General features: G+C 45.4%; 1 protein-coding gene, 1 long non-coding RNA gene and 1 pseudogene across 10 annotated transcripts; 2 read left to right on the top strand and 1 right to left on the bottom strand.

Moving 5' to 3' along the window:
• The first annotated feature begins 1272 nt into the window (after positions 1–1272).
• LOC122469263 lies at positions 1273–57018 on the top strand. Of its 5 annotated transcripts, XR_006293426.1 has the most exons (6): positions 1280–1684; positions 1971–2056; positions 4322–4503; positions 44661–44792; positions 55830–56253; positions 56633–57018. It is a non-coding gene; the product is annotated as an uncharacterized LOC122469263 (long non-coding RNA). The 5 variants fall into 5 exon arrangements; XR_006293422.1 differs by lacking the exon at positions 1971–2056 and adding an exon at positions 26587–26748 and having other exon boundaries at positions 1273–1684; positions 55830–57018; XR_006293424.1 differs by lacking the exon at positions 1971–2056 and having other exon boundaries at positions 1285–1684.
• A 15216-nt stretch (positions 57019–72234) lies between these two features.
• Positions 72235–217600, top strand: SLC8A3 (solute carrier family 8 member A3). 5 transcript variants are annotated; one of them, XM_043556466.1, is made up of 8 exons: positions 72235–72975; positions 92948–94793; positions 198730–198836; positions 206477–206494; positions 210445–210569; positions 211111–211210; positions 212858–213130; positions 215490–217600. In XM_043556466.1, exons 2-8 carry the CDS (start codon positions 93010–93012, stop codon positions 215864–215866), a joined length of 2784 nt encoding a protein of 927 aa, XP_043412401.1. In that variant the 5' UTR covers positions 72235–72975; positions 92948–93009; the 3' UTR covers positions 215867–217600. The 5 variants fall into 5 exon arrangements, with proteins under 5 accessions (XP_043412401.1, XP_043412399.1, XP_043412403.1 ...); XM_043556464.1 differs by having other exon boundaries at positions 72236–72975; positions 212855–213130; XM_043556468.1 differs by lacking the exon at positions 198730–198836 and adding an exon at positions 201396–201499 and having other exon boundaries at positions 72237–72975.
• LOC122469912 lies at positions 91384–91462 on the bottom strand (annotated as a pseudogene).
• Positions 217601–234532: the final 16932 nt, after the last annotated feature.

The following is a 234532-nucleotide window of genomic DNA, read 5'->3' as shown; positions in this document are numbered from 1 at the left end:
ACATGCAGATTTTCAACTACATGGGGTCAGCACCCCTAGCCCCCGTGTTGTTCAAAGGTCAGCTGTATAGTGAAGGCACTCTTTATACATTAAAAATAATAGACTGTGATGAGTACTTTGTGATATATAGGAGTCCCAGGTGCTGAGGAGGGATTAATTCAACACTGCCTGTGGCGTCTAGAGGCTTCCTGAACCTGGTTTCCCTGGAGGTGCACTTAGTAGTTGTGGAAGTTCACAGAATACTCAGGGAATGCTGTCTCCTCTAGATGGAGTATGGAGTAAATAGGAGATACAGGCAGGAAGGCAGCCTTTGACCTCAAAGTTGTAGTACAAAAGGCTTGATTGATATTCTTTGCTAAAAAAATCAGAATGAACACTGCAGGCAAGGGCAGAAGAATCCCACCATCTTTTGTATCTTAAATAACGTTCAGCATTGTCAAAGATGGACTTGAAAATCACAATGAAGTTTCTTTCCTCTCCCCCACCCCATATTTGACCCTGTAGTCCTGTGAACATGAGTGTTACTGGAGCAGCCCTAAAAGCAGGAGTTCAGGACTTTCTCCTCTGGTGACCACTTAAGGGCTACTTTAATAGGTGGGAAGATAAAGGGTTAAACCAGGGACATTTCAGTGGCAAAACAGAAGCAAGGACAGATGGGAAGATTTCAGGGATAGCGTGGGAAATGTTATTCCGTGCCACTTGCGCTCTGTCATCTCAAATAGTACTTGATAGGTGAGGCTTTCTCTGACCCACCCTGGCAAATGGTACATGTGGGGGCTGCTTCCGAAGCTAGGAAAGCACGTGTTCGTGTGCCCGTTGGACTGCCAGCCTTGGTATCTTCTCATCTCTGTTCCGTTGGCCTTCCGATGACCCACAGAAGGGTGTGCTGGAGGGTTACTGAAGGAGAAAACAGACACTCATAGGTGACTGGATTACAGGCCATCTGGCAGTAAAAGCACTACCACCGAAAGCTGAATGATAGCGAGATACTACACGGATTACCATTCGATCTAACCTTTCATAGCACTTAAAAATTTTTACTTTTGGGGCGCCTGGGTGGGGTCCGACTTCAGCCAGGTCACGATCTCGCGGTCCGGGAGTTCGAGCCCCGCGTCAGGCTCTGGGCTGATGGCTCAGAGCCTGGAGCTTGTTTCCGATTCTGTGTCTCCCTCTCTCTCTGCCCCTCCCCCGTTCATGCTCTGTCTCTCTCTGTCCCAAAAATAAAAAATAAAAAAAAAAATTTTTTTACTTTTTAAATGAAGCCGGCAAGCTCTCCATCCCACAAGTATCTACGGAGGCTATGTGCAAGGGAGTGTTCTAAGAATTAGCCTGGGGTATGTTAAGTATCCTTTCCAGATCAGTTTGAACGCGACAGCGAACCCAATTCCGGTCTCTAAATCCCAATTGCGGGCCAAGGCGCCGGAACCAAAGCGTTGCCGCCTCATTTCCGGGAGGAGGCGCCAGTTTGTGGCGAGGGATCGATTGCTTTTGCCTGGCGGGGGTCGGTCCGGAGAGGACGGCGAGCTCGGCGACTGCGGGCCAGCCTGGCGGTGTACGGCGTCCTCGTAGCGGGGGAGCCCGCGCTGCTGAGATCCGGGAGGCGCGCTGGGCCGGCGTCGGACGGCTCGGTCGTGTTTGCACACGCGCTGGTGCGAGGCCCCTGGTTGGTGATGGAGGTGGCGAGGTGAGAGCAGAGAGACGTGAGGAAGAGGTGGGCGGGCGGATGCAGGGAACGGGTGTCGCAGCGGGCGGAAGAGCCGGACCCTGGCGCTCGAGGGATGGTCCGGGGAGTGGGAGTTTTAAGGCAGCCCGCGTCGAGGGCGACCCTTGCCGGAGGTAACAAAATTAACGTACGTCAGAGCCGGATTTTAACCCCGGTGTGGGTACTTCCAAGCCAGCGGACTGCGGTCACGGGGGACTCGATGCGGTTGCTTAATAATTGTGCGATTTTCGGCCTCTCCCTGCGTCAGTCTCCTGGTTTGTGAAATGGACTTGATTCGTATTTCACGTAGCTGACCAAACGATGTATGAAGCGTTCAGCCCAACCTGGCAAATGGTAGGGATTCCCAAAGCGATGGCTGTGTTGTTCTTTGTGTCAGTACTGCTCACATGATACTCTTTTGTGTTCTGTGTTCCCTTCTACACCGAGTGCCCTGAGAATGAGGACTTTGTTCCATTGCTCCAGGGAGTGCAAGTTGACATTGGTATAACGATGGAACGATTAGGCCTTGGAACCAGTTAGACCTCAGTTGGAATCCACACCACTCCTTTGATTTGCTGCGTGACCTTGTGCAGGTTGTTTTCCGTGGCCACCTTGTCCATAAACACAATAATTTGGATAAAGCTGTGGGCGGCGAGGTAGGCCTTCCAATCGGAGTTAAGTCCAATTACACTAATTAGGCCGTGGACAAAGGCCATTTAATTGTAAACACAACATGGTGTGCGTTTGGGAAGGATTATAAAATTATAAAATCTTTGGTCGTGTGTCAAATATACTAATTAACCTGTTGGCATAGCTGGAGTCAGGCAGACAGAAAATATTAGATTGAGTGCTCATAAACGTAGCAAAATTACTGGAATGAACTCAAGTCATGCATCCACTTTTCCTTGTAGCAATGTTATGTAAAGAGCGGCATGTTATTACGTAAAGCCCATAATTACTATAACATCTTCAAGGTAGATTATATCCTCTGATAAATGTTGCTAATCTTTATGGAACAACATTCAGAAGAGGGTTTTAAAGTACCAGGGACACACTAATAATTTTCTCCTTTCCTTCTCAGATAATGCTCTTGAAAACATACGGATTTTGGTGCTTCAGCTTCTTCTCTGTTCCTCAGTTTCCCTTGCTGAGATCATCAGTGACCTGCTACTTTCTAAATCTAGTATTTTCTCATCTGTAGCCAACCTGTTAGCTGCATTAGTTCAGTCTGCAACCTTAATTCCTTTTTGCTGTGTAGGAAAATATATGCACAATTTCCAGTGATTAGAATGTGGATATCTTTGGGAGTGGTGGGGGATCATCCTTCTTACCACAAGAATATTTTTATTGTTTTGGGGAAGTCCTATCTAAGTGTGACAGGAAAAAAGGTGGAAATATCTCACAAATAAGGATCAACATTATCATCATAATCTTCCATTAAAAAAATAAGACATCTTAAATATGTTTGAAAAGCAAATGATAAGCTTTTACATATATATCATCATATACATCATCTCACTAAAATAGTTAAGGAGCACCCGGGTGGCTCAGTCAGTTGAGCGTCTGACTTCGGCTCAGGTCATGAACTAGCAGTTAATGGGTTCGAGTCCCATGTTGGGCTCTGTGCTGACAGCTCAGAGCCTGGAGCCTACTTCCGATTCTGTGTCTCCCCCTCTCTCTCTCTCTCTGCCCCTCCCCTGCTCGCACTCTCTCTCTCTCAAAAATAAATAAACATTTAAAAAAACCTTTTTAAATTGTTAAATAATGAGATAAAACTTATCCACAAGGTACCACTGGACACTTAAATTCTCTTCAAACTTAATGAAATATGAGTCAGTGAGAATTTAAATAGTATTTTCTATGTGTTGGATTGTCAAAGATTAAAACATTTGATAATGTATAATTAGTGAAATGATTAGTGAAGATGTCTACAAATATGCGCATTCACTGTTGGTATTAATAAATTTGAGATGAATTTGATACATTTATCAAAATTTAAAATGGGTATGCCTTTTGACCTCACATTTCCGCCTCTGCAAAGTAAATATTTATCAGATGTTCTTTACCCTGTTATTTGTAATTTTGAAGAAACGAAAAAAGGAGGTAGTTTATTTATCTAAAAGAAAGCTTTGGCCTTTGTTTATTTATATCTATGTGTTAGGATGATATCACTTTAAAAATATATGGGGAGAGGGCTTCTAGTTCTGACCAAGACGGAGCGTGAGTGTCCCCTAGTACTCCCTCTGAACAACTAAAATCCCTGGACATAATATAGCAGACAATTATAGAAGGACTTTAAACGGGAAAAGAAGATGCCAGACTGCCTAGGAACCTCCTAAAACTCAGTTAAGCAATGAGATGAAGTGGTCTCCTGGCTTTGGGATAACGGATATTTCCCTCATATCTTATTGCTCACAGATCTTTTGGCAAATAGCGAAGTGTATTAAAAAAAAAAAAAAAGTCCTTGGGGTGCCTGGGTGGCTCAGTCGGTTGAGTGTCTTACTCTTGATTTTGGCTCAGGCCATGATCTCAGGGTCAAGCCCCATGTCGGGCCTCCCTAAGCATGGAGCCTACGACTCCATGAGATTCATATTCTCTCTCTCTCTCTTTGTCTCTCAGCAACAACAACAAAAAGGAGTTCTTTATGGCGAAGTCAGACCATCCTAGGCCTCTTGAGAGTTACTCCTTCCTTTTTGGAATGAATGCCCTGTGGGCAGGATGGCTGAAAACCAGAGGATAGTCCCTGCAGAGTCCTGTGCTTCTGAAGAAACACTCTTATTATGAAAGCTGTATCGAAGCAGGTGAGAAATATAATAATTTTTATTAACAAGTCTAATCTACCTGAAAGGCACTGACATAGAGGTTGTTGGGACCCTTGGCTCACATAGCAGTTTCTGAAGAAATCCTTTTGTTATTATTTATTTTTATTTTTATTTTTTGAAGAAATCCTTTTGAAAAGCAGTGGAATTTAAATTGCTCAGACCATAGTAAGGGGTATGGGGACTTTGGAAAAGAAGAATATGTGAAACAGATCATGGTCTTCTCAAGCAGGGCATTACAGGGCAAGGAAGAGGAGGGCTGGGGTGGTCACAGTGGAATCTCTCTTTCTGGGTCCTTTTATTCATTTGTATCATCTGCTCAGTCTTTGGAAATGGTATAATTCACTTTGGCATCAGTAAACCTCTACTTTCCAGTTCTACAGGATTTCTAGCTCAGTGTTTGAAAAGAGATCGAATTCCTTGTCAATTCCTTGACAAAGCCAGGTTTCTCCAAAACGTCATGCCCTTGTCTTGCCTTCCCTTCCTCAGCTTTCCCCACTCTCTATTTCCATCCATTTCCCTGTGGGTCTTCCTGTTTAGCAGCAGCAACACTGTAATACCAGTGCCCAGAATCCAGTGTTGGTGAGTGAGATCTGTGATACAGTCTGCAGTGCCTGGGCCTGTCAGCAGCAACGCCCATATCTGCCCTGGACCATCTGTGGAGCCAGGTTTGTTCTGGCCTCAGAGTGACTGTGGTTGGCTCTCTGACCTTCCCAGGTTGTGCGAGCAGCTTAGATCACTAAGAATCTGTTTCACACTTGAAAACAGTAACCTAGACTGATATAAACGTTTATAAAGCATCTGCTAGCTGATTTTACAGGAATTTACAGTGGAGTGGGGGAAAACCAACAGCTAAAGAAATAACTACAGGGCTTCCACAGTCAATAGTGATAGACCAGGTAATTCAGATCAAACTCTGAGAAAACCAGAAAATCTAGGTCGATTTTACAATAGAAAATCTACTTGAGGCATACAAGATATAATAAGATAAAGGATTATCAGGCTGTGAATGGAGAGAAGAAAGGAATCCAGAGAGCTGAGTATGGAATTTGGTGTTGTTTTTCCCCTGGGAGTATTTCTGCCATAGGCTGAATATTCGTATCTCCCCCCCAAATTCACGTTGAAACCTAATCCTCACGTGATCATGGTCTTTGGAGGTGGGCCCTTTGGGAGGTGGTTAGGTCATGAGGGTGGAGCCCTCATGAATGGGATCAGTGCCCTTATAAAAGCCCCACAGGGGCGCCTGGGTGGCTCAGTCGGTTAAGCGTCCGACTTTGGCTCAGGTCATGATCTCGCAGTTGGTGGGTTCGAGCCCTGGGTTGGGTTCTGTATGGACAGTTCAGAGCCTGGAGCCTGCTTCAGATTCTGTGTGTGTGTCTCTCTCTCTCTTTCTGTCTCTCTCTGCCCCTCTCCCGCTCATACTCTGACTCTCTCTCTCTCATAAATAATAAATATATGTTAAAAAAATTAAATAAAAAATTTAAAAAACATTATTTCAGGGTGCCTGTGTGGCTCAGTCAGCTAAGCATCTGACTCTACGCTGACAGCACAGAGCCTGCTTGGGATTCTCTGTCTCCCTCTTTCTCTGCCCCTCGCTCACGCTTTCTCTTTCAAAAATAAATAAACTTACACACACACACACACACACACACACACACACACACGCACACACATATTATCTCAGTCCCTGAATTTGGATCAAGGTATTTTGGATTACTGTTGCCTCTAGCCACTGGCGGGAAAAGAAAAAGTGAAATTCTTTCTGGAGAATGTTAACACTGTTAGGTCACAGATTAATTCTAATTTTGGAAATGTAATGTTAGATAAAATCTGAAAAGAAATAACTAGGCACACAAAGAGACAAGGTAACATGTAACATAAACAAGAACCAGCAGAAACAACAAATATTAGGTTCATGAGGACTCTAGCTGTTGGAGTTACCAGCCAGAGACTTAGAAAACTGTGTGAATAGATTTAAGATGATAAAAGTCAAGATTTTTAATTTTGGCAGAGAACTGGAACTATCAAAGACGTAGTAGATTTGAAAAAGAGCCAAAAGATACCGTAATACGAAAAAATAATAACAAATACTTAAAACTTAGTGGGCAAAATAATGAGAAGCAAAGCACAACTGAACAGAGATTTACCGAACTGAAAGAAAGTTCTGAAAAAAATATCCTGAATAAAACATGGAGACCCAAAATGATGAAAAATAGTGGTGAGAAGGTAAAATACAAAGAGGATGCCACGAGAATGTCTAATCTACATATAACTGTTAAAGGCGAGTGGAAGGAGCGGAAGAATGAGTCTCGCAGACAACAGAGAGTGAACAAAGCGATGGAGTTTATCGAGGGAAAGTATAAAGCTCTCGAGAGTGAGAGAGGTCCTGACTGGGTAGCCGTCAAGGATTTTTGTCCCTGACCTTATCAGAGAGTTTGTGAGGCTCCACTCATGGCGCCTAGCCCAGGCAGGTCTGGAATATGCCGCTTCTTCAGCCTCCCACTTTGCACCTGCAGTCTGCCTCCCCGAGGCTCCCTTATCTCTCCTCGCTTAATGTTAACCCTTTCCCTGTTAATAACCGAAGTTCTGGAAAGCAAGTCCAAAATGAGTGGGGCAGAAGCTGCGTTTGAAAAAACTAATGGTTAAGAATTTGCCAAATCTCATGAAAGACATCAAGCGGCAAATTCAAGAATTGTTACAAACTACATACAGGATAGTAATAGCAGTAATAGTCGTAAGTGCGTATCACAAACAATTTGCTGAAAACCAATGATAAGGAAAATAACTATAAAAACAGTGAGGGAATATCTTTAGGTTGTCTAGCTACCAATAGTACTAAAAATGGAGGGGAAAATTTTTCTTCTGATGCCAGATTATAAGAAAACCTACAACAAATGTCAGGCTTAATGGCGAAATGTTGCAGCCATTCCCTTTGAGGTTAGATCAAGGATTCCCACACTATCCCTACCGCTTATATTCAACAATGTACTGGAAGTCCTAGCCAATCCAGGAAAGCAAGAAAATGAAAATAATCGTTAAAAGATCGGAAAGGAAATTTTAAATGTCATTATTTGAATGTGATTGTGTGAAAAAATCCCAAAAGCTCCACAAATGAGTTTTGAGAATTAACGAGTTTAACAAGTTTGCATTTCAAGATCAAAAGACAAAAATCAATTGTATTTCTATATACCAGGGTAACAAAATGAAAGTTAGTTTTAGAAACAATACCATATATATTAGCATAAAAATACCCAGTATTTTGCATCAAATAAAAGGCATTCAAGAACTAAAATAGAAAATATTATTGAGGCTAAAAAGTGACCTAAAATAAATGTATGATGTACCTACCATTTCATGGATTATAGGATTCGAAATCATACAGATATCTCAATCCAGCATGATCTATAAATTCAATGTACACTGGTGACATTCCCAGCAACTATTTTGTGAAATTTGAGAAGATGATTCTAAAGTTTATGATGGAAATTCAAAGGGCTGAGATTTGCCCAAGACGGTAATTAAGGTATATGTGCAAGGATAGACAAATAGCCAAGGTCAAAAAATAATGCAGATTATAGGGAGAAGACCCATACATATCAATACCTGATTTATGAAAACAATTAAAAACATAGAGCACAAGGTAAAGGAAGAACTTCTAGGTATATACTGCTAGGACAAAGAAATGTGCACGTGCCAAAAAAAAAAAAAAAAAAGATTCCTATCCTATTACCACATAAAATCAGTATTTCATTAGCTATACATCTCCATGTAAGGGATTATTAAAATTTAGGTAATATTAGATAATATATTAGTTAAGAGCAGAAAAATAATGTTTTAAGTGTATTTATTTTTGAGAGAGAGAGAGCACATATGTGAGGTGGAGAGAGGCAGAGAGAGAGAGAGAATCCCAAGCAAGCTTTGCACTGTCAGCACAGAGCCCTACATGGGGCTTGAACCCACAAACCGTGAGATTGAGACCTGAGCTGAAATCAAGAGTCCGGTGCTTAACTGGCTGAAACACCTAGGTGCCCCCAGAAAAACAATTATTAAATAGGATACAAAACAGTTTACTATAAAGGAAAATATTGATAAATTGGGTAATACCAAAATGAAGAACTTGGGTTTATCAAAAGATAACTTTAAGAAAGAGAAAAGACAAGCTTTAAACTGGGAGAAGATATTTGCTATACATAAAGTCAATAAAGGGCTTGTGTCCATAATATAAAATGGACTTATGAATTATGAATCAAAAGTAGAAGGACAAAGCTTTCACAAAGGAGGATATCCAAATTGCCAATACAAATGTGAAAAGGGCTCAGCCTCATTAATCAGAGAAAGAAATGCAAATTAAAACCACAATGAGATACCACTACACATGTAGCAGAATCGCTAAAATATTTTTTTAAAAGAGGAAAATGGTAGGAATTGGCAAGGATGTGGAATAACTAAAAATCTCACACACTGCTGATGGGGTATAAATTGGCACAATCAATTTGGAAACAGAAACGTGTGCCTGTGCATCAAGATACGTGAATGAGGTTGTTCATCACCGCATACTTCATAGCAGTAAAAAACTGGCATCAGCCAAAAACTCTATTATCAGTAGAATGAAAAACACATGAGGAAGGGTGAGGATGCTGAGGCATATAGAGCTGGAGTAGAACATGAAACTAACCAGATAGGATGACAGATTAGAAGTGGCATTGACAAAGAACGTGAAACTTCAGTGAGTGAGGTTCCAAGATTTCTGAGTTGTGCTGGTCACCAGTATGGGGGAAATAGAAGACAGAACAGGTTGATCTCATTTTGTTGGTTTAACAAACATTACTGAGCACCATTTATATCCTAGGTACTCTGCTAACTGTGAGTAAGAGTGCACAGTCAGCTGAGTCTTCATTTGAGCTTTACAATGGCCTTTTGAATCCAGACAGTCATTTACATCTGACAGATGGGCTTTTGTGGCTCTGAAATGTCCTCCTAGTTGATGGTGAATCTGAGACTCAACTCAAGCCTTTTTGCCTCAGCGCTTTTTCTTCTCCTCAGCCAAATGAGGAGAGGATGTGGATGGGAACAGTGTGTGAGGCCTCTGAGGAGCACATTTCCCCACCCCAGAGGTGCTTGTAACAGCCAGATACTCAAAGCTCATGAACAAGCTTATGTTCACTGGAGGCAAGCCAGGGCAGGGTGACCAGCCAGCTCTCCTGTTTCTCAGACTTCTGTAGCAACCATCAACTTCTCTTATTGCTCCTCCTGGCCTGGTTCATTTCATCCAAGTGTTTTCCATCAATTATTTGGATGGCTATTGAGTCGTGGGCACTGAGCAAATTATCAGAAACACACACACACACACACACACACACACACCCAGACACATTGTATGCCTTCAAGGAACTCTCAAATTCTAATCTGTGGATAAAGGCAGATCTATAGGCCAGTGAGTGAAACGGAGGGTTTGGGGGCTTTGAGAGTCATAAGGGCATGACATAGGCAGCACAGAGGAGGAAGTGATCAGTTCTGGGAATTTAACCTTGAAAAGGGGTAGTGTTACTTTCAGGACAACTGAGCAGATACTCAGGAAAGATAACAGGTCTAACTAAGCCACAGAGCCACCACAGTCTGTTGTGTTAGAGGAAACTTTCTGAGGTCTTGGTATTTGCATGTTTGTATTAGTAAGCAGCCGATTATGTTGAAATATAAGGCAAGATCAATATTCTTAAGAAGGTGGAAGTATGAAGAGGATAGAAGACAAATGAGTATATGCTTCAAAGGAGGCTTGGTAAAAAAATCAGAGTAAAACCAAAACCCATACAGGTTTTATCCCGAAATGGCATCATACATAGAACGCAAGGGAAGAAAATTTTTCAAGAAGACAGTATCCACCTGTGCCAGATGCTTGGGACTTTATGTGAGAAGAGAATAGAGAACTGATTATCGAGTTTGGCCATGTGAAGGTTGTCAGGGTTTACGAAAGTCATTTCCGAGGAGGAATAGAGATAAGGGTGAGTTAGAGTGGATTGAAGAGAGAATGGGAAGTAAGGAAGTGAAACAGCTAATGTGGAAAACTTCTGAGAAGTATTTTGCAGTTAAGGGAGGTAGAAAATGGAGTGGTAATTAGAGAAGACTAAGTTGGTTAAGGTCATAAACCTTTTTCACATTGGCAGTGGAAACCCTTGAAGATTTCAGAATCAGAAAATTCACTAAACGTGTAGGGCAAAAGGGGCAGTAATAACTTGGAGAAGGTGAAGTTGAGAGACTGGTGAGCAGATGGTCCAGGAATAAGGGGATAAGGATATGAACCTGGGTGGTGGCCACCAGGATAGAAATTAACAAACAGGAATGAAAGCTGTCTTAGAAAAATGGTGATCTTTGCTGAAAGATTTTCAGCAAAATACCCAAGTCACTTGCTTGGAGACAAAAGTGTGGACATGAAAGGAATCTAAAAGGAAACTAACACCCAAGAAAGGAGTTAAGGCATATGTCTTACGTGGAAAGAAATGATATTAAATGTACGCACGTATATTTATACATTTATGCACCGGGAGCATACAGTGTACTGGAGGACACCGTGGTTAAGGGTCCTGGGTAGAGATCGTCTGAGAAATTTGTTCGGTTTGCTTCTTGGTCTTCAACAGCCCCATCTGGTAAATGGTAGGACCTTAGGCTTTCCTCAGTCATGTCCCTCAGGTGTTCCCAAAAGGACAGGGCCATGGTACACATTGTCAGAACTGGCCCTCTGTTCTGGGGGACATCAGTGTAGACTGCTGGGCTCATGGGGCCTTTGCTCTGCACTTCTGTCCGGTGGTCATCTTGAGTCTGTCTCCTCTCACCTTCCTCTGCACATCTGTGGTCCTCAGTCGGCCAACTCTTCCAACATTCCTGTTGCGGGGGAGCTGGCTTGTTACGCTCCAACTCTGGTTAGGATTTGGATACCTGCTCTCCATATTGCTGCCACCCAGAGCCAGTTTTGTTAGCTGCTGCTACAACCTTGGGCAAATTACTTAACTTCTCTGTGCTTTTGATGTCTCACTTAGGAAATGGTAAAAATATTACTGCTTACCTTATAGGTTTGCCTTGAGCATTATTAAATAAGTTACTATAGAACTCTTAAATATATTAGTGTATGTAGAGAGCTTAGGATACCACTTGGCCCATAAGTATTTTTACAATATTATAATTGTGCTCACCTGATACTGTAGATGAAACCAGATGTTTGGCCCTTCTTTCTTTCTGCCCAACAGAGCCCTACTCAAAAGTTTTATGGGTGTGTGTGGGTGTGTAGAACGCTGTACTAAAGATGGGGGAAATGGAGGGATTTGCATTTCATTTGTGCCCACAGCTTACAATTTCAGGGTATACAATTCTGTTCCTGAAAGCTTCTCAAACATTTCCTGTTTAAATTTACTCTCCTCTTGTTCTCTGCCCATCCCACATTTTTCATGGTTATAAATGCAGAGAAATTTAGCTATCTGTTCCTTCACCTTTAGCTCCACTGACCTGTGTTCTCAGGGTCTTATCATTCACTCCCAACCTGTTTATTAAGAATTTTCTTAAGCATGTATATTTCCTTCTGCGAGCATTCTTCATGCAGTAGATATAATTTGTAATGGTTCTCGTGTATTCCTTAGTATTGAAGTACGTTGAAAGCAATCTGATGAATTATTTTATCATTTGAGCCATCAATCTGGCCGTAGGTTTTCTGTAAGTCTACATTTTCACACCTTAGGGTACAAAAGTAATACAAGAAACTGTGAGCCCCTAAAGAGCATAGATTACTTCTTTTTCATCTTTATGTCTGCAGCTGTACCCAGTAGGTGTCTCAAAAATTGACGTACTTATAATTCATTGTCTATATCTTTTCAGTAGGAAGGAAATACTTTACTTGGGGAGAAGGCTTCAGGCTTGGTACTCCTTTGCAATTAGCGGGTTAAGAGTTGCAGAATTTCTTCACTACCATGGTGGTAAAGCAAATGATTCCTTTTGGGCTCAGCTCAGGTACCAGAGAGGCCCAGCTGATACTTATAATACTGCATAATCTCAAGAACTTTTAAACATCGTGAGCAATTCTCATTCTTTTCACTCCACAAGACTTGATATCTAAGTTTATGTTATAATAATTCCTCTTGCTACTGAGTTTCTTCTGTGGAATAGTAAAGAATTTAAATTTTCTTTTTTTTTTTTTATTTATTTTTGGGAGAGAGAGAGACAGAGCATGAACGGGGGAGGGGCAGAGAGAGAGGGAGACACAGAATCAGAAACAGGCTCCAGGCTCCGAGCCATCAGCCCAGAGCCCGACGCGGGGCTCGAACTCACGGACCGTGAGATCGTGACCTGGCTGAAGTCGGACGCTCAACCGACTGCGCCACCCAGGCGCCCCAAGAATTTAAATTTTCTACAAAGTTTGTTTGACCATAGTTATTCCTCTAGTGGGATATTCCTGGGAGAAGAATGGGAGAAGTGGTTTCTGGGAGAGGTAATATTCCTTCCAACACAGATCTATTACTTCCAAAATGGCAAATATCCCTTTTGTTTCCTTTGTTACAGTTGCAAATATCCCTTTTGTTTCCTTTGGTTACAGTTTTGTTTAAAATATTTTTGTTATAAAGAGTGTAACTCCATTTTTTAATGTTTAACTGACATCTTTTAAACCTCCCCTCTCCTTCTTCACCACCTGTCCCACACATGGACAAACCGATAAGAAAGCCAAAGTGATCTTTCCTTTGTGCCTGTGGAACGTCACAGCAGGCATGGGAACCCTTGTTCTAGTCACCTTTCCTAGTCACCATAAAAGCCTTACACCGATCTTTTCCTGCTCTCTCAAGCCATTTTTGGGCCTGCTTGGGAACCACCCTGTTCTCCCCAGAAAGCCTTATTATATGATTAATAAATCTTTTCATACCTTCTTGGTGTCTGTGTCCACGTTTCAATCAGATTTGAATTGGGGTCCATCCTGACCCTATAATGTGTATGCAACAATTTTATTAAATATTGAATTTAATGCATGTGAAGGAATGTTAATATGTTTAAAGTATAGAGGCAACAATTTAAAAAAGTTCTAGACCTACCACCCAACCAAGAAACAGAATAGCACCACTGTATTTGAAGTGCTTTACCTGATTTCATGACTTACCCTGCATAAACCAGTCCCCTACCTCCACTCATCACGGCATTTGAGATATTTGATGATTTATCACTCCCCTTATTTTTATATTTTAAGCACAGATGTAAGTTTTCCTAAAGTATATATTGTTTTATGTGTTTATTAACTCAATATAGATGAAATCATGTTGTATAAACTATTTGGGTACTTTTTCTGGTTAATGTTTAGAAGTTTTGATTCATAGAGCTGCATGCATTAATTTTCTCTAGTGTATGTCTATAGTGTGAATATATTACAAGTGACTTGTGGATTCTCTTCTTAGTGGACATTTGGATTTTCCCCCTTATCTTTTCCTTATGTATAAAATGCTGTGAACATTCTTCTACATAAACTCTGGTGAAAATGTGCAAATCTTTTCAGCAGGTGTACCTAGGAGTGGAATTTCTGCATCATACAATATCCACAGTTTTAGCTGTGGCTGATGAAGACAAATTGATTTCCAATTTCATATCTATTTGGTTTTTTAAAAAATGTATTTTATTTTTAAGTAATCTCTATACCCAATGTCGAGCTCGAACTCACAGCCTCAAGATTAAGAGTTGAATGCTATACAGGGGCGCCTGGGTGGCTCAGCCAGTTAAGCATCCGACTTCAGCTAAGGTCATGATCTCACGGTTCGTGGGTTCAAGCCCCGCATCAGGCTATGTGCTGATAGCTCAGAGCCTGGAGCCTGCTTCGGATTCTGTGTCTCCCTCTCTCTCTGCCCCTCCCCTGCTTGCTCTCTGTCTCTGTCTCTCTCTCAAAAATAAATAAACATTAAAAAAAATTGCATGCTATACAGACTGCGCCAGCCAGGCTCCATATCTAACTATTTGGATGAACAGTTTTTTCAGCACCATTTATCAAAAGGCTCTTAACCCACTGATCCATTTTTATCACTTCTGACATAAATCAAGCTTGCATATATATGTGGTCTGTTTCTAAGTTCTCTGTTCCCATTTGTCAGTCTGTTTTTGTCTGTTTCTGTACAGGTACCATTTGGGCTCATGAATATAGCTTAGTTATAAGCCTTGATATTTAATACAAGATTCCTACTTTATTCTTTTTCTTCATGAATGTCCTAACTATTCTTGGCCCTTTGTTTTTTCATAGGAATTTTAGAAACAGTTTATTGAGCCACCAACCAAGAAAACAAAATAAACAAAAACCAAAACTAGATTGAATTGAATCTATAAGTCAATTTGAAAACTGACTTGTTTGCAATATTGGGTGTGTATATATATATATATATATATATATATATATACATACATATATATATATACACACATAAACATAGCACATCTTCCTACCGGGTGAAGCCTTTTTCAATGTCCTTCAAGAAGGTAGTACAGTTTTCCTCTGGAAGGGCACACAACTTTTTGGTTAGATTTATTCCTAGCTACCTCATTTTTATATACTATTGTAGATGTAATCTTCTCTCTAAATTAGGCTTTATCTTTTAAAAGCTGGGTTTTGATGGCATATATAAAAGAACTTGAGTTGTATGTTTTGGTTTTGATTCCAAATACAGTCACCTCTCATTCCAGTTATTTATCTGTAAATTATTTTGATTTTTCCCCGCATCTCTGAATAACACTCCTGATTCTTCCTTTCCAGTTCTTGTAATTTTTAACTCTTTTTCTTGCCTTTAACTGGCTAGAACCTCCAGCGCAATGTTATATAGAAATGTCTTGTTCCTGATTGTAAAAAGGAAGGTGTCACCATTAAGGAAGTATGTAGGCTGTTTGTAGATGCCCTGCCTTGACTGATGATGGTGATCCTGGGAGTGTTCCTTAGTTGCCTAAAAATGAAATAACTGGGACTTGGGGATACGGCCTCTTCAGCTCAGCAGCAGGGGACAAACCTAAGCCTAACTTCACATAGGACTGGAGGCTTTCCTTCCTCAAGGTGCCTGAATCCAGTTTCCTTAAGATCATCAGTAGAAATGAAAACATATAACCTTGATACAAAGACTTGAACGTGAATATTCATAGCAGCATTTCTCACAGTAGCTGAAGAGTGGAAGGAATCTAAATATCCCTCAACTGGTAAATGGATAAACAAAATATGGTAGAGTCATACGATGGAATATAATTTGGCAATAAAAAGGAATGACGTACTGATGCATACTACAACGTGGATGAGCTACAAAATCATACTCAGTGAAAAAAGCCGGTCACAAAAGAACACATATTGTATGAATCCATTTATGTTAAATATCCAAAAAAGGCAAATCTAAAGAGAGAGAAAATAAATTGGTGGCTCTCTAGTGCTAGGAATGATAATTGGAGAATGGGTATAAATGGACCATGAGGGTTTTTTTTAGGGTAATGAAAATGTTCTAAAATGAGGTTGTGATGATGGTTTTGCAACTGGAAATATAATAAATTTAATTATACGTTGAAAATGAGTGACTTTTATGGATGTGAATTACATCTCAGTGAGGCTGCTTAAGAAAACAAACAATAAAGCAGCTGACAGTAATCTGACTGACTGGCATCTAAACCTAGACCACTTGGTGTCTAGGTCCTGACCGATTATTCCCTGCATACGAGGTTGCTCTGATTCTTGCCTGGAAAGAGGATAGTAAAGGGGCAGGAGATCATTGCAAACAGATCACTGAACAGCTGCCATCTACCCAGATTGCAGTGCAGATATCAGTCTGCCCTGGTCTTGGGCCACCACAGTGCCGATGTGATGGATTCATGAATGGAGTAGCCATGGCGGACAGATGAAGGCTCCGCCTGGGCACAGAAGCATGGCGTCCCTCATCAAAGCTGACCTTGCTACTGCTCCCACCCTCCCTGTCAACCACGGAGACGGATGCCGGACCCTTCTAGTGTGCGAATCTTTGAGGAGTCACTTAGTGATTACGTGAGACCCTTTCCACCCTGGAGAGGGCAGCAATTCATTTTGACTAAGATTGACATGTTTTCTAAGTGTGCGTTTACGTTTCCTGCCTGTTACCAACTTGGTCAGCGCCTCTATTCAAGGACTCACAGAGTATCTGATTTACTGACATGGGATCTCCCACATACTGGCACTTCAGATCAAAGGGCTCGATTTATGAAAAAAATGCGGTTCTGCAGTGGGTACATGTCTCTGTGATTCACTGATCCCACTACATCCCACATCATTGCTAAGCTGCTAGCCTGAAAAACCAATGGAATGGCCTCAAAGAAACACAGCCGAAGTAACAGTTTGAAGGTGATGTCTTACAAAGGTATTCCTTCAGGATACAGTATATGTATGTATTAAAGCAGAGGTTGGCGAACTGGTTCAGAGGCCAAATCGGGCTTGCTACTGTTTTACAAACATGATGTCATTGGAACACAACCACACTCATCATTTATATATTGTCTGTGGCTTCTGTTAGGCTACGTCGGCAGAGTTAAGTAGTCATGTCAGAGACTGTATGGTCCACAAAGTCTAAAATATGTACCGACTGGCACTTTAAAGAAAAGGTTTGCCATTTTCCCCTTAAATCAGTGATGGCTGTATGGTTCTGTGTTACTGCTGGGAACCAAGGACTGGGAAGGATGGCTCTGTTCCAGCAACCCACTTGGGAAACTTTTGCTTCCAGTTTCTGAAACTTTAGGGCTCTTCAGTTGAAGAACTAGAGGTCCTGGTTTCTAGAAAGGGAACACTTCCAATAAGGGAAACATTAATAGTTCCACTAAACTTAAGGTGTTGGCTGCCACTGGTCATTTTATGCTCATTGTGCCAGTAGACCAGCAAGAGGAGAAAAGAGTTACCATACTTGAAGGGGTAATTGAATTTGATATTCATGGGAAGGCAAGGTTACTGCTACATACTGGTAGCAGGGAAGATTTCTATGTAGCACTCATGTGAGCCACTGGGGTATCTCTTGGTAATCCAGACCTTGTAAATTGGCAAGCAGAGCTTAACTGTGGCCAGACAACAGCATGGTAACCAAAGTCTCAGACCCCTCAGGTAACAGTACCACACAGGAAGCCACCTAGACCAGCAGAAATGCAAGCACAGGGTGAGGGGAATGTAGACTGGCTAGTAAAGAAAGGAAATCATCCTTGTCAGTTCTGACCTCAGGACTGACGGCAGCTGGGGAGGCTATAGTTTATCCCACTAACTTCTCTTTTAAGTTTTCATAGAAATTGTAATCAACCAGAATCCTGGAGAAGTTGCCAAAGAATGGAGTGAACCTAATGTGTAAAGCAAGTGGACCTGAGTGGTTCAAGGGGTGGAGCACAGCAGACAGTGTTGGTGCTGTGTCCAGACGTCCTGAGTTTGCTTTCGTTGGCTTGGTGTACGCATTCTCCTCCAGCTGCTCCACGCGACGCTACTAATGCACTTGCAACATTTTCAAGAGGCTTGCCTTTGGTAGATTGGAACAACATCACCAGGAGGTGTCTGGAAGTTATGCATTACTTATCCCAGTTACAGCCTGCAAACAGTGACTGCCTAATGCCTGTTATGGAGATACAGAAACCTCACTCCCCTGCTAAGTTGGGAAAGACTGTGGTGTGCTGTGTGCATCAGAGCTCCTGGAGATGTGGGGCTGAGGCTAGACCCAGCTGAAACCACAGTCTTGCTTTGCTTCCGTTCGCTTCTGCTGCTGCCCCTCCTTCCTTACAGGTTTTCCCTTTTTCTTCTCTTACACGGTTATAAGTTTGGACCTTAAAAGATACTGTTGATATGCTGATTGGTCTAAAACAGGCATCCAGGGGCATGTGTTTGGCCCCAAATTTCTTATGTAATTATGTAATTTCTCTCTTAATAAAAAACTTGATTATATCTTTTGTGCCTTGTAAAGTTCTGTATTTTTCCCATAATGTCTAAGGTTGGAATGCTTATTAGTTCGTTACTTTTGAGCCTTTTGTGTTTCCTTAGGAACATACAATTATCCATTTTTCCCAAACTAAGACTTTAGCAGCATCTCGCAAATATTGACTACTCGCAAATATTGAATATGACATTCTTCATTATTTGGTTCTGAGAATTTTCTGATTTCTATTACCACATTTTTTGACCCACAAATGAATGTTAACATTTCTAAACACGTGCGAATAGTTTTACTCATCTGTTATTGGTTTGTGACTTAATTTCATTGTTGTTAAGTAAGTGTTCTGTGTGATACTAATTTTTGAAAATTTACTGACATTTGTATGCATGATCATGAATATTTTGTGCTTGGAAAGAATATATTCTACAGCTGTTGAGTGCAGTATTTTCTCTCTCTCTCTCTCTCTCTCTCTCTCTCTCTCTCTGCTTTCCATTTAACTTGTTAATTGTGTTGCTCAGATTCTTTATATCCGTATTTTTTGCTCTATTTAATTTATTATAAGAAATTAGTTAAAATCCTCCTCTATGATAGTGAAATTGTCTACATATTTTGAGACTATGTTATTAAGCCATAAAGTTTAGAATTGTTACATTTTTCTGATGAGACCTTTATCATTATGTGGTGATCATCTTTATCTCTAGAAATGCTTTTTGCTTTAAAGTCTATTTTGTATGGCATTAGTATAGCTACCCCAAGTTTCTTTAATATTTTCCTAGTCTCTTTTTCCCATGCTTTGACTTTCACACTTTTTCTGTCCTTGTGTTTTGTGAGGCACTTAGAAAGAGCAGAGGGTTGGATTATTTTTAATCCAGTGTGATAATCACTGACTTCAAATTGGATAGTCTAGACAATTTCCATTTATTGGGATAAGTTTTATATTTGGTATAGTAGATTATTATCAAAATTGTCCCTGACCCTTCCTAACAGCCCCTCCTTACAATCCCTGTCTCTTCTTAGCCTGTCCCTACTAAAGTATTATAACCCCATTGACATCTAAGTCTATTAAGATGCTTGGCCTTAATGATTTCTTTTGTGTTTTTGTTTTGTTTTTGTTTTTTACTAATTAGAAGTGAGTAGAAATAAATGTACTACTTCTCAGTAGAAGCTTGTATATACTGAGTCATTGTTGTTCTAACGAGTTGTTTTCTGCCACCATACCTGTGGCAGACTGAAGCCATTCCTTCAGTCTAGGTTCCAGATTGAATAGCTAAGGCCAACCAAAGACTGGCATGCAATGTGTGTGAAAAAGAAACAGATTCCGTAAGTCACTGAGATTTGGAGATTATTAATGCAGAAACCTTCCAAGATACGATTAATGCAGTTGACCCTTGAACAACACGGGTTGGGGGTGCTGACCCCCACGTGGTCAAAAATCCACATGTAACCTTGACTCCTCCAGAATTTAACTACTAATAGTCTACTGTTGATTGGAAGCCTTACCGATAACATCAAACAGTCAATTAATACATATTTTGTGTGTTATATATATTACATACTATAGTCTTACAATAAAGTAAGTTGAAGAATAAAACGTTACTAAAATCATAAGGAAGAGAAAATACATTTACAGCACTGTACTGTAAGAAATATAAGTGGACACATGCAGTTCAGGCCCATGTTGTTTAAAGTTCAACTGTACATCTAAATTGATTTCTACCATATTATTTGCTGCCCTCTGTTGCTCTCTCTCTGTTTTCCTTTTTTTTATTCTAATGTACTTTCTTCTTGATTGATTGTTATTGACAGTTTCTCATGGTCTATTGCGAAGTAAGAGAAGGGCCATGTAGCAAGCTTTTCCTAAGATTTTATTTCTTCAGTGTAGAGGACTGTTCTTTATTCTGAGACTTCTTGACTTATTTTTAATTTTCCATTCCTGTTCTCCCCTAACAGTTTGGAGTTATATTCTATATTCTTTTATTTCTCTTTACATTTTAACTTGTACACCAGTATCCACTAGGATAGACTGTATTATGCACTGGGAATAAACCGCCCCAAGTTCTTAGTGGCTTACAACTGTAAAGGTTTCCATGCCCCCTCTGCCCCGTAGGCTGATGGAAGATTGACCATTTGGGAGCATCAGTTGTAGGAGGAGGATCAGAGAATGAACAGTTTGTAGCGGTGCTTAAATACGTCTCCTTGGATCACTTCTCATATTTCACTGGACACAAGTCACGGGACCACACCCAAATTAGCGGGAGCAGGGAAATGCACTCCTCTCGTGTGAGTAGAAGGAAAGGAAAACTTGAAATGCTGGTGAAGAGATGTAATGTCTACCACAGTTTGCCCTTTTGCTCACCAAATGTAGGTTAAGCTTACTCCCATGTCACAGGAGAGCCACCCGAAATTCCCATCTAGGAGAAAGGTTAGCTCAGGATCAGGTTTCCTCTGTATTGTAGGGTAGGATGGATACATAGCAATCTCTACAACAGATCTTGATATACTTGCTCTTGATGCAAGGCCTTTGAGCCAAAAAGAAAAATTGGGGGGCCCCTGGGTGGCTCAGTAGGTTAAGCATCTGACTTTGGCTCAGGTCATGATCTCACAGCTCGTGAGTTCGAGCCCCACGTTGGGCCCGGTGCTGGCAGCTCAGAGCCTGGAGCCTGCTTCGGATTCTGTGTCTCCCTCTCTCTCTACCCCTCCTCTGCTCATGCTCTGCCTCTCTCTGTCTCAAAAATAAACTTTTTTTTTTAATTTGAAAAGAAAAATTGGGTTTGTTACATGCTCCCAGTATACAATGATGAAATAAGCACAGCATAAAGAGAAAAGTACCCCCATTTGGAAAAGAAAAATTCCGTGAAACATAGCAATCACTGGTCCGTAGCAGTTTTGAAATTCTGGTGGGCACATATGGTTAAGGCCCTCCCTCTTTGGGGTGGGAAATATCTCCTGATTAAGTCTACCCTAGAGAGTGAAAGGACTTCTTTTTCCATTGTTCGCTGTGGCCCTGACTCTACCTTCTGGAAAGTTCTTCCTTTTGTATCATTCTTCTTGGTCTCATCGGAAAACGAGGGCAATAGAACCTCCTTGTGGGCCATGCAGTTTTCTCCACCTTTTGTTGCCCTGCTTCCTCTGGCAGTAAAACTCCCCCAAACTTAATAGACTTGCTCTCTATTTGATTTCAATCAGCTGTATGCACCAGTATCCATATCTGCAGTTCTTTATAATAAATATGCTTTTTTAGAGTGTTCTATTTCTCTTCTCTAACACATATATCCCTACATCCCTATTCCCTTTAATATCAGGTAACTTGAGTCTACTCGATGTCACTGGGAAGAACACATACTTTTAGCTATTTACTTTGAGTTATTTTATCTAAATGAACAATTTGCTGGATACGACACCCTTATTTGGCTTTTTCCCAATTTGAAGTTCTTCATCCATCCAGTAGTTTTCATAAAGTTACAATGAGCACTCCTTTATTTTGACTTTTGCCTCAAGGCTGAGTTATAATTAGCCTTTGTTGCTCAAATATTTTTTACATTTAGCTTTGACATTTGGGGTGGTGAGGAAGTTTTCTTTTCCATTTCTGAAAGTCCCTGAATTTCCATATTCTCTCTACTCCCTTTGATTCCTGTTTGTAAACATGCAAATTCTTTCCTGAACTAAGGAAATGGTCAAATGCAGACAGTTATCAACACTCACTAGTAAAGTTGTTTTCCAGCTTCTTCCCTTAGAGCCACACATAACTTTATTAGGTACATGATATGTCTCCCAACATAGGGCAGATGACTTTTTACTAAACATTTTGGCATTACATGTTCTTACCTCCATATGCATTTCACCCACTGCTCTCAGTACCAATGCTTGTTTCTGTTGGGATAAAGTAATTTATATTGTTGTATGAACAATCTGAAAATTACAGAAAGAACCAAGATTTCATCCTCACTGTGGGTTACAGGCTGTTGAGGAGGGTTCAACAGGAATAGTACTAGTCACTGGTCACAGCAGCAAAGGGAAGAGAGAATGGATACTCAAACCAACTCTTAAATACTTCTTGGAAGTGACACTTCTGTTCATATTTCATTGATCAAAGCTAGTTTCATGGCCAATGCTAACTTCCAGTAGGCAAGGAGGTACAGGCCCCCAACGTTTCCCAAAGGAGAGTAGAATCATAAATACTGAAGAGTAGCATTACTGTCTGTAACAAAATACAAAGTTATTATCTTTAGCCTTTTCTAAAATAATATAAGGACAAGAAAACTTTAATTTCCCGAACTTATATATTTCCCAGGATATTATTTTTTTGAAAATGGTTCTCCCAAATTAGATACTATTTTAATACCATTTCTGCAGTCAGTATTTATTTTGATTCATTCATACATTTACCACTTTGTTTTCCTGCATTGCATTTTCTTACTAAATTCAGTTTCTTTTTGTGCGTGACATAAAGACTTTAGAGTCCTTCAACTGAGTCTTTAATAGCAAATTATTTTTGTTTGAAAAGACTCACTTCATCCCTTTTCTCCTGAGTGAGAATTTACTTTCTTGGGTATTCGATACTATGTTTTCTTCTCAGATTTTGAAGGTGTGATTCTGCTGTCTTATGGCCAGTACCATTGTTGTTGAGAATTCAGCTGTTTGTAAAAACTGCCTTTACTTCGTATCTCATCTGCCTTTCTTTCTAGCTTCTTTTACAGTCTTCTTTTCTTTGCTCTTCTGTAAATGCAGTGTGATGTGTCTAGGTGTGGAAGTCTAATTTATCCATCTTGGGGTTTGGAAATCTTAATCTGAATGTTCTTATCTTTCATCAGTCTGGAAAACTTCCAGCCTCCATCTTTAGGACTGTTGTCTTACCAAGTCCATCTTGAAACTCTGATTAGATAGAAGATAGGTCTTCTTACTCTAATGTCCAGGGATTTTTCACCTATCTTACAGTATTTATCTTTTTGCCTTTTACTCCATTTTGGTCTTGGATAATTTCCCTTACTTTCTTGTTAGGATACCTATATGCATATAAAAAGTTGGGAGGATTAAAAAAACTATCCAGATGTTTAAATTATTTTGCAGTGTGAGCTTGGAACTGGACATATAGTTTACCATACTGTCAATTATGGAGTTGAATTTTCCAATTTTTTTTTTTTTGCTTGCTTATTCTGTTACATTTATTTATTTATATTCTTTTTTTTTTAATTCTGTTACTTTTTTTTTTTTTGGTTTGTTTTATTTTTGAGACAGAGAGCAAGAGCCGAGGGGAGGACAGAGACAGAGGAGGACAGAGAATCCCAAGCAGGCTCCACGCTGACAGCAGTGAGCCTGATGCAGGGCTCGAACTCATGAACCATGAGATCATGACCTGACCAAAGCTAGACACTCAACCAGCTGAGCCAACCAGGCACCCCATTCTGTTACTTTTAAACAGGTACACTAGAAAGACCATTAGAGAGCTGGTGTTTATTTATGATCCTTTCAACTACAATGACTTATCACTGACTTCCATCCCATATGTGGAATCTCCAACATTTATTTTGTGGAATTTCCAATATTTTCTCTTCTTTCTTTTAAATTTTTAAATTTTGTAAATGTTTATTTGTTTATTTTGAGAGAGAGAGAGAGAGAGAGCAAGCAGGGGAGGGTCAGAAAGAGGGAGACAGAGAATCCCAAGCAGGCTCTGCACTGTCAGCATGGAGCCCAGTGTGGGGCTTGAACTCACAAACTGTGAGATCATGACCCAAGCCGAAATCAAGAGTCAGACACTCAATAGACTGAGCCACCCAGATGCCCCTCCAGTATTTTATATTCCAGGAAATTACCTTGACCCTTTGCTACTTTGTCCATTTCCTTGTTTTTACTTCTTCCTTGGAACCAGAGTATAGGCAGATTCTGACCTTTCTCTTTGTATCTCATTTCAAACCCAAAGTTGACCTCTTAGACTTGAACACACATTTAGCCTTCTGAATTTTTGTATCTTGATACTCCCTAGAATTTTCCTCTGTTCACATCATTGCCCTTTCTGCATTTTTACTGTCGTAACTGAATTACTACATTTTACCAGATCCTACACTCTTGTTATTAGCCACTCAACTTGTGCCTTGGAAAAGTATGTCCCCACTCAACAAAACAAAACAAAACAAAACAAAACCCAAAAAACAGTCAAGAAGGAAAAGATAACCTCAGTTCATTTGTGACCACTCTTCTGACAGTGATCAAATTTTGGTATGTAAGCTAAATATACTCTTAAGATTTTGTGTTTTACTACTGGCTGTGTTGGTATTAATATTATGGCATATCTTATTATGTACAAGGTATTGATTTGCTGACATCACATTTAGCAAATGTTCTCTCCTTCTCCTGGATGACTTCTTCACTTTTATTCACACAGATTTTCCAGGCTTTAGAGTTGCAGTTCATTTCAGTGCTCCAAACATGTCATCTAGTTCCGAGGAAACATCTTCCCTTTTTGTGCACTTATTCATCTCCAAATAAAATACCATGGACAGAGAGATGCATTGTTCTCAGCCAGGATAGTGCCATGTTAAAACTCCCAAAGCCAGGAAAGGGTTCAGCTTTATGCAGGTTAAAAACCTTGGTGGAAGAAATGATGGTGCTCTTATCAGAATAAGAAAAACAGGACAAATAAAAACAGATGTTTGCTACCGTTTCTTACTGTGATTTGGACAAAGTCTGGCTACAAAAGGATTTGGTAGAAGGGGCCTCTACCCCTTGAGCTTTCTTTTCCTATGCCTTTGAATAACCGATTGTGTCTTTTAATCCCCTCCCTTGCTTTGTGGTTTACACAGGCAGCCTGGACGTTGAGTACCCTGAAGGATAGCCGTAGCACCTATTCCCTATCAGCCTAGCAGAGTTTCCACTTCTTCCCAAACCCGATTCCATTTCTTGCGATCTTCCATTCTCTAGATCACCACAAGGTACAGGAGGCTAAGCAATGATGAGTATAAAGAGACACTAGGTGAACTTGCAAGTTGGTTAGTCCAAGTGGATCTTCGTTCAATTTACCAATCCTACCACATGGGGGCAGTAGGAAGCAAGAGAGAGGGAGCTACACATAGGACCTTTTAATACACAATGGCTCCCAGTCAATAACTGGACCAAACAGAATCCCGGAATTTGCCCAAACGCTAGCAACTCCCTCTCAGGATTGGGATGAATTAGGGAAGAGCAAGTAGGGAGAGTGAAGTGAAAGAAGGGAATAAAGATTCTTTTTTCTACTTCAATATATATTTTCCAGTTACATTTCTAAGCATAGGGAATAATGTTTAGTAATTTGTTTTTTTTTTACTTAAGAGTATATTTTGCATGTCCTTAGATATCTGATAGCACATAATTTTTAGTCACTGGATAAATTTCCAGTCAAAAGATATAATCTAACCAACCACTATTTTTGGATAGTTGAGGTATTTCCAGATTTTCTATATTATAAATAATAATTGTGTAATTAATTTATGTAGGGTTAAATCATTATCAGAATTTATAGTTATTTCCTCTGTACAAATTAAAGGGGTACGTTACAATGAATATAGATTTTTGAGGATAAATATTGCTAAATTCTCCAGGACACCAATTTATACTCCACAAATAATGTATTAGCTTTCTATTTCTCTGTCTTACCATGCCAGCACTTGGTGACTTTTTAAATCTTTGGCAAGTTGATTCTCTATTTATTCATATTTCTTAAATTGTAGTGAGGTGACTATTTCATTTTATTAGCATTATAACATTCATTGTTTTATTTACATATTTATTGCTTTTTAAATTTCTTTTTTGAATTTTCCATGAGTATTTTTAACCCAGACCTACTGATTTTTTCTGTCATTTTGGTATTGTTTGGATATATGGCACCCCCACCAACTCTCAGGACAAGAAAGCATTGGTGGAAAAAAAAAAAGGAATTTTATCATTGTGGTTTTGAAAAAGCATTTCTTTCTTGTGGTGCCTTTTGTTTAGGTTCTCTTTTCCTCCCCATATCATTGGCCTCCCCCACCACATCACTTTCCCCATCACAGGACTGCTCCTTTAAACAGTTTGTGGAGACATCTAGATGCTCCCCATTCAGAGTCCTCACAACAGGAAATTGAGCCCAGTACTCTGCTACCTAATAAAGCATCCTTTTCTGACCTTTCTTGGTCTTCTGGTTTGTGATACACAGGCTTTCATTCAGTTTCCTGTGCAGCCTGTTCTCTGATGAATTCACCACAGAGCCAGTTCCACTATCACTGGGTCCATCATATTAAAACAGCACTTCAGAGCTGGGTGAGGCAATGAAGAGAAAGAGAAGAGAGAGAAGAATGAACAGAAAAGAGACAGGAAGGTGAGGTGGGAACCCTGATGCTTGACAGGGAAAAATGTAACTGGACTGCTCTGGAAGTAGACTCCGCCTATTTTTGGATTAAACCCAGTGTTCTATCTAGGGTATTTGACAGCTGGCGTAGATTAATTCTTTTTTTTAACATTTCTTCCTCTTGATGACAAAGTTATTTTTAGGGATAATCATGAGATGAAGTAAATAATAATAATGGCCAGAAAACATGTAAACAGTGAACATTTCTTTTTTTGAACCTTACAGTATGTCGTGTCAGTAAAAATAAATAAAAGTGAAAATTCCATTTCAAAAGCTTTGAAAAAAAGTGGAAATTTTCTTTTATTGAACTTCCCTTTGTAATCATATAATTGAAAAAGTTTCAAAAAGTAAAATATATAGAGAGCAGAAAAAGGAGAGAAAGAATAGGTTAACACTTGTTACATATGTGTGTGTGTGTGTGTGTGTGTGTAGTAAAACTTGTGCCTTCATATTAGTTTATCATAGTAAAGAATAACAACATTACAGTTTCTGTTTGGGCCTTGACTTCTGCAGATTTGTCAATGGCTTTATGAGAATGCATTTTCACATACTGTTGTTTAATGGACAGTATAGCAAGACTTGTTATTAATTTCTTATTAATTTTCACTTCAAAAGTTTTCACATGAAGCAAGATAAACTAGTAAGATAAGTTTAATTTTTTTATTTTTTATTTTTATTTATCATTTTTAAAAATTTTAATGTTTATTTTTGAGAGAGAGAGAGAGCGCGAGAGCATGAACGCGGGAGGGGCAGAGAGAGAGAGCGAGACACAGAATCCGAAGCAGGCTCCAGGCTCTGAGCTGTCAGCACAGAGCCTGGTGTGGGGCTTGAACCCACAAACCATGAGATCATGACCTGAGCCAGAGTCAGACGCTTAACTGACTGAGCCACTCAGGTGCCCCTAAGAGAAGTTTTAAATTGAAAAAGAGAGCCAGTGGGCGTGGGGGAGGAGGGCAGAAGGAGAGAGAGAATCTTAAGCAGGCTCCAGGCCCAGCACAGAGCCTGACATACGGCTACATCCCGCAACCCTGGGATCATGACCTGAGCTGAAATCAAGAGTTGGACGCTCAACCGCCAGAACCATCCAGGCGTCCCAAGAGAAGTTTTAAACAAAAGGATAAGCAGAGATTCATGAAAATCCAATTTCACAACAAAATTCAAAAATTGGCAAACTGCCATGTCTTTATTTCTTCAGGATCAATTCTAGCAACTTTTAAATTTTTTTTTTTTTTCAACGTTTATTTATTTTTGGGACAGAGAGAGACAGAGCATGAACGGGGAAGGGGCAGAGAGAGAGGGAGACACAGAATCGGAAACAGGCTCCAGGCTCTGAGCCATCAGCCCAGAGCCTGACGCGGGGCTCGAACTCACGGACCGCAAGATCGTGACCTGGCTGAAGTCGGACGCTTAACCGACTGCGCCACCCAGGCGCCCCTCTAGCAACTTTTAAATATCTCTATAATCTAAAATTTTAAGTACAAATAAATTTTTATTTATTTTTGACAGAGAGAGACAGAGAGACAGAGCATGAGCGGGGGAGGGGCAGAGAGAGAGGGAGACAGAATCTGAAGCAGGCTCCAGGCTCTGAGCTGTCAGCATGGAGCCCGATGCGGGGCTCGAACTCACAGACCGCGAGATCATGACCTGAGCCAAAGTCTGACACTCAACTGACTGAGCCACCCAAGCACCCCTTAAGTACAAATAAAAACCTCACGATCACATACAATGACAGAGTTGAAGTAATGTATCTTTGTCTTTACAATCACTGTGCTATCATTATTTGAATTTTTTGTTTGAACACCAGAATGTGTGGTATCATATGAATTGGAGAAACAAACTACACCCAAAGTTAGTTTGAATGATTATGAACCCTTACAAACTTACTCTCAAAATGAATGCATGGATGGCACAAAAACAGACACTCAGATCAGTGGAACAGAATAGAGATCCTAGAAATAGACCCACAAACGTATGGCCAACTAATCTTTGACAAAGCAGGAAAGAATATCCAATGGAATACAGACAGTCTCTTCAGCAAATGGTGCTGGGAAAACTGGACAGCAACATGCAGAAAAATGAAATTTGACCACTTTCTTACACCATCCACAAAAACAAACTCAAAATAGATGAAAGACCTAAATGTAAGACAGGAAGCCATCGAAATCCTCGAGGAGAAAGCAGGCGAAAACCTCTTTGGCCTCAGCCGCAGCAACATCTTACTCAACACGTCTCCAGAGGCAAGGGAAACAAAAGCAAAAATGAGCTATTGGGACCTCATCAAAATAAAAAGCTTCTGCACAGCAAAGGAAACAATCAGCAAAACTAAAAGGCAACCAATGGAATGGGAAAAGATATTTGCAAATGACATACCAGATAAAGGGTTAGTATCCAAAATCTATAAAGAACTTATCAAACTCAAAAACAAATGATCTTGTAAAGAAATGGGCAAAAGACATGAATAGACACTTCTCCAAAGAAGACATCCAGATGACCAGCCGACACATAAAAAAAATGCTCAACATCACTCATCATCAGGGAAATACAAATCAAAACCACAATGAGATACCACCTCACACCTGTCAAAATGGCTAACATTAACAATTCAGGCAACAACAGATGTTGGTGAGAATGCGGAGAAAGAGGATCTCTTTTGCACTGCTGGTGGGAATGCAAACTTGTGCAGCCACTCTGGAAAACAGTATGGAGGTTCCTCAAAAAATTAAAACTAGAACTACCCTACGACCCAGCAGATGCAAGGGATACAGGTGTGCTGTTTTGAAGGGACTCATGCACCCCAATGTTTATAGCAGCACTACCAACAATAGCCAAAGTATGGAAAGAGCCCGAATGTCCATCAGTGGATGAATGGATAAAGAATATGTGGTGTATACACACACACACACACACACACACACACACACAATGGAGTATTACTCAGCAATCAAAAAGAATGAAATCTTGCAATTTACAACTACGTGGATGGAACTAGAGGGCATTAGGCTAAGCGAAATTAGTCAGAGAAAGACAAATATCATATGACTTCACTCATATGAAGACTTTAAGATACAAAACAGATGAACATAAGGGAAGAGAAGCAAAAACAATATAAAAACAGGGAGGGGGACAAAACATAAAAGACTCTTAAATATAGAGAATAAACAGGGTTGTGGGAGAGGGGATGTTTAAATGGGTAAGGGGCATTAAGCAATCTCCTGAAATCATTGTTGCACTATATGCTAACTAACTTGGATGTAAATGAATGAATGAATGAATGAATGAATGAATGAATGAAGCTAGTCTGAATGGCAAGGGCCAGAGCTCTCATCGTTAACCTCCATGTAGAATGCAATGTTTACTGAAGAATAAGCAACAAAATTGCTACCTTGAAGGTCACGTATAATAAAAACTTAACAGTAGCCATGGCAATTATTTAGAACCTAGTCCAACAACAACAAAAAAATATTCGGGGAATAGTACTTTGTTTAGAATTCCAGATTTATATAGTAACGATAAAAAGCTGGCAGACTTTGGGACGCCTGGGTGGCTCAGTCAGTTGACTGTCCAACTCTTGGACTCTTGGCGCCTGCTTAAGATTCTCTCTCTCTCCCCCTCTGCCCCTCTTCCCTACTCGTGTGTTCTCTTTCTAAAATTAAAAAAAAAAAAAAGAAATAATTAATTTTTTTAAAAAGCAGGCAGACTTTTACTCAGTTGGTTTTTAATTCTTTCCAGATAATATATTTCTTTATTACCTGCATCTGAGGCAGAACTGTAGCCCTGACCTTGGTACAAAAATTAGAGCAAATTCTCATAAGCTCAGCAAAAAAATAGTAACACAGAAGTGCTACTATTTGTGATCGGTCACTTACTATGCTTCGAAGCCTCTGCTTTTCAAATACTATTCCATTAATCGCTATTCTGACTGTGAGTTTAAGTGTCTTGATTATTTACATGTTACCAATGAGACAACTGAGGCATAAAGAGATTAAGTAACCTCATGTAATCATGGCTAAGATCACACAGCAGCTGAAAAATAATCCTGTGAGCCAGGACTTGAACCCAGATCTGTCTGGTGTTAAGGTCTGCAGTCTTTTTTTTTTTTTTTATAATTTTTTTTAATGTTTATTCATTTTTGAGAGATAGAGACAAAGCATGAGTGGGGAAGGGGCAGAGAGAGGGAGACACAGAATCCGAAGCAGGCTCCAGGCTCCGAGCTGTCAGCACAGAGCCCGATGTGGGGCTCGAACTCATGAACTGCAAGATCATGACCTGAGCCGAAGTCGGATGCTCAACCGACTAAGCCACCCAGGCGCCCCAAGGTCTGCAGTTTTAATGACTTCATGTCTACTAGAAAAGCAGCTTATACTTCTCTTATCTGCCACAGGATTTTCATGTTTGTAGTAATGGGTAGTGTCTTGTGAAAATTGGTTGGAGAAAGAAGGAAGCAAGAACCAAAATGGGGTCAGAAAGGTGTAACTGGTATAGTGTGAAGAATAGCAGACTTGGAGTCACGGTACCTTTTTTTTTTTGATTTATCTAATGATCTATGAAACTAATAGTATCTATTAGTATTTTTGCAGGATATGGTTCACAGTAACAGCTGAGTATTTCTTTAAAATACATATTCTTAGGGGCGCCTGGGTGGCTCAGTCGGTTGGGCGACCGACTTCGGCTCAGGTCATGATCTCGCAGTCGTGAGTTCGAGCCCCGCATCGGGCTCTGTGCTGACAGCTCGGAGCCTGGAGCCTGTTTCAGATTCTGTGTCTCCCTCTCTCTCTGACCCTCCCCTGTTCATGCTCTGTCTCTCTCTGTCTCAAAAATAAATAAACGTAAAAAAAAAAAATTAAAAAAAAAAAAGATACATATTCTTAGAGCTTACTTCAAACCTGGTGAATTAGAATTTTTGAGTTGGAACTTAGGAATAGGAAATACATCAAATTTAAGGTAAAAAAAAAAAAAAACCACAGGAAACTGAGTACCTGGGGAAAAGATACAATAGATAAGATATGGCAAACGAGGTTTATAATAATAAACTCTTACAAATCAATAAAATGTTAGTAACGATAGGCATTTAGATAAAGATGAGACACAGCGAAGTAGGTAATATAGGTAAAGATGTTCAGACTATGTTCAAGGTATGCCTAGGTCAGCGTGAGGAGAAACAAGAACTCTCAAAGTGATAGTTGCAGTATAAAGTGGATAGTTGCGATATAAATTGCCAAATTAGAAAGCTAACAATTCTGATTCAAAAGAAAATAATAAGGATTTCCATTTTGGATACTTTGGCCAACTAGATACCTGGAATAACCCTTTTAGACTGAAGTAATTAAAACTGTAAATAAGATATTTTTAAAAATTGTTGACCGTAGATGAGGGGAGACCACTGAGAAACCATAAAAAAGAAAAGTAAAACCCTGGTTTCTGGTCTCCCATGTGAGGAAGCTTGGAAGTTGCATTCTGTCTCAACAACAAGGGAAACGCTAAATAAACTGAAAAATTAACCACTTTAGTGAGATCCATCAGAGAAGTGAGAGGTTGTGGCACGGGAGGGAAGCAGAGGGTATGTGGGAACTCTCTGTACTGTATGCTCAATTTTGCCGTGAACCTAAAATTTAAAAAAAGAAAAGTCTATTTTAAAAAATTTGTTTAAAGATTTTCTGAGTTGAGACAAATGAAAGGATTCACAGAGGCCAAAAGTAATACTAGGAGGAACTCCCAAGAAGTAAAAGAGAGCACCCAGGTCTGCTTTTTCCCTAATGGGAAATTTCTCCTAATCCCTGATTTCTCCTAAAGGGATTTCTCCTAATCCCTGGAGATTTTGATCTTTGGGGGTTTCAGTGCCTGTGTTATGCCAGGGAACAGGAGTGAAGTCGGACCTCAGAAGTCTAACAGGAGATCTCTTCATAAAGCTAGAACCCAAAAGGAAAATGAGAAACAAACCTTCTACAAAAAAAGGAGGAGAGGGGTGAAAATTACTTGTCTCAAACTTGTAACAAAGGAGAGGTAGGTAATCTCCCATGAGAATTTATAATAACAGGCATGCCCAAAGTAGGTTTGAGGCCAAATGCATACAATCTATGTGACTCCTAGAAATCTCTAAAAACTTTCAGTAGATAATTTAATTTATCCAGGTTGATATAGTGGCCTTAAGCAAAAGCAAATCATCTTTTCAGGAATGCAACTTCAACGAAATCCCAAAGCATTCCCAAAGATTCCAAAATGAATGAATGAATGAACGAATGAATACATGAATGAACGAATGAACAAATAAACAGCTCTAGGAAAAACATAATAGGGCAGAAATAAGGTCCCATAAGTGACAGCCAAAGAAACAACAGTTGTATTAGGCCCCAAAAGACTTAACATATTCAAATTATCATGCATAGATTATAAAATAAACATACTTAATATATTTAAAGAAAAATTTAAAAGCTCACAATGTGCTCAAACAATAAAAAATTTGAAGGGAGACCACTAAGATTTGGAAAACAGCCAGCAAGAATTTCTAGAAATGAAAAATAAAATAATTAGACTGATAAAACTCAGTGGAGCACGTTAGAACAGTTTAGAGAAAATTGGTGTACTGAAAGGTACATTGGAAGAAATTACCCAGAATTCAAATTATCCAGAAAATGGAAAAATGAAAGAAATATTAGATAAGGAGGCTAGAGCACCAAGTTCCAAGAAGTATCTATTCAAAGTCTAAAACAGAAATAACAGAAAAGGAGGAAGAGGCAATCTTCAAAGAGATAGTGACAGAGAATTTTCCACATTTTATGAGAAACACACACAAAGCCTTCATGTATCACAAATAGAATAAATAAAAGAAAATAAATAAAAGAAAACTTTGACAAGTCATGGTGAAATCGTAGACAGCAAAGAAAAGGATAATTTTTAAAACAAGCGGAGAAAAGTAACTCAAACATTACATTCTAAATTTGAGAATTAAAATTCCTTTAAAATTCTTGTGAAACATATCAAAATTAACATACTACCACATTCTCCAATCACAATGCGGTTTAGTTAGAAATTTTTATTTTTATTTTTTAAAGTTTATTTATTTTGAGAGAGAGTGAGAGAGACAGCACAAGCCAGGGAGGGGCAGAGAGAGGGGAAGAGAGAGAATCCCAAGCAGGCTCCACACTGTCAGCGTGGTGCCTGATGTGGGGCTCAAAGCCACAAATGACTAGATTATGATCTGAGCCGAAGTCGGCCGCTTACCGACTGAGCCACTCAGGCACCTCTAGTTAGAAGTTTTTAAATACAGCGAAAACACCATGTAGTTAGATACTTTAGAATATACACACATACTTCTAAACAACTCTCAGTCAAAGAAGAAGTCATGATGGCACTAACAATATTCAGAAATAAATTATAGTGGTAATATTCTTTGCCATAAAGAGTCTGACTCCATTGGTGATGTTTGCTGATAATTTTCAGGCTCCACCACTCCTTCACCTTCGTCTCACTGCTGGGCAAGGAGATAAGAAAGTTTGGATGTTCCTTCCTTCCTCTGGTACTAGTAAGACATTCAAGCCACACAAGCTCTAGTCACCCTGTGGGAACTCTCACCTCAAACCCACCCCTTAACCACCATAAAATCCCAAGCCAGTTGCCCCTTCCTGCTCTCTCAAGCCATCTTTGGAGCTGCTTTCAAGCTTACCTTACTCCCCAGAAAACCTTATTATGTCAGGAATAAACTTTTTCATACTCTCAGTGTATGTGTGATGTCATCAGTCTCCACATCAAAACTTTGGGTGAAGCTGGCATCCCTCCTCTATAGGAGACCACATGTTATATATCAAAACTTTCTGTGTAAGTACTGCTGGGTTTATAGGGATATTTATAGTCTTAAACGATACATATATTGGAAAAGAAGAAAGGCTGAAAATTAATAAGCTAAGTCTCCAATTTAAGAAATTTGGAAAAGAATTGAGAACAAACCCAAAGAAAAGCAGAGTGGAGGAGATTAATAAATTAACATAAAGTTGAAAGACTCATCCAAGGTATAAACTAGCAATTCAAAAAGACTTATGGGGCACCTGAGTGGCTCCGTTGTTTAAGCTTCTGACTTCAGCTCAGGTCATGATCTCATGGTTGGTAGATTCGAGCCTGGCGTTGGGCTCTGTGCTGACAGCTCAGAGCCTGGAGCCTGCTTCAGATTCTGTGTCTCCCTTTTTCTCTGCCCTTCCCCAATTTGCACTGTCTCTCTCTCTCAGAAATAAATAGGGGCGCCTGGGTGACTCAGTCGGTTAAGCTACTGACTTGGGCTTGGGTCATGATCTCATGGTTTGTGAGTACGAGCCCCACATCAGGCTCTGAGCCTGCTTCAAATTCTGTGTCTCCCTTTCTCTCTGCCCCTCCACTGCTCATGCTCTCTCTCTCAAAAATAAATTAACATTAAAAAATTAAGTAAATAAACATTTAAAAAAAAAGGGCTTATAAAATAGATAACTCTTGGCTCAGTTGATAGAGCATGTGACTCTTGATTTTAGGGCTGTGAGTTCAAGCCCCACGTTGGGTTTTGGAGATTACTTAAAAATAAAATCTTAAAAAAAATAGGTAATTCTTTAGCAAAGATTACCAGGGGGGGAACAAAAGAGAATAAATAAACACAATAAGAAATTTAAAAAAAAATAATAAAACTATAACTATAGAGATTTAAAGATAATAAAATGAAAGCTTTTTGACAGCATATTTGAAAACTTAGATGAAATTAATAAAGTCCTAGAAAACTTAACTTACCAAAGCTGATTTTCGAATGAATAGAAAACCTGAATAGTCTACAAATGGTAAGAGAACTGAATAAGTAAATAATTTCCAGTTCACATAAGATGGTGAAAGAGATTTGTTTCTCTCTGCTCCTTCCCACTAAATACACCTATAGACCCTGGAAGTAACACAAAAGGTAGCCAAAGGAGAACTCTAATAAAAGGTTGTAAAAAGATGGCAAACTGGTTTGGAATCTCAATACCCAGCAGCAGCGTATTTTACAAACACCTCACCCAACGGCACCTCGGACCCAGTGTTTCCGAACACCCATCTTAGCAACAGCAAGTAGCCCAGGTTGGTTCATTCACCACTTCCCATTCCCCTTCCCCCTGCCGTCTCCCCACCAGTATCAAACAGGAAAACACCACCCAGCGAGCCTGGCATCGCTGGCAAGGAGCCCTGCTAATGATTAGTGGTTAGGGATAGCACTTTTCTGGGCCTGAGATTCACTTCCCCCATCAAGAGATACTGGGACAGCTGAGCAGCACTGCACCGCTGGCCCCCATCAACAATTTGCATCCCAAGCAGGAAAGTCTGCTTTGTCCTTGTGGGCCTGAGACTGCCCTCTCCTAGTCAGAGACACTAGAGAGGCCACATAACATGAACAGGAGAGGTGCTATCACAACAGTAGCAAGGCATGGCACATCTTTTTGTCTTCATGGGCCTGAGATTTCCCTTCTCCATTCAGAGACACTGGAGTGGGAGGACAGGTGATCAGCAAGAGGGACCCCACCACAACAGGCTGCCCAGCCAGGAAGCTTCTTTGTCCCTGTAGAACTAAGGCTCCCTTCTCCTTGCTGGAGGACACTAGATGGCCCAGTCTGCACAAATCCTTCTGTTTTCTTAGGCAGCAACAGCAGGAACAAGTGGGAATCCCAGTGTCACCTGATAAAAAGCAAGTAGACCAAAATAATACCACAAAGGCCCTGAAAATTAAACTGTCACTGAAACTAGAGCTCACAAAAGTTGGATAGAACTTGCATGCTAAACCTAAACAAGGTAAATGCCTGTTAAAATCAAGTGTTTAAATAGGGACCAGAGTTGGTTTGTTGTTGTTGTTGTTTTTAACATAATGGGCAAAATGTCCAGGGTATAATTGAAAATCACTCATCATACCAAGAACCAAGAAAATCACAACTTCAATGAGAAAAAACGATCAGCTAATACCAATATGGAAATGAATCAGATGTTGGAATTATCTGACAAGGATTTTTAAAGAGGCCATTGTAAAGTGCTTTAACAATCATTACACATTCTTTTCAAACAAGAAAAAAACAGAAAATGTGAGCAAAGAAACAGAAGTTATATAAAAAAGAAACATCAAAATTATAGAACTGAAAAATACAATTAAAAATTTCTTTTATATTGCTGGGTTAAATAGTAGAATGAAGATGACCGGGGATAGACGCAGTGAACTTTAGCACAAATCGATAGAACTTACCCAGTATGAACAAGAGGTAAGATAGGCTGAGGGAAAAAGAAGAATAGAGCTTCAGGGGATCAGGGACCTGTGAGACAATGCAAACATTCGTATCAGAGTCCCAGAAAAAGAGAGTGAGACCGAGAGAGTATTCAAAGAAATAATAGCTGAAAACGTCCCACATTTGGCAAAAGACACAAACCTATATATTCAAGATGAACAAATCCCAAACAGAACAAATCCGAAGAGGTCTACGCCAACACACAGCATAATTAAACTTATGGAAACTTCAGAAAAAGAAAAAAAATCTTGAAAATAGAAATTGTTACCAAAACCCAAGTTTGACTGCCCATTACTCAAAAAGCCAATACTCAAGAGTTTTGTTTGAAAAAGAGTATGAGCTTTTTTCAGGCGTCTGGCAATCTGGGGAAAAGGCAGAATCTTGTCCAAAGGCCAGCTTTAAGGTTTCTGCCTGGTGCAGGGGTTTTTAAAGGAGTTTAGGGCAGTTAATCAGTAAAGAGAGTGCATTGATCTGTAACATTACTCTTTTTATTTATTATTTATTATTTATTTATTATTTATTATTAGAGAGAGTGAGGGAGGTGGGGGGAGAGAGAGAGAGAGAGAGAGAGAGAGAGAGAGAGAGAACCTTAAGCAGGCTTACGACCATGAGATCATGACTTGAGCCAAAATCAAGAGTTGGATGCTTAACTGAATGAGCCACCCAGGTGCCCCAATCCATAGCATTTTTTGATTGCATGGAGACTTGATGGTGCCAGCTACAGATGTTATCTCAGCTTGGAGGTTGTGCAAGGGGGTCTAGTTCCTTGGTGCCCAGAGGGGAGGGAGGTTTGTGCAAGAGAATTCGGTGATGTGTAGATGGGCTTTGTTTTCGAAAAGAATGCCTGATCTATAGATATACGAAGAAAGATTTAATCACCCAGGCTGCGGGTACTTGCTGAGGCTTGAGAACTACCAGGTTGGCCAGAAGGGCCAAGGCAGCTTCCAGATGATGCATTCCCTATAAAGAACACTAATTCCAATGACAGAAGATGTCTCATAAAAAATATGCAGGCCCAGAAGGAAGTGGTGCATTTTTCAAGTGGTGAAAGAACAGAACTGTCAACCATGAATTCTCTTTCCTGTGAAACTATCCTTCAGGAATGAAGAGGAAATAAAGACACTTTTGAAGGAAAGAAAATGCCAAGAATTGGTCTCTAGCAGACCTACCCTTATTAGCTAAAGGAACGTCTTCAAAGAGACAAGATATGATAAAAGAAGGAATCTTGGATCATCAGGAAGGAAGAACAATGGGAAGATTAGAAATATGGGTACATACAGTAGACTGTCCTTCTCCTCCTGAGTTCTAGAAGTCATATTTGATGACTGAAACAAAAACTGTAACACCACCTGATACTCAACACAATGATATTTGAAACTGGAGAAGGCAAAGGGACCTAAATAGAAGTAAGGTTACTAAACTTCACTATAAATGCTCAAATGTTGATGCCAGTAGAACATAATAAGTCATATATTTATATTGTAATATTTAGAGCAACCACTATGAAAAGTATACAAAGAGACACACTCAGACACACTACAAATAAGATAAGATCCTAAAAAAAATGTTCAAATAACCCACAGAAAGGCAAGAAAAAGAAACAAAGGAATGAGAACTAGTGGAAACAAAAACAAATAATAAAATTGCAGACTTAAGCATTAACAACATCACCTTGAGTGTGGTCTAAATACACCAGTTAAAAGGCAAAGATAAGTGGGATGGATAAATAAACATCACTTAAAAATATGCTGTGTACAAGAAATTCACTTCAAATTCAATGAAATAGGTAGGTTGAAAAAAATGATTGAAAAAGATTTACGATGCAAACATTGATCTAAAAAACCAGGAGTGGCATATTCATATCTGATAAAGTAGATTTCAAAGCAAAGGATTATTACTAGAGACAAAGAGGAATATTACACAATGATAAAGGATCAGTCCACTAGGAAGATACATTAGTTTCCTAAGTACCACAAACTGGGTGGCTTAAAACAATATAAATTTATTATCTCACAGTTTTGGAGGGTAAAATCCGGAAATGAAGGTGTTGGCAAGGCCATGCTCCCTCTGAAACGTGTAGGGGAGAATCCTTCTTTTTGCCTTCTAGCTTCTGGTGTTTTCTGGCAACCTTTGGCATTCCTTGGCTTGTAGATGCATCACTTCAATTTCTGCCTCTTTCATCACATAGCTACCTTCTCCCTGTGTCTGTGTCCAATTTTTTTTCTTCTTATAAAGCTGACCCTAATCCAACGTGGCCTCACTATAACCTGATTGCATCTATTTCCAAGTGAGGTCAAATTCACAGATACCAGGAGTTATGACTTCAACATATCTTTTTGGATGACACAATTCAACTCTTAACAGAAGATATAATTATCCTAAATGTGTATGCACTCAACTTCAGAGCTTCAAATTACATGAAGCAAAAACTGATCTAGCTGAAAGGAGAAATAGACAAACCACAATTACAGCTGGGGACTTAAACAGCCCATCTCAGAAACTGATAGAACTACCAGCCAGAAAATCAACAGGATCCTATTGAATGATTGTGTTGAATTCTACCTGACAGTCAAGAAATAGATAATTCCAATCTTAAACCAGCTCTTCCAGAAACTTATAAAAGAGAGAATACTCTATAATTTATTTTAAGAGAATAGTATAATCATGATAATTAAAATCCAAGAAAGAGAAAATAAGAAAGAAAATTATAGGTAATGCTCAATAATGAACATGGATTTAAAATTTTTAAATAAAATATTAGCAAACTGAATTTAGCAACATATAAAAGACATACTACCTTATGACTAAGTTTAATTTATTCTGGTAATGCAACATTGGTTCAACATTTGAAAGTCAATTGATATAATTTCCAACATTAACAGATTGAAGAAGACCATATAACCAGTTCAAGTTATACAACTACTTAGTTAAATTTCAACACTCTTTCATGACTTTTATTTAAAAAAAATTTTTTTTTCAACGTTTTTTATTTTTATTTTTGGGACAGAGCGAGACAGAGCATGAACGGGGGAGGGGCAGAGAGAGAGGGAGACACAGAATCGGAAACAGGCTCCAGGCTCCAGGCTCAGAGCCATCAGCCCAGAGCCCAACGCAGGGCTCGAACTCACAGACCGCGAGATAGTGACCTGGCTGAAGTCAGATGCTTAACCGACTGCACCACCCAGGCGCCCCTCTTTCATGACTTTTAAAAAACATTGTTAGCAAATTAAAAATAAAAGGAAACTTCCTGCTGGAACAAAATTAAGCCTACAACAAATATCATATTTACCTCTGAAAAAAATGAAACATTCTCCTTAAGATTTATTAGAAGACACAGGTTATCTATTACTACTTCCATTAATCATTGTTCTGGAGTCCCAGGCCAACACAGTAAGGCAAGGAAATAAATAAATTTATAAGTATTGCAAAGAAGTAAATAAAATGGTCATAATTCATAAATGACATGATTTTCTTTGTAGACAATCCAAAATAATCTAAAGGCAAATTTTTAAAGAGTATCTAGCAAGTCTGTTAGGTAAAATGTAATTACACAAATTATTACATTTTTATTTAGCAACAAGAAACAGTAAAAATAATATTTATGGAAACTTCAAAAATATAAATACCTAGGAAAAGCTAACAGAAGATGCACAACACTTTCACTGAAAAAAAAAAAAGATAAACCTTTAATGAATTAAAGTTGCCCAAATAAAACAAGAGATACACCATGTTCATGGATTGGAAAACATTATCATAAAGCTGTCAGTTCTCTCTCAAATACTTGTATTTTTTCAATACAATTCCAGTCAAAATCCAATAAATGTTTTTCTGATCTTAAAAGTTAATTCTTTTTCGGGGATCCTGAGTGGCACAGTTGGTTAAGAATCCAACTCTTGATCTCAGCTCAAGTCATGATCTCACGGTTCATGAGTTCGAGCCCCACATTAGGCTGTGCACTGATGGTGTGGAGCCTGCTTGGGATTCAGTCTATCCTTCTCTCTGCTCCTCCCCTGCTTGTGCTTACTCTCTCTCAAAGTAAATAAATAAACTTAAATAAGTAAAAAAAATTTTTTAAGTTAATTCTATTTTTTTAAATTTATTTTTATTTTTATTTTTTTGAGAGAGAGTGAGTGCATGTGCAAGTGGGAGAGGGGCAGAAGGAGAGAATCCTAAGCAGGCTCCACATTGAGCGTGGAGTCCAACGCCAGCTCTGTCTCACGACTGAGATTGTGACCTGAGCCGGAATCAAGAGTTGGACACTTAACTGACTGAGCCATCCAGGCACCCCTTAAAAGCTAATTCTAAAATGTTTAGGGTCGGGGAGAGGTAGTGATTACAGATATTTGGATTAACCTTGGATAGAAGACTTTACATTTTCTAAGACTGTTTAATAAGTTACAAGTAAACTTCTGGGTTTGGTAGCTTATGCTATAGTCAGGCCTGGGGAAGTAGAAGTGGAGAAGACTGGTCCCAGAAGAAAGCACAGAGGTATGTCTACCAGAGAATTATAAAGCACAGCCCTGTTGGGGAATAATGGATGAAGGGAAGAAAGCCAGTGTTGGTATGTGAAGGAACCTTGAGTCCAAGCTGTTGAAGGTCCCTTTGTGCTTCCAGAAAATTACCATATTTAAAAGGACTAATTTTAAAACCAGACTCTCAATCAATTCATATTTTATTTTTGGAACCTGAATACTATCCCCCAAGCAGAAATTCATTAGTTTGGAACTGGAGGATTCCTTTGCATCACATACTAAGATAAAAGAGTCACCGATAGTTGGTGAATTTGACAAAGCAGTGGCACCACAACTGAGGCGGCTTGATGAAATGAAGACAGAAGCTGACAGTGCTCGGGAGTGTTGTGAAGCCCAGCAGCCCCAAACTTAGGAGAATGAACTGAAAATAAACACGACGTTTTCAGACACTCTACAGTTGGCTACAGGCATTCATTCAGCTTTCTCTGACATCATCTGGTAGGAAGAAAATACTTCCTTCGGTTTCAACCACAGCTATTCAGGTTTCCTGTTCTGGTTGTAAAAAAAATCTTCAGAGGAGGGGGTCTACTCAGCTTTTCTGCTCCACATTGTGCATCACTGCATACATTTCATCTGCCAATTCACCAGTTCTTCCCAAGAGAACTTCTTCAAACTGCTCCAAGTATATAATTCTAAATTATGCCCCATTACTTCCCTGCATAGATCTTGATCAGAGTCTTGGCTGTAATTGTCTACATTTTCATTTTTTCTGAAGACGTGTCCCCTTGGTTGAGTGAAAAGAAGCTCTTTCTGCTTTTAGTTGGTCTGTTAGACTCTTCAGAAATAGTTTTTTTGTTGTTGAGAGATTTGCAGAAATTAAAATGTAAGGGGTTTTCTCTTCAGCTTTAAATAATATGGCTTCTGAAACTTTCCTCTTCATTTGAAATTCTCTGTAAGTGGAATTATTATATGCCCATTCTGTTTTAGCATTTAACTGTATAGTGTGCAAACCACTAACACATTAATCATACCACAGTTAATTTAGATCTTCCAAGGTATAAAATTACCTAATGTTTCTCTTGTAATGGTAAATGAGGTTATTTGATTCTTTTGCAAAACTGAATAGCCATAGGTAAACGTGGATAGATGGCTGAAGTCTTCAAGATTTCTGTGAGCTACTGTTGGGGTCTGTGTTGCCTTTTTTCTTTCTTTTTTTTTTTTCACATTTGTAGGGCAATTGAGATGCAGAGAAAGGAAGTAGTAGTAATTTCATAATGAACTAGTGAAAAACATCCACAGCTTTAAACTATAACCTGAGATGTATAAAGGATCAACGTGCTTTGAGACTCCTATCACAGTATAATTCTGGTTTGTTATTACTCATTACATGCTAATGCCAAACTTTGAATATTTTTGTTTCAGAACAAAGAAAACATAGGCCACCAGTTTTGCTTGTAAATATAATACATTTCCTTCCAAATGTCTTTAAAAATAAAACAAAGTAAAATAAAATAAAATGTTTATGGAAAGGCCAAGAATAACTAAGACACTCTTGTAGAAAAACTTAGAGATGAATAGACCTACCTACAAGATATGAAGAGTCTTTATACAGCTATAGTAATTAAGGATGGTGTGACATTGGTGGAGATGTAAAGAGTCTAGTTGAATAAAATGAAAGCCTGGAAAGAGACACAAATACTGAAACGTGGTATATGATAGAGTTAGCATAGATCAGTAGAAAAGGATTATTTGTTACCAAACAGGGCTGGCATAATTGGTTATCTATATGACGGAAAATAAAATTATACCCATACCTCACATTATATGCAAAAATTAATATCAGATGGTTTAAGAATCTAAATGTCAAAGGCAACTCTATAAAAGTTCTAAAAGACCATATAGATGAATGCCTCTACAAGACACTTTACAATACAGGGCCTTCATACATGCTGGCCCTTCTATCCAGAATGGTCTGCCTTGCCTTCTGCCTGTTTAACAGCATCTTGCACTTCAAATTCTAGCTCATATGTTACTTGCCCAGCAAAGTCTTCTTAATTATCCAGGCTTAATCAGATCCCCTGGTTATAAATGCTCAAAGGTCATTCTACTTTTTTCTTTTTAAAATATCTTTCTTTGAGGTATAATTTACATAAAATAAACTTGACAGATCTTAAATGTACAGCCTGATGGATTTTTACATGGGTAACTACCTGTGTAACCACTACCCAAAGACATTGAACATGCTTCACCCAAGTATAAGCGGGTGGCTTCTTCCTATTGTTGAATAAAAGGGCAGTAAGGTCTGGATGGAGGTGTTGGCTAGCAGATAATGAAAAACATCAACAATTCATTGAGGCCAAAGTCAGTGCAAACCCCAGGTAGGACCCTTTAAAGGGAATGCATGTCATATATTGGCTTTGGAAGCAAAGTCCATTTATTCTACTCAAAGCAATTTCTAATTCATACTTAAGTCACTTTCCGAACTCTATTCTGTGTGTGTGTGTGTGTGTGTGTGTGTGTGTGTCTATTTTTGATACGAGTTTCATTGTGATTTCAATATTGTAAACTTTTAATATTATATATGATACTGAAAATACCCCCTCCATGCACTTATTTGTCATCATCACTTTTGAAATTTTTAAACGTTTATTTATTTTTGAGAGAGAGAGAGAGAGAGACAGAGCATGAGCGGGGGAGGGGCAGAGAGAAAGGGAGACACAGAATCTGAAGCCGACTCCAGGCTCTGAGCTGTCAGCACAGAGCCCAATGCAGGGCTCGAACTCATGAACCGAACCGTGAGATCATGACCTGAGCTGAGGTCGGACTCAGCTTAACCGACTGAGCCACCCAGGCGCCCCCATCATCATCATTTTTATTTTGAGAAGTTTTTGACTGTTTTCGCCCTTATTTTTCCTTCTAGATAACTTTCAGAATAATTTTATCAAGGGGCCATAAAAACATGAAACATTCTAGGAACATGTAACTCTTTCAGTTCAAGTTTTTCATTCATGTCTCTGGTGGCATAAACTACTAAATTCTGGTCGGTGGAATGTGGGTTAAATTGATGATGGAACTTCCAACCTGGGCTCATAAAAATCTTCCCACTCAAAATTCTTTCACTTAAAATCCTTCATGCTCATTTTCCCATTTGATCTGGCAGGAATGGAGGTAGAAACAACGCCATGACAACTTTGGATTAAAGATGAAGGCCATACAATATGGAAGTAACCTGGGTCCCTGAATCCCATTTGGAAGAGAGCTGCCTGAACTGGAAGGTACTATGCTGAGTGAAGTAAGTCAGTCAGAGAAGGACAGATATCTTATGTTTTCATTCATATGTGTATCTTGAGAAACTTAACAGAAGACCATGGGGGAAGGGGAGGGGAAAAAGTAGTTACAAAAAGAGAGGGAGGGAGGCAAACCATAAGAGACTCTTAAATACAGAAAACAAATTGAGGGTGGATGGGGGGGCAGGAGAGGGGAAGATGGGTGATGGGCATTGAGGGTGAGGGGACTTGTTGGGTTGAGCACAGGGTGTTGTATGTAAGCGATGAACCGTGGGAATCTACCCCAAAACCAAGAGCATACTTTACACACTGTATGTTAGCCAACTTGACAATTAATTATATTTAAAAATAAAAAATAATAAAAATAAACATTTAAGTAATAAAAAAATGTAAATTCACATTGATAGGTATGTCAAAGGGGCACCAGGAGTCAACGGAAAGAACTACCAATGGCCAAAGCTGAAATATTTGAGCAGCTTAGTAAATAATGTACTATAAGATTGTAGCTCAAAGTATAAAATTAATATCCATGAGTCCATTAAATAAATAAATAAATAAATAAATAAATAAATAAATAAAACACCCATTTTGACTTTTATGTGAGGAAGGAGTTTTCATTGGGTTTCGCTACTGAAGTTGGGGATTGTATATTACAACGGCTAGCTAGTTCTGAGTAATGCATCCTTTAGGTGCTTCTCTAGATCTCCCCAACACAAGCACTATACTATTTGAATTATACATTAATATAAAAATATTTAGAAAAAGTAGAATTTAGGAAAAGTACATTAAAATCACTATAATACTGCTATTCAGTTATAACCATTTTTAACCTTTAGTTTCTAACTTTTCAGTTGTCTGTCAATTGATCACTCTATCTCTGGGCTTTCCCATATTGTGATAAAAAAATCAGTTACATTTCATAAAGTCCCACTTGCCCAATGCAATAGAGTTATCCGATTTAGCAAGTAAAAATACAGTATCCCCAGTTAAGTTTTAATTTCAAATGAAATGAATAATTGCTTAGTTTATTTCCCATATAATATTTGAGAAGTACTTATATTTAAAAAGTGCTGTTTGTCTGAAATTCATATTTCACAGGGTGTCCTGAATTTTTTTTGGCGGTTCTACCGTGCAAGGACTTAATACACTCATAGTGTACCCCAGGTTTTTCTAAGTTTCATTTGTTAAGGAACAGCTCCAGCGTGGTCTTTCTCTGGCATCTAGCCGCCCCACTGCTGTCTCCCTTGCCGATGGGCCTCATAAAAAAACCTAGCTAAAGCTTTATATGCAGCTTGATGGAGAATCATAAACAACAAATAAAATAAAGCTACCAACCTAGACCCTTCTCAGAGTCCTTATTGGGCACCTCTTTCCCAGTCTCTTCCTTGCCTCCATATAGCAGGACCAGTTCGTTCCCATCATTGGGAAACCTCGGAGCATCTCTGTGCCCTAACTCCAGATTCAACTTCCTTGAGGCCCTAATGAACACTTCTGTCCTTGGCATCGTGCTAAGTGCTTTATGTGTAGTATCTTATGTAATTGGCTAGAGTGACCAACCCTCTCGGTTTGTCAGGAGTTCAATTTTAGTATTGTAAGTCCTGGTCTCAGTAGACCCTCTCCCTGAGAAAAAAGGCCTGATTTTCAGTGATGAGTACAGAAGGTTGAAGGAAAAGTACAAACTTCATAGAGTGGCCCAAAGAATAGAGGCTGAAAGCAACATTGCTTTTTAGTGTCAAAGAGATATAGCATAGACTACCCATCTTTTGTAGCCACTGTTGATTTCCCGTTGTCCACCGACGTGGGCAACCATGACTTGCACTCCACAGTAATGGATCACCCATTTTGGTCACTCCCAGTGATGCAGCTGAAGTGTGCATCTCAAGTGCATTGTAACCATGACTGTTAGCAGTTTGCGCTCAATTGCCTCCGGACTGTTTGCTTTTTATGAAGGTAGCACTAGTTTGTTGTTTCACAGTGTGAATATTGTGACCATGTTTTCTAAGAGTTCAGATAATGAGTATGATTATAGTGCCAAAGCCAGCATGTCCCAAACTTCACTAAAAAATAAAGCAAAATGTGTTACTTAAATAATAAATGGAAAGACGTACATACAACTGGGTTAGGGAGATACAAAACCAGAACAACATACTGCACAGTCTGTGGGATTGGGCATGGTGGAGATGGAAAGTGAAAGCACATAGAGAAATGATCTCACAAATCTGGGATGAGGTAGGCAAGTACTTCTAAATCAATAAAAACTTTATTGTCCCTCCCACAAAAGACACAAATGCTAACTTGAAAAGTATAGCTGCTGAATTGCCTTGGGTGCCCCATGGGAAAAAACAAATACATTATCATTATAGTTCCCTTGACTGCTCCATGAAATTGAGTGAACGTTTCTTGATTCAAAAGTTGCAGCTAGAAAGTCCGATGGGCAAACAAAAGGGCAAAGGTTCATGACAGACGTGCTGACGCCTTACAGCGTGGAGTCAATTCTTCAGTTCTCATCAAGATCCTGCTTCTAGGGAACAGTAGATGATGCTTCGAATCATTGAAATGTAAAAAAAATGTCCCCTTCAGCTCTCGTGTACTTTGATTTCAAAACTGGAGTTTCAACTCATCTTCTTGATTTCTACCAAGATTTTAATGGAAGCACACACACACAAAAATAAGACAAAAGATTATTGGTATCTTATCCAAATACAAACTAGACTTGTTCGTCTAGCTACACATTCACCAGACAGTGCAAAGTTAAGTTTTGCTGAGTTCCATTCAGTCCATAAATATCTTACCAAAGAAAATGAATATATCATAGTTTCTAAGTAGCCTGTACATTTGGTATCTAACACTGCTAACAAGAGGTGGCTTGTTTACCTGTGAAATTGAGGCTTTCATCATGAAAAATTTTAGTCTTTTTTCAGTTCTCAAAATGTACAAAGGCACTTAGTGAGATTTTTTTATTTTACAGAACAGGAGATAGCCTCATTATGCATGTGCCTATAAGACAGCTATCATTGTTGCCTTCCATATAAAAGATGTTAAAATGTTGGCCTACCATAAAATCAAATCTTCAAAGTGTGGGATGAGAAGAATATCCTTCTCTAATTTGGAAATACGTTGAAGAAAACAAGGATTCCGATAAAACAGAAATATATATGCTGCTCTCTAAAATTGTTTGATGATCTCTGAAGAGGCCCTACGAGGCCTAAAAGTGAATAAACTGATTGCCACCAGAGTTTGATGTTTGTTAGTTGTGACAAAAACTGATACTGTGAAAAATGATCCATGTTTTGGAAATAAGACTGCTCCACAATTCAAAAGAAAAAAATGCTACCAGAAAAAGACACCGAGTTAAACAGGACTTCTGAATTTCTTTACTACATGGTAACTTATGTGGACTCCAAATTCAGTTTCACAAGTTAAGTTACATCAGTGCTTTAAAATGATTTTTCCTGAGGGGTGTCTGGGTGGCTCAGTTGGTTGAGTGTCCGACTTTGGCTCAGCTCATGATCTCACAGTCTGTGAGTTCAAACCCCGCATCAGGCTCTGTGCTGACAGCTCAGAGCCTGGAGCCTGCTTCAAATTCTGTGTCTCTCTCTCTCTCTGCCCCTCCCCTGCTCATGCTTTGTCTCTCTCTGTCTCAAAAATAAATAAAAACATTAAAGAAACAGATTTTAAACTATTTTTCCTGAGAGAGGTTAAAATTACGATAGCATTTAATGTGTTTCAGAATATTTTTTATTTTATTTATTTATTTATTTATTTATTTATTTATTTATTTATTTATTTATTTATTTTAGAGAGAAAGAATGCGAGTGGGGGAGAGGGGCAAAGGGAGAGAGAATCATAAGCAGGCTACACGCTCATTGCAGAATCCGATGCGGGGCTTGATCCCATGACCCTGGGATCATGACCTGAGCTGAAATCAAGAGTTGGTTGCTCAACCAACTGAGCCACCTAGGCACCCCTTAGAATATTTTTAAGACCTGGATCGCCTATATGATGAATCCATAGATGCAAAGGACCTAATTAATTGACAAAGAACTAATCTGTCAAAACAGCCCTATGGAAACATGTGGATAGACATTTCTGGAGCACTGGAAACTAATTTCTACGAGTCTGAAAATCTGCTGGTTGGAAGTAAAATCCTCAGTATTCTATGTTCACATGCTTTCATTAAGATGACATTTAGTGGGGCGCCTGGGTGGCGCAGTCGGTTAAGCGTCCGACTTCAGCCAGGTCACGATCTCGCGGTCCGTGAGTTCGAGCCCCACATCAGGCTCTGGGCTGATGGCTCAGAGCCTGGAGCCTGTTTCCGATTCTGTGTCTTCCTCTCTCTCTGCCCCTCCCCCGTTCATGTGCTGTCTCTCTCTGTCCCAAAAATAAATAAACGTTGGAAAAAAAATTTTTTTTTTAAATAAAAAAAAGATGACATTTAGCTTGGGGCACCTGGGTGGCGCAGTCGGTTAAGCGTCCGACTTCAGCCAGGTCATGATCTCGCGGTCCGTGAGTTCGAGCCCCGCGTCAGGCTCTGGGCTGATGGCTCAGAGCCTGGAGCCTGTTTCCGATTCTGTGTCTCCCTCTCTCTCTGCCCCTCCCCCATTCATGCTCTGTCTCTCTCTGTCCCAAAAATAAATAAACGTTGAAAAAAAAAGTAAAAAAAAAAAAAAAAAAAAAGATGACATTTAGCTTGATGTCATCACATTGGACCCATACCTAGATTCTGAGTCACGCAGGCCTGAGAAGAGCAAAACTGCAAGTCAAAGTGAATTTTATGTTTTACCGCTCAATTTTACCATTACGTTAAAAAAGAGAAGCAGGTTCTAAAGGTTGTAAGGAGTTCAGAGAAGTATTATTGGGAAAGGAAAACAGTAAAATACGGGACAGAAAGATAAAGTTCATTATTATTTTAATTAAATAATTAAAAAGTTAAATAGGTAATACCTGTCTAATTAGTCCAATTGATTTACATGCTTCTTTAAAAAAAAAGTCTTACATGTCTTAACATACACAATAAACCAATGCGTCTATGGGCAACTGATTTTCAACAAGGGTGCCAAGACCGTTCAGTGGGGGAAAGAGAGTCTTTTGAACAAATGGTTCTGGGACAGCTTCTTATTGTTCTAATTAACATAATTATGTTAATAATAGTAGCACTATGTAATTGTTTATTTTTTTAAAATTTTTAATGTTTATTTTTCAGAGAGAGAGATAGAGTATGAGTGGGAGAGGGGCAGAGAGAGAGGGAGACAGAATCTGAAGCAAGCCCCAGGCTGTGAGCTGTCAGGACAGAGCCCGATGTGGGGCTCAAACCCACGAACCATGAGATCATGACCTGGGCTGAAGTCAGATGCTCAACTGACTGGGCCACTCAGGTGCCCCAACATGCTATTGTTTAAAAGTATTTGAAAGTATGGGGCACTTGGGTGGCTCAGTCGGTTAAGCGTCCGACTTCAGCTCAGGTCATGATCTCATGGTTCGTGGGTTTGAGCCCCACATCGGGCTCTGTGCTGACAGCTCAGAGCCTGGAGCCTGCTTCCAATTTTGTGTCTCCCTCCCTCTCTACCCCTCCTCCACTCTCACTCTGTTTCTCAAAAATAAACATTAAAAAAAATTTAAAAAAATAAAAATTATTTAAAAGTAAACTAAAAAAGTAAATAATACAGAATGATGTATAATTTCAAATAAACACCTATCTTCTAAATTTTTTGTTAAACTAATAAAGCATATTTATGTTAATCATAATTATATATTGTATGTAATACATTTACTCTATGCACTTATAATATACATTATATATTACATATATTTTAGTCTGGCCTGGCTGTGTCCCAGGTTGGTACTCTAAAAAGTTGGTTATCCGAGTTAACCCCCACCTAAACCCTATGAGATAATACTGTTTTCCGCACCAACTTATAGATGAGAAAACAGAGACATAAATTAACTTACTTAACATGACAACATAATAAATGGTGGAGTTTTTTTCCTCCCTCCCATCTAAGGTCCATCAACTCGGCTATCTTCTTTTTTGGAGTTGATTGAACATGGAAATGTCCATCCTCTTTAATGCAGGGTTCAGAAATTACTAGTCCATTGTAGTATGAATGTGTGTTACATATGTGTGTATTTTGGCCAGCAGTGTACTTTAAAATTAGGAATTTTACTTAGGGGCGCCTGGGTGGCTCAGTTGGTTGAGCGTCTGACTTCGGCTCAGGTCACAATCTCGTGGTTTATGAGTTTGAGCCCTGCATCGGGCTCTGCGCTGACAGCGCGGAGCCTGGGGCCTGCTTTGGATCCTGTGTCTCCCTCTCTCTACCCCTCCCCTGCTCATGCTGTCTCTCTCTCTCTCAAAAACAAATAAAAACATTTAAAAAAAATAAAAATAGGGGCGCCTGCGTGGCTCAGTCGGTTAAGCGTCCGACTTCAGCTCAGGTCACGATCTCGCGGTCCATGAGTTCGAGCCCCGCGTGGGGCTCTGGGCTGATGGCTCAGAGCCTGGAGCCTGCTTCTGATTCTGTGTCTCCCTCTCTCTCTGCCCCTCCCCCATTCATGCTCTGTCTCTCTCTGTCTCAAAAATAAATAAACGTTGAAAAAAAATAAAAATAATAAAAATAAAATTAGGAATTTTACTTGGAGTGCCTGGGTGGCTCAGTCAGTTAAGCATCTGACTCTTGATTTTGGCCCAGGTCATGAACTCACGGTTTGTGAGATCCAGCTCCGCGTCGAGCTCTGTGCTGACAGCGCATAGGCTGCTTGGGATTTTCTCTCTTCCTCCCTCTCTGCCCCTCCCCGCTCTCTTGCAAAAAAAATTAAACTTTAAAAAAATAGAAAAATTTAAAAACTGAAATTAGGAATTTTACTTAAAAATCCAGATTTCCGTTTTCTCTTGAAAACTCACATCATCTGGAAACACTGAGCCCACATTCCTCTACAACAGCAGTTGCTGACTGGTAGCTGTCTCTTCAGGCAGGACATTCATCTCCAGTTTGCCCACTTCCCCCTTCTCCCATTTGCTTATGTCCTGCCCGCTTCACTCAAGGACATTACACACACTTCACAGAGGCAACAGATCATAATGTCAGAACCCAGCTCTGCACCCAAACTGAGGTTCGAATTCCATCTCTGTTACTTTCTGGCTCTTTAACTGTGGACAAGGTACTTAACCTCTCTTTGTATGGGTTCCTTCTGTAAAATTACACTGATAATAGTATCTTCTCCACAGGGTATTTTGAGGATTTAAAGGAGTGATTCAAGTAGAATCCTTACAACACTTTTGGACATGTATGTTTCCTATTAATATCATTACTACCTGTCACACTGTAACCACTTCAGTTCACTTCCCTTGCTGTAGAGGAAAGTTCATCCCTCCACCCTCAGAGGTATGGCTCCAGCCAGACAATGAAAACAGATCACAATAGTCCCCCAGCTGTACTTTTTGGGTTATTCTAAGTAATTCCACACATGGACATCAGTCATCTGGCCCACGTGGAGCTAAACCATGGTCAGTCCAATGACTTTTTAGAGTCTCTTTTCTAAAGGGAAGATTGGTTTCCTAGCTCCAGATACCCTGCACGTAATTAACCAAAAAAAAAAAAAAAAAAAAAAAAAAAAAGCAACACTTGGCAAGGGAGTGCTTTCTAAATCCACTAGGCAAACGACAACATTTTTTCCATCTTGACCCTGAGCCCCACCCCAAAGAAGTTACAGAGACTCAGAGACAGCTCTGGTTCAAACACACTTGAGAGGGCCTATTACCAAACACAATACTGACCAAGTATTGTGAATCAAGGATGACTACCCCCCCCCTCCCCTAAAAAATGTGAAATCAACTCTCTACCACTTTCAGGACTAAAAAAAGGCTGGAAGTTTATAAAAGATCCCCAAAGAATCTTAAGGGCCTGGCTTTAAATAATTATATCTAGATATAAATTTAGATTATAAATATAATAGAAATGTAATTTTCACAAAATAGATTCTATAATATCTTAAAAACTATTGTTTCACTTAGCACTATATTACTAATATATTTGGTGTCAACATGTTTACTTTTACAATGTTATTTTTAGTAGTTTTATGATATTCAGCTGTATGGATGTAATCAATTCACCATACTCAGACATCTGGATTGTTTCCTGGTTTTCAATAAGACAACGATGAGGTGATAAACAGCTTTGTAAATTAAATTTGGACAGCAGCTCTGTTTGTTTAACCTGGAAATTTTTCCTAGATGTGGTTCCCCTCGGTACTTCCCTCCTTTGGAAATAACTCCATTTGTAAGGAAGAAAAAAAAAATGTTAAAACATCCTAATTTGCATATTCCATCTATTTCCTGTTAGACCCTAATTGACAAAGAAGCTATTACTTATCATCTGCATGTTCTGTACTTTACTTTTTTTTTTTTAGTTTATTTATTTTCAGAGAGACAGAATCCCAAGCAGGCTCCCTGGTGCCAGCACAGAGCCCCATGTGACGCTCCCTCTCACCAACTGTGAGGTCATGACCTGAACTGAAGTCAATAGTTGGCTGCCTAAAGGACTGAGCCACCCATGTGCCCCTGTACTTTAAATTCTTTGCTTCAATCACCCAATAGACGTTTGTGATGCATATTATTATCCTCATTTAAGAAATGAGGCTCAAGAAGTAAAGTAATATGTCCAAGGTCACAGCTAGTTAATAGCAGAAAAGTTGAATTCTTGTTGGTCTGACTTCCAAGTTCAGGAACTTTCCTTAACACCATATTCCTGAAGAGATTCCATAATTCAGTTTTTGTATAGATCCAACAGTATTTTAGATGCTGTGTGGAAGATGGCCATTTAAAACTGTCAGTGAACAAATTTGCAAAATGAATAACCACTCACTAAAAATTGATAGAAACTAAAATGTATGGTTGTAAGAGAGCTGAAATTAAGAGATATTTCTAATTTCCTTTGATCCTGAATACACATTATTTTGTGCCATCTGCTCTGGGATGAACGCATGCTCAAGTTAAACCCCATGTTGTTCCTTAGTGCCTGTCCCAAGCTCTTTGAGAGGTCTCCATTTGTGAGTCTGACTCCCTGTTCTTAGACCATATAGGTTAACTTCCCTCTGTTAAATGTTGTCAAAAACATATGTTTTTAGGCTCAACAGAAAACACAGCTAAAAAGTATGCCACCTTAACTGTACTCAAGGATTGTGGAATATAGATTCTGGATGATTCCTTTTTGCCCACTCCTTCATCTTAATCTGTCCATCTTCTGGAAAGATCGGCTTCCACCAGTTGAAAGAAAAATGCATCCTATTCACCCACCTGGTCAGTTCCTGACATTGGATTTGTTAGTTTGTAGTTTCGCAGCTACTACAATATCAACACCGCCTTTCAGAAAAGTTGAGCCTCTCATGCACTGGCCGCCATTGGCATGTATCAATTAGGATAGGTTCACCTGCAAGAAAGAGTGCCTTAAACTGGAAGGAATTTTCTTGTTTCTTGAGAAAGATTCCCCAAGTGGGCAATTCCAGAGTTGACTGCTCACTCAAAAATGTCATCAAGGATCCAGTTCCTTTGCGCCCTTCAGCATAGGCGTCCTGAGCACGGTAGCTTTTCACCCTCCTGCTGTCACCTCACCGTCACCAGATGGCTAGGCTGCCTCCCTCAGCTCTAGGCATGAGGTCTTCCTACTACATTCAAAGATGAGAAAAGGGGGGCAAAGGATCCTATTCATCAGGAAGGAAATATTTTCCAGATTTTTTTCCTCTGCCCATCATGGGAGCTGGATCACACGGCCATGTCAAACAGCAAGGCAGGCTGAAAAGTGATTATCTGGCAAAGAGGTTTAAGATTCCCATGATTGGCTTAGACCAGTCACAGTTTATATTTATTCAGCCTTTTTATTCCTACCTTTTCAGTGCTTTTTTAGCTCTTTCTTACCGTGGTCAAGGCTGCAAAAGGAGGAAATGACTATTGGACAGGCAGCTAACAGTGCCTGTTCCTCAAGTGACAATGGTTCATCACGTGACCCTCTGCACTCTGATAAGTAAGAAAGGACAATAAAGTTACATACATACTGTGACAGGGCCGGTCAAGAAGTGAGTTGGGTTTATGCTCGGCTCCTGCTTTAGCCTGGCCAACAGTAGCAATGAAAACTACAGCAAAGACACCAAAATTGTAAGAATGCAAAAGCTGATTAAAATGTTCCATAGGCCGAACTCGTTACAAATACCATTAAGGAGCTCACGTGGGCCAAAAATGAGGAGGCAGTTGGAGTTGTGGTTCCGAGTCAGGCAGACAACAGTTCGTCTCCGATAGTATCTTCACTGAAGACAGCTCTCCTTACGTCTTAAGACTAAAAATCAGCCAGCTTCCCTGGTTAGAAAGGCCCGCTTAGCAGGGCAAAAGTCAGGACGTGTGCCACGATACAGGTGGTCAAAATTTTGTTTACATGCCATTTGTGTGCGTGTGTCTGCGCATGGTCCTCAGCAATGCATCTACCAGGCATTGCCAGAAGTCTGACCACTATACGCCCAATAAAATCATCTGCTCTAAAAACCAGTCCCTGGGTCTCTGAGTCTCTCCTGTTCTCTTTGTATGACATCCTCTTACGAACTGGGGAGGAAAGCCAGGAAACTGCCAAGGCTTAACACCATGGTGTTACCTCAGAAAACAACCACATGGGACATATTTTTGGCTTTTGCCCACCCCAACCCCTCTCTCTCTCTCTCTCTCTCTCTCTCTCTGCCTTATTTCCCTTGGTATGGCTGGAGCCTGGAGCCCAGTTTGGGAAATTATAAAAGATACTGTCAGTGGGAAAGCGATTGCTAAGTAATGCCAAATTTAAAATTAGGATACAAAACTGTAGCTCCCAAATGATCTCAGGTATATCCAAATATATATTAACTGTACAGTTATATAAAATTAGAAACCTTAATAATAGTTCTCTCTAGGTGGTGATACTTGGGTGATTTTTCCTCATACTTTTCTGCATGTGTAATTCCCCAACCATAAATATTGCTCTCATAATTAGGTAAATATCATTGTTTTTCTTCTCTCTCTCTCTTTTAATCAGCGTCACAGAGGAAGATGCTATTACAACAGCTGGTGCTGTTCGCCATCTTCAGAAGGAGCAAACCTTCCAAGAGCTGTTTTTCTTTACATCAAGAAGTGCATTTCTCACTGGTGAGCGAATAATCAATAGATCAGGACCAGAAGTTTTGTGATGATTTCTCCGGGAAGAGACTGCCCAGGGTGCTTGCGGCCTGTTCTGCCTGTCTCCCTGCTGCTCCTGGCTCTCTGCAGAATTTAGCAGATTAATCACCGTGCTCCAGCCCAGACTGTTATTTTTAGCTCTGTTGACTTCTCAACTGTCTGCAAACAACCATGCACTAGACAAAGTACCTTGCAGGTGGGCAAGAGAGCCCCGCGAAGGGAAACAGCCCTGCTTTGGGAAGAGGAGTACTTACCCCACTGTGAAGAATGGCAGGGTATCTCAGGTAGGAGGTCTTTGGAGAAGATGAGACCAAGCTGAAGGCCCCAGGGACTCCGGGCTGCCTGGCTTCCCGCGCCACCTCGTGCCCCCTTTCCCCCATCACTGACTGGGCTCTGGCCTGGGTGGCCTCTCCTCATTCCTCCAACCCACACAGCCTCTCTGGGTCACTGATTTGAAGTCCCTGCTCTAACGAGAGCCCTGCCCTGAGGAGTCCACCTAAATTGCTACGGGCACGCCCCCCCCCCCCCCCCCCCCCCGCCCGCCCACAGCCACTCTCCGGCCTTTCCCCGGGCTTGAGTTGTCTTCATACCGCCTTTCTTCCTCTGAAGTTTTATAAAAACGCGCCCTATTTCGCTTGTTGCTTATCTCCTCCGCTCTGGCAGGAGGGAAGCTCACGGAAAGAAGGAAACCCGTCCTGTTGACCGGTGGTTAGTCTTCACGTGGATCGCTGCCGGGTATAGTTGGCTTGCGGTAAACAGTTGGGCCATCAGTGGACGAACGGACAAGTCATCGCCCTCCCCCGCGCCGTGAAGGTGATTTTGTGGCAGCTGGACTGTGCCTCACTCGGGTGCCGTAACTCCCGAGTCCAGTGTCACTGCCTTTCCCTTTGGTTGCCCTCGCCCGCCTCCATGATCACTGCCCAGCAGCACTGCCTCCGCTCGCGTCACTCGCTGTCACTTTGTCTAGGTCATTTCCTTCAACCTTTCCTCTGGGGAGTACCCTTAGAGCCTCAGCCTTTTTCTGGGCATCTCCACTGTGCTCTTTTAATGAAAAAAAAAATGTTTTTGGCTAGCTTTATTGAGGTGGAAATGGCAAACGGAAGTTGTATAAGTTCAGGTTGTACAGTGTGATTTTTTTGAAGGTGTACAATGTGATGACTTCATATATGTATACATTTTTCAGTGGCGAGAACACTTAAGATCTACTCTCGGCAGATTTCAAGCATACAATATAGTTTTATTTACTGTAGTCACCCTGCTGTACCTTAGGTCCCCCCAATATATTCTTCTTATAACTGAGTTTGTTCTCTTTAGCCAACATGTCCCCCTATCTCCCAAGCCCGCGGCAACCGCTGTTCTACTGCCTGGTTCTGTGAGTCCAACTCTTTCAGATTCTACACGTAAGTGAGACCATACAGTATCTGCCTTTGTGTCTGGCTTATTTCACTTAACATAATGCCCTCCAGGTTCCTCTATGTTGTGGCAAATGGCAGGATTTCCTTCCCTTTCACTCTTCATCATAATAGAAACACCTTCTTTCCCATCTGGACCTAGCCTCTGAATGTCAGAGACTGTAACTAGTGTCCAAGGGCAGTGACCCAGAAAAGCCCACAATAGCATCCTTGTTACTGCAGAAGCTCCCGTGAGGCCTAGTTCATCCCTGACACTCAATGTGACAACTTCCTCGCCTCTAACAAAATGGAACAGGTAGTCCTGAATTAAACCCTCTTACCAACTGTGGACGTTTGCTACCATCTCATGCTCCGGAAGTTACAGACATGATGAGGAAAGTCAAACGTGTCACGGACAGTTGGACAGAAATGGCAGAAAGGTCTTGCCTTCTTGATGACCTTGCTGAGCTGCTAAATTGCCCTGAGATCACTTTCTTTTGGACTTCTTGTAGTTTAAACTGCTGTGGGGCGGGCACTCTGTTACTTACAGAGGAAGAAATCCTAACAGGGTGTGGGATTGAGCAAGAGTTTCTTTAAGGATGGGAGATATTTGTACATATAAAGCCCTTTATTTTTTTTGTTCCATAATAATAATTATAATGTTATTACTATTATATCATTATTTGTAAATAATTCTTTATCATATTTCTAGTGTACATTTGGGTTTACTTGTAATTTCTGTTTATATCAGTTCTATTAAAATCAGGAAGAAGAAAAAATGCCTATTATTTCTTCTTTTATTCAGTATTGTTTTGTAAGTTTTAGCCAATACAATAAGGAAATAAAATGAAGCAATTAGTATAAATATTGGTAAATAGTAAAATTTTCATTTTGTTGTTTTCCTAGAAAGACTAAGAAATTCTACCTTAGGTCTCAGTTTCCTCATCTGTAGAACTGATATGATAGTATCTAGCTTTTAGAAATATTGAGGATTAAATGAGCTAATATGCATAAAAAACTTAGACAAATGCCTAGCCCATTGGTAGTTCTTGTTATTGCTAGGCTATTGTTATTAAAATAATTGAATAAAGTAATTAGACTCAAAATTAAAATGCAAAGTTTAGTTTTACTTAAAAAAATTTTTTTTATGTTTATTTACTTTTAAGAGAGGGAGAGAGAGACAGAGCATGAGCAGGGGAGGGGCAGAGAGAGAGGGAGGCACAGAATCTGAAGCAGGCTCTGAACTGTCAGCACAGAGCCCGACGCAGGGCTCGAACTCACGGACCGCGAGATCATGACCTGAGCCGAAGTCATATGCTTAGCCAACTGAGCCACCCTGGTGCTCCAGTAGTTTTACTTTTTTAATGTTTATTTATTTGGAGAGAGAGAGAGGGAAAGAGAGAGAATGATCACGAGAAGGGGAGAGGGGCAGATTCTGAGCTCCGCGCGGAGCCCAACATTGACCTCGATCCCACGACCCTGGGATCATGACCTGAGCCAAAATCAAGAGTTGGAGACTTAACTGATTGAGCCACCCAGGCACCCGGAAATCCCATTTTTTATTATTATTTATTATTTTTTTAATGTTTATTTTTGAGAGAGGGAGACAGAGCATGAGCGGGGGAGGGGCAGAGAGAGAGGAAGACAGAGAGTCTGAAGCAGGCTCCAGGCTCTGAGCTGTCAGCACAGAGCCCAGTGTGGGTCTCGAACCTGAGAGCCGTGAGATCCTTACCTGAGCCGAAGTTGGATGCCTAACCAACTGAGCCACCCAGGTGCCCCCGGAAATCTCATTTTTAATACAAAAATCAAATGACAAAATGCCTAGAAATAAAATTCACAAGAAAGGCAAAAGGCCTACATAACTACAACCATAAAAACTGATTAAAATGTGAAAAAAAAGGGGCCCCTGTGTGGGCTCAGTCGGTTGAGCAACCAACTCTTGATTTCAGCTTAGGTCATGATCTCATGATTCGTGAGATGAGCCTCATGTCAGGCTCCATGCTGAATGTGGAGCCTGTTTCAAATTCTCTCTCTCTCTCAAAATAAATAAATAAACTTAAAACAATGATGGACTTGGTACAATAGTAGACAAAGAAATTAATGAAACAGAATCCAAGATTGGTTCAAGTAGATATGAGTCTTAATGTTTGACCAAGTGGAAAAGGGTAGATTATTGAGAAAATTATGCTGATAGAATTGGCATCCGGAGGGAAAGCAGGTTAGACCCATGCATCATACCATGTACAAAAAAATTCTAGATAAATTAAAAATCTAAATGTAGAATATAAAATCTTAGGAAACCAACTTTAGGAAAACATTTGTATAAACTTGAAGTGGGGAAGCCTTAAAGAAAACAAGGGCCAGAATTCATAGCCCAAACATGGGCATGTTATGAATGTAAAATTTAAAACCTTCACATGAGAAAAGATACTGTAAGGAGCATTTTAAAAGGCAAATAGACTTTGGGAAGGTATTTGCAACATATGTGGCAAATAAGGGGTTTATATCATGAATTATATTGAGAGCTCTTACACATCTGGTAACAGAAAAATGGACAAAGGATATACACAAGAGTTTTCAAAGGAGTCTATGCACAGGCCAATAAGCACTTTTTAAATACCTTAAATATCTTGGAGTAGAATTAAATACATATTTCACATGGTGGATTGGCAAAAATTGAGAAAGTAGTAATGTATTTGTGAGGTTGGAAAAAAATAGAAACAATATGAATGTCTAGTAACAGAAGACCGATTTAATAAATATGACACAAATATAGTATGAAATATTATGCAGTTAATTTTTTAAATGCATTTTTAATGCATTGATGTAGTTCTAAGTAAAAAGCAAATTGCAGAATCATGTGTACCTGTGATACCATTTTTGTAAAACAAACCCAAACTAATTGTCTTCAGCAACCTCTATATTGGTATACATGAGCATAAAAAAAAAAAAAAAAAAAATGGAAGAAAACTCATCAGACCTTAACATTAGTTAATTCAATAAAGGAGACATATTGGGGAAGGGGATTTATTAAACTATTCCGTGTGTGTGTGTGTGTGTGTGTGTGTGTGTATTATTTAACTTGATAGAACAAGCATGTATTTCTTTTGTGTTTAAAAAAATAATCAAGTGACGTGCACTTCTGGCTATGGTTTGACGAAAACAGAGCTACCAAGGCAGTAAGGACCTGAAGCATCAAAAAACTAAAGGAATGGAAAGTACTGAGAAGGAAGCTGAAATTCTCTAGTGCTTTACTCCTTGAAGCACCTGCAGACCCACCCATAAACTCTGAAAAGCTAAGAAGAACGTAGCAACTAAGAGATTGAGATACTAAGTAGAATTTTGAGCAGTCTGATGGGCATAGAGACAAAAAAATTGGAGTTCTGGCTCACTACAGAAGTGAGCCTTGGGAAACAGGGGTGACGGGAAACAGACCGCTGCTCACAACTGCATGGAACAGTCTGGAATAAACTCACGTGCTGACAAGATTAAGATACATCATCTCTGTCCTAACCGCCTACCCAAAAGAAAAGTAATTCCTCTCTAAACAAGCTAATATGATCCAGAGACTCAAATTGTACACTCAAAATGTGTACAAATCTTCACACATAATGTTAGTATTCAGTAAAAACAAAAACAAAAACAAAAAACAAACCCAGGCATTCCCAGGGACAAGAAAAACAGAAGGTAGGGAGGGAGAGAGAGGGAGAAAGAGGGGAATAGGAGGGAGAGGGGAGGAGAGGGGGAGAGAGGAAGGAGGAAGGGAGGAGAATAAAATCTAGAAATAGACTCACAGGAGATCTAGATACTGGAGGTATCCTATCCAGACTTTAAAATAGCCTTGATGAATAGATAACAAGATGGCAATTTTCAGCAAAAACCTAGAATCTATAAAAAAGAAAAAGAGCAGATGGAAATTAGTGAACTGAAAGATAAGGTAGCATAAAATACTAGACTAAAACATAGAGATAAAAAGGAATAGAAAATCCAGATGAGGACATAAAAGAAATGTGGGGCATAGTAACACAGTTGAACATTACTGTAACGAGTTCCAGAAGAAAAGGAGACAGACAACAGGAGAGAAATATTAAAAAAAATTTTTTTTTAATGTTTCTTTGTTATTGAGAGACAGAGACACACGGGAGGGGCACGGGAGGGGCAGAGAGAGAGGGAGACACAGGATCCGAAGCAGGCTCCAGGCTCTGAGCTGTCAGCCCAGAGCCTGATGTGGGGCTGGAACTCACAAACGGCAAGATCATGACCTGAGCCGAAGTCAGACACTTAACCGACTAAGTCACCCAGGCACCCCCAGAAATATTATTTAAAAGGATAATTACCACATTTCCAAAATCACTTAAGGGCATTCATTAAGTGACACGTTCAAAAATTTCTATAAAATCCAAATAAGATAAACTCAGTGAAAGCCACACCTAGGCACATGATAGTAAAATGGATAAGAACCAAAGAGAAAATTTAAGAGCGACAGAGCAAGATTCATTAGCTGCGAAAGAGCAGCAGTAAACTGACAACTGACTTCTCAACTGCCTAATTTACATTAAATTTAATAAAGCAAGGGTGCATGTTGTAACCTCTAGGCGAAGGATTAGCAAACTTTTTTTGTAAAAGGCCAGATAGGAACTATTTCCCGCTTTACAGGTCGTACAGCGTCTGTTGCCACCTCTCTGCTGTCGTAGAGCAAAAGCAATTGTAGACAATACATAAACTGGCTTGACTGTGTTCCAATTAACTTCTACTTGCAAAGCAGACCATAGGCCACAGACTGTGGCCCACAGGCCACAGATTGCTAAGCTCCGCTCTAGGATAATCATTTAAAAATGATTCAGAGGGGTGTCTGGGTGGCTCAGTTGGTTAAGTGTCCGACTTCGGCTCAGGTCATGATTTCGCAGTTCATGGGTTCGAGCCCCGCATCAGGCTCTGTGCTGACAGCTTGGAACCTGGAACCTGCTTCATACATATTCTGTGTCTCCCTCTCTCTCTGCCCCTCCCCCGCTCACACTCTGTCTCTCTCTCAAGAAATAAATAAACATTAAAAAAAAAAAAGGATTCGGAGAGTGTGTAAGAAGCTCCACACATCCTCCCTGGGTGTTCTCTGTTCCCATGGCCGTAGGTGACTACCTACGTGCTGATGGCTCCCAATCTGTGTCCAGCCAGACTTGCCTTCCAAGCTTCAGAGATGTCTCTGCAGCCGCCTCTGAGATTTCCTATTTGAACGTCATAGCAGGTTCAGCAGGTGCAAAGTGACACCTTCCTCCTTGCTCTCCAAATGTGTTTTCCCTTTTGTGTTTCCTAAGCGGGCGCAGCCATCCATCTAGCTGCTCAAGCCAGACACCTGGAAGTCGTGCTAGACTCCCCTCCTCTGTCATCTGTTAGTCAATCCGCAAATGAGGCCTGCTTATTCCGCCATGGAAATATTTTCTCTCCAGCAACTCACAGTCTCGCAATAAAACCTTTATAAACAAATCTGGAAAATACGTAAGAGGTAAAAGGATGTGCTGCTGGATATTAGATGAGGGGCTTGATCACTAAATATCAAGTAAATTACTGTAACCTATGGCTAGAAAAGAAAGTGTGAGCGTCTAGGAGGAGAGGGCAAAGAGAATGCTTTATTTTTGAATGAAAAACCATTTTTGTTTACATTTACTCATTTTTGAGAGACAGAGAGAGACCGAGTGTGAGCAGGGGAGGGGGAGAGAGAGAGGGAGACACAGAATCTGAATCAGGCTCCCGGCTCTGAGCTGTCAGCACAGAGGGCCCAACGCAGGGCTCGAACTCACGAACCGCGAGATCATGACCTCAGCCGAGGTCAGAGGCTTAACCAACTGAGCCACCCAGGTGCCCTGAAGAGAATGCTTTAATGCTGGCATGCCATTCTCTTTATTCCACAACTATCCTCTACCTGCTACTGGCAGGAAGTGCGTCCAAGAGCAGCCCTTTCTTTCCATCTGCCATAGACATTTAGGGAGGTCCATTTGGGTTAGAAGAACACAACAACTCCAAACTTCAAAGGCATGAAAATCAGGAGCTCCTCTTAAAGAGACCTGTTCTCTTGCACAGAAGATGAACCGTTCTTCTATCCCTTTGACCATTCTCAAGGTCATGGTGCAGTGGGAGGGAAGGGAGAAGCTGTGAGCTCTGAACTGAGACAAAGGAACCTGGATGAATGAGAATCCTCACGACCAAGAACACCCTACACGGGTTTGTGAAAAGACAAATTTGTGGAAAACATCCGACAGGGACATTACACGAACGGAAAAGTACAGCCCAATCTCTACCGTGAATACAGATACAGAAATCCTTAACAAATTAGAAACCAAATCCATTAATACACATAAAAGGATATTTCACATTAGCAAATGAGTCCGTATAATTTACCACTTTAACAGATTAAGGAAAAACTTCATACAGTCATCTCAATAGATATAAAGAAAGCATTTGATAACATTCAATACAAGTTTATGATATTTCAGAAAACCTTAAGAAACTAGGAATTGAAGGGAACTTCCTTAATATAAAGATTTTCTAGAAAGAACATACAGCAAACATCATATTTAATGGGAAAATATTGAACTATAGGAAATATTCTCCACGATTATGAACATATATTATTATTGCGGAAATATATTAATAAAAACACCGACACTATTATCCATTATTAATGGAACTACATTAAGATAAAGAAAAAAACAGAGAGATTCCCAGTATGTCCACTTCTATTTACCACTGTGTTTGATATCCTACCCAGTGCAAAAGTGAGATTTGAAAGGAAGAAATTCGTAAACATGATCATGTATGAGGAAAATGAACAAAGCAAAGTCTGCAACTATTAGAACTAAAAATTTTAGTGCTGTCACTGTACTCAAAGTAAGTGCACAAAAATCAGTTGAATTTTATTTACCATAAAAACAATACAACATAAAATTTTGTTTAACAACAAAAAGAAAACAATACCATTTGCCTGGTATAACAAAACCTAAATACCTAGGAATAAATCTAAAGAAATATGTGTGAGACCTATACATTTTAAAACTTTACTGGGAGGGCGCCTGGGTGGCTCAGTCATTAAGCATCTGACTTCTGTTCAGGCCATGATCTCATGGTTCATGGGTTCGAGCCCCACGTTGGGCTCTGTGCTGACAGCTTGGAGCCTGGAGCCTGCTTCAGATTCTGTGTCTCCCTCATTCTCTGTGCCTCCCCAATTCGCACTCTGTGTCTCTCTCTCAGAAATGAATAGGGACACCTGGGTGGCTCAGTCAGTTAAGCCGCTGACTTTGGCTTGGGTCGTGATCTCGCGATTCGTGAGCTGGAACCCTGCTCCAGGTGAGCTCAAGCTCCACTTGGGGTGAGCCCTGCTTCTCTCTTTCTCTTCTCCCCACTTCCCCGCTCTCTCCTTCTGTCCCTCCTGGCATTCTCTCTCTGCCTCTCACTTCTGCCCTCTCACTCTCAAATAAAACAAAACATTGCTGGGAGAATTTAAAGACAATGTAAATAAATAGATAGCTAATCCTTGTTCATGAGTCAAAAGACTCAATATTATAAAGATGTAAATTATCTTCAAATTGATCTATAGATTCAAGTGCCATCTTAATAAAAATCCGGCAGGCACTTTTGTGAAAATCAATGAACTGATTCTAAAATTTATATGCAATTGCAAATAAATACATATTTGTATGTATACAAGAAAAACCAAGATACTCATGAAAAGAACGAAGCGAAAACACTCGCTCTACTAAATAGCAAGATTTCTTATAAGTTACAGAAATGAAGACAGATGAGGTACAGAATAGAAAAATAAACCCATAAAACAGAGAGTCCACAAACAGACCCATATACACATCAATACTTGGTTTGTATCAGAAGGTGACGTTGCGGGTGAAATGATCTCTTTTCTTTTCTTTTTTTTTTTTTTTCAACGTTTATTTATTTTTGGGACAGAGAGAGACAGAGCATGAACGGGGGAGGGGCAGAGTGAGAGGGAGACACAGAATCGGAAACAGGCTCCAGGCTCTGAGCCATCAGCCCAGAGCCCGATGCGGGGCTCGAACTCACGGACCGCGAGATTGTGACCTGGCTGAAGTCGGACGCTTAACCGACTGCGCCACCCAGGCGCCCCTAAATGATCTCTTTTCAACAAATTGTCCCGGGTCATTTGTATGTCCACACGGGAAGAAAACGAAATTTCACCCCTTCTTTACGTTAAATCAAAAAAGATATCAAAATCAAAAGCCCTATAAATACAGAGAACCAGCTAGTGGTTGCCAGAGGGGAGGGCAGTGAGGGGAAGGGCAAAAATAGGTGAGGAAGAATGGGAGATCCAGGCTTCCAGTTATGGAATGAATAAGTCACGGGAATAAAAGGCACACTGTAGGAAATATCGTCGATGATATTGTAATAGTGTTATACGGTGACAGATGGTAACTACACTTGTGGGGAGCGCAGCATCACGTACACAGAAGTTGAATCATGACGTGGTACACCTGGAACTTATGTTTGTGTCAACTACACTCAAATGAAAACGTTTAAAAAATACAATTCTGGGGGCGCCTGGGTGGCGCAGTCGGTTAAGCGTCCGACTTCAGCCAGGTCACGATCTCGCGGTCCGTGAGTTCGAGCCCCGCGTCGGGCTCTGGGCTGATGGCTCGGAGCCTGGAGACTGTTTCCAATTCTGTGTCTCCCTCTCTCTCTGCCCCTCCCCCGTTCATGCTCTGTCTCTCTCTGTCCCAAAAATAAAAAAAATAAAAAAAAAATACAATTCTGGGGGCGCCTGGGTGACTCAGTCGGTTGAGCGGCCGGCTTCGGCTCAGGTCATGATCTCACGGTTCATGAGTTCGAGCCCTGCGTCGGGCTCTGTGCTGACAGCTCAGAGCCTGGAGCCTGCTTCCGATTCTGTGTCTCCCTCTCTCTCTCTGACCCTCCCCCGTTCATGCTCTGTCTCTGTTAATAAATAAACGTTAAAAAAAATTAAAAAAAAAAAAAACAATTCTAGAAGAATTATAGATCCAAACTTTAAAGATAAAAATTAAGAATTCTAGAAGATAACACGGGAAAATATCCTGATGACCTTGGACAGACAAAGGATCAGAGAGCACTTAGGATAGAGAAAAAAAAATGATAACTGTGCTACACGAAAACTAAAAACTTTTAGGGGTGCCTGGTCGGCTCAGTCACTTGAGCCTCTGTTGATTTCAGCTCAGGTCATGATCCCAGGGTTGTGGGATCAAGCCCCATGATGGGCTCCCCACTGAGCATGGAGCCTGCTTAAGATTCTCTGTGTCCTTCTGCCCCTCTCCCCTGCTCACACACACACACACACACACACACTCTCTCTCTCTCTCTCTCTCAAATTAAAACAGGGGCGCCTGGGTGGCGCAGTCGGTTAAGCGTCCGACTTCAGCCAGGTCACGATCTCGCGGTCCGTGAGTTCGAGCCCCGCGTCGGGCTCTGGGCCGATGGCTCAGAGCCTGGAGCCTGTTTCCGATTCTGTGTCTCCCTCTCTCTCTGCCCCTCCCCCGTTCATGCTCTGTCTCTCTCTGTCCCAAAAATAAATAAACGTTGAAAAAAAAAATTAAAATAAATAAAATTAAAACAACAAAACTAAAAATTAAAAACTTTTATTCATCAAAAGACACAATGAAGAGCACGAAAAGGCAAGCCACAGACTGGGAGGAGATATTTGCAATGCATGTAATGACAGAGGTCTCATATCCAGAATATGTAAAGAATATGTATGACCCCAACAGGTCAGTAAGACAAAGGCAGCCTTATAGAAAAATAAGCCACAGACTCAATCAGACACTTAACAAAAGAGGATATTCAAAAGCGAATGACTGTATGAAAAAGTTCCCACTTCCAGAGTCAGTAGGAAAATGTAAATGACAAGCACAATTAAAGGGAAACACACACCCATTGGAATGGAATGGCTAAAATCAAATAGATTGATAATACTAAGCACTGCCAGCAACGTGATGCCGCAATGCTGGGGAGGGGCAGGTGTTAACGGCTACAAGCAGCTAAAACCCATCATTATCCATTATAGCTGCATGTTCACGAGCCATCAAGTCCATTCCGAGGTAAACACCCAGGAGAACCCAGTACACATGTGAACCAAAACACACGTATGAAAGTGTGCATAGCAGCATTATTCAAAATAGCCAAAAGAGGGGCGCCTGGGTGGCGCAGTCGGTTAAGCGTCCGACTTCAGCCAGGTCACGATCTCGCGGTCCGTGAGTTCGAGCCCCGCGTCAGGCTCTGGGCTGATGGCTCAGAGCCTGGAGCCTGTTTCCGATTCTGTGTCTCCCTCTCTCTCTGCCTCTCCCCCGTTCATGCTCTGTCTCTCTCTGTCCCAAAAATAAATAAACGTTGAAAAAAAAAATTAAAAAAAAAAATAGCCAAAAGATACATATAACTGGAAACAACTTAGATGTCAATCATGACCAGAATAAAAAATTGCACTGTGGCGTATTTGTTCAGTGGAAACACCACAGCAAAGACCAGTCACAAACAGTTGCCACACACACTCTGGGTGAACCTTCCAGACATACTGTGAGCGGACACAATAGTACACATTATGCTTCCTTTTGCACAAAATCCCCAAATCACATTAAACTCAGGTAGCGTTTCAGAAGTTAGGAGAGTGGCTACCTTTGAAGACAAGGAAGTGTCACTGGGTGGGACCTGAGGACACATAATATTTATTGTTCTGGGTGATGATTCAATGAACTATAATCGCTTTGTGAAAATTCTTTGAGCTTATACTTACGACCTGTGCGCTTGTCTATATGCGTGTTCTACTTCAGTAGACAATTTCATTAAAGGAAAACCGAAGAAAAATAATTCAGTGAAAGATTCTGGAAATATAAGTTATAAGAAGGTTACAAATTATACAACCCACAGGGAAGAATTAGATCTTACTAAACTACCCTATTGTCAAAAATTCCTTATGAAACTTTTCTCTCTCTGACAGAGCTGCTCCAGGACTTACCTTAAGCGTCAACTTGATTGTCTGCTTCTTCCTCTCCTCAGCTACTCCCAGATTTTCTAGTCCCAGGGCCGCGGAAGGCTGGCACCTGGATACAGCGGTGCCTGAAACTAGCGGAGGTAGAGGCAGCAAAGGCAGGCAGCGCTGTTCCTTGCGATGTGCCACCAACTTGTGGAGCCCTGGGGCGTCACGGTAAATAATGGGGCATAAGAGAGAATCCACGTGGCGGGCTCTCAATATTCACCATCTGCCCCATTGGGCTGCCAGCCCCTGGAGAAAGAAGGGCATCACCGCCTCCTGCATCAACATGGCTCCCTTCCCCTCCCCTTTTGAGTTCTCACGCCACTGCCACTTTCTCAATGAAGCTTCCGGGACAAACTCCCCAAGCCGCTTCAGTTAAGAAGCCAAACGGTGTCCCCTCCTTCCCTCAGCAGTCCCTTACCCTTCTCCTCTGCTTTGTTTTTTCCTCCACTGCCCCGTGTATTGTGTTCATTCATTTTTATCATCTGTGTCTTCCTTGAGAATGTAGGTTCTATGAGGGCAGGGATTTTTACCTTCACAATCCATAGCTGTATCCCCAGCACTTAGAATAGTACCTGGCACATCGAAGGTGTTCCACAAATATTTACGGAGTGAAAAAACACACATAAAAGTGTATAGCACAGTGTCATAGCGTGCATTCAGTAAAAGCTGGTCTCCTTCTCCCCCCCCCCCCTTTTTTTTTAATTCTAAAAGTCAGGTTGTTTCAAGCTTCCAAATAACCTCAGGTAACTCCTTAAAGTTGGAATATAGCAAACACACATAGAATCAGCCAGAATACTTGGATTCTGAATTCGTCTGCTCTGGCTGCCATAACAAAATACCACAGGCTGGGTGGCTCAAACAACGGAAATATGTTTTCTCCCTCGCCGGAGGCTACAAGTCCAAGATCAAGGTGTCAGAAGGTGTTGATTTCTGCCGAAGCCTCTCTCTCGACTTGCAGATGGCTGCTTCCTGGCGTGTCTTCACGTGGTCTTCCCTCCCCCTTGTCTGTGTCCTAATCTCCTTTTCTTATAAGAACGTCAGTCATTCCATCAGGACCCACCCTCGTGACCTCATTTAACGAACTACCTCTTCACCTCACGTTCTGAAGCGCAGGAGGTTTACCAGTTCGACTTACACATTTGGGGGTGGGGGTGGGGGTCACCCTTCAGCCCGTAACAGTTTAGTCCTTGCTGAGCCACTGAATCCTCACGTCAACCCCCTGAGGTGGATGTGATTGTTATTATTACTTCTTCCACGGAACTGGTGAAGACACAGAGGCTCAGAAGGGAGGGCTGGGTTTTGTTCGCTTCGGTGTACCTAGAGGTCAGATGAACCCACACGCATCGCTCTGCCTACAGCAGTGGGTGAACGTGTGACGCTTCCCTCACCTCCTACCGTTCTACCCAGTCACACCCTGCCACAGGTGACAAGAAGAGGAGGCTCCTGGCAGTTTGTGGGTAGTTCTAAAACAAGGACAAGACCCATTCTGTCTGTATTGTTGCCGTTGATGTTTCAGTGAATGGGTAATGTTCCTCGAAGAAAGAGCAAGAGGTAGAAACACACAAAGAGAAGAAAACTCTAGAACAAGCAACACTAATCTCCAGGGACAGAAAGCAGATCAATGGTTGCTTGGGGGGGGGTGGGGGGGGTGGGGGGGCGGGGAGGAGGGAGAACTGCAAAGGAGCTAGAAGCCTTCAGGGGGGAGATGTAAACATTCTGTATCTTGATTGCAGTTGTTGTCCTTGTATGTACTGTTGTCAAAATCCATCGACGTGTACACTTAAAACGGGTGAATTTTTTTGTATATAAATTATGCCTCGACACATTTGATTTCAATAGAAAAATAAACCAGTAGGCATCTCACCACGTAAAGACAACCACCATTACCATTTTGGTATGTTTATGCTGCTGGGGCGTGCGTGCACACACACACACAGACACAGACACACACACACACACACTCCATGTTCTGTTTTTTCTTCTCTCTCAATAACATATCATGAAAACCTTTCCATGTCAGTACGTGGAATGCTGCACTGGCATTTTTGTAATGGTAGAATACATCATTCCATAACATGATCGACTTCAACCAATTCTGGGGGAAAAATTAAGATGCTTCCAATTTTTCACTATTCTAAACACTACCATGAATATCCTTGTAAGTATTTGAGCACACCCTTAACTATTGCCCTAGAATAAATTTCTCCCAGTAAAATTACTGAGTCAAAAGAAGTTCACATTTTTAAAGGAATTTGATATATCTTTCAAAAGTGCCCTCCCCTAAAAGCTACACCAATTTATGCGCCCGCTGGCCATCTCTTGGTCTTGACTGTGGACAGATCAACATTGTGGATCTCCATGGAAACAGACACAAAGAAAATCCCACCAGTGACATACCCTAAAATCCTCAAACTTTAGAAATTATTGAAATCCTACAGAGTCAGTGTCTCAGCCCTAACCACCGAACTCAAGGGCCATGAAGGTGCAGGGCTGAGATCACAAGGCTCGGTTAGGAGCACCTCCGGGACTCAACTCAGGGTGGAAGCCACCCACGATGTGCTGAAGGAGCACTGAGTCAAGGGCTCAGAAAAGAACTCAAGTCGTCCTAGGCTCAGACACTTTCTAACTCCTATGCCCACTTGTCTCTTTGGACCAATCTTGTTCTAGAACTCAGGGGAGCTGGGGATCCTGGGAGTTGCACATACTGCTGTGGTTATCAGTGAAAACTCTAGCTGGTTCCACCTTATTCCAATCCTTGGCTCTGCTGTTCGTGGCCCCGGGATGGTTATTTGGCCTCTCCAAGGCTCAATTTCCTCAACAGAAACGTGGAGTTAATAATTCTACTTATCTCACAGAGTTTCACGAGGATGACATAAAATAATGCAATCAGATTCATTAGCAAGGCGCCTGGCCTTAAGGAGGTGCTGATACTTGCTAAGTATCATTCTTTTGGCCCCTGGTACTTGCTTCCGGCTGCAGAGGCCTGAGGTGAACAACTTCCCACCTTTCTGTTCTGCCCCAGCACCCCTACTGCTGTCTCTACGAAGGCCCAGCCAGCCACCAAGCTCGTTTTAGATCTGCCTAATGGCCACCGATAAACTAGATGAAACCTCATTCTTAGGGGAGGCCTGGCCATCCCTCCTGCCTCCAGGACCACGCCTGACAAATATAGAAGAAATTACAGGCATCCGATTTCAGGCTGCGTGTGTACATTTTGTCTGAGCCAAGCCCCAAACCCTACTTCTGCTGCTGCATCAAAAGACCATCTCTCCTCCAGGCTCCAGGCCCAGGGTAGGCAGCAATTTGGGACGCAGCCCCCTCTTATTTTTAGCCTTAAAAACCCAAAAGCCAACATACCAGCGCTCACCCAAGCGTCTCGCACAAGCTGTTGTTTGATTTGGGTTGAGAAAATGACAGAGTTCTGCACCAAGAACAGAAGGGGAAAAAAAAAAAAAAAGAGGGGAAAAAGGGAGTTTTCTTTTCCCTCCCCTGCCAACCTCCATCCCCCCTCAACTCCTCCCTTAGGCCTGGGTGGACCCTGCCTGGGTAATCGTCCCCTGCTATATTTAAAAACCACAGATGTGTTGGTGGAGACTTCATTTCGGAATTGCAGGCGGCGTCTCCTGAGGACAAGGGGAAAGCCGGTGCCGCGCGCCCGCCTGGCCGCCCTCCCCGCCCGCCGCCCGGAGCCCCGGACTCCGCGGAATCCAGGTCAGGACGCGCCGCCGTGTCGGGAGTGCCGCCGGCCGGGAGGCGCCCGGGCGCCGGGCTCCGGCGATTGGGTGGGTGGCCGCGGGCGAGGGCTTCCGCCCGCGTTCGGCCCCCCGGGGGCCCTCCGGCCGCGAGGCGCAGGTCCACTCGCCCGCGGCTGCTCGGGGCGCTATCTGAAAATCCCCCTCGGCGCGCGAGGATAAATATGCGCGGCTTGTCATTCGGTGCGGCTCCCTGGCTCCCAGCTGATAGGGTGACGTTCGGTTGGGAGGCTTGGAGATTGGCTTTTTGATTTGGCTTCTTGCTGCAGCTTAATGGGCAAAGCTCGCGGCTCGCCCAGAAACCAGCCCCTCCGCGCGAACCCTCCGCGCGGCGAGGCCGACACGTCCCCCGCGGTGACGGCGTGCCAGGCGGAGAGCCGGCGCGCGCCCAGCCCCGGGAAAGCCCCGGCGACGCGGCCGCGAGCCGGGGTCCCTCGGAGCCGCCAGGGCGCGCCGGGCCGCCCGCCTTCCCGCCCCTCCCGGCAGGGATCCCCCCGCTGCCGGCGGCCGGGACTCCGGGCCTCCCCGGGCTCAGTTCCCGAGCCCGCGCCCCGGCCCGGGCTCCTCCGGGGGTCCTCGGCGGGGGGGGGGGGGGGTCTCCCCGCTCCCCTCCAGGCCCCCTGCCCTGGCCGCAGCCCGCGCGCCCCGCCGAAGGCTGCGAGCCCACGAGCCCCGCGGGCGGCGGCGGCGGCCGACTGACATGCCCCGGACGCGGCTGCGGCCGGCGGGCAGCCCGCGGGGGCGATGAGCCGCTGCGGCCGCTGAGCAGCCGGGCGGCGGGGCGTCGCGCACCTTCCTCTCCCCCTCGCTTGGCCACTCCGCTCCGGAGACCGGGAGGAAACGGTGAGTAATGGGGTGAGCCTCCTGCCCTTCCCCCTCGGCGGGCGGCCGAGGCTGGGGGGTTGGGGTGCCCCCCCCCCTCCCCGGAGGGCTCTCGCTTGGGAATGCTTGTGTTAATTAAGTTATTTCTCAAGATCATTCATACGGGCTGCCTTCCTGTGGGTTTTAGTGCCTGGAGAGGTGGGGGGAGGGTGCCCCGGAAAGTGAACGTTTTGTCTGCGGAGCCCGGGGTGGGGGTGGTATTGTGGCAGAGTGTCTGGTGGGGGGGGGGTCGGGGGGGGCAGAACGAGACGCCGGGGCATGTGTGTGCGCTCGGACGGCGGGTGCACAGCGGGGGGACCGAATGCTGCGGCGCGGGCCCGCTGCGTGTGTGCCCGTGTGCCGGCCGTGCCGGGGCGTGCGGCGCTCCCGGGGCCGTGAGTGCCCGCCGGGGTCGGGGGCTAGGAGCCGAGAGCGGTCCCCCGCGGCGCGCGCCCGCGGCCCCACACGCACGCGCGCGCCCAACCCCGGGACTCCGCGGCCGCGGGTCGGGAACCGCAGCCCCGGCGCACCGGCCCGCCGCGGCCAAGGGGGCGGGGAGAGAGAGGGCTTCTCCGGTCCTGGGCCCTCCCGACCGCGGGGGTCTGGGCGGGCCGCGGCCAGGTGGAGAGAAGGGAGGTGTGTAACTATCCCCCCCCAGCACACACACACACACACACACGCGCGCGCGCACACACACCACACACACACACACACACACGCGCGCGCGCGCACACACACCACACACACGCACACACACCACACGCACGCACACAGGCCCTCTTTCGGAGGCTAGCGCTGCTCTGCAGACCCTGCCTGACCTGCTCCGAGGACCTGAGCCACTGGGGGAGATGTAGAAAGCGATTTGCTCCGGGGGTGGGGGGTGGGAAGCAGTTTTTCGTCTTTATTCAGTGTGTTTTATTTTTAACCGTGGAGGGAGTGGGGGGGGGTTTAAATAGAACAAATGCCTTTAATGCAGTGCCATAAATTTACCCGCTTGCTGCCCGCCTCTCTCTCTCTCTCTCTCTCTCTCTCTCACTCACTCACTCGCTGGTCTTTTCTGGCGACTGTAAAACAAACCCTGAACGTTTGGTGGTTGGGGCAGTTCCTCAGAAGGGCAGGCAGCGAGGCTCCGAGCCCCATGATGGTCAAGAAACACCCGAGACTGGGGAGTTGTGGGTACGTGATGGGCGAGCAGCCGGCCTGCTGGTGGGGCACCGAAAGGGAACCCTCAGGGCCTCTGGCGACCTCGTGACTTGCGGCCGCGTGTGATTAATCTTCCACAGCTGTTGTGCCCCATCCACTTGAGCCGAGCGCTTGTTTACCTCGATTTTCAAATATAGCTGCTGCGCCATGCTCTTCCTGAAATAGGGGGACCCGTGCACTCTTGGGGCGCTGGCCTTCCGCCGGCCCTTCTTTGTGCCGGCCTCCCAAGTTGGAGAGGAACCTGCGTTCTTGTGCCTTGCACCTCCTCGCCCCAGGATGACTGATCCCAGAGCTTAGGGTGACTTGGTGGGGGCTGATCACCCCAGCTTACCATCTACAAGTCCTACCCGCAGCCCCCGCCCACAGGTCCACTTCCTAGCCTTTTCCTTTAAATAAAATACAGGTATTGGGCTGAGAAGAAGCAGATGGAGTGTAAAGAAATGAACTTGGTTGAAGTCCTTCTTGAGCTTGATGGAGATAGGGAGGCTGTTCATGCAGTTTTCTGTACCCAGAATGCTTTATTGTTCTTCCAGCACCCCTAAACTCCAACCCTATTCTTGTCTCATGTACTCCTCTTCCACCTCCAGCTCTTAGTTCATTGGTTACTTCTTCCAGGAAGCCTTCCAGACCTTCTCTGACTGGGCCAGCCTCTCTATACACTCATAACCTGAATCTATTATTTTGAAGTCTCTTAAAGATGCACATTAAATTTACTTAGGTGATTGAGTAATGCTAGTCACACCTCTAGACAGGAAGCTGCATGAAGAGAGGGAACACGGCTCGTGTTTATTCACATCGTAACCGCAAGACTTCGCGCTGTGCCTGGCATGCTGTAGGCACTCAGTAAATGCTGGATGAACGAATGAACTTGAAGAGCCAAGTTATCCCTCCTCTCCGCTCCTGGTCCTCTGATCTCCACTTTGGTGTCTCTTGTACTTGCCTTCCGTGGTCTCCTGATCAGAGAAAAGAGAACAAGGACAACAGACTCACCCTGTAAAAAAAAACATTTCCTTCCTTTAGGCTCCTTCCTGGGCTGGAACCCTGAAGCTGGGGGAGTGTGCTCTTGCCCCATCCCTGCCCTGTCCCTGAGCCAGTCTTTGGGCATAGTTGCTGGTATTTTCCATGGTAGTCACTGGGGCATTGTTCCCTGGTCCATCCCTGCTCACAATCTGGATTTGGGGAAATGGGTCACACGTCTTGGCTTCCCTTTAAGCTACCAAGGTTAGGTAAGAAGAGAGGGCAACCCCCTTCTCACTCAAGCCTGGGGGTTTTGCCTAGAGGTTCAAATATTTGGTGAAGTTCCGAAACGTATCGGTCTCCGAAAGGAAAAAGCACTCATTTATTCAATTAGTTATTTGTTCAGTAAGTATTCAACGACAGCCTACTCTGCCAGCCATTTGCCTGGTACAGAGGCAAATAAAATAGAATGGTCCTTTTCCTCATAAACACACATTCATTCCAGCAGGGATCATCAACTAGTTAACTGCAGTTACCGTATAAAGTGATTGCTTTCAGTGGTGGGTAAATCCTGGGTGTAGTGGAAGCATGTAGGGAGATCACCTCTTCTGGGGGCTTAAGGAGGACTTCTAGGGACAGCCATCCCACAAAGAAAGGATGGGTAGGGGTTGGCTTTGGTGAAAGCAGAGAAAGGAGTGGGGAGAAAGTGTTATGACCCAAGGGATCCATAGGATGGGTAGGGGTTGGCGTTGGTGAAAGCAGAGAGGGGAGTGGGGAGAAAGTGTTATGACCCAGGGGATCCATATGCAAAGGCCTAACACGGATAATGGCTCTTCCAAATGACTGAAGACTGAGGGTACAATTCTGGGAGAGGGGTTTGGAGGACCCTAGGGGCCAAACCTTGAAGGGCTTATACTCCGTGCTAAGGAATTTCACTGTTTCCAGTGGGGGCTTTAGGAAGGTTGTTAGCACTGAAGTGCCTGCTCAGATTTGCATTTGGGAAGATATGTTGAGACTGGAATGTAGGGAGAGAGACCAAGGCAGGGAGTTGGGAGGCCTCAGTAGAAACTCTTGGGCATCTTCTGGGTGGCCTGTGAGGGAGGGGTGTGGGTTCCTCATTCTGTTTTAGCCCACAAGCCGGAGCTGCTCTTCTAGGAAGACACGCCCCCATTTTCTTCAATGAGATTGGCTTGTGTTTGGTTGTCTGTGTTTTGTATGGTCACTCTAAACCCCACACTGACAAGGCGCCCTAGGGAAAAGAGAAGGAAAAGTGGCTCCAGCAGATGTAAAACACACTTCCTCGTCTACTGAGCTGCAAAGCCAGGTGAACTGCCAAAGACCTGAGATCTCTGAGGTCTGGAAGGGTAAGGAGGATTCAGATCCGTATTTGGATCCATAGAGACTATTGAGCAAGATGTTTAGATAGAGAGAACCACAAGTATATGCATATGTACGTGTGTATGTATATGTGTATGTGTGTGTATATGTGTCGTTTTTGATAACATGGAGAGTGAATAAAGACTAATTCCAGAATCAAGCATATTTGCAGATGGTATACAGAATCACGTCCACCAAGACAGCAGCTCTGTTTCATCCTGGATGAAATGTACTGCTTTGATACTTGCCATGACAAATCATGCCTCCCTGGTCGTATGCAGGGGCGCTGGTTCGTGGGGGGCCTGGATCCCGAAGTGGGACTGGAAACTGAAATCCTGCCCTGGCTTCCCTGTGGCCGTTTCTGAAACCATTTGAGAAGAGAGGCCCCTAGAGCCGGGCACTGCTACACTCGTCCTACAGAATGAAGCCAGGCAGTGTGCACTTGGTCAGCATTCTTCCTTTGCACCCGGACCTGCCCACTTCATTCCTCACCTGCCCTGCCACTAGTCTCGGAGTAGAAAAGGTCTCCCTTCCTCTCCCCCTTCCTCTCCCGCAGGGTGCCTGGCGGCCGCCCCTGCACTGCCTCCATCAGCTTGCCTTGTGCACTTTCTCCTCCATACTGGATCCCCTCCCTCCAACTCTTAGAATGCTCAGCAAGCGCCATCTGGAAAAGAATGTCCCTCATCCAATTCCTACCCCTTCCTGCTCCCTTTCCAGCCAGCTTTCACCAAACTCTTGAAATTTTAGAGTAAACATCTGTCTCCATCTCGTCACCTCACTCATTCACTTAGCCCCATGCTTTCCCACTTTTCGGTACCCTCTGCTCAACTGCCGTCCGCCGAGGACTTCTCACTTCCCCAGATATAGGAACTCGTTTCTGATCTCTTTCCCCGCCATCAGATAAGATCGACAGTTCCTTCCAGACAACTCGCCCCTCTTGGCTTCCACCACACTGAGCTCTCCAGGACCCTCAGTTCTCTAGGCGGCCCCCTTGCTCTTCCTCTCCAGGGGTCTCTCCTCCCTCTCGTTCCCCTCCCCCACTGGCCCTCGGCAGTCTCCCTCAGTGGTTGGTGCCGTGATGGTGGCTTCCCTGTCACTGTAGCTCCCCACGCCCAGTGTCTTGTTTCCAGCCACTTGCACAGTATCTCTGACAAGGTGCTACCTCGGCGCCTCAAACCGAGTTTCTGCTAAACTGACATTGTCTTTGTCCTTAGAAGCTACTTCTCTTGACTTCCCACTTTCTGTTGACGGCACCATCCGACTTCCAGTCACCTTGGCTCACGATCCCCAAGTTTATCTTTGACTCCTCTGCCTTATTTGCCTGAATATTGCTAGTGTCCGAGAAGTCCCTCCCCATCTTCTCTATCCCTACCACCCGCACCTGAGTACGTCTGATAAGCTCTTACGAAATAGTAACAGTACGGGCGATAGTTACTGTTCTGGGAGTTTACCACCTGACAGATACTCGGTTGCCAAATGCTTGACTTTGATTTTCCCATTCGGTCCCTACCATACCCCGTGAAGTAGTGGCTGTTATTGTTAAACTACATAAAATAGTTTCCTGACGCCTTCCCAGCTTCACCCTCCAATTCGTATTAAGACTGGTACAGGATCGGGGCGCCTGGGTGGCTCGGTAGGTTGAGCGGCCGACTTCGGCTCGGGTCACCATCTCGCAGTGTGTGAGTTCGAGCCCCGCGTCGGGCTCTGTGCTGACAGCTCAGAGGCCTGGAGCCTGCTTCGGATTCTGTGTCTCCCCGTCTCTCTACCCCTCCCCTGCTCACGCTCTGTGTCTCTCTGTCTCTCAATAATAAGTAAACGTTTAAAAAAAAAAAAAGAGAGACTGGTACAAGAACCCCCTCCTAAAACACCCTTCTGGGCCTGCCTGCCGTTTTTCTGCACAGAAACCCTGAGGGGCCTCCTGTGTTTGGCTGCTGTCCACCTGCCTGTACTCAAGGCTCTCCACGGCCTGGTTCGCCACTGCACGTGAAGCTTCTCGCCCCACAGTTCCTGTGTGGGCACCTCAGTAAACCTGTCCTTTCCTCTTCTGTGCCTTTGTTCATGGCTTCCTTCTCACCTGTTCCTCAGTGTTCCATTCCAATGCCTCTTCCTGATGGGAAGGCTTCAGCGGAGGGCAGTCCCTTCCTCTGGATTTTAACACCGCATCTGCGGACAGGCTGAAATGCGGGTGTTTTGTTTTGTTTTTCCAGGTGGCTTCCCACCCCTCTTGGACCACGTGCTTTTTCTGTCTCCCGCTCTCTGTCACGTGCTGCGGTGGGCGTTTCAACGAATAAGGAAGGAGTGAATAAATGAATAACCTCCCTTACTTTTGAGGGGTCAGGAAAGGGGACCTGTCCCATTTATCATAAAAGAAGCCAGTGGTGAAGTCCCCGGTGTGTCTGTTATCTCACTGGGTTTCTAGAGATCAGCATGGCCAGCCAACTCAACTCTCTGGATGTGTGGCCTACACCGGGCCCCGAGCTGGTTGAGTGTCCTGATGGCCTTCGGCTGGCACTCCTGCACGGAGTCCCCTCCCCCTACAACACTGCGGGGCATTCACAGAATGACCAGTAATGCTCTAGACCCCAAATGCTCCTGCACCGCGCCCCGCTTCCTTTTCCGTCCAGGAAGGCTGTGTCTGGAGCCACGCAGACTCTGCTGAGGGTCTTTGTGGGACTGCTCTGCTCGGGAGCTTTCCAGAGGCTCTGGCCACCCCCTGCCACACCAGCGTCCTCTCTCCCCTATGACACTGGAAGAGCTGAGTTGAGCCTGTGCCTTCTGGCCCCTCCGGAGGAAGCAGTGGGGGAGTTGGCTTCGAGGGGAATCGTGACAGGAGTGGGGAGAGAGCACAGCTGACCCCCCTCCCATCCTCGGAGTCTGCCCCTGGCACCCTCTTGTTGAAGGAGGCCCAGAGTGCCCTAGAGCTGATGGTACAAGAGAACCCCCAGCCGTGGCTCAGAGAGATGATTTTGACTGCTCGCCAGAGCCCCTTTGTTCTCCATTCAGGCAATGATATGATTTAATTCCATATTTCAACATTTGAAAATTAAGAGAAATTAAATGGCATTAAAATAAATCAGGCTTCTGGAGAACGAGCCGGGGAAAAGGTACATACAGGCAGCTAATCACCAGCTTCCCCTTGGTGTGTAGGCAGCAGGGCAGAGGGGTGGCATTCCTCTCTCCGTGGGCAACCCCAAAAGATAGAGCACGGGTGGCTTTCTCTGGGGAACAGAGAGAGGGAGGAGCAATACCCCCTCCAGCCGCCCTGGGCTTCTCACTCCCTTGACCCAGCCCTGGCAGGAGAGGTTTTCTCTTGGTCCTTTCTGAAATGACTAAACTCCCGGAGGCTTCGTGGAAGGAGCCCTCGGGGAGCCGGAGGACCAAGGTTTGCTTCCGGCTCCCTTATTAATTGGCATAGAGATTCTTGGCAATTACCTGAGCCCGCACGGTTTCCTCATCTGTATGAGCGATCTCACAAAAGGATTACGTGAGGCCAGGTGAGTGCAGAGGCCTTTGTAAACCGTTGGCATGTAGTGTTGGCTTAAGATCTGTAGAGCGAATGATGCACCCCACATGCTGCTTATTGTTATGCTACACACTGTGGGATAAGGTGCCAACGGGGGGGGGGGGGGGGGGGGGCGTGGCGCAGAGAAGAAATCGTGTTTAGGGATAGCCTCAGAACTGCTGTCCAAACACTGTGTGCTCTTGTTCTTTTGAAGGAAGGAAACGGACTGCTCTGTGCGGCCAGTGGCTTTAACCGTTTACCTCTCTACCCTCCAGCTTCCCAGGAGGTTTGAAGCCCCCCTCGTTGGTGCCTCTTTCCCGTATTTGCTCAGTTCTGCAGAGGCAGCATTGATCCTCTCGGCAAACACGACACTCACTCGGCCAGGCGCCGGCCGAGGCCCTGAAGATGCTGTCAGCAAGAAGGCGAACAAGAGGGACAGGTTTCCAGCTACCATGGGGTTTATAGTCTACGATAAACCAGTAGACAGGCTAACAGAAACAATGATGATTTCAGCAGGTGATACGTGCTGTAAAGAAAACGAACCATGGTGTTCCAGAGAGTGCCGGCAGGGACGCTGGGACCCCCTTCGGATAAGGCGAGGAGGGGAAAAGCCTCTGAGAAGCTGGCATCTGAGACCTGAGTGATATGAAACAGTGACCCATGGGGATCTTTAGGGTAAGGGTGTTCGAAGCAGAGAGAACAGTAAATGCAAAGGTCTTAGGGCAGGTGCGCGCCTGATGTGGTCTACAAACCTCAGAGAACACCGCCTTCGCTACAGGGGAGTACGCAGGCAGCAAAACAGAGTGGCAGGAGGGAAGGGCGGTAAGTTAGAAGGTGAAGGCAGAAAGGGGGTGAGGAGTTCTGCAGGGAGAGAAGGTTGCGAGGGATGGCGTGGTCTGATTGAGGTTTTAAAAAGACATTTTGGGCCGTTTTGTGGAAAGTAGACTACAAGAGAAGGGGCAAGATCGGCAGCTACGGCGGGAGTCCAGGCGAGAGGTCTAACAGTGAATCTCCAGTAGCTAGAACAGAGCGTTGGCACGTTATGGGCAGTACGTTCCGGAACACAAACCCGGGCCGAACCAAAAACCTGCAGCTGTGATGGGCGCACAGAGACTCTTCTCACGAACCACGAGCAGAGTCAGGCTTTTCTTGGAGTCACTCTAGGATTTGAGTTCCTCCCAATGTTTTGGATCTTTAAAAAATACTTCTAATTTTTCTAGCTGGCAGTATTTCACAGGGGCAATGTGCTCATGAGTTTGTTTTCTTGTCTGTGACACTGCGCGCTCATTCGAGACAGACGTGAGAAATCCCACTCCGCCCGCTCTGTGTACGCAAATCCCCAAATCCTTTGCTCGCGTTTGGATCCTGATCTTGGGAGCTTTTCTCTGCTGTCCTCCATGGCAGGGACCAGACCTGCTTCATCGCTGCGTCTCCAGAGTTTATCACAGTCTGGATGATCGAATGAGCAAATGGCGATGGCGGTGACCAGACTAGGGAGCACCCCCATGCTTTGGTTGAATTCCAGGGCCCTCCTGCTCCCTTCCTGGAGAGTCCAGGACCCTCGCTGGCCTCATTTGCTACAGGATGTCCCTAACACAAAATGTGTATCTCAGTTCAGTGGCTTTGTGTTGATTCCTTTGGCCTCTGTGCCTTTGGGCACTGTGGAGATCCCTGACGTGGGAGGAGCTCTGCAGGGCCCTGGGGAGGAAGAGGGTGTCTGATGTGGTTTGGTTTTTGCTGTGCCTCATTTATATTCTTTCACCGGCCTCCTCTTTTCAGTTGGTCTCCAGAACGCATTGATTCTACTTGTTTTTTTTTTTTTAATGTTTGTTTATTTTATTTTATTTTTTTTTAATTTTTTTTTTTTCAACGTTTATTTATTTTTGGGACAGAGAGAGACAGAGCATGAACGGGGGAGGGGCAGAGAGAAAGGGAGACACAGAATCGGAAACAGGCTCCAGGCTCTGAGCCATCAGCCCAGAGCCTGACGCGGGGCTCGAACTCGCGGACCGCGAGATCGTGACCTGGCTGAAGTCGGACGCCTAAACCGACTGCGCCACCCAGGCGCCCCAATGTTTGTTTATTTTTGAGAGACAGAGAGAGCACGAGCAGGGGAGGGACAGAGAGAGGGAGACACAGAATCCGAAGCAGGCTCCAGGCTCTGAGCTGTCAGCACGCAGCCCGATGCGGGGCTCGAACCCACGGTCATGAGATCATGACCTGAGCCGAAGTCAGACGCCTAGCGGACTGAGCCACCCAGGCGCCCCAGAACGTATTGATTCTACTTTAAAGAGCTCACAGGTCCACACCTTCCACCACAGGCCCGCTCTCACTGCCTTGGTTCGGGTTCTGGCCCCCTCATACTCAGATGCCTTGGGAGACTCTGGACTCGTCTTCCTGCCTCCGGTCTTTCCTTGCTTCTGTTCATCTACCTGGTTTCCCCGCTGTCTTCGTGCTAGGCCTCCTATCCCGAGGAACAACATCAGTCTTGTCCCTTCTGTGATTGAAACACTTTCAGCGGTTCCCCGTTGCCGCCGGGATAATGCTCTAATTCCTCGGCCGGGTGTACAAGGCCTTTCGCGAACGATTTCTTGCTTATCTCTGCAGCTCTGCTCCGGTGCCCGGTTCCTTCAGCCACACCGCTCACCCTCATTCAGGCTGCCGTGCTCGTTAGCACAGGCTTTCTGCTATTTCTTTGAGACACGCTGGCTTCCACCCAGTTAACTCCTCCTGTTCCTTCTTCAAATCCTACATCTCAAGTGGCCTGGTTCATGAAACTGGCCCTGATGATTCCGGGCACAGCATGAGGCCTCCCTTCCTCCGTGCTCTCTTGGCACATTGCACAGGCTTCCAAATCTAGTACTTGTTTTGTTGTAATTATTTGGTTTTCTGTCACTGGCCTCAAGTGAAGTGGGTGCTCCTCACAGGGGATTATTTTTTGTTCATACTACTCAGACTTGAAAAACTGTGCTCACAGCATCCCCGACAGATGGGATGCTCCATATGAACACTGCCAAGAGTGGGAGAAATCACTGGATCTTATGCTTTCTATTTTCGCACGATTATTCAATGTATCTGTTCATTCAGTAAATATATACTGAGTAACTACTATATGCCAGGCACTGATATAGGCACTGAGGATATAGAAATACCAAAGGGATAAAAATTCCTACCCTTTAGGAAATTTTATTCTAATTTTTCGGAGTGTGCAAAAAAAAAAAAAAAAAAACGAGGTGGGCACAAATCAGAGTAATTTTCATAACTCTGTGAAAGTCCGCCCATGGCACGCCGACTGGGTTTCATAAAAAATGCATGCATGCGTGAATGAAAGAATAAATGAATGAGCAAGCTAAGAGACCATGAGGAAACAAGTGTGGACAAGCCAACTAAGCCATCGTCGCTGAAAGGGAAAATAACTAGAAATCTGTCCTGCTGGCAATGGAAGAGCAGCGTCATTTTTTCCTATGAAAATGGGAGGGACCTCTGGATCTTTTCTGTTTCCTCAGTAAATGTGTAAACCAAGCAGACGGCAGGTTTCGGGAGACACAGAGGGAAAGTCTACTTGGATGGGTAGGCAATCCTTGGCAAGGTGTGAAGGCAAGAGTCCAGGAGTGTGGGGTATCTGTCCGGGACACAGAAAGACTTTGTGCTACCCGTCGTATGTCACAGCTCACAGTGTTATGTCACCTACACTAAGAGTTCTTCTCCTGGTCCAAAGAAAGTCTCTCATGGTCGGAATCCCTAAGACACAAATGTCATGGTCAGGCTGCATTCCTGTCTTCTCTTCCAGGATTTTCAGCCTTGGTTGTACCTCAAAATCAGGCAAGGAAATTTTAAGGCACTTCAGTATCTAGGACTCCCAGAGAGTCCAGAACTTAGGTTTGGAGCTGGATCCAGGTGTCTGTATTTTTTTTTTTTTTTTTTAGAGCTCCAGAGTTATTCTAATGCACATCCCTCTTCAGCATGTGGTGCTAGTTCCATCATTGCCTCCAGCTCGGTGGGGGGCTGGGGGGTGACTTAAAGGCAGATGTAGATCCAGCAGTGGGAGAAACAGAATTTCGGCGGGCAAAGCCTTTCCTCTTCCCACGTCTCCGGCCCACTCTCATCGTTTGTGACATCCTAGACCTGCCAGAGACTTGCAGAGGGCAAAAACCTCTGGCTTCTACAGAGTCCGGTAAACCTTAGAGTCATAGAATCAATGAGCCCTTGAGCCGTAGAATTTTAGGCAGGGAGGCAGAGAGGATGTCAGAGGTCACGTCCAACCTCTTTGGTCCTGTCAGTAGAGTTTCGCTGAGTGTGACCACTTGTCCTAAAACAGAAAAGTAAAAAAATAAGGCTTCCCAATATAGAGTTGAGGTCCCTCAGGGAGTGTCCATGAGGGTGTAGAAGGTGGAGGAAGAGGGCTTTGTCGGGGAAGGTTTTCCAAAGGAGGTCGAGGGTTCTGGGACCCGCGGTTCTTGACTTATGGGCTCCAGATTCCTACCCTGCTTTTCCACCATCCCTCTCATCCCCTGGGGTTGGAAAGCAGATTTGGGCATTGGCCATACCAAATTTCATAGCCTAGTAGTGCTCATCTAGTGGACTTTGGGTGGGTTATTAATCTTTGAGCCCAAATCCTCTCTCATTTCTAAATTTTTAAAAAATTATATATGTTATTTTTGAGAGAGTGAGCAGGGAAGGGGCAGAAGGGTGGGGAGAAGAGAGGATTTGAAGCGGGCTCTGTGCTGACAGCAGAGAGCCCGACATGGGGCTCGAACTCACGAACCGGGAGATCCTTACCTGAGCCGAAGCCGGATGCTTACCCAGCTGAGCCACCTAGGCGCCCCTAAATCCCCTCATTTCTAACACAGATAATAATACGTGTCTTATCGTGGGGTGCTTGGGTATGAAATAGCAGCCATAAAAGCACTTAATGCAGTTCTGGCCACAGAGCTGGTCCTCGATGGATAGATATGATTATTGTTTTTGTTGTCATTTTTAAGATGGTGTGTGCAAAGCATGAGGTGCGTAGGGCCTGCTGGTGCCCTACGCCCCCCGGGGGAGGCTGCCACTTCTGGTGCGACGGCACCGAGGAGGACGTCAGCAGGGTCCCATGGGGTTTCCTGTGGTTTGGATGTTATTACGAATTTGGCGGTCTTCGGGGAAGGCAGATACGACAAGCTCAGGAGACCGCAGAAGCAAGAACGGTGAGATGCCATACCACGTACTACTGCGAGGTTCTCTCTGTCATGAAGCCGTGCTGCATTGCAGCCACTGCCCTCGTGGTTTGAGACAGCTGGGAGTGACCAACCTGAGGGCTTAGAGCAGCACAAGTAAAAGGTCTTCGTTCCCGTGGCATCATTGCAATCACTCGCTCTTGTGATTGCGTATTTGCTTCCCTCCCTCAGCAGAAGATAAAAACTCTGTAAGGGTGGAGAGGTGGTGTAGCTCATTCGTGGCTGCACTCCCACTCACTAGCACAGAGCTTGGCCCCAAATGGGCATTCAGAGAGCAGTTGTTTAAAAAATGGATTTGATCCAATGTGCTTTTGGCAGATCCAGAAGGTAGGCTCTCTCCTTGACTCTTTCTTTGGGCCCCCCCTTTCCTACTGTCCTCCCTCAACCTACCCTCTTATACTCTCAGGGCTCCATGGGAGTCTGAATCCTGTGCCTGGTTCTCACAGGGCTATGGGCCAACCTAACCTGAATGTGTCCCTTCGGTTCCCTGCCCGTGGAGAGACAGGCCTGCCTGCAGTCGGGGCACCTTTGTCAAAGAGGACCTATGGAGACCATCCCACCCGACGTGAGTTTTCTGGACGAGGAAGCTAACCCCCTGAGAGGTTCACTGACTCTTTGAATTCTTACAGCTTGTGGAAAAAGCTCTTGTCTCCTGCTTTCAAATCTGGGGCTCTGTCAGTGCTCCAGGCTGCCTTGGAGTATGGAGAACTGCCAAGCTCATGCACACCCAGAAAGGCCTACCCCATCCTTCTTGGGCCCTTGCTCAAAGGGGTCCCCCAATCCAGGGTCCGTCCCCAGCCAGTGGTGGACATCATATGTCTTGGAGTCGGGCTGCCAGTACTCAGATGCTTAGTTTTCTACTTACTGTGATTTTTAGGCAAATTACTTAATCTTTGGGAGCTCAAATTAGCTTACCTGCAAAACGGAGCACGATGATGATAGCAGCTCCTTCACCGTGAAGATTCAAAGAGATAATAATGCACAAAATCCAGCACCATTATGTTTTCCTCCTTGGATCCAAGCTCCGGTGTGACAAACTACCTAAGCAGCCGAGGTCACATCTTTCCCACTCTTGCGGGTGCAAGGGATTTCGTTCCTGTGTTTCTGGGGAGCACTGCCAGAGAGGACTCTGTGCCGACGGTCATCCCTGTAGGCAGAGGAGGTACAGAAGATGCAGTGCTCAGGGACTCCGGTGACACGTTGGATCCAGTGCAGCCCGGCTGCACTAAAACTTTAATGTAAATTGGCCGTGACGCCTGTGCAGGGGCCCAGATTTAGAAGCAGAGCAGGACGACTCTACCCAGGCTGGTGACAGGCCTGGAGCAGTGTTCCCATTGGAGAAAGTGGAGGGCGTAGCAGGAGGGAGAATTTGCTCAGTCTGGCCTGGTGGCACTGTTTTATTAATGATCTGGAAGAGCAGAGGAACAGTGACTTTAATTAAATTTGCCAGTGATATTAAAAGATGTCAGGAGCCACTGCTGAGGACACAGACACCTTGCAGATGGCCCTGGGGGTGTTCGGAAAATAATCCAGGAAAGGGATGAGAAGCCATGGGCTGAGTTGGGGCATTGGTTCAGCTGAGGAAGAAGAGTGTGACATGGGGACAGAGGGTCATCATCTGCAGAAAATGTTCCAGGCCCACCCTCTTTTATCTGTATCTGCTGTGTTTCCAAGAGATCTCTCACTGATCATCCTGCTCCGGTCTGGTTCTTCTTAACAGCCATCTTAAACCCTTTAGCCAAATTGGTTTTTTCTGAAATACAAATCAGACCATGTCGTTCTCCTGTTTAAAATCCTTTCATTGGCCTTTTACTGACCTTGGGTTGAAATCCCGTCATCTCAGCCTAGCATATAAGACTTGCCATGAACCCAGTCCTTCCTACGTGTCCAGTCTTCTGGCCACTCGTCTTCGCCCCTCCTGCCTCACACTGAATTCCTTGTTTTTTTGTTTTTTTTTTTAAGTTTATTTATTTTTGAGAGAGAGACAGAGTGAGTGAGTGGGGGAGGGGCAGAGAGAGAGGGAGGGAGAGAATGCCAAGCAGGCTCCGCGCTGTCAGCACAGAGCCTGATGCAGGGTTCGAACTCACAAAGCGTGAGATCATGACCAGAGCCAGAACCAAGAGTTGGACGCTTAACCGACTGAGCCACCCAGGTGCCCCTCACACTGAATTCCTTGTAAATCCAAGCACACAGCAGGCTTTTCCATGTCTCCATGTCTTTTCTTGGTCTATCCGTTTGGCTCAAATGTCCCTCTTTCTCCCTTCTTTCCTTCCTTCCTTCCTTCCTTCCTTCCTTCCTTCCTTCCTTCCCTCCGTCCCTCGCCTCCCTCCCTCCCTCCCTCCCTCCCTCCTTCTTTCCCTCTCCCTCCTCCCTCCCTCCATCACGCCTCCTTCCTTCCTTCCTTCCTTCCTTCCTTCCTTCCTCACTTCTTTCTTTCTTTCTTTCTTTCTTTCTTTCTTTCTTTCTCTTTCTCTCTTCTTCTTTTTTTTTTTTTCTTTTTTTTTTTTTTTTAATTTTTTTTTTCAACGTTTATTTATTTTTGGGACAGAGAGAGACAGAGCATTAACGAGGGAGGGGCAGAGAGAGAGGGAGACACAGAATCGGAAACAGGCTCCAGGCTCTGAGCCATCAGCCCAGAGCCCGACGCGGGGCTCGAACTCCCGGACCGCGAGATCGTGACCTGGCTGAAGTCGGACGCTTAACCGACTGCGCCACCCAGGCGCCCCTCTTCCTTCTTCTTTTTGACCACAGCTCACTCAGGCTTGAAGACTCATTTCAAGGATCACTTCCTTCAGAACGCCTCCCTGAATCCCCAAGCTGGCTCAGTGCCTTCCTCATGTTCCCACAGCATTCTGCCTGCGCCTTCGCTTATCACAGTAAAAATGCCTATTTGTGCAGCTGTCCGGGCCTGCTGGATTGTACCTTTGAGGGCAAAGCCTGTGTGTTACTTTTCATTTTGCCCATTGGCATCTGGTAGAGTCCTGACAGATCATAGGCGTTGGCTAATTTTGTCACACTGAACTGAAGGGGAAGAGAGTATTCAGCTGGGAGACTGCCTCAGCCAGCCAGGGCGCACCAGTAAGCCTGGGGACTAGGTAGCTCTGCCACATGGTTGGTCTCCCCCGTCAGGGTCCATGGGTCAGTCATATTGCTTCTAAGTCCACAGAAAACTGGACGCTGAGAGGCACTTGGGTGGCTCAGTCGATTAAGCGTCTGACTTCGGCTCAGGTCATGATCTCACCATTTGTGAGTTCGAGCCCCGCGTCGGGCTCTGTGCTGACATCTCAGAGGCCTGGAGCCTGCTTCGGATTCTGTGGCTCCCTCTCTCTCTTCCCCTCCCCCACTTTCTCTCTCTCTCTCTCTCTCTCTCTCTCAAAAATAAATACAATATTAAAAAAATTAAAAAAAAAGAAAAGTGGAAGCTGATGGGGCCATGGACATTCTACAACAAAGTGGGACATCTTAGTAAAATGGAGTGGTTAAAAACATAAATTTTATGTCATCTGTGTGTGAGTTCTGGCTTTTCTATTTCCTTGCTTTATACTTTGAGTAAATGACTTAATTAAGGCTTAGTTTCCCAAAATATAAAGCAGGGATAAAAATAGTACTAATCTCATAGGATTGCTCTGAAGATCAAGTGAGGAAGTAAGTACTGGGCATTATGCACATGAGAAGCACTTAGATGTGTTAGTTACCGTTATTAACATCTTCACTATTTGGGGAGGTGTTGGGGCTCTCAAACGGAGTCAGATACCTGAGTATATGTACTTTAGGGCTGATTAAGAGCCTTCTGGAACCACAGGAGATATTTGGTTCTCTAAGGAGCTGGGGTGGGTCCCCAGTAGGTCGGGAGCTGCCTCAGTTGTGTCTGGGGCTGGGGTAACAGCACACACACAAAAATGACTATTGGCTGTGTCTGTCCACCGTGTCCACTGTCCCCCTGACATCTCGGGCAGAAACCATTTCCTGGCAGGGCCGGAAGGAACAACTGGGAATTCACAGATCATTTTCCACCGTCAATTCCAAGAACTTGGTGCAGGCATTTACTAGCTACCTTCCTGCCTTGTTTTCTTTCATCTTTGCCTTCAGTTTATTTGTTTCTCAGGGAAAAGTCTTTCTTTCTTTCTTTCTTTCTTTCTTTCTTTCTTTCTTTCTTTCTTATTATTTTTTTGGTAATGTTTATTTATTTTTGAGAGAGAGAGAGACAGAGAGACAGAGTATGAGTAGGGGAGGGGCAGAGAGAGAGGAAGACACAGAATCCGAAGCAGGCTCCAGGCTCCGAGCTGTCAGCACAGAGCCCGACACGGGGCTCGAACCCACGAACGGCGAGCTCATGACCCGAGACGAAGTCGGACCCTTAACCGACTGAACTCCCCAGGGGCCCCCAGGGAACAGTCTTTCTAGAGTGGCCCCTCATTCTGACCACATGACAGCCTATTCTCCAGAAAACCAGGGGTCGCAGGTGGTTTGCAAGACCTAGGAGAGCAAAGACCACGATCCTTATCCCCCTGCCGGGTGGGAGAAGAGGAAGCCCTGTCCCCCGTTAATCAGGAAAACTCTACTACCTAAGTGTCCCATGTCCTTTGGCTTCAGAAAGCCAGCCCTCTTCCCTAACCTGTGGATAGCCCACCTCCTTCAGGTTGGCTGGCCCACGCAGCTGCCTCCTCCGGTCACCATGTTGGCTTCTGATCAAAGAGCTGCTCCAGCTGTGCCCACCTTCTATCTCCTACTGCATGGGGCTTATCAGAATCCGCAGAATGGAGGGTTTTCAGAGGTCAAGGCAAAGTGCCAAGATCCTTCTCTGTCCACGTTTCTCCAGGGTGGGGGGATCTGTGTTCATCGCAGATTTTGAGAGACTTTTCGACCTTTGAATACGGATACGGAACACCTTCAGCTGCCCCACTCTTCCATTGTCATCCTCATATCCTCTTTCCTGAGGGCGGTCAGAGCCCCACGCACCTGCTGTGATGACCCCAAGTACCTGGGCCGTGGGGAATGTGGGCCTCAGCACTTGGCTGCCATTCTGGGGAATATGAAACCAAGTTAATCCATGGAGCTCTTTGGAAGGGAGGCCTTCATGATTACAGTATGCACCAAGGTGTAGTGTGTCCTGAAGGGAATTTCTCTTTGAGTACAATTTAAAGAGGTCATACGTAGCCTCTAAAATCCAGTCAGGATATGTCTACGAGATCTCTATATTGTTTCCTAAAGCAAATGGCTATAATCCAGGTCATAAAATGGCTTTAAAGAAGGCTGATGTCTGAGTGTATTAGTCTGCTCAGGCAGCCATAACAAAACACCACAGATTGGGTGGCTTAAACAATAGAAATCCCATTTTCTCGCAGTTCTGGAGGCTAGAATGTCCAAGATCAAGGTGCTGGCCATTTCATTTTCTGGAGAGAGCTCTCTTCCTGGCTTGCCTGTGCCACTCTCTGGCTATGTGGTGGGGAGAGAGTGCTTTCTCTCTTCCTCTTCCTCTTCTTATAAAGCCATCAATCCTATCAGAGTAGGACCCACTCTTATAACCGCACTTAACTTTAATTACCTCCTAAAAGCTCTGTCTCCCAGTACAGTCACACTGGGGCCTAGGGGCTCATCATATGAATGGTGGGGTCTGGGGGACACAGTTCAGTCCAAAGCACTGAGGACGCTTCCTTAGTGGCTATATTTGTTTATTCCAAAAACATACAGCTGCTGAGAATGCACTAATTGACTACTTAGGACACCACGATGAACAGAATAGATGCAGTCTTTCTGCCTTGATTTTATTCACAGTTTAATGGATGAGTTAGACATTCATTATATAACCCCACAAATAAACATGTAATTTCAAAGTTTCATAAGTGCCACGAAGGAAAAGGAGAGTGTGATGAGAAGACATAACAGGGAAAGATGACCGTCTTTAGCAGTGAGAGTAATTTTTTCTGAGACAGTGATATTAAGCTAAGATCTAAAGCCTTGTTAAGAGTAGGGGTACCAAGAAGAAATAGTCATTTCAGGCGTGCGTGGATGATGTCGTGTGTGCAAAGGTCCTGAGGTGGAAAATAACTTGGTGCCATCCAGGGCCAGACATGAAGTCCATTGCTGCTGAAATGCAGTAAGAGGGAGAGTGGCAGAAGATAAAGGGGGAAACTTTGTAGGTCATGGTAAAGAATCTTGAAACTGATGAGAACAGATAGTACACTTGATCTTGGCCAAAAGGCCGAGAAGTGATGGTAAAGAACCTTTATATTAAGGATAAGCAGAAACTATGGAAGGGCTTCACGTAGGGATGTGACAGTGTAGGTTTGGAGGTTTTAGAAAAGGCGACTGTTGCCGTCTGAGGAAATGGAGTGGAGAGTTCGGTCAGGAGGTCACCGCAGTAGATTCGTGAGGTGAGGAGTAATGGTGGCTGTGATGGTTTTGGTAGAGGTGGGGGGAGAGTCTAGGCTTCAGTGCTGGGTGCACAAGGGACGGGAGCAAGGGGGAAGGCCTGCAGACACATACCCATTGTCTGGCATGAGTAACAGGGTGGATGGAGGTGCCATCTTCTGAGATGGGAAACAGTGGAGAAAGGGGGACAGATGTGGAGGACAGGACTTTGAATCCTTTAAGGTACTGTACAGACGCAAATTAGCATTCTTCTGTTACTAAAGGTACCCCGCACGAGCGCAGCAGAGGTGGAAAAATGGGCAAACAGCTTTTTTCCTTTTTTTTTTTTTTTTAGAGCTATCACATGGATATTTGCATTCTCCTTGCGTCTGAATGAGGCAATGAGTGGAAAGATGAATCCGTAGTTTCTGTTGAGTTTCTTTTCCTTCTCCTGAATTCGTGCTCCGCTCTTACTGGTCTGAGGCCGGCGGATGAGGCTGCATTTCACCCCCAAATCGTGTCTACGATTTAAAAAAAAAAAGTATTTGAGAGCCACTTGTACGTTTCAGTCATGGTGATCTCTATCACTCGGCCCTTCCAGTGTTTGGGTGTGGAGTTTGAGTGGCTGACTGATTTCATCTTCCTGTAACTGGATGCCTCAGCTGTTTCGTAAGCAAGTTTTCATAAGAGCTGCTGGGTATTGGGGCTTGAGCACAGCTTTCAGGGCCCCCGTTTAGCTATACTGCAGGTAGCATTCGCCACCCGATCAACCCTCTTGATTCCCCAAGCAATGTCAGAATTACGGCTTGCCTGTAGAAGTTTTGCATTTGGGGAGGGAAGTTTTCCCAGGTGGGCTCAATTGCACAAAGGGCAACGTATTTTATTTTGGGGGAGTCATCCGTGAAAAAAGTTCGGTGTATACCCTGGCGCACGTATGCCATGCAGAATTCTTGAGTGTGGAAATGGTAGGGGTGAAGAAGCCTGGAAACAGTATATATAAGTGGGGATGAAGATTCAGGTCATGCTTGGCCTATTTTCTGTTGATTCTTAACTCTCACAGATAACAGTGGGGCCTGAGACAGGACTAGAAGGGTATCACTTATGTTTCCATTACCAGTATTCCCAGCTATTTTAAGCCATTCTTCAACTGAGTCTCCACCAGATGGTCCTGTGGACAGAGCAGCTATTCGTGCTTCCCATTGACATCTTTTTTTCCAAGTGAGAGACTGCCCCATATGTTAGTGCAATATGTCGCTCAAGGTGAAACGTCGGTTTGTATTGGTGGGAACCCGCCATTTGCTGTCCCCCTTTTCCTCATGCCTTTTCCTGCCTCTCTGGTCTCTTCTAGGTCTCTGGCCCATCGGGAGGACCATTGGTGCTGCAGTGGAAGCCAGCGGCTAAGTCTTGTGTATGGCGTGGTTAAGGTTACAGCCTCTCACCTCTGCCTTCCTCCATTTTGGGCTGATTACTTTTGTGCTCTTCCTGAATGGTCTCCGGGCGGAGGCTGGTGGCTCAGGGGATGTGCCCAGCACAGGACAGAACAATGAGTCCTGCTCAGAGTCCTCGGACTGCAAGGAGGGTGTCATCCTACCAATCTGGTACCCGGAGAACCCTTCCCTTGGGGACAAGATTGCCAGGGTCATTGTCTATTTTGTGGCCCTGATCTACATGTTCCTTGGGGTGTCCATCATTGCTGACCGCTTCATGGCATCTATTGAAGTCATCACTTCTCAAGAGAGAGAGGTGACCGTCAAAAAGCCCAATGGAGAGACCAGCACGACAACAATTCGGGTCTGGAATGAAACTGTCTCCAACCTGACCCTCATGGCCCTGGGTTCCTCTGCTCCGGAGATCCTTCTGTCTTTAATTGAGGTGTGTGGTCATGGCTTCATCGCTGGGGATCTGGGACCTTCTACCATCGTAGGTAGTGCAGCTTTTAACATGTTCATCATCATTGGAATCTGCGTCTCCGTGATCCCTGACGGAGAGACTCGTAAGATCAAGCACCTCCGGGTCTTCCTCATCACTGCTGCCTGGAGTATCTTTGCCTACATCTGGCTCTATATGATCCTGGCAGTCTTCTCTCCTGGTGTGGTTCAGGTTTGGGAAGGCCTTCTCACTCTCTTCTTCTTTCCAGTGTGTGTCCTTCTGGCCTGGGTGGCAGACAGGCGACTGCTCTTCTACAAATACATGCACAAAAAGTACCGCACCGATAAACACCGAGGGGTTATCATAGAGACAGAGGGTAACCACCCCAAGGGCATTGAGATGGATGGGAAAATGATGAATTCCCACTTCCTGGATGGGAACCTGGTGCCCCTGGAAGGGAAGGAAGTGGATGAGTCCCGCAGGGAGATGATCCGGATTCTAAAGGATCTGAAGCAAAAACACCCAGAGAAGGACTTAGATCAGCTGGTAGAGATGGCCAATTACTATGCTCTTTCCCATCAACAGAAGAGCCGTGCCTTCTACCGGATCCAAGCGACCCGTATGATGACCGGCGCGGGCAATATTCTGAAGAAGCATGCAGCAGAACAAGCCAAAAAGGCCTCCAGCATAAGCGAGGTGCACACCAATGAGCCCGAGGACTTCGTCTCAAAGGTCTTCTTTGACCCATGCTCTTACCAGTGCCTGGAGAACTGCGGGGCTGTACTCCTGACAGTGGTGAGGAAAGGGGGGGACATGTCCAAGACCGTGTATGTGGACTACAAAACCGAGGATGGTTCTGCCAATGCAGGGGCTGACTACGAGTTCACGGAGGGCACTGTGGTTCTGAAGCCAGGAGAGACCCAGAAGGAGTTCTCTGTGGGCATCATTGATGATGACATTTTTGAGGAGGATGAACACTTCTTCGTGAGGTTGAGCAACGTCCGGATGGAGGAGGAGCAACCAGAGGAAGGGATTCCTCCAATAGTACTCAATAGTCTGCCGTTGCCTCGGGCCATCCTGGCGTCCCCTTACGTGGCCACAGTCACCATCTTGGATGATGATCACGCAGGCATCTTCACTTTTGAGTGTGACACTATTCGTGTCAGTGAGAGTATTGGTGTCCTGGAAGTCAAGGTTCTGCGGACATCAGGTGCCCGGGGCACGGTAATCGTCCCCTTTAGGACAGTAGAGGGGACAGCCAAGGGTGGTGGTGAGGATTTTGAAGACGTGTACGGGGAGCTGGAGTTCAAGAATGACGAAACTGTGTAAGTAACCTTTCCATATTCTCTCCGCCCCCCTCCATCCCTTGTCATCTCCTCTGTCGTTAAAACTCTTCCTCGCGGCGCGTTAATGTCAGACTTGGGTTCCAGCACAGGTGCGCAGGATCGGCAGGCACTCCTGGCTGGTTCCACTTCCAAACCTTCCTTCGGTTTTCTCACCTTACAGTGTTTCTGGGCAGGGAATCCTGTGGCAGGATCTAAGGACACAGAACATTCCTCAGGGGAACTCAGAATGATGGCTGGTGGAGGTGTGGGGTGACAGAAGTTGTGATGTCCGATTTTGGAGAGTTCTCGTGACTAAGCAGGAGCTGGGAGACCCGTGGGGTCTCTCCTTCCTCCTCCTCTCCTCATGCCGAAGGCTCATAGGAACCTCGAGGCTGTTCCTTTCCATTCTGAGGTGGCGCCAGCTCAGTCGGGGGCATCCTCAGGGAGGCAAGTGCCGTTGGCTCCCCCCCGCCCCCCACCCGGGACCACACTGCAGTTGTCTTGTATAGCCAGATTCCAGGCGTCTCTCCTTCAATTTGGAAATTGCTGAGGTGGTTGAAATTTGGCAATCACCGCACATGCCCGTAGGCTATTTTATGGTGTGAGGCCGGCCCAGTCTAGGTGAGGTGAGTCAATACAGCTTGGGTATTGGAGGTGTCTTGCAGAAGCAGAGTTCCCAGGGCAGTGGCTGCCTGCCTTTAGTCACAGGTGTGAGCTCCAAGATCTGACTGAGCCACATAGGGAAGTCCCTCTTAGGAACTATGGGAGAAAATACATCCTCAGTGTGGTCGTCTCCCTTCGTAGTTTAGGATGCTCCTGGAACGCTTCTCTGGTTAGTGAAGGTCCACTGAGTCCTTCAGACACCGTGGTTATTGCACTTCTGTTACCTTGATCACTATAAGGGCTCTCCCCATTGAACCTTCTTGTGCTGGGTATTCCGTTTTTGTTTCTGTTTTCTCAGATGGGTAGCTCTGAAGAAGCAACAGAATGACTTTCCCCAGGATTTGCAGGGTGGCCGAAAAGGTGGGGGTGGTAAGGGGTAAACTTGCCTCTGCATTCTTGCTCATGTCCACAAACGATAAGCAGAAACAGGAGGCGTGAAGGACAAAAGGGGCATTGAGGAAGGGGAGGGGGATGTCAGACTGCTCCGAGAACCTGCTAAAAACACCTTGCGTGGGAAATGAAAACACATAGTTTGTAAGAGGGTGAAGGAAGGAGGGCACAGAGAAGGGAGCGCATAGAACCGAAGGAGAGGTGTCACGGAAGTGCTTCCTCCCAGGTCCAGTCATGCGACAGGGCTCAAAAGGGGTTGGATCCTGCTGATAGCAGACCAGCCATCCGGGGGCTCTGTTCTTGTCCTCCCTCAATTCCTTCCTACTAATGTGACTTTGGGCGAGACGTTTAGTTTCGGCTCTAGAACTGCACTGTCTCATCTGCAAAGTGAGAACAATGGTCGTTTCCTTGCCTGGAGGCGGGGTCGGATCTTTTTGCAGTTCCTGCCAGCCCCAGGATTTTCGGAACCGTAGACACGGGCACTCAAATTAGGTCCTGTTTGCACTAGCCAAAGATGGAACAGGGGATATCGTCTCCCACAATGAAACAGGCATTGACAAATTGATTTATTAGAGCTCTGTTTAGTCATTTTGCTGGGAGGGATAATCATTCGTTAGCCTAAGTAAAAACCTGTGCTTCTAGAGAATACTGTCCATTTATATGTGCTCTGGAGAGAGTGTTGGTACATACAAATGAAGGACAGACTCTCGCTGGGAAGACAGACTCCACGCAACTTCACGTGCTTACGGCGGTGTCAGTATATAAGAGGTTTTGGTCGAGCACTCGGTGATCTCGAGACCACAGCATTGGCCATGACTTGACGGACTAGTGATTTCTCCAGTTCAGTGCCTATCTACCAAAGGCACCGAAGAGTAATTTTTGACAGATCAGAGGCTTGGCTCCCGGTTTCTTTGTCCCATTAAGAATCAGTTGTGCACTTTGGATCTCTGAGTATGACTAACCCTTCCTCAAATCTCTTTGTGTTTTCAGCTTGAATAATATCCTGGTGTAAATGGACCTCATGAGTGATCACTTCTGATATCGGTTCTACATGTATATCAGCCTCCACACATTTCCGATTCTGGTCCAGGTATTCCAGGATTTCGTGAACAAGCTGTGTCGCCGTCTCTTCCTCCCCACCAGTTTTTAGACTTCGGTAGACTTTGGGCTACCTTTCTGGTTTTCTTCCTTGCGGAAGGATGAGTTCGTAACCTGCTAGTCTGTCTTCACATCGTGGCCCTACCCTTGATCCTGTAGATTGTAATTTTACAAATAGTGGCAGTATGATGTACCAGAAAAACCATGGGCTCTATGTACTTTGGGTGAAGATTCTGGCTCTAGTTCTGATGGAACCAGGTATTTGGGGGACATTTTATTAATTAGTGAGATTATTTCCTCATCGGTAAAAAAGGGATAATCATGTTTCTCTTGGAGGGCTGTTACGATTCAAAATACCACATGCAGTGTTGTCTGTATATGCTAAGTGCTCAGTAAATGAGGCCATTAATAACAGTCTCAGTGGATGAACAGTATTCTTCAGAAGACGCTGTTGAGGTGATCGGGCTTCTTGAATCTCTACGTAACCCTAGTTAATAAACATGTTAGTTTTTTGGTTATTGTGAAGATTCCTAATCTAAACTCCCAAAATATTAGAGCCAGAAAGGACCTTAGAATATCTTCTAGAGTAATGTTTCTCGGATTTTAACGTGCTTCTGAACCCACCCAGGAACCTTGCAGATTACGATTCAAAAGGTCGAGAGTAGGGTTTGAGATCCCGTGTTTCTAATAAGCTCCTGATGCTGTTGGTCCCAACTTAGAGTTGAAAGGCGTTAGAGCTCTTAGCCAAACCATGAGACCCAGGAAGCAAAGTGGCTTTTCAGATGACCTGCTTAATTGAATCAAGAAGGCTTGCTTTCCAGTTCCAGCTTGCAACTCCAACTTAGCTAGAACCCAGCTCCTACCCTGAGACCTTGCTAATTGCAATGCCAATCTGGAAACTGAAATTGAAACCCTCAGGGTACCTAGACAGAAGCTGTGTGATGCCTGGAGCAGTTCCGCCTTCCAATCCTTCCCTCTCTGTGCAGCTCTCTTTGCCTACCCAGCTCCGGAGCACCATCGATCTTACCCTCATTACACTCTTCCAAAAACCTATTCAGGTTGAAGCCGGGCCTGTACCCTATCAATGCTATTGGGTGATGAATTCACTCGTGTGGTTTTATTTTATGCTTTACTTCTTCATTGAGGTCCTTAGCACCACGGTAGGATAGACAACCATGAACTTTGAAGTCTGACAAACAGATGTGAATCCGTCACCAGTTGTGTAGCTTTGAACAAGTCATTTCACCTGGCCAAGCCCCAGATATTTTGTTGGGATGACAGGAATTGTAGTATCTATCCTGCAGGGGAGTGATAAGTACGATATACAAATACGCAGAAGATGCACCTGCAGCACGATGCCTGCTCAGAAAAGGTGCTCGGTCATTCAACAAACATTTATTAAATGTCTGCCACATGCTAGATACATTACGAGGTACTGGAGATAAATAAGTGAGTGGGACAAGCTGGCATTTCAGCTCTCAAGAATCTTCTCCGGTGAAGAGGGTACTAGGCATATAGACAAATCAAAACACATGGGAGAAGTGCTGTGGTTGAGATAAGCTCAGTAAAAGAGAAATGAAAGCTCTTTGCCGTGTGTGTGACACCACTCAAGTTTCGAAAGCAGCCTTCACCAAGGATGTCGTAGTGAAGCAGATGAAGCGGGGGGGGGGGTGGGTACGTGACGACCTTAAACCCACATCACAATAAACTCTCGACAGTTGCGAGGGATCCGATTGACATCTTCATGATCTAGAAGAATCCCCACCTTTGTGGCTACCCCTAAAGCACATCCTTAGAATTATGGCCTTTGAGCCTACTGCAGACAATAACAAAACCTCGTGGAGATATATATGCGTGCTGCTGGCACATTAATCTCACTCACTAAACAGTGTGCCTGCACCTGTATCCCAGGCTCACAGCACGCTTCTGCAAAATAATAGAATACTGCAGCTCATAGACCTTTGGGGTCTCTGAGAATAGTCAGAGTCCCTGACGTCAGACAGGCAAATGTCAAGACCTCCTGTAATTAAATGGCATAGGCCTCCTTCAAAGAAGAATGGAGTATTAGCTGTGCCACGTAGTTTCCAACAAAATTAGAATGTAAAAGCCAGAAAGCACCTGACCTCCCACTTAACAAATTATGAAGCTGAGATTCGGAGAGGGGAAGTGCCTGGTCTAATATCACACAGCTAGATCAGATAGAAAGTTAAGAGCTGGCAAGGACGTTGTAGACGCTACTGATTTAATGTCTCTCCCTCCCAGTTTGGACTTTCTTGTTTTTATCCATCAGAACAATGTTAACTTTGGAAAGTGTATAGAAATTCTTGGGTGAAAGGTGCTCTGGGAAGTACAAATCCAACAGTATTATGTGACTAATATCTTAACTGGGAATAATAACGTATTATGGGCTATTTTTAATCTCTTGGTTCACCTTGAGACTGTTCAGGAAGAAAACTATTGGGCCCAACGGCGGGGGAAAAACCATCTTAGTGATTTACTGAGAAAAGGTGACACGCATAGCTGGGACATCTTTTAGGCGATGCTGGTAAATTGCAGACAAGACCTTGTTCCATGAAATGATGACTTTTTTTTTTTTTTTCTTTCAAAATGATGCAGGCCATTCCCTTCCAGGGTGCTTTCTCTATAAAGTTTCAACCTCAGGGAATCTTTCCATCAAACTCTGGACTGCTCCAGGACAGAGTCCGCCCCTCCTACACTTTAAAACATACTAGGCTTTTTCCTTGTTCTTTGGTGTTAGAATAGACTCTTCCCGTGCCAGCAAGGGAGATTATTTGCCCGGAGAATGCCCTTCCTGTGCTTGAGAAAAGTCACAAGCTGCAAACTTTTTGAGGGTGGGATCAGGTGACATCCCTTCCCCTCTCTTTTCTTCTGCCTTCAGTGCCGGACTTCCAGTAAGGAGATCTCTCTCCAGCTTTAGGGAAACAGTCGGTCACCAGGACCTGTGGCTTTGTGGAACTCACAGCGGAGCTATGTACTTGGCTCCAAGTAGTCCTGGAGAAGGGAATCCGTATCTAAGCCAGTAGTTGAATGGGGTTCTTAACAGTACAATGGACATTTCAAATAGGGTTGTTCAACTACAGCTCTTTTCCTTCTGGGTCCACAGGAACGATTATAGGTTATGTGGCTATGTGGCTTTCTTCGCAGAAGCTTTGGATCTTGTGCCCAGAAAGGCCCTGATCTATATTGTTTCATCTCAATTACTGAAACTGTCAAAGATTATGTCAAAGAAGGGCATATTCCGGTGTGCCTGGGTGGCTCAGTCATCGAGCATCTGACTCTCAGTTTTGGCTCAGGTCATGATTTCACGGTGCATGGGTTCGCTCACAGCTTGGAGCCTGCTTGGGATTCTCTTCCTCCACCCCCCCCCCCCCCACCTCTCCCCTGCTTATGCACTACCTCAAAATAAATTAATTAATTACAAAAAAAAAAAAGAAGGACATATCCCAACTCCAGGATCCACAAAGCACCCAAAGTCTACTTAAACTTTACATGTTTATAAAAATCTCTGGAAGTCCAGAGTCTTCCTGGTTAATTTGTTTTGGGGTCTAAGGTACAGGGTCTCCTGGCAACCTTGGATCGGTCAGCATTCCCTGTACCTCACTTGGTCAGAGACCCTATGTAGCAGAGCGTCCTGCGTGGCCACCCCTGCTCTTCTCACATTGGATTGCCCCTCTGGTATGAGACAGCTCAGTGCTGCGGGGTTGAGGATACATTAGGTTGGTTTGAGGGGAAAGGAATATTGTGATTCGAGAGGATCACATGACTGGCCAGTCAGGAAATGAAATAGACTTCTCCTCAAAGAAGGCTTCCTTTCTTAGGAGCTCGTTGGGCTCTGGGCAGTATTAATAAAGGAATACCAGTGAAGGTACTGCCATCAGCCTTGTTTATTTTGTTTTGGCTTTTCTGGTTCTTAAGGTCAAAGTTTCCTTGTTCATTCACAAGAAAGATAGAAAGGGACAAAGCAAGGTGCGTGAGTGGGCAGGACTTTCTAATTGTCCAGCCTTTCATCGCCTTCCCAGATGTATTGTTGTTTTCTTGTTTTTAAAAAAATTTTTTTTTCCAACGTTTTTATTTATTTTTGGGACAGAGAGAGACAGAGCATGAACGGGGGAGGGGCAGAGAGAGAGGGAGACACAGAATCGGAAACAGGCTCCAGGCTCTGAGCCATCAGCCCAGAGCCCGACATGGGGCTCGAACTCCCGGACCGCGAGCTCGTGACCTGGCTGAAGTCGGACGCTTAACCGACTGTGCCACCCAGGCGCCCCTGTTTTCTTGTTTTTTAAAAGAGAAAGTAGGTACGCCTGTGTGGTTCAGTCTATTAAGCGTCCGACTTCAGCTTAGGTCACGGTCTCATGGTTCGTGAGTTCGAGCCCTGTGTTGGGCTCTGTGCTGACAGCTCAGAGCCTGCTTGGAATTCTCTCTCTCCCTCTCTCTGCTCCTCTTCCACTCGCGCTTTCTCCCTCCCTCTCTCTCTCTCTCTCAAGTAAATAAATAAACTTAATAAATAAATAAAATAAAAGAGAAACTAAGCTTCACTTCTAGAAGCAATAGGGAGCCCTGGCCTAGAGCCAGTCATATATAATTGACAGTTGGAAAGAGAGAACTCCTTGATCTGCAAATAGAGCAAAGTCCTCATATTTAAATTCTTCACAGTCCAGAAACATTTTGCAGGAATCAAATGCTTTGAGAGTTTTACTAAATGACCACAAAGGAAAGCACTAGGTAAACATTCTCAGGTGGCATGGTAGTTATCATTCATAGGAATTATATTCCCATCCCTACCACCTACCAGGTACCGAAGTAGGAAATTACCTGTATACACAGAGAAGAAGGTAAAGCTGAAGGAGGAACTTACTCATTATGGAGAAATTTGTTTTTCTGAAAATGGAGTCACCATGAGGGACGTGTATACATTTGACTTCAGCTACAGATGTGCACCCTCCTGGGCCCCTCTAGCTAACAGTCAGCATGAATGGGCGCGGCCTCCTTAACCTGAGCCTGAGCCCAAGCCGGTCACCACTTGGTGGGGAGGCTCATGAACCAGTTCTTTATGACATAGACCATGCCCTGTCTTGGGTCCTTTAGTTGGTGCTTTCAAAACGAGTGACATCTTTTTTTTTTTTTTAATTTTTTTTTTAACGTTTTTTTTATTTACTTTTGAGACAGGGAGAGACAGAGCATGAACAGGGGAGGGTCAGAGAGAGGGAGACACAGAATCTGAAACAGGCTCCAGGCTCTGAGCTGTCAGCACAGAGCCCGACGCGGGGCTCGAACTCACAGACCGCGAGATCATGACCTGAGCCAAAGTCGGCTGCTTAACCGACTGAGCCACCCAGGTGCCCCCAAAACGAGTGACATCTTGATAATAACTCAAACTCAGAATATGAGTGCAGAATGAATTATGGATTACGGATGACTAATACTGCTGCTTTTCCCTCGTCGTCCATCTCTCTCCAGAGCCATTGGCCTTGATCTGTCTACCTTTAGATGTTGTCCTTGTGAATCCCACACGGTTTCTCCTTGTGAACCCCACTGTCGCCGGACCCTCTCTGTCTGAGCTGTGGTCATCTAGGATGTGCTCCGCCACCGTAGCTAGGGCTCACGGCCCTGGCTGCAAATCTTCACGTGTTTGCCTTATTCCCCTGCTCACACCTTACTTCCTGTTGGAATACTTTGTTGTTAATGCTCGCCGTCTCTTCTACACGCCCTGTGGTGCATGTCTCTCTCTGTCTATCATACATGCTCCAGGCACTGGAGCCATGAAAGCTGTGGTTCCTACCCCTGTCACACTCAGCGCCTTCCTCCTCGCTTCCTTTAAGTCTTCTTCTTTATTCTTATCTCTCACACTGCTGGCATCTGTACTTGGATTGCCTCGTGTCTACTGTCTGATCTACGATTTCTTCGAGTGATCGAGAATGAGCTGTAGGTATCCCTTACGAAAGCCTGTCATTTGGACAGAGAGAACGGGCTTCGCGATAATACCCAGAAGACTGATATCCCCCAGCTAGCAAACCACTCACTGTGGTGCTCTTTTTCCCTTACCCACAAAGTCTTTGCCTTGACTGTATGTTGAGACAGTAGGGTTGAACTGTAAGGATCAGCCTAGACTAGAACTGGTAGCCGAAAGCTGTCAGGCAGGCAGGGGAGCCCTGGGGGCTACCTTCTCTTTCTGATGCTCTCCCCTCTGGACCACGTGGTCTCTGTCTCCAGGCATCTCCGCTTCTCTCTGTGGCCTTCCCCCGTGCCGCTTCCTAGCTTGCTGTGATAACTCACAGACCAGCCGTCCTGCTTCATGGCTCCTCTCTCCGTGTGGTTCTCGGCTCCTATCTGGAAAGACCTTCTACCTCAGATTCTCAAGAGAGGGAATCGAACGGGTCCATACTTTGCCAGCTTGGCCGTGTCAGAGGCCACTGGCCAGATCTGTCTTGGTAGCCCTGAGTCAAGCCAAGCTCTCCTCGCCCCAGCAGTTAATCTACCACAACCAGATGGCGGAGTGGAAAAACGAAGTTACCGTGCGGATTCCACGGTAAGGTACCCAAGCAGCTGTGTCTATAAGTGGGGGCAGTGTCACTTCGAAAAATGTCCCAGGTGTGACAATCATCTGTCACCTGAAAACTGGCACGTAACGAGGTTTGCCGTGCCTCAGAGAGAACACTGATTTTACTGTGGTCTGTGCTGGGGCGGTAGGCTGGAGAATGGGAGAAATAGCCGCCTCTGGAGGCCCCAGCCGGATCAAATTCACATTGACCACAGCCTCAGTAGCCAAGAGTAAATTGGCCTCTGCTCGGATCAACAGAAAGCATTCCTAGTGGGTGATGTTCAGTGGCACAAATCTCAAGGCTACCAGGGTCATCCCCCCCTCCCCCCCTCCCCCTTATCCTCTTCTGGTCTGTCCTCTCCAGGAGACTAGCGTCAGCAGATGAGCTGCTGTCATTTTCGAGTGTGTTATTTGGGTACTGAGTCACTTTCAAAGCCTCTTCCTGGGTTTGGGTTTCCAGACTGGCTTGTGTTCCAGACCAAGACAGAAAGCTTTCCTACCTCCCATGCCTGCCAGGGACAGAGTGACAGCCTTTCCTTTGCCACCCCTCCCCTGCCCGACAGCTGGTCAGCTGGACTTAGCCGGAGCCAGCAGGCGCCCCCTCTTTGTGTCTGGAGCTGTAACTGGATGCGTTTCCAGGAACTCCCCGGAAGCCAGAGTATTCCCATCTCCAGGTGACACAGTGTTTGACTCTGTCAGCTGCCTGTGTTCCTGGGCACTGGGCTGGGGTGTAAGATAGGATTCCTTTTGTGGCAGCTGCAGTCAGTTCATAGTGACTGTCCAGGGAGCCATCTTGGAAAGGAGTTTTGAGGCTGTGGCCGGACCCAACTGTGGCTATGAGAAGGGAAGGCCAAATATCTACGACCGCTAGTCCTGGGTGGAGAAATGGAAGGAGCTTCACGGGATGAAGAAGCTCGAGAGTCTCCGTTTCAGTGAGTTGCATTAGTGTGAAGTTGCCACTGTCTCTGATAGGGGCCCAGTCCCAAGGAACCCCTCTCTTCTTCATCCTACACAATGCAGAACTTTGTCCTGTTCCCTGGATAGATCCACAAATGCCCGTTGGACACATGGAGCGGATAATTTACTTGTCAGACCATGATCTTTCAGAACCCCTGCTAAGCTAGTGGGTTTCATCAGCTAGACCAGTGGTTCCCTGCCAGCTCCCCATCACAGGCCATTTTAATGATCTGTCCTTCCTCATAGAACCCGTGTTTTAGAAGATTCACTGAAAATTAATTAGATTTTCATTTTTTCCCCCATAAAACATAGCAAAAGATAACTCACGTGACTATAATGAGTTAATTTGATTGTAGCCAAAGCAAAGAGAAATGGCATTTTAATGAACCCATGTGGACTGCTGGTAGAAAATACACTTTCTAGTTTGGGGGCCAGGGAGTGAGTAGAGTGAGCATAGCCAAGGGCTGACTTTCAAAGTAACTGTCTGATGTGAAATGCTCTAAAAATATTAGGCACTAATTGTTTAAAGTTATTTTGATGCAGGTGACCTCATGGGAAGATCAAGGTACTAGAAATATATCAGAATATATCAGACTATAAGGCATAGTATTGGTTACTTAGGCTTTACCGTTCAGACCTGCGGGGAAAAGACTACTATTGTTATTATTTTCCTTACACAATAAAACTTGGAATATTTATTTGAAAATATAAAAAAAAAATAAGGATTTTGTAATACTTTAGGGTTAACGTTATCACTTTCTTCAGATTAGGTAACAGAGTCCTAAGAAACATGAAGTACTTTGCCCTAGAACACAGGGATTTAAGGACGTATCAAAACCTACATCATCTCGGGGCACTGGGGTGGCTCAGTCGGTTAAGCGTCCAGCTTCAGCTCAGGCCATGATCTCATGGTTCATGAGTTCAAGCCCTACGCTGGGCTCTGTGCTGACAGCTCGGAGCCTGGAGCCTGCTTCGGATCCTGTGTCTCCCCCTCTCTCTCTGCCCCTCCTCTGCTAGTGCTCTGTCTCAGTCTCTCTCTCTCTCTCTCTCTCTCTCAAAAATAAACATTAAAAAAATTTTTTTTAAAAAAACCTAGATCTTCTGTTTCTAAATCACATATTCTTTCTACTATGTCCCACATTTTAGCATCAGAATAAGGCGATGAAGCTGAAAGCGGGCTTTCTTCTCCTCCTATGGAAGAGTCTAAGGGCGCATCCCCCCATCTCTTCCTTAACAGCAAGAGTTGGCTGCTTTCCTTTTAATTCAGGGGCAGCTGGGCTCAGAGAAGTTGGCCAGGGCCAAATAAACTCCTTAACGCCCAACTCAGAAGTCTGGACTCGTCACCCTTGACTGCTGGCTCAGCCCCACCCGTGCCCAGGCCGGTGCACAGAGGATTCTTATTTGTGCCACTGCACCATCAGGAGCTACCAACAGATGATGCTTTGGCCTGCTGCCTGGGGAACAGGGCAAGGCTGGCACAGGACCACGTGTTCAGATCCGGGGGGGCCTCCTCTGAGGCTGTGCCTATCAGCCTCAGGTGTCCGAGGGCGTTTAGGACCAAGAGTTAGAGGGAGGGCTGATCAAAGAGAGCAGGAGGGGCTCCGCCGCAGCCCCCCAAGAGCCTATGAGAGGCTCAATCAGTGAGGCTGGAAGCAACAGGAGAGTGGAAGCAGGAGGCCGGTGTCCAGCTCTCAGGGTACAGCCAGCAGACATTGGTGAGAGTTGACACAGTGAGAAGAGACCCAATCCCTGTCCTCAAGGAGTTCCCAGTCTGGCAGGATTTGAAGCGTGTTGAAGGAGTTGCGTATGTGGAGCTTTAAGAGACAAAACAAACGAGCAAAGGGAAAAAAAGAGAAAGAGAGACACAAACCAAGAAACAGACTCCTAACTATAGAGCCCAAACTGACGGCCGCCGGAGGGGAGGTGGGCGGGAATAGGGGATAGAGACGAAGGAGTGCTCTTGTCATGAGCACTGGGTGATGTATGCAAGTGTTGGATCGCTCGATTGTACACCTGAAACTAATAGAACACTGGATGTTAACGAGCTAGAATTGAAATAAAAAGTAATCAGTTCACATCCAGTTTAGAGTTTCTATGGAAGAGGGGTCCTCCTCAGGCTGTGGCCTCACAGAGGCATTGCCACCGGCCTTTGTTGGGATTCAGTTTGGAGGCGTTAGAGGTGACCTCCTCCTGCAGTCGCCCCAGGAAGACTGGTTAGGAAGAATGGCTGGAGCGCGGTTAGTTACCCGACTCCTGATCTCAGCTCAGGTCATGATCTCAGCTCAGGTCATGATCTCACGGTTCGTGAGTTCAAGCCCCACGTCGGGCTCTGTGTTGACAGCATGGAGCCTGCTTGGGATTCTATCTCTCCCTCTCTCTCTGCCCCTCCCCCACTCATTCTCTCCCCCCCCTCTCTCTTTCTCTCTCTCTCTCAAAATAAAAAATAAAATAAAATGAAGAAGATTGGCTAATTGGCTTGGCTTGTGGGGCACACACAGGTATAAGTACAGGTTGGCCTCTGGAGTAAATGGTATCCAGCCAGGCCATGTCCTCAGACCAGAACAGCAGCCAGTTTTTCCCCATGCCTGTCACATATCATAGAGACACCAAAAAATGTCCGTTGAATGAATGAATGAATGAATGAATGAACGAACGAACAGAATGAATTCCTGGCATCTCCTCTGGCTCTGTACCACTTCCAGGTTGCAGCAAGCCCAGGGGGACACGGGACTGGAACTCACTTCTAAGGCATGAAGACCAGGGGTCCCCTGCTCTCCACGCATACTTCCTCTCCTCTCCCAGTTTCGGCGAGATCCATGGAGCCCTCTGGGCCTGAACTTCTCCACGGCCCAACCCCCGCCTGGCACCAGCTCCTCGGAGGGTCTGTTCCTGGACTGCTCGGCCACCTCTGAGCACGGGCTGCCTTTCCTGCTCAGGAGACACCCTGTAATTCGATTAGGAGCTCCCTCCGGGGAGCATGTAATTATGTCCTATCTGGGCCTTGTAATGACAGCCCCCTGCCACTGTGCAGGGAGCTGCCCTGCTCAGCTGCCCAGAACTTTTCACTGGGAGGGAACTAATCTGCTTAGCTCAGATTGGATGCAGTTCTGCAGAGACCGCACCAGCAGAAAGGAGGGAACCTGGGGGTCGATCCTGTTCTGCTCTGTGATTTGCCACGAACCCCCCTGCCCAGGATTGTTCTTAGCTGAGTGGGAGGCCGGGGGCCCCGTTCTCCTTTCATGGTCAGAGCCCCTTGGGGTCCTCCGGCCCTCCTGGGGGTTAGAAGGGAGAGGAAAGGCGACTGAAGGCATTTGCCTGTTTTCCATGGTAGCTTGTGGGGAGGGGAGGTTAGATGGGTTGAGTTACCTGGCATTTTACCTGGATGATTCAAATGCTGCCCGTTGTGGGGGAGGACGCCTGCTGTTTCGAGCTGTGGGGGGAGTTGCCTTAGTTCTGTGCATGACTTTCTTTGCTCCTTTGGGCTCGATTTCTGTGAAATGTTTTAAGTGGGGCGGTGCCTCAGGGTGGCGTGGACATTGACTGCTCAAGGTGACCTCCTCCTTCTATCTCCCCACCTGCATCTTGAACCCTCCTCTTGAGGAACCCACATCCCTTCCTTGCTGTTATGTGGGATCTGCCAAAAACGTCATTGGCAACACGTACTGGGTTGAAGAGAGTCCCCCGCCGCCGACCCACTGAAATTCATGTCTACCCAGAACCTAGATCCTACAACTGGCATCCTTTTAAGGAGGCCGTGTGAAGGTAGACGGGGAAGAAGTCCATGTGACAACCGAGGACAAAGATGCAGAGGGATGCAGCTACAAGCCAGGGGGTGCCAAGCGTTGTCAGCCAACACCAGAAGCTAGGAGAGAAGCATGGAATCGATTCTCCCTCAGAACCGCCGAGGAAGGCATCAACCCTACCAACACCTTGATTTCAGACCTGTAGCTTTCAGACCCACGAGAGAAAATGTTTCTATTGTTTGAGGCTGCCAGGTTTGTTATAGCAGCTGCAGGAAGCTGATGCCCAAGCCCCGCATAATGCATACTCTACACTTCAGGGAGTGAGGGACCTCGCACTCATGGCCGAAGGACAGGTGCAGGGGAGAGCAGTGCCGGTGAGGTGAACTGTCCTTAGGACGCTGACCCACAGCTCCCAGGGCAAAGGAGGCCAGACCTCATTTAGCAGCTTATATATGGACTATAATTGTCCATATAATTTGGATTCCTGCTTGTAAATTATATGAGGAACCAGGGGAAAAAAGGCCACTTCCTTTAAGCCATTTACCCAAGTCAGGTTAGTTACTTTATTACAGCTATTATAATGGCCTCCTCTTTTGTCTTCTGGTCTCCTTGGTCCTGGTCCATTGGTAGTTCTTAAATAACTGCCCAGAGGCCCTAGGTGATGCTCTATGAACTGCATGCTCGTTTCTCCCTCCCCACCCTTCTAATGGCTAAACTCTGGGCCACTGACAACAATGCCCCCCCCGCCATGTGGTCAAGACTCTCGCATCTTGTGACTGGGAGGCAACAGAAGGGCCTATTCTCCCGGTCCTGTCTCCCTTTGGTGTCCCCTGGTGCCTTGCGGCTGGCCCTGAGATGTAGGTGTGTCACCTGCTTGTCCTGAAATGCGGACATGTTACCTTGTTCCTTCTTCAAATGAGGCAGGCCTGGCTGGGGCAGGACAGCCTAACATCAAGAGAGCCATGACTGTCATGTAAGGAGGGTGGCACTCAGGTGAGTAGGGGGCACAGGATGAGCATCAGGGAGTTGGAAGACAGGACTTTGCTTTATCACCAGTGAGATTGCCAGTGACAGGTGTAAGAGCAACAGTGTGGGTAGAAGCCCGTATACACATAGGAGGGTAATAGGGCAGGGTGATTAAGTGCATAGACCAGGTGTCACACAGACCAAGTTGGAGTCCCAGCACGGCTACCTCCTGGTGATGGGAGCTGGGGCAGGTTACCTAACCTTTCACTTTTCTCATCTATGCAATGTGGATAATAATAGTACCTCCCTCGTAGGGTTGACATGAGGATTAGAAACGACTGTCAAACATTTAACACGGTGCCTAGTCTAAATCACTCATCAGGCATATCGTGCTAGTTATCAGTTAAGTAATTAATGAATAGAACCTTGGCCATATCACAGCCATTCTGACCTATGTGGACCAGCGTTTTGCTCAGGTTCTCCTATTAGTAATTATATTCCCACTCTGAGCCCAAGGTGAGCTTTTAGGAAGAGACAGTTGATCTAAAGATAGAAAGTCAAAGAGTCTTGTCTGGAGGAAGGTGGAGGGAAATATCATCATCTGGGATTTCTTTGACGATGTCAGGGAACATGACAGGCTGCTCTCTCTTTGGAGAGCAGCCTCGGGCCGGGGTGAGAGGTGACCTTGGGGTTGATTCCTCTGCATCCTGAGGTGGACTTTATGGGATTTGTTTGGGAGATGGAGGGAAGGAAAGAAGGAACGTGGAGAAAGGTGGAGAATAAAAGGAGAGGAAGGGCCGAAAGCATAACTACATGTAAAATTACTTGCCGGTGGGATTCTGGGGCTGGGACAACTACAATAATTATAGTGCAGACTCCTGAGGGTCCTTGGCATGTAGGCAGTGTTGAGGCCTCTCTCACTTGACTTGCTTCCCCGGGCCTCATGCTACACTATCCACCCAGATCCTATTGCTGATCAGGAGGCTTAAACAGAACAATTACTGTTCCAGAGTGGAGTCCCGTCTATGGGCTCCTGTGATGAAAACCACACGCCTGTGGGTCCTGGACTCCTTCAGATGGAGAACCCTGCTCTTGATGGACAGGTGATCTGGAGTAAGAGCGCCATGACTCCTGTAGTGCTGTCCAGGGTGCTGCCCTTCTCCCGTGCCACGCAAAAGAGGAAGTTCACTGACCAAAGAATTAAATATTTTCCAGCCTGATTCTGGCTTTCTCTGTGAGGGCCTCATACGTCTCCTTTTTATCCTTGTATTTGGAAATGACTCATCCTTGCTTTCGTCTTATGTGGCAAGGCAATTTTCTGTCACCAAATAAGTGCCAGATAATAAGATTGCCATTTATTTAGTACTTACCACATGCCAACTATTACACTAGGTGTGTGGGATGTATTCTTTATGACCCTTGTATTAATTCCATATTGGTATAACCCCATCCCAGCCATGAACACTCTGCCTGTGCTTCCTCATTCATGCACAGGATACTACTAAATTGAAGTCAGATATTCGAAGATTAAGCTTGGGTTTTATAGGTGTTCATCCTTCCCACAGTTGTGCAGAGTCTTCAATTAAAATTCCCCATGGTTGGGACATGAATGTGATCACTGACATTGCTCCTCTTGGCTCTGAACCCTTGCCCTGACATATCCCCGTTCATCTCTCTTCCCACTCAAGAAGACCTTCCCTGCGGAGCTCTTGGTTTCTTCCCAGCGTCTGGTCTCTGACCTGGCACTTCCTAACTGCTGGTTAAATCTTGTCCTTGCATGTACTTGTTGAAGCATATGTAATTGCATTTGTGTATGTCAAAAACAATCACGTTGGCAATTTCATGTGGCTCATCCAACACTAGGGATCAGCTTGTCTCTGTATGAACATTGGTGCCTCTAAATTCCCACAAGCTATTTCCTGGGCAAGAGGAGATAAAATGCTTGTCCATTCCCATCCTTCATCTCCCAACACTTGGAGGTTCCCCACTTTTTAAATGGTCACTGTTACTGCCATCATTCAAGTCCTTTGTGTTGGGGCTTAGACCTTAGCCGTGGTGTCTGAATGTCTTTCATATCTCCTTCTGCTAAGACCTTCCTCCATGCCAACCAAGCAAGGAAGCCAACAAACAAAAACCAAACCAGATGTGGTCTCACATAATATAAAGGACAAGCTTTGGAGACAAGTGGACCTGTGTTTGAACCCTGACTCTGCAGCTCCTTAGCTGTGTATATAAGCTTCCTATTGCTGCATAAGTAATTACCACAAACAACACTGATGTATTATCTCTCAATTTCCGTGGATCAAAAATCTAGACACAGCTGAGTTGAAGTCAGGGTGTTGGCTGGGGCTTCTGTCTTACCTGAGGCTTGGATCCTTTTCCAATTCAAGTGGTTATTGGCGGAATTAATTTCCTTGCATGGCTTGCTTCTTCAAGGCCAGCTACAGAGACTCTCAGCTCTTTTAAAGGGCTCTCCTGATCAGGCCAGGCCCACCCTGTATCATTTCCCTTAAAATCAAGGTTTAAAAGTTAACTGATTAGGGACCCTAATTATATCTGCAGAATGCCTTCACCTGTACCAAAACCTTTACCATGTTCACAGAACCCACTCACACTTGGGGGATTCTACAGGGCATGTGCGGAGGGAGCAGAAAGTATCTTAGGGCCACTTTAGGATTCTGCCTGCCATGCTACATGACCTTAGGTAAATTGCCTAACCTCTCTAAGATTCAGTTTCCTTACCTGGATAAAAAGGATGACAAAACCAGCCATATGGAGTTATTACAAGGACTAAGCGACGTATATTATGTTGTAAAAAGTGGCAGGCAGTAGACACAAGCACATGATTTCCTTCCTTTTGTTGTTCATCTGTCCTGGTGTCTCTGTGATTTGAAATACTGTAGAAAACCATTTTGAGTAGTCAAAATTGTGCCAGAAAGTATAGCTGACTCTCGTTATTTGTAGTAGTTATATTCCATAAAGTCGTCGCACACACTGAATTAGCGAACACTAAAGCATCGCTCCAAATACAGTTCGTTCCTGTGAGCCTTTCTCTGATAACAACATTTTCATTAGCTGGTGGAACTTTATTTTAAGTGCGTTTCTGTTTACGGACACCTTCTTTAATGTGTAACAGGTGTGTGGTTTTTTCATGGCTAGATGGAGGCGTGGGAGCCAAGGCCAGAAGCAAGCGCCCTTCCCCCTCTTGCCTTGCTGGGCCTCTTTGGAGAGCATTCGTCCCCTTAATACCTTTCACAGCTTTTCTCAGGTACCATTAAAAGAGGGAAACTGAGTCACTACTGATTAAAAAAACCCATTTGCCTGTCGCTCGGTAGTAAGAGGCGAAATGTGATTGGGTGGCCTTTTGAAGACAAGGACTAGCCCCTAGGCTTTGCTGCAGACCCAGATTCCTGCCAAAGGAGCTTTGGCTTGGATTGCCTGGACACGGCACTCTGGGTGCTACAGATCTTGCACTGCCCAGGGTGGGGCAGCACCCACAGTGGCCGTTACATTTCCAAGAAGGTCGAAGAGCCGAAGCCCAAGTGGCTAGGGCTGGGTGTGGGTTGGCCAAGCAAAATGCCTTGTCTCTCTTTCTTTTGCACGGGGTGAAGGATTGCGAGCAGCCCCGACTGGTGGTGGCTTTGAGACACCTGCATAGCGTGCCAGTGGAAATCTTACACTGAGCCTGTAGTTCGGATCCTTGGGACATACTGTCTTTCGGTTCTGCCTTCCTTCCTTATACTCATCAGCTTTGAAACCAGCTTTGCTGAGTGCCTGTCTCTGCACCTCTTCATTGGTGACATTGGAACCCTTCCCTTCTCGCTACCCTAACTGTGGCTTATTCGAAGCCAGTAGCCACAGCTGCATGAGCTGGGCAGCAACCGTTGTGGGGCCAAAAATGGGTCTGGGGATTCAGGGTGGTGCAGAGGTTTTTCTGGGGCAGGTGAGCTCATTTGTTCCTTTTGTCCTTCTTCTGTTCTCCTTCCCCCACCCCTTTTACTAAACCTAAGGAAGACAGAAACCAATGATCTGTTTGGCAACGTGGCTATTTTTGGGTACCAGGCCTGCCATCTGCGGGGAACCCTTCTGTATCGTCAGTTGGCAGAACAGAGGAGAGCCCTGTGTTTTGCAGCTGATGGAGGGGAGCACCATCTCTGCTGAGGGGACCAGGGTATCCATTTCCTTCATTAAGAAATGAAACAGCAGACCTGATTCTATATTTAGAAATCACACGTAGGTGCAACTGTGGGTGTGCAGACACCAAGCAACCCAGCTGGCACCGCAAGCTTTCCTCCGGAGCGACTTGCTGAATTTAATAATGGGGAGGTATGAAATCCAGAGGGAGTCGAATTGAAGCTTTAGAGGCTTGGTGTAGAATTGATCCACGAGGGCTTTGGAAGCAGATGAGGGATTCTTCCCTGATACTTCTCATTCAGTTTGGGAGCCAGGTAATCAAGCACTTACCGAAAGCAAACGAGAAGTTGAAACAGGATTTAATCGGAGAATTTCCAGGCCTCATACGAACCACGTCTTACAATAAGAATTATGCTTTTCCTCTTCATGCCCAGTCAGCGAATATGATTAGTGGGAACCTAGTGAGTTCAGGGCATCGGGCTAAAAGGGGTTACCAATTGTCTTCATTTAACAAAGTCCGGCTAAGCCCTTAACCTGTGCCAGCTCGTTGCCAGGGCCCGCCCCCACGAAGAGTAATGTCAGAGAGTGTCAGGCCTCAAAGAGCGGACCGTTTGTCAGGAGACATCAAACAAGTGAGCCAACAAAATGGCTTACCGTTTTAGAGATAGTCCCTAAATTCGCGGAATTTACACTCTTTTTAGGAAGGTAAAATACAAACCTGTGAGCTTTAAAAAAAAAAAAAACAAAACACAACCATTGAAGACAGTAACAGAGGAACGCAATTGACAACTGAATTATACAGACTCTAATGACTATAAAAATTCACTAAAAGAGATCATTATGAGCTGGGGACGATCCAAGAGACTTCCTTTTAGAAGTAGGTTTGGAGCCAAATCTTGAAGGGTGAGTTACTTTTGTTTTTTGCTTCCTCTAAAAAGTCTTAGTATCAAATGGAGGTGAATGGAAGGAGAGGCTGTGGCACCAGAAAGAGACAGATTTCTCTACAGATTTTTCCAGTATCAGGTCTGAATGTATTCTTTCAGCCAGCCTCACTCGAGTCCATCGTCCATGCTCTGTCACACGGCAGGGGTACAGGGAGAGTCCAGACCCAGCCTCAGTCCCCGTGTGGTTCCCAGTCTGGTGGAGGGTGGACTTACAGATATTGACAGAACAGTGAGATGAATCCTGTACGGGGTGGGTGATCATGGTGTTGTGGGAACTTCCAAGAGGGAATGGCCAACCATGGGCGAGGGACAGGGAGAGGGGCACGGGTGGGGGGAAGAATTCACAGAGGATAAGTAAGCACCTGGGTGCCGTGAAATGTGTGTACAGCTAACAGCCATGTTACATTTCAGCACTCAGAAGGGCATAGGTAGGGCTACTGGCTCTCTGGGGGTAGAGAGAGGTGTGGGATTCTAGAATAGCAGCAGCAAAACCACCAAGTTACTGCTGCTGTTAGAACTCAGATCAGCTCTGGGGTCTAGAATCAAAACACTTTCCTAGGCATGAACTCAGTCCTTTCCTGTGGGTGAGTGGATCTAAGCCTGGCTCCTCAGTAGAATTACCCAGGGAGCTTAAAAAAAATACCGAGAGCTGGGTCCTACCTCCAGAAATTCCGATTTCATTGGGCTGAGGTGGCGTTTGGGCATTGGTATATTTTAAAAGCGTCCCAGAGGGTTCTAATATATAGCTGGGGTTGAGAACTGCTGCTCCAGATTACCTGTCCACGCTCCAAAGGTGCTTTTAGACCCATCCCTTCGTGGGTGGACAGGTTTTTTTGCAGTAGGAGATGGAGAGAGTTCTGTGCCAAGGCTCTGGAACCAAGCACACCCGGGCTTAAGACTCTATGCTACCACTTAATGGCTGCCACTCAGGCAAATTGCTAAACGGTCTTAAGTTTAAAACTCTTAATTTGTGAAATGAGGACAACGGTAGCACCTCCTCGAGCGATTACTGTGAGCTTTACTGTGTTCATAAGTAAGCACTCACACAGGTCCTAGGGGCTAAGGCCCAAAACACTTAATGTTTGAAACCAGAGGGAACATCCAAGATGTAAGGAATTTATGCCACCAAGTCAAAATTCCATGACCACTATTGAGAAGTAAAAGCTTGTCCCCAACAGCTCTTATCTAGGGGACATATGAGCTGCAGAAGGAAGGATGAGCCCCATGGGGTTATGTGAAGGTACCTGGGAAAGGAATGGAGTTCTTCAGGAAAACACTAGAGTGTCACACATGGCTGTGCTCAGTGGTGAATAATAAAATGAGTGCAGGCCCCAGACCAAAACTTTGTTGGTGAGGCAAAGGCAATGAGTGAATTTTGCATCCACTGAGGGATAATTCTAGAATTGTGACTTCTTTTTTTTTAGCAGAAGAATCTAGGATACATTTAATCCAAATCAGTGCATCAGACAGAGTCTTACCCTCTAGACTAGATGGGGGAAAAAGCGTCAAATTAGAGAAAGAACAAGAGAATCCTCCACTGAAATGGTAACATTTAGCTAACTGCTTTTGAGTGGTGTTTTTTGGAGAGTAGGTTGCACTCAGAAATGAGTAGATTTCTATCCATTCAATCATCGGAAGTCGATACCGGACTTAAGTGTGATTCCCAAGAGAAGATCATTCCTGTTTGTCTTTGAGAAAAATCAACCAGCCTATGCAAGATTAGTTGGGTCTAAGAATGTAGCTTTACACTAATTCTAGCAAAAAAAAAAATTACCCAAATGCCTTATTTTATACACATTTGTGAACAGCTGATGGAAGCTAAATCATATTTTGGGGAGCACTGTACTCAAATGAAGACTCTTTCAGATAAACCGATGATCATCTGCATTGCCACGCTTATCTATCCCACCTGACTTTTATGTGAATCCGGATGATCACAGTCAGCCAGAGTTTCTGAAGGTTTCTAGCTCTTTTTCCGGATTCTGCAAGAATAGGGTACAGCATCTCTCAAGAAAGCCCTGGCTGATTGTCCAGGAGAGATTGGAAGCCTGTCTTCTCATAGCAGTAAGGTCAGTCAGTTAAAAAGTCACCCTATACATCAGACCTGTTGTTTCTTGAGTAGGGTTTCTGACTCAGTCCAACTCGAGTGACTGGCCCTTCCAGTTTTTCGCTCTGGCTCACATGGGACTGCATTGGCCATTAGGTGCTGGGCTGGGCTCTGTGGAGCTGGGTTCTATGGCAGGACTCTTGTCATTGTTGAGAGAGAGGCCACTGGGACCCTTGGGCTAGATCTATAGATCCCAGGGGTGGCAGCTAGGTGAGCACCTTTTCAGAGAGAGTGGCTTACAAGATGAAAGAGGTCAGCCAGGGAGAAAGAGAGAGAACAGATCTCAGAAAGGGACTGAGTCTCTGGGAATGTTAGTGGAGGATATCAGAGATAGCCCTCTGGGATTGTAATATTCCTGTATTATAGCACTTAGGTTTTGGTGGGGCATTAATTGATTTCTGATCAGTTGAAAGTTGGGACTATTTCCTTGGGTGTCACATCCAAAGCCTTACCATTCCTCCCACTAGATCTGGGGAGAGCTTGTCCTGTTGACAATACAAGTGGTTAGAAGTGGGCCCCATGACATCTTGTCCTAGGGAAGGGCTCCACAGGTTGAAACAAACAAGTGCTGTGTTTATGAACTGTTGCTTGGAGTCCTGTTTCTGCTACCATGTATTGGAGCTGACTGAGCTCTAGAGTCGGAGGGATCCCATCTCCGTATTGTCAATCATTAGCTACATACTCTTTGGAAAGTCCCGTAACTTGTTAGCACTAAAGCACAAGGATTAAGACTGTGCTTTGGAGGCAAACTTCAAAGGTTTGAATCTTGGATCTTTCATTTTCTAGCTCTGTGACTTTAAACAATCTATGTAACCTATCTATGTCTCTACCTACAGAATGGGTATACTAGTATCTATCATATAGCCTTTCGGTGAGGTCTGAATGGGATAATACATGTTGAATACACTTTGAACAGTGTCCGTGCTTACTGTAAGCTCTTAATAACTCTTAATCAAGCCAACCAACTAACTGACCCAGCAACAAACAAAACCTTTGAGCCAGGATTGATGGAAGGAGTCCCCAAAAGAATGCATTTGAAGCACCTAGTACCATGCCTGACATACAGTAAGTGCTCAATAAATTACTTGTTTTTCTTTTCAGTATCATTGTCGTCATCTTTCTCTTCCATAGGTCTCAGGTCTCTCCAGCTGTTTAACAGGTGACTATGTCAGGGGCACCTGGGTGGCTCAGTTGGTTGAGCGTCCGACTTCAGCTCAGGTCATGATCTCATGGTTTGTGAGTTCAAGCCCCCTGTCAGGCTCTGTGTTGGGCAGTTCAGGGCCTGGAGCCTGCTTCCGATTCTGTGTCTCCCTCTCTCTCTTCCCCTCCCCTGTTTGTGCTCTGTCTCTCTCAAAAATAAATAAACATTACAAAATTAAAAAAAACCCAGGTGATTATGTCAGCAGAGCATAGATTGAATTGCTTTAGGATTTAGCTCTTACAATGTGTGTGGCTAGATGCTTTAGAACACAGAGAAGAGTGGATTTGGTTTCACCCTTAAGTAGCTTAGAGTCTAATTAAGGAGAGATGTAATCCAATGGAAAGGGCACTAAACACATGCAGAGCAGGTCACGGGAAGTGCCAAGTGTTGCAGATAAAGGATTCCTTCGAGAAGGTCTTACTGGTGCCATGTGAGATCAAGGGAGAAGGGTGCACCTTGAGCTAGGCTTTCAAGGAAATGGCTGCAAGAATTAGTCAAGTATACCTACGTTACCTGCCAGCCGTATGCAAAAGTGTTCTTAAACCCTCATAGCACCTCAGCCCAGACTCATGAAGTCATTTGTCCTGAATCCCTAGGTGTGAGGCCGCGGTGCCATGACACAAATCCATTGCTGTCTTGCCCCGAATCCATGCTCTAAATCCCCCATGGCTTCTGCCTGCAAACACGTCCAGGGCTCAGTGCACAGCGAGGAATGGGGGAGGCAGTGTTCTGCAAAAGTTAAGAGCACTGATTCCTACTCCTGTGTGACTTCTTCTGGCAAGTTATTTTACCTTCTTAACCCTCAATTTCCTCCTCTGTTCAGTGGGGGTTGTGTATCACACCTTACATGGCTGCCATAAGTATGCAGTGACATAACATACGTGCAACTAGTTCATTAGGCAGTCTGGACTCAGTATATGGGACAGTTTTATTGTTCTTGACTCACTGTCACTTGCCTTACGCTGACTGCCCTCCCCTCTGGGGCATGTGCCTTAAACTGATTGATGTCTTGAACAGAATCCGTGATTTCCTGGCAGCCTCTATTGTTAAAGCTATTCTGTCCATCGAGTTGAAAGCACCAATCTCAAACTTCCACCGTGGTTCTTGGGGGTACCACTGGAGATGCAGGGCCTGCCTGTGGGGCACCTCCACCCTGGCCCACTTCTACACTTCAACTCCTCTGATGTTTCGGGTCAGGGAGGAGGAAGAGGAGAAGTGTCTGGGGTTGTCACTCACTCTATTGACATAGCCTGTAGTCACTGTGGACCCTCTGAGAGAGAGGCACTTATATTTCCCTTAGGCCAGGCCCATTTCTCCAGCCCCTCTCCCATCACCTTGCTTGATCCAGAAGCTGCCTGGGCACCTTACGGCTCATTCCTGCCCTCTACCTTTACACTCGCCTTTGTGTAGCCATGGGAGCCTCTGGGTTCCTCTTTGATACCCTCGGAGGCCCAGAGGCACCTGGAGGAAGGAGTGGGACATTGGGACATTGCACTGCCATCCCTCTTCAGCTAGCTGGCTCTAGCCATCCAGCAGCCTCCTGCCTGGCAAGAAGCAGCAGACTTGAAGCCCTGTGTTCTCATATGCTCCCGAAATGTTGGGGCTTCACCCTGGCTCCCTTAAAGACTCTCTCAGTACTCTGCTCTGCTCATTTTGATGGCGGCACCAGGGAGGGTGCAGACTGTCATCTGGGAGTGGAATGCCAGTGGCCCTTCTCGGAGGCAGCCCCATGTTTCTGAGCAGTTGTCTTGGCTCCCCCTTCGCTTGGCTTGGTGGGGGTGAGAGAAAGGTCTTCTTTCCTTTATTTCACGAAAGGAGCGGGAAAGGCCGAAAATCCCACTCTTCAACAACTCAGGCACCCCTCCCTCTCTTCTTCTCTGTGTTAGGGACTGGGAAGGGGGGTTGCTGGAGCAAGGGGAGAGAGAAGGGGAAGGGGTGGGCAGAGCCAATTCAGTGGCCTTTTGCCAAGTCCTGAGGGAGGTGTCGGGTCAGCTGTGGGCTCTGTCTTTAAGTCTGGGGAAACTTAAGACCTCTCTGCCTCAGCTCTGCGCTCCAGCTGCCAGTGTTGGGATAGCAGAGAAAGTTCTGTCCAATATCCTGTTAAATACGTAATGCACATTAGCGTAGTGCCTGGCACTGGGCGAGTGTTTTCTAAGTGGTAGCCAATGCAAGGTTTACTGTATTATTTTCCTCTTTGCTTAACCTCCGAGGTGGCTGTTTGCTTGTCCCCACATGGCAGACAAGCAGAGCACTGAGACTGTGGTGCTCTCTGCTCTGTGTCCTTATCCTACCCAGGAGTCTGGACACCCTCATTCTCAAGTGTTTACCGGAGCCTGCTCTATGCAAAGCACTGCACTGAGCCACAGAGCCCGCTTTTTCTGAACTCCAATTCAGGGCACGTGGTTGGGTCGCTTCAATTTGGGGGATCGAGGAACGAGATGGTTGTTGTAAGCGGAGCTCTAAGCCCCTACCTTCTGGCAGCTTCCAGCCAGTGAATGACAGGAGAGGTTTGAACCAAGATTCAACCTGCTTCATGTAGGTGGGTGATACGGTGGCCAGAGCTATGCGCTCAGAGCGGGAAGAAACCATTGGTTTAAGGAAGGGTTCGTCACATCGAAGCTGCTTTTTATGGTTGGTGGGAAGCATGGCCAGTCATTCATTCATTCTTTTCCTTCAGTCAACAAAGATGCCTAAGCCCTACTATTCTAGGTACTGAAGATGCGACAGTGAACAAAGCGGGTAAAATCCCTGCTCCATGGAGTCTACGGCCTAGATATTGGAAGCCCCCTTCTCAGCAGCTGCTGTCTGTATTTGAGAAACCACAGGCTGTTCTCCTCTCAGCCTAGAGCCGATTATTTCACAGAGTCACACAGGCCATTGGAAGCCCTGCAGCCACAGGCTCCCTCAAGGGCAGGGACTGCAGCTATTGGCAGTGTGAGTAGGGCCGTCCCCACCCTGCCGCCTCCCGTCGCCTGAAAGCCAGATCCCAGGGAACATCTGCCACTCATTTCTCCTCCCCCCCACATCTGCACCAGGGAAGGCATATGAGGGGACTCAGAGGTGTGATGGATCTTAAGAAAGATGGATTGGGGCACCGTGGACGTGAATCATTGCCCAGCATGGAGAACGAGGACAGGCCATGCTAAGTCATCTGTTCTCTGCCCCTGTGGAGGTGAACTGAAGATCCCGTTTTCCCCAGAGAATGAAATCGATGAGACGTGAGAGATTTCCAAATTGGCAAAAAAAAAAAAAAAAAAAAAAGAGAGAGAAAGAGAGAGAAGGGAGGGAGGAAGGGAAGGGGAGAGAGAGAGAGAGAGAGAGAGAGAGAGAGAGACAGAGACAGAGAGAGAGGAAAGAAGGAAGAAGAAAGAAAGAAAAAAAAGAAGGAAGACAAAAGAAAAAGAGGAAGGAAGAAAGGAAGGAAGGAAGAAAGGAGATGCTGAGAGATTTCCAAATTGGCAAAAGAGGGAGGGAAGGAGAGAGAGAAAGGAAAGGAAGGAAGGAAAGAAGGAAGGAAGGAAGGAAGGAAGGGAGAAAGAAAGAAGAGAGAAAGAAAGAAGAGAAAGAAAGAAAAGAGAAAAAGAGAAAGAAAAAAGAAGAGAAAGAAAAAGAAAGAAAAGAAAGAAAAGAAAGAGAAAGAAAGAAAGGAAGGAAGGAAGGAAGGAAAGAAGGAAAGAAAGAAAGAAAGAAAGAAAGAAAGAAAGAAAGAAAGCAAGCTTTCAAACCAGACAGACTGGTGGGTTGTTTTGTGGAACAGATCATTGTATTTGGCATCCAACCCTGAAAGTGGACTGAAGGCAAGGAGTTTATATGAAAAATTCATCCACCTCTGAGCAGGTGGTACAGATAAGCACCATTGTGTCTCCAGAGGCAGGACCCATGGGTGTGCCCCGACGACACCAGCCACCTCTTAAGCACAAAGCTGAATTTTCACAACTTAAGACTTCGGGAGTTGTTGCGCATTTTGCGAATTAGTTTGCCTCAGGATTCCTTTTAAGTGGCCAGCCTGCTCGGTACTTTAAAAACGTGACTTGCTTGATAAAAACTTGACATATGAACAGATTTTCTTGCTAGTCTTAGCATGAGAGTAAAAAAACAAGCATGAGTTTTAAGTCTTAGAGGCCTGGTTTCCGATTCTGTTCCTAATTCCAACGAAGGCCTGGGGTCACCTACGCTGAGTAGCCCTTCTGTGCTTCATAGTGGGTGCTCCTGCCTTCATTTAAGGGAGATGTGCCCTGAGTGTAGCATTCACTGAAAACATATTTATTGAGTACCTCCCATGTGCCAAGCAGTGTGAGAAGGATGTATTGGTGAACTCTTTCAAGACAATGACTGCGAGCTCGGCTTAAAACAGCAATCCCATTTTTAACGGTCCGTGCCCTGATGCAGCCAATAGTCTAGTGGAAGAGTAAAGTAGCTAACAATATTAAATAATCTTAGGTTGAGATGGATGCTGTGAAGGAAAGAAGCAGGGTGCTCTGAACTTACGTAGGTTGGATGGTCTGGAAAGGTCTCTCTGAAGTGCTGACATTTAAAGCAAAACCAAAAGGAACAATTACGTGAAGAGGTAAAAGAGCGATGTCCCTGGCAAAGGACTAGTGCACTCAAAGGCCCTAGAGGCAGTGTGGGCTTCCTGTGTTCTAGAACTTGAAGAAAAAGCCAATGTGGACAGCTCATCAAATGAGCTCAGTGGAGGGGGCAGAGTCCTCCTCACGCAGGTTCTTAGAAGCCACGTGTCTTGGCTTCCTTGGGCTGCTGTAGCAAGTGCCACAAACCAGGTGGCTTCGAACAACTGAAATTTGCTGTCTCACAGCTGTGGAGGCCAGCCGTCTGAAATTAAGATGCCGGCCGAGCCAGGATCCCACTGTAGGGGATCCTTCTTTGCCTACTCCTAGCTTCTGGTGGGTTGCTGGCAATCTTTGGTGTCACTTGGCTTGTGGCTATGTCACTCCAACCTGCCTTTGTCATCACGTGGCATTTTCCCTGTCTTCCCATGGCCGTCTTCTTATAAGGACACCAGCCATGTTGGATTGGGGGCCCAGCCTATTCCACAATGACCTCGTTATAACCTAACGAATTACACCTGCAGCAACCCTATTACCAAATAAGGTCACATTCTGTGCCACCAGAGGCTAGGACTTCAACATCTAAATCTTAGCGGGGCACAGTTCAACCCATATCACCATAGTAAGAGGTTGGGATTTTATTCTGCATGCAAGGCCTGGGTGGTCTCATGCAAGTGGATGGCGTTACGTGACGGGTGTTTGAAAGGCTGCCGTGTGAGGGTGAGCTGCTCGTGGAATAAGGGCCGGTGCAGGTAAGAGTTGGTGACTAGTCAGTGACTTGTAAGAGCTGTTCCAGGTGAGAAGTGATGATGGCATGGACCAAGGTGACAGCCGTGATTGGAGCCTAGATATCAAAGAACAGGAAGAATGACAAGTTGGGCCTATGGCTTGGATGTGGGACGAGTAAAAAGAAGGTCATGGGAAGGGTGTTCAGGCTTCTGACTTCATTGTAAGGGGACGATGATATTGTTCACTTTCTTCAGGCAAACGTGGGGAGGACCAGGTTTGGGGCCAGAAGTGGTTTGGATGGGGAATCACAGAACGGGGGAAAAAAAAAAATGCAGGGATGAAAATCAGAAAGCCTCGCCCACTCCCGGGCACCATCGTCTTGCTTCTGTCTAAAATATCGTTAAGTAAGAAAGCTTTCTTTGTGAGAAGGCTCAATCCCTTGTTAAAATGCAAACATCCCTGGGAGAGGAAACACGGCCAGCCAGAGCACCTTTCCCAGAAGCACCTATTGATTGGGAGATGAGACAGGCAGCAAATAAGACAGCAGAGAGAACGTGTTCGGGAAAGAGAGTGATGGAGATCCAAGGCAAAGTGTCCCAGTGTCGCAGTGGCTCCTTAGACTGTAGGAGTGTGCGCTTAATTTAATTCCATCTCCGTGCTGGAGGAGAACCAAAAGGAGATAGCCAAAAATGCCAGCAAAATGGGGTTAGGGAGTGGGAGTTGCAAGTTCCCTTCATAGGCACCGGCTGGAAGAAAGTAAGACAGAGGGGAATTCTGGGGGGGCGGGGGGCGGGGGGGACAATGGGGCAGTAAGAGAACTACATGAAGCTGAGGACAGGATAGGGCTTGGAGTAAAACGTGGGCTAAATGCCAGCCTTTTAAAAGCGGACTGTTCCCTGAGCTTGACCCCCCCCCCCCCGATCTCCATGGCCTTCTCTCCCCCCGATCATTTTCTATACCTCAGCTACCTCTGCCTTCCCAGCAATAGTGCTTCCAGCCTCCAGAAGCTTTGTGTCTACCAGAGCTGTTTTCATCACAGCATCCCTTTACGCTTGTATTCTCTTATCCCTTTTTGTTTGAATTCTTGACAGATCAGTGAAATTTGGGCATTTGGGATGCTAACCATCAAGAGTGGCATGCTGGCTTTGGGACCTGGCATGGTGGGCCCAGTGGTTCCCCACGTCTGATGTGCTGCGGCCCCATCCTGGGTTCTCCCACCCATGCCTGGACTTCGCCAAAAGACATGCTCAGTGTCCACTCCTCTCCAGCCTCCAGGCACCTTGCTCTGAATAGGATATTACCACCCAAGGGCATACGAGGGCATTTGCCTTTGCCAAAAGGAGTCCCTAGCCCTTTTGCTGCTTTTTTTCTGAGTGACGGTGGAGGCAGGGTGGCCGCGGGTCTGCTATTTCAGAACCTGGCATCAGGACCACTTGTCCAGCCTGTTGAGTGGAGGTTACCCAGCCGGAGCTGGGAGCACAAAAGCATTTGAGGCATCACTTAACATCCTATTTCATTGTTTCTTTCCTCTCTTCCTTTAAGGTCTCATTGTTTTGAGCTTGAACAAATGGCAGAGGCAGCCATCAAAGGCACCAAGCCAACCTTGCCGCAGTTTCATTGCCATGCTGGTGGGGAAGGAAGCCCCCCTCTCCCTTGTGTAACTTCAAAAGGCATCTATTTGGTTTGGGAGATTGGAGGAGGGGGCGGTGGCTAGAGGAAGGAAGGATTTCCTAGCTCGAATTTTTGTGGCTTTTATTGAGCGGCAGATCCCGGCAATACATTAGAATCAGAAGACAGCAGCCAGTGGTAGGCAGGGCCAGAGATGTTGCCTGGGCCAGGTAGCAGAGAAAGGTGAGTTGCTGGCTGGCCCCACTAAAAGGATCTGAAGGTCTCATTGTGTCATGTGGTGAATCCCCGGATGCTCGAGGATGGGCCGTGGACTCCTGCAGCTCCTGTCTCCTCTCACCTCCCTGGGGAACTGACAAAGAGCACACACTTGCTCACAGAGGCTGGGTGTTCAGCAGCAAAGCAAAGAGCTGAATTTATCTGGTCAATCTAGATACCCCTCTCGGAACACCACACTGCCAGGACGGCCACCTCCAAAGGCTGCCCTGAGACGCAACTGGGGAATGGGACAAGGAGCTTCCTATCTCTTCCCCGTTTGCCTTCTGAGCTACTTAGAGCCACAAGTGAAAGCCGCCAGAGCCGCGCTTGCCCCCACCGCTGGGAGTCCGAGCACTGCCGCTCTAGCCTCAGGTTGGCCATGGATTCCCTGTGTGCTTGGCAAACTGAGGTCTTCATCTGTAAAAGGAGTTGCTCTTTGGTAACTTTTTGTTTTTGGTTTTGTTTTTGGTGCTGAGACACTAGGACTCTCACTAATAAGCTCCAATAGTGTATAGTACAAAAGGGTGGCCCCTAAATATAACGGTGAAGCCTGCAGCATTTCCCAAATTTGCTACTCTCTCTGACCGGAGGCGTTTTGTTTCTCAGTTTGGCTTCCTCTTTCCAATTCAAGTCCATCAAGAAGTGATCACCATAAGGGGAACTCACCCAAACAAGACAAGCGAATTCTTCCATTTTTAACTCATTTCAACCCAACAGATGCCCTAGAAAGAGCCAAGGGATCCAGGTTCTAGCTCTAGGTCTACCATTAACCATATGTAGATCAGCCATTCCGCCCTCCAGCTCTTTCTTTGCACGGCCAACGGGCAACCCGGTGACGGCAGATCATTCCCTCCCCTCCCAGGGTGAGAACCTGCTCCCTCGGGAACTTTCCCAGGAGGCTGTGTGGGTGTCTCACGGCCCCTCCTGCTGTTTAGAGTCAGCCCTCGGCCTCAGCCTCTCCTTCCTTCCCCGGGACCTTGTTTCATGGTTGATCTTCTTTCCGTTTTTTCCATTGTTCTCTCACTGTACTTATCACTTCCAGACTATCGCTGTGACCTTTCCTCTTCACTGTCCCTGAACTTCTGCCTGATTTTCACACAGACACAGTGCCTTCCTAAGTAAACAATTACGGACGCTGTCACATCCTGTAACCGACACATTTCCTGTCATCAAGTGCAAGGGCCTAGGAAACTCATGATTTCTCCCCATTTCAGCAAGAGAAGTGAGCAGCCCTCGAATGACACCATTTGATGATACTAGGGCTGGTGTCTGAATTTACCTATCCATTCCTATCACTTCTGGTCTACCTATCTTTGAAAAAAAACCTTTCCTATGACCCTGCGTCCTCCTCCGGCTCCATTTATTGAGCACCTACTGTATGCCCTATGGTCTAGCTTTTATTATGTTCCCCTTACTGATGAAGAAACAGGCTTAGAGGTGAGATGATCTACTCTGGGCCACACAATTGAATGGAAGCTGAGCATCTAGTTAAGCCTTGTATGGCTCCAAAGCATGGAAGCCCCATCCTCTGCCTCCTCTCCTGTATCACTTCAGCTCCTTCCCTCTTCCATCTCCAATTCCTGGACTTCACATCCAGACTTCTCAGGCGTCTCACCATCCCTGTGTCCCCGTGTACCTTCACGCCTCGTTCCTCCGCAGTATGACTTCTCTGAGATCCTGTGAGGCTTCTCTGCTGTATTCGATGGTGCTGATCACTAGTCTTCTGGAAGTTCTGTACCCCCATGCACTCCAGAACAGAGCACTCTCCTGGTTCTTCTGTTATGTCTCCATCTGTCTCACTGGTAGCTTTTTCTCCATCATACCCCATAAATATGGCCCTCCTCAGTGTCCCACCTTTGCTTCCTTGCTGCATAGTCTTCTTGATCTATTTCATTCACTCAGGTTTTGTCCACAATTTCTGGATCGATGAGACCCAGATCTACGCCTTTAGCCACGTATCCCATTGCCTGCTGGACATCTCTGCCCAAACGCCCCACCCGTGTGCCTCACGGTTACGCCCCCCAGGGAGCTGCCTCTTCCTCAGCTGCTAACACCACCGTTCACCTGAGTTTCTTTCAAGCCAAGCTTGCTCTGTTCTGCATTCCGTCCAACCCCACGCCCTTCTTCCTAAAAACTTTTTCTCACAGAGGGGTCTGAGTAATCCACCCCTTCTTTTGGCCGTCTGCCTGTCGCTGCCCCTACATCAGGCCTTCACCATCTTCATTCTGTTGTACTGCCATCACTTCCTAAGTGGTCTGTGTCATTAGTCTTTCCCCCTCCAAGTCTATCCTCCACACGGTCACCGAAGTAAACCTTGCTCCTGAAGTTCCTTAGTCACTAACAGAACGAGACACAGGCTTCTCATCCGAAAGATGGTACTGTCTGTGACCTGGTCGTGTCTACCCCACCCACCTCATCTCCCTTCACTCTGCTTCAGGCTTTATGTTTTAGCTGCACATGACAGCCTCTGGTCCCTGCCCATAACTGGCTGTTTCTCATCTCTGTGCCTTTGAGCTGGTCCATCTGCCTTAAATGCCCTCTCCCTTTTCTTGCCCAGGAAAATCCTACCTACCCTATAAAACTCAGCTGTAGGTCACCTCATCCGGGAAAACTTCGTGTGTGCGCGTGTGCGCGCACACACACACACACACACACACACACACACACACACACACACACTCCAGGCTGCTTTGGGTATCCTTTCTCAGTCTTCTCAAAAATTCTTTGTCCAAAAAATAAAAATAAAAAAAATTTTTGTACAAATCTCCACCCTCCCACTCACAGTCCTGTACAACTCTCTGTTCATGTGTCTCTCATCCTGATCTGAGTGTGAAGACAATGACTCGTTCACCCCGGGTGCCTGACCCAATGCCTGGAACCCAGCAGGCACTGAATAAATGCTCGGAGGATAAATGAGTGGACGCACCAAGTGCAGAGCAGATCTTTAGCTCGGATATCTGGATAGGGTTTCCTTTTCCTCTCTCCTCTTTTAACCTTTGTCTCTCATTCCAATTAAACCAAAACGCTTGAGAAGACTAGACCAAACAATCTTGAGAGCCAGCCTAGAGACAGGTGAAGAGTACTTTGAAACACACTAGGGCCTGGTAAAATATGTCACCTGTTTTCTGTTAGTACGTGAGCAACATTTCTGGATCTTCGGCTTTCTCAAATTCATGTATACGCAGATGAGCCCCTCCTGAGAGGTGGCTTTGGAAAAGTGAGTTTAGCCAAGGGGCAGAGTAATCATAATAATAGATCACCTTTAGTAATGATAATAGAAAGCCTTTAGATGTAGTGGTTACATGTGCCAGGCACTGTATCAAGCAAGTTACATAGTTAATATTATTTGTGTAATCTGCAGAATGACCAGGTGAGCGAGGTCCCTTTGCTCCCCCATTTTGCAGATGAGGAAACTGAGGTACAGAGAACTTGTGTAGCTTGTCCGAGGCAACATAACCAATAAGCGGCACATACAGATATTCGGATATTTAGATAGCGTTAATCGCTGGCGAAGCCAATTCTGCGGGTAGATTTTCGTGAGCCAATTAGCCTCGCTTTACTCAGAACCACGTTGCATCTTGAGAAGGAAGAAAGGAAAAGAAAAGGTAAGCATTGATACTTTTTGAGCACCTAGGATGTGTCAAGAAGTGCCTTAAGGGTTTTATACAGGTTGTCTCACTTGTCACAATAGCCTGACAAAATAGGTGTTCTTATCTTACAGATGGAGAAACCAAGACTCGGCAAGGCTGGACTCCTTGTCTGAGATTGCCTAGCAAGTGGCAGAGCCAGAGTGGGACACAGGCCTGTCTGATGGCATTGATGTTGCCCACAGTCAGACCTCAAGGCAGACAGGGCTAATGCGTGGTTGCACAATGGGGGGTGAGGGGGATGAGCTTCCTTCTACCAGGAAATGCGATTCCGAGTATGAGCCCTTGAGATGCTGGCCGCGTTGGGCAGGCTAGTCTCGAGTACACCTGCGGTAACCAAAAACCCCTGCACTCTCACTAGCTTCATACCATACAGTTTATCTCTTGTTCACTAGACCACAACCCCCAAGGCGGGACATGTTGCCCTCCCTCATCTGATGACTCCTCCACTTGGAAAGATGGGGAGCGAGGACGGAGGGGGAGAAAGAGGGAGGGGTCACACAGGCTTTGGACCGCCTTCACCTTGAATTGACACATTGCGCTTCCAGTTAGAGTCCATTGGCCCAAACGGGTCACGTGGCCTGCTGCACCTGCACAGGAACCTGGAAAATGTAGCGGAGGGTGTGGCTGCTGAGCGAGCACTGGCTTTACCATAGTGCTTCAGGGCTACCTGCCTCTTCTCCCCCACGGGCTGCTAAACGGTGTTGCTTTGTGGACAGATGTTGATGGTATGGACGTGGAGGTGTGGAATCGCTGCAGCACCGTTCTCAGACCTCTTTCCTCCTCTGTAAAAGCGAATCCTGTGCGGAAGGGAGACCAGGAAGTCCCGACCAGGCAAATTAGCAGATGCCCCTTGAACCCTGTGCCCTCTGGCTCCTGGTCTTGTGAAATTCAGCTTTATTCCTTCGCATGCCCAGGAGAGAGGGTGCATGCTATGAAACCCTCTATGAAACCCACTATGAAATGCACTGCCCTGATTGTCCAAAAGGCAGGAAGAAGTAGGCCTTCGGATGGAGCAGGGAAGTGCTGGAGGTGGGGGTGGGGACGTGAGGATGGGGGGGACTCCAGTCACCCTCACTCCACAGCAGAGAGCAGTCCTCTTTTATGAAGGCATCGTGCCTCTTTCGAAAATAATTTACAGCACAAAACCAAGCCTGCTGTGCGGCATTTCAATTTGTCATTAAAACTCCATTCCTCTTGCCAGAGTAAATGAGCCATTTACAGCCAGGGCGCCAAGATGGACTGTTGTTATGTTTTCTGCCTTTGTTATTATGAATGCTCATGGCTCTTCTCAGACAAGCCCCTGAGGATCCCCAGAGGACTTGTCTTGCCATTCAGGTCAATTAGCTAGGCTTGCCAGTGTTTTCCTGGATATAGGTTTCATTACCCTTGCAGAGGGCCGGGGGAAGCCAGACCTGGGTGCTCTCAGTGTGGAGGGTGATCCTGAGAAGTATCCCTTGCACCTACCTGCTCACTGTCGATCTCTCTGTCTCTCTCTCTCTCTCTCTCACACACACGCACACGCGCGTGTGCTCACACGTGCACACCCTCAGGATGTGCACACACAGCACAGAAGCAAACGCAGGAACCCAGCATCTCTGACTTCCTAGTCATCAGCATTGTCGCACGTCCATTAAGGGTGGGCACATGTGGGGCAGCAGATAAACCTCAGGTGAGTTGAGTATCATTAAGGAAGTTTATTACATTTCCTCTGAAATGTGTGTGTAGACAGGCTGGGTAAGTGACCTTCATATACATTAGGCTGTGAAGTTCTTTCCCAGGGTCTTTCTGGTCTCAGAATTCCATCCCCAGATGCTGTTCTGGGTTGTCTGATCCAGAGGAAGCAGAAGACCATCAAAGAAGTCAGTCAAGTATTCATTGAGGGAAAGAGGGCAAGGGGATCCCAGGGGTGTCTAGAGGAAGGCACACTACTAGCGACTAAGGGGAGGTTTGCCCAGAGGTCTGAGGGCAACAGCTCTGTGTTGTTTCTCTCTCTATCCCCCTCTTCCGTATGGCAGATACATTGTACCCTGGCAGGTACATTGAAGGTGCTTGATAAATATCTCTGGCACTGAATTATAAACAGAAGATTAGATTCTGCCCTCAAGTAGTTTACAGTTCAGTTCAGTTTGCAGAAAGCACTCGCCCTCCTATCTCTGCCTTTGAAGTCTGACCTGTCTTGCAACTCCACTGGCCCAAATTCTTTTCTCTAATTAAGACCACCGAGTCACTGCCAACCTCACCATCTCCCTGACAAATCAGGCTTACTTGAATGCTTAAGTGTCTCTTCCACTGGCCTGTGAACTTCTTGGGTCAGGGAGGGTATTTGATTTATCCCTGTATCTCCCACAGTGTCTAGCATAGTGGCTGGAGCACAGCGTTCAATAAATGCATTAAAACATTAATGAAGCTTACTTAATGCTTTTAAAGTTTCCTAAACTTTGCTTTTCTTCTCTGTAAAATAAGGATGAATAATAATAATTATAATACCCACATAGGATTCCTGGGAGGATTAAGGGAGATGATGTTTATAAAGCTCTTAGCATAGACACCTGACTTAAGTGACACGGTAGTTAATTATGTAATGGTAGCCTTTGGGAGGAAGTTTTCTCAGTATTGTTTACCCCTCCTAAAAAGGAGTCCAGACCAGAATGGTCAGATTCCAGAACACCATGTTTTCTATAGGCACTTCCCTAGGAGTCTAGATAAGGTTATTCAGGTTCGCCCCATCATCATCTGAACTCTATTCCTCTCCTTACAGGTGTTGAGTGTGGCCTGCCCGGTCTCGAGCAGGGTATCATCTGAGATGAGTTTGAGTGTAGGGGGATTCTATTCGGGTCTACCCTGTAGAGGAAAATGTGCCTTCCCAAGGTCTGTTCGGCCTTCTGCGGAGGAGTCACGCATGGGCGTTTAGGCCCAGAGCCCAAGCCAAGAAGGGGGCCCGCTTCATGCAGGCCACCGCATCCTACTAGCACCATAATGAGGACTATGCCCATAACTACGACAGAGGCTAATTAACCTGGTGATAACATTGACAAATGCCAAGGCACCCCAAGTTCAGACTCCTTGGTGCTCTGTATGAGCCCTAAACTGGGAAGGAAAACTCTTTGGCCAACACCTATCTTGAGAGATGGATAGTAAGAGCTAACATGGAGGTGCGACGAGGTACAGTGACTGGAGGGAGAAGGATTTTAGCAGCCTGAGGGCTGGCCCTTGATTGGGAGAAATAAAACATGTTAAAAGGTGTCACCCCATAACTACTTCAGGTTTTCCACGGTTTTGCTTTTGTACAGCTTCTTCTAATATCTTCATATCAAAGTCAATAGCCAGCATGTCATCAATTTCACCTTAAACTCTTAACGGCGCCACTCTGTGAGAATGTGTGGGATGGGGGGTGGCTTTGTTAAAGAAGTGAGTCCTAAAGAAGTAGCAGCATTTTGTCAAGATAATATGGGAGGAAGAGCGTGTCTGTTCAAGAGAAGGAATCGCAGGGCCTGTGGAAGGAGGAGCAGGGTGGAGTGGAGTATGGCCACATTGTAGAGAGCCTTGATGATACGTAGAAGAGTTTGGACATTACTCGCTAGACAATAAAGTGACCATAGGAGCTCATTTGAGTAAGAGAATGACAGGAAAGATCAGTGTTCTTAAAGAGTTAGTCTGGCAGGGATATGGAAGACCGCTAAGGGGCAGATGGGGAGAATCCAGAAAGAGGACCACCGATGAAGTAGCTGTCGCAGTAATGCAGGTGGCGGATGATGGGTCCTGGGTTGTGTCCACTGAAATAGACAGGAGGAGACGGGTGAGAAGGCATTCTGTGGTGAGAACCAATAGATCTGGAGACTGAATGCCACTGTGGAGGGAAAATAAAGAGTTAGCCAAGGATGACTGTCCAGTTTCAATTCTGCATGGCAGAATGGTTAGGACTGCCCTTCAAATAGGTTGGAGAACCTGCAAATGGGGAATAAGCTTGTGAGGTATTTGGGGGTGTCAGTGATGAATTCCACTTACAGCATGTTGTTTTGAGATGGTAATGGGACACCCATGTGAAAATGTTGTAGGCAAGTGGCAATATGGTCCTGGAATTCAGGAGAGGTTCAGGGCGAGGGACACAGATTAGAGGGAGGTGAGAGTGGAGATGAGACTGAAGACCTGGAGGTATATGAGATCACCGAACGGGAGAGTTTCGAATGAAGAAAACAAGTCCAAAGGCTAAGTGTGTAGTGTCTTTTCTCCTCATGGTACCCTTCAGACCTGAGTACCAACCATCAGAGTGTCATGATGCTTGACACCACCTAGTGGGTGGCCCTGGGCAAGTCCCTACTCTGGAAGGGCCTGGCTCCTCATCTGTAAAATCAGCGGTTGGACAGGATGGTCCATGTTCTGTGAAGCCATGTTTGGAGAGAACATAACAAACCAGCTGCTATCAGAGAAGGACATTCTGAGGCAGAACTAAGCCAAGAAAGCCCACCACAGGGGAAGACACTTTCTGGTGCTGGTCCCAGGGAGGCAGGACCCAGCATAATTCCTCACCATCACAATCAGCAGCCTTCGGTTACTACTGGTCACACTCACTGGAAGAGAAACAGTTATAGTTGAGAGTTAACCCTTGGGAGATGGCCAAAGAACACTGGTCTGCAAGACCTGTCAATGAAATGCTACTGGGCAGGTTCAAAATATCTGCCTTGCGGTGCACTTACCACACAATGCCCAGATGTCTGACCTATACCAGGTCCACGTTCACCACGTCCTCCATGAACCTAGTCTCTGCACCACCCAGACTCACTTTTCACTGAATCAGACATTTGGTCCTTAATTGTGTCTGGGGTACAATTTACTCCCCCACCCCAATCCTTTCTGTGACCCTGTGATCTAATTTGCATGTAAATTACTTGGAAATGAATTTGGGGGGCCATTACTAGGGGAGTAGAAGGCAGAGATGATGGGAAGGGTGGTAGATGTTTCTTGCTACTTCCTGCTGTGCGCAGCAATTAGGAGGCATTCTGGGAACCCCCACCCATTGCCAGGAATTAGTCATGGCATGAATAAACTTGATAGTAGGTTTGGGATGATACCAGCACTCTAAGGTCAAAGAGGCCTTGCTGGAAATGGTGGGAAGAACATAGATCTTTCCCTCCCCTGAGTGCCATCTGAACACTGTTATCCTGGGGCCCTGTATTTAGTTCTAAATTGTGTGTGTATGTGTGTGTGTGCGTGGACGCACGTATGTGTTGATTTTCTTTCCTCAGTTATAGTCTAAGCTTCTCTGGACAAGGTTTTGTGCTGCTCTCCAGACAGCTCCTTGCATAGTTCTAAACAAAAATAGGGATTCATTCAAGTCCTTAATTTCGGCAGCTCTAGGTGTTCTACATAGGAAGTCTTAGAGCCAACAACTTGGTTGCAAGAGAAGTTCAGGAATTTTTCTTAAAGCATTTTTCACAAATATGAGAAAATGTCAGTCGTGCACATCTAAGGGTGGGTGAGGTTTCATGTCCCCCAAGTTACTTATCATCATTAATAGAGTTGGTTGGCTGATTGATGTAAGAAGCAATCTTTCCAATGTCTAGAGCAGGCTGGAAAAATGGGGAAGAAAAGAATACATCAGGCTTTCCATTTCTTCTGATTCTAGGAGCATCTGATGGAGGCTTCTAGATCCCTAGTATAAGAGCTGGACTCTACTGGTAGAGAAATTCTTTAGGAAGTGGAAGAGAAAACTGGGAGAACTTGAACATGCCTTAGATATAACACAGTCGCACTACTTTATTTTCGAACAGATGAAATGGAGACCCAGTGATTAGTTCATGATCACATGCTATTCAGGAAAAGCAGGACTTCTGAGTGCTTTTGCCCTTCCCTTCAACCAGTGGTTCCCAACCTTGGGGAGCTTTAAAAAACTACTTGTGCTGAATCCTTTCCAGACGAATTAAGTCGGAACCTATAGGGGTGAGGCCCAAACATCAGTTGTTGTTTTTGTTTTTGTTTGTTAATATATAGCTCCCCAGGGTTGAGAACCACTGCTGTATCCTATGGGGCTTCTGCTTTATTGTAGGTCAAAATGAGTTCAGAAAAATTTATGAGTCCATTTAAAAATGTTTATTGAGGGGCGCCTGGGTGGCGCAGTCGGTTAAGCATCCGACTTCAGCCAGGTCGCGATCTCGCGGTCCGGGAGTTCGAGCCCCGCGTCGGGCTCTGGGCTGATGGCTCAGAGCCTGGAGCCTGTTTCCCATTCTGTGTCTCCCTCTCTCTCTGCCCCTCCCCCGTTCATGCTCTGTCTCTCTCTGTCCCAAAAATAAATAAAAAATGTTGAAAAAAAAATTAAAAAAAAATAAATAAAAATGTTTATTGAGTATCTACTGTGTGCAAGGTACTGTTAAGTGGCTGCAGGGAAAATTAGATTGGGGGAGAAAAGTAAAGTTATGGCCTAGATGAGCTTCATTCTAATAGAAAAGACCAGGGATACAAATGAAATGCCACCTTCTTCCACCTCTCCTCCTTTTAACGGTGGCAGATATTGCTAATTGATTTTGGCACCCTTTTTCTCTGACCCAAATATGTTTATAATAAGCCTCTTTAACCCAGGGCTCTAGGCAGACATCACCTTTTGATCTCTTGGCATCCGAGAAGAAACCCATTTATCATTTTGGGGCAACTCATATGTATATGGTTAGAGTTGAATGACTGATTTGGGGGAATCATAAGGGTTAAAGCAAGGATCCGTAGATTCAGGAGCTAGAGAAGGGTCTTGTCTGTCAGGCAGTGATTTTCAACTTCATTTTGTAGGCAACTCAGAGCTATTGAGGTTTTTGCACTAGAGACAGTAAATAAGATTAACCTGGTTACCACGAAGGACCCAGAGATTGGAGTTAGTGAGACCAACTGGAAGGCTATCGCATAGCTGGGTCCTCAGTGCATATATGGCGGCATCCAGGGCCAGCACGTGAGGGGTCACAGTGGAAATGGAGGGATGGGGACAACTTGAGAGACACTGAAAGGGAAGAAGTGCGAGGGCTCCATGACTGACAGAGTGAGGTGGCAGAGAAGAGCACGAGAGAAGTCAGACGAGTACCAGGTGAGTGGGGACATGGTAAGGCCATCACTACAGAGAGGCTGGAGGAGCCACCGGATGTGGGGGAGAGGTAGGTAATCAGCGTGGCTGTCCAGGTGTTTTACTCTGGGAGAAACTTGTCCTGAAGTGGAATCAGCACCCCTGGATTCACACTTCTGGTTCCCCCATTTATCTAGCGACTGAAATGGCAATGGAATATGTAAGCCTTTTAATTTGTCTTGGTTGTTTCTTCCGTAAAATGGGAGTAATGATATTCGTTTCCTTATCACAGGGTTATTTTGAGGATCAAGTGAGACCCGTGTGGTGGGGCTCTGTAAACAGTAATAGATCATGAGCAGTTGATTAATTATGGATTCTTCTGGCTCATCCACATGCATGTATGCTGGCCCAGGGGGCCCAAAGTCTGGGAGGGAAGCCAGGCCTGGAGGTGGAGACTTGAAAATAAATTTGCTGTGGGAAAGATGATTAAAGTTAGGCGATGTTTAAGACCTCTTAAATAGATGGCGGAAAGAGAGGTGGAGTTTACATAGAATGTTGAATAACACCACTTTTAAAAATATTTTATCTTATCTCCATCACAAAAAAGTAAACCTCCATAGTCTCCTACCATCATATGCACTGTTCACATTTTGTTGTAGTTCCTTCTTCCATTTTTTTTTGTTTTGTTTTCAACATAAATAAATATTAATAAAGGAGAATAAGAAAAGGAGAGGGGCACCTGGGTGGCTCAGTCAGTTGAGCGTCTGACTTCGGCTTAGGTAATGATCTCGTGGTTTGTGAGTTTGAGCCCCACGTCGCGGTCTGTGCTGACATTTTGGAGCCTGGAGCCTGCTTCAGATTCTGTGTCTCCTTCCCTCTCTGCTCCTCCTTTTCTCTTTCTCTCTCTCTCTCTCTCAAAAATAAACATTTTAAAAAATTTAAAAAAAAAGAAAAGGAGAGAATGAATAAGACATTAAAAAAATAGTTGAAATAATCCTAACCGTGAAGGGTAGTCATAATACTTTTTTTTTTTTTTTTTTTTTTTTTTTTTTTTTTAGAGAAGTGGGGAAAGAAATCACAGTTTCCTGCAACTGGGAAAACTATAAAATTTATTTAGCCTAAACTTATTTTTTTGGCTAGGTCTACAGTTATTTTTTTTAATGTTTACTTATTTATTTTGAGAGAGAGAAAGAGAGATAGACAGCAAGCAGGAGAGGGGCAGAGAGAGAGGGGGAGAGAGAGAGGGGGAGAGAGAGAGAATCCCAAGCAGGCATCCTACTGCCAGCAAGGAACCCGACATGGGGCTCAAACCTACAGACCGTGAGATAATGCCCTGGGCCGAAATCTAGAGTCAGACACTTAACCAACTGAGCCACCCAGCTGCTGCTAAATCTACATTAATTAAATATGGGTTATACTCCAGGTTCTTGGCTAAAGGCTATCCATGCAATAGATACTATTCCCAGTAATCCTATGGATAGGTAGTATTATCATGCAATTTACAAATGAGGAAATCGAGACTCTGAGGCTTACTATCCTGACTGAGGTCAAAGAGCCCCAGGCCCATCTGACATAATCAGAGCCCCCTTCCTGCCCTTGGCCAGGAAAGCCTGAGCTCTTCATGAGGGTTGGACAGGGGATGCGCTCCCAAGGGGTGTGTCTGAGTCATAAACAGCTGGCAGTAGGCGGAGAAATGAGTCTTCTGTGAAACAGAGCAAAAGGAAATATGGGTCAGGAGACAATAATCAGTGTCAACCTTTGTGTGAACGTGTGGTGTGGTGTGGGAGTCACGAAGGATTCTAAAGTCGCACGGGAGGCTCGAGGCTGCCCACTGTCTCCATTTATGCCCCCCTCCCCCTGCTCCACCAAATCGTCTCTAACATGGTTCCCTTTCTGGTTATCTCTGGCTTCTTCAGATGAGAGGTGCTCAGTCACCCTGTGCTGGTGGGACAGGGATGCAGCTGTACCAGTGGAGATGAGGAACCGTCTTCTCAGTGACTTTGAGTCTTTACACAGAGAACCCTACTCCATAATCATTTGAAATGAGCCTTGGGTCCTGGCCCCTTTTCTTGCCAGCTGGGTAATGCCATGTACGAAGATGCCCTAGGGCCAGAGGCTGGGGAACCACTCCCAGCACCCCCCACAAGATTAGGAGTGCTGACAGAATTGCTTTTTCACAAACAGCCTTCCTGGCTCTTTGGCAAGAAAGCCCTCTCCCCAGCTCTGCTCCACGGCGGCCTCCTGCAGAGCATCCATAACATTGCTGAACTGTTCCCATGGCAACAGAGGAAGGGGCTTTTTGTTTTCCTCAGAGGGTGGAATCTTTTCAACCAGAAGGTGACTGTTGGCTCTGGCTCGCAATCTGCACTCCACCCCCTACCCTTGTTGGGCTGCAGGACGAGTTTTGCAGTTCTGGAGTTTTAAACATAATCAAAAGAGGTATAGTATGTGGGAACTGAGCCTGGGAGACTTAAGGAAGCAACTGGTCTCAACTTTTCTCAGCGACCGTACATCAGAACTATGGGCGTCCATTAAAGAAATCCAGAGATTTTTCCAAGCAAGGGGTCTGGGTGGCATTGCAGCGGGAGACGCTCACCTGGACTCCCATGGGTGTAGAGCAGGGAAGCTTTTTCAAATTTCCCTTCTTTTCCAAGGCCATGATCAAGATGATGGGCAAAGAGAGCCTGGACCTGATCTCATTTTCAGGTAAATGGCCTCAGATGAGCTATTTAATCTCTCTAGGCCTTAGTTTTATTTGACGAGGGAGTATGAGATAAGGGGCTTCTTTGGGGGGGGGGGGCGTCTAAAATGCAGTGCTTGGGAGTTGCTGGGGGAAAAAAAGAGACTTTTCTGAATTGTTGCCATGTTGCAGATTCTGGGCTGCTCCAGAATGAAGACCTTTCTTAGGGTGCTTGACTTGTAAATAGACCTTCTCCCCTTCTGCCTTTGTATTTTATATAAAGGTGGTAAACGAAGCTCGTAAGCAGCCACATGGGCAGAGAACACAGCATAAAGGCCACCTGCATCACGCCTGACCCCACGACAGGCGCTGTGAACGGTGAACATTTTGTGAACATCTTCTGGACTGTGAACATTTTGAGGTCAGAGACCGTATCTTAAAGATCTTTGTCCGTCCAGCACCCAGCTCAGAGCTCAATACATGTGTGTTGAATGGGTGAACTTGTAAAAGTCCCAGATCATTAGAGCCGAAAGGATCCTTGGGCCTTCAGGGCCTCCTTTTACAGATGAGGAAACTGAGGCTCAATTATGTCGCTGGTTATAAGCAAGCTCACAGTGAAGGGAAGACCGGGCTGTCTGAGTGCCTCCCTGCCGTTGCCCTTCCTGCGGTGTTTCTAATTCCTCAACGGTCTTGCCAGGGGTTCTACAGGAGCGTACCGCCAGGGCTGAGATCATTTAGAATCCTCTTATCACTCACCAGGAAGGCTGTCAGTCTCCGGGTAGGACGGAGCCAGACTGGACTCTGCCGCTTTGCCCTCTGCTATTTAATAGCAGGAGAATGTAGGCCCTTGAGCATGAGGATTAGTGTCAGTAGGGGTGTTGCAAATATACACCTTTCCCACCCTTAGATTCAGAAGTTAAAGGCAAGAGTCGCACTGGTTAATCCCTCCAGTTGCGCTCTCATCTTCCGAGCATTTGTCTACTTTAGTGATCGTAGCAATAGCATATTGGTCAGGGTGCTTCATGCTAGCTGCGCTAACAACTCCCGATCTCATTGGCTTACACAGTAAAAGTTTATTTTTCACTCAAGCCACGTCTCATGTCCTGGACGGGTGGTGCTCCTCCAAGCCACTACTCAGGGATGTCGGCTGCTTCCGTCTCCCAGCTTCCATCTCACAGCCTCCGTTTTGGGGCTGCACGGTTGTTCTGGCATAATGCAACCCGTAGAGGCGGGCAGCCTGTGCACCCGTTGCTTACCCAGCTGGCCCAGCAGTGGCACACATCGCGTCCACCTGCACTCCTCTGGTGATCACGCAGTCCTGTGGCCCTCCCTAGAGGCAAGAGGGGCTGGGAAATGTAACTCCAGGCCGGTCAGCCGTGTTCCAGCAACAGCTCTACACTCCGGAAGGGGAGGCTGAGTCTTTACCGGTCTCTACCACATGTAGCTAGCCTTTATGCAACACTTACTATCTACCAGGCAGTGTGCTAAGTATTATTTCAGTTACTGTTCACAACAACCCATGAAGGGTGAAAAACCGATTGTGAGGCATAACATGGCTAATGCAAGCTTAACACAGCGGTGGGCGGCAAATCCAAAATTCAAGCCGTAACTCAAGAGCCCTCCGTTCATGATGGTTACATGCCACCGTTGGGAGCTTCTGTGTGGTTTTTTTTTTTTTTTTCAGCATTTTACGTTTCCCTTCTACACCTTGGTTTCATCCTTCATAAAGTCCAACTGGATGAGATCTGAGGTAGTCTGCCAGCTAAGACGTTGTGTGATTCTTGGGGTGAACAGATCAGATGCGTGCATGTCTTAGCTTGGGCTGCTAGAGCCGAGTACCCTAGACTGGATGGTTTAAACAATAGACATTTATTCCTCACGTTTCTGCAGGCTGGGAAGCCCGAGATGAAGGTGCTGACAGATTTGATGTCTGGAGGGAGCATGTTTCCAGAGGTGTAGACAGCCGCCTTCTCGCTGTTTCCTTGCATGGTGGAGAAAGAAAGCTGTGGTGTCTCTTCCCCTTCTTATATGGGCACTGGTCCCATGATGGACGTTCCTGTCTCATCACCTCATCTAAACCCAGTTTACCATCCTCTCCCCCATCACACACTTCCTAATATCACTTCGGGGAGTGTTAGGCCTTCAACATACGAATTTTGAGGGGGAACACAATATAGTCCATAACAATGGGATCCCCAGTGTTGCTTGACTATAACAAGGCCCTCACAAACTTCTCTAATTCCCTATAGAAACATGAAGGCTTAGGGGATCCATATAGGGGACAGCAGGTCAAATTATTCCCATTTACCTAGTGAAGGAGTCAATATTCAGAAAACTGAGAGTGCTTTTACCCCTAAGGCATGAGTGACTTAAGGGCATCCTTGGAAATCGAGCTTTTTATCCAGTGCTCTTGTCGCTAGAGTGGAGGGAAGAACACTGGTTTTGTGCCCAGATCGCTGATTTCCCAAAAGCAAAATGTGACACATGGAAACGATTCCCAACAAAAACCTTTGCACTTCCATAAGAGAGTGGAGCTTCAGGACTTTCCTGAGCAGTGTCCTGTAGGATCCCTGCATTGACAGCTCTTGAATGTTCGAGATAGCATGAACTGCTCAGCATTCCTTTCCCTTAGAGGTTTCATATGGTAGGAGAGTAAGTCTAAACTCATTCCAGGTTCAAATATTTATGGGAAGGATAATATTTGAATGGCTATATCCAATAAAGCTATATTTTACTGTGTGCCAAGAAGACCAGTTGTGTGTGTGTGTGTGTGTGTGTGTGTATCTGTGTACACGTGCATATGTTCTTTCTACTTGCATCGCCCTGTTGCTCCCACCCACATCATCTTTGCCCCAACCCAGGTTCCTCTTGAGAGCCCCAGACTTGAGGATGGGAGAACCTTCAAAAAGGCCTCTTATGATGTCTTTTGGAGTCTTCTTTGGTGACGTGTTGGAAAGGTTGTTAAGGAACAGGCATCCTTTCTTGAGAATGAATTGTGCCCCCGGAAGGATTATCCGCAAGAAGCTAGCGAGGAGAAAATAAAGACTTGAACGTAGAGCTTACCAGTGGCCAGAGTTGAGGGGACTGAGCTATAGGCAGGGAGGAGTCAAGAGCAAATTCGGAAGACCTCAGAACTTGTTTGGGTGGTTCCTCTGCAGTAAGCGGTTCTTGTCCATCCTTGTTCCAAAATAAGAGAAGAACATAAGGAGTCAAATGTCAGCGGAAGCAGGGTAGGAAGCATGGAGCACTTGTGATCTGCCTGTTGTAGGCCGGGCTACTGGGCAGCAGGCAGCTTGCTGGGGAATGACCAACCCTGATGTCTTCCCGAAGGCTCCTCCGTCTGTAAGGGCAGGATGTACACAGGGACTGAGACATTTCGCTGGCTTGGAGAAGCTTCTCTTCAATGCCTTGTTTTAAAATGTGATTTGTTTGAGGCCACACTTACTCTTCATCTGCAACCACCTGTCATTTTCATATTCTCTTGTAACACCCTTCCCTCCTCCTGCTGGAGTTGCTGATTGTTGCTCTTCTAGTCTCCCTCCTTCTCATGTCTGGGCTTAGTAGCAGTAAGAGCAGCGTGACTTGGTCAGTACGACCCGTGTGCCAGGGATTGTGCCAAGTGCCTCACATGAGTTAATCCACCTACTCCTCATAAGAACTTTGTGAAGGAAGAGCATTATTGACCCTGTTCTGCAGATGGGAAGACTGAGGCACTGGGATTCAAATCAAAAGAATCCTTTTTTTTTTTTTTTTTAATCTATTTATTTGAGAGAGAGAGGAGGAGGAGAGGGGCAGAGAGAGAGGGAGAGACAGAATCCCAAGCAGGCTGCACATTGTCAGTGCAGAGCCCAACGCGGGACTCAGACTCATGAAACTGAGATCATGACCTCAGCTGAAATCAAGAGTTGGATGCTTAACCGACTGAGCCACCCAGGTGCCCCGAAAGAATCCCTTCTTTTAACCAGCTCACTACCCTAGACAAGTGGCTAGCAATGAAAATGCTGGTGTCTGGATTACTTTTTGCAAAAGTTTATTGTTTAGCACCTTATTGGAGGAAGGGGCTCCTTTCTCAAATTTTGGTGGGGGAGGAGTGGGGAAAAAGATTACACACCCTGAAGCTTGGTATAAGGAAAGCACATTGGGCACGGAGTGAAGTGCCATGGTGTCTAGGCCTAACTCTTGCCTCTCTCTTGCTGTTTCCTGGATGTCACTTTATCCCATGGGGTCACGGGTCTTTCATCTGAGAAGAAAAGGGCAGAGGTCTACAGATAAGATCTTTGAATGTTCTTAGAGCACAAGCATCTCCAGAATCTGTGACTCCATCTTTCAAGTCATCTCCGTGTAGAGAATTCCTGGTCATATCCTGCAGGGAACCAGACCCTCGTTCATCAGCCCCCCCTGGAGCCTGCAAAGTCCACTTCATATCAGCCCTGCCTGGCCATGACACATAGAGAGAGGCTGAGATTAGGAAGCTCCATCTCTTGGACTTTAGAACATCTCCACACACACACACACACACACACACACACACACACACACATGCATACACACACTCCTGCCTAGGTGAGGCGTCTGTAGGTCTGAGAAATCCTCATCGCATCTGCAGACCCAGCAGGGATTTTGGCTTTGGGCTCAGACAGCACAGCCCCACCATAGTCATCTGGGGTTTGCTTGGTATGATAATACGTTCAGGTGAGGGCTTATATAATTGCAGAGTGATGATCTCCAGGCCAATTTCAAGTCAAAGCTATTTTTAATGGAATTGCCAAAGGATGGTAGGGATGAGAGCAGGGAGAAGAGATGTTTAGAGAATGCTTTTTCAAGCCATAAGTCTCACAAAATCTTAGCCTTTTGCATTATTGGGCCTGATTTTTTGGGGTGGGGGACAGGGATTAGAGAATGCCAATTAAATCATAGCAGCTATATGTGAGAGTTGCGTTCACTTTTCTGCACCTACATTTTTCTTCTGGATGCTGTTGCACAGTGGAAAGGTGACTGGTGACAAGGGACCTGAGTCCATTCCCTGCTCAGCTAAAAGCCCTAAATGTGTCCTTGAGTTAGTTCCTTCCCCCATCAGTTTCCTCATCTGCAAAATGAGAAGGTTGAACTAAATGTCTCTTCCAGCTCTCAAATCCTAGATGATCCTCAGATATTAGCAGTGCTAACGCCCCACAAGTGCGAAATGTCATCTGGTCCACAAAGGGTTAAGTTCTTCCTGCTTAAACTCTTTTGCTGGCCCCAAGACTTATCTTTGTTCATACAGCCTAGCCTGTCCTACCAAGTATCCAAGAACCTAGGGCTCTGTTTACAAACTCTCTTGGAGAAAAAGGTATCAAAAGTTTAGGGGGGAGAAAAAAGCCGGAAGTAAAACCAGTGAATCACTGACGTAATAATTAGCATAAGTTTATTGCGCACACGCTGAAAAGACAGGAACACTCCAACCAAAACATGGAATGAGGCTCAGAGATGTATTGTTCTAGGCAGCTTCTGTATTATGGAGGCACTGAGTGTTTATTCTCCATAGTAATTGATTTATATGAGAATTTTCTTAAACGGGAGGGAACTGGTTAGTGGTTACCTCATGTCAATTTGGGGGAACAATTTAAATTCCACTTGCAAGAAGCACCCAGGTCAAGTTAGCCTCACTTGTCTTGCAAAATAAGCTAAATTAAGCTTGGCTTGTATGACTAAACTGGTTTTGTCTGCTCAGGAAATTTTTGTCTGGCCTCCGATTGTGTTTGATTTCAACAAAGGTACAAGACTTCTCTGCGTTATGAGGACCATCTAGGAAGGGCATAGTTTGAGTTATTCTAGCGGTAGGAATTCATGAGTCTTCAGAGAGGAAAATGCCACCAACACCTAGGAACATCAGAAAAAGTAAGTGTCCCCTGTGCCACCGTCAGGTTAGGCTGCCGTATTCTGGTTTGACCTTGAACTTGTTACAACTGAACAAGATGGACAAGTGACCTCATGGCACGCTTTAAAATGTGTTGCTGGGGCGCCTGGGTGGCGCAGTCGGTTAAGCGTCCGACTTCAGCCAGGTCACGATCTCGCAGTCCGTGAGTTCGAGCCCCGCGTCGGGCTCTGGGCTGATGGCTCAGAGCCTGGAGCCTGTTTCTGATTCTGTGTCTCCCTCTCTCTCTGCCCCTCCCCCGTTCATGCTCTGTCTCTCTCTGTCCCAAAAATAAATAAACATTGAAAAAAAAAAATTAAAAAAAAAATAAATAAATAAAATGTGTTGCTTCCCTTAGCACAGAGGTGGATTTTTGAACCAATTTTAAGCGATCCTGGTTCTGTCTGTGCATGTTGATTTAGCCTGTGGTTATAGTGCTAACAATTTACTAATTCGCCTCATTTTTAATCTCCCTTTCCCTTTGGCAGGATCATTTTCTCTGTGTTGGGGGATTAACACTGAGGTAAGAATGGCTAAATAACAGTCCTTTCTGGAATACAAATGACTTTATAAATATGAGAGTATAAAAGGAAGAAGCAGGCAGGGTCTGCTGTCTGTTGCAGTGAGCCAGTGCCTTAGGCTGTCCCCACCCGCCACACGAGTCATCACGGCTGCAGGAGTCCAGTTCTAGACACAACATTCCAACACGTCCCCATGCTCGAATCGCACTGAGTACAAAGACCAGCGTGCTCAGTTGAAGAGTGTTCCCCAAAAGTTTATGTCCCCTTCACAATGTAATCTTATTTAGAAATAGGGTCGTTGCAGATGCAGTAAGTTAGGATGAGGTTACACCAGAGTAGGGTGGGGCCTAAATCCAATCTGACTTACATCCTTACAAGAGGAAAAGAGACACCGACAGACGGGATGAGGTCATGTGATGACAGACGCAGAGACTGGAGTGATACATTAGCAACGTGGGGGCCACAGCCCCCAGAAGGTGGGAAGAATCAAGGAAGTATACCTTCCTAGAGCCTCTGGAGGGATCCCAGCCCCGCCTCCCTTTGATCTCAAACTTTTGGTCTCCAGGACCACCGAGACAATAGATTTCTGTTTGTTCAAGCCACGCGATGTGTGGAAATTTATGATGCGGAATTTATGATGTGAAATTTAGGATACGAATACAACCAGGCTTGAGAGGCCACATGAGAACAAACTGACAGAACCAGAAACCCCCAGCCTTGGCTTGTCCCCCACCCACTTCCTTAAGAATCATCTGTCTGTCAGTCACTGTGCTGCGTGACAAGAGTGCTAGGTGATAAAAATAAAGTTCCTCCCCTTGAGGACCTTCTGGCCCACCGGAAAAGGCTGCTTTAAGTAATAAATAAATAGGTGTAAAAATTGCGATTTGTGAAAAGTGCTATGAGGAAAATGAAAGGGTACTAAGATGACAATTATGGCACTTTATATTGAGAAGACCCTTCGAGAGCAGCTTGTAAAGAGCAGAAGTTACACAGGCAGCTATTGAGGAAACAGCAATCCAGGCAGAAGAAACATCAAATGCAAAGGCCCCGAGGCAGAGACGAGCCTGGAGAAGAAATTAAAATGAAGGAAGGCCAGTATGGCAGGACAAAGGTTTAGGTACAGACCTAGACAGAGCCTCTGAGATCATGGTGAGTAGTTCAGATTTTCTTCTCAATGCACTAGGAAACCAGGGAACGTCATAAGGTAGTTACACATTCTAAAATAATATGATTGGGGGTGCCTGGGTGACTCAGTTAAGTATCGGACGGCTCAGGTCATGATCTTGCCCCATGTCGGGCTCTGTGCTGACGGCTCAGAGCCTGGAGCCTGCTTCGGATCCTGTGTCTCCCTCTCTCTCTGCCCCTCCCCAGCTCACACGCTGTCTCTCTCTAAAAAATAAATAACATTAAAAAAAAATTTAAATAATATGATTGCTGTTTACAGGGTGATTCATCTAAGGATGGCAGCTTCTTAAATAAACTCGTTGGGGGGCGCCTGGGTGGCTCAGTCGGTTAAGCGTCTGACTTTGGCTCAGGGCATGATCTCACGGTCCGTGAGTTCGAGCCCCGTGTTGGGCTCTGTGCTGACAGCTCAGAGCCTGGAGTCTGCTTCGGATTCAGTGTCTCCCTCTCTCTCTGACCCTCCCCCGTTCACGCTCTGTCTCTCTCTGTCTCAAAAATAAATAAAACATTAAAAAAAACCCAAAACTCTTCGGGGGCGCCTGGGTGGCTCAGTTGCGTGTCCGACTTCAGCCCAGGTCATGATCTCTTTGAGCCCTGCGTGGGCTCTCTGCTGTCAGTGCGGAGCCTGCTTTGAATCCCCTGCCCTCCCCCTCTGCCCCACCTCCACTCACGCTCTCTCTCTCAGAAATAAACTTTAAAAAGTAAATAAACTCCTGTATAACTTGTACTACGCCAACATAAGCAGTAGCTGTTCTAATTCAGAGCGGGTCCTCCTGGCAAACACTGTGTGGGACAGACCTCTGGTTCATAACGGGGGCATTTCTTCCCTGGGAGGAACCCAGCGATCTGCCTACAGAAGGAGACAAGGCAGCAAGGGAAGACAACCTGTTGGGATAGGGGTTTGTAAGGGTGAAAACAGGAATGGAGGTGCTGAGCCCTTTTCCCTAATCCACAACCTTCAGTTGGGTCACACAGTGGAGCCTGTCTTCACTACGTCCATGTGATGGCTGGAGAGAACTGGAAAGGAATCTCAAAAACAACAGCCTGTTCATCCAGTTGTTCAGTGGATTTTTATTAAGTGTCTATTACATGCAAGGCTGTACCAGGCACTGAGGAGATGACAATGAACCTGACGGGCAAAGCTCTTGCCATCAGAGAGCCTCCGTAGCAGTGGACATGAGGGGGTGGAAGACAGACCTTTAGGAAGTCATTGTAAGCACACTCAAGAAAAAAAAAAGGCTAAGGACAGACACATCCATTGATGCCAAACATCTATCAGAGGAGAGAGAGAGAGAGAGAGAGAGAGAGAGAGAGAGAGAGAGAGAATTTTAAGACCTGACCTGAATGAGGCAAAGGAGGTTTTTGGAAAGGAAAATAGAGAGGAAGGACAAGGGAAATTATCTGGGTGACAAAATTTGTCCACTATGGTCCCTCATCCTCTCTCTAATCCTTTTCCACTCCAGCCCCAAATCTGCAAGGATTGCCAGGTGGAGCTCTGCTGGACTCATTTCTGGAATAAACAAATGAGCAGAAATGATGACTTCTGCCCTGAGTTTGCAGACTTCCCCATCCTGCATCCCTGTTGTAGAAAGCAGCTTACATAAAAGGATGTGCTCTGGCTTTCTGAGCTGTGGTGAGAATGTTAGGACCCCACTGAACAGCATTGGCATGAATTAATCTACTGCAGTATCTCTACAAATCAAAAGGCTGACTTCTACTGGAAATGTCCCAAGGCTTTATGCACTGGGCCAGCCAAATATCTCCCCACGCTGGAACTGAAAATGCCTTGGGTGCCCTTGCTGATAAGATCGGATGTATAGATGCATGTCTACAAGCACTCAGTGGCTGCTGGCAACATTTATTACAACCTGAGTGTGAGACATTCTATTCTATTCAAGGATTCTGATAAAATTTGTCAGCCACAGTAGTGGATGTATAAGGTAGCTGGCTCCACTGTGACTGATTGGTTATCTTCTTTCCTATTTATATACCGCTTTTAGTCTGGAGAGGAAGCAAGAAGCTGCTCACCAAATGCTGTCCCTTTTCAGTCATCGGGGCGTGGTTATTTGGTTTTCTGTAGGAAGAGATACAAAACGATCAGATTGAATAGTGTTCTGTTGATGTCAGAACAGCTGGTCCCAACTTAAACTTTCCAGCCTCAGCTCCTACCTATTCTTTGTTATGCTTGCTCCTCCAAACCCAACTACTTGTAGCCTCTTGTCAACTTTGTCCTGTCTGGTCCTTTCACCAGGAAGGCTCTAGGCAATTTTCTCTTAACCTTTATGACCCAGCTGAAATCTGTGTTGCTGAGATTCTTGCTGTCCTACTGGAAATCTTTCTTCTGGGTTCTCATAGGTCAAGTCCTGTGCTTGGCACTGAGGATTCAAAGTCCAGTAAATCCTGGGGCGCCTGGATGGCTCAGTCAGTTGAGCGTCCGACTTCGGCTCAGGTCATGATCTCACAGCTCGCGAGTTCGAGCCTCATGTCAGGCTCTGTGCTGACAGCTTGGAGCCTGGAGCCTGCTTCGGATTCTGTGCCTCCCTCTCTCTCTGCCCCTAACCCGCTCGCCTTCTGTCTCTGTCTTTCTCAAAAGTAAATAAACATTAAAAAAAAAATTTCAAAGTCAAGTAAATCCTCACAGTCTGATAGGGCTGCAGACACAAAGAGATATACAATGTGCAGCTTCCTATAACAGAGGTAGAAGAGGAGATATCGAATAAAGAACTGAATCGCATCAAACATAGGGATCGTCCATCATTATGAAATTCCCAGTTTGCTCCAGTGGTGTCATGATCTTACGCCGGCACACTCCAAGGCACATTGGCCACGTTTCTACAAAGTAATCTCCATTCTCATTACGATCGCAGCAACCTGACCACCATCATGATCGTCAAATTACTAAAACAGGGTTAACAATACATGAATTTTCTTTTTTTTTTTTTTTTAAATATTTATTTATTTTTGAGACAGGGAGAGACAGCAGAACGGGGGAGGGTCAGAGAGAGAGGGAGACACAGAATCTGAAGCTGGCTCCAGGCTCTGAGCTGTCAGCACAGAGCCCGACGTGGGGCTCAAACTCACAGACTGTGAGATCATGACCTGAGCTGAAGTCGGATGCTTAACTGACTGAGCCACCCAGGCGCCCCAATACATGAATTTTCTAAATCAACAATGTATGGGATGATTATTTGTATTATAAAGATGATTATTTTCTAAAGGCATCTCTAAATACTCAAATTCCTTCTATGATAAAACTTGAGTTCAATTTACAGATACTGAAAACAGTCTGTTTTTCCATGGATATTTATTTCATAAAAGAAAATTGAAAATGCATGGGAGAGTATTAGCACAAAGGAGCTGCAAAATAAATTTGATTTAGTCAGATAGGAAATAAGATGCATATGTGTTCAGAGTAGAAAGAGTGATGGTCAATGTTATCCATACAATTGATAGTTCTCTTTCAGTGTTGCTGTCCTTTGTAGTATTAAGAGTTGCAATTAATTATGGCACAGAGTACAAATTGTTCACATGCATTCTCTTCTTGTATTCCAGGTAACCTAATTTCCTTAGAACAATTTTAGTTATGATCCCTTTTCTATCCATTTGTCCTCAGTGGAAATGAGAAACTCACAATTATGTTACATTGATCTGTCGTTTTGCCAGTATCACACTAGCTTAATTACTGTGGCCTTTTAGTAAGAAGTGTTAATCCCCCAATTTTATTCTTGTTCAAAGATTATTCTAGGTTCTTTGCATCTCCATATACATGTTAGAATCAGCTTATCAGTTCTTTTAAAGTTTATTTATTTTGAGAGAGACGCAGAGCACAAGCGAGGGAGGGGCAGAAAGAGGATGAGAGAGAGAATCCCAAGTAGATACCTCACTGTCAATGAGGAGCCCCACGCAGGGCTCGAACCCATGAACTGTGAACTCGCGACCTGAGCCGAAATCAAGAGAAGGACGCTTAACCACCTGAGCCACCTAGGTGCCTCTCAGCTCATCAATTTTTATTAAAAAGTGGTTATGATTATAATTGGAAATGTGATGTTGAATGTATAGGTCCCTTTCAGAATTAAAATCTTAAAAAGACTGAGGCTTCTAATCTAGGAACATGATGGGTGTCTACATTAGTTTGGATCTTTAATTTCCCTCAGGAATGTTTTATAGTTTTCACTGGAGATGTATTACGTATATTTTCTTAAATTTATTCCAAAGTATTTTTGCTTTTGATACTGTGTTACAGAAAAATTTAACTTAAACAAATTTTCATTTTCCAATTTTTTGCTGCTAGTGTATAAAAATACAATTGAATTTTGTCTATTGACCTTTTGTCCTGTGACCTTTCTAAATTCTCTTATTAGCACCTGATAGTTGCTTTATATTTTTCCTAGGGTTTTTATGGAAACAATTATGTTGTCTGCAAACAGTTTTACTTCTTTCCTATCTTCATGAATTTTATTTTTTTTTCTTGTTTTATTGCACCAGTTAGAACTTTTAGTATAATGTTGAATAGGAGTGGTAAGAATGAACATCCTAACTTTGTTCCCAGTCTCCTTCAATATGATGTCTTCTATAAGTTTTTCATAAATTCCTCTTATTAAATTGAAGAATTTTCCTTCTATTTCTGTTGACTGATAATTCATTTTAACCATTTGCATTTTTAAAAATTTTATCAAATTTTTTCCAGTATCTATTGAGATGATCATATGGTTTTGCTTTTTTTTTTTTTTTAAGAGAGAGAGAGAGTACATGAACAGGGGAGAGGGGCAGAGGGAGAGAGAGAGAGACAGACAGAGAGAAAGAGAAGCTCAAGCAGGCTCTACACTCAGTGCAGAGCCCAATGCAGGGTTCAATCCCACAACCCTGGGGTCATGACCTGAGCCAAAATCAAGAGTTGAAGGCTCAACTCACTGAGCCACCCAGGCACCCTGGTTTTGCTTTTTAAAGCTGTTAATATGGTTTAATTACATTGATCGATTTTCACATGTACACCAACCTTATATTATGGGCATAAGTTGTACTTGGTCGTTGATATATTGTGCCTTTTAAATGCTGATGGATTCAGTCTAATACCGTTTTGTTAAGGATTTTCTTGTGTCTGTTTTCATGGTGGATATCAGTCTGCTGTTTTCTTGTAAAGTTTTTCAGGTGCTTAGAGTGTCAGTGTTATGCAGGCTTCACAAAAGAAGTCAAGAAGTACTCTTCCATTTTATTTTCTGAAAGAATTTTTTTTATCTAAAATTTATTTATTTTGAGAGACAGAGTGAGTGTGTGTGAGTGGGGTAGGGGCAGAGAGAGAGGGAGAGAGGGCATCCCAAGCAGGCTCTTCACTGTCAGTGAAGCCCGAGGTGGGATTTGAACTCACAAACCATGTCATCATAACCTTAGCCAAAATCAGGAGTCAGATGTTTAACTGAGTAAGCCACCCAAGTGCCCCTTTCTGAAAGAATTTGTGTAGCATTTGAATTATTTTTTCCTTATATGGTTGCTAGAATATACCAGTGAAACCATTTGAACTTAGTTTCCTTATAGGAAGGCTTTTTATAAAGAATGCAATTTCTCTAATACATAGTACTTATGTTTTCTATATCATCTTGTAACAGTTTTTTTAATTGTGTTTTTCAAAGATTTTGTCCACGTCATCTAAGTTGTTAAATTTATAATATTCCTACAGTATCCTTTGATTGTCTGTAGGATCTGTAGTGATATCCCCTCATTTACTTTCAAGAATTCTTGCTAGATAGAGGCTTATCAATTTTATTAATCTTTTCAAAGAAGTACCATTGGCTTTGTTCATTTTCCCTATTTGTCTATGTTATACTGATTTCTTATCTTTATTATTTTCTCCTTTCTACTTACTTTGGGTTTAATTTGTTCATCCTTTTCTAGCTTCTTGAGATGGAAGCTTACATCATTGGTTTTGAAACTTTATTTTCTAACAAGTACATTTGAAGCTTTTTTATAAGTATATTTAAACTGATAAATTTCCCTCTCACAAATTTTGACACTGTGTTTTCATTATCATTAAATTCAACATATTCTAATTTTCTTTATGATCCTCTTTTACCCATAGTTTATTTAGATGTATGATATTAATTTCCAACTATTTGGGAGCTTTCACAGCTTATTATTATTGATACATAATTTATTTCTGCTATGGTCAGTGTACATATTCTATAACGTTTCATTCTTTTGAGGGTGCCTGGGTGGCTCAGTCAGTTAAGCATCTGATTTCAGCTTAGGTCATGATCTCACGGTTGGTGAATTTGAGTCCCAATTCAGGTGAGTTCAAGCCCCACTTTGGATGAGCTTGAGTGCCACTTCAAGTGAGCTCGAGGCCCGCCTAGGGTGAACAGAGCCCCGCTTCAGGTGAACCCGGCTTCTCGTGAGCCCCGCTTCTCTCTCTCTTTCCCTCTCCCTCTCTCTGCCCCTTGTGAGACTCTTTCCTTCTTTCGTGCCCCCTCTCTTCTCTCTCTCTCCCCCTTGATCACTCGAGCCCTCTCTCTCTATCTCAAAAAAAAGTTTCATCCTTTTGAAATTTATTGAGAATTGGTTTTTGGCCTAGCAGATGGTTTATCTTGGTGAACATTTCATGTGCTCTTAAAAATAAAGTGTATTCCATAGTTATTGGGTATAGAATTCTATAAATGTCAATGAAATGATTGATAATCTATAGATCATCTATATCCTTATAGAATTTTGTTTGTTTCATGAATTACTAATATAAGTATGTTAAAAATCTACATCTATGATTATGGATTTGGCCATTCCTCTCCTTAGTGCTATCATTTTTATTTCATGTAATTTGAAATTCTGTTATTAGGCACATATACATTTATGATTGCTGTGTCTCCTGATGAATTTACTCTTTATTATTTATGAAATGTCCTTCTTTATCTCTGGTAATACCCTTTGTCTTGAAATCTTTGCCTGATATTAATATTGTCACTTCATCTTTCCTGTGCTTATTATTTGCATAGTTTATATTTCCATTATTTTACTTTCAAACTATTTCTGTCTTTGTATGTAAAGTGCTTGTCCTGTAAACGGTATATAGTTATTGCATCTTGATTATTTTTACTCCTGACAATTTCTGCTTTTTACTTAACATGCTTCTTAATATATTGGGTTTAAGTCTACCATTTTGTTATTTGTCCTTTCTCTCATCTTTTTCATTGCTGTTCTTCATTTATCGCCTTATTTTAACATTTTTAAGTATTCATTTTAGGTACTTTGTTGGCTTTAAAGCTATAATTCTTTTTTTAATTTTTTTAACGTTTATTTTTATTTTTGAGACAGAGAGAGACAGAGCATGAACGGGGGAGGGGCAGAGAGGGAGGGAGACACAGAATCAGAAGCAGGCTCCAGGCTCTGAGCCATCAGCCCAGAGCCTGACGTGGGGCTCAAACTCGCGGACCGCAGGATCGTGACCTGAGCTGAAGTCGGACGCTTAACTGACTGAGCCACCCAGGCGCCCCTAAAGCTATAATTCTATACATTATTTTTAATTGGTTTCTCTGGGATAACAATATGCATCTTTAACTTATAGTCAACTTAGAGTTTACTGTACATTACTTTACCTGAAATGTAAAAATTTGCAGAAGTCTATGCCCTTTTACATCCCTCCATCCTTTGCGCTATTGTTGTGATACATATTATAGCTACATACTTTATAAAACCCACAATATGGTGTTGTAACTTTTGCTTTAAGCCCTCATGTGAGTTGTAAAGATTTTATGAGTAGAAAAAATATATAGTATTTTGTTCTTACCTACATATTTGCCATGTTTTTCACTCTTACTTGTAGACCTATTTCCACTTGGTATCATTTCTTTCAGTCTGAAAAACTTCCATTAGCATTTCTAGAGCAGGATCACTGGCAGCATTTTCTGTTTTCATTTATCTTAAAAAGCCTTTATTTTGCCTTCATTTCTGAAATATATATTTATTGGGCATAGAAATCTAGGTTGTCAGTTTTGTTCCTTTCCTTTGAGTTCCGTTGTTTTCTGAGTTCTGTTATTTACGAAAGAAGTTATCCATTATTTTCTGCTTCTCTGTGTATAACATGTTGCTTTTCTTTGGCTGCTATCAAGATTTTTCTCTTTTTCTATGGCTATCAGTGCATTGATATGCTTAAGTGTTGTTTTTTGCATTCATTTTACTTGGAGTCCACTGAACCTCTAGGCTCTGCAAGTTAATTTTTTTCAGTAGATTTGGGAAAGTTTAAACCATCATAAACCATTATTTTATGCTTTTTTCTTCCCAATTCCTATCCTCTCTTCCTGGGACTCCAATTACACATTGATTATACCACTTAATGTTGTCCCACAGATCACTGAAATTCTACCTTCCTTCCCTCCCTCTTCTCCTTCCTTCCTTCCTTCCTTCCTTCCTTCCTTCCTTCCTTCCCTCTTATCTTACCTCCTTCAAGGTTTTCCTCTGTGTTCTTCAGACTGGGAAATTAACCTTGATCTGTCTCAAAGTTCACTTATCCTTTTTTATGCCATTTCCAATCTGATATCAAAGCTATCCAGATCTAGAATTTCTATGTTCTTTTTTATAGTTTCCATTTTTCTGCTAAGATCCTTCATCTGTTGATTCATTATAATACATTTTCATTTAAGCTCTTAAACATATTTGTAATTGCTGTTCTCAAGTTCTTGTCAGCTAATTTGAACATCTAGGTTATCTTGAGGGATTTTTTCTTATTTATTGGTTTCTTTGCATGTCTAGTAATCATTTATTGTATGCTAGGCATTGAAATGGGATATTGTAAACAGTTTGAATAATGCCATCTTTCCTTAAAGAGTATTGAATTTTGTTTGGAAAGTAGTTACATTGCTGTAACTTTTGTTCCTCTCAAGCTTAGTCTTATTTTTTTGTTAGGATGGGCCTCTTTTAGTTTTAAATTTAGCCCCAGGGTATGGCCCTTGATCTATGGTATGGTCCTTTCTTCTACCACACTTATTCCTAACGCCTGAGATGCTCAGTAGGGTCTTACCACTCTGGCTGGGCTGGAGCTGCAGTGTTTCCCAGTGTGGCCTGATCTCAGTTTTTGTTACTCAGCTCTCAGGCCTGCAGGAGTAGATCCCTTCAGGCCTTGTGGAATCTTGCACATACTTGTGCAGCCCAATTCTCTGCGAGGGACCTGCACAAAACCTCCATGCAGACTTCTGGGCCCTCGGCCTTTGTATAACTCCCCCTTTTCAGGGACTTTGCCCTGAGGAGTTCAGCCACCTCAGCAACCCAGAATTCTAATCTCTGCCTCCTTAGTTGAGCTAAACTACCACAGTTTTTGGGCTCCATCTTCTTGCTCCACAACAGGAGAGTAGTCCCAGAAAGGAAGGCTGGACGACTGTGGTGCGATTGTGGTGCTTGGTTCATGTATTTTCTTTCTTTCAAGGATCACAGTTCTGTACTGTTTGTCATTCAGTGTGTAAAGAGAGTTTCTTCAAATATTTTATTCAGTTTTTTGGTTGTTTTCAGTGGGAGTCAAGTCTGGTTGTTCCAGTTACTGTGTCATGGCCAGACACACAAATTTAACCTGAATCTTGTTTTACATACAAATTGGGCCATATCACTTCCTGCCCCAAACCCACTGGTAGCTTTCTACTGCTCCTAGGATACATTTGTGATCCATCACATCATCTTCAAGGCCCTACATGACATGGACTCCGCCTGCTTCTTTAGTTTCTTATTGTACCACTCTTCCCCCCATATACACTACCCTCTTGTTAGTCTTCTTGCTTTCCGTGCACTTCTCACATGTTGTTCTTTCCACCTTAAAAATGTCCTACTGGGGTGCCTGGGTGGCTCGGTCCGTTAAGTGTCCAACTCTTGATTTTGGCTCAGGTTATGATCTCATGGTTGTGAGATTGAGCCCTGCATTGGGCTCCACACTGGGCATGGAGCCTACTGAAGGTTCTCTCTCCCTCTCCCTCTTGCTCTGCTCCTCCCCCAACTCGTGCTTTCATGCAGGCACTCTCTCTAAAAAAAAAAAAAAATTAAATTAAAAAAGAATGCTTTACCATCTTCTTGCCTTGGTCACTGCAACTCTTCCTCAGATTTCATCTGAGAGATGTCATTTCCTGAGGATGGCCATTTCTGACCCAGCCAGTCTAGGTTACATCCCTTGTTATATGCTCTTGTTTCACCCTGTATTTTTCCTTCAAAGCACTTATTAAAATTGTAATTATGTGGTTATTTGTTTGATGGCCGTCTTGCCTCTAGAATGCACAATCCAGCAGCACAGAGATCCCATATCCCTTATTTATTCCACATCCCAGTATTTATTAGTGCCTGACACCCAGTAGGTACTTAATATACACTTGTTGAGTAAGTGAATTTACCTCTGTCTTTGAAATCTTCTACTCGCTTCATCATTGATAATAAATATAACACCTTACATTCTTATAGTCTTTTTTCACTTTTCAAAGAAGGGGTTCCTGCATGACGCCTCTGGGCTTCACAAAACCCAAAAAGGAAGGTTTGTGACCATTATCAGATAAAGATTTTGAGACATGGAAAATCCATATAATATGCTAAGCTTCTGCTGCCAGAGGCAGAAAGCTGACTAGAAGAGCCTCCTGGCATCTAATCAGGAATTCTTCATAAGACCCCTTAGTCTCCCATTCTCCTAGGGTTCTTTCTAACTTCATAGGGGAAAATGTGTATAAAGTATAATCTTCTTTTGGATATTGGCTTTTTAAGCCCTTCAAAACCATCAGTGAGGACAGAGGATGCTCTATGTAGGTTTGCAGTCATTGTGTTCCTGTCCATTCCCACGCTGAGCAGTCTCTCTGTTCCCATTCTTGGCCTTATAGAGCTCTTTGCCATTCAGTTATGATTTAAAGTTGCTTGGGCCTTTTCATTGCAATTATGTATTTCAAAAATTCGAATGCCTCTTTTTAGAAAAGCGAACAAAGACTGTGCCAAAAGTCAACCATCCGTCTAGAGAAAGCCTGCAGTCATTTGTGTGTTGTCCTTGGGTAGAAGTGAACGTGTTGAGGTCTACATCCTCTATCTAGCCACTTTCTCTTTCCAGCGCGGGGGTTCACAGGACAGCTGGCTGGGAACACCATCTGAATTTTTGACCACACAAAGCTGCGTGGCCGCTCTAGGTTTAACCTTGACCTTATCAGCTCTACTTTCTCAGCACCACTTTGACTCAGCACCTTCATTATTTCTTCCAAGGAATGACTGAATGCAGCGCTAGTGTCTCTTCAAGGGTTTTGAACTCATTTACCTATTCAATCTCCTATAAAAGGCGAAGATGAGAAAAAGGTCGGCCCGAGAAGTTTCGCACTGTGAAAGATTGTCCGACTTCTCACTGCATGTTCTTTGCCACTCTTCTCCCATTTCACAATTCCAAAGACCATGTAGGTCAACACACGATTCTTAACATGACGACAGTGGCTTTAGTAGGTCTTATGCATAATGGGATGGGACTTAGAGCACAGCCGGTAAGGTGGTGATTGGGTGAGCAGCAAGTTCTGGCTTTAAATGCGTATCATCAGAGCCTTTGTCAAACTCCTTGTAGCCCAGGATCCCTGCATACATGGAATACCCTAGAACTCTGGGAATTTGAATTCCTGAACCAATGATGAGCATGCATATCTGATACTTGGCGCAAACCAAGGGAGCATTATAAGCATTTATGCAACCAGCATTGTGCTAAGCTGGTACCTACATTCTCTGTAAGATAGGTACTTTTAGCCCGTTTTACAACTGGGAAAACTGAGAGGCAGAGAGATAAAGTCCATAAATTCATTGAGCTAGTCCATAGGGGAGCTGGGATTTGAGCGTAAATCTGTTTGTCTGATTCCACAGTTTTTGCTCTTAACCAGGGATTGGCAAACTGTTTCTGTAAAGTATTGATAGTAAATATCTTAGTCTTTGCAGGGATTATATGGTGTCTGTCACACAGTCATCTCTCTTTCTTTTACAACCCTGAAAAACGTAAAAGTTATTTTGAAATCACAAGCCACACAAAAACAGGTCATGGGCCGGGGCGCCTGGGTGGCGCAGTCGGTTAAGCGTCCGACTTCAGCCAGGTCACGATCTCGCGGCCTGTGAGTTCGAGCCCCGCGTCAGGCTCTGGGCTGATGGCTCAGAGCCTGGAGCCTGTTTCCGATTCTGTGTCTCCCTCTCTCTCTGCCCCTCCCCCGTTCATGCTGTCTCTCTCTGTCCCAAAAATAAATAAACGTTTAAAAAAAAAAAAAAAAAAACAAAAAAAAAAAAAAAAACAAAAAACAGGTCATGGGCCAAATTTGGCCCAGGTTTGGGCCACAGCCATAGTTTGCTGATCCTTGCTTGTCATCAGTGCACGCACTGCTTCTCAGGATATGAAACTCAGTGTTTCCAGTGGAAAATAGCGAGAAAATAGTAAGGGCCTAGGAGAGGTAGCAGGATTACAGTAGGTGCTACCCCTGCTCTGGAGAGATGAAGACAGGGGTCATTTAACCACCTGGCAGCTGTGCCCCGGATGGATTGAGCTTTCCCTTCTAGATTCTTCAGGAGCTTCATGCCTCCAGCAGCACAGAGACACGCAGGCTGGATGGCAATGCCTCCTCTTGGGAGAAGGAAATGTACAGGGAAGAAACTGTCTTCACATCTGACCCTTCTCAACTTTTCTCCTTTGTATTTTCTTGGTTATAATCAGAGCACTATCAGGAACCCTAGAGTCAGCAGCTTTTATTTTTATGTTTTATTTTTTTTTTCAGCTGCCAAGTGTTTGATTGCTTCAGGAACTCCCGTGGTAAATATTTAACTCCTGCCCAGAAGAGGCTGAGGTTCCCTTTGCTGAGCTCACACAGTGTGGCTCTTCCCCTGCTGCTGATGGGGCAGCTGACCATCTCCAGTGGGTGCAGTCCCTGACTATGGGACTGAACCCCTTCCAGAAAAGGCTTCAGGGCCAAGAGGTTGTCTTTGACTCCCCACTGTCCCATCTAACCAACATCTCTGTCTCCTCACAACAAGCTTCCCTGCCCACCCCTTTTCCCTGGCTCAGACACATTCTTCTGCCTGGCAAAAGGAACCTTGTTTCCATGGAAGCCTCATTAAATCTGCATCTTGCTCAGTTTGGGTTTGATCACGGCTGCCAGAAGTATTTTTAGTCCATGCAGTTGCGTAATGAGATAGGGATTGAGAGAGGGAGAGGGGACAGTATGGACAGAGAGAAGATTAAAAAAAAAAAAGCAGAAAGGGAAAGAAAACCTCAAGGAGGAGAGGGTTTCACCAAGGGTGGGAAGGATGGAACACTCCTCTTGGATGGCTGGGGCTACTGCTCCTGGCGAGCTCCATCCCACTGGAAGCCTGTGGACACTTGCCATGACAGCTGTACTGGTCACATGTCAGGGGAACCTCTGATCTCCCTTTCCATGAGCTCAGTTGGCCCCAGCCAGGGTGTCACTTAAACCAGGGTGGGGGGGGGGGGTGGGTAGTGATTGATTGAGATGCTGCTCATGGGATTCCCTACCAGGGAGGGGAGGGGGCAGGGAAGGAATAACAACAGAGGGGAGGGCTGGTGCCCTTGGGGTCTATAGTGTGGAATGGCCCCAGAGTGATAGCAGGCAGAGGGACATCTCAACTCATTGCAGGTTTCCACCCAAAGACAGGATTTGGGGGTGAGAGAGGGCATAGAGTGTGATGGGAACCTGAAACCAAGTCCATCCCTTGGCTGCTGAGGTTCTCAGAACTGTTGCTTCTGCTCTTTGGCCGTAATATGCCCTCAGCCTGCCCTTGCACTTGAGAGAGCTCTTAATAACTGTTTTGGTTGTTTGCATTGGAGCTGTTGGTGTGTGTTGGGGTGTGTGTGTGTGTGTGTGTGTGTGTGTGTGTGTGTGAGAGAGAGAGAGAGAGAGAGAGAGAGAGAGATGTACAAGTGCATATCCATGTATAGCATAGAGAGATAAACACCCAGGGAGAGATGGCAGCTGATGTTTACTGAGCCCTTAATATGTGGCTACATGCTGTTTTAGGCATTGTATACATGTTAACTCATTTTTCCTTTTCTTAGGCATTTCTAATGCCTAGACACTTCCCATCTCCGTTCTATAGACAGGGAAACTGTGGCACAGAGTAGAGAAACTTACTCAAGTTCGTCCAGCTAATGAGTGGCAGAGCCAGGTTTTGTACCCAAGGAGCCTGATTTGAGAGTCTGCAGTCCTAAATCAGTAATGTGTCATTGGCCCCTGTCATACATTTTCCACAACTCTCTGTGCACAGAACCATTTATAGCAACTTTGTATTGATGAGCTGGACGTAGTCTGCGGATGTGCTGCTGGGATTTCATTCATCCTCAAAGAGGTGTTGGTTTTTTTTTTCTCGAAGGTTTTCTGAGGGCGGTATCCAAATTCATAAAAATCTTTACGATCAAGATTTCCATGAGCTTTCTTCTGACTCTCCTGCATTGCCATTCTTCCTGAATTTCCAGCTGGTTTTATTGCATTATCTTTCCTGAGCCCTCATGGCTCCCTAAAGTTGCTTGTGTTACTGAGCTCTGCCTTCCTACTCCAGAAGTGGGGGTTCCTCTCTTCGTCGGGCCCCATGGTCCTGCTTCTCCTGTCTTAGGACAGCATTTCATTTCCCTTTTCTCTCCTTGTACTCCTCTCCCAGGGGAGAGCTCTGAGGTCCTGCCTTGAACTTGGCAAGCTGCTTCCCTTCTTAGCCAGCCAGTCTCTTTGAGTATCTCTTTTTCAACCTGCCCTCTTGGTCTTCTCTGCAGTTAGCAGCTTCCCTCCTCAACCCTCATAAAACCAAAGTGGAGAAGATGAAACCAAAACCCGTTCATGGGCCACCTGCCACAGCCTCTCCTCCAAGAGCTTTCTGTCTTCTGTGTAGGACTTGAAAACCATAGGGGACCTGTACTGATGATTTATGGTGCACCTCAGTCTTTACAATATCTTATGAGCTAAGTACCACAAATATTCTCCATCTTACAGATGAGTAAGCTGAGGCACAGAGAGATAGAGTAACTTGCTCAAGGTCACACAACCAGTAGGTGGTTGAAACCATGATGCACCACTGGGCAGTGTGGCTCCAGAACATATGCTTTCTTTTTTTTTTTTAAGTTTGTTTATTTATTTATTTTGGAGGGGGAGGGGCAGAGAGTTAGGGAGAGAATCTCAAGTGCAGAGCCCGGCATGGGGCTCAAACTCACGAACCATGAGATCATGACTTGAACCGAGACCAAGAGTCCGACACTTAATCGCCTGAGCCACCCAGGCACCCTGAGAACCACTCTGTATTGCCTCCCACTTGGAAATGCCCAAGGAAATGTTTGAGAGAGCTTAGCTGCAGTCTTCTTGCCCAATAAAGCAGAGGCCAACTGTCCAGGAGCTGCACTGGCCTCATTGTCCATTGTCAGTGGCTTGTGTTCAGCTGTAGCCCCTAAAGTCCAGGATTTTGCTCGGGTGCTGTGACAGCTGGGCACCGCCAAGAATAGCCGATGGCTATCATTTCATCAGCGATGTAGCCCTTCAAGGGCAAGGTGGGAAGAGCACACACATATTATCCTTGTTTGGTTATAAGAAGCAGGAATCCACCAAAGCTAGCTTACATTAAAAAAATAAGAAGTTGAGTGCCTAATAGATAAGGGAATCTTGCAGAACTCAAGTTAGGGCAAATGTGCCTCCTGAGGTACTGAAAATAGGAACTGAGATGTTGCCAGCACCTCCCTGTCTTTTCCTCTGGAACTCAGTGGGTTCTCACCTGCTTCCCTACATCTCGCCTCCTTCCCTACATCTCGCCTCCTTTCTCTCCATGTCTGCAGACTATCTTTCATTGCTTTGTCTTGCACATGGAAAAACCTGCGTCAGCACTTCCAACTTGACATAGCCCCATTTCAGGCAGCCACAGTAGCCTTCAAACTCCACATTCGGTGGGTCGGGGGCCCAGCCGAAGGGCACGGAAACGGAAACAGAGACATGGTGGCCAGGCCTCTGGCAAACAGGGAGGCTGTCATGGGGTAAGTGATGGTTTAAAAGGTCCTTTTCACAGATGGAGAAACTGAGGTGCAGGAAGAGCCTGGCTGGCGGTGGGGGAGAGGGGTAGATCTCTGGCCTTTCTCCCATGTGACAAACCCTCACGAACCTCGCAACAACCCTGTGAGACTGGTGCCTTCAGATCCATGTCACAGACGAGCAGTTGGGGTCAGCAGCGAGTTCAAGGTCGCACAGCTGAGCCAGGATGTGAGCAGGGCTCTGATTCCCAACAGCCGCTTGTGATACTCTGCTCTCTGCTTCATTTCCTCATCTGTCAGATGGGAACGATAATGCCCATCTCACATGGATATTGTAGGGGAAAAACAGATGAAAGAAGAGAAAGTGCTCTGGAAAGTGTAAGCAGCCTGTGCAGATGGGAATTATTTTTGTTGTTGTCGCACACTGCCAGCCCCCAGGGCTTGGCTGAGCTGTACCTAGCTCAGATCTCCTCCCCACCAAAAGCAGCAGACTGTCTCCATCCCGAGCAATGCCAACCAAGTGAGCCTCACTACCCCTCCGGCCCCTTCCCATGCCTGGAAGGAGCATAGCTCATACTATCTGTTCTCTTATTGCCACGGGAATGCAGAACATGGCTTTTGGGTCTCAGCAGGTTGGGGGAAATGGATTCCCACCCCCCAAATTTATTTCGAAGTATTTTTATTTGTGGATTCAGGTTTGCATGCAAGTTTCTGCAAGAGATAGAAGGTCTCTCAATGATGGGGGCTCTTATAATTGAAGGATGGAAAAAGAAACATCAGTTACTGAGCACCTACTGTATACTGGGCAGCTATGTGATGGCTGGTCATTCTTGCAGTGTAATACAGGCCTTATTATCCCCATTCTAGAGACTGGGAATGTGACCCAGAAAGGTTGTATTCCATGTGCTAGTTCTCACGGTCGTGGCAGGGCTAGGATTTAAACCCAAGTCTCCAGAGGCTCTGTCTTTCTACCACTGCGTCCTGTTGGAGGGGAGGCCATGGAATAGGTGTTAGAGATGTCCCTTTCCAGTCAAGCAGACTGGGAAGCTGCTGGAAACTACTTTTGCAGAGGTCAGCAAGGAAGGAAGCAGAGTCAGAACTGGATGGGGCTCCCGGGCAGCTTGCCCATGCTGGCCCACACCGTCTGGCCAGCTGTCATTACCGGGTCTTAGACTGTGCTGGCTGTGTTCTGCAGAGGCATCCTGGACATTGCGTAGGCTGATGGGAGCCTGTGAAGAAACAGTCTGTCAGGTTTCACTGAGGTTCAGCCCAACTCAGATACCTACGAGTGTATTCCAAGGGACGGAACCTGGAGACAGGAGACTCAGCGTCCATTTTCATGGCCACAGGCTGAGCTGAGAGGCTTTCTGAGCAGTGGCAGAGTGGGAAGTGTGTAGAAGCTTTGTATGACCACTGAGCCAAGAGGAGAGGAAAGAAAGTGGATATGTTGGACATGGGATAGCTCACCTCAGCTCCTTGCTCTTGAAGCAGTGACCCTGCCTTAGGCCATATGTTTATCAAAGCAGCCCTGTCAGCCCTGCAGTGGCCTCTGTGTTTAGAGAAGGGCCTGACATGATTCCCGTCGAAAGGATTTGACAACAACAACAAAATGCCACCAGATGTGTGTTCTCGTTTCATCCTCTCAATAGTCCCACGAGGTATGTGAGGCAAGTCCCTCCACTTGGCAAATGGGGAAAGCAAGGCCCAGAGAATTAAAGTTGCTTTTCCAGAGCCCCACAGCTGGTAAACAGTGTCCATCTCAACTGTCTTCTCTCCCACCATGCAAATGGAAAGCCAACTGGGGAGCGCCTGGGTGGCTCAGTCGATTGAGCATCTGACTTGGGCTCAGGTCATGATCTCATAGCTCATGGGTTTGAGCCCCACATCGGGTTCCATGCTGATAGCTCAGAGCCTGGAGCCTGCTTTGGATTCTGTGTCTTCCTCTGTCTCTGCCCCTCCCCCAATCATGCTTTCGCGCTCTCTCTCTCTCTCTCTCTCTCTCTCTCAAAAATAAATAAATATTTAAAAAAATTAAAAAAGAAAAGAAGGCCATTTGAGCAGTCACGTAGCCCACTATTGTAAATGTATGCACGCAGTCTTCCTCATTTTGTCTTTCAGGGCTGTATCCTAGAAAAGCTGACTATTCTTGGTTGGACAACAAATAAACAGTCAACATTTCTTCAGGCCAGTTGATCAGATACCAAGAGAACAAACTCAGACCCAAACAGATGCTCAGAATGTGTATGGAGTCATCACTATAGCTCTAAGGTGTGACCCCGATACACTATCATAGTATGATGTGTGTTGACTCCTGCCTTAGTCTTTGATTTCACATGACAACGAACATGATTTCAGGCTTTAAACTTAACAAGAGCTACGTTTATGGAGTCCCTTTTGAATGCCAAATCCTGAGTCGGCAACTGGAGATAAAGAGATGAAAAAGGCAGGGAATATTACTTGGTTGCGAATAACAGAAACACAACTTGCTGTTCTGTTGTTGAGGAAGGGAGATTCATTGGCTCGCATAAGCAAAGCATGAGAATGGCAGTCCCAGGGATGACCGCCACCAGGCATTCAGATGCCTCTGGAATTCTTTCTTTCTTCTCCATTCATGCCAGCTTTCTTCTTTCAGACTGGCTCCCTTCACTGAGTTGGAGACAGTTGCAAGCAGCCCAGCAGGCTCACATCTGTAGCTTAAATATTGGAGACAGGCTGTCCCGCTTGTGTCAGAAACGACTTAGACCATTCACTCTGCCAGGGATGTAGGATATGTAAGAAGATGGCAGCTTCCATTTCAACTACATGGTTAGAAGTAGAGGAATGAGCATACCCCAAAGCAGAGGGTTGGAAGAAGGAGGTTGATACGCTAGGTGATGAATAATACCCAGTCCTTGACCTTAAGGAGCTCTTGCTCTAGTGGGGAGTGTGGTTCTGGACAAGTAAGTCAATAGCTATGACACAGCACCCTAAGCCCTAGGACATAAGAGCCTTGAGAGCCAGAGGAGGGGCATCCATGTGGGTCTCTGTGGGAGTGAGGAAGGACATCAGGAAAGCTGAGGGACACTTGATGACTGGGAATCACTCAGATGTACAAAGGAGGAAGAGAATCCCAGCCAGACACAAACACATTAGCAAAAATCCCCAGAGGGAGGGTGGTAAAGCCCTGATGTTAAGGATTGAAGAATAAAGTTCTTCAAAAATATTTGTGGGATTAGGACCATAAGAACTCTGAAGAAATTTGCTTGGGAGTAGACTCAAAGACTAACCTGAACAAAGTATGAGGGCTGGGAGGTTTTGGAAAGCAAGCAACGTGGTGAGAAACGTTGGCTTGAAAACAGTCTAACCTGATGCCGTTTTAGATGATTGTCCTTTGGGAAGAGAGAGAAAAATCTCAAGTCATCCCACTAACGAATGAGTTTCCTTGTACATATAAAATCTTAGTAGATGCAGTTCTGAGGGTGACGGTGAGGTAGACAGACTAGATTATGGTGCAGTTTGCAACCGGTGGTTACTAAGTTGGTATGTCCTTCAGGTCACAGTTTTAAACATATTTTCAAAAATTAAAGGTCAGCTAAGATAAAAAAAAAAATATTGAAGGAGGGAGATTATGTTGTCTCAAGTTGGGAAGGAACATCGGAGATGTTGACTCGAATGATCAAAAGCACCAAGCTGCCGCTTAAGTTTCAAGGGAATGGTGTGCGGCTCAGAGATCAGATATGTGCCGAGCAATATGGAGTGAGATAAATACCAGGCGTTCAGAAGATGGGCACTGATCTAGGATTTTCAGACACCAGCCTCAAGAAAATGAAATGAGATCTAATAAAGGTGAGTAGAAGTCAAGGGAGGGTAAGATATTAGAGAAAGTGAGGAGCTAGAGGTGTGTGGGGAGCAAGGGGGGGAGTGGCAGAAAGCACAGATGTCCTAACACAGGAGCCTCCTTTTCCCCTCCCCTCCCTCCTGCTATAAAGTGCATTTGTTTTAGCTGAAGTGGCTGGGAGGCAAATTTTTGTTTGAAAAAAAGGAGCTGTTTTGTGCTGACGCCATCATCAAATCAGAGCTCTGCTGCCATAAAATAAAACCTCATAATGGAATGAGTAGAGAGCTTGATGCCCTGAGGAAGGAAGCATGGCAGCTCACCCAATGCCATGCTGGGCATGACGGTACACAAGCCGTGCAGCTCCTGCCGGGACTTGTAGCTAACGCCCAGCCGTTCACATGTTCATTGCAGCTGTTTTCTGCACGTTCGGAGGTTACTGAAATCCTCACCCATCAGCAAGTGAACTTTAGCCCTTAGTCTAGGAGTTATTAACTTGGAGCCCAGGCACCTTTAGGGGATCAGTGGCTGGTTTTTCATAGGATCTCGTGAACCCCCTGAAATCGTATATGGAACGTTGTGTGTAAGAGTACGTTTTTCTGGTAAAAGGCATCTGAATTATCAACACAGTTCGTGACCCCCCCAAGGGGCAAAGACCCATTCCCTGGAACGAAGGAAGTTTTTGCTACATGTAGGGACTTTCAGAATTGACCAGGGCAACTCAAGCAACTGAGATCAGCTTCACACTTCAATGGCAAATCTACTTCCAACTGTACAAATTCATCAGGGATGTATGATAGTCATTCGCTCCCTTTTTAAAATGTTTACTTATGTATTTTGAGAGAGAGCGTGTGGGAGTGGGGGAAGGCAGAAAGAGAAGCAGAGAGAGAATCCCAAGCAGGATCTGCACTGTCAACGCAGAACCCGATGTGGGGCTTGATCTCATTAACCACGAGATCATGACATGAGCCAAAACCAAGAGTCGGACGCTCAACTGACTGAGCCACCCAGGCGCCCCTGTGGTAATTCCATAAGGAGCAAAAATTTAGTACAGGGGATGTATTTAGAGTAAGGACCACTATATACCACACATTCTTTCCAAAGACCAAAGACTCTGTCCTGAATAGGAAAGTACATTCTGAGATTCACAAAGTGCTCATGCATTTATATTTCAACCCTGAAAAACAATTGCGATTTCACTAAATAAACCTTTACACTCCAATTAGGAAAATATTGGCTGATTTTAGGTTCGAGGGGTAAAATGTAGTCCTTGTGAAGGGCCAGTGCTTTTGGACTCGACAAGCAGGTGTAAGGATGTGTCCATATTATGTAATATGTTAGAGGACTCACAAAGAGTCACTGGAAATGGAGGAGAAGAAAATTCAGAACACAGACTTTATATGGAAAATCAACTTACAGGAGGCAGGAGTGAGAGTAAGCAAGAATGTATCTGCTAAAATGTGGATGGATCAATAGCCAGTCAATGTGTTGGTCAAAGAAATGATCTTTTGGGGGAAAACAGTAGAAGCCAATAGAAAAATAAGCATCTTGCTGCATAAAGCAGCCTGCAGAAGCCACAATGGCCTGATTGTGTGATGAGGTAATTAACAGCTGGAGTTAGGAAAATATGCTCAAAAAAAGGAGAAATAGTCATTAGGAGAAGAAAAAAAAAACACACAGCAGATCTTCAAAGTCAGAAGCAACGGAGACAATTATTCAGAAAATTAAGGGGGGAAAAAACTCGCTTAGACCTGAATTATCTGGATAATTGGGAAAACTTTCTACATGCAGAAGCCTCTGCCAGCTGCTCTTCTATCTAACTTCGATATTGAAGATGCCATCTATGCAGATGGCTTCGAAGATCTCTTCTTTGTGTGTAAATCCCAAATCTGTGACTCCTGGGCCCTGCTCCTTTCTGGCTAACCATACAAGTCGGCAGGCCCACATTGAGAGCCTCATGTTTATTCACCAAAGCCAAGTCCTTCTCCTTTTCTGGAAGTTCCCTCTTTCTGTCTAGTGCGCCATCATCCCCCACCTCCCTCATCCAGTGTGAAACCTTAAATTGATCTTTTATTTTGCCTTACCTTCCATTTCTGTATTCAAAATGTTTTTCTTGGGGCGCCTGGGTGGCTCAGTCGGTTAAGCTTCTGACTTCGGCTCGGGTCATGATCTCACAGTTCATGAGTTTGAGCCCCATGTGGACTCTGTGCTGACAGCTCAGAGCCTGGAGCCTGCTTCGGATTCTGTGTCTCCCTCTCTGTCTGCCCCTCCCCCGCTTGCTCTCTCTCTCTCTCTCTCTCTCTCTCTGTCTCTCAAAAATAAACATTAAAATTTTTTTAAAAATTTAGAGCAAAATGTTTTTCTCATGTATCTCTTCTTCCATCATTGATTTGTTTATTTCACGAACATTCATGAGCTTCTGCTGTGTTCTGGAAACTGCTTGGTGCTGGGGACCATCTATAAACAAGAAATGTCAACTGAGCGTGATTAAGTGTCATCAGAGGCAAGCACAAGGTGCTGTGGGACAGTGACCTGAGAAACATACCAAACCAGTCCAGGGAGGTTGGGAAAAGAAAGCATGATGTCTGAGGCTGGGGGGTGTGTGTAGGAATTGGGCGAGAAAGAAAGAAAGAATTGGGCATAGCAGCAGTGGAGAAGAGGGCCTTTGACAGCATGCTGAGAAGTTTGGAGGACAGTGAAGAACCATTCAATAAAGAAGGGGTGTGGCCGGGGCGCCTGGGTGGCGCAGTTGGTTAAGCATCCGACTTCAGCCAGGTCACGATCTCGCGGTCCATGAGTTCAAGCCCCGCGTCAGGCTCTGGGCTGATGGCTCGGAGCCTGGAGCCTGTTTCCGATTCTGTGTCTCCCTCTCTCTCTGCCCCTCCCCCGTTCATGCTCTGTCTCTCTCCGTCCCCAAAATAAATAAACGTTGAAAAAAAAATTTAAAAAAAAAAAGAAGGGGGGGTGGCCTAGTGAGATTTGCAGCTTGACAAGATGGCTGTAGCTCGGTTGTGAGAATGACACCGAGTGGGCACAAATCGGGTCCCAGGGATGGGTTTGGGAGGCTGTTACTGGAATCCAGGCCGGAGGTGGCCAGTGAATAAGAGTTTGAGAAGAGAATGGAAAGAAGACGTTGTATTTGTGAGCTCGAAGAAGGCAGAAAGCACAGGATCTGGTGCCTGACCGGGAGTGAGGGTGGCCCGGAGAGGGAGCCAGGTGCAGGAATGAATGCACGGTGCTGTGATCTACTGGTGTGGGGATGAAAGGACGAGAAGCGGTTTTGGTAAAGAAGATGGTAAGTTCAGCTTTGGGGTGGGTGAACGCGTTCTTCCAGAGACGGAGCAATTCTAGAGGATGAGAAAAAGCTCAGGGCCTAGGCTTGAGAGTGGGTGGCTGAAGTAGTGGTGAAGGTCATTAAAGATGACAAGGTCCGTGGGTCGAGGGGCAAGGATTTTTGGATTAGTCATTTTGGGGGGCCACTACCATTGGCCGGGATGCCGGCGGGAAGATTGTGAGCCAGGTACCAAGGTCTTCAATGTTAAGGCAAGTGACCCACATATCAGCAAACAGGAGGGAGAAACAGCAGGAAAGGGGTTTGTGGCCCTGCTGGGGAAGGAACCCACTACGTGAGGGCGGCAGGGAGGACGGAATTGTCCCAGCTGATGCAGCTCCGAGTGTTTGCGCCTCTCAGGCAACCCTTGGGAAAGAAAGGGCAGTAGCCATAGGAGGTGGTAGGCACTGGCTTCCCCAGAAAACAAGCCCACACGGATTCTATTCCGAAGGGACTGCTGAACATCACCAACCGGATGTATAAGCCATTACTTACTGGCTCCCACAACCTTTGTGCTCTGGCCACATGGCCTGCTGAATGCACTTTGCATTTTCCTCTTTGAATGCCACACTGTTTGTTTTTTCTTCACTTCACCTACCCGAATCATATGTATTTCTTTTTTTTTTTTTTGTAACGTTTATTTATTTTTGAGACAGAGACAGAGCATGAACGGGGGAGGGGCAGAGAGAGAGGGAGACACAGAATCGGAAACAGGCTCCAGGCTCCGAGCCATCAGCCCAGAGCCCGACGCGGGGCTCGAACCCACGGACCGCGAGATCGTGACCTGAGTTGAAGTCGGACGCTTAACCGACTGAGCCACGCAGGCGCCCCAGGAGTCATATGTATTTCTAACGAGCAGCTCCATCCCAGCTCTTCCAAGGACATTAAAATTTTTTTTTTAATTTTATGCTTTAAATTTACATCCAAATTAGCGTATAGTGCAACAATGATTTCAGGAGTAGGTTCCCTATAGTGCCCTCTACCCGTTTAGCCCATCTCCCCTCCCACAACCCCTCCAGTAACCTCCAGTTTGTTCTCCATATTTATGAGTCTCTTCTGTCTTGCCCCCTCCCTGATTTTATATTATTTTTGTTTCCCTTCCCTTATGTTCATCTGTTTTGTCTCTTAAAGTCCTCATATGAGTGAAGTCATATGATTTTTGTCTTTCTCTGACTAATTTCACTTAGCATGATACCCTCCAGTTCCATCCACGTAGTTGCAAATGGCAAGATTTCATTCTTTTTGATTGCCGAGTGATACTCCATTGTGTATATGTACCCCATCTTCTTTACCCATTCATCCATCAATGGACATTTGGGCTCTTTCCATACTTTGGCTATTGTTGATAGTGCTGCTATAAACATGGGGGTGTATGTGTCTCTTCGAAACAGCACCCCTGTATCCCTTGGATAAATACCTGGTGGTGCAATTTCTGGGTCGTAGGGTAGTTCTCCAAGAACATTTTCATACCTACCAAGTAAGCCTTCTCCGCACTGCCTGCACATTTCCTGCAGTAGCTGTTCTATAACTATCAAGTACTATATATACTGTAATCTCTTGGTGAGCACAAAATTTGACTTCTACTCTGTCAGCTTCCAGCACACTTCCTTGCAAATGTAGATGAACCATGAATATTTGGAAGACTGGTTAGTTAATTTCCCACTTGGAAATCGCACAGGTTGCAAAGTTCTGACCCTTGTGTTTCTTGTATAAAGTGGGGATGCCAGATGGCACATGGAGCTCAAGTTCCATGAAGCCAAGGGGTGTAAAAGTTGGTGCTGAATTATTTTTGCCTTTTAGCTCTTATAGCAATTGTTTTGAATTTGTTTGATTTGCCTTAAGAGCCAAAATTGTGAATGGCAGCTCAAGTGATTTTTCTGTGCACCCAGAAAATGGAATTGAATATTTGATAAAGAGTAGCTGCTTAAGACGGGAAAGAGAGGAGATGGTAGCACTCAGGATATTTTTTTTTTTTTAGAGCAAAGCAATAAAAAAAAGTGAAGATAAATGAGATCAAGTGGCAAGTGCCTGAACCTGTTGGACACAAGCCCCTATGGCCATTGATGGAACAGCATTTATGTGACTGCTGGGCCATCGATAGATATCGTGCACCCGCAGCCAGTGGTCCAGGAAGTTTCAGGAGATGAACGGGAGTTGCACAGCAACCCAAGAGCCTTCTTAGGAAGGCAATACTCCTTCAGAGTACCATCTGCCTGTTGGCCGGCTCCTTATTCTTTATTAAACTATCTTCCTTTTCTCATTTTTATGATGGTTATCCTAATAATACTCTAGCTTGGACTTTGGCCAGGACATGTGGAGATAGGAATGATCCTGAATTTTTTCCCCTTGGGCAATTGTAATGGCTTTAAAAACTTGTTAGCTGGCTAGCGATCCTTGGAGAATTTTTGTTTTCTTAAATAATGATCAAAGATGGTGGGTGAGGCCTGTGCATTGGACGGTGGGCACCTGTGGAAGGTGCCAGCAGCAGCAGCCCCAGGCTCCAGTCACTCAGGACCTTGGGAACCACAAGGGACTCCAGCTCTCCTAACTCAGCACTGGCTCTGTGGAGTAGGGGGCCTGGGTTTTGCATTCTGAGTCAGTCTCAGCAAGACGTGGATACAAACACATTCCCAGAGTGAAGAATGTGGTGTGGCTGGTCTCAAGCCAAGGAAACTGGAAGACCTCACCTTACCGTTCTTGAAACTCCAGAATTTTGCGGGGGTTGGGGGGAGACATATAAACGTTCAGTCTGTGACAAGGCATAGTGTTAGCACCTGCCTCACTCGGTTGTAATGAGGGTTAAGTGAGATGTGTTGAAAGCACTTAGCATGGTGCCTGGCACATCAGGAATGTTCGATAAATGTTGGTTGAAAAGAAGCCAGAGAAACCCAAAGGTGATCGCGGGTGACAGAGGCCACTATCTCCTTCTGTCTCACTGGAGAGCAACTTTTATTATCTCATCAGTGTGGTATGGTGGTTAAGGGACTGTGGAGCTAGGCTAACTCAGTACAAATTCCGTCTCTGTCATTTATTAGCTGTGCAACCTTAGGCAAGTGGCTTAACTGCCCTGTGCCTCCATTATTTCATCTCTGAAAGGATAGTGAATAAAATAATAGTTTCTACTTGGTTGGATTGTGGAGATTTGTTAAGTCAGCACATGTAAGGCATGTGAAACGATGCCTGGAAACTATTGAATGATACGTAAGTAATAGGTGTTACTATGAAATGATGTGTGGCTTGAGACCTATAGGAACTTCAGAGTCCTTCCCAGTTTCGTAATCAGACTGAGTTTGCAGTGTAAGTATCTGCTTACATGTCTGCCTTCCCCATTCGACTGTGAATTCTCAAAGAACTCTTTTGATTTATCTCTACCATCATATTATGATGCTTGACTGGGTGTCAAACACAGTACTGGCCTTGTTGTAGGGATTCGGTCATTGTGGGTCAACGCAGGTGAGGAGTTGGGCAGGTTAAAGTTAAGAGAAGGGCCTCAGGGACATCACACTAAATAGTCACCAACACAAACTGCAAATACCGTTATGCAGGAGAAATCAGGTCCGTGTTTCATCTTCAGTGTCAACGCCAAAAAGAGCCTAGGAGAGTGGGTGGAAAGAAAGAGAAAATTAAAATCTGCTTTTATGTGTTTTATTATTATTAGTGTTATTGTTATTGTTACTATTACTACTACTCTATGGTTTTGTGTATGGGTTGTATGTTTCATTTCACGCATGGAAAATGGGGTGCCAATCCATTCTCTTTCCTAAGATTAGAGCCGGGGTGAAATGGCCACAGACAGGAATCCGTAACTCTGAATTTGGCCGGATCTTCTAGGCCAGTTTCTCTACATTTGTGATCTGCTTCATGCCAAGCTCCTTGAGCTAAAAAACAATGTCTTACTTATGCTTGTAACTCCTTCAGCCCCTAACACCTGTCACACTCTTTGCCCGTAACACGCTCATAGCCATGTGTAAATGGACTAAGTTTCTGGAGCCCAGGAAAGCACTCACTTTCCGCCATTTCCTCCACCCCAAGTTTGTCTAGTCATGTCTTCCCTTCCATTGTCCGCCTTTTAAAGCATGTCAGTGCCTCTTCTTCCTCCATCCTTGTACTAACATGTCCACTGTTCTTTGTCTTCCATTTCAAACGTTTCAAGTGTCATTTGGGAAACAGAATTCTAGAACTCTGGAGATCGAGGGCTCTTTACACCGCGCAGTCCAGCTTCTGACCTGAGGCGGGTCCCTAATGTCTCTCCCCAACTCCATTTCTTGTCAGTGAATATTTGATGAATCCCAATTAGGCATTAGCAATTCCAGAAAATATTCCATGTTCCGCTCTCTTAATGCCACACTCCCGGATACCATATTTCCTCTAGAGACTGAACCCAGGAGAGAGATGGAAAAATACTTTGAAAGTGTGTGCATGTGAGGAAAATGCTAAGTGCTCTGTCTGATGGCTTCAATGACAAGTTTGCTTTTTTAGAAACTTGACTAGACAGAGTGTGTGTGTGTGTGTGTGTGTGTGTGTGTGTGTGTGTGGTGGGGGGGGGGTGGGGAATGAAAAGGCAGAAATGTGTTAAGCTTGGCTGAATAATGACCAACAGGGTGAAAAGAAAAGATAACAACCCACCCACAGGATTTCTATCCTCCAGCCTGAGAAAGTTGGCAGCAAAAAGCATTGAAACTACTCTTAATGGAGGGTATGGTTAAAAAAAGGCAACTTTACAGCCACTTGTAGGAAGCAAGACAGGGAAGTTTGTGAAATAAAGAAGATGCCTAAGCATGTGGGATACCACCTCCATCTTGGAAAATAACCGAGATGAGATGATCTTGTTCAGAATCATTTAATTAAAACCGATTCAGCGACTAATTGTCAGTGCTGCTGTCACTGCTTCTGTTACCTTCAGAATCCCCAGCTATGGCTTGGGTAGAGCTCTTCGGAGGAAGGAAGAATAGAGTATTGAAAAGATCCTTGGCTTGTCATCTGAAGATGTGAGCCTAATCCGAGCAGTGCCATTTATCAGTTGTGTGACCTCGGGTAAATCTCTTCATTCTTCCTGGTCTCAATTGCCACACCCCTCAAATGTGAGTGGTGGTAACTACACAGATGTCACTAGGTTGTTGTGAGGATAAAACGAAATAACTCTGTAAACAGCAGCACCCAGTGCAAATGCAAAGAATTACTGGCATTCCTTCCTTACTCTTCCTGTGTTGGAAGTTGGTACTTAGGCAGCTAGGAATACAAAACATGGTCAGTTGTCTGCTGTCTGGTATTATCACTAACTTTGGCTCATCTCTTTCTCTTCTTTCTCCCCAAATTAAGACATTTGCCAGCTGCCTTTCTAATAGGATTTCGTTTTCCTTTGGGAGAGAGGAAATAGACCCAAACTAACCCCACAATTCCATTTTCAGCAGTAAGCAGGGTGCGGTCCCTGATAACTGCCCTGCCTACCCCACAGGGTAGTTGAGAAACTCTTGAATGGTCATACATGAAAGAGCATTTCATAAACTGTGAAGGGCTATCCAGAGAAAAGAAATCTCAAGCAGAGGGCCGCATGCCTGAGGGATGAATTCTCGAAAAAATGAATTACTGTACGTATGTGGCCAGAATCTGAGGGACACGCTGGGATGAGGAACCAGGTCAGTTTCCAAAATGGCACAGTAGAAACCAGTCATATTGCATCTGAATTTAGGAGTGCTTTATTTAATTTATTTTTTTAAATATAATGTATTGACAAAATGGTTTCCATACAACACGGATGCTGGCGAGGATGTGGAGAAACAGGAACCCTCTTGCACTGTTGGTGGGAATGCAAACTCGTGCAGCCGCTCTGGAAAACAGTGTGGAGGTTCCTTAAGAAATTAAAAATAGAATTACCCTACGACCCAGCAATAACACTGCTAGGAATTTACCCAGGGATACAGGAGTGCTGATGCCTAGGGGCACATGTACCCCAATGTTTATAGCAACACTTTCAATAATAGCCAAATTATGGAAAGAGCCTAAATGTCCATTAGCTGCCGAATGAATTTAGGAGTGCTTTAAAGCTAGAATCAGCCAACTTCCTTTGGATCATAAGCTGGGATCATGATTTTTTAGGTCATGTCTCCTTCAGTCCTTATCCTCCTTTCTCTCCTACTTATCCCTTCTTAACCCCAGGACAAGTGATAAGTAGAGGAGATTATGATCCCGGAGAATCATACAAATGGGAAAGGAAAGATGTATTCAAGAGTGTTTCCACCTATATTAAAATTGCGCAGGAAGCGGGTGAATTCAGGCTACCAGTTCTCACCTCCCCTTATACCCATAATTCCTTGGCCTCCTTCAATTTTGGTTTTCCTTCGTTCAACTTCCTGTTCCTTTATGAATGCTCAGTGGCTCAAGTTAACCTCACTGTAACCAAGCGCTAGAGGAACAGAGATGTACAACCTGGCCATGCCCCCATGGAGCTCACAGGACAGTAAGGATGGGAGAAGAGAGGTTGTGGGTGTTGGATGCCAAGTGGTTGCTACAAACTAGAAATGGGAGGCGGTGTGTGGGCCAAGTCACTGGGGAAAGTTTCTGGGGCAGATGGGACAGTGGCTCTGCCTTAGAGGCAGGACTTACATAATAAATGTATTGTAGTCCTTAGTTGTTGGGGTTTTTTAAAACACATTTTTTAAAAGACAGCTTTAAAAATGCAATCTGCTGGGCCACCTGGGTGGCTCAGTCGGTTGAGTGTCCGACTTCGGCTCAGGTCATGATCTCACGCTTTGTGAGTTCGAGCCCCACGTCAGGCTCTGTGCTGACAGCTCTGAGCCTTGAGCCTGCTTCGGATTCTGTGTCTCTGTCTCTCCCTGCCCCTCCCCACTTGTGCTTTGTCTCTCTCTCAAAAGTAAGTAAACATTAAAATTTTTTTTTAAATGCAATCTACTGAAAGATCAGGAAGCAGAAAGGGGGGAAAATTGGGAAAATAACCTTCTTGGAGACATTCCTTCACTTACCCAGTGCCGGATTCCTCAAAAATATCAGCTAAATAGGGATCATCCCCCCCGCCCAAAAATTGGGGAAAAATTGAAATAATTTGAGATTGAAAAAACCCTCATCATGATAACTTAATTGGACTTACACTTATTTTATGGGCTAGTTTTGGGTAAGAGTATTCACAGGCCTTGGCATCAGACCACTGGGATCAAATCCTGGTTCTGTCACTTATGGCTGAATAACCTTGGGCAAAATTACTTAACTTCCAATAGTTTCAGTTTCCTCACCTGCAAACTAGAAACTCTAATAGTGCCTCATAGGACACTAGGAAGGATTAAATGACTTATTTGTGTAAATCACAGTGTCTGGAGCAGAGGAAGCCATTACTTATAGGGGAGGGGGGCATCATTAGGTCTTTAGAACACAGGGAAGCTAAAAACCTTAGCTTAATCTTGACTTCCTCCTTCAGCTGCATCATTAGAACTTCCTTCCTTTGTTATACAGTTCTCTCAACCCTTCAGTGAGTGAAAAATCAATGAGTGAGCTTTCACATCCCTGTATATTTTTCCAGACTTTGCTCTTGGCCAATAAGTATATTTTAGTCCAAATCTCACATGCTCCTTTGGGACTTTTCACCTGATAAACATTACTTGTGTGCTCTTGCGTGTGGTACCCATTCTTCCTACCCTGACCTAGAGCTTCTTTGGATGCATATCTGCTGTGTTAGGCACAATGATGACCCACCAAGGTCAGACAATGGCTATGATTTCATCTGGACCCTGATGACCAGCTTGTAGTCTAGAGCCCAGGGCTTAGCAACTGGCGGAGGCCCAAAGGGCAGTTGGAAACCAAAAAACAGTCCAGCCTGATTGTTTTGAGGTGCCTCAGGCTAGGCTGCTATAAATGCACTTGTGAAATCAGATAGGAAAAGAGAAAGAGGTCATACAGTTATGTCCCATCTCCCAATTTTTTGGCTCAAGAGTTTGCTAGTCTACCTCCAGTTAAGTTAGTGTTTATTTATTTTATTTATTTTAATTTTTTTTCAACGTTTATTTATTTTTGGGACAGAGAGAGACAGAGCATGAACGGGCGAGAGGCAGAGAAAGAGGGAGACACAGAATCGGAAACAGGCTCCAGGCTCTGAGCCATCAGCCCAGAGCCCGACGCGGGGCTCGAACTCACGGACCGCGAGATCGTGACCTGGCTGAAGTCGGACGCTTAACCGACTGCGCCACCCAGGCGCCCCTAAGTTAGTGTTTATAAGAATCTCCTGGGATGTTTGTCCAAATGTAGTTTCGTAGGCATCATCCCCAGATCTACTGAATCAGAATCTGGGATTGGGCTCTGGGAATTAGCACTTTAACAGTTACCCCAGACGTTTGTAATATGGGTGCTTCCATGACTACACTCTGAGAAAACTTTGTCTCCCAGCATGTGAGGCTGGGAGGAGAGGTTGTCCAAGAGGAACCCCCCCACTTCAACAGCAGCACCTCTGATTTGACTGCTATGCTTGGTTATACTTCACTGTAGGCTTCCTTCTTGACACAAATTTCTTCAGCTTTAAGAAATTATTTGTGATATTCATTGGTATGGAAAGAACACTGGATTTGGAGCGCAGGTGGCCTGGATTCAAATCCCTGCTCTGCCATTTACCAGCTCAAAGGAAACCGAGGGGCTGCTTGAGAAGAAGCCAAATATTTTCCCTCTCCTCTCTGTTCCCAACACACTCAGACGAATCTCACCTGGCCTCAGCTTGGTTATATGACTTTCTCAAAAAGCCCGCTGTCCCCAGCGAGCTCTCCCACCTGCGCCTGTATATGTGGTGTGGTGGGAAAAACACATGACCTCTGGGGTCCCAGACACCGGAGTTAAAATCTTGTGTGATTAAAAGTGTGACTTGGGCAGGTTGCCAATCTCTCTGTGTCATTTCCTCATGTAAAGATAATTCTACTTCATCAGGCCATTTTAGGATCCAGTGAAATGATGTGTGAGTAGTACCTTTATGAAAACTGGCTTATTCTACAGTGTAAGTTTTTGTCATCAGCTTAGAGCCTGCCACGCTCACATTCAAATCCAATGAGCATGTAGAGTTTTGATTATGGATAAAGGATCATTCTCTGCCCTTGTGTGACTTTAGTTCCCCCTACGAACTGAATCCATGACAATCCTGTGCTGTGATGTGGCTCCACTGATCTCTCTGTTTCTTCCACCAGTTCTTCAGAGCTGAGCGGGACAAGAGTTTCCCCACATTCAGCAGCAAGAAAGGGGACTCTCTTCTTGGGAAGGAGTCTGGTCTGAGCATCTTCCAAACTATAACATCATGATGCCATTCTCCTGCCAAACCCATTTTCTGATTCTGGACTTGTTTGATAGAGAAACCATTTGAGGAAGGCTCCAGAAGCTAAGGCTGTGACGGGGCCAGCAGAGCGAGCAATTTTCAATAGTCATTCTTCTTTATCTCCCCTTTTCTTAAGAACCTTTACTAGGCAGGGCCTCCTCCTGTCTCCTTGTGCACTTCCTGATGATGGAATACACAGTAAGAGTCCTTGGAGAGCACCAGTTCACTGGGAGCAGTCCCCAGCCAGATCTACCCATCTTCATGGCTGAGCTCCATCTTCCCTTTCAGGCCATCCTACTCCTTCCCTCCCAGCCATCACCATAGCAACACAGTGGTGTAAAAGATAAAAGAGCTAAGGCATCTAAATATAGTCTGAGTCTCAACACTTCCAGCATGGAGTCTAAAACCTTAGGGGTGACAGTTAGAAGCATCCAAGGGATGAGTGGCAGCCAGGAGGGAGGATGAGTCAAAGGAAGGGTCGAGGATAGAAGAGAAGGGCAGGGAATAGTGATTTACTGAGCCTGCTGCTGTGTCTTCTCATTTAGCCTGCACACCACCCGATGTGGATGTTATCATCTCCATGTTACTGCTGAAGACACAGAAACTCAAAGAGCTTAGGAACTTGGCCAAGGTCACACAGCTGTAAGCATTAGAGCTAAGATTTTAACTCCGGTGTCTGGGACCCCAGAGGTCATGTGTTTTTCCCACCACACCACATATACAGGCGCAGGTGGGAGAGCTTGCTGGGGACAGTGGGCTTTTTGAGAAAGTCATATAACCAAGCTGAGGCCAGGTGAGATTCGTCTGAGTGTGTTGGGAACAGAGAGGAGAGGGAAAATATTTGGTTTCTTCCCAAGCAGCCCCTCTGTCTCCTTGAGGGCCGAGGGGATCAAGCGTTGGTGAGACTGCCTTTCCCAGGTGCGTGATGACACAGAGTGGGAGCGGAGGCCTTTATGATGCCCTAAAATGGAACTGAAACCAGTACAACAAAGGGCATGATTAGAATGCTCGCTGGGATTCACACCTCACTCATTCCCTCATTCAGTCATTCAACAAATAGTTCTATTATGCGCCTGTACTTAAAACAAGTACCGCCCTGCCCTCCTACTGCTTAGGACAGTGGGGAAGACAAATGAGGCAATAATTACACACTTGATTGATTCTTCACGACGGTGATATGGACAACGAGTATGTAAACGAAGAACCTCACGTCCCTGATGGTATCAGTGGAGGGGAAATATAGATGCTCTTACAACGGAAGAAAATCCTCTTGATCAGTTTGTTTTTGTTTTTGTTTTTGTTTTCCCTCTTGATCAGTGTTAAAGGTGATGTGCATTTTCAAGGTGAACAGGGGGGCTATCCTCGTAGCTTAGCCTCGACCGGGGGCCTGTGTGGTCAGCGCCCCCTGTTCCCTGACTTGTATCTTCGTAGTAATCACGAAGTCCATACAAATGAGCCTTTCAAAACTCAACAAACTGGACCCGAATGAAAGCCCACAGGAAGAACACGTATCACGTCTTCTTCCTACGGCCCTTGGCATCACTGGCATAAGACCAAGCGTGTGGCACGTACACAGGGTGAGTCAAGCTACGGTACTGGCTCCTGAGCGTTAGCGGGAGCGGCGCTGGGAAGTGCCTGTGAATTAAGCAGGGGCGAGGGAGGAGGGAGAAGCGATCAAGGTGGTGAGTGTCTGTGGATCCAGAGCTTTTCCAGACTACCTGCAAGGCAGCCAGTGTGGGGGCTGCCGTATGAATGAGTTAGAATTAGATAATCTAATGTGTGTGGAGCCCTTTAGCTCTTCAGAGAAGTGCTGTCTAAATACATAGTATTCGCATCAAAGATAATGATACGGTACTCTATTTATAGTGTGTGCTCCTACCTACCTGCCAGCTCTTTCCCAGGGATGCCGTACAGATGAATGGGCAAGATCTGGAGAATGTGCTTTGGAATCCTTGATGAAAGGCCCTCCAGGCAGACGCAGAATCTTAAATGTATTATATGACTGTCACTGTTGGTATGTTTTCTTTGATCACCCCGGAGTGTCACCGCCTTCTGTTTCAGGTGAACGACTCTGCCTGACTGTTTCGTGCCCCGAATGTCGTCAGAAAGGCAGCTGCCCACAGATGTGCGGTGTAAACAACCGTGTCTTTAACCGAGGGTTCCAGAGGTGTTCTGGGCTGGCTCCTGTCAGCTGGTCCTTGTGCCTCTGTGAGGCCAGGCTTTCCCAAGCCCATTTTATTTCCACCACCGGGACAGAAGGGTGCACGCGTTGTGCTCGAAATGCGTATTGACGGCAAACCTTCCAGCCCTGAACAGGGTGGGGAGGCGGCATTTGGAGGCAAAACAGATGTGCGGTGAAAGGGAAGCAGACCCTCTCCCACTGCCAAGCTGGGCTGGGCCAGCCAGCCAGGCCAACAGAGTGAGGGAGGGCAATCAGGGGGAGTCATTGGAGTGGGGGCTTCAGAAATTGGCACAGATTGGGACTACAAGGTCGCATTCTTGCATCTCTGGGAAAAGAAAAGATGTGGATGCGGGGCTTAGCTGTCAAGAGGAACAGCCAGGATCAGGCTAGGTGGAAGTGAATTGAAATGCTTCCTCCACTTACCTGACCTCTTGTGGAGAACTTCTCCAAGGTTGAGGAGCCTTCAGTAGGACAGATTGGCACCATTGTTTCCTCCACACAAACCCCCGTGGAGACTCGAACAAGACCCTCTCTCTTCATGAAATATGGGGTGGGATAAAAGTATGTAAGTGAACAGCCTCAGCCCCAGGAGAGAACAAAGAGCAGTGTTGGATAGTAGGCAAGGCTGCCCTCTGAAAGGCATTCAGTAACACTGGGGAGGGCAGGTGCTGGGGCGAGATGATCCCCGTTTGTGAACAGCCTTCCTAAAACAGGCTAAGATCAATAGGCAGTGATGCGAAGTGACGAATGGTATTGAGGGGATGCTGAGTCCTCTCCAGTCCTCTCCTTTGTCTATAATTGTTCCTCAGGCCGACCATGGAGTTTGAAAATGCCCTGCCCTTGTCAAACTTCCAACGATCACACCCTCTTCTGACCTTATCCTGGAGACTAGGGAAGGAATAATCCTTTTTAAAAATATTTTTTTAAATGTTCATTGATTTATTTTGAGAGAGAGCGTGCGAGCAGGAGAGGGGCAGAGAGAGAGAGAGAGAGAGAGAGAGAGAGGGAGAGAGAGAGAATACCAAGCAGGCTCCATGCTGGCAGCGTAGAGCCTGATGCGGGGCTCGAACCCACAAACTGTGAGATCATGACCTAAGCTGAGATCAAGAGTCAGACTCTTAACCAACTGAGCCACCAGGTGCCCCGGGAAAGAGTGATCCTTTTACTGGTCGCTCCAGTTATTACTTAAACAACAGACCATCACCATACTAAGTGACATTTCTGACTGCTTATTATATGTCAGTTTCCATGCTACAAGCTTTACTTCATTGTCTCAATCCTCTCAAAACCCTTATGAGGTGGGTTTTATTATCATATCCACTTCAGACAAGGAAACCGAGACTCATAGAGACTAAGTAATTTGCCAGGTCCTAAAACTCTTGCATCCTGAATCCAGATACAGTAAAACCTTGGTTTGTGAGCATAATTCATCCTGGAAACATGCTTATAATCCATAGCACTTGTATATCAAAGTGAATTTCCCCATAAGAAATAATGGAAACTCAGATGATTCATTCTACAACTCAAACATATCCATGTAAAAATGATGACAATACTGTAATATAATACAAAATATAAAGAAAAATAAATTAACCTGTACTTACCTTTGAAAACCTTCGTGGCTGGTGTGAGAGAGACAAGAGACAGGAGGGATTGTGGGTAGGACAGCTTTCACTGTCACGGAATCACTGCTATCTATTGGCTCAAAGGAATCTTTCTTTTCATGCAACTTTAACAAGGAACTTATCCAATGACACTTGGTCTTGCCTTCTTTTGAGGATTTTGTGAAAATGTGACATTGCATTGATGATCACCCACAATCCTGCGGCAAGAGAGAGAGAACCATTGGTTCATTTATGATCATGTGACATTCGGCGTCATGTACTACTTCTGTTGCAGGACATGGTTCGTTTATCAAGTTTAGGTTTATTAGAAATGTTTGCTGGTCTTGCAGAACACTCACAGAACAAGTTACTTGCCATCTAAGATTTTACTGTATCTCTGACCATAGGGCCCATGCTCTGAACCACTAAATGACAGAATGAATGATTGTTTTCATGGCATCAGTCACCGGAAGGAACAATGGAGAATATACTTAAATGAAGTCATGACTGAGTAATTGAAGTGACAGCAGAGCCAGGTTCTAGCCAAGGTGACTCCTTTCATGCATGTGTTGAAGGCCAGGAAGGGAGTTTAGACTTGCTTGGGAAGGGAAAGGAGAGTGATTAAAGTGACCTTTTCATAAGAATATCCCAGTGTCTGTGCTCTGAAGGGAACTGAGTTGTATGGGCAACAAGGAGTCAGGGAGACCAGCCTTAGCTCTGTCACAGTACTTGGGCGAGTGTCATCACATGGCAAGTGTTAAGGGTATAGGCTCTGCAGTCAGTCCTTGGCTCAAATTCTGGCTCCCCCACTTGGTAGTATCCATTATTCATTCATTCATTCATCCATTCATTCACTGAACAAACAAACATATAGTGGGTACCATCTATGTGCCAAAGATAGTTTAGGTGCTGGTAAATAAGATGGTCACAGGGGCGCCTGGGTGGCGCAGTCGGTTAAGCGTCCGACTTCAGCCAGGTCACGATCTCGCGGTCCGTGAGTTCGAGCCCCGCGTCAGGCTCTGGGCTGATGGCTCAGAGCCTGGAGCCTGCTTCTGATTCTGTGTCTCCCTCTCTCTCTGCCCCTCCCCCGTTCATGCTCTGTCTCTCTGTCCCAAAAATGAATAAACGTTGAAAAAAAAAAAAAAAAAGATGGTCACAATTTCTGCCCTCATGGAACTTGCATTAGGTTGAGGGAAACAGGCCATATACAGATAAACAAATAAATAAACAAGATAGAAACAAAACAGGGTGATTTGGTGGGTAGTAGCTGGAGAGCCAGTCACAATGGGTGGACAAGGAAGTAACATTAAGCTGAATATCTGGAGGAGGAAAGCTCCAGGCAGAGGAAACGGCTGTTGCAAAGGCCCTGGAGCAGGAATGAGGTTGATGGGTTTGAGAAAGCAGAAGGCAAACACAGCTAGGATAGAGTATCAACTGTCTTGGAGGAAGAACGGTAGAAGGTGAGCTGTGCGGAAGCAGGGTTGAGTTTTCCAGGCTTGATTAGGTTCTCAGTGTGGTTTTGGAGCAGGAAGCCCAGCAGTCAGCATTGCCTGGGAACCTGTTTGAAATGCAAATTCTTGGACCCTGACCCAGACCTCCTGAATCCAAAACTCTGGGGATGGAACCCAGCATTTTGTGTTTTATCTAGCCCTCTAGATGATTTTGAGTATGCTGGTGTCTCAGAACTCATGGGCTACATTATGCAATTTTAATTTTCGCTGAGTGCAAAGGGAACTTATTGAAGGTTTAAGGAGGGAATGTTATGATTTTCTGTTATAAATTTGTAACAGTTTATTCTGGCTGTAGAGGGGAGAATGGACTGCAACAGGGCAAGAGGAATGGAAACAGAGAGCTGGGTTGCATGGCTATTGCAAGGGTCTCAGCCAGATGTGACGGTGGTTTGCGTTGGGCAGAATGGCAGAGAGGAAAAGTGGACTGGGACCAACAAGGTCAGGGAGGCAGAAGCGGGGGCCACAGAGAGCTGGCCGCCGTCTGTCCAGAGCCCAGTGCAAAGGCAATGTTCTCAGAGAAGACATTCCACACCCCCCCCCTCATCCTTCCCTATTGTCTAAAAATAGGGAGCGCTGTGGAGATCCGGCTTGTCCCACAGGGCAGGTGCTTCCTCAGCTAAGGAAGGACAGGTGAGGGGGATCTGTGATGAAGTGATGGACTCTGAAAGGTTGAGGAAGTTGGCTGCCTTCCCGGAAGCCTAAAGCTGTTAGCTCCGGAGAGTGAAGTAGGAGCCCTACTTGACATCACACGCACATACATACACACTGAGTTGAGTGGGACCCGCAGTTTCCAAAAGCAAGGGTTGTGTTTTTCCGCTCATATCATGACCCACAAAAAAATCCCAGGAGAGAAATGAGGCCTCTTGCCCTCGGATACGCGCAGAGAGCGTGCATGGCTAGGGAGAAAGCAGTAAAGATAGAACAGTAAGTTAAGCCATTGAACTCAGACTCCAGTCTTTTGCTTCTCAATCTGACATTCTCTCCGTCACACCAGAAGGCACCCAATGACCACTAGGGTAGATTAGGGTCAAGGTGAGGTGGGTCCTGCAAGTGGATTGCGATATTTTGTTCGTCGTGGACTTTTGCATTAATTCTGGCTTTGAAATATGGTGCATTAAATCACTCCTCAGGGAAATGCAAATCAAAACCACACTCAGGTATCACCTCACGCCAGTCAGAGTGGCTAAAATGAACAAATCAGGAAACTGTAGATGCTGGAGAGGATGTGGAGAAACGGGAACCCTCTTGCACTGTTGGTGGGAATGCAAACTGATGCGGCCACTCTGGAAAACAGTGTGGAGGTTCCTCAAAAAATTAAAAATAGATCTACCCTATGACCCAGCAATAGCACCGCTAGGAATTTACCCAAGGGATACAGGAGTGCTGATGCATAGGGGCACTTGTACCCCAATGTTTATAGCAGCACTCTTAACAATGGCCAAATTGTGGAAAAAGCCTAAATGTCCATCAACTGATGAATGGATAAAGAAATCGTGGTTTATATACACAATGGAGTACTACATGACAATGAGAAAGAATGCAATATGGCCCTTTGTAGCAACGTGGATGGAACTGGAGAGTGTGATGTTAAGTGAAATAAGTCATACAGAGAAAGAAGGATACCGTATGTTTTCACTCTTATGTAGATCCTGAGAAAGTTGACAGAAGACCATGGGGGAGGGGAAGGAAAAAAAAAAGTTAGAAAGGGAGGGAGCCAAAGCATAAGAGACTCTTAAGAACTGAGAACAAACTGAGGGTTGATGGGGGGGGGGGCAGGGGAGAGGGGAAAGTGGGTGATGGGCATAGAGGAGGGCACCTGTTGCAATGAGCACTGGGTGTTTGTATGGAAACCAATTTGACAACAAATTTTATATTAAAAAAAAATAAAAAACAAATAGATAAATAAATTAATTAAAACGGTGCATTAAAATATCACTTATCCAGGGGTGCCTGGGTGGCTCAGTCGGTTGAGCGTCCGACCCCGGCTCAGGTCGTGATCTCGCAGTCTGTGAGTTCAAACCCCGCATCGGGCTCTGTGCTGACAGCTCAGAGCCTGGAGCCTGTTTCTGATGCTGTGTCTCCCTCTCTCTGACCCTCCCCTGTTCATGCTCTGTCTCTCTCTGTCTCTCAATAATAAATAAAGGTTAAAAAAAACTACCACTTATCTGATTGCTGATCAAGGGTTTGGCGTACCCTTAAATTCTGCACCATGCCTCACTTGCCCCTCCCACCCCGGTCCTGGTCCTGGATCTGTTACTCTCTATTCTGTATCAGCCTCTTCTGTTGACCATCAGCAGAATGTCAGACCTTTAAACACAAAGCAAATAGGATTTTTATTCCCCTTACCCTTGTGAAAATCTCAGCTTCTGCCTTTAGACTGTGTCCTCCAAGAAGATTGCCTACTACGTTCCTGACAAGATCGCCAGGTTCTGTGAAGTTAGCAGCAGGCTAGGTTGTCACATCAGAGCAGGGGACGCAGTGCTCAGCACTCCTGCAGCTGAGATGGAGCTGGGACTCAGGCCCTCTGGCTCTCAACCTTGACGGCCTGGGCCCCGTTTTGCCTCTGTGTGGTACAAAACAAGAATTTGCCATTTGGCTGGCAGAAGAAGGGAAGAGCCCTTTCCAGTGAACTGGAAAACGGTTCATTCAGAAGTCTTACAGGCAGAAATTTCTAACAACTCCTTTGGGACCCACAACACAATACACTCACACGGTGACAATGGCTGACATGTCACCGATGTGCTGTTTCCTCACCCAGAGCCGCTGCTACACTGCACAACCCCAGGGGGCGGCATTCCCGCTGCCTTGTGTGTGAACAGAGCCACCGCCGTTGTTCAAGGCTGCGGCTTCGCCTTAGTTTAGTCCCTGATTGATTCAGTCAAGAAAATGTCTGTAGAATAAGCTCATCTTCCATGTAGTTAAGTCTCTAATTGAAGGATTTTCTCCCCCCAGCCTGGGGACGGTAATCTTCCCAGAACTTGTTATTCACTGGGATCTCTAGAAATTATGCACCAACAGTATGGACTTTATATGTGCTCTAGTGGACAGGGAATTAAGGAGGACGTAAGGAGCTTTGACAATGTTTGACTCAGGTCCTTAGAAACCAGCCCTTCTCTCTTCCTAATTACTAGAAGGTTTTTCTTGGATCTGAAGTTTCATGTCCATACAATACAGTCTTCTCTCTTTTCTGCTTGGATCAGAATCATTTTTTTTTAAGCTTTATTTATTTTTGAGAGAAAGAGAGAGAGAGCATGAGTGGGGGAGGAGCAGAGAGAGGGAGACACAGAATCCGAAGCAGGCTCCAGGCTCCAAGCTGTCAGCACAGAGCCTGACGCGGGGCTCGAACTCACGAACTGTGAGATCATGGCCTGAGCCGAAGTCAGACGCCCAACCGACTGAGCCACCCAGGCACCCCGGATCATAATCATTCTTTAAAAATAAGGGGCTCCTGGGTGGCTCAGTCGGTTAAGTGTCCGACTTCAGCTCAGGTCACGATCTCGCGGTCCGTGAGTTCGAGCCCCGCGTCGGGCTCTGTGCTGACGGCTCAGGGCCTGGAGCCTGCTTCGGATTCTGTGTCTCCCTTTCTCGCTGCTCCTCCCCCGTTCATGCTGTGTCTCTCTCTGTCTCAAAAATAAATAAACGTTAAAAAAAAATTTAAAAAAAAATGAGATCCCTGGGGCACCTGGGTGGCTCAGTCATTAAGCATCCGACTGTGGCTCAGGTCATGATCTCACAGTTCGTGAGAGTAACTGGACAAGGCCCTTACAGAGACTACTTTCAAGAAGGCCAAATTCTCCCCCTAACATACAGTGGAACTTCCTAACCCTCACTCCACCCCATCATGCTCCCATTCACCTGCACACACGCACAATCAGGAACATGAAGCACTCCCCGCCACAGTGCAGCGAAGAGGGAGAGAAATCTGTCTCACGACTTCAAGAGATGAGAGCACTCTTGTAATTGGACAATGCACGAGCACATTAATTTTCCCAGTATGCGAGCACGCACGCGCGCACACACCCACACACTGTCATCTTTGCCTGGTGGCCGTGAGAAGTAGTCAAGCTTAGGAGCCTCCTTGAGGTCTGTGATATGGTCAAAGCAAGACTGACCTGGGGCTGCCTGCGGCACGTGAGTAAGCTGATTTCCTCTATCGAGATAGTACATTTCCTAGAGCTGAATAGCACCCCCTACCTTGTGGAAATACCACACAAGCAAAGGGAAGCAGCAAAAGGGATGTTTTCTGTGCACGTTCACATCACGAGAGTGTAAGATTCATGAGAGCAGGAACATGCTTCCGATAAATAATGAGTGGGTGTGTTCCCGGGGGTGGTGGGTGGTAGGATTCCTTAGTCCTGGTTTTCTCCAAGGAAAGAATTCAGTCAAGAGACTCAACAGAGAATTAAAGTAGCAAAGGGTTTTTGTTTGTTTTACAGTTTATTTATTTTGGGGCACCTGGGTGGCTCAGTCGGTTAAGCGTCCGACTTCAGCTCAGGTCATGATCTCACAGTTCGTGGGTGCAAGCCCCACGTCGGGCTCCCTGCCGACAGCTCAGAGGCTGGAGCCTGCTTCGGATTCTGTGTCTCCCTGTCTCTCTGCCCCTCCCCCACTCACGCTCTGTCTTTCTCTGTCTCTCAAAAATAAATAAACGGTGAAGAAAAATTTTAAAAATTAAAAAAATACATAAAGTTTATTTATTTTGAGAGAGAGATAAAGAGCATGTGTGCAAGCTGGGGAGGGGCAGAGAGAGGGGAAGACACACAGTCTCAAGCAGGCTCCTTGCTGTCCCCTGAGCCGAAATCAAGAGTTGATGCTTAACCAACTGAGCCAGCCAGGTGCCCTGCAAACGGTTTTTTATTTAGCAGAAAGCGATAGTACACTCCAGAAGCAGAGAAGCTTGCTGACCTTAGGGGCAGGTGGCAGCTTGCAGAGTTTCTCATTGTGTTCTTTTATGGGTTGGTTTTTTTTTTTTTTTTTTTTTTTTTTTTTTTTTTTGGTCTCCTCTCCTCCATTTTGTTATCATTGCTCCACCGTTGAATCTGCCTTGGTTTCTTCCCTTCCAACCTTTTGTGTCATCTTCCCATGAGCCTCCTAAGCACAACCCGCTGGGTGGGGGTGGGAGGCCAAACCACAATGCAAATGGTATTGTAATGATATAATAGCCTCAGGGTTACTAGTGGATACGTGTGCATAAGTTTCTTAGGTGTGCATGATCCAAAGTTGGGCAGGTCTCTGTAGTCTGTATCTTCTGCCTATCAATCTGTGCTAAACTGCAAAAGGGGTTGGTATAAGGGAGATGGGGCTGTGTCTGGGCAGAGACTGGGTGGTGCCTGGAAGTTGTCCATGTGTTATGCTCCTTTCTCTCCTCCTCCTCATGTCTATTTAATTGCCTACTCTAACAGGTGAATGGATGGATGGATGGATGGATGGATGATAAATCAGGAACTCTGTACCCAGACTTGAGCTAAGCCCTGAAGAAGAACCAAAGAAGGAGGTGGGAGCAGGACATATTCCGAGCCCTTGAAATCCAGCCTAGCTCGGGAGGCAAGATAATTACTTGTGAAGCTGCCAGGAAATGCATCAGGCAATACATGATTAGTCTAGTGCAATAGTCAAAACCTTAGAGTCCAGCATGGGCTGGATATTCAAGAGCCTCCTCCAGATCTAGGTGGTACCTAGGTAATATTTAATGGAATAAGGGGAACCTAGATAGGTAGAGAGGAGGGCAGGCTATCCCAAACTCCCTAATGTGGCTCATAGGGCCCTCTATGTCCTTGACCTTGCCTTCTCTCCTGACTCATCTCTTCCCACTTCCTCCCTCTCACTCTTGGTGCTTTAGCCAAACTGAATTCATTTCATCACCTTGAAGCCACCATGTATATTTTCATCACCAAGCCTTTGCACATGGCATCTCCTCTCTCTGGAAGACTCTTTCTCCTCCTCTTGGCCAAACCAACTTGAATCTTCATTCAGGACTCTGCTGAAATATCCCTTCTTCTGGTGAGGCCATTCTAGACCATGTGCTTCCTCAGCTCTATTTTTCCCCTATCGTCACACTGATCACATTTTACTGTAATCATTTGGTTAATTCCCATTACACAGAACTCTTAAGGCAGAAATTCTTGCTTGAGAATCATGTCTGACATGCATTAGGTGCTTAATAAATACTTACTGAGTGAAGTATTTTATTATACAGTTTAATGCAGCTTCATTAAGTGGTTTCATTATTCAGTGTTATCGTTATGAAGGAATAGATGGATGGACGGATGAATAGATGGGTCCATAGAGCGATGGATGGAGGAAGGAAGGGAGAAAGGGAGAAAAGAAGGAATATCTCCAGGGTGAGCAGAAGCATGGCATGTTTTGAGCATAATGAGGAGAATTGAAGTGTAGAGTTTGTGTGGGGAAGTGTGAGAAGATAAAGGGATGGATGGATGGATGGACGGACACTACAGAGAGCTTTCAATTCCTGGGATGAAGGGTTCAGTCTTTATCCTCTATGAAAGAATGGAGAGAATAAAAATTTATTATGTAAAATATTTTCTACTGTAGAGCTGCCCTACAAGGCCTGACAGCTTTCAGAAGAAAGGATGCCTATTTTAGAAGACTGCTTTTCTGGGGTGCCTGGGTGACTCAGTCAGTTAAGCATCCCACTTCAGCTCAGGTCATGATCTCACAGCTCGTGGGTTCGAGCCGTGCACCAGGCTCTATGCTGATAGCTCAGAGCCTGGAGCCTGCTTCAGATTCTGTCTCTCTCTCTCTCTCTCAAAAATAAATAAACATTAAAAAAATGTTTTTTTCTAAGAAATAAAAGTTCCATCACTTTGCCCTGACCTTTGGGAAACAGAGTGAGTGGGCCCTTTGGGGATTTTGGTACCACTTTGCCTCTGACCATATCCTAAAGCCTAGATCTGTAACCATACAGTCATCTCAGATGTGCTTTTCCCTTCAGCCACAGGTAAGAAGCTCTTCAGGCATTGGGGAAGTGGATATTTGGGAGAGCAAGTGAATCAGTCATGAGCTGCAGTGCCCAGTTATGAGCCCAGACATTCCAGAATGGACAGAGTGACCACCAAATCATCAAACTTGTGGGTATGTGCCCATGGACATGCCCAGCAGTCAGGAGTTAACTAAAAGTGGAGACAAAATGTTCCTACAGTTTTGCCTAGGGGAAGCCGTATCTTTGTGGGTTTTCTCTGATCAGCTCAGGTAGTCATAGCTATAAAGAGGCTACAAGCAGCTTGGAAGGGTCCAGAATAGATGCCAAAGAGCAGAGATCATGTGCATGCTCCTCCATGCACACCCAAACCCCCTCCCTCCCAATTTGCACCTCCCTGCCTGCCCACCCTCCCACCCTCCTGACCACCCGCCCCCCAAGTTGTAGTAAGTTCTTCAGCAAAATCCATCTCTCTGCCTCAGCCTGTCCCATGTGGCTGTTGGTTCCGGTATGTGTGTGGCGTAGTGAGTGAATCACACAAGAGTCTGCCAAGCAGAGCTGCTGCTTACAGTTGTGCAGGCTGTGCATTGCATAAAGACCCTTGAATGGAGGCTAAAAATCCAACCAGTTCTCTCCATGCCAAGCCCAGCACCATGTGTGGCTATGCAAGCCAGAGGAAGGCGCCCTGCCCTTGCCAGGCTGTGTATCTCCAGGGCTGTATCTTTTCTCCATTTTGTACAAAGGTGCTGTAGAGCCTAGCAGTGGCCCTGCCATCAGGACAAAGTATTCTGATTACAAAATAGATACAGTAAGACAGTTTCAAGAGATCATTTGGCTCAGTTCCTGACTTTGTAAAATAAGCAAGCCTCCCATATTCCTTGTCTATTGTTGTGTAACACGTTGTCCGTAAACTGAGAGGCTTAACACAATATCCATTTAGTATCTCACAGTTCTGTAGTTCAGAAGTTCTGGTACTGTGTGGCTAAGTTCTCTGCTCAGGGTCTCACAAGGCTGAAATCAAGATGTTGGCTGAATTGGGCTCCTGTCTGGAAGCTCTGAGGAAATGCCTGCCTTCCAAGTTCACTCAGGTTGTTGACAGAATCCTATTTCTTGGGGCTTTGAGCCTGAAGGTCTCATTCCTTGCTGTCATTCAGGGACCACTCTGCTGCTGAAGACTGCCTGCATTCCCGCTCATGTGACACCCTTCATCTTTAAACTGGAAACAATGTGTTGAGTCTTTCTCATGGTTCAAATCTCTGGCTTCCCCTTCTTCTTGGGCCAGAGAAAGCTCCCTGCTTTTAAGGGCCCATGTGATGGAACCAGGCCCACCTGGATAATCTCCTTATTTTAAGGTCAACAATATACCATAATCATATAACATTATGGGAGTGATATTTCAACTGTGCTATATAATATACTGTATCATATAACATTGTGGAAGTTTGCCAGAGTTTATTCATGGGTTCCAGGGATTAGGACAGAACATCTTCAATGGAACTTTTAGAAATTTGACCTACCACAGCTTCCTCACCCACCCACATTCCTTTTAAAAGCCAAATCTCTGTTTTATTCCCAAATTTTTAAATTCTAGTGAGTTAACATACAGTGCAATATTGGTTTCGGGAGTAGAATTCAGTGGTTCATCACTCACATACAACACCCAGTGCTCATCGTAACAAGTACGCTCCTTAGTACCCATCACCCAGCTAGCCCATCCCTCCACCCATCTCCCTCCATCCACCCTTTGTTCTCTATCATTAAGAGTTTCCTATGATTTGTTTCCCTCTCTTTTTCCCCCCTCCTATAGTTCATCTGTCTTGTTTCTTAAATTCCATGTATGAATGAAACCATATGGTATTTGTTTTTCTCTGACTTGTTTCGCTTAGCATAATACACTCTAGCTCCATCCACGTCAGTGTAAATGGCAAGATTTCATTTAAAAGCCAAATCTTCGAGTCTTTCTTCCAAAGGCTTGTTTGAATAAATCCAGTCATACCTTACTTTATCAGATAGTTACCCGTTTTGAGGAAACACTAGCATGGGTAAAATCTTTTGTAAATCAATCAGAACCACCTTTTGTCATCCTAACATCTCTTAAACACTTTAGTAGACTCTGACACTGTCAGTGGTGTGCTGGAACGAAATCCTACTAGTTCATAACAGCTTATTGTTAAATGTTTGGGAATTTTGCAAGTTGGTTATTAAAACTTAGTAGCTTGAAATTGACTACAGTGGGAGTATTTACACTATGGAAGGCCTATGCCACAAATCAGAGTTCCTATTTTTTTTTCTCCCCCAGACAGTTGGTTTACCAGTATACCACTGGGTATGGACCTTTACAGGTCATCTACTTGACTTTCTATAGCATGCAGGAGTCCTTTCCATGACCATTTTCATGCATGGTCACCAACCTACTTTTTAATACCACCAGGAATGGGGCAGCCACTCCCTTATAAGCCAGTTCATCTTATTGATGTGATGATACTTGGTAGAGTCGAAGCCTGCCTCTCTGCCAACGGCCTCGGTGCTTTGGAAACAGTATTTGTGACAGCCCCAGAATCATTTGGAGTGGTGTCATCTTCTGCAACAGACCTCTCTCCCATGGGTCCACACATCAGACCTCATTTAGAAGCACAGTCTTGAGACCCACACTGAGTTCAAATCCCAAGTCTGCCCCTTATTTAGCTATGGCCTTGGGCAAGTCTCTTAACTTTTCTGAGCGTCCAGGTCCTCAGCTATAAAATAGGATAAAAATAGTATCTAATTAATTGGTTATGGTCAACATTCAATGAGATAGTATACGCAGAGAGAATAGCACCTTACCTGGCACGTTCCTATCTCACAGGTTTGTCGTGGGGATTAATTTACTAATATAAGTAAAGTGTCTGAAGAGGACAGTGCCTGGCATGAGGCGAGCACCATATAAATATTAGTAAATTAATTTGAAACTTGGTTTCTAGATCCTTCACCATACTAGTCACCCTACTCTGGGTGCACTCCAATTTCCCCCTCAAAATGTAGTCTCAAAATGGACCTGATAACTCCAGCCTTTGGCTGAAACGCTAGCCTTTGATTCCAGCCTCCTTCTCCCTGACTGGCACTAACATTTGAGAAGCTCTCTTATTTTCCCAAAGTTTTTAATAGAATCAGAGAGACTTCTCCAAGGAGTCTGGGGCCCTAGACCAACACTAGCATGGGGGTGTACTGGTTGCTTGTTAGAAATGCAGGATCTCAGGCACACCCTGGACCTACTTAATCCGAATCTGCATTTTAACAAGATCCCAGATGATGCATAGGCACATCAAAATTTGAGAAGCACTGTTTTGGGGACCCGTTGGACACCTGTTTTCAAGAGGAAATCAATCAGGGCACTATAAACCTTTTCATGAGACAAGGAATCTTTCCCCCAGACCTTGGTAAGGGCGAGGGGAATGTCAGTGTTGGGCTGTCAGGGTGTGGTTGGAGATGGGAGGGGCTTTTCTGCCCCAAATCAGGGCCAGAAACCTGCCAGGGGAAGAGGAGGGGTCTGCTCTGGTGCCTAACTAGAGAGAGAAAGAAGACTTAAAATATCTCAACACAGAGATGTGAGGCTTCTGAATGCTGCCCCAGAAAAGCTGAAAGGTCCACGGTCAGCTCTGTCCCACAGCCCCGGCTCAAGGAAGCTTTCTGAGCATTAGCTGGCCTGGAGCAGCCAGGATACATTTAGAAACAATGAAAAAGGACCCTTCTCGATGTGGTAAAGAGTCATTTAGTAGAAATCAGAAGGGAAGAAGTCACCAAGTCAGAGACTATTTAGAGACTACTTCTAGCAAGGGAGGCCAAAGGGTTAGGAAGCCACCTACTCACCAACGTAATGCAGATCCGCATGTTAACCTTAATTCTCACCTGCCGCCTGGATTTAAATGGGAGACCTCTGTGGTTCCTCACTGTGGCCACAGCTCAGGGCTGGCATTCAGAGTTGATCCACCTGCTTGTAGGAAACAAACTGTGGGAGTAATAAGGTACATGTGCTAAAATCCCAGTTCTGCTGGGTACGAGCTGTGTGACTCTGGGAAAGTTACTGAACCTCTCTGAGAATTTGTTTTCTCCTCTTTAGAGTGGAAGCAATAATACCTATGTTATTCGGCTGACGTGGGAATGAAATAAGAAAGTTCCCATGGTGTTGAGATTGTAAATGTATATGTTATCTTAGATTCCTTCCTTGTATAAAGCCAAATCCGCAGGGCCCTCCTCCAATACAGTCAGTATTCACCCTTCAACAAAGAAATGCTGCTTCCTCTCCCTTTCACCCTAAAGGAACTCAGTGGCTAAAGAGCGCCTTTCCCTTGGCAGTACCCTGAGGACCAGAGGCCTGATTTGGAATTGGGTGTCCTCAAGGCAAAGGAATGTTCTGAGAGGCCAGCCAGGCAGCCCAGAAGTGGGTTTCCTAATCCCTCTGTTGTTGGTGGGAGATTCCCCCGGGGACATCTTTTCCGAGCAGTGTAGCCCGGTCTTAGCTGGACGTGCTACGTGCTTTGGCTCCTCCCTCAGCAGAAAGTTGGAAGGAGAAGCAGGGCAGGTCAGAGCCCTGCCCGGCCTCACCCCATGCATTCAGTCCCGGCTTGTTGTTGTAGAGCTTCTCCCATAGACAGACAAATGGAGCGGGCTAGTCAGCTCAGGGTTTAGATGGATGACATTGGGCTTCTGGTCTCTTTGTCCCTCTGGAAATCCTTAGGCGTTCTATCAGAATAGCCTTTTGTTGTTGATCCTAATGAGTGTTTGCTGCAAAGAGGTAGAGACGATGGGGAGGAAAGATACTGAAGGAGGTCACATGGCCGTGGAAGGCCTCTCCTAGGCCTTCCATGCTTACGTGGAGACCCAAAGGTTGAGGGTAAGGACAGACCCAGGCACAGAGAACAAGCAAGGACGATGCCCAAAGTGGGAAGGGGCTTGATTTAAGGAACAGAAGCGGGGGCACCTGGGTGGCTCAGTTGGTTAAGCATCCGACTTCAGGTCAGGTCATGATCTCACGGCTTGTGAGTTTGAGCTCTGCATCGGGCTCTGTGCTGACAGCTCAGAGCCCACAGCCTGCTTTGGATTCTGTCTCTTTTTCTGCCCCTCGTCCCCCCTCAGATATAAATACACGTAGAAAATTTTTTTTAAAAATTGAAGGAACAGGAAGAAAGACCAGTGTATCTGGGTCTCACAAGCAAGGGGAGAACGTTATGAATGGAATCATTAAGGTCACCAGCAGCTGATGATCTAAGATACTATAGACCATGATAAGGACTTTGTATTTATTCCAATTACAGGGGTGTGATGGGACTCAGATTGCATTTAAAAAAAATTTTTTTTAACGTTTTTATTTATTTTTGAGACAGGGAGAGACAGAGCATGAACAGGGGAGGGTCAGAGAGAGGGAGACACAGAATCTGAAACAGGCTCCAGGCTCTGAGCTGTCAGCACAGAGCCCGACGTGGGGCTCGAACTCACGGACCGTGAGATCCTGACCTGAGCCGAAGTCAGCCGCTTAACTGACTGAGCCACCCAGGCGCCCCCAGATTGCATTTTTAATGGACAATCCTGGGTTGTTATGGGGTTAGGAATTGAAGGAAGCGGCAAAGGCAGGGATCTCTCTTAGGAGGCTATTACCAAGTTCAAGGGAGAGGCAATGTTGTTTTGCTCTAGGTCTTGGTAGCAGAGGGAAAGATGGTGGCAGGTGTATTAGGGTTGAGGTGGGGTCGAGAGGGAAGGGTGAGGAAAAGGAAGGGATCAGGGGTGATCCCAGGTTTGGATAGACGATGTTGCTGTTGACTGAAATGAGGAAGAACACGCCTGGAAAGAGAACTCAAGACCTGGCTGGTGATTCTCACTCAGTTTAAATGTTCTTGTGGCTTCATTTGGGTTGGGCAGAAGCGGAAGCTTACTTGGTTTTCTAGAGCTGGAAGGGATTTCTCATGCTTCCAGGCAAGGTAACGCCTTAACTCCAAACAGATGTGATGCCTTCCCCGTGACTGATCTGAGTGAGCGAGTCTCACACCCCGTCTCCTCCCCTCACTACACCCTCCAGCCAGTGGCCCCAGCCAGCTACCCTCACTTCCTTATGCCACCACTACTGTCTGTCCTCATTGCCCTGTCTTCCACTGAGCTGTCGATGGCATCTCTTATTCTATTTATCCGTTCACTAAAAATCACAAGCACAATGTCTTATGACATGTGGTCTGTCCAGCCCAGAGCTTGTTGCTGACAAGGCCACAATTTGAAAAATGTGAGGCAGTATCTATGCTCTCGCCCTTAACATTACAAGCCCCTCTAAGAGCTCATTTGGGGTCGATCATCCTGCATTAGCCAGTCCTTTCTTGACCTGACTTCTGTCCAACCTGTACCATGTCTTGGGTCACCAGTTCTATGTATTGATTTCCCCTTATTTTCTGCCTTAATGATTGGAGATATAATACTTTCAGACACCAAATTGGGGTCATATTACTTTTAAGGAATAATAGTTGCTATTTAGGAAACACTAAGGATCATGCACCCCACCAAGCACTTCACATGCGTTATCGGGGTGGGAGGGAGGGGAAAGTGGGTGATGGGCATGGAGGAGGGCACCTGTTGGGATGAGCACTGGGTGTTGTATGGAAACCAGTTTGGCAATGAATTTCATATTAAAAAAAAAAAAGAACGCTCTGAAGTAGATATTCGTACTCTGCTTTACATATGAGACTTGAAGAGCCTTAGCAAGTTGTCCAAGGTCACCCAGCTAGTGAGAATTGGAGGCTGGATTTGATCTCAGGTCCTCGTCTCTAATACCAGTGCCGCTGCTCTCAAGGAAGAAAGGCCAAAGAGGCCTCTCAGAGCTTGAACGTTCATGCTTTCTGTGGTGGCCAGCCAGGATTGTATGGGATAGGGATGGGTGTGGGTTTGGAGTCTTTGATTTTGAAACAGTGGGCTGGCGGGGGCCAGGATGTATTAGTAACTGCTATTAATTCACTTCAGGAACGACAGACCTACATTTGTTTCTGTAGGATCCACAATGTGGACAGAGGAAGCTCTGTAGACATCCAGCACTCTTAACAGTGACTCAGGAAAGCTTGGGAGAGCAGAGAGGTTGTCCCAAGTCAGAGTATAAAGATATTCCTACTTTATATGAAAATAAAGGCATGTGCTGAAGGCCTCAGCCTCCTCAACAAAGGGCAGGCCTCGGGCCCCCCAAGTCTGAGAGAGCGCATGCCCAGGGGCTCCTGTGTGCATCCCTTCATCCCGCTGCTGAGGGGAGACTCAGCTGCATGTGCGCCCCTCCACCAGTGTCCCATACCCTCTGCGAAAGGCCTCAGGTGGAGTCTGGTCCTGAAATGTCCCCATTATTAAGCAAAGGTTGGGAGAGGCCCAGGTCCATCTTTGTTTTTAAAGCTTTTAGTAATAGAAAAAGAAAGAAAGAAAGAAAGAAAGAAAGAAAGAAAGAAAGAAAGCAAGCAAGGGAGAGAAAGAGAGAAACAGGGAAGGAAGGAAGGAAGGAAGGGGGAGGGAGAGAAAAGAAAAGAGAAAAATGCAAATCAGGACTACTAAAATTGGTTTATATTTTTCAATGTTTAAATTAATGAAACATCTCTTAACATAAAAACAATATAATTGTGTTAGTCACAAAATCACCGTAGGATTTATAAGGCAGCCATGATTCGGAGCATCCTAGAGTTAATGTGATCCAGTCAGCGCACCCCTGGGGCTGCCGCGTTCATTTGCAGGTAGCCTTGTAGTTTCTGCACCCAGTTATGAATTACCAGAATGCGTGACTTGAGCCACATGGCCCTCCTGGCTTCCCCGTGGTAGTCACTGCCACAGAGAAAGGGAAAAGTCCTTCTATTTCCAGGCAAGACTCCCACAGGCCATCGTGCCCCCCCATCCGTGTCCTTTCTATAATATGAGCCTTTCAGACCAACACCTGCTCATTTCAAAAGTCAAAAACTTAAACAAAAAAATTCTCTCTTGTCCTCAAAGCAAGAGGGCTAAGGAAACAAACACTACAGAGGACCTAAGTGCTTGAGCTGTGATATATCTTTAATTCAGTGCTCTGACGACTGCCCTGGGATGCTGTAAGCATTATTTAGCCTGTTTGTGTATCAGTTACGTTATTTGTCCAGGGTTATGTGGCATATCTCAGATTAGAACCCAAAACTTTTGACTTTCCAGTCTTCGAGTCTGACCATGCCACGAAGCCACACAAAGCCTAAGAGGAGCCCAGTGAACCTGGAAGGGGGTCTGGGGCAGCCCCTCTCCTCTGTGCCCTCGTGGTGTTGGGGACACACTTTGACCTTTCTGGATCTTTTCACTGTTTTCATTCTCTTCCTGTTCCTTCTCCCAGCTGGCTGGCCCCCCACTGTGCTCCTTGCTTATGATACTTATTTTTCCATCCACAGCAAAACAATTCACATCAAGGTAATTGATGATGAGGCGTATGAGAAAAACAAGAATTACTTCATTGAGATGATGGGCCCCCGCATGGTGGATATGAGTTTTCAGAAAGGTGTAGTACCCTGTCCTCCACACTAACGTTAACATTCTTCTCTTCCCTCCTCTTCTGGTTCTTCCTGTCTCCAATCCGTTTGTCTTCTCTTCCCCTTTCTTCTACCTCTCTGGTTCACGTTCCTTTGTTTTCTTTCTTGTTCTCTCTTTTCCTTTCTTTGCACCTCTCCCTCTCCCCTCTCTGATCCTAGCTCTGTCCTAACACCTGCCAGCCTGTCACATGGTATCCATAAGAAGGATGTTCAAGAGTCGGTGGTAGTTTTTGTGGGATGGGGAAATGGATATGGGGGAAAACAGAGAGTGGGGAGAGAGAGAGAGAAAGTCAGCCAGAGCCCAGAGTATTATATGTGCGGCTCTCTGCTTCTCCTGGATGGCTTTATATATGGGAAAGAAAAAGACCATATAGCACAGCACCAGCAGGAGGGCAGCACTTGAGAAACTGGCCCAGATGCTCAGCACAGATGTCCATGGGCAGACATTGAGAATCAATGTATTTGGACTTGGGTTCTATTTGTGGTTCATCCCATTCCCCAAAGCAGCCCTTAGGAGCCATCCTTTTCACCATAGTCCTTTTGTCAAGGTGTGTTTCTCTCTCTGACCTTGATTGAGCTGAAAGTACAGGTTTGAGCTCCAGGTCTAGGTCGCAGGCCTACCTGTTGGACTCTGTTTTCCCTGCAAAGAGCATCCAGGTATGGTGGCAGACGAGCTAGAATAGTGGGAGAGGGGATTCTGACTTGAGTGGAAGCTTTCCCAAAAGATCACAGGATTTCTCAGAGTAGATGGAGCCTTTGACTTCAATGTAAATGGCCACACACATATCCCAGACTTCCAATGGGCAGGTCAGAACATCCTCTTCTGGACAGACCATCTATGTAGAGGGGAGCGGCCAGTATTCGGGGAAGCATTCCTTCCCTGGCAGGGCCATCAATCGTGTCCCTCCAGGCCATGCCCTTGGTCATAGAGCACCCCATTTCCAACCCACAGCAGAGTCCCTGCAGGGGAAAAACTGCCAGGCTCCTATTTCTTAGACAGCCCGAGGTTCCCATATCTAGAGCCTAGAGAGAGGTTCCTAGAAAATTCTTCTTGTTAGTCATTTAGCTTTGTCTTTTGTCTACTCAGCAAGGCATGTAAAGGTGTCCCAAAATAGTACCAAAAAGGGTGACTGAAAATGTACTTGTGAAACACGCACACACAAAACATAAACACACACCAAATCTTGTGTTCAACAAACCATCTCAGATCAGTCTACCACTTTATAGATGGCAAAGCTGAGCACGTCTTCAGAATGGAAGGGGAACATCAGAGGCTCTGATTAGACATCTTAGGTTATTGTTTGTTAGCACCTCTTTGCCCTTTAGAGAGCATTTAGGTCCCAGGCCAAAACCAAAGCAAGCAGAAAAGAAAAATCATGGCTCACTACTGAGGCCCGCCAACCCCACTGTGGTTCCATGAAGGACCAAGATGGGAAAGAAAAATCATGGCTCACTACTGAGACCCACCAACCCCACTGTGGTTCCATGAAGGACCAAGATGGGGATGATCCAGGCCCCATAGCAACTTCTCCCATGACAGCAGGGCTGAACCAGCGTCATGCCAGTCTTCGGAGGGGAGTGATTGTCAAGGAAACTTTGCTTCCCTGAATGATTTGTTTTTAAAAGACAACATGCTTTGTTGAGATAACCCAGAAATGAATCGGAACCTCCATCACCTTTTCCCCCAGAGCCCAGATAATCAGCATTTAAGGAAGCCAGCCTTGGGACATATCACCCTATGTGATAGAAGTATAAAGGTGATTTAGAATTTGATGACTTCTATCATTTTCTTTACATTTTCCCAGGAGTGCATCAGCCATAAATATTAAAGCAGTCCTATATCATATTGTAGTTAATACATACTTATTTTAGTTCCCACCACTGAAGCCCTGAGGTAAAGAATGACAAAGATAATAGAATTCTGCCTTCCTTTCTCTCTCTCGCTGTCTCTCTCTCTCGTTTCCCTTCCTCATAAATACTTTAAAATTTTCTTTATGAGGCTCACATAAGAAGTGAGTATAGACACAAGGAAGGAAAACGAGACCCCAGCTAGGCACTGTTGACACATTTCCTGTTGTAGAAGAATCATTTCCAATGGGCCGGTAATTTACCTGCTTCCCAAAGAAATGCCAGTTACCATGTGACACCCAATGGAATGCGCTGCCTGACTCACCTCCTACTAACTATCAGCAGGATCTAAACTGACTCCTTCCCACCATCACCCCCTTTGTCCTTCCCCTTTCCCTCCTGTCCCCCTGGAACCCTTCCTTTGCCCACTTTTCCTTGTCCCCTGGCTCCCTTTCCTTCATACCCAGAAGGACAACTACGACCAAGGAGACAAGAAAAGCTGAGACCATTTTTTTTATATGAGAAATATACAATCCACCATAGTCCCGTCAAATGCCACCATGGCGGGACTGGGCTGCATGTACCAGGAGTGATGGGGAATGATTTTAAAGGCTGTGCTCCAAATGACAAACCAACCTACCGACCCAGTCGACACACTCTCTCTCTTGTTGTCCCTACAGGAAAACCATAAGGGTTAAAATAGTAGATGAGGAGGAATACGAAAGGCAAGAGAATTTCTTCATTGTCCTTGGTGAACCGAAATGGATGGAACGTGGAATATCAGGTGTGAGATTCTTTAAAAAACAAAACAAAATAAAACGACAACAACAAAAAGAAAGATAAAAAAAATTTAACTGAAAAGCAACAGCAGCAAAAAGCAACTCTATTTTTCTCCCCCCATTTTCTTCCCTTTTCCTTTTTCCTCTTTTTGACCAATGGACTTTTTTATTCTTTTCCCTCCTGTATTCTCGCTCTCACCCTGTTTCGGTGTCATCTCTGCCTTCTTAGCCTTAGCTGATTACCAAGTCCTCCTTTCCCACCTTCTGGACAGCGCTGCAGCCTGAACTCCTCATTACCCTACTGAGTTACTTCCTTCCGCCTTGTGCTCCAATGATCTGATCACCACTGTCCCCTGCACTCTCCCCCACAGCCCCCACACATACATGTAACCTGTAAATGTGGAAACTCCTTGGTGGGTGGGGAGGAGAAGAAAAAGAAAGGAATGTGATGCCATGCATGTCTGTGCCCCTTCCCTGCCTTCTTCCCCTCCCACCCCTTACCCTTGAGCCTGGATTGAATGGGGAAGGGTCTGGGCTGGGGGCTGGGGCCCATGTTGCAATGATGCTTTGACAGTTTTCTGCTGCATTCCCCAACCTTCCTTGAGCGCTTGGCAGGTTATTCACTTGCAGAGGGGTTCATAGGCCCCTCTGCCCTTCATGGAGGTAAGTGTTTTATCTGACTATTTCACAGTTGGGGAGACCATGGTATGAAAGGGTATACCAATTGTCAGAGCCCACAGCTTCTGAGACCTCTCTGAGAGACAGCTAGCTTCTGAGGTGGTCATACAATCTGGAGTCCTGAACTATTCTTCCTCCCCTTGATATCCATCCCGTCTCATTCCACCTCTATTCCTAGCCCAAGGTAGAGAACTTTATTTAGACTACTTGAGGACAGTGCAATCCCTAAAGCAGAAAATTGAGAGTCTGCAAAAAGAAGGAAGTAATTCCAGGTATGGGAATCTCCCCAGCCAGAGGGCCTCGGAAAAGGAATGACATTGAGCAGGCCCAGAGTGTTGACTCAATGGGTTTTCTAATAGAAGGGCCTCTAAATGGTGTAGTTGGTGTTGATCCCTGAGAAGCAAGACGGCCCACAGGAGTCTGCCTTTGCTTGGCATCTGCAAATAGGCATGTCACCCAGATCCCAAGATAACCCTCATCCCACACCAGAGAAGTGGCCTCATCTTCTCTCTTTCTCAAGACATGCATCTTGGAATACCTGCTAGGGCTCCATTACTCAGGGACTGATTATGTTGCAACCAAGGAAGATGTAAGGAAAGATTTCCTCCCTTGAAGACAATGATTGGAAACCACTACTTCAGAAGTGTTGGAGGAATCTATGTGGGAATGGAAAAGGGTGCTCTTGGGAAATACCAAGAGAAGGACTTTCACACTCCCCTTCAGAAGAGGTATGCTTCTGGGACCCTCATGGAAGATGGAACAGTGAGACCCACTTGTTTTTCAAAAAAGAATGATTATTCTTCAGTTATTTCATATTCACATGACAGAGAGCAGCATAAAGCCTTTCATTCAAGGACAGTTGCTAAGAAATCCAGCAACTATACTCCTGAAGGCTATTGACAGGTATGATTGATCAGTTCTCACTGTCTTCTGGGGACTCTCTCTGCAAATCTGACCAGTTCTATGTCCACCCAGGTCTGGATATGCCTAGTGTTCTAGAGACAAAAGCCATCTCCATCTTCCATTACTCATCTTCCCCTCGCCACCTGATAAGATGTCGCCGTGAACCTGGCTTCCAGAGTGCAGGAAAAAAAAAAATCTCTAGTTCCATTGCTTAGATTATGTTCCTGCCAATCCTCCAGTTACTACCGCTGAGAATATTCTCAGAAATCGTCTCAACACCTGCCCTACCTCATTCCCACCTCCCTTGTATCCATTGTAAGCTAGTTTACAATGGCCTTAGATGTCTGCTGCATCTTCATGATGGGTTAGATGCAGCAGACATCTAAGGCCATTGTAAACTAGCTTAATCAATTTCCACAGTCTCTGCTACTTAGGTGCAAATGAAAGCAGCACAAATGATCAGGGTAGCTGGAAAGAAGGCAGTGGCTCCAGACATGGGTTACAAGTCCACCCATGGCTTTATTCCACCATTAAAGAGGCTTTTCTTTTCTGCCTCCCCAATAAACCCTGATCAACAGCAGGACAGAGAGTGACCCAAGATACACCTTGTGCTCTTCAAGAGACTCAGCCAAATGCAAAAATGCCTTTGTCTACTCTCCATTTGAGACTCTTCCACCACCCCCACCCCCTTTTCTGAACTGGGCTCTTTGTCCAACGAGATGTCAGCAAAGGCTTAGTGGAGCTTAGTCCTGGAGAGGAAGTAGGTGAGCAGGCAGGTATCCTCCAGATCTTCCCGGTGACCAAGATGCCAAAATGGAAGATGCCAATAGGAAATATGTGCATTTCCAGACGTGGTCTCTTGTCTAATTTCAATTTCTTCAGATTTTCCCATATTTTGGCATTAGACCATAAGGTAAAAGGTCATACAACTTGATTGTCTAGATTCAGAATCAAATGAAAACCCATCCTGATTTTCAGAATTCCCTGGTGTTCTCAGGGTGAGAAGCTGTACAGTAGAAATTGCTTTTCATTATCACTGCTGCATGGGAGAGTCTCAGGCATTTAGAACAGCATAGACTTTGCATGGTCAAAATGACAATTGCATTACAAAAAAAAAAAAAAAAAAAGCCTGTATTTGAAATAGCAGATTCTATTCTTGGCAAACAAAACAGACTTGAGAGGTGAAATTAAATGCTCTAGACGAGCTAGAGGAGGGGAAAAGGGAGGATGAATAGGAAACACGGTTGCCCCGGCATAGAGTAAACACCCGAGTCCAGAAGTAGGCATCTGAGATCAACACTGAGCAGCATGGTCAAGGCTGTTGGGCCTGGACACTGAAAGCCTCATGTGGAAAGGATAGCATTCTCCCCCAGTCATAGGGCCTGTTCGTGCCCCCTCTTACCACATCAATGGGCTCACCCTGACAAGCTGCCCAGATGCTTCCAATTAGTCACAGAACTATGCTATTTCCTGTATGTCCCTGGGGTATGTGAGCAGGGATAAATGATGCTCACCTGACCCTGGGGATCAATACAGGGGAAAGTTCAGCTGCAGATTCTCTCATCAGCAGCAGCAGGAAAAACACCCTGGAGGTATTATGTCACTCAGAATTGGCCTATCTGGATCTTGCTGACCCATCTATAACTGCTAAATGGAAAGTCTCAAATCATGTGGACAATGACCAGAGAGTAGTGCAACTCTAGCTGACTGCAAGCCCTCTCACTGTGGTAGAGATGAGCCTGGTGTTGGGAGGGACATCTGAGTGAAAACCAGGGCATCAGGGACCTTTTTGGAAGAGCTACCCCTTGTCTTGCCAACATGGGTACACTAATGTGTTCAGGTTTCTGGTTTCCACTGGAACTTGGGGGCCAGGAGAGGCTCTTCCATGCAGATCCATAGAAGGAGCAGAATGAACAAGCTTTCTTGCTATCTATCTATCTATCTATCTGTCATCCTTCTATCTATCTCAATATAGCAAGGAGATTCACTCATCAATTACTCCCTTGGACTTCCATATGGGAGAAAGCAGAAAGTCAACCTGTTTGCCCTGTTTATGTACTGTAGAGATTCTTGATCCACATGTGTCTTCGGTGGTTGCAACTGTGCGATGATGGATCATAGACCTGAGTTGCCTTCCTAGAGATTTTTAGAGGAAACAATTCACAGACACCACCCCCACTCCTTCCTCAGCACCATCAGTCACCAGCTGTACCAAGACTATGTGGTAGGATGTGCCCAGACTTTTATTTGATAAGAGCTAGGGAGTGTGGGGCTGTGCTAAGACACCAATGAGATGAAAATGTGGTATGTCACAAGAATTTTTTAACATAAGTACAGTCCAGGGGCTAGGGATGCCCTGTGTTAGGTATGTCTAACCCAGCTTCCCAGTCCATGTAGGGGCCTTGCTATTTGTCATCTTTCATCTACAAATAGCTTTCAGTATGACTCTGGCTTAGCCTGTCCTTTCTGGAACAAAAAGACCAGCATCCAGAGATGCAGCACCACTGGATCTATTACAATTGCCAAAATATGTGGCAAAAACCAAAGCTTTATTGAACACCTCCTAGTTGCAGTGACTTTGCTGGGCACAGGTGATACAAATGGTAGGAGTCCCTGGCCCTAACCTTCAGGCTGTATCTATAAAAAGATAAACCATTCAAAAAAATACTCTGCAGAACTTAGCTTTTCACTAGGTCATTCTTTGAGGGGAACTCAAAAGTTCTGGCCAGTGTGGTAGCTAGGAAGCTATTTGTGGCCATGGAAATGTTACAGTCCCTGAGAAGCTAAGCATGATCTGATTATAAGGTTAGGGATAGAAGCCGCGGGACTGAGCACTGTTCACTATCTTATGCCACTGCCCACGCTGAACTCCTGTTCAAGCCCCAGGGTCATATTCTCCACTGACAAGCCAGCTACGCTGGCAAGGTTGCGACCTCTACAGTTTTCCTGGTAACTGGATTCTCATTCCTTCACAGTTATGATATGACATGGTATATGATATGATATGGTATGATATGATAGCCTGATAACCTGATATGATAACCTGATTCCTTAGAAGATCATGAATGACCAACTCTGTCCCTGCTCCACTCAAATGGTCCTCCCATCCTCATTGCTTTTTCCCTAGTCCCCAAGAGTTACAGGGAAGGTCCGGGGGGAAAGTCAGGCTGCAGGGCTCTGGTGCTCAGCAGTCCCTCCAGTGGCTCATACCTCTTGCTGCTGCTGCTGTTGCGCATGCTCCAAATGCTGCCTTTTGCATGTGGCTGCAGAGCTCTCACCCACTAAGCTCACTGCTTTCCTTATACTGCTGCAACCACAAAGCCTGGGGACACTTTCAAGATGGGACCTTAATGCTCTTTCCTTTTCTTTCTTCCCCTTGTCTGGTATCCATTTGCAAACAGCGCTCCTGTTGTCTCCAGGTAAGAGGTGTCTTGCCCCATCTTTTCTACTTCTTGCCAGTGCCATTATTTAGTTTAAGACCAATGTCCTTTGATTTATTTAATAGGAACTGCGGGCTCGAGCTAACCTGACAAGTTCTCCTAAGGACTGAGAGGTTTATTTCCCTACTTGAAGTAATTGTGAGGAAGTTGACAATTCACTGAGCACCACTTTTGTCAGCGGATGTGGGTAAAGGCATAGCTGGCCTTCTCTAGGACCAGGAAGAGAGTTGAAACTTACCAAAGAGATAGTGGGTCAAGACTTCTGAGTCTTAATCATCTGTCATCTCATGTTGTGGGGCAGGAGCGGATAGGGTCATGATGGGATTTGAAAGAAAATACTCTGATCTTGAGGGAACCGGGGAAAAACAACCAGGAGCTGCTGTGAGAACATGAAACGCACTTTTTAAAGAATCTGGAATTTTACTGATCCTGGAGATGGTGCATCTCATTACAACTGAGACCTAAATTGCTAGAACTTTGGTTCATTTGTCATTTACCCTTGAAGTCACAGGTGCCGTGAACAAGAAGAAGAATTAGGATATGATGGGTGGTGGGGACAATTATCTGGCTGAAAATAGAAATCTTGGAGAATTTACTGTGGACATATTCGCATGCAGAATCTAGGTTCTGTTGTAGGACATACACCTTCTTTGAGAGCATGCTTGCATCAGTGGAATCAGATCATAAACAACATCTAACTTTGCGAGCAGATAGACAAGCATTTCCAGCATATCAGTAATACTCTAACTCTCAGTATAGACAGCGTGAGCTATACCAGATGTCTGAATGTAAGTTAAGATAACATTTTAAATTTCATCAGTTCTTTGAGCATGCAAAAAATTTTTAAGAGCATTTGAGAAGCAAAACAACTTACAGAATTCGCTAGTATTCAAAATTACATACAGGCTGCAGCCTGGTTTTGAGAAGGGGCAGTGTATATAGTAAGGACATTTGCCTTCTTGGAAGCCTTACACAAGAATAACAATATAAATAGGGAAACCCCTACATTTTTACTTTCTGGAAAAAAAATGACTCTAGCTTCCTTGGCCACTTGCTTCCTCTCTAGACCAACAGGATAAGAACTACCTCTGACTCCATATTTTCCACTATTCCCCCAGGGTATTAATGCCATGGCATTGGGAGTTACTTCTCCACTTACCTTCTTGCCTGAGAAGGTGTTTGAGCTTCTTTGTTACAACTCTTGCTTCTATGCACCCCCACCGCCAACCACACACGTACGCACACAACAAAGTTTGTGATTTAATTTAGGCTTTCTTGTACTTTTAACATATTTGTTAAAATACCAGTAGAAACTGAAATAGGAAAAGAAGATGTCATTTTCTAGATCTTTCAGTCTGTAAACTTTTCATTTAGGAGCCCATGGTTAGACTTAAAATTCAGGGTAAATCTCCAATTCTTGTTTCAATTTTCCTGGGTGGACAGGCAAACATGGTTAGCAATGCCTGGTGGTGAAAGATGGAGAGTAGATACGCTTCGTTCTGAGCTACCCCGCCAAGCTCAGGAACCTGGGAGTGAGGGCATTAGTTACATCGCCCCATTTCTTCCTGAGGATGCCCATAGAGCATTCACAACATCTATTCTTGTCTGGCCTGGCAAGCTCTTTGTTCCTCCAATATTTGTTCGATCCTTCATCCTATTCATATTCTCTCTCTATCACTCTCTCTCTCTTCCCCCTCCCCCTTTTCTGAGATCTGAGAGTTTGTTCAGTCAGCCCAAATGTCAAAATCACCTATCATTTATTCTCTTCACTTGAAATTCTCAGTAATTACGTAAACAAATTATCAGAATCATTATGGTCTTTTAGATTTGAGACTTATCACTCTCTCAAGAAATTAATTTAAATGTAAAGGAATGATAATTATAAAAATAGGAAAAGGCAGGAATTACTACCAAACCAAGACACCAAATCAGAGTTGATTTAAAGGCATGTGAATCAATCACTTAACCGATCTATATGGAGTACCTCTGTGGAGCTATGGGAGAGCCAAAGATAAAGGATTGGTATTTGTCAAAGAGATTTTTGCAAAAAGCTAGATGGAAAAACTGACTATCACCACAGGGGTGGACAGGTCAGTAGGTAGATCAATATCCTGCCAGATGGATGTAGTGCCAGATTGATAGCTAGACAAGGGGTTAGACAGGTACATTTATATGTCACTGGAGAGCTCATTATATTGGTATAATAAAGTTCTTGTGGCACATGTAAAGTGTGACATGGGGGAATTGGGGAGGGAGGAATAGAATAATACAGTCACTGCTAGGATAGCCATTGTGATATGGTGCCAAAATGTAAAGTCGAGGGAAAAAAAAAGTACCCATGGTTTTAAAGAATCTGTTAAGTCTTTTCCTAAAGGCTTTTTCTCAGAGTGGCTTGCAGTCTGGCTTCTAGGATCACTGACTTCATAGCCAGAACCCTGGATGCACCCAGATTTACCTTCATAATTAACTCATTAAAAACTCAGAATCAATGAATTGAATAAAATCAGTCTGCTAGAGGGTGTCTGTTTACTTAGAAATAGACAGGACATTGATCCTGGAGAAATAATTGCTTCCGAAAGCCGTCACCAACACTACCGGGAGGACAGCACCACGGACAGCTCCCAAACATTTTGGGATTGCCTTCTGTGTTTGTTGCCAGAAGCACTGAGTAAAACAGCCAGCTCAGGAATCGTCCACATACTTTCTTACCATCTTCATTCACGACAACTAAGAAAATCCTTATGTAAAACAGCCTCTCTGGTAACTTATACTCTTGGCTTATCGTCTTTCCAGTGAATTCCTTTCCTTGCAACTTCAAGAGCTCGAGTCTGACCTGTCCCTACACTTCAGCGATTCCCAAGTTAGAGAGAAAAGAAGACCTCCCTGGCCTCTGACCCACTTTGTCCTTGAGATTATCCAAGGACCAAAGGATTTCCGTAGGAGATTCACTGTGTGGAATGAAAGCAATTAAGGAACTCAATAAAAGAATTAATTGCATGTAAGAATGTGGACTTGGAAGGAAAGATGTTGAAATGATCTCTGAAAGAAACAGGCTGCCAAGAGCAATTTCCTAATCAAAGGGGAATAAAAAGATTCAATCTCTATTTCACTCTAATCCAGAAAACATGTCTTCATGGTGAAGTGGTCTCAAAATGGACTCACCAGCTGAAGTGGAAAATTTTTCCCACCATTCAACATGAGAAGGGACCACTGGTAAATGAGTCAAGATGCTGAGGGATACAGGGAATGCCTCAAAAGAAAGTAAAGGAAGAGCTTCCTCTGGATTTTGATTGAACAAGTATTTCTGTTCCAGAAGAAATGGGCCTGGTTCCTACAGAAATCCTGGGGATCTTTCATTGGAAAATCATGAAATCTTTCAGGAAATCTTCCAAGTTCTCATTATGAGGATGACATTCACTTGTATGGAGTGTAGATATTCCTCCTTTCTCCTTTATAGAGGGCACAACCCCAGTGGCGTTGGAAACAGATGTTAATGGGAACCAGTAGACATACCCTTTGGATTAACGTGTGGTTCTGACCCCCAAGAATTTTTACATTAAGTAGTTGAATGGTCAGGCCCAGTAATTCAAAATTGTTAAAGCCTTTTGTTCCCAACTCTCCAATATCTCACCAGATGACATGGTGACTTTACTAGGTGCTGTTTCTCCGAAGGTCTTTGGGTCAGCTTGCTCACCCCGGTATAAAATGGAAATAGGAATGTTTATCCCAGGCCTGAAAGGGACCCTCTCATGGTCTGATGGCTCTAAAATGTTCAGCATGATGTAGAAAGAGTCACTAAAAAGTACACAAAGGACCCATTCTCAAGAGCAGTTTGCTTTGTGCCCACTACCCATGCCTCGCACTCTGACCTTTAGACTCCTAGGGAGTGGCGAATGTGCTAAAGCTAGTCTGATTTTGTTTTGTTGCAGAGGTGACAGACAGGAAGCTGACTGTGGAGGAAGAGGAGGCCAAGAGGATAGCAGAAATGGGAAAGCCAGTACTGGGCGAACACCCCAAACTAGAGGTCATCATTGAAGAGTCCTTTGAGTTCAAGGTCAGGCTATAAGTGAGCTCAAATTGAATAATAGGGTAATGTGGTGGGAGATAGAAGTTCTGTTCCAGTTTCACCACTGAATGTGTGAAGTTGAAACTGAACAAATCATTTAACCACCCAGGGCCAGTCTCCCCATTTGTAACATGGAATGAATAGTGCTGGCCACTTAGATCCTAGGAATATTGGGAGGAAACAACATGTAGAATAAATGGGCTATAAGGCCCCTGGATGTATTATCACTATTGTTAACTGCATTTTAAAAACAGAAATTCTAAAATTTTCTGCTCCGGGGCACAGTTTATTGATCTCATTACCATTACGCTCTACTGTATTGCTCTAAGTATCCAATATCCGTCATTGCAACCAAAGAAAAGGGAAGTGGAAAGACTGACCCAGCAGATATCATCCAAGGCCATTACTTTGAGAATCCATGTAGACATGCCTGGAATGCAAGACATTTTCCATTCCCTTGAAGCACCAGACTCTTCAACAGTTCTGAGCGTTCTAACCTCATGATTCCAAGTTTTTCTCTCCCTGACAGAATACGGTGGACAAACTGATCAAGAAGACAAACCTGGCCATGGTTGTGGGGACCCATTCCTGGAGGGACCAGTTCATGGAGGCCATCACTGTCAGTGCAGGTAAGAGGGTCTCAAGACGGGCATTAGCCTCACTGGGAGAAGCAGACAACACCAGAGAAGGGAGAACACAGCCCCATCAGCCGCTACCAATTTCTGGGAAGGCTTCTGTGCCCCAGCTCTAGTCCTTGATGTTCGCCTATTTCACTGGGTCACTTTGGAAAAGAATCATGGGGTAGCTAAAAAAGCATGGCTATTTCTGGTTTCAAATCCTGGCTCCACTGTGTGACCTGGAACAAGTTATCCTCCCTGAACCACAATTCCCTCATTCGAAAAAGGAACCATGTCGACCTTTCTCAGCAAAGTAAATAGAATGATAGCATCTGGTACCAACACAAACTGATTAAAATCCTGTTTCCATTATTACTTCCTCTCATTACTTTGGTCCTCCTTTTCTGTATAATAGGGGACTCTTCTGATTAGACATGTGGGGGTCCGGAGTTCGTAAAATCTATGCCTTGATTTCTGACAGACCTCCACCCTGGATGATTCCAGACCTCTCCTTTGGCATGTACTGACAGATTCCCTCAGTGGTGGCCCACAGCACAGCCAGGGTCCCAGGCAAGGTCTCACCACCGCCAATAGCGCCTCCTGGCATCACCAAGGCCCCCTTGTACTGCCCAGCTCCACCAGCCTTGTCTGCTTTCGTGAGGCTTTGCTGTCATAGCAACAACCCACAGGGTCATATCCCTAAGGCCCCAGAGCCAGAGCAGAAGTACGGCCAGGAAGACAGGGTGGCTGTGGCTGCGGCTGCCCCACTTTTCATGTGGCCCGCTTCAGATACTCCCAGTTTCCTCTCTGGTGACCTTGCTTTGACCCTACAGAGACAATAAACAGAGTATAGGCCACGTCATGTAACCCCCTCCTTTCTCAGACGGGGGAACTGAGGTTCAGAAACAAGAGGTGATTTACTCCCAGCTTATGGATGCTCTTCCTGGCAAAGCTGTGACTGGAACTCAAGTGTCCTAACTCCTGCTCTTTCACAACCCAGCTTCCTCCGATGGTGTCAAAACCTTACAGAAGTTGCCCTGGACAAGGTGCCAGCGTGCCTCAGCGCATCCTCTTCTCCCAGACTGCTGAATGGGCAACTCTGCCCACATTTCCTGGCAAGGACCATGGGGCCCATGCCTGCTCTGTCCCATGGGATATTTGGAGGATGGCGCGGGCTCTCTGGTATGCCTGCATGATCTGGAATGACAGCCGCCCCTCTGGGGACAGATAACAACCAGAACCACGAGGTTATTGCAGCAGTCCAGCAAAGAGGGGACACACAGCTGATTTTGCTGTTCTTCACGCAGGCAACCTGACGCAGCCGGCTCCACCCTCCTCTCCTTCATTGCCTTGGCCCTCCTGTGTTCTTCCCCCAGTCTCTTTCTCTCTCTCTCCCTTTTCTCCCTATTCCCCTGTCCTCTGTTTCCCAGTCTCCTGCGGTGCCCTGCATTCACATTGACCAGTGGGGCACCCCAACTCAGGTCCCGTTTCCCAGCTGTTTTCTGGTGCCCATGCCCTGGCCCACACCACTCCTCAGGAGAGAGCTGAGGTCTCCTGCCAGCCAGTAATGCTTGTCATGTGGGTTGACTCGACTTCCTCATGAGTGGGGATCTGACCTTGCTGCCCTCTCCTGGGCCTGTTTTCTCTTGTCTCCAGCAGGGGACGAGGATGAGGACGAGTCAGGAGAGGAGAGGCTGCCATCCTGCTTTGACTACGTCATGCACTTTCTGACGGTCTTCTGGAAGGTGCTGTTTGCCTGCGTGCCCCCCACAGAGTACTGCCATGGCTGGGCCTGCTTCGTTGTGTCCATTCTCATCATTGGCATGCTCACAGCCATAATCGGGGACCTGGCCTCCCACTTCGGCTGCACCATTGGCCTCAAGGACTCAGTCACGGCTGTTGTGTTTGTGGCATTCGGCACCTCTGTGCCAGGTAAGAGTGAGGGGTGCTCGGGTTTGCAAAGAGGATATTACCAGGGTCGGGTGACCCCTACACTTTGCCTCATTATCTTCCTTGCTGTCTCAGATCTGAGCTTAACAGAGCCTCTGCCCCCTAAGGTGCACAAAAGTCAAAGGGATTCTTGATGATATTGCCAACAAGGGCTAACATTTCTTGAGTACTTCTGATTTGTATGCTAAGCAGTTGACATGTTTTATCCCTGTGATGCTCACCAAAACCCTATTTACTAGACATGGTTGTCATCCCCACGTGACAGATGAGAAAACCGTGGCGCACAGAGTTAAGTCAACTGCCCATGTAAGTGGTCCACTCTCTTAACCTCCACGTTGTAGGAGCGCCACAGACAACGTAGTTCAAAGAACATAGATTCTGCTCTTCTTCCATTTCCCTCTGGCGGTCTCTGAGATAGAAGTTTGGCCCAGTTGAAGATGCCACGTCCGAAACGTTTCCAAGCATTCTTGGCCTCCTCCCTTCGAGGGACACCTGTGGGGTACAAAGTGTCTCCTGGCGGCACAGGAGAGGCAGCTTTAGTGAGCTGTTGTCCTTGCATGTGATGAATTACACCTTCTTTTTTTCTCTTATAAACACCCAAAGGCGAACAGGAACAGGCATGAATTTATTCATTCATTAGACAAATATTTACTGAGCCCGATGCAGTTTTGTGCTAGTTGTTGAGGCAATCGTGGGAGGCAGGGCAGACGTGCTCCCCTCTCTGAGTGGAGTCCGTCAGCTAGTGACAGAAACCACACGTAGCTACTGCAATTGAAACCATCTCGATAAGTTCAATGAAGGGCAAGTAGAGGTGCTGTGCAAGCATAAAACAGGGGGCCTGGGCTGGATCAGGGATGGCTTCCAAGAGAGGCTTATGGAAGCTGGGCTGGAATGACAAGGAGCAGTTAGTAGGCAGAGGGCTGTGTTAGCTTCGGCTTCTTACTTGGTTCAGTTGGGTGTCCAAGGCATCTGAACCTGAACTCCTGCCAGGGTGCCTCCCCACCGCCACAGCAAGGAAGAGAGAGCATCCTCTGACAAGTGGGTTCGGCTGAGTCCCATCAGACAGGACCCTGCTGGCTGGACCTAGGGAACCCCTTCCCGGACTGAGAGAACACATCCTTTTGGAGGGTAGCTAAATTGACATCACCCTCCAGGAAAACCTCTTCCCCAAGCCCCAGCACAGAGCAGTGGGATTATGTCTACATTAGTGATGCAAGAGATTTGGCTCTCCTGGAAATGTGTTGGGTGGTGGGAAATTAGACAGATGATCCATGGAAGGCTTTGTGGAGGAGATGCCCTGTGATCCCTGTTCTCCGGGCCTCCGGGGACTGGAACCATCAGAGGAGAAGGAGAAGAACTATCACAGGGGAAAAGGAACACATGTGGGAAGTGCAGAGGATCAGAGGTGAAAAATCAAGGTCATAGGCAAGAAAAGGCAAGAGGTTTTCTCTAGGAGATCTGAGAAAATTGGCAACAAGGAGGCAAGCTGGGACAAGCGGGCAAGGAGGGAGCTTGGGGCACTTCCAAGTCCTTGTAGTTGGTCCAGGGAGCAGCTGGCAGCATTAGGGGCTTGAAAAAGGTTATGTGATGGTGCGCTTCGCTGATTTCGTGGCTTGGCCTGAAACTCTCTGGATGAAGGATGACGATAGACAGAGGACCCTTCCATGAGGTTTTTAGGGCCAAATGTCTTGTTAATTTCCCATGTGACCTTGGGTAGATTCCTTGACCCTTATTTTCCTTACCTGTGAAGTAAAAGGGTGGCTAGATGTCCCTGACAGCCCTTCCAATGCCTACAACCCATGCCAGCATCTGAAGTCAAACAGCTTCTTGAGGGGCTCTGTGCCCCACATACTAACTACAAAGGCAGAGCCCTGTCTTCTTTGAGCCCATACCTCACGGTTCCCTGGCGTGTCCTCTGTCCCCGTAAATCCAGCACCTAACACACTGCTGAGTCCGGGGGCATCGGGTCACGACTGTGTTCCGTGAGAATGCCCCATGTGATGGTTATAATCAGGCATCGACACAAAGCAGCTTCCCAGGAGACCAAGGTTCCCTGGGGGAGATGGTGGGATAGCAAACTCCCCTTACTAAAAAAATAACCCCAAAGGAACAGCAAGCCCACTCAGTAAATATCAGCACCAGCAGGCCCTCAGGGACCTTTCACACTCCAGCAGATGAGGAACCTGAAGCCCAGAGAAGTGAGGTAACTTGTCCGAGGCCACACAGCCTGTTCATGACAGAGCCCTTGCCTCTCCTTCCTGAGCTCAGCCTTCTGGACACACAGGTGGGCCCTCCGCATCTCAGGCTCCTTCCAGCTCCTGCTGTCTCTGCCCTTTTTCAGATATGTTTGCCAGCAAAGCCGCTGCCATCCAGGATATGTACTCAGATGCCTCCATCGGCAACGTCACGGGCAGCAACGCCATCAACGTCTTCCTGGGCATCGGCCTGGCCTGGTCCGTGGCCGCCATCTACTGGGCCCTGCAGGGACAGGAGTTCTACGTGTCCGCCGGCACGCTGGCCTTCTCCGTCACCCTCTTCACCATCTTCGCGTTCGTGTGCGTCAGTGTGCTCCTGTACCGTCGGCGGCCCCACCTGGGCGGGGAGCTGGGCGGCCCTCGTGGCTGCAAGCTGGCCACAACGTGGCTCTTTGTGAGCCTGTGGCTCCTCTACATACTCTTTGCCACGCTGGAGGCCTACTGCTACATCAGGGGGTTCTGAGCCACAGCGCGGGGCCTCCGCAGCGCAGGCCCCGGACTCCTCCTGAGAGAAGGGCGCTTCGCCCCCCTCTCCGGGTGAGCAGCCCCCGCAGAGGCAGGGGCCCAGCCCCAGGAACCTCACCCGACCCAGGCCCCGGCCGCGGACTGAAAGGGCAGAGTCTTGACCAACCGAACAGAGTGGAGGAAACACCCACTTTACAAAGTATTTAATTCAGTACAAACCAACAACAGCAACAAATCCACCGCCTCTCCATCTTCCCACCCATGTCCCCGACCCACCGCAAAGGTCAGAGCCTCTCACCGCCTTTGGATTATTCCTTTGCTTCTCCTTCCCCGGGGACAGGGCGTCCCCTGTCTGTCCGGCCCCGCTCATCCCTGCTCTCTGACTCGGCTGGCCAGGATGGAAATGAGGCCTATCCGTGTGGCTGCTTTGGGGCTCCCTTTTTGTTTCATGGTATTGTTGCGGTTGCTTTCGTTTTTATTTTCCCGTCAGGTGTTGCTCACTGTTTGTTTGTTGTGTCTTTTCTTTCCGAAGTCAGTAACAGGTGCTGTGAAGGAGCTCGCGGTCTGAGCCGACAGGTAGAGGCAAGGATTCTCAGCCGCACTCTCTCCCTCTTGCTGGGTCTCTCGGCTTCATCAGGGTCCTGCCCCCCAGGCTCCTTTTCTTGGAGAGTGAGGGTGTTTGGGTGGAAGTATGTTTGCACACCTACGCGGGGCACGGAAGAACGGGCTCGGCCTGAGATGGGGGCAGGAGGAGCCTTATGTGCTTATGTCCAGATCCAGTTTAAAACACAAGGTCATGGTTCCCTTCCCTGCCTTTCCACTTGATTCTGTCCGCCTCGCTGTGTCTGCCGTGTCCGTGTCTTTATGTTTATCCTTCTGCAGGAAGACCCGCCAAGCAGGAGATGCGGGACAAAAATAGGAATGGTATGTGATGACAGAGGAGGGCAGCTGGGGAAACAAAAGGAGTAGATGGCTTCTCGAGTATCTTTGGCTTCGCATCGGAGGCAGAGAAGAGCTGTCCACCTAGCGAGATCTTTAGGAGGAAAGATTGTATTTAAAATGTCAGTGCTTCGGAGAAATGTCAGTTTCACCACCCCCTTGCTCTCTAACATGCCACACCAAGAGGTCTGACTGTATTTCTCGAGGTAATGCAAAAACTTAGAGGTTGGTAAGAAAACAAGGGGCTCCTTTCGCCTCTCCTGGACCCTCCGGTCACGTCTGAGAGCATTTTCTCAAGAGAAGAACTGGAATTTCTCATCTCTCCCACATTCCTGCTTGTTTTTAAACCTCATGAAGCTCTTTTTCCAGCCTGTGGGCTGTTTCTTGCCCCAGTAAAGAGGAATCTTAGTTGGTGTCATCCCATGGAGACTGGGTTTATAGAAAAAGAGATTGCCGTGGCCTACAGACCTTTTCCCAACCAATTTGAAAAGGACCTGGCTTTAAAACACACACACACACGCGTGCGCACACACACACACAGGAACACACATATGAAATCATCACAAAACTGCCCACAGATCTTTAGGCTTTCTGCATTGACATAAATACATTTTTTAAGGGGGGAAAAAAAGAAATTAAAAAACACCTGTTTAATTTTAAACACATTTTTTTAAGAAAAAACTAACTAAAAAAGAAACAGTGCTCATGTCATAAGCTATGTTGACAGTTGCCAGTGGAAATGTTGGGTTGGTTTAAAAAAAAAAAATAAAAGCTATACTTATATCTCTCTAAATACAGCTTGCTTCTCCCATGTTTCTTCAGGAAAAGGTCCAGGGGGCCACGTGGGGTTTCTTCTGGAGCAGATGTGGTTGAGGTGAAAGTGTCTTCTCCTATTTGTATCTCCTGTTGGCATCTGTTGTCCCTCAGATGCCGGTGTGCCAGACCCAGTATTTTTAAAGCAAAAAATCCTTCAGGGAAATGCCACCAGTCAGAAGCTAGACGTTTGGACACTGGGGTACAGAGGTAGCAGAACTGTGGTGATTACAGGAAAGAGCCTTTTGAATCAGAGAGGCATGGTGGGGCAGGAGTCCAGCCGGGCGAACGGCGCCCTGCATTGATTACCAAGAGGCGCATGCGTTTACTCGTCGCCCATTCCACAGGTGGATTTTGAACACCTTCTATGCACCGATCTACACTCTGGTGATACAAGGAAGACCTCAAGCAACTCATAGTCCAGAGGGGGAGGTAACACTTTTTTAACCAAGACTCTTTTGGTTACAAGAAACAAAAGCCCATTAACTTAGCCTGAGAAGTGGAGGGGGGCAGTGCTGCAAAGGGCCGGTGGGGGCTCTCGTGGAAGCCAAGGCAGAACCACAGCTGGTGATGGGGTGCTGAAAGCCTTCAGGAACCAAGTCCGCTCTCCCCATTCCCCAAGTGGCATCGTCTCCCCGGTCCTCGCTTTCTTCTCTCCATCAGACCCAGCTGCTTCCCCTCCCTTCTGAGGTGCTCCCTCTACTGTGCTTGTCTGACACAAGGCCAGGCACCACCACCAGCCCTGACACTGTGTCGTGAATGTACAGCTCCATTCCCCCAACCGACTGGGACATCCCTCTTTTTCTCTGGGCGTGAATTCTCAATGGAGTGAATGTGACCAACCCCCCCACCCTCATCCTTAAAGGGCCACTCCCAAAAGGCAGAATCCTCTGTAGCCGGCTGCATCATGGTGCTGGAGTGCCTGTGGATTGGTAGCTTTGTCTGAATTCCTGGTCTGAACAACTCAGGCAAGAAGAGGGGTGACAGCATTGTATGTGCTATTGCCCTTTCTGAAAAGCGAAGTGATGGGAAGGAGCCTCTGAAGCATATGAACCAGCAAGGTAGAAATAAAAATTAACTTTCTATGCCATGAGTGCTCTAGGAATGGCATAAACAGGTGCCATGGGAAACACCAACTCAGCCTGGAAGCACTGGGGAAATCATACGGAGAATATAACCTTTAAGTAGGGTCTTGGAAGAATACAGTGATTACCTTGGTGAGGGGGTTTGGTGCTGAAGGAGAGGCAGAAGGAAGCGGCACGCTCCAGGGCACAGGGATAGAACAGGATCTGGTGTGGTCCTAGAATAATGGTTGGCATGGCTGGCAGATAGAGTTCAAGAGGACACAGAACAACACAAGAAAGTAGGCAAGGAGAAGGGTTTGGCTAACGGGCTCGCTTCGTTCTTTGCCAGCCACCACGTTGACAATGAAAAATGCCCTTTAGCTGATTACATGGTAGGTGTAACGTCATGAAATCCATTCATACCTCTCATTCCCCCCTTTTGAGTCATTTCTGGGTTATCGCGATGTTAGACTCTGTCAAGGGAGAAGCTGGGATAAACCAGAGAGAATGGGAAAGAGGGTTGAGAAGAAGAGCCTGGGAACCTGAAGACCTGGGTGCCGGTCTAGATGCCACCACTGCTTAGTTCCATGGACTTGCACCACTGTCTCCATCTGGGTCAGCTTCCTGAACTACACATAAGGTCCTAAGAGATGGCCTCGGAGGCCTATTGTATCTTTAACACTGGCATTCTGGAATATACACACTAAGTGATGTGTGCGTGTGCGTGTGCATGCATGTGTGTGTGCGTGTGTGTGTGTGTGCGTGTGTAACATCAAACTGCCTATCCACCTTATCTGACGGCACTGCAGATGTCCTTTTGAAATACCTTGGCCCTATGGTTTGTGTATTAGTGTGAAAAAAGACACTTCCGGCCATTGTGCACATGTCCATCTTCAGCACTTTTTACTGCCTGAGACACACATTCCCATTCCCTTGATTCGTTTCTTAGGCTAATGGTAGCTGCTATAACAAATAAACCCCAATATTGCAGACCCTGAGCAAGATGAAAGTTTGTTTCTCACTCACGTGATAATCCAGTGAGGATGTTCCCAGGTAGCAGGTGGCTTTCTCCCACATGATGATTCAGGAACTCGATTTCCTTTCATTTTGCGATTCGGCCACTCTCTGAGGCCTCAGAGCCCTCTTCATCCAGTGGAAGATGGGAAGAAAATTAAAGAAGGAACACAGACTTCTAATCTCCTTTGGCTCTGAAGCGATACTCATTTACTTTTGCTTATATCCCATTAGTAAACACTAATCACTTTATCCCACCTAAATGCAAAGGAGACTGGAAAATACAGACCTGGCTGGCCAAACACTTCCCAGTGACCACTCTATTTTATAGGAGGATGAACTTTTTGTGAATGTGTGCCTCTGCCACAACCCCTCTGTGATTAAAGATAGAATTTTATAAAATTTATTTATTTATTTATTTATTTATTTTTGAGAGAAACAGAGAGAGAATCCCAGGCAGATCCCGAGCTGTCAGCAGAGTCTGACACAGGGCTCAAACTCACGAACCATGAGACCACGTGGTGACCTGAGCCAAAATCAAGTGTTGGACGCTTAACCAACTGAGCCACCCAGGTGCCCCAGAATTTTTTTTTTAAGGAGGCTTCACAGCCAGGGTGGAGCCCAACATGGGGCTTGAACTCATTACCCTGGGATCAAGACCTGAGCTGAGATCAAGAGTCAGATACTTAACCAACAGAGCCATCCAGGCATAGTATCAACGGCCAAAAGCAATCTGACCAATGTGTATGTGAAGTTTCATGGTTTACAAAAAGTATCTTATATACATGTGTTTGAGCTGGATAAGAACCACAGAGGTAGATATTATTCTCATTTTATCAAGGAAGTTCTGAGCGGCTGATTGCCAGGAGTACATAGATCATCGAAGCAGGACACAAACACAAGTCTTCTGATTCCAAATCTAAGCTCTTCCCAGAATATCACGGCCTTTGACGACAAACACCAGAACAGAGAACAAGACCCCCAGGAGGCTGATCTAGCCAGGGAGGGAGTCCCTTGGAAGCAGCCAGGGTCTGGAAGGGAAGGCAAAAGAAATCAGCCAGCAACTGGCCCTCTTATTCTCCTTCAGTTCCCTTCTCCTCCCTTTTGTCTCCATCCTTGCTGATCAAGGAGCTTCCTCTAGAGGCAGCTGAATGGACTGATGTTCCAGTAGGAGCCAAACTGGTAGAAATTTCCAAAGGGGAAATTACACCATGGTAAAGTGATTTGGATCGAGGAGTCTAATTACAATTAATGATGGAGAGTTACCAGGCCCCAGAGAAGGGGTGATTCAAAAAACATCTTGGGAAAGAGTACCCCAAAGAGATTCCTGGAAAACTGCCCTAGTAGGTAAATCATGTGATACTTAATGACATTTTCAGAAGACTACGGGGGAATCAAACTGTCTTATAAGAAATGAGATTAGCTTTTACTCATAAACTCAAAGGGAATTCATCATTCTTTCTTTTTTTGAAAGTTTATTTATTTTGAGAGAGACAGAGAGAAAGAGTGGGGGAAAGGCAGGGAGAGAATCCCAAGCACTGTCAGTGCAGAGCCTGATGCGGAGCTTGAACCCATGAACCGTGGGATTATGACCTGAGCCGAAGTCAAGAGTCAGACACGTAACCGACTGAGCCACCCAGGTGCCCCTCATCATTCTTTCTTAAATATCTGGAAAGGAGGTGACCCAAGGGAAACTATTCTGGTGCCTCAAAATCCTCAGATTCTGATTTCTAGTCTTAGTCCTTTTTTCTGTATCTCAGGTTCATCCTGATATCCACATCAGTGGAGCTGGTTGTCACTCTGTTTTTCCCCAGTCCCCTTTATTAGAATTGCATATTACATGAATGGCGTTGCTTCTCTACATTGTGTGATAACTATTCACTCTTCTGCTATGATCAACACCTCTGGCTTGGATCCTCATTCAATCAAATTTTTCTTTCCATGACCATAGGATAGCAACTAAAACCTGGTAGCCAGGAAGCTTGACACGTTTGGTCAACAAAGCGGGGTATTTTTTGGGAATAATTATTAATGTTTTGAAATTAAAATGTTTTGTGTAAAAACGTGGACTTTGGCTTCTTTGGCCATACTACATGGGCATTATGGGTGACTGAGCCTGGGTGGCTCAGTCAGTTAAGCCTCTGACTTTGGCTCAGGTCATGATCTTGTGGTTCATGAGTTCAAGCTCTGTGTGACAGCTCAGAGCCAGGAGCCTGCTTTGGATTCTGTGTCTCCCTCTCTCTCTGCCCCTTCCTTGCTCGTGCTCTCTCTTTCTCTCTCAAAAATAAATAAACATTAAAAAATTTTTTTAAAAAATACTACATGGGCATTATCATGTGGAAATCCAATGGAACTGATAAGCGGCCACCCCACGTAGACAGGGTTTGTGCTGTCAGATCACTAGAGACCCTCCCAGCCAACCTCTATCATTCACACGACCCACCTGGCCCCTGTAAGTATTTGTACATGTGACACCTGCTATGGGGTCAAGGCTTGAGGTATCTGCCTTTTGGCTTTTCACATGTTGGTGCTACAGGTTCTACCATTTTTACACTTGTGGGATTTTAAACAAGTGACTTTAACCTCCTTGTGCCTCAGTTTCCTCAATACAAATGTACAATTGTTGCAAAGGTTAAATGAACCATTTTTTTTAAGGCAAATACCATAGTGCCCAGTACCTGGCAGGCACCCTGGCGATGTTCCTTTCACTTTATTTGTGGTAAAATACTTTATAATTTGTGTCATCAAGTTCTGAAATGTTTGAGAGGTCTGGCAATGCTCCAGGGAGGTAGGTGGATGGCCTCAGACCAAGGCCACCATGCCATCCCTCCATGTGTCGGGCCAGGCCGGCTCCATGAAGATGGAGAAAAACTCCATAGTCTTGCTTCTGTGGAAGGAGCAAGCCTGTATGGGACACGGAAGTTAAGATTTGGAGGGACGACCAATGGGCACCAGGACCCCCAAGTCAGGGATGCCCTTTGGCATGGTGGAAAAGTGAGACCGCTATGTTTGATATCAAAGAAAGAGTGATACGTAATAAATAAGGTGGATAATGGTGGACAGAAATACCTGTGGGCTTACAGAAGGAGGTGAAGCCTTGAGAGAATCTAAATAGTCTCTCCAAGGTCATCCCACAAGTAAGTAGCAGAGTTGGATTTAACGTCTAGGTCTACCAGATTCCAAAGTAGCCACTCATTATCTTCACATGCACCTGTTGGGTATGTAAGACAAGCATTATTTATTTCATGGTATTTATTAATGCAGAAAGTGAAAAGCATAAATAGGATGACTTTTTCTCATTTTCCAAGGACTTTCCTGGGTTCTGTCGCTGACATTCCTGTGTTCTAGGAAACCCTGAGTCCTGGGAAACTGGAATGGTCGGTCACCCTAAAATATTACAACCATCTTACATGGTGAGAGTACGGTGCCATGGCTACCTGTGAGTGGTAGTCTCTATGCATACACCTCCTACTGTGTAACGCTGTCATCTTTTACCAGCCATTCCATGGGACCCCAGCCAGCACCTCACCTGGCAGGGTGGCTCCAACCTTCATTCCCACAAAATCTGAATTCTTGATATGTTGCTCCTGTTTTTTATTGACCAGGTCTTTCAGGCAAGGGACATCCCTAGTGAATCCCCAGGTTCCAAACATAGTCCTTCTTTTTCTCATTGTGTAGCAGGAATACAGTTTCTTCCAAGTAATTAGGATAATCCCCCCACCCAATTCAGTGATCTTCCTCTCTGCTTATTGGCTTATTGGCATAAAGTGCCTTGAATGATTAGGAGACAGACTCAACTTTTAAGTCGTGAGAACCGTAAGTGTTCCCTGGTGGAAGCATTTCTCCCTTGGGCATTAGGGCCTCCAAACCTACTGAGCCCAAGGTTGTAGGAACAAAAAGCAGAACTCTTCAAGGGCTTAATTAGGCATAATCATGAAAAGGATCACCCCGTCTCTACCCCTTGGTCTCCAGACCTATGCATCCTGTCTAAGGGGCAGTCAGCACTATATGCTGATCTCTAAAGTATAAGTGCATTCAGTAGGAGAGCAACTCAACAAGGTATTATCTCTTAGCTGGTACTGTATTTGAGCATCAATCAGGCCATTCCAGTATTATGTCAAGCTAGCTGCCTTTGAGTAATGGATAATGTGCCAAGACTAGTGCCTCTGATCAGAGGTGATATTGTGAAAGATCTCTTGCAATGGATAAGGCATTCTGAAGTCCATGAATGGCGATATTAGCAGGAACTCTATGGACAACCCCACACCCAGAATTTGTGTCCATCGCCTGTGAAAACTAACTACTACCTCCTCTATGATGGGAATGATCCAATGTAATAAACCTCATACCAAGTAACTAGTTGATTGTTTGGGGAAATAGTACCATATCCAAGGGCTTAGCAGTTGCTATTAGCAGGTTGTCTAATTCATCCATGGATGCGCCAGATGAGGGGACCCATGTAATTGAACTCAAGCATAGCTTCCATCCCTATTGCCAAGGCCATTTTATACACGGGTCCACTGAACAAGCATCAGAGTGACTAGGAAAAAGGCCAACTAAGATCCACAGCATGAGTCAGCTTGTCCACTTGATTATATGGAGCCTCCACTACCCTGATTGTTCTCAGGATGGCATTCATGCAGAACACCGGTATCTTCACACTATGGGTCTCATTTAAGAGGTCCATACATACATACCTTCCCCAAACTTTCTTATCACCAGTTAATTTTCTTTCAAAGCGTCAGTATCCAGTCACCCATTCTCCATTGCATATGAGTCAGTGTAGATCCACAGTTCAGGCCAAAGTGGAAAATCACACATACTGCCTGATGTTCTGTCCCCTGGGAGGATCTCCATTGACTACAGTCTTTGAAGGCTGCCCAGGTGGGGCTAGAGCATGGCACCGTTCACTTCTGGCTTGTGCTGGCACACTGTGCAGATCCACTCCCAAACTGGTTGTGTGCTTTTTCTGTGTTGTTAACTGGTGGTGGGGACTTCTCTATGAAACTATAGTGTGGTTGAAGCATAGGCACCACAGTTGCAGGTACAGGTACCACAGGAGTCTAGGTCATCTGTTTTTGCAGCTTACTGGTGCCTTCTTGACCTGACTGGGCTGGGTTCAATATTTGTATCTTCCATTTTATAATGGAATTCTGCCTTGCAAGTCTAATTTTATAGTTTTTGGGGTAAGGCACCGGTTCTTCCTGAGTAATGTAAGCCACATGTCTCTTGGTTTCTTCCCCATTCATGTCCTTAAGAGAACTAATGATATTGAGCACATACTTAACGCAGTGACTTGGGCTTGGTCTGTATCTCCGTCCTCCCAGTGCCTACAGGAGAGAAGGGACTGGTTTAGAGTTTTCTGGGTGTACTTCCACTTGCCCTTGTGCACATTCACAGCTTTTAATTTGTCTTTTCCCCCTATGTATGATGTGTAAGGTCATACAAAGAATCAGGTGACTCCACACTTTTTATAATTACTGTTGTTACCCTGGTGACTAGGTGCTAGAACCACTTGATCTCCCAACACTTTGCCCTCCATCTTATGCCATGCTGCCTTCAGTGATATTTTGTTATGATGCCACCATCTACCATGAGCTACTCGTGTCCCATTTGCCCTCATCGGGGAAGTTTTCCTTGGGCTGCTCACACATGACCAACCCAAACCAGAGTCCCATTGTATGAGTTTGCTTCCTGGGACCACTTCTTCTGTCAATTCTGTATCAGTCAGAATCCAGTAGAAGCAAATGGAACATTGAAATTGGGGTAGTCCAACGGTGGACAGGGTTGGAAATCCAGGGCCAACAGCAGTGGCGATGTCACCACCGCTTGGTACAAGTTTCAGAGGTGAAGAGGTTTTGGGACCTGAGAAGGAGAGTCATGTAGACAAGCCTCTGAGAGGGGAGCAGTTTCAGTTGAAAAACACACCCAGCCCAAGGTAGCCTCACTGGAAGAGCTAGGAGAATAATTGCCCTGTCCTCCTTCCCCTCCCACTTCCCAGCCATTTCCTGCTGGACTCCTGGCATCCAGAGGGCACAGGAGCTCCATTGACACAGTTCATACAAGCCAGCCTCCCGTGGCAGAGCAGACAGCAGGTAGAGAAGGGGAAAGAATGGACCTGGAGAGTCAGGCAGGCGATTTCTGGCACACCATATGGAGTTGTTGCAATGATTTTACGAGAGAACAAACCTAGCAAAGTGCCTGACATATAGTAAGCACTCAAGTGTGCAAACATTGAGGAGGCCCAGACAGGTGATGCTAACTGCTCAAGGACACACGACTAGGTCATAGCAAGGCCAGATGGAGACTCCATACTTGATGCTGTCTTCACTGCCCCTTCCCGCCCTGATAGTCCATGTGGCTCTGCTACTGACATTAAGTTGTCCCTTCACCCTTAGTTTCTCCTCAAGGAGTTATCTCCCTATAATACAGCTTTTCGCAATGGGATGCACATCTCATCACGCTATTTCTACCTTATTTCATTGCCTCGGCGAATATATCTCATTAACCTCCTTACTGAACATCTCGGGTTTTAGATACCGACGTGATGCACCGCTCAACATCGTAGTAGACATACTCCTTTTGCCACGGTTAATGGATTTTTCTGTTCATAGATGTCATACCCCTCTTTCGATACCAAAGTAAGTGCTATTAAGAATACTAAATTAAGCGTCACAAGAAATGGGTTATAATTCTGGCTCTGCCACGAGCTAGGTGCCTGATCTGGAGAAGGCCCCTTCACTTACGGGGCGGGGGGGGGGTCTTGCATTTTTCATGTATAAGCCCTAAAGCAGGTGACTTCCTAGGTTCCTCCCAGCACCAAAGTTCACTGATGATGCAGAGGAAGAGCGGGAGGAGGATGGCTCACAGAATGAGCCCCGGCTTTGTACCAGGCACTGTGCACAGTACTTTACCCTCATTGTCTCACTGAACCAGCGTGACCACCAGGTGAGAAAGGATCATTATCCTCATTTTATAAATGAAGAAACTGAGAGTCAGGGCAGACTAGTGATGTACCCAGAGTCACCCAAATACCTTTTAGCAGCACCAGAATGTGTACTGGAACCCATCTGATACTAGAAACCAAACCCTAAACCAATGGTTCTCAAAGTACAGCTCCAGATAAGCAACAAAAGCATCACCTGGGAATTTATTATAAATGCAAATTCTCAGGCTCCACCTTAACTCCAGACTACTGGGGATGGGTCCCAGCAAACTGTGGTGGTTAACAAGCCTTCCATGAGTCTGATGCATGTTCAAAGGTGGAGTCCCCTGTTCCAGTCATTATGTCTACTGTTCCCCCACCATCAATCTCATACGCATCTCATTACATGCTCAAATATGCAGCTAGCAATATTGCTCTGTAAATACAGCCTCAGTGTCTTTCTATTCATGTATCCAATTTTACCACTAAATGTGCTAATTGCATAATTCTTCCTACATTAAGATCTCAGTATCTGTCATACTCCCTTTATTTTTCTTAAGTTTATTTACCTTGAGAAAGAGAGAGAGGGTGGAAGGGCTACAGAGAAGGAGAGAGAATCCCAAGCAGGCTTCACACAAATGAGCACAGAGCCCGACATGGGGCTCGATGTGGGGCTTGATGCGGGACTCACTGCAGGGCTCCAACTGACAAACCGTGAGATCATGACCCGAGCCCAAGTTGATGCTTAACCAACTGAGCCACCCCGGTGCCCCTTTCCTACACCCTTTAAATGCTTTCCTACAACTGCCCTCATTCAGGTTTGGAAGATATTCTAAGCCTCAAGTTGGTGGCTCCTGTCTAGCAGAAGGAGTAGATATGAGAATTATTTCCTGGTAGGGATATGTGCTAGGATAGATATAGGAAGCAGCAGCATTAGATTCTAAAGCAGTATGTTACGAACAAAGAAGTTGGGGATTTTTTCCAAACAGAAGTGATGCTTGGGTAGAGTTTCAAACATTAGCAAGAAAAATAGTTACTGTTATTGAGGAGATATTTTTGTGTTAATCTTGGTTCATTTCAAAAAAATCAAACAAAAGAGAAAATCATTTCACCAACTCAAAGATTTTAGCTAGCTGCCCCCTGCCACGATAACTAAGAAGGCACCTTAAAACAGAGACTCCAGTTTTAACTATCTTCCCCCGAAAGCTCAGGATTATAGCTGAGGTTAGAACAGGGTGGTTTGGGGGCATTCAGGAAAAGCACCGAGATTCAGATGGGGTGGACAAGTTTTGAAGGACCAGGCATCGTTAACCATAAAGACAGATGAGGCCATTCATTCCAGGCAGGTTAATAATGCTGTAGGGAGACGCGATTGAGAGCAGAGAGTGGTTTATTATTTGTGAAGATCTGCTCTCATATTATGGCAGGGTGACCTTGACTGTGTCACCTAAGGTACTTATGACTTGTATTTTTCACTTGGTTACATACTTAAGATACTGTTCTTTACAGTTTGGGAGGGACTAACATACATAACTGCTCTAATTTATGCATCACACTGCATCGTAGATTCGCGATTAGGTTGTTGTTGACATCGCAGTTGTTTAGGAGAAATGGGAAAGCGTTGAGTAGTAGGTGGCCCAGAGCACTGTCACTTATACGACTTAGAGAGTGTGTGGCTGTGCGCCGGAGCTGCATGTCAATATCACAGTAACGAGATTGTGTATTTTGCAGGAAAAGTGTGCGTGGGAGGAGTGGCTGAAGAAGAGGACCAGACCGAAGAGTTTAGTTTCTTGGGCTAAACTGAGGCTCTTGTGTTAGTCTGCTCTGGTGACCATAACTCAATACCACAGGCAGGTGGCTCAAACAACAGAAACTTATTTTCTCACAGTTCTGGAAGCTAGATGTTCATGGTCAAGGTACCATCAGGGTTGGTTTCTGGTTTGGCCCCTTCCTGGCTTGCAAATGGCCACTCTCTCACTTGGTCTAAGTGGCTTTTTCTCTACACAGAGACATTCTCTGGGGTCTCCTCTTCCTCCTCCTCCTCCTTCTTGAGAGGACACATGCCCACAAGCAGAGGGGAATGGGGGAGGGCAAAGGGGGAGAGACAGAGAGAATCTCAAGCAGGCTTCATGCTCAGCATGGAACCCGGCACGGGGCTCAATTTCACAACTGTGAGATCATGACCTGAGCCGAAATCAAGAGTTGGATGCTTGGGGCGCCTGGGTGGCTCAGTCGGTTAAGCGTCCGACTTCAGGTCAGGTCATGATCTCATAGTTCGAGCCCCGCATCCGGCACTATGCTGATAGCTCAGACCCTGGGGCCTGGAGCCTGCTTCGAATTCTGTGTCTCCCTCTCTCTCTGCCCCGCCCCCGCTCATGCTCTGTCTCTGTCTCTCAAAAATGAATAAAGGTTAAAAAAAAAAAGAGTTGGATGCTTAACCAATTGAGCCACCCAGGTGCCCCTCTTCCTCTTCTTATAAGGACACCAGTCCTATTGGATCAGAGTCACACCTTTCTGACCTCATTTACCTTAGTTACCTCCTTTAAGGGCCCATCTTCAAATACGGTCACATTGGAAGTTAAGGCTTCAATACTTGAATGTTTGGGGACACAATTTGGTGTCTACCCCCCACTGAGGGACTCTAAAAAGGTGAGTAACATGATCTGATTTGCCTTTCACTTAACTCAGTCCCAGAGGTGGGGAGTGGGTAGAGACCAGAGGCAACTTACAGCTATGGACTCCTGCAAGAAGCAGATGGAATGGTGGCGGTGTGGGAAGGAGGGCACAGAGACTTAGTGGGGGGACGATTTACAGGACATGGTGACTGAAGAGACAGGGAAGGAAGGGCAGTGAAAGGAGGAGGCACAGAGGGCTCTAGGGTGCCAGGCTTAGGGAGGGACTGTGTCCAGCACCAGTGAGAGGTGGGTAGGGATGATGTGTCCAGTTTTAGGCATATTGAGTTTTGGGGGGCTGTGGGGCACCCAAGGGGAGGTGTCCAGGAGCCTGGACTCTGCAGACACCTGGGCCGGAGTCTGAGACAGGGACAATCTCAGCAGATTTCAAGCGCAGTCACAACTCTCCTGAGCATCTATTCCGACTGAAAATAGCCCACACACGGCCCTGCAAGCCTTCTAGTCACAAATGCGAAAACCTCAAACACCAACAGCCTAGCGGGGGCAACACCTTAGCCTATTTCTAGTTTGTTTTTCCAGTTGGAGGTGCCTCGTTCCTCCCACCCCTCTTCCTCCACCCCCACCATACCTTTCATCCCCCCCCCCCAGGCTTTTCTCCTGGGGCCAGCCTGCCAGCCTCTCTCAGCCCCTCCTCCGACTACTCCCTGCCTTTCTTCTGTACATCTCTACCTCTTGTTCCGTCTGCATCTTATCTCCTCCCTAGGCATGCACATCTCCTGTCTTCATTTTCTTCTTCCTTCCCTGCTAACGGGCCCCTTAATGTGGATCCCCTCCAAGGGGACCTACTCACAGCCGCCCCACTTGCTGAGGGGCCCTAGCCCCTCTTGTCCCTGTTGGCCCTCAGCCTGTCTGGACCCCTCCCCTCTCGGTGGGTGCCTCCCCCGTCCCTGAAACACATGAGCCTTGGATGCAAGACCAGGTTACTGGTGCAATGGAGCACGGAGCCCGGCCAGAAGGAATCCAGGTCTGTGAAGGTGAAGGGAGCTACCCAAAGCCAAAGGTGGGGGTACAGTGGCTAAAGCAGATGAGAAGCTGATCTTCTGACTCTCAGTCCAGAACTCATCCTGAGGCGCCTGGGAATTAACATCAAAGCTGTCTAGGACCACGCAGATCCCTACTCTCACCTCAGCGGGGCATTCGCTGCTGCCCTGGGGTCCTCTTCATCATCTGCTGATGCCCCATCGCCGCCCCCCTCCAGGATAATGCTGCAAAGCTTTCCCGCCTTCCTGCAGCCAGCCTGTAGTCCTGCTCTGCTCTCTGGCTGTGCGGCATCCTGGTCCCCACCGGGCCCGTCCCACGCCCAGCTGAGGGTTTTGAAGGGACTTGTGTTCAGGGAGTCCACTCAGCCCAGCACTGCTCTACCTGGGTCTCCAGAAAGCAGAGTTCCTGTCTCTAACAGGGAGGAGGTCCGCCTAAAGGAAAGAATCGCTGAACACTGGGCAGCGGGGAGCCTGGAAAAACTGAAAAGACTGGGGCTCCCTCCTGCAGTTACAGGTCACATGTCTAAAAGGACTCCCCTTAAAGAGATCCAACTGCTTCCACTGTGTCAGCATCGCAGGGGGTCACTTGTGGGAATGTTGGCCATGTTTTTACACAGCCCAGAGGGCAGTGTGAGGAGTGAAGATGAGTGGGTCCCCAGGGGTCCTAGCTGGCCTCGGGGTAGACGCCCTAAAGGACTGTCTGGGACAGCAGGCCCACTAGCGGTCACTGATGATGGGAGCCCAGTGGTCCCTGGTCCTGGGGTTGGAGCTTCTGGGGGATTCTCTCTGGGATCCTCTCTTGCATTTATCCCTCAACCCACAATAACAGGACTTTGACGAGGGACATCTCTACTTCCCCAGAATTACTGATTAGGGTCCAAACTAGGAAAAAAGATGCTAAGTATCCCATACCCTAAAAAGCGACAGCTGGGGCCTGACACCCTCCCCAAAGGGAGCATAATACTTGAAATAGCTCTGCACTTGGCCACCATTCCCGACTCCAATCCATACAAGAAGGTTGGGGAAGAGCGAGGAGGGAGCGGGCCAGGAATCACTACATTGCTTCTTCTCTCCGTGAAGCCAAAGAAACTAGGAGACTCAGAACTGCTTCCGGAGATTTAGGCCACTGACACCTCATTTTGCAACTGGACGTCTGTGATGCAGCAGACTTGCTGACCAGCCTCCCCAACCTGCTGCAGCCAGGCAGGGGGGAGGTGGGAGAGAGGCAGGGGAGAGGTGGGAGAGACGCAGGGGGAGGTGGGAGAGAGGCAGAGCCAAGACGGGAGGCACTGTGGATCCCCCCACACCTGCACAATGATGTGTGCGTTTCTCAAGGGTGAATGGACATCCCAGAAGGGAGCCAGGCACAAGCCATATCACAGATACAAAACCAAAGGCAGGCAGGCTCCTTAGAACGAAGTGGGTGTGGGGAAGTATAGAAGAGGTCAAGTCTGGGCTGAATTTCCCACAGAAAGGCCCTACGTGGTGGGGAGGCCCCACTCGAGGAGCTGCCTTGGGCCCCCTACAAGAGCCAGCATTGGGGCACCTACCACACGGCCGTCCATGCTAATCTGTGAGGCCTCCACAGTGAACAGAGGGGAACGTGACTGTTGTCATGGTTTCCGCTCCCTCCACGGCCCCATCACTCGGAAGAGCGGAGTCATGAGAAGGCAGAGGAGGGGTTGTCTCAGAGCCTGAGCGTAGCCCCTGATCTCCTCCCAGAAGTCAGGGTGACCGCTCAAGAGTGTGCCAGGGCAGGGGCGGGGGGAGAAGGATCTAGATCAAGCCGGAGATTGAAGTTTGTAATGGGCAGAACTGGGCTTATAAAGAAGCGAAGTAACCAGGAGGTTCCCAGAAGGGAAGGCACATTCGTACTAAACCATAAATGTGATCTATCAGAGCAGTGGACACAAAATGCATAAAATGAGCCTGGGTGGCTCAGTCAGTTGAGCATCTGACTCTTGATTTCAGCTCAGGTCATGATCCCAGGGCCGTGGGATCGAGCCTCACGTTGGGCTCCCAGCTGAGTAAGGGGCCTGCTTGTGATTCTCTCTCCCTCTCCCTCCCTCTCTCTCTCTCCCTCTGTCCATCTCCCCCACTCCCACACTCACTATCTAAAATTAAAAAAAAAAAAAAGTCCTTTTCTTCTTGGACAATGTAGAAATTGCAAATGTTTAATCAACATAGAAAAGAAAACACAAAGATAATCTACACTGTGAAACTCACCAGGTTGTTCACTAAATGTTTCTAATTCTACTCTGGGCACTTACCAGTAAGCACGGACATACTTAGTGGCAGGCGTGTAACCAAGGTCATGACCCTTCTCTGTATCAATTCATGGAACTCACACAAAGGGGACCAGTGACCCAGGCCGTAGGGGTGAGGGCTTGATTTGGTGGCACTGAGCGAAAAAGGTCAAGTTTCACGTCCCCGCCTGAACAATCGAAAAAGAGGCAAGTGCCACAGGGCAGACGATGGGAGTGCCCCAAAGGTCTTCAACCCCACTGGTGGCTTTATGTGGGTCATTCGGGAACTTGGGAGTAAAAGCCCAGATGATCAGTCTGGCTCTTTCTGGGTTTTTTTGTATAAGGCGGTGGGTGCTGCCAGCTTCCCATCTTCCCCTGGACCCCCAGAGAACCAAGGGTGGGTACCCATCCGGAGGCCCCTCGTCTGATGCGAGCGCAGGCCCACATCCCGACTGAAAATGTCCTCAACCCTTCCCTCCCTGTAGAGGCTAGGCATGGCTCAGGAGCCTCTTGGTGAAGGAAGAAACAGGATAGATCCGTCTTTTCCTTGACTGCTACTGGTGATGGCCCTCCTGTCCTCGGAGAGAACAGAGGAAGGCCGAATGGGGCTGCAGGCTGGCCTTGCACTCAGCTGTGAGCTCAGGCCTGTCCTCTCCCACGCCACGCTGGGCATCTCTGCTGGAGGCTAGGTCTGCCCCAAGTCTGCCCCACTGATGTCCTGCGTGGCCCAATGCCCCCCTTCTTTCTCTCCCCCCAATCCCTGAAGCATATGATAGGCCTCTGCAAACCAGTAGGCTTTTAACGTGACTCTAAACTGCTCAGAGAGGGGCGCCTGGGTGGCTTCGTCGGTTGCATGTTCCGCTTCGGCTCAGGTGATCTTGCAGCTCGTGAGTTCGAGCCCTGCATCGGGCTCTGTGCTGACAGCTCAGAGCCTGGAGCCTGCTTCAGATTCTGTGTCTCCCTCCCCTGCTCACTCTCTCTCTCTCCCCCCCTCAAAATTAAACATAAAAAAAAATTTTTTTAGGGGCGCCTGGGTGGCGCAGTCAGTTAAGCGTCCGACTTCAGCCAGGGCACGATCTCGCGGTCCGTGAGTTCGAGCCCCGCGTCGGGCTCTGGGCTGATGGCTCAGAGCCTGGAGCCTGCTCCCGATTCTGTGTCTCCCTCTCTCTCTGCCCCTCCCCCGTTCATGCTCTGTCTCTGTCTCAAAATAAATAAAACGTTAAAAAGAAAAAAATTTTATAAAAAAAAAATTTTTTTTTAAAGTTGTTTTTAACTGCTCAGAGAAAAACTGCACCCGCAGCTGAATGCAAGCACCTGGGGTCTGAGCTGGATGGGAGGGGAGAGAGGTGGCTATTCTAGCTCCTCGAGGAAGGGAGGCGGCAGTGGGCAGAAAAATCTGAGGGTGGGTGCCACCAGTAAGTCACTGGACTCCTGAGTCTGAATCCTGTGAAATGGGGAGAAAGACACACGCGTCACTGGGCTGTGGCATTAGGTATAGCAGGGCCTGTAGACACAGGGAGCTCTGGAGCCTGGAGCAAGCCTGGAGACACAGTGTCAGCACTGAACCTGTGTGACATTGAAGGGCTTAGACCCTTTCCCAGAACACTTAGCTGCAGAGAGGGTTAGGGGAGAATTTTCGAGAGGAATTGTCCTCTGTTCGCCTACAAAGGACAAAGGGATGGGGTGTGGCAAAAGAAACCTTGGGGAGTTCCTCAGAGGGTGGTGGGGAAACCATTTCCAGGCACAGCGGTGCACGGGGAGAGGGGGCGAAAGAAAGAGATACCAGTAGCATCGGAGAAAATCTGAAGCCTCACCTTGGCCGCCAGTCCCCACCCTGAAGCCCTCCAGCAATGTGAACCAGACTAGCAGCCTCTGCCTGAATATGTACCCCCATCAAATTGGGGCAGAGACAGCATGCACCCCTTTGGGGGCTGCACCCTGTCCACAGCTGCTTCCCACCTGGGGTCTTAAGATGGGGATTATGGCCGAG

Source organism: Prionailurus bengalensis, chromosome B3 (genome assembly GCF_016509475.1).
Source record: "Prionailurus bengalensis isolate Pbe53 chromosome B3, Fcat_Pben_1.1_paternal_pri, whole genome shotgun sequence".
Lineage (NCBI taxonomy): Eukaryota > Metazoa > Chordata > Mammalia > Carnivora > Felidae > Prionailurus > Prionailurus bengalensis.
Note: the sequence above shows the minus strand (reverse complement) of the source record. Positions and strands in the feature narration are given on the sequence as shown.

What these genes read in the sequence shown, in the direction of transcription:
- SLC8A3 (XM_043556464.1), top strand. Translation starts at nt 93,010, where the DNA reads ATGGCGTGGTTAAGGTTACAGCCTCTCACCTCTGCCTTCCTCCATTTT. An exon ending in TTCAAGAATGACGAAACTGT is followed by an intron (nt 94,794 to 198,729) that starts GTAAGTAACCTT and finishes TTCCATCCACAG; the next exon opens with CAAAACAATTCACATCAAGG. An exon ending in ATTCGGCACCTCTGTGCCAG is followed by an intron (nt 213,131 to 215,489) that starts GTAAGAGTGAGG and finishes GCCCTTTTTCAG; the next exon opens with ATATGTTTGCCAGCAAAGCC.